Source organism: Aotus nancymaae, unplaced genomic scaffold (genome assembly GCF_030222135.1).
Source record: "Aotus nancymaae isolate 86718 unplaced genomic scaffold, 86718_ANA_hifiasm-v0.15.2.pri h1tg000016l, whole genome shotgun sequence".
NCBI lineage: Eukaryota > Metazoa > Chordata > Mammalia > Primates > Aotidae > Aotus > Aotus nancymaae.
The window spans coordinates 29,205,531-29,493,888 of NW_026988428.1; the positions used below are offsets into that span (position 1 = coordinate 29,205,531).

The 288,358-nt window shown below is 37.6% G+C and overlaps 1 protein-coding gene, 2 non-coding genes and 1 pseudogene across 4 annotated transcripts; 1 reads left to right on the top strand and 3 right to left on the bottom strand.

The window, feature by feature from the left end:
• The first annotated feature begins 7,274 nt into the window (after window positions 1-7,274).
• LOC135275442 (5S ribosomal RNA) lies at window positions 7,275-7,393 on the top strand. The gene has a single exon (XR_010343075.1). It is a non-coding gene; the product is annotated as a 5S ribosomal RNA (ribosomal RNA).
• A 10,743-nt stretch (window positions 7,394-18,136) lies between these two features.
• LGR5 (leucine rich repeat containing G protein-coupled receptor 5) lies at window positions 18,137-159,859 on the bottom strand. Of its 2 annotated transcripts, XM_012441307.2 has the most exons (18): window positions 159,365-159,859; window positions 96,181-96,252; window positions 77,628-77,699; window positions 66,293-66,364; window positions 49,285-49,500; window positions 45,827-45,898; window positions 42,872-42,940; window positions 40,652-40,723; window positions 37,255-37,326; window positions 37,032-37,100; window positions 36,820-36,891; window positions 32,212-32,277; window positions 31,174-31,245; window positions 26,503-26,574; window positions 25,574-25,699; window positions 24,103-24,248; window positions 22,016-22,099; window positions 18,137-20,799 (listed from the first exon to the last, which is right to left on the bottom strand). In XM_012441307.2, exons 1-18 carry the CDS (start codon window positions 159,574-159,576, stop codon window positions 19,712-19,714), a joined length of 2,724 nt encoding a protein of 907 aa, XP_012296730.2. In that variant the 5' UTR covers window positions 159,577-159,859; the 3' UTR covers window positions 18,137-19,711. The 2 variants fall into 2 exon arrangements, with proteins under 2 accessions (XP_012296730.2, XP_012296731.2); XM_012441308.2 differs by lacking the exon at window positions 49,285-49,500.
• On the bottom strand, window positions 70,097-70,232 carry LOC135275569 (U2 spliceosomal RNA; annotated as a pseudogene).
• Window positions 159,860-263,669: 103,810 nt separating the features above from the next.
• Window positions 263,670-263,776, bottom strand: LOC135275469 (U6 spliceosomal RNA). The gene has a single exon (XR_010343102.1). It is a non-coding gene; the product is annotated as a U6 spliceosomal RNA (small nuclear RNA).
• Between the last annotated feature and the right edge of the window lie 24,582 nt (window positions 263,777-288,358).

Consider the following 288,358-nt stretch of genomic DNA (forward strand, 5'->3'; position numbering starts at 1 on the left):
TTTCCTGCTCTGAATTTTTTGAAAACAGTTCTAAGGTTCTTAGTAAAATATTTCCAGTGTGTGCCTCCATAGTGTAAATGTTAACTGAAATGTCTCAGGTTATAGGAGACCGTGCTAAGCTTGAATTTTTTTTTTTTTGAGATGGAGTTTCGTTCTTGTTGTCCAGGCTGGAGTGCAAGGGCACGATCTCAGCTCACCGCAACCTCTGCCTCCTGGGTTCAAGCAGTTCTCCTGCCTCAGCCTCCCAAGTAGCTGGGATTACAGGCATGCGCCACCACACCTGGCTAATTTTGTATTTTTAGTAGAGGTGGGGTTTCTCCATGTTGGTCAGGCTGGCCTCAAACTCCCAACCTCAGGTGAAATACCTGCCTCAGCCTCCCAAAGCGCTGGGAATGCAGGCATGAGCCACTGTGCCTGGCCAAGCTTGAACTTTTGTTGCATTAACAGTTCCATCAGCAGTAACTATTTTGTCTCTCTCTCTCTCTCTTTTTTTTAATGAGTTCTTTGCATTGGTATATGTAGAACTCCACTCAGTCGGTACATACAGTCCCAGGGTCCATCCATGGAGGCTATTCACTAACAACTCTAGGGATGGCCATTCACATGTTGTACACAGTCATGTAGGAATAGGCTCCGTTTCCTCTTTGATCAGCTGTCGTACTGCTATTTAAAATGATACTGTGTTAAATTCTCATATCATCTTTTCTTCCTTGCTTTTTGTTTTCAGTTTATATTTGGTTGTTTTAACCTCAGCAGGAAAAATGTTAATGACACACATACTGCCACAAATCTGGTCTTACAACTGTGTGCAATTGAACAGTTAAAGGCAGAGCAGCAACCCCATGAAATACCAGGCAAACTTGTACATGTTTACATTTGTATAATGCTCACTAAAAATAGAACCATAAGTTTATAAAGTCACTTTAACCTTCACATTAAAAAAAATCACACACACTGCTTAAGGGTGAGGTATATGTTTATGTCATCCTTCCATTATCAGTTTTACCTTTTTTTTTTTTTAATCAACACATGATAATTAAAATATTAAACAAATTTGGGTTAAAGTTTTTATAGTTATTGTAGAAACATGAATATAAAAATAGTATACTGTGTAAAGTTTTTCTTTTGAACAGAGGAAAGACTAGCCATTGAGTACTGCAATCCCTTGTATCTGCCACCCCTGCTGTTGGACAAAACGTGTACACAAAAGAGGCCTTTTAGGCTGTGGGATTTTATCTCTGATGAAGGAAATGGAGTGGTAGATTATGATGTATTTTTATGTGTTTTTGTTCATTTTAGAGAACAGCCTAATATTTCTATTTGCCTTTTAACGGAAAGTGGACCTTGTAACATTGTTTGTCACTCGATTATCTAAGGCGGTTTGCTTTCAATTAAAGGGTATATAAACCTACATCATAAAGTAAGCAAGAATCTCCAGGTGCAACATCTAAGAGCTAAAGTCACTAAGCAGACAAGAAAAAAGTGATTAGGACTGACAACAAATGTAGAGGGACTTTATTGAAGATTGTAGTTCAAATATTTATTTTTCAGGGTTGTTGGAAAAGTAGGAACATGTGGCTAGAATACAAAGCAGGGCCAGTATTCTTGGTTAAAGTTGTCATGTGTTTACAGATAACTCCTAATTTCCTCAAGTCTGCTTTCATGTCTGTATGTTAACATTAATGTGAGGGAAGAATGGGGAAATGCAATTTTAGTGACCTTTCAGGTTTGAGGATTATGCCTGCAGGTGTATCATTGCCCTTCAGGGCATATTAACAGTAATTATTATACAGAACATTTTGAACAAGAGCTGGTCAAGAAAAGGCAGGCTTCTGAGGAACATTTCTGATGATGTTTCTTTTTTGTTCAAAATTAGTACTATATCTTTCCAAGCTGTGATGCTGCTTAATACAGCTGGTAGAGTCAAGCTGAAAAATAGCTTTTTCTTTCTTTCTTCTTTTTGGGGATGAGGGGGGTTTACTCAGCTCCTTTAGACTGTTGGCTCTCATTCTTTTTCATATCGCTTAGTTTCGCTAGGTAAGAACATGCCACCAGAATGTCTCCTTTCTACAGGTGTTCCTCAGTTGTGTGTTTCATTATGGCAGAGAGGGGCAGTGAACAGCTACCTAAGGGCATGGTGTTCCATCCTGTCCTCATTCCCATCTTCCACCATCATTCACATAAGCTTCCTTGCTACTTTTTTAGTACCACTTGATTTAGATTATGATAAATGTGAAAAGATTTTTCAATTTTTTTCTGACACCTTTGAGGTATATAATGGAAATTTGCCTCTGTCTTCCACAAATGGTAAAATAAATAAATAGTTTGTCTCCACTTCTCATTTAGTGACCTTCGTAAGAGGGGACCCACAACACATTTTTCAGAGGACTCATGAAGAGACTCAGGCAGTTTTTCACTTCAGAATCCATTTGAGCTCTGTGCTAGGCACTCTCAATACAGAGATGAGGAAAGGGATCCCCTTTACATTCTTACAGAAGAGGAACATATGCCAAGGAAGCATCTCCAAAGGGTATCCATCCTAACTTGAGTTAGAAGTTGGCAAAGGCTTCCTGAATGGAAGTGAATCACTGGGTTAAGGCATAAAATGAAGGAAAAGTTGAGACCAATAGTATTTTCAACAATTGTGTCACTTCTGTCTGCACATTAGAAACCTTTGCATTTTTTTTTAAAAACTTCACGAAAATCTCTTTTAATTTTGCATATTCATTCACAATTGACAATTCGTTAAACATGGTAACAGATGTGTAAAACTCCATAGCAGCTAACTGTTCAGAAGAGAGTGCCTTTGGGGGCACTTTGTGCTTCAAAATCCACGTGAGCATGACTAAGAGTAATCCTATTAGAAGACCCAGTTTAAACAGCCTTGATACCCAAAATCTGATTGTAATTGTGGCTGTTGATGTTAGCTTTTACTTTTTTCCCTCTCTGACTTCTTGGATAATTCATGAATAAAATGTTATTTTCAACATTTATTATCTACAACTTGGAGAGCGCTATTTCAATTCCAGTCAACATGGTTTTCCATTCCTGTTTTTTTAACCTTTCCTATGGTATTGATCCATTACTTTTTAAGGTCATGGTTATTTTTCTGTTTATATAGAACTACCCAAAGATGGCCCAAAGTGTCTTCACTGCTTTAAACTGGTTTTTCCATATGACCCAGTACCAGAAATGTTTGCAACCAGTGTAAAGCTAAGTAAAGCCAGGAATAAAATGTTTCAGTTGAGGAACAACAATAACAAAATTGTGTAAACTTAGAGGAATATGTGCTTCCTAGTTTCATCAACACAGCAGAAGTTCCAGAATATCTGAAGCCAATACACTCTTAAGAGGTGGGTGCTGTGATGGATGTGAATTTTCCCTCCAGTTTAAGAATAAAACTTAACTACAATACAAAACAGTGAATGTTAAGAATATGTGAGTTAATTGTATTTCAAATGCCATATAATATAAATGTTTTGCTTTCATGCAAGACTAATAAATTTTGAAGACTATCGAAACTAAAGAAATAAGACTTTCAAGGACCATCTTCTATGAATTAAGTAAAATTTTAAATTTAAACATGAAAACTATTTGTGTAATTTTTCTTAAAAAGTATATACTACATTTGCCCTTTGGGAATCTGAAAGCTTCAAGACTGATTATCAAGTCTGCTGAAATTAAAGGTAGATTTACAATATTGTTTGGTTGATCAAGCAGCTTAAATCTTGCAAATGTTCTTAGCTAGCGAAAGTAAGCCATACGGGAAAGAATGATATCCAACAGTCTAAAGGAGCTGAATCAGTTAGCAAGAGTGATAGGCTGGTGAGCTGTTTCTATTAGTGGACGTTATCAGGGCATCTGCTGCCAAGACCAAAACACTCAACTTGGCACATCATGATGAAATTTATGAGATTGCCAGGAGATTTGGCATTTCATACTGGTTGAAATGGAGCTACAAAGAAACGGTTTCAGGAAATGAGACTGTGAACTAATGTGAGTGATGAAAAGGTGTGTATCTAAAAGATCTGGGTATTAGATTCCGTTCTACCATAAACTAGCTATGTAATTGTGACGCCATTTCACTGCTCCCTGTCTCTTTTTCTGCATCAAAATATGGAAATATGTGTACTTACCTCAGGGGTGTTAAGAAATCACATAATAGGAATTACCCTTAAAAAATAGAAGCATTTTGAGTTTGGAATTGTGTTCCAAAATTTTGAGAGCAGAGATGCTACAAAATAACAGTTTGCTTCCTCTGTACTGACTGACTTTTCTTTTCTCCTTCTTTCTTTCCTTCCTTCCCTTTCTTTTTTCTTTTTTTCTCTTTTCTTTTCTCTCTTCTCCTTTCCGCTCATCTCCTTTCCCCTCCCCTTCCCTCCCCTCCCCTCCCCTCCTCTCCCCTCTCCTCTCCTTTTTGAGACAGGGTCTCTGTTACCCAGGTTGGACTGCAGTCATGGCTCACTGCAGCCTCAACCTCCTGGGCTCAAGTGATCATCCCACCTCAGCCTCATGAGTAGCTGGGATCACAGGCACACACTAGCATGCCCAGCTTATTTTTGTATTTTTTCTAGAGACAGGATTTCACTGTGTTGCCTAGGCTGGTCTTGAACTCCTGAGCTCTAGCAGTGTGCCTGTGTAGGCCTCCCAAAGTATTAAGATTACAGGTGTGAGGCAACATGCTCAGCCCTGGACAAATTTCATTCTATCGTTTGATGAAGAGCATATAACTCTACCAATGCTCAAGCTTGAATTAGTTGCTGTTTGTAAGAGAGACAACAGAAAACTAGTCTAGGCCAGGTATCTTGGCTCAGGCCTATAATCCCAGCACTTTGGGAGGCCAAGGCAGGAGGATTGCTTGAGACCAGCCTGGGTAACATAGTGAGAACCTGTCTCTATTAAAAAAACAACCTGCCATCTAAAGTCAGTGGCTCATTCCCGGCAATGCCGAAATAACAGATTAAAATGTCAGTTAAGAGATGGTTTTGAGATGGGTGTGGTGGCTCATGCCTGTAATTCTAGGACTTTGTGAGGCCAAGGTAGGAGGATCTCAAGTTCAGGAGTTTGAGACCACCCTGGGCAAGATAGATTCCATCCCTTTAAGAAAAAAAAGTCTTTAGATTTTTAAGTCAAAAGGAATGAAAATTTAGTCTGCTTCTGTTTTCAGTTCTGATTCTCAGTATGTTGGCTGAATTCTCTTTGTGGTGAAATAGAGGATAAAAACTACCCCTTAATTCAGTACTCAAAATTACATGTAATTTTGCACACAATTATTATGTGTAAAATCCAAGCTACTTTGCACACTTTTTTGGAGTTGCCTGTAAAAGGACATGAGAGTATTGATTAATTAAGTTTACTTTGTAGGCAGCAGTCATAAAATGACCTACCAGACAAGAGGACTTGCATAGAGTTTGCATATAAAATAATCCTCCAGGAACATACTTTTAAGAGGAAAGAATTGCTGGGATTTTTTTTAACCATAATTTTACTATAATTAGGCCAAATTTGGCTGAAGCTCTGGCCCAGTGGTGAAAAGAAATAAAAATCACAGAATGCAGAACAAGGGGTAATTGGTAGTATTTACTTGGTATTAATGCTGTTCTAAATAAAAATAATATGATCTAATTTGGGGGTGGGAAAGGAAAGGATGTGAGTCAAAATAGCCAGTAGTAAAATCCAAGGCTTACAATTCAGTGTGAATGAGCTTTCTATATTAGTACCGACAAATGGAAATAGCAATGGCTTAAAAGTTTTAAGTAGGGTGGACCAGGGCTGACTGTCGGATACTCCACTGTAACAGAGACCTAGACACCTATCTGTTTGCTCTGTCCTGTGTGACCTCCATTCCCAAAAGGGCTGTTATATATGGTTGTGTTAATTATGTCCTGTACGAGGGCACATGGCCAAAAGGCTGAAATAGCAGGGGATGAAATTAATCCCATGATCAGCTCATCAAGCACCCTAAGGCACTGGCTGAGTCAGCATGGAGGAAGGGTGACCTTTTTAAAATTCACACAAAGGGACCATTAAGACCCCAGATAGTATGGGGAGGGTTGGCCTTTTTCTAAATTGCACACTAGCACCACGTAGCCTGGTGGTCCTGATGATTCTAGATGGCTGCTTCACACACAAGCTCTTTTGTTCACATTGTATTTAGCAGGAAGGAAAAATGAAGCATGACCCGCCTCCTTTCTTAAGAGGACTCAGAAGCTGAAGATGCCACATCTGCTTTTGTCCTATTGTTCTGAACATGGACACATGGCCACTGGAAGGGAGACTGGGAAATGTAGTCTTTATTTTGAATAGCTATGTGAACTGCATAAATTCAAGTATGAAAGGGACTACGTGTCTGGGGAACAACTAAGTATCTGCCACAGTACCATCAAGTGGAGTAAGCAGACTTTAGAGTGAAGTTAGTGGCTTGAACCTAGCTTGTTCTGGGCTCTAAAAAAGTTTTAAATAGTGAAACTCTAAAATGTCTTCTAGTTTTCTAATTCTGCTTGGAATAGGAGAGCTGAAAGCACATTTCCCAGACCTAGCTCCTCTGGAAATTTAATAAATGGCCATTTAATAACAACACTTTGTTGAGATTTTAGTCTGTCACACCATTGTAAGTGCTCAAGGAATATTTATTTAAATTCTCACAGCAACCCTATGAGATAATGCTGCAATCTCCATTTTACAGATGTAAATTGAGTCACGAGAAATTAGCCAGATCACAAAGATAGTAAATGACAAACCCAGGAAGTTGACTTCCAAGGGCATCCCCTAATTTGCAACCTGAAAATCCCGTAGAGTAAAATTGGTCCACTGAGAAGCAATCCTGAGAACTTTGAGGGAATTATTGAGAAAGAGGCGCTTTCTGTTACTAAGCTACACTAAGCTAGTAGAATATAAGCCTGGAACAGTGGGTAGCTACCATGACACAGCACTGTTAGAACCCACTGGAAGTGAGGCCCAAGAGGAAAGCAGAGCCAAGAGGTGAGGAAAGACATATTTTTGGTGACAGCAGGATTCATTGTGTCTGAAATCAGATACCCCTGAGATCAGGCATTTAAATTTTTTCATTCTCATTGACTATCTCTTCTGCCCATTTTAAAAATTGACCTGGCTGTGCACAGTGTCTCACACCAGTCCCATCTACTCAGGAGGCCAAGGGGGGAGGATCAAGGCTGCAGTGTGCCACGATCACATCTGTAAATAGCCACTGTACTCTATCTTGGGCAACATAATGAGACTCTGTCTCTAAAAAAAAAATTGAAAACCTAAAAATTGTCTACGTCTATACCACCCTGAACGCGCCTGATCTCGTATGATCTCGGAAGCTAAGCAGGGTCGGGCCTGGTTAGTACTTGGATGGGAGACCACCTGAGAATACCGGGTGCTGTAGGCTTTAAAAAAAAAAAAAAAAGACTAAAAATTGAGCTTTGAGACTCAGTATATGTGATTGTCCTCTGAAAACTAAATTTAGCTGAACATTTGTGGGTGTATGCATGCAGAATGTAACATCACTGATTAAGTCATTGAACACTGAGGACAAAAGGCAGTATAAGTTCTTAACAGTTGTATGAATTGTGATCTAAGTTGAGAAGTATGAAAGAGAATTGCATATTTAGATATGTACAGGGTAGGGCTGAAAAGACAAGTTTCAGGAGGGAAATAAATGTAGCTATAGTGCTTAAATTCTCTTTGGATTTTCCTTGGATTGAAAACTTGGCTGTATGAGAAAGTTCACTTAAGTCGTCAACATTTCTTCATTTGTAATATAGGATTAGTACTAGTGCTTATTTCACTTGAAGTTGTTGGGATAAAATAAGCACATACTAGTAAAGGGCTTAGCCATAGAGATGTGAGATAGTAGAAGCTGTTTAAGGCTAGAAGGCTTGGAAATGTGGCTTAAGGCAGTGTTTCAGTATAATAAGAAAAAGGTTGCCGGGTGCGGTGGCTCATTCCGTAATCTCAGCACTTTGGGAGGCCGAGGTAGGTGGATTACTTGTGGTCAGGAGTTTGAGACCAGCCTGACCAACATGGTGAAACCTCATCTCTACTAAAAACACAAACATTCGCTGAGCATAGTGGCTTGCCCCTGTAGTCCCACCTACTCAGGAGGCTGAGGTGGGAGAATCGCTTGAACCCAAGGGGCAGAAATTGCCCTGAGCCGAGATCGCGCCACTGTACTCCAGCCTGGGTGACAGAGAAAGACTCTGCCAAAAAGAAAAAAAAAAGGAAAACGACTTATTAGTGGTGGTGGGGTCTCATTGCTTGATTAAACTTTGCACTAGAGGAAGAAGAACAAATAGAGACGAAAAGTGGAGTAATTGAGTTTGAACCTTTATTTGGCAAAATAAAGTTCTAATGAAGGTTTGGAAACAAACTGGTATTGATGGATGGGATTGCACTTGCAAAGAGATGAAAAGAAAATACTGCTTTTTCAGTTGGAGATTCCCTGGTGTAGGGAATGTGCTTAAAAGATTACAGTGATTGGGCCAGGGGCGGTGGCTCATGCTTGTAATCCCAGTACTTTGGGATGCCAAGGCGGGTGGATCGTGAGGTTGGGAGTTAGAGACCAGCCTGACCAACACGGTGAAACCCTGTCTCTACTGAAATTACAAAAATTAGCTGGGAGTGGTGGCATGTGCCTGTAGTCCCAGCTACTTGGTAGGCTGAGGCAGGAGAACAGCTTGAACCTGAGAGGTGAAGGTTGCAGTGAGCCGAGATTGCGCCACTGCGCTCCAGCCTGGGCGACAGAGCAAGACTCCTTCTCAAAAAAATAAATAAATAAAGATATTACAGTGATCTAGGCCTTTGCCGCTCAGTATGGTTCTACAGCATCAGGGTCATCTGGAAGCTTGTTAGAAATGCAGAATCTCAGGCCCTACCCCAGACCCACTGAATCAGAATCTGCATTTAGTAAGATCCCGAGGTGATCTCATGCACATTAAAATTTGAGAAGCACTGCTCTAGACTAAAGAGAAATGCATGGATTTCCATTGTTAAAATACAAAAGATTAAAGAAATGTGGTCTCAAATCACTGGGACATCTGTTTTAATGTCTAATACAGTAGCAACAAGTCACATAGTTTTCTTTTAGGTCTACTGTTTCATTATGTGCTGTGTGCCTGCCACATTTCAGAAACATCCTTATCAATGCTCTTTACTCCAAAACTGATGCTAAAGAATTCTTCTGGCTTCCCAAGTTTTAAATATTCAAGTGCTCTTGAAATTTAAGTGAACTCCTTGCTTATTCACAGGAAGATTGTATTAGTTATCTATTGCTGCATAACTATCCCAAAACTTACCAACCTAAAGTAACAAACACATATCACAGGGCCTGTGGCTTAGCTGAGTGGTTTGGCTGGGGTCATTTATGAAGTTGAAATCAAGCTATAGGCTGGGAATTCAGTCATTTGAGGCTTCACTAGGGCTGAAGGATCTACTTCCAAGCTTGCTCATACAGTTGTTTGCAGGCCTCAATTTGTCACCACATAGATGTTTCCCTAGGCTGCTCGAGTGGTTTTGTGGCAGGGCAAGTAGCTTCCCTCAGACTTAGATGGCTGAGACAGAAAAAATAGAATCTTTGGTCTGATAACCTAATCCTGGAAATGACATATTTATTAATCCATTTTCACACTGCTATAGAGAATTGCCTGAGACAAGGTGATTTATAAAGGAAAGAGGTTTAATCGACTCACAGTTCAGCATGGGGAAGCCTCAGGAAACTTACACTCATGCAAGAAGGTGAAGGGGAAACAAGGCACCTTCTTCACAAGGCAATAGGAAGAAGTGCTGAGCAAATACATAAAACCATCAGATCTTGTGAAAACTCACTCTTATGAGAACAGCATGGAGAAAATGGCCCCCATGATTCAGTTACCTCTACTTGGCCTCTTCCTTGACATGGGATTATGGGGATTATGATTCAAGATGAGATTTGGGAGGGGACACAAAGCCTAACCATATCAACATACTATCACTTCTGCCATATGCTGTTAGTCACACAGACCAAACCTACCTAATACACTATGGGAGGGGATTATACAGTGCTGTAAATACCAGTGGGTGACGATCACTGGGAGGTTGTCTTGGAGCCTGACTACTACAATGATGGAAAAAGTGCTTTGCTTTGTGCAAACAAACTCGTCAATAGCTCCAAGTGCAGCTTCTGTAGCTGAGAGCCTCTTTAGTCTCTGTGGAGAGGAGGGAGTGAAATAAGTGACTTGCAGATCTCACACCCATGTTCACATTACTTCTAGGGCTACTGATCCAATCAGAAATGGATTTTAATCTTGCTTGGATGGGGGAAACAGGAGTAGGAAAGCAAAGAACACCTATTCAGTTGAGACTGCCTTTACATTCCAGAAAAATCGAATGCAGAGCAGTCATCAGTTCTTTAATCCCTAATTGTATCAAAAAGTGAGAAAGGATGTTTTACTTGAAAGTGGTCAAACTAACTCTTCTAAACAGGCTATATCTGCTAGGCATACTGACTTTCCCATATCAAAACTTGATCTTTTCGATCTAGAGCCAAAGAAGCAATGAATGATGCGTATAACCAAATGTTGGGATAACTCCTCTTATCGATTAGCTTGCATCCATTTCTCTTTATCCTGCTGCTGCTTAATCAGCTCTGTGCAGCTTCTCTGCTGCTCTCCATACCTAACCATGCACATAACCAACCCAACACACTGTACATCATATGGTCCATAAACTCTTAAAATTAGAAAAATAAATTGTATAGAAGAGTTGTCCATCCACTGAAATTTGGCTGGGATAGATAACTCCAGTCATACATTAAAAATATTTAAAAATTTTTTCATATTGCAAAGGTATTCAGAAAAAAACTTGAGTATTCCAGAGATTTCAGAGTGTAAAATTAGCTAAACAATCTTTCTCCAATTATTGTAACAAAGCAACATATCAGGAATTCTTATTTTGCCATTGGGAAATAAAGTCATGTTGGCAAATAAAATTATATTAATCAGAAACAATGACATTTGGTCCACTTTAGATCAAAGGCTCCTCTATACTTCAGATGGCCAGTTCTGCTTTTGTTAGGACAAAAGGCTTGGGTAAAAAGTACAAATTTTTCGTGGGTCACCTCCTTATTGTTGCTTTTAATAAACCTCTCAGTGGTTAGCAAGTTTTAAACAGAATGTCAAGCAAGATCATTTTCAAGTATAAAAGGGGTTTATTAAAGAACACAACAGGCAAACTCCCACACACCTAAAAAAAGGACAAAAAAGCCTGCATGCAGTGGCTCATGCCTGTAATCCCAATACTTTGGGAGGGCAAGGCGGGTGGATCACGAGGTCAGGAGTTCGAGACCTGGCCAACATGGTGAAATCTTGTCTCTACTAAAGATACAAAAATTAACTGGATGACGTGGCACACACCTGTAATCCCAGCTACTTGAGAGACTGAGGCAGGAGAATTGCTTGAACCCAGGAGGCAGAGGTTGCAGTGAGCCAAGATCATGCCATTGCACTCCAGCCTGGGTGACAGAGGAGACTCCATCTGAAAAAAAAAAAAAAAAAAGGGCAAAAAACATGACCAAGCCACCGAGGGAATGGAACTTTCTAGAAACTTTATCATTCATGGATCTGCTTGGCCTCTTCTTTTTCTTGCTACTTCAGTCTTTTGTTTTTCTCAAGATAGTGGCCTTTTCTGCTTCTCAAAACTTAAATTTACACATAATTTTGGCTTCTCATGGTGTCAATGGCAGATAAAATTCTGTTTGATCTTTCAGTTCAAGCACCTTCCCCTCATGATCTGACTGAGTTAGTGTCTCTGAGTGTCCCTAATTTTAAATTCTTGGAAAAAACAAAGTTTTTTGCTCTGGCTTGGGTGAATTCCACAGGGGATGTGTTAGGGGTTGTGACTGGGAAGCAATTGCAAATTTGTGGGGACATGGGCTGGATTAGTACCCCTACTCTGTCTCTCTTAGTAAGGAAAATCAAAATTAGTCTGCTTTGGTCCCTTTGGGCTGCTGTAACAGAAAGGCGTCAATTGGACAGCTTATAAACAACAGAAATTTATTTCTCACAGTCTTAGAGGTTTGGAAGTCCAAGTTCCAGGAGCCAGCAGATTTAGTGTCCAGTGAAGGCTTACTTCTTCATTCATAGACATCATCTTTTAGATGTGTGCTCACATGGTAGAGGGGTGAGGGCGCTCTCTGGAGTCCCTTTTTATAAGGGAACTAATCCCATTCCTGAGGGTTCCGTCCTTATAATCTAATTGCCCCCCAAAAGCCCCATCTTTAAAAACCATTGCACTGGGGATTAGGTTTCAACATATAAATTTGGGGCGTGGGACATAAAACATTCTGTCTGTAGTGAATCATATGTACAGAACAAGCCAATAAAGAGCCTGCTGCTCCTAGAAGCTTCCAAAAGATCCTTACCCATGGTCTCCTGCAGAGAAAAGTGAAAGTTTAGCTAATCAGAGTTTTACCATGTGACCCTGACCTCCTGCTGTCACCTACCTATAATCTGAGGAGTGACTTCAACCGAACCCCCAGATGGCCCAGCCCCCAGGGCTCTGTCCCACAGGGACAAACAATGAGCAACCAGATTCTTTCCCTTCTAGGGAAAGTAGAAGATTCAAATTGAGGCAAAGCAATTAGTAGTAAGTGCATGCCTTCAGGGAAAACCTTGTAGGGAAAGTGTTGGGGAAATGGGCTGAAGTAACAAATAAGCACCAGCAAATAAAGTTACGCACCATAGAGAGAAGTTACAGAATTTAGACGATTGGGCTGGGGGGATGGGGTGCCGGTGGCTCACACCTGTAATCCTAGCACTTTGGGAGGCCAAGGCCGGAGGAGCCTTTGAGCCCAGGAGCTTGAGCCCAGTGTATGCACTGGGCAACATGGCAAAACTGTCTTTACAAAAGAAAAAAAAGAAAAAGTTACAGAATAGAGATGATCATCTGGAAGCAACAGAAGTGTTTGAAGCAAAGACAAAAAAAAACTGGAGCGTCGTACTGGTGAGAAATCCATAAGGTTAAGAGGACAACAAGAACACTCTGTCCCCAGGGCTGGGGCTGGGTTGAAGCCTTCCATTTCTTCTTCCTATTTTTGAGACAAGGTCTCACTCCCTCACCCAGGATGGACTGCAGTGGTGTGATCTCGGCTCACTGCAACTGTCAAAGATGTTTGAACCAGAGCAACTCCATCTCGAATAGGAGCTAGGTAAAATGAGGCTGGAACCTACTGGGCTGCATTCCCAGATGGTTAAGGCATTGTAAGTCACAGACGAGATGGGAGGTTGGCACAAGATACAGATCATAAAGACCTTGCTGATAAAAACAGCCTGCAGTAAAGAAGCCGGCTAAAACCCACCAAGATCAAGATGGCAATGAGAGTGACCTCTGGTCGCCCCCACTGCTACACTCCCACCAGTGCCATGACAGTTTGCAGATACCATGGCAATGCCAGGAAGTTAACCTATATGGTCTAAAAAGGGAAGGCATTGATAATACACCCCTCGTTTGGTATATCATCAAGCAATAACCACAAAAATGGGCAACCAGCAGCCCTCAGGGCTACTCTGTCTATGGAGTAGCCATTCTTTTATTTCTTCACTTTCTTAATAAACTTGCTTTCACTTTACTCTATGGACTTGTCCTGAATTCTTTCTTGCACGAGATCCAAGAACCCTCCCTTGGGGTCTGGATTGGGACCCCTTTTCTGTAACATCTTTCTGGTGACCACAGAAAGGATGAAAACCAGGAAATTCCCAACCCAACTGCTAACTTTGGGTAAGTGTTGGGGTCCTCTAACACAACCTCCACCTCCCAGGTTCAAGCAATTCTCCTGCATAAGCCTCCAGAGTAGCTGGATTACAGGCACCCACCACCACGCCCAGCTAATTTTTGTATTTTTAGTAGACATGGGGTTTCACCATGTTGGCCAGGCTGGTCTTGAACTCCTGACCAAAGCCTCCTAAAGTGCTGGGATTATAGGCATGAGCCACCACGTCTCCCCAGAAGGCTTCTATCTCTTCACACTGCACTACAATCCTAAGGGCCAGCTTTATGGTCCCTGAATTTCCATGAGATTCCTGTTATTTATTTATTTATTTATTTATTTTTGAGACAGAGTCTTTTTCTGTTGACCAGCCTGGAGTGCAGTGGCACCACCTCAGCTCACTTCAACCTCCACCTCCCAGGTTCAAGCTATTCTCCTGCCTCAGCCTCCTGAGTAAGTGGAATTACAGGCACATGCCACCACACCCGGCTATTTTTTTGTGTTGTTAGTAGTGATGAGGTTTCACCATGTTGGCCAGGCTGGTCTTGAACTCCTGACCTCAGGTGATCCTCCCGCCTTGGCCTCCCTAAGTGCTGGAATTACAGATGTGAGCCATTGCACCTGGCCAGATTCCTGTTTTTCTTATTCCCACGTGTCCTCCCAATAACTCTCTACTCTCTACTCTCCATCATGACTTGTGATCAAGAGAGCCTAATTAACCTTAGTCATTGAATATTTCACCTCAGTATTCTAATCTTTACAGCCTTGGATAAAAAACGATAGGAAGGAAGAAGGAAAGTAGGCAACAAAGAGAGTGACAGGTAGACATCTGAGGATTGTCAACAGCTAACAAGACAATCTGATGTGTGATGTCTTGACTTTGCCATCTATTGCTCTTTGATGATGGTATTTCTGTGATTTGGGGCTGTAGCTCTGGCTTACTTGACTTTTATCTGTACTTCTCACTACCTGGGGAGAGACAGCAGTAGAAAGAGCAGACATCAAACCTGCTAGAACCTTAAAGAGTGATATTGTTTCATCAGTAGTCAGAGGGCAAAGGTCAGAGTCAGTCAGGAGCTGAAAAAATGAAGGCACTTTTCTAGTGTTCCATAGCAGGTCTGTAACAAGTGGATAAATCTCACATCTTTATCCTTCACCCTGCCGAGTGGACTGACAAATGCCCATGCAGTCGTGACATAGAATTATACCCTCTGGTCTCAGGATGTGGATATAAGGTCTCACTGCCTTCCTCAGCAGTCTTCTGAATCTGGCATTCCTTCTGAGAAGACTAACAAGCATTCATCCAAAATGTTGGTCATTGGAAAGTTAGCTGCTGTTTGATCTAACTTCTCACTCAATATGATAGTTTTTTTTGGTATACAAAACGCCTAATGGAACCTTTCTTAGGTAAGCATTATCTGTCTCTGAATCATTTACTAATTGATTCTTCTTCTCTCATAGAGTAAGTCGACTTACTCTGACTGTTTTTCAGTGCTATTAAGTGAAACTTGGGTTTTAGTCCTAGCTCCTCATCTATGACCTTAGAAAGTCACTTATTCTTCTGACTCTATATTTTCATTGGCAAAATGACAAGTCCTGCTTTGCTCATTCCATAAGGCTGTCAAACGGGGGAAAAGACAGGATCCATTTAGTAAATATGTACTATTTAATACTTTGCAGGTAGTGTGATGATAACTTTATATACACTGAGTTATTAGTATTTCTAGTCCTATGGGGCTGGTGGTATGATGCCCATTTTTTTTTTGAGGGGAAAGTTGAGGCTAAAAATTTTTAAATACCTTGTCCAAGGATTACACAAATAGTAACAGAAGTAGGATTTGAACTCAGGTCTGTCTGGCAGTGGGCTTAATCATTTTATATTTGGCCAACTATAATACTTAAGAAAGCACTTAGTAAATTTCAATTATTCAAAGATTTTAAATGTTTTCCTGTAGCCTACTTTTCTCCAGGTGATGCATTCGCCATTGTTTTAGAGCACTATTTGATAGGATATCATCTCCTTATTTCACTCACTGTTTCACTCGCTGTTCTCATGTAGTAACATGTTTTCAACATTCCCATCAAGTGCAGTCTCTAATGAGTTTGAATCCATGTTCCATAATACTTCTCCAGCCTATCACATGCATTTTCTGCCAGTTTCTGAAGTTTTATAATCCTACCCAATAGGCTTCAGGAAACTTATGTGTGAGATGAATGAGTCAGTGCAGGATCTGAGTTCAACATCTTTAGAAATGTTCCTAAGGAGGACATTGAAATGGGGATATGGCTACACAGCCCCTCACCACTTCACTTGAAAAGCTACCAGAGTCTAATTGTGGTTAAGGGTCTCTGTGGCCTGACATAGAAAATGGTCAGTGTTTAGTGGCTTATAGGAAGTCAGTCTCTTTTATCTGCATAGTGGAACTGTGAAATCAGATCTCTAGCACTGAAGAGCATGAATGGAAGTAGTAGGGTCACAGCAAGTCCCATCTATTTATCTAGGACTTCTTTCTCATCAACTAAATGTGATGATAAGATTAACAAAAGAAGCAGGACATTGCCAATTTTTCAGATGTTAGAGTTTTTCTGGTTCTAAATGAACAGGGTGTTGCTAATTTTATTTCTTTTTACTACCTTATTTTTCTATGTTTAGTCAAAACTAAATGAGTAGATTTTTAAAATTTCATATAAGAATGATTTTCTCTTCAGTAACAGTTGAGAAAAAATTATGTGCAGTAACAGCCACCTAATATATTTTTCTATGAAAATGTCATTCAAAACAGTTTGTTATAGGTGACATGAAAAGAGGGACTAGAAATGAGTTTTTTGATGTAACTGGTTAAATTCAAAAGCAAAGCAAAGGTAGCTCCACTGTGACCATAAGGTCTCAGCTTAAAAGGTGGCTTTCCAGAGACGCCTTTCCTGAGCTTCTCATCTAAAACAGCACACTAATCTCTCCAACAGGCTTAGAATAGCTTCATTTCCTTCATTTATATTACTATTAGATATTTCCACGTTTATATCTGTTTATTGTCTACCTCCCTTCCACTGGAATACAAATTCCAGACTTTGTTTTGTTATCCCCAGTGCATAGAATGCTGCACAACATTTGTTGAATGAATAAACCTATTTTTGGAAACTAAATTGTTAATCCCTTACTTTAGGCTAGCTCACTAGTTGATGATTTTTAAAAATTTGTTCCATGGTTGGTTCTTTACCGTTGTTCAATTTGTCTGAACAGTACATCTTTCCCCCTTCTCACTGTAGATTTATTTATTTGTGGATATAATTAAAGTTCTTTCTGATGCTGCTGCATTAGAGTGGAGAACATTTATCAGGTGGCAGTGTTTTGTGTAAGGTGTATTATAACTAGTGTTTTGCCAATAAAATCATAAAGCCTGTGGATTTATCAAAAGAAATAAGTTGGAGTGAATTTAAGTGTTTGTTGTTTTTAATTTTAATTACATTACTGACTTGTGTTTTCTTGAGCGGGAGACAAAGAGGCTGCCAGGACTTGTTCCTGACTTTGGGCAAGTATGTTGAAAAGAAAGGCTGAGATGCATTGCTCTAGATGCAACTTTATTATCAGCTGCCTGGGCTAAGAGTTGTGAGAGTAAGAGGAGTGAACCCTTGTTTCAGCTGAAGGTAAGCCACGCCAAGCCAAGCCAAGCATGGACTGCACAAGAGGATCCCATTGGATGCCTGTTAACTGGGGCTAGGGATGTGGTTAAGTTTGATGGGAAGGTGGAAAACAGTGCCAGGTGCCCTGTGGGTGCTCTGTAAACGTGTTAATTTTAGCAAGAATGCTGTGCCTCCTACCAGTACTTGATGGATTCATTTTGCAATCCATACAAGGAAAGCAGGAATCACCAATGGAGCGAGTAGGGTCTGGCACAGGTGTCTAGAAAAATCATTTCATTTCTCATGTTTTGTGGGACAGGGACTGAAGGGAACAGTGTGTTTCTTTGTGCCCTTGGAATTGCATGTCCTCATGTTTTGGCCTTGACATAATCATCAACCTTATTCTTTAACATGGACCTGAGTTTTCAAACTATTCATATATTTCTTTATAAATGTGAGGTTTTTTTTCTTACGTTGCAAAACAAGTTTGGGACCAATAAAAGTTCTAGCTTATAAAATCCAAACTATTACTGGGGACAATAAGTTTCACAAAAGTCAGGACAAAATAGCTTATCAATCATAGGTAAACAATTCAGGATTTGGTAATGATATTTTGATTTGTTTTGTAAAAGATTGATTTTTTGACAAGTCCAATATATTTAAAGTGCAAATATTAATAATTACCTAGTAAAGGTACTTACATTCCAAGAATTAAAAACATTTAGGAGACCATATATCTGCCTCTGGGCTCAATAAATAGACTTGAAAATATTTTGTCTTATAGTCACACATTTTATTACAAATTTATCTTTTTTCCCAATAGAAAAGCAAATTTGGAATCTATTTACAAGTACTATATATTTACACATATACAGTTAATGAATTTAAAGAAAATAGGCAGAGAAATGCAATATATATGGAAGAATAGGCCACTGTACATGGTTTGTTACCATTATCATGGTCCTTAATGTTACTGAATCTTTACTATAGTAATAAATACAGTTCTATATTTACACATCTTATAAAACATCTCATAAATGTATTTTTTCAAATCCAAGTTAAAACATCTTATTAAAATAAACATGCTTATATAAAAATAAATCTACCTAACAGCCATTTGGTTTGGATGTATTGAAGCTAATATAGATTAATAAAAGGTAAGAATTAATACTTTGACTTTTCTTATTTAATAACTTGCTTCTTAAAATACTTAACACAGTATTAATATGGAATAAGCAGAGAAGTAATGTTCCTGACATCAAGTGGGTTATCCAGAGAGAACACAGCTAAAACCAAGGTAAATAAACAGAATAATATGTTACTGAGTCTCTTGAGTCCAAAGTGGTGTCAGATATTGGATCTGCTAGATCTTTAGAGATACATGTGTGAGAAATTTTATCAGTGGACTTAATTTATGTCATGTCCACATTTGATCAAGATGCACATCGGTTTGAATCAACTGATAAAACTTCTTGCAAAAATTGTTTACTCATTCAGAAAAAAAAAAAAAAAAAATCCCAGGTTGCTTACTATCTTTTCCAGGTATGTTCATTGCTGGCAGTGGAATTCCCTTCTGAGTTTTGGGCACCAAGGAGTTAAAAACAAATCAGACAAGACATATGTCACCTGTACATGATTGATTGCCTTAGTAGCAATTTAAGAATTTCATCACATTTTCCTTTCAAAATATTTGTTTTATTCCATGAGGGTGGAACCATCTAGTGCTGATATATAAAACCTGGTATCTCTAAAAATGATCTCCATATGAGTGAGTTAACTTGGATGGACGTTATCCATCTAACAAATTGGTGCCTGAGAAGAATCCTTTCTGAGGAAAGGCAAAGGAGGGCTCAAACATCTTCATGTGGTCATTAGGATGAAATCCTATGGGTCACAGCCTCTACCTAGTAATGTAGTTCATTGAAAATCCTTATTTTCCTAATTCCTCCAACCACATCTTAAGGAGTTTGTGAGTTTAAAGAAATCTATTTGGAAAGCAAGTGGGTTCTTCTTCCCCCTAAATGATTATACTGGTGAGTTTAAAGAGAATGCAATTAAAATCATGGAGAATCTTCTCTAAAGAAAATTTCAATCTGCTTTTTTGATCTGGGCTCACCTAAATAGTGTGCTCAATCTATCCCTTAGCTGAACAAATTACACAAGCAGCATTTAGACTTATATTCACTCTCAAGTATCAATAGGTTTTCAGCCTTTTCTCACTGAGAGATTCTTTTTTTGGTTTTCAAACCGAGTTTCACCTCAGCTCTTCTTAGTTACTGTTCTGACGTACTCAATCTCACATTTTCAGGTTCTCAACCTTTGAAAACATTTTCTTTCACATGTTAATTAGAGACATGGGACAAAGGCTACAGAGGAAAGATGGCAGCGCTCAGTCACTGGATAAGCTGGTGATGGCATGGAACTGGGAGGCAGGTCGTAAGCAATGCTAGAGCTGGTGAAGGTTACCAAGGCTTGGGTTGAGTCACAGGACTGTTTTTCAACATCATCAGAGTTAACTGACATCAGACTTAGGTGTTTTGATCTTGTCCAGAAATAGGTTTGCTTTCCCAGGCTCCCCAGATCCTCCTTAAAGTGAGGATTGAAGAGGATATAGAGAAGGGGATTGAGACATGCAGGAAGTGGGACTATCACCAGAAGAATAAACTTAATTACTTCAGGACTGATAAATGTGAGGTTTAGTAAAGAGGAGAAGGACAAGAAAGCCACGGGGCAATAGAGGATGCAGTTGGTGAAGAGCAACAGGGCAATGTGCTTCACCATAGAGCAGTCCCAAATATTCTCCAGGTCTCCCTTGTCCAGATTGCAGTAGAGCTTGGTATAGGCAATGGTCATCATGAGGAAGCAAAGGGAATTGAGCAAGATGAGAGCGACCATGTAGCCTGTGGTGCTGGGCTCCCCAAAGGGCAAGGGTAGGCAGAGCGGGGAGGCGCCATACTCACTGCCACCCAGCAGGGGAACTGCGGCCATGGTCAAGGCCAGAAGGGCGCAGAGAAAAATGATTACCTTCAGGCTAGAAAAGGGAGCTTTTGTTTCAAATTTTGCAGAACATTTCACAGAGAACCCACGCTCCAGGGCTGCCAGAGTAAGCAGGAAAACAGATGATTCTGAAGCAAAAATGGACAAAAACCCAATGACTTGGCAACCCACCCCATTCTCCCACCAGGCACCATGTCGTGCAAAGCTGCCAAAAGTGAATGCATCCACGCCAGCCAGCACAGCACTGGAGACTCCCATGAGCATGTTCACCACTGCGATGACCCCAATTAACAGTTTAATGGAGGAAATGTACAGAGGGGATCTGAAAACTGTTGAAGTCACCAAGGCATTACAACTAAGTGCCAGAACTGCTATGGTCCACACTCCAATTCTGATCAGCCAGCCATCAAGCAGGTGTTCACAGGGTTTGAAGGGGCCTAGAAGTCCAAGGAAGGAAAAGATTGAGTATCAAATTAGGGTTTACAACTTTTGCCAAATTACCCTTTTGTCTCTGTATTGAGGATGCCAAAAGATAGTGGTCAAAAACAGTCTAATAATAACACTCAGTATCCCTGTGCCTGTTCCACTTTCTCAAGCCGCTGTCACCCTGGATCATCTGCAGCACTGGCTGGGTGAGTACAGCAGGTGCTCATGTTCCAGGGTATTGATGAAGAAATGACAATGGAGAATTTCAATCACTTGATTAAAGTCCCTAAGATACAGCTGTGTTGCAGCCAGGTAAAAAGCCAGATCTCCTGGACTTTTCTTTGTATAGTTTTTCAGTATATTTCCATAAGTTTCCATAGGCAGACAAGGATAATACCAGGAAAATACTCCATAATATTATGAGCATGAATTTCATGAAAATCTCATCTTAGTTTTAGATTGAAATTTGAGGTTAGGGAGCAAGAAACAATCTATGCATTAAAAATAAAATATCAACTCTTTCTACCTATCTTTTTTCGACTGGCTCATCCTGTTTTTTTTTTGGAATGGGACAAACTATTAAGTGAATTCAGCTTCTCTTTCTTCCCCTTCCCCTTCTTTTCCCCTTCCCCTTCCCTTTCCCCTTCCCCTTCCCGTCCCCCTTCCCCTTCCCCTTCGCTTACCTTTTTTATTCCCTTCTCTTCCCTTTCCCTTCCCTTCTCCCTTCCCTTCCCCTTCTCCCTTCTCTTCCCTTCCCCTTCCCTCCCCCCTTCCCTTCTCTTCCCTTCCCCTTCCCTTCCCTCCCCTCTCCTTCCATTCCCTCTTATCTGTACAAACTATTACTTGCTTTTACCAAACAGTAATTTCTAAGAAAAACCTAAGCCACTTTCAGAAGTCAGTGATTACACAAAGCAAGATTATAGCATACTATTTCAGGGTAAATTGCTAGTATTTAAAAAATTACATATGCCTGTAATATGACAACATACTTGATATTTTAGTTTAGATTAAGTTAAATCAAAAGTCCTCCCACCTCAAACCTATTTGCAAGTGAAAAACAACTCCAGGGAATGAGTATTTGTATTTGACAGGCCACTATGGGGAGGGTTGCTGATGAGCTGCAAAGCAGGCACAGATTCGGCTTTTAAAGTATAGCTGCGTTGTTTTTGATGGACTCAGAATCAGTGGTGGATACTGCTGTTGAGGAAGTTTTGATGCCTTTCTCACCTGGGGAAGGTGAACATTGCACTGAATGAAGGGCTTTCAGGTCTTCCTCAAAGTCAAGTAGTAAATCTTCAAGGTCACGTTCATCTGCAGGCACAAGAAGTTCTGGCATGATTAGTTCTGCCTCTCTTTTCAAGGGACCAAATCCCAGAGAGGGCAGTCCTGGGTTGTTCTGGAGACATGAACTGTCACAAATTGCTTGTGCTCTAGCTTTCTTGCAAGTCTGTTATAAAGTTGCCTTTGGATGTTCGACTCAAACTGCTATGACATACTATTCTAGTACAACTGGGGGTGAGGGAGAGTGACCCCAGACTCTGGGTGTAACATCTAAACTCTCATATTCTACTCTTGTTCCCTGCAGCTAATGATGTTCCCACACTGCAGAGCTAAATTAGAGGAGGCTATGGGCCTCTTTATTCAGAGCAGGAACTGTTTTATCTAAATTTCTAAGACTGTAATAGCTATCGTGCAAATGTTCTAGGCTGTGTTCTCTGAACACCAGAGGGAGAATCAGGTGCAGCAAGTTCCGGTCTTCCCTGGGGAATTCTGCATAACAGAGGACAAATCAAGTTTGGTGCTTGGTTTAGCTATCCATGAAAGAGGAGTTTTGTGATCTAACATACTTCCCCAACAATATAGATTTAACTGGCCTCATGTGGGATTTGGGGATCAATGTTTTTTAAAAGTTGCTATGAGATTCTAATATGTGGCTCAGGGTTGAGAATCACTGCCCTTGAAACTAAACTACATGAATGACCATCTTTCTGTTGTTCATTGTGTATGTTCAAGGCCTAGAACAGTGCCTGGCACAAAGTAGGCTCTCTAATAAATTTTTGCTTGTGTTTTTATTTTTTGAGTGAACAAATGTAGTAGAAATTAGAGTGGGTGAGGCAGGAAGAGCAAAAACTGAAGCAAGAACAAGAACAAGACACATGCTGTGGCCTAAAACAAAGAAGGCAAGGACGAAGATATCAGTTCCTTAAACAGATACACAGGCAGGAAAAACTGGTAAGGTTATCTGCAAACAGACTGAATCATACTTGCTTTGGAATCAACAGACCATTAAGGCCCAAAGGCTGAGAAGCCATCCCTCTGTTTAGTCTGTTTAGACTTTGTGCAAACTCGCAGGGTTGGCAGGGAAGGGAGGAGGTGGTGCCCGAAGCACCTCCTCATTACCACAGGTGTGGTTTGAGAGGCATTGTTGTCTGTTTAGGTAACGTCTTACTTCAAGAAAAGCTAAGCTTTACAGACATTATCTCATTTCACCTTCTGGACAGATACCCCTGGGTGGGGTGGGTGGGGGAATGATTTGGAATTAGTTGGACAAAAAGTTGTATTCTTAAGCCCTTCTGCTGAAATATAAGGAATCTAAAATGTTTATATCTTCCCTTCCTTCCAGGCCATAAGAATAAAAATAGATTTTGTCTTCTGGAGGAAAATTTTCTGGAATACGTATAAAAAAGGCATCTTCAGAAATAGGACCCTTTAAAAAGTTGATGGAACCATCATGACAGTAATCACCCCTGAGGACAGTGTATGCTAAGGGGGAATGTAATTATGAATATAAATATAAATATAAATAATTCACCTACAGAACAGATGAAATTTTAGAATGAATCTTGAGTGAGTTTCTCTTTCTCAGGGAGTTTTTAAAAAGTGGAATTTATTCACAATTTGCTGAGGCAATTACACAGGGACTTGTCTGAAGTTCAGATAATTTGTTCGATGATTTTTTTTCTTTTTTTTGAGATAGTCTTGCTCTTTTGCCCAGACTGTTGTGTAGTGGTGCGATTTCAGCTCAGTTTGATTTGGAATCAACCTGCCTCCTGGGTTGAAGCGATTCTTATGCCTCAGCCTCCTAAGTACCTGGGATTACTGGCATGGGCCACCACGCCCGGCTAATTTTTTGTATTTTTAGTAGAGATAGGGTTTTACCATGTTGGCCAGGCTGGTCTCGAACTCCTAATCTCAAGTGATCCACCTGCCTCGGCCTCCCAAAGTGTTGGGATTACAGGTGTAAGCCACCATGGCTGGCCTGTTCTATGACTTTTTTAAGTCATAACTCATCACCATGGCATAGCAAGTCCTACCTTGAACCTGAAACATTCCAGCCTCTTTCTTATGAAGGTCATCCATACTTCTGTTGTCACCTTTATTCCATTGATTAGAAATCTTGTAGGCATTCTCACACACTTCAAATGCACAGCACTGGTAAGCATAAGGCATTTCTATTACCCTTTAAATGAACAAAACCCAAACAAAAAACACTTAAAGAAATGGATAATTAAATATAGTGTTCATGTTCTTTCACCCAATGATTCCACCTTTGGATTTTAGCCTAAATAAATAATCCAAAATATAAGTTATGGGCATAAAGATGTTCATTACAGTGCTATTTATAAAAAAATGAAGTTATTAAAAATGATCACTATGAAATGTTGATAATTCCTGAAGTTGAGTGATGCAATGTCCATTGCTCAAATGATGGAAAATTTCCAAAATAAAAAGGTTAAAAAATGACTGCTAGGAAAATTGTAGCAACATGAAAAAAGTGCTTATGGCCGAATAAGTGACTAAAATATGACATATATTTCTATGCACATTTTGAGTCTAACAATTAAAAATGCACTGGAACAGAAGTAACTTAAAAATGTTGTTTGGGGGGGATTTTAAAGATTTTTGTTCCTGGATGCTTAACATAGGCTGGGAAGAGTAGACTTGCGGGGAGGTAGGGATGGTTGATGGGTACAAAAAAATAGGAAGAATAAGTAACACCGACTATTCAGTAGCACAATAGGGTGGCTGTAGTCAACAATAATTTAATTGGGTATTTTGAAATAAACAGTGTAATCAGATTGTAATTCAAAGGATAAATGCTTGAGGAGATGGATACCCCATTTTCCATGATGTGCTTATTACACATTGCATGCCTGTATCAAACCATCTCATGTACCCCATAAATATATACACCAACTATGTAACCATAAAAAATAAAAACATTAAAAATTTAAAAAAGATTTTTGCTCTCTCTTATACTTTCCCAATTCTCTTTTGGAGTTTTATTACTTTCATGATTTTAAAAGTATGTAAAAACTCTGTGGGTTAAAAAAATACCTATTTTTTCAAGATACCTCTTTGTCAATAATAAGCATAACAGGTTTTAAGCAGCATTACTTCCTCAAAAAAATATTAATTTAGTATATTTTAATAGATACACACAGCTAAATTAAAAATTATAAACAAGAATAGAATAATGTTATAATGTTATTTAATTACATGTCCTAGTTTTTATGCATTCCGTGGATCAATGGTTTTCAAACTCATCCTATGAACTCTGTGATTCTGGGAGGCATCTTTGAGAAGGAAAGGAAATATGGTCAGGAGGACACATTTTCCCACTTCAGGGTTTGTCCTAATAATGCTTCAGGGTTGGGAGACTTGAGGGCATGAAATGCAATTCAAAAGGGTCTCACGACCTCATAAATTTAGGAAACCACTATAATACGTCTATTATTTCACATGACCACAAATGTATCTTATTAGTTTTAATGACAAACTCACTTGAGTTCTGGAAAGTTTTCAGATGATATCAAGCTCTGTAAGGCATGATTTCCTGTTAATTTTAAGTGAGTTAAACCATGTAACCCAGTTACAGGAAAAGACGACAGGAGGTTGGACGACAGGTCCCTGCAAAACATCAAACAACAATTGGCTTTTAGTCTATGTTAGCATAAAACGTTTATGTTAAAAAAACAACAACCTAAAGATCATTAAATTACTTAATAAAAACTTCTAAGCAGGGTCCTCACTCTTAATGGTAAAAGTAATCATTTGGTTTAGCTCTTGATAACTTTTCTATTCACAACCAGGATTGCAAGGGAGAAAAGGTTTTAATTGCATTCAAATTGTTCTATATTCAGCTTCATTTGGCAGGTGCGGACATCTAAAATCAAGGGGAAGGTGCTATATTTAATTAGAAACATGATGCTGACTAGATTAGGAGTCAGTGGTAAAAAATTTGGGAGTGTATTTACTCCCCTTCTTCTTCTCCTAATTTCTGTCTAACCAATTTCTTCTTTCTTTATTAGGTAAGAGATGGGGAGAGAAAGGCAAGAGATGGGAAGCGGAGGGGGAAAAAGGGACAGGAAGATTGTTTATCAGTTGAGATGGCATAAGATAAAATGGAAGCCCTTCAGACCTGAACTGACATCTTATTCCATTCCACCTGATTACTCAGCAAAAATAAAAAACTTCAGCTGAATAATGAGAACCAGGTGTTACCCAGATCTTCAATTATTCACTTAAGGGCCCACGTGGCACTGGAGGAGCAGGAGAACTCTTCCCTGGCTCTGTCAAACTCTAGGCATGGAGAACACAGAGGGTAGGTAATCTGTGCATTTCCAGCTTTTCAACAAAACCAAGTTTTAAAATTGACTAGATGGCCCCCAATTATGAAGAGACGTACCATAAACAAGTTATGGAATACTCACAGCTTTATTAGGGACGGCAAAGTGGAAAATGCATTGGAGTGAATAATAGCAATTTTGTTCCAAGCCAAATTCCTATTCAAAAAGAAGGCAAATTAGAGAATTATATAGAATAAAGAGCATGTGAAGTTTTATCATATGCATTCAGCCTTCTACCAAAATTAATTTCCATTCAGATCAGAAACAATTAACTTATCAAACTGCCCTTCAGATTAAGATATTAGTGGTATGAAATGACTAATGAGAGAACTTTAAATCAAGCTTGTTAAAACCAAAGAAACGTCATTTAGGTGGATATATTGGTTTTTACTCTTGCTAAAAGGTTAACTTTAACATGGTTGTAAAATTTTATTAGGGCCTTTCTAAAATGAGTGCTTGTAGCAGTGTGGGAAGGGACAGAAATTTTTGAGTCTCTTCTTCTGACAAGCAAGTAAGTTTTAAATTATAAAATGTCCTTGGATATATAATGAAACTCAAAAAAATTTGGGCACATCACTCATGTATGTTAGGCCTTGAGAGAAATACAAAGATGCTTTCAAGAACATTTCCAGGAAAGATACTGACAAGTAAATTATTAACCAGAATATGAATAAAATAGTGGCCAACTTATGTTAGAAATAAAATTATTTGATAGTAAAGAAAACTACAGTTTATGGGGAAATAAAATTCACTTCCCATGTACACATAATGAACTGCAGATAATTAAGTAGGAATAAAACCTTTTGCAAAAACTTCTGTAGATAACTTATCAGGAATAAGAACTACATTTTTAAAAAGGAAGTATGAATTTAAGATTCTTTTTTTTAAATGACTAACAAGGGTAACTAACACGTAGGCATTTGAGTTGAGAGAACTGAAAGTAAACAAAGTCAACTTTTCTCAAGTGTTTATGATATTGGGCTCCAGGGTTACCTTAATACATGATATTCACAGAATATTTACATTCTCATTTTAAAGATTCCTTAGGGACCTGTCCTTCTTTCCTGGAGGAAACTGGAAGTCTTTTCTTTGATCCCAGAACAGTTAACAAGGGGAGGAAACGTATGGAAGGTAGAAAAGCTACAAATGGCGGCTGGGCTTTGGGTAATTGAGTGAGAAGACTGTCTTCTGTTGAGCTGCTCAAGAAATACGTGTCACTGAGGTGAGCAAGTAATACCATCTGTCAGAGTCTTTTTGGCAGCTTTAAGTAGATCATGGTGCCCTGGGAGAGCTTCACAGAGCAGAATATCTGGAATGTAGGCCAAGTCCTGCCATGGTGCTTAGAGTGATTTGACTGGGGTTTAAGTAAATATGTGAGAATTTATATGTTCAAAGGCCTGTAATTCCTTTTCAATTCATGAGCTGTGTGCTGGAATCCTCAGCAGCCCCAGAGGAGTCATTTTCTGCTTTCCTGCCCTGCTCTGTGCCTGGGGCTGATCCTGCAGGCTGCATCCCCAAAGCTCCCTAATGGCCTCAGTTGTATTCTCAGGAGAAGCCCCAGGAGGAAAGGGAGGTCAGGGCATGCATGGTCTTCTCTTCCCTGTTTTGGAATATCTCTCATGGCAGCTACAGACCTTCTCAACTGCTGCAACACTTCTCCATGCTTAAGCTCTTTCTGTGTCCTGGAAACATCATTTCCTCCCTGTGACTCTAGCCCCTGATGTTACTGGTTTCTGCACACCCATCTTTGCTTGTTCCCTGCCAAGACCTATGTACGTGTCTTTTTGTTTGACCTATCTTTTTTAAAACTTTAATTTTAAGTTCCAGGATACATGTGCAGGACATGCTGGTTTGTTACACAGGTAAACATGTGCCATGGTAGATTTGCTGCACCTATCAACCCATCACCTAGGTATTAAGCCCTGCATGCATTAGCTGTTTATCCTGATGCTCTCCCTCCCCCTGCCATCCTGATATGCGCTGGTGTGTGTTGTCCCTCTCCCTGTGTCCCTGTGTTCTTACTGTTCAGCTCCTACTTACAAGTGAGAACATACAGTGTTTGGTTTTCTGTTCCTGTGTTAGTTTTCTGAGAATAATGGCTTCCAGCTCTACTCATGTCCCTGTAAAGAACATGATCTCATTCCTTTTTATGGCTGCATAGTATTCTATGGTGTATATGTGCCACATTTTTTTTTATCCAGTCTATTATTGATGGGCATTTGGGTTGATTCCATGTCTTTGCTATTGTGAATAGTGGTGCAATGAACATACATGTGTATGTATCTTTATAACAGGATGATACACATGTGCACGTGCACACACACACAGATATATATATATGTATATTTGAGATGGAGTCTTGCTCTGTCACCTAGGATGGAGGGCAGTGGCACGATCTCGGCTCACTGCAACCATTGCCTCCCAGGTTCAAGTGATTCTCCTGCCTCTGCCTCCTGAGTAGCTGGGATTACTGGTGCCCACCACCAGGCCCAGCTAATTTTTTTGTATTTTTAGCAGAGACAGGATTACACCATGTTGGCCACACTGGTTTCAAACTCCTGACCTCAAGTGATCCGCCTGCTTCGGCTTCCGAAAGTGCTGGGATTATAGGTGTGAGCCATCACACCTGGCAGAATGATTTATATTTTTGGGGGTATATGTTTAGTAATGGGATTGCTGGGTCAAATGGTATTTCTGCATTTCAACCATCTTAAATGATTTCTGTTTCTTGCTAGAACACTCAAAGGCTATATACTTATTTTCATAATAATAATAAGGTTGCATAGTTACAATGTGCCAGGTACAGTTATGAGGCTTTTTCTTTTTATACAGGCTTTAATCTCATAACCCTCACCACAACCCTAAGAGGTAGATATTATTATCTTCATTTTACTCATGAGGAAATGGAGATACTGTGTGGTAAGTCACTTGGGTAACAAATTACAGAGTAATCTCAGGAGCTGCGATTCAAACCCAGGCACACTGACTTCACAGTCCCTGATTTAGTGCTCAGAACATGTTTAAATTCTTAAGTAAATAATGAAAAAGCCACTGCACTAGACCCTGGACTAGAAATTTTACTGAAATTTGAATTTGTGGAAACCTGGAAAAGTTCTTATTGTTTTCAGGTATGGCATAGTCTACCTGATGACAGTGCTGAGCATTAAGTTCTATCGTAGAGAATGTGCAAAGTGCATCAGAGTGAAGTGGACTCAAAGATAGAAGACCTTGTTCTTGTGAAATGGGCAGGGGGACAAGTCATGGGTGGGGAGGAAGCCCATAGGCAATGAGAATAGGGAATAGGAGAAAGAGGGGGCTCGTGTGTCAGGGACCTGGGAGTGTGTGAGGGAGAGATGACACTATCAGGAGGTTGGAATCAGATTTTGAAGAGCGGTGCAGGGAAGTTTGGTCTTGATCTTGAAGATAACAGGGGAATAATTAGAAAGTTTTTGAAGCAGGAAAATAACAGGATTCGATTTTTATTTAAGAAAGAATAAGATGAATGGGTAGACAGATGCCAGAAGGACTGGTTGGGAGGATGACGATGATCCAAACGTGTCATTAATGGGCCTGCAGTGGAGGAGTGGAGAGGATGAATTGGAGTTGGCACAGTTTGGTGAGTGACTGAATGTGAGGTCACAGGGGAAGGAGGAATTCAAGGGGATTCAGACATTTATTCTTCAAAGCCTGTGTCACATTCTTTTGGTGTCTTTAGATATCAGCCTTTTAATATAGAACTGACTTTTGGAGTAGCCAGAAATCAAATCAGGTGAATAAGACAGGTAATAAAAGTATTTTTCTCTTACACTTATTATTTTTTTTTAAGTGAAAGCACAACACAAGTAGATTTCAACAAAAGTAAGGGAAGGGCAATACAACGAAATTCAGAACAAGGTGTTATTAAGGTAAACTTTTGGGAGAAAGTGACTCTTAAAAGCAAAGTTAAAGTTTTTTGAGGAATAGTATTATTTTACCAAGGGTATAATCTCCTCTTAAATACAAAAAACAACTTTAGAAGTCAGCAAAAGAAAGGTTTTTAACAAACATACTATAGTTTAAACGTTACCTATCATTACCATTCATCAAAATCATGTTGAAATCCAGTTTCAGTATAGAAAAGTTTTAACTGTTGTTTCATAAAATAATCTGCTGGTAAGTTTTTTAAAAAAATTTAATATATAACATTTCAATCATAAAATGGAATTAAACACAAGTATTTACAAATTTTAGTTGCCTGAGCAACAGAAGTGTTTCCTAGAACAGCCGTGTTCAAACCTTAGTGCACTTGTTAAAATGCAGATTCCCAGTCCCCACTCCAGAGATTCTAACTCATGAGGCAGATAAAGGTCTGGAGTGTGTATGTTTCACTCCCATCCAGGTGATTATTAAGCACTTTAAGACACACAGTGAAAACCTTTGCTTTACCAGGAAAAAAGCAGGCAGATAGAACAATGTGATCATCCCATCTTTGCAGTTGTGGATAGAAAACACAGTAGGCTAGTCAACAGCTTAGCCTCCTTCCTCTTCATTATAACCTTCTGCCTGCTGACTGGTAAAGGGCATAATCGCAAATTTGCTACTTTTAGATTGATTCCTGGAAATTACCAGAAGCAAAATACTTGCTGTTTCATAGCAAATACATGCACAAAAGTCCAACCAGAATAGTACACAATGAAAAAAAAAAATATGAGGGGAAGGCCCCAAAGAGAAAGAAAATGCTCTGTGCTGGGGAATGCTCTGGGAGGTGATACTCACAGAGATCGGAGGCTAAGCAACTGCTGGAAAGTGTCAACTTTAATTTCGTAGATTTCATTATGTCTTAGGTCACTGAAATGACAGGGTGGCAAAGATTGATTTCAAAGTTACTGGTTTCAAAGATTACAGACTTCAGATAACTTTTATAGAGGGACTACCTGCCCTCAATCAAAGGAACACATGAAGTATATCTATCAAGTGACTGGTTTTTGTTTGTTTAAAGAAGAACATTACCATTTACACACTCAAGTATTGTGCCTTTCAAAGGAGCTAGTTCGCTTGGGAGGACATATAACTATATTCCAAACATGCAATCATCATTCGAAACACTGGAGGACTCTTCTCCTAGTGCTGCCTTCTGAGCCTTTCTGGGATTCAAGGGTCTTCAGGAGGGTCAATTCTTTACCTTTTGCAGATGGATTTGCTTTGTTTTTCTCTCTTAAGCACCGAAAGGCATTGAGAGAAAAACTAAGTGTGAAGGGATAGATGGTTAATATGGTTTTGATCAAAACTAAAGTGTGACTAAAAAACAACAAGGCTGATGTTTTGTAGAGGGGGCAATTTTAAGAGAGGAATTCTAAAGTGTTTCATGCATACGTAGCATCCGTAGCACCTTAAATATGACAAATACGGCCCTCCTTAAAGATGACTATTGTGAAACAAACACACCAACAAACCTAAGTTCCAATATATCAAAAAATAATACCACTTATTGGATATGTAAGTTTGGTTGTACTTGTACAATAAGAAAAATTTCAAAGCCCGAACACACCCAATTAACTAGTACCCTAAGTTAGAAGGAAAATAAAGCAGATATATAATAAATGTTTTACTAATATTATGGTACAGTTCATGAAAAATAATATCTATGTTTCCCAACTTTCTAACCATGCTGCACAGTCACACCTTGCGTGTGTAAGAAGGGAAAGGATCACATGTCTCCCCAGTGAACCACAGGGTAAATGAACCAATGACCCTGAGAAATGAGAGTTTTGATTCTTGATTTTTGCTAGGTGACTTAGAGACTTCTAGACTTACATTTTCTGAAGCTTTTGGCAAACTGAAAAACTGGGTAAATCTTCTAATAGGTTGTATGACAGATCTCTGAAAAACAGAAGGTGCAAAAAGGGAAAATCTGTTACAAATAAATCATAAAGAAACATGCTTTGCTCTCCTTTTCCCTCCAAGATGTTATATCTCCCAAAGGCAGACTCTGAACATTTTCACAGCCCTGACATGGAGGAGGTATTATTGGATTAACCAGTAGATTTAAATGTTTACTGAAATGTAACTGTTATACTTCTTTAATTGATTTAAATAATTTACTTAATGAATTCATTTATATTTTGTTAGCAGTGCTCTACAATGTTCTAGCTATTATCTTACTGCAATAAGTACAAATTAAATTAAATAATTGTGCCTCTGTCTCTAAGAGCTGCTACATCTCTACAGCTAAGATAAATCATTGTTGTTTCTTTTCTGATGAACTCTTTTAAAAAAAAACCTAACAATTCAAAACATAGCAGGAACTTTGAAATCAATCACCGCAAGAAGGAAGCAAGGGAACAGAATCTAAGAGAGTCTTCAGCCAAAATTCAACAAACTACAGAATAACAAAAACATCTGGACATATTTATAGTATAATATAACTAATCTAAAGCAAGCCATCATAATTTGCAGAAAGCTTAAAAGCAAAGAAAGTTGGTAGATAATGTAACATAGATATATAAAAGCAATCTTGTTTTATGTTTTAAAAGTTATCAGCTAATCAGCTAACACATTTTCATGCCTGATTCTAATACTTAAAACCAGATTACCACTATGCAATGAAAAAAACATACTGTTTTCTAAGGGACTTTATTCTTAAAATTGATCACTTTATCCTACATTTATTGAATAAATGGGATTTATAAAGGAATAAAGTTTATTTACTCTGCATAAGTAGTACAAATAAAGCTGCTTTTAAACCCAAATTTGTAACTTTTTAAAGATTTGAAAGATTTTTCCCCCCAACTAATACCTCTAAAACCTCACACCTATGCACAAATATTCACTACCTTTTGAAAAGTAGTGAATATAGTAAAATGGGCACACATATTATCAAAGCTGATAATTGGTTTACTCATCTCTGCAGGCCGCAAAGGGTTTAATCCTTCATTATCTACCTCTTAATAGAGGGAACATAAAACCTTCTACTTAACTATTTTCATGGCTAACATTGACCAAGCACTTTTTTAAAAAAATTATTTTATTTTATTTTAAGTTCTGGGGTACACGTGCAGGACATACAAGTTTGTTACATAGGTAAAGGTGTGCCATGGTGGTTTGCTCCACCTATCAACCCATTACCTAGGTATTAAGCTCAGAGTGCTTTAGCTCTTTTTCCTTAATGCTTTCCCCCTCCCACTCTCCTGTGGCAGGACCCAGTAAGTGTGGTTCCCCTCCCTGTGTCCATGTGTTTTCATTGTTCCCACTTTAAGTGTATTACAAGTGAGAACATGTGGTGTTTGGTTTTCTGTTCTTGCATTAATTTGCTGTGAATAATGGCTTCCAGCTTCATCCATGTTTCTGCAAAGGACATGACCTCATTCCTTTTTATGGCTGTGTCGTAGTCCATGTTGTATATGTACCACATTTTCTTTATCCAGTCTTTCATTGATGGGCATTTGGGTTGATTCCATGTCTTTGCTATTGTGAATAGTGCTACAATGAACATACCTGTGCATACATTTTTATAATAGAATATTTATATTCCTTTGGGTATATACCCAATTATGAGATTACTGGGTCAAATGGTATTTCTGGTTCTAAATATTTAAGGAATTGCCACACTGTCTTCCACAATGGTTGAACTAATTTACATTCCCACCAACAGTGTAAAAGCATTCCTATTTCTCTGCAACTTCGCCAGCATTGGTTGTTTCTTGACTTTTTAATAATCGCCATTCTGACTGGTGTGAGATGGTATCTCATTGTGGTTTTGATTTGCGTTTCTTTAATGATCAGTGATGTTGAACTATTTTTCATATGTTTGCTGGCTGCATGTATGTCCTTTTTTTGAGAAGTGTCTGTTCATATCCTTTGCCCATTTCTTAATGGGTTTGTTTTTTTCTTGTAAATTTGCTTAAGTTCCTTGTAGATTCTGGATATTAGCCTCTTGTCAGATGGAAAGATTGCAAAAATTTTCTCCCATTCTGTAAATTGTGTATTTGCTCTGATGATAATTTCATTTGCTGTGCAGAAGCTCTTCAGTTTAATTAAATCCCATTTGTCAATTTTTGCTTTTTTGCAATTGCTTTTGGTGATTTCATCGTAAAGTCTTTGCTCATGCCTATGTCCTGAATGGTATTGACTAGATTTTCTTCTAGGGTTTTTATAGCTTTGGGTTTTACATTTAAGCCTTAATCCATCTTGAGTTAATTTTTGTGTAAGGTGTAAGGAAGCGATCCAGTTTCAATTTTCTGCATATGGCTAGCCAGTTCTCTCAGTACCATTTATTAAACAAGGAATCTTTTGCCTATTGCCAACCACTTCCTACATAATGGCACCATGTTTATAGCTTTACTTGAATTATCTGGTTTAATCCCTGTGGCCACTTTATGAAGGAGACACTATAATTCTACCCATATAATATGAAATGACTTGCCTAAGATGACCAGCTAGTAAGTGGGGAAAGTTACATATAGCCTGTATGGTGGGCTAAGTAATTCCCACGCACGTGATGCAAAACTAGTCTTATACAGTGAAATTTCCTCACGTAACAAGTACTCAGTGGATGATTCGGGCAAATGGGGAGAGCTCTCAGACCTATACCTCCAGGAGAACATAAAGCATGTTGTACTAGAGGTGAGGCTCCTGGGTGCTAGTCTCAACTTCAGCTAATTCTACTTGGTTGATACACTGGCCAAAGCATTGCTATCTTTCTCAGTTCTCCTAAATGAGAAGATGCTGCTTTGCAGGATCATTGAAAAGAACAAATAAATATTATAGGTGAAAGTGCTTTGAAAATGGCAAGATATACTATGAATGTTATGTGTATTCCTCCCGGCTTTTCACGTTCCAACTTGAGGAAAGAATAATGGTTCCAAGGAAGTGAGAAAGATGATAAAAGCTAACACTGACTGAGAGTTACAGTGTCCCAGGTGCTGTTGTAACTGTTTCACATGTAGTCATTTAATCAGTCCTCATGAGAATCCTCTGAAGGAAGTGGCTAATCTCCCTTTTATTGACTGGGAAACTGAGCTCCAGGAGGAATAATAATGTGCTCAAGATCTCGTGCTGGCATATAGGGAGCCTGGGTTTGAAACAGAAAAGTTGGCTCCGGAGCCCTTGCTTTTAATGTCATTTTGCCAGTCAGCTTCCATTTATGCAGTTCTAGACCTGAGTGGTTACCACTCACTGTTTGACATAGCAGAGACAGATGCAGTTTAAACACTGCCTCCTTACTTACTAGCTCCAGTATGTAAAATCCTAATCATATAACTGAGCCAGTTTTCTGGAGAAATGGGGATGATTATGCCTGTTGTGTGTGTGGTAGGCAGAATTCTAACATGGCCCCACAAATTTCTGCCATCTGATATACACACACTTTCTCCCAGTTATTCAATCAAACTGACTGTATTTGAATTCAAACTCTGCTTCCTTCTTGCATTGTACTTTAACAAATTAACTTCTCTAATTCTGTTTTCTTATCTGTAGCTACACCTCATGGGGTGGGGTGGAGTGAAGAGGAGATTTGCTCTATATTCCCCTCCTTCAGATGTGAATCACTGACTCCAAGGTTACCATGTGGTGTCACTGCACCCACGTTGAGCAACTGGAGTCTGAAGTGACATGCAGGCTGGGAATGGGAAAAGGCAGAATCACAGTGGCAGCCATTCCCGTTCATCTACTTAACATTCTGAGTGCTGCTAAGTAAAGCTTATGGTGGAATTACAGGCACTGAGCTGCCACAGGTGCCTTCTATGTGAGTGCAGAGCCATGCCAAGAGACTAAGAATCCTTTTATTAAGTCCCAACAATGCTTAAGAGGATAATTGGGTTGAGTGGGAGTTGAGGGAGAAGGCTGAAAATGAAAGGTGAAAACAAGTCTCCTTGATTTCATATAAACTACTTTTTTTAATAACACATGGGAAAGGCAGAGGAAAAAGTTCCAAGTCAATAGAAATAACATATGCAAGCTGTTTAACCATTACAGGAAACATTAGAACGTGGCACTGACAACTACACTGAAAGAATGTTTGTTCACCTTTATCAAGGATTGTGTGGGTCTGATATCTCAATTTTTGATTTTCGCATCCATATTGGGTGATTGATCCATTATGTTATTTTGTTCTGCTCTGCAAAGCCTTTAGAGGGGGAAATAAAGTGACTTTGGCCTGTTCATATCTTTTCGGAAAGACATGTGCCAACTGAAAGTCTTGTGGGAGCTTGTTTGGGACTTAGAAAACAAAGGGCATATTACCATTGCCACTAGGATCATGTCAGAGAGCCTGGACCAAAGAGGGCAAAGGAGGCCTGACCTCCTGCAAACCAGCAAGGAAAGAACGTTCTCCTCTTTTAAATCATTATTGAAATCACGTCTACCATTTCACCCCTAAATGGAAGTTGCCTGTTTACACAACATTATTGCCTTACTGATACGCACAGCACTTGGAGATTAGGTAACTGATTGCAGACAGTTTGAGGAAGAGAGGAGATCTGTGCTCCAGTTAAAGTCCTGTTAAAACACAAACCAGACATAATTAGTTCATTCGGGCATCACACAGTGACATATTTTGACTCACTGATGCTAAGACTGATCAAGCTCTAATGGCAGTGTATGTTCTGGGCAAAGTCAAGAGTCTACTCAGTACTTACAGACTCTCCAGGTTTGCAGTTCCAGTTAAATCAGGAAATTCAGTTATTTGTGAGGCACCATTCAGAGTCCTAGAAGGTGGAGTATATGAGTATTACCGGCAGAAGATTCTATACGGGGTAATATTTATTGCTGCTTTCAAAGCACTTCAACCTACAATATTTGTTTGATTTTTCACAGCAACCTTGTAGGGGGAAGGTGTACATAGGAGACACAGAAACTTACAGTGTTCTTAGTTCAGGTAAATGTTGAAAAGCAGATCTCCCAACAAACTGGATGGGATTGTCATAGAAATGTCTAAAAGAAACCCGAACAGCAATTAATATCTTAGTATAAAATTTGAAAGACGAATACCTGTTTAAAATTTGAACAAATACATTAAATGTATTTATGTAATTTTGATTATACTGTTATACATAACACCCGATTCCTTGACTTCAGGCAATCCTCAAAAGTGTTTTGACTCACGGTATGAGGCTTTTGGTAAGGAATCTGTACTATATAAATTGAAGATTTCTGACAGCAAGGGAGATGTGAGTGACAGTTACTAAGGAAAAAAGCGAGTGAACTGAATACTTAAGAGTTTTCTCTCCCTCCAGCATCTGTAGAATATCCATTGAGTTGCAAAAAGGTAATTCAAAGTACTGGCAATCATATCATTAGTTAATGAAAGATGAAGTCTGTCTATCGATATCTACTGAAGGTTATTGTATCTGCTGGTCACCATAACATACACAAGGGACTCATCAAATTATTGGAGAGGAAATGAGCTACTCTGACATATTTCTAACATTGAAATTTTCTTGAATTAATTGTTGTTTTAAAAGGTGAGACATTATTAGAACTTAAAAAGTATTTTGTTTGCAGATGTTTTCAATGTAATGGTATTTGAACTGCCTGGTCAATGAAGTGCCATATACTTTTTAGCTGAGTCATTCTTCTAGTCCAATTAAACTCAACAAATATTCATTAATGTCTACTATGTTTAAAGTATGAGGGTAGGTATGTGGGGATTTAAAGATCGATTCATTAAAAAGCTGTCATTGGGTAAGTACCTGGGCCTGGCATTATACTAGATGCTGGGGGTTTGAAGAAGAATGATAAGATGTTCCTGCCATAAAGAAGCCTGGAATCAGTTGGGATAAAGCAAATAAATTACAGCATATTACTTTCTATTTAACAAAGCTCTTGCATATATATATATATATATATATATATATCTCAACTGATCCATGCAACAACTTTATAAGATTCATAGTGTAGATACTATTTTCTTCACTTTTGGAGGAGAAAATTGAGGCTGAGATACCTTGGCAAGCCCGTTACCTCCCAGAGTCTCAATTTTCTAATTTTTTTAAGCTGAGATCATAACCCTTAGTGGTAGGGCTTGCACAAGAATTAGAAGAGCTAATGCACATGTAATATCTGAAACAGAACCTGGGATACAGTTGTTACCCAACAAACCTAAATCCTCTTCTTTTCTCTTGGAATTAACCAGTAAGAGAAAGAGCTAGAGCTGGAATATGGGCCTTATGATGAAAAAATGGAGCTTTCCTCTTAATATCTTATTAGCTCTTAGCTATATCATATACTTGTATGCATATAATAGTGTTCACATACACATACATATGTGTATATATATACACTGGGCAGGTATGAATATACATGCTTGTGTGTATAAGGCAAAAGTATCATAAACACACATAAGGAATTTTAGGGCTCTCAGGAGGGAACTCTCTCATATGCTCGAGAGAGATTATAAAAAACTTCAAGAAATGGCATTTGAAATAGGTCCTGAAAGACAGAATTTCAGGAAGTATAGTGAGGGAATGGAATTGTAGGAGCAAAGGAAATAAGAAAAAAGCTTTGTTCAGTGAACATAGCTTAGTGAGTCTGGTGTATGACTTAGGGTGATTGAGGAGAGCTTTGGGGAACTGGTTGAGAGGGTTGGCTTAGGCCATATGTGACCTTAGGCTGTGAATGTCAGGGTGAGGAGTTTACATTTAGTGTAAACAGACATCCTGAATGCATGTTTCACAGCAGGAGTAACAGGATGGTTGCTGTGCTTCAAGGAAGATGACCCGCACCAACGGTGAAGGGAGGGAGGCCAGCCTCATGCAGCCTGGTGGAAATCTAGATGCCATGGCTGGCAGAGAGGCTGGTGCAGTGGAGGTCAGGAGGAATGGAAAGAATGGGGACTACAGAGGTGGAAATGAGGACTGGGTAGCCAACTGGACAAGGAAAGCATTCACAGAAATGTGGGCTTGGAAGAGATGGAAACAGATGCAGGAGCAAGGAGAGGAGAGTTTCGGGAAGAAAATGGTCAATACTGTCAAATAGTGGATAGAAGCTCTAATACAGATGGAGAAAGGCTGCTAGTTCCTTGGGGAGTATTAGCATATCAAAAGACTGATGAAAAACCAGTACTGTTGTTGCAGAAGGAGGAGCAAAGGCAATGTAATGTGCCAACCTCTTAATATGCAAATAGTCCCTAATGAGGACGAATGTTTATTGTCAATACACTTTAAAACTCTTAGTTTGCCAAAATATTGCCAGAACATTTCAGAAACCATGAATGGTTTTTTTCTTCCGGTTGTCCGGCCTAATTGGGACTTGATGCTCATTTGTGACAAATACCACATGGTTCCAGAAAGCCCCTCAATCCAGTTGGCACAGGACCAGCATCTGCTGAGAAGTGCTTCTAGAGTCATGTTTAACAGTTGTCCTTACTTTCCTCCTCTATATTCAGGCCTCTCATTCACAACCTCAGGTTTGATTGCGTCCCAAACCTGCCTCTAAGAGGAGCCTTTTGCCTGAGAGCCAGCCTCATACTATAACTATATATCTTCATTCTTCTGTATTAAATGTGAAACATAAAATTAGTTATACTTAGTAGTTGTAACTCTATTTTGTTCTTTTGTTTCTGCTGCCCAAGGTGGACTTCAGAAGTGTGATCATAGCTCACTGTAACCTCCAACTCTTAGACTCAAGTGATCCTCCTGCATTGGCCTCCCAAAGTGTTAGGATTATAGGCATGAGCCACAGTACCTGGCCTATTTTACCTGGCACATAAATCCTCATATATACCTTTCTAAAACATTATTTATCTTTCTAGAATTACATCTTAGTTTGTATAAATGTGAATGTTTAGGTGTAATAATGTGTAGAGATAGAGGGTTAGCACAAACCAGTATAAAACCTCTACCATCAATTTAGGCTGGAGCCTACTGCTGTAAAAGACATCTACTTGTATATAATAATTTATATTTCTAGTATACTTGTGTTCAAGTTCTCAATGACTATGCAGACTTCACATTAATGCTCTAAAAATCAGTTTTATTCCTTAGAAAATAGAGATAATCAAAAGCATTTTACAAGATTATTTTAAAGATATCTAGCACATCTGACGATAACAAGCATAATGTGATCTTTAAAAAAGTCTTTATGTTATTTCAGTGTCTAGCTAGAACCTGGCAAAATGCATGCATATATACTTTTCTGTATAAACTCTTAGACCGAATGAAACAAAACTCAGGCAAATATAGAATAATCATTGTATTTAAAGGTATAATATATGCTATATTTCAGGATGGAGAAACCAAAAAGTATTATGGTCACTTACATTGTAATAAGAGAAGGGTTGCCTACAAATGCTTTCTCAGGTATCGACCTGATGTTGTTGCTATGAAATCCTCTAGAAAGGGAAAAAAATTATAAAAAATTATGTGTGGGGTAAAATTATTTAATAGAGTCCCCCACCCTGACCACAGTGGCAATAATCAGAACCTTTAGTAACCAGAGGACAATGTTAAATTCCTCTATGCATCTTGAAACTTATGTGCCCTTATTTGCTCTGTAGGGGAAAAATAATCACGTGCTGTCATCCTAAAAGAGAAATAAAGAATCTGAAAATAATAAACTTCACGAAAACTTACAATCTAATGTTATAAGAAGAAACTGTTTATATCCAATAAAGCATCATTGTATAAAAGCATGAGAGAGTGGAAACCATTTTTGGAGAGATTATGATCACTCCTACTGACCCCGTTTGAAGCTAGAAGAGAAAATCGACTTAAGCTGCAGTGAAGTAAAGATTTAAGTAGTCTCCTTATGAGGACAAAATTTTCTGACTTGAAGAAAGGTGCCCTGGCTCGTTGAGTCTGTTGTTAGAAGCTGATTGTCATCTGTTGTTGTTGATATTGTCTGAATAGCAGAGAAGCAGATTCAGTGATCTTTGGAGCTTATTTGAGCCTATGGCTGTCTGAGGTGAGTGGCACTCTTTGGGCTGCCTGAACCTATGCCATGAAGCCAAGCTAAGCCAACTAAGCCACACATGGGGTTTCCTGAGTCAGAACACCATAAGGGTTTTTCTTATAAACGAGCTCCTCTGTGTCTCCTTTAGCTGTATGTCTTACTTCTTACTGCTGGGGGAATGAAGTTCTATGTTTATTTTCCTTTCCAAGTGTTAGAACATTACTCAGATAGGTTATTTATCTTTTTAGATACAAAAAAAGCTAATTAAATTTTATCATCTAAAAGGCAGTACATGCAACCCAATGGCTGAAAGTCAGCTTTACTTTAGTAAAATTATGGGTTTTAGAATTAAATAAGATTCATTAAACATTTAAAAATGAAAGATAGTTGCCCCTTGAACAAGATGGGTTTAAACTGCATGGGTCCACTCTTTCGTTGTTGCTGTTCAGACAGAATCTTGCTCTGTCTCCCAGGCTGGAGTGCAGTAGCACAATCTTAGCTCGTTGCAATCCCCGCCCCTCTGGTTCAAAGCAATGCTTGTGCCTCAGCCTCCCAAAAGCTGGGATTACAGGCATGTGCCACCAGGCCCGGCCAATTTTCATATTTTTAGTAGAGACAGGGTTTCATCATGTTGTCCAGGCTGGTCTTGAACTCCTGGACTCAAGCAATCTACCTCCCTCTGCCTCCCAAAGTGCTGGGATTACAGGCATGACCCACTGTGCTGGCCTGCACGGGTCCACTTATACGTGAGTTTTTCTTCTGCCTTTGCCAGTCCTGAGATAACAAGACAAACATCTCCTCTTCCTCTTCCTCCTCAGCCTTCTGAATGTGATGACAGGGATGAAGATCTTTATAATGATCCACTTCCACTTAAGAAATAGTAAATATATTTTCTCTTCCTTAGAATTTTTAAAATAACATTTTCTTTCCTCTAGCTTACTTTATTATAAGAATACAGTACAGAATACATATACAAAATATGTGTTAGTGGACTGTTTATATTATTGATGAGGCTTCTGGTCAACATTAGGCTATTAGTAGTTAAGTTTTTCAGGAGTCAAAAGTTAAACGTGGATTTTCTACTGTGCAAGGGTTGGCGTTCCTAACCCCTAGTTGTTCAAGGGTCAACTGCAATGTATGAGAACGCAGCTCGTAGTTTACTAGGCACATACAGTTTGATTCATCTATTTCTAAACGTATGCAACTCAGAAATGTTCAAGTTCTTAGAAATGCTCAGTAACTAAATTCCATTTTAGTTCTACTACTAAAAATCTATAAATCTATAAAGTATATTATGTTGGGAGAGTATTTATGGCTTAGAAAAAGAGAAAAAATATGGCTTACAGAAATATATGTGTTTATTTTAGATATATGTTAGAGAAACCCATCATAAATAAAAAATATTATCTGATATTTTCTAGAGATAGAATCAATTAAAACATAGTTCAAATGTGCTTTATCATTATTTATATAAACAAAATTTTCTAGCAAGTCATATTATGTAAATAGTCACATTATGTAAATAATCACATGTATTTTTAAATACATTCATAAAAGTTTTCTCATTAAAATTGTCCTAAATACTTACAGTTCTTTAAGGTTGGAGAGTGTCCTAATTGCAGTGGGGAATTCATCAAGGTTATTATAATTTAAATCTCTGAAAATGAGTAAATAGTATTTTCAGGTTTTTATTTAAAACTTCATATATACTCTATTTACAAGGAAAGTTAACATGCTATTCCAATGAACCCATATCACTGATGGAAGTTCTCATTGCTTTTCTTTTTGGAAAAAGATTCTCTTGGCTTGTCGACTACCAGCATTCTGTGAGTATCTGCATTAAAATGGTCATTTGACTAATCATGAGAAATTTGAGAATCAAGGCTCAATGGTACTGGGGCATCTAAAAAAGAAAGGGAGTGTGACTCAGTGGCAGTGTTAACTTCTAAGTAGGAGGGATGCCTTTTTGGCCAGGTGTTGATGGGTGGCTAATGAGCTCTTCAAGGGAACCTGGCTCACTAACTGGCCAGTGTGAATTTGCACTCCTCAGGACTCCTGGATCACATCCCTTTTCTTGTTCCCTTCTCACTCTTTTTTGACATGACATCTTGCAGGGCTGCTTTGACCTTGATTTTCACAGCCTAAAGTCCAGGATGAGCCTTGCTTCTGGAGAGGTTTATGTGAGACAGGGTACCCTCTGGAAGGACATTTGGTCTAGAATTTCTTCAGAGTCACAAAGGATTCAGAAAATAGGATGTTTTCCTTGATCTGTGCGGCAAAGCTCTATGTCATCCCTCATGCCCAGGGATGAAGTGGTCAAATTATCTCGAATCATTAGTTTTTGTAACTGTTACAACACAATTGGCTTTTCAATTTCATTACTCACAAGTGCTTTACAGATTTACTCCACCTTATATCTAGATCTTTGTATGAAAAACTAATTGCCTCCTGGTCTCTGGGAACGGTAGATTTCCCAGATGATGCAGGAAAACCTTTTGGTCAGGCAATCAGATGTGGTTAGATCCTCCTCTGTGGAGAATTGCTATTTAATTTTAAGAGAAAGATAATTTGATAATTTGACTGAGTTAAACACGAGTCAAGGTTCCTACTTGTCTGGCACAAACCATCCTTAAACTATACTGCAGGCAGGAAACGCGTGTCTTTTGTAGACATAAATTTTCTTCCTGTTTGTAAATCTCTCCAGATGCTCTGTTTTGATTAAACAAGGATTGGGCCCTTATAAATTACTCAGATTTCTAGTGAGGGAAAGGAAGAGGCTGGAAATAACCAAATTACTTATCCTCTGTAGCCCTGGGCAAGGTAGGGGAAGGGGAGACAATAAGATTCACATGAACTTTTCCCTGACATGTTTTGCTCTATGTTATTTACATGCAATCCTGGTCCTTACCGCAAACATTGATGGAAAAAAAAAAGACTATTTATGGAAATACCCATGAAAGCCCATCTTGTTTTTCATTCCTCTTATTGTTCAAAAGGGCTAGAAGGTGATTTCCATTGCTAAGATTTCTGAGCCCAGCCCTGTGTAGATAAGAGTTCTAATTTTTCCTAGCAGCTGATGGGAAGTGCTTGTCTATGCCATGAAGCTGACATAAAGATCCTGCCTGGACAAGTTCATGTTTGGCACCTAAGAGGAAGCACAGGGTGACTTAAATAACCCTGGAAAGAGCTGTTAGTGCTTATACGCTAGGAGAACACCACCAACACAGGGTCCCTCAGGAAATTAGTAACCTGTATCTGGTTAGAAGCTAAACTGATCATGAACAAATTGCTAAGCTCTGTATGTAAATGAACAGTGGGCCCCAAGTACAGAAGTGGTCTTTGGTCTTTTCCTTTTGCAATTTTGGGCAGAGCCAGCATTGCAGATCCAGTGCTCTGTGTGGTTTATTGCATTTGAGTATTAAAAATGTGAGGGTAGAGATGGGGACATGGCTGCAACCACCCTCCTCTCCCAGCACACTCAGGACCCTCCCTGCCTGTCACCTCACTCTCATTATACCTTTCTCACTCAACAGGGCAGTAAAGAGCAGCTCCTCCCCTGGGAAAAGCCTGAGGCCCTGGTATGGCCCACAAGAACCTCTACCTTGGCTCTGTGAGAGTGTCTAGGATATGGTCAGCTGGCTTAACTCTATTTTTACTATAGGTACCAATTAAGAACTGAACTTTTGACTTATTCTTTGGAAGTAGTATATAGTAGTAAACATGAATTTCAGAATCAGACTAGAGGAGGAAGCAAATCTCAGTTCTGCTGCTGACTAGATATGTAATAACTTCACCTCACTAAAGCCTAAAATGGGATAGTAATATCTGCTCTCATAGGATGGCTATAAGAAGTAATTAAAACAATGTATGCCAAATGCTTAGCACAATATTTGATTATAGATATGCTCAATAAATAGTAGCTATTATTACTTCTCACCTTTTTTTCTTTTTTTGAGACAAGGTCTTGCTCTGTCACCCAGGTTGGAGTACAGTGTTATGATCACAGCTCACCACAGCCTCAAATTCCTGGGCTCAAGTGATCCTCCTGCATTGGCCTCCCAAGTGTTAGGATTACAGGCATGAGTGACCATCCCCCAGTCCCCTTTTCATCTTTTGAATCGCTTTAGCATGAGCCGTCACTGTTTCCTAATGAGATGCCTGTTCACGTGAGATTGAAGACACAGGCATTTGCCTGGCTGGCATCCTCTCGTTCAGCAGGGAGTACCAGACTCATGAATAGTGAGCCTGAGTGATCTTTGACAGAGACTACACGTTTCTAAGCAAACAGTCACTGCTCAGTAGAGAACATCTCATTTAATTTATGATGATTGTAACTAATTTATCACTCTCATTAGATTAAAATAAAAGCGCAGTTTTATTATTTAGCTCTGTGGGGTGTGTGTGTGTAAGATAATGCCACTGTAAATATCTGCTGAAAGCTCAGGCAATTAACCAAACCAAACAAAGTTTGGCTTTAAGACTATTTTGATTCTTTCAGAATATTCATGAAAAACTGAAAAAAAGGGAAACAAGGTCAACTCACAAAGTCTCTAGGCTGTGGAGCCCATCAAAGCATTTCTTTCCCAGGGAGTGGATTCTATTGTTATGGAGATGTCTGCAATAGAACATTACAGATAGTTAGGAAGGTACACTGCACATAGCAAACTTAACATTTTGACTGCTTAAATCCAAAGAAACTTATACTGAAGAATGCACTAATTATAAGAAGCTAACCTAAAAAAAAAAATACAAAAAACAAACAAAAAAAAATAAGAAGCTAACTTAAAATAAAAAGACTATATGCTGCATTCACTCATACCATAGATGATTCTATACCATAGAACTTAGAAGCCAGAGTTTTTTACCTTTTAGCTTTGGGACATCAGGGTGTGTATAATAATATGCGCAATATAATTCATGTAAGTAAGTTCAGGGTTCAAGGCTGTTTTTTTTAACTTTTAAGTTCAGGGGTGCATGTGCAGGTTTGCTACATAGGTAAACTTGTGTCATTGGGGTCTATTGTAAAGATTATTTCCTCACTCAGGTATTAAGCCTAGTACCCATTAGTTATTTTTCCTGATTCTCTCCATCCTCCCACCCTCCACCCTGTGATAGTCCCCAGTATGTGTTGTTCTTCTCTATGTGTCCATGTGTGCTCCCATCATTTAATTCCACTTCTAGGCAAGAACATTCAGTATTTGGTTTTCTCTTCCTGTGTTAGTTTGCTAAGGATGATGGCCTCCAGCTCCATCCATGTTCCTGCAAAGGACATGATCTTGTTCTTTTTTATGGCTGTATAGTATTCCATGGTGTATATGTACCACATTTTTTTCATTCAATCAATCATTGATGGGCATTTAAGTTGATTCTATGTTTTTGCTATTGTGAATAGTGCTTCAGTGAACATACACATACATGTATCTTTATAATAGAATGATTTATATTCCTTTGGGTATATACCCAGTAATGGGATTGCTGGGTCAAATGGTATTTCTGTCTTTTGATCTTAGAAGAGTTGCCACACTGTCTTCCACAATGGTTGAACTAATTTACATTCTCAAGGCATATTTTTAAGCATAGTTTGATCAGCATGGCTCTGAGGGGGGAGATGTAGGATGTTAAGCAGAGATACTGACCATCATTGACATCTGAAGGATAGATAGCAAGCACATTTCCTAATAAAGCTGAAGGTGTGTAATGGCTACCTTCCCAGGGCGGGGGCACAGGTCAACAGGAAACAATGATTTCAGTCACAGGCAATGATGATCAGATTTTTCTGCTGCCCAAGGCGATTAGTTATCTTGACACGATATTAGTGTGTACGATTATCATCTCTGGCTCAATTGGTAAGTCAGTTAGGTCAGAGCCAGTGAGAACAGCTGTGTACAACTGAAAACTGGACCAACTCCCAAAAGGATTGTAAAAAATGGGCTTAAGGAGGATAGAGTGAAAAAGTATAACTGGATCTCTGTTAATCCATTTCCTCTAGTGGAGGAAAAGAAATTAAAGCACATACCCAGTTTTTGGTGGGTCAGTAGCATCATCTTTCTATGTGAAATTCAGTGTAGAAATTTGTTAATATCATAAAAATTCTTTTCCTTCCATACTAAGATTTTTGTTCTAATAAATAAATTTTGGTTTTAGGTGACATTTATGTAACATTCATTGAGGATCTTCTACATGCAGCATATGAGGAAGGGGATTGAGGGATGAGTAAGATATTGGCCAGCCCTCAAAGGAGTTCATACTACAGTGCAAGAGACAGACATATCATCAAGTGGAATGATTGAAGGAAGCGGTGGGTCAGTGGGTGGGCATGGAGCAAAGAGAGAATTAGTGAGAAGAAGACTTCCTCATTGATTGGTTATTATATTATACATGTGGGGGTCATACTGCTACATTCTTAAAGAAAACTGATTATTTTTCAAACTGTTACTTGTTTGAGAATCATTTTTGATTCACTAAAATAACGAAATCTAGACATATGCCGGCAGGGGGTGGGGGGGATGCTGTGCAAATGTATAACATGCTATCCATTAAACCACCTGTGCAAAAATTACAACAGTGAGAAAAATATGACAGTGAAAGAGATCTGACCTAACCGACTCCATCTTGCCTTTAACATCCTAGCTGCCCTTGTCTATTCCTGGGCGTAGGCTGAACTAACTTTGGGAGGAATTTAGTTTATAGTTTAACTTTGAAGCAAAATGATAACAGTTTCTCTCCGAAATAAACTTGCTCTTTCCTTGGGACCAGACTGCCTTTGTAAAAGTAACAAATTAGCCACAGATTAGAAATTATGGTTTAGGAGTCATGCAGCCAGAGGCCATAAGACTCCTAACCTCCCTAGTTGCTCCTATGGATAACATCGCTATTGTAAAATCTAAGATCGGTGTTCAAGGTATTTATCAGACTGTGTATTCTGATAGATCAGCTGGAACCTCCCAGATGGGTTACCTGGCCCATCTGGTCTTAAGGACATCACCAAGGACTGACTCAGAGCATGAGGACAACTTCAACCCCCTATGATTTTATCCCTGATCCAAAAAATCAGCATTCCCCATTCCGCAGCTCCCTGCTAGCCAAACTGTTTAAAAAATTCTTGCCTCTGAATTTTCAGGGAGGCTGATTTGAGTAATAATAAAATTCTAGTATTCCATTTAGCTGGCTCTATGTGTGATAAACTTTTTTTTTTTATTTGAGACAGTCTTACTCTCTCACCCAGGCTGGAGTGCAATGGCACAATCTTGGCTCACTGCAACTTCAGCCTCATGAGTTCATGGGACCCGCCCACCTCAGCTTCCCCAGTAGCTGGGATTACAAGTGTGTGCCAACATGCCCAGCTAATTTTTGTATTTTTAGTAGAGGTGGGGTTTCACCATGTTGGCCAGGCTGGCCTTGAACTCCTGACCTCAAGTAATCCACCTGCCTTGGCCTCGCAAAGTGTTGGGATTACAGGCATGAGCCACTGTGCCTGGCCTTATGTGTTATTCTTTATTGCAATTCTCTAGTCTTGATAAATTGGCTTTGTTTGCGCAGTGGGGAAAAAGAACTCAATGGGCAGTTACATCATTTGTTCTCACTTCTCTTTCCTTGGTAAGGGTTCAAAAAGTTCTTATTAGATAATAAGAAGAATATCTTTCAATTTGACCTGAATTATCAATTATTTTTTAAACTAAGGAATTGTTATTAACTTAGGTTACTATACTAATTGTATAGTGTGGTGACTCCTTGTGCAATATGCAATGGGCTCCTCTAAGGTAGAGGCCATATTTCATTATCTTTGTATGCCCTGCCGTGCTTGGCACCTAGCAGGTACTTGAAGTGTTGTTTAAGTCATTTACACAATTGGAGCATTTATGTCATTTTGGGGAGGGACTCAGGAGGTTTTCCTCCCTTAAAATGTCCCCATTTAAGTTTGAAGAGCCAGCATTTTAAGGCCAAGGTCTTCCAGTGACTTTAGAAACTGTTAAAAGAGAGAGCAAAATCAATAAAACTTACAGAACTACCAAGCTGGAAAGGTTTCCAAAGGCATAGTCTGGTATGTGGTGTATTTTGTTCAGGGCCAAGGTCATGGCTTGCAATGCTGATAAACTTCTAAAGGCCTGGATGGGGATTTCTGTTAAAGCGTTGTCATCCAGCCACAGGTGCCTCAGGGAATGCAGGCCACTGAAACAGCTGGGCGGCACATAGCTGATGTGGTTAGCATCCAGACGCCTGTGGAACAAAGAAAGCAAGAATGGAAAAGAGAGCAAAGCCCAGGCAGAAGGTCAACTGCAGAAAATCCCTTCCCATGTATGACGGGCAAGAGTGGAACAGGGCTTGGGGTCCCCGGAAGCCCTGCCATCTGGAGCATTTCCTCTCTGGATGGGCTCTCCTTTCATTCATGTGTAGCCTGTTGCTTCCTAGGTCCTCTGGCTCTAAAATTCCATGGTACGATGATTCTCTTCCAGGATTGTAGGTAATGCTCTTTCATGCATGGAAGTGGCCTCCCCTGAGGTATGGAGTTTCAGTGTGATGATCTTTTAGTTTCTTTCTGACACTAGCATAGAGATACCCTTTTCCTCCTCCCACCCTAAGCCAAGGGAATTATCTTTGCTTTCCCTGATTGTTTTGAACATACTAAACATACTAGTCTATTAGTTTGTTCAGTAAGCTCTGGGAAAAGATTATTTCAGTATTTGAAGGAATTGAGTAATTTTTAAAAAAACTTTAAGTTCTGGGATACATGTGCAGAATGTGCAGGTTTGTTACATAGGTATACATGTGCCATGGTGGTTTGCTGCACCTGTCAACACGTCATCTAGGTTTTAAGCCCCTTGTGCATTAGATAGTTGTCTTGATGCTCTCTCTTCCCTTGCCCTCCACCCCCTAACAGGTCCTGGTGTGTGACGTTCCCCTCCCTGTGTCCATGTGTTCTCTTTGGAACTGAGTAATTTTTTAAAGACCATTAGAGACATGCCTCAGAGAGATGGCCTCTCCCTTTTTCTTAGGACAGCACTGGAAAGCCTGAAAACTGCCGGCTTTCTTGCTTATCCTAACCATTTGTGTGAAGCAGAGGTTTGTTTTTCTGACATTTTAAATGAATAATAAAATTAACAACTTTCCAGCTTTTGCTTCCTTTTCCCACACTCCATTTTTATCTGTTTTAAAATGGGGAAATACATCTAAAAATAAGTCTGGTTAATGAGCTGTTGCCACCTCAAAGCCAGCAGAGGGAGTGCATACATTTATTTTGCCCCAATCCAACACGAACAGTGGCTATAATTTAAAGGTTCTAACTTTTCTTATGGAAGCGACAAAAGTCACATCATTTGCAATTTTCTGTAAGATGCATGAATAATAGAACGACCATCACTCAAACTATGCTTCCAACAGCACTCACTTGTTTTTCCTAATCTGTTTTTAAGACCCACACATTTGCATTTTCAAAGGTAGGATTAAAAAAGAAGAAGAGTTGTATTTTAAGTGGCCCATGAATTAGGAAGGATTAGAAAATCACGAGTGGATTTTGAAAAATGTTTTCGGAAGCATTTAAGACTAAACAGATGCAGGAAGCACACCAGGATCACAAAATAATCCTCCGCAAACCAAAATTAAACAATTTAGAAATAAAATTCTTTGTTGGTAGGAAGTTCACCTCTATGGAAAGCAGCTTCCTCACTTGTGGCCATTATGCCACTTCAATCATCTTCTGATTCCTACTTCTACCGACTGAATGGGAACAAGTGATGCCTTAAAAGTCCTGACGTCTGGAGGACTTCTAATCCTCCAAGCTTTGTTAATAGCTGAGATAAGGTCACTTGGAACAAATTTTAAAAGTTGGGTGTCATAACCCATTTACAATTAAATTTCCAATAGAACAACTATCATTGTAGGCAACAGAAACACAGCTTTCAAACATCTTAAGGTTCTGTCAACAAATGGAGGCTGAAATGTTTAGAAAACTCAACACCATCTCTTTTTCCTTTCTTTAACAGCAATGTGCTTGGCTTAAGCTCAGATAAGGTATAATTTCATCAGGAGATAAAGAGGTGATTGCTTTTGTTTGATGAGAAGAAAAGCATACATGTAAACTCTTCTTAACTATTGCACTGATGAAAGGATAGACACTTTATAATGTGAGCTTCTTTGTTTTCGTTTATTGCCAGTTGTCTATGCATTGAACGTATGAGTGGTGGCTGGGTCTGGTGGCTCACACCTGTAATCCTAGCACTTTGGGAAGCCAAGGCAGGTGGATTACCTGAGGTTAGGAGTTCCAGACCTGCCTGGCCAAAATACGAAACCCCATCTCTATAAAAAGTACAAAAATAATTAGCTGGGCGTGGTGGTGCACATCTGTAGTTCCAGCTACTCAGGAGGCTGAGGCAGGAGAATCACTTGAACTCAGGAGGCAAAGGCTGCAGTGAGCTGAGATCACGTCACTGCACTCCAGCCTGGCCAACAGAGTGAGACTCTGTCTTAAAAAGAAAAAAAAAAAAAAAAAAAGAGAAAGTATGAGTAGCTTCTAAGAGTCTTGGGCTGGGCACAATGGTTCATGCCTGTAATCCCAGAACTTTGGGAGGCCAAGGTCAGGAGCTCAAAACCAGGCTGGCCAATATGGTGAAACCCCATCTCTATAAAAAATACAAAAATTTGATGAGTGTGATGGTGCATGCCTATAATTCCAGCTACTTGGGAGGCTGAGGCACAAGAATCACTTGAACCCAGGAGGTGGAGATTGCAGTGAGCCAAGATCTTGCCACTGCACTCCAGCCTGGGCAACAAAGTGAGGCTCTGTCTCAAAAAATAAAAAAAAATAAAAGTCTTGAAAATGACAAACCTTAAAGTTCACTGCAAACATTGGGATGCATTTATGGAAAAGGCTCTTGCAGCATGAAGTCATAGGATTGTCTTCTTTGGTATTTTATGTTGCTACCAAAGTTTCTGCTGTATCTTGAAGTGACCTGGGTATCAATTCCTAATTTTAATATATCCATTTCTCTGGACAGATATCTTTTATGAATCATGTTTCTTTTCCTCCCAGAAAAAAGGATGTAATCTGGCCTCCATGCTATTATCTTATACCAATTTGCTATCTGAAATGAAATGAGTAAGACAGGACAATTCTTTGGAGATTGAACACTCTAAATACTAATATTCCTAGATTTAAACTCAACAGCATAGACTTTCAGATGTTCCGAGTGAAGCATTTATGCATCTCTCTACTACAGTTTCTCCATATAAGAAGCTCTCAATAAATGATACTCCTTCTAAATGCAGTGTTTTAGAGTTCATATCTACCTGGCCTCTGTGGTCTAAACCTAATTCAGGTATATTGTTCACACTCAAAGGCATTATCTGATTTAACTTCCTCCTCCAGCTTTGTTAAGGAATAATTGACAAATAAAAATTGCATATATTTATGGTATACAATGTGATTTTTTGATATATGTATACATTGTAAAATGATTAAATCAAGCTAATTAATATATCCACCACTTCACATACTTAACATTTTTTTGTAGTGAGAACATTTAAGATCTAATCTATTAGCAATTTTCAAGTACACAATACATTATTATTAACTGTAGTCACCATGCCATACAATAGATCTTCAGAAGTTATTCATCCTGTCTAACTGAAGCTTTGTGGCCTTTCTCCAACATCTCCCAGACTCAGCCATTCCCACTCCCAGCCCCTGGCAGCCACTATTCTACACTCTGCTTCTATATCTGATTTACTCTTAGCAGAAGATCCCAAGGTTAAACCTGAGTATAGAATTAATTATCCAGTCACTCATACAGGTAGTTCTTCCAGAACAAGGGTAAGACTGTGGACAAAGCAGCTGACAGGGCAGTAAGTAAAGAAAGAGTTCATATTATATCAACCTGGTCTTTTCAGGCAGCTGAACGTTCTCTATTCATATGCTTGAAAAATGCAATATGTTAGCAGTGAGGTATAAGATAAACATTACTATCCAATACAAGAAGACATATACCTATAAAATATGGTTCCATAATGGACTTATTTTCAGTGGCAACAAAAATAATTATATTATATAGTTCTGGTTTTTAAGTTTTTCTTTGTTATTTCCATTTTGTGGAAGTCATAGGGTGTGTGTGTGTGTGTGGGCACCTTAGAATCCGTAAATTAGTGCAGAGATTTGGAATGGAAAGTACCAGGTTCCAGCCAGTTCTAGAAGCTGTATGACACTGGCCAAATTGACAGACCTCAGCTTTCACATACGTTAAATGGGGGTAACTCCTCTCTATCTTGTAGGATTGCTTTATGATTAAGAAAATAACACAGCAGGACTTTGTGAATATAAAGTACCTTGATGATTTTATATATTACTACATAAATTATTATATGAAGCTGGTTAATGCTTTGCATTTTTATCTTTTGATCATTGAAGCCATTCAGAAAAATAAAGGTAAATTCAAATTTTGCTTAAGCAAAAGTGGCTAGACCGAGTGCTAGATTGTCAGTGAATCTCAGTTCTGAGAAATGAAGGCTATTTCTTTCAACTCTCATAATGGAAATAATTTAGAGGTGCATGCAATTAGACTTATAGAAGTCACCCTTATTTTTCAGCCTTTAGTATTATTGCTACACACACACACACACACACACACACACACACAATGCAAGAGGGCAAATAGTTTTGTTTCTGATACATCATCGACTATAATATCTGCATTCTGAAGGTCAAAGAGAAGTGGTGACATTTTCAGAGAAAGTTTCTAGCAATGATCTTGGCATTTAAGCATCCATTGAAACTGTGGCAGAGGCAGTCCCAAACCTGTCTGCAGCTACGTACAGCAAAGTAAAACACTTTCAATAATGAGTGGCCTTGCCTTCATTCAAATAAAAGCTCTTAATTATGATCTTGAAATGCCATCTGAAAAGTGATTACTATATGGGAAATAGCACCCATTTTATGCTCCTTTCTGGGAGGGGCCTGTTACATATAGTTTATAGTATATATAATTTGCAGGTAAAACGAAAATGTTCCTTACTTCTTATGCCATCTACAACAACCTACATGATGGGCATATGGTAAATTGGAAAGTACACTGAATTAGGAAATTGAGACACAGATTTAACTCAAGACACTGTCATTTAATTCTGAGATTTGGGGGCATATTGATTTCTCTGTGGGTTAATGTTCACATGTATAAGGCAGGATCACATGTCACAGATTGCTTTGAGAATTAAATGAGGAAATATGAATGTGTTTAGTAAACGGTAAAAGTTTTACTGTTTAATGACAGGGTTTATTATTTGAGGAAAACCTTCAAATTCAGAAGTGGTATCATTTTTTTCCCTCTCTTAAAGTTTATTTTTTTCTTCCTGAAGTTTCTTGACCCTTTATCATTTCACATCTGTCTACGGGAGATTGCCATTTTCTTGCCATATGGGTTGGCGATTCTCTATTCACCATATGTTCTTTAATCTGTATGTTCAGCAGCTATGCTGCATGTTTTAATTAGTGTTATAGCAAGGTTTCCATCACAGAGAAAAGAGGATGCACCTCTTCTGTGTTAGGCCAGCAATAGAATAGCTGGTGTCCAAAAGGCTAAAATGGCTAAGGAAAAATATTGCAACATCTGGTGCAAGAACAGAGTTTTTATTAAGTGTGAGACTTTGCAATGTTTCTTAGAGGACTGTGACTGATGAGGAAGAGTCATGGCATGACTTTTGGATGTGTGTTGAAATCACTCCTTCTCTGGAGGGAGGGCTTGAGGTTGAAGACTCCACAATTACTCAAGAGGCTCTGCTGCTCAAGCTGCTTGGCCAAGAAGACTGTCTCTTATGGACTCAGTGGTTGCCTCTCCCACCACTGGACCTGGTCAAAACCACTAAGTTTACCCTGAGAGGCCTCAATAAATTTGAGTAAATAAAAGTAAGTGGAGTCTGGCTGATGTCACTCCCTGGTTTCTGGGCTACCTACCTATGAGAAATGGCTCATCCTCTCCCAGCAATCTTCAAGGTTAGCATAAAAATGTTTCTCTGAAATGGAGATGTTGTAGGCTTTCTGACCAGAGTCCCTCATAATACATGTGCTGTAGAAAGGTCACTCTAACAGAAGAGTGTAGGAGGGACTAGTGGGAAAGTACATGACCAAGGCAGTTGCAGTCATCAGGGTGAGAAAGATGAGTGCCTGAAAGAAGTGTGGAAATGGCGAGGAAGGGCCAACTATGAGGGATGTTAAATACGTGGGCCTGGCAGAACAGACTCCCCAGATGTGGCCAGAGAGGAAGGTGAGGAAGCTATGGTGATTTAGCGTTCTGGCCTGGGCAACTGGATGGATGGAGGCCACACAAGACCAGAGATGAATGTTACCCAGTATTAGGTAAAATAAAAATAAAACATAACTGCATGTTCACTGTGAGTGAGGTTCTGTCATATCAATGTGTCCTATCTGGCAAAGAGCTAGAAGGTACCAGGTAAACAATTAATCTTTTTTTTTTTTTGAGACCAGGTCTCACTCTGCTACCCAGGCTGGAGTACAATGGCCCAGTCTTGGCTCACTGCAACCTCCGCTTCCTGGGTTCAAGCAATTCTCCTGCCTCAGCCTCCTGAGTAGTGGGGATTACAGATGAGTGCCACCACACCCAGCTAAGTTTTTGTATTTTTAGTAGAGATGGGGTTTCCCCATGTTTGCCAGGCTGGTCTCAAACTCCTAACCTCAGGTTATCTGCCTGCCTCAGCCTCCTAAAGTGCTAGGCCTCAAACAATCTTTCATGTTCAGGCAACCCCACCTGCCCCTGCCACCAAATAAAATAAGCTCATTTTCTTTGTGTTTAAAGTTTTCTTCCTAATATTTCTACGTGAAAAAGGTTAATTATGCAAATTTTCTTTTTTACAAGAAACATTTTGCTGATCTGCTCCATACTCCCTGAAAAAACTTTCCATTTATAAATGGTGTTACTGTAAAGATTAGAGAATGTATGAGATCATTATTGTTATTGTTGCTCCAGAAAATGGCCCTTTATATCTTGTATATGACACCTTGTCAATGTATCACACAAATTTATATCTTTGTTTAAGAATGTCTTTGATGAGCCATCAACTACAAGAAGTAAAGTGTTAGTCAAAAGATAAGCCATTGATCTTGGTTAATTCCATATCTGAGATGACTATAATAATGTCAATTATTAACATGGATGACTTGAAGGTAAAAAAAACAAACCAAAAGTGTGAAGAATGTTACAGTTGCATAATACAGTTTATAGGGCTTCTTGTAATAAACAGAGTTATGAAGCAATGCTTTTTATGACTGACACTACTATTTTATATTTGGATGAATATTTAATTTTTTTTTTTTTTTTGAGACAGGATCTCACTCTGTCACTCAGGCTGGAGTGCTGTGGCAGGCTCTCAGCTCACTGCAACCTCTGCCTCCTGAGTTCCAGTGATTCTTCCACCTCAGCCTCCTGAGCAGAGCAGCTGGGATCACAGGTGTGTACCACCATTCCCAGCTAATTTTTTGTAGAGTTGGGGTTTCACCATGTTGGCCAGGTTGGTCCTATCTCCTGACCTCAAGTGATAATCCCACCTCGGCCACCAAAAGTGCTGGGATTACAGGTGTGAGCTACCGTGACTGGCTGGATGAGCGTTATAAAAATATTTATTTTTATTTTTATTTTTTTTACTTTTGTAGAGATGGGGTCTTGCCATGTTGCCTAGGCTGGTCTTGGACTCCTGAGCTCAAGCAATCCTCCTGCCTCGGCTTCCCAAAGTGCTGGGTTTACAGGAGAGAGCAGCAGCTCCTGGCCTGGATGAGCATTTAAAAAAAATAAGTTTTAAAGAAGTGACCAACCCTCTTATACAGCATATTGTACATTTTATGAGATCACTTTAAACAAGTCATGCTAGCCAAAAAGATTTAGTTCATTTATAAATTTTAAGAAATAAAAGCATTCTTGATTATTATTTTACTTTTTCAATAAAGTGAAAATGGTGTGGTTCTTCATCGGTGTATATTACAGTTTGACAAAGTACATAAATTTTTTGTTGTGATAAAATTTTATTGCATTGAAATTTTATTGCCGTGGGTTCTCAGGCCACTGGGTTGATGTTCACTGGATCAGTGGAGCTAAATTTGTCACAGGATTATTATAATACTGTTGGGCTATTATTTAATCTATATGTACTTTTATAGCTTGAATCCATATTGATTTATATTAATTCTTCGCAGTAATACCAGAGTCACTTTTGTTGTTGTGGTGGTTTTTTTTAATATTTATGGAGAGCATAATGTGTAATTCCACATTAATATCTGGGGAGATATTAAGCCTATCTAGGATGATATTAAATAACGTGATTGCTTATATGGGAAAATCGTGCTTTTGTCTTTCTAATCACCATCTTATTTACTGGTAAACTCAGTGTGGCCATTAGAAGAAAAATTATTGCTTTAGACTTACTTCCGAAATAGTTAACAAAAAAAAAAAAAAGGAAGAACAAGAGGAAGAAAAAGAAAAAGGGGAGAAAAGAATTTCCCCCTCTCCAGCTTGGGGAGAGATAAAGTCTGCAGGTTCGTTGGAGTGCGATAATTTAGAGACTAATCAGCTGTCTCGACTAGAAGCCAGATGAAGTGTCTAAAGGAACCAAACCTCCATCTCTCTGGCATCTTTGAGGAATGCAAGACTTCAATAAGGAATATATTTTAAAGTCAAATTACGTTAAAAGTAGCTTGGTGAGCTCAGAGATCACCACTGCTGTGAATATTGTAGCAAGGAGATGGTCTACAGCCAATGTAATGCGAACGGTAATTTCTTCAGTTTTATTTTCCTCCATAGAAAACAAAGATCCTTTTTCTATCAAGGGCACCATTAGTCTTCCAGGTATCACCAGGGTTTAAAATCTAGGGGTCATTTTTGAATCTTCCATTGCCTTCCAGACAATCATTCACCAAGTTCTTTCCATTTATCTTCATCTCTGAGGCTCTCCATTTCCACTGTCTAGTTAATTCTCTTATCTCTTCACACCTGCATTACTGCAACAGCCTCTGAGCTGGACCCTTTGCCTTTGTTCTCTTATCTCTTCAATTAATCCTGTAGGCTGCTGCCAGATTAATCTCCCTAAAGTTGTACTCTAAATTATTCCCCTGTTACATATCTACAACTCTTCCACATTATCATTCCTTTTAAACCCTAACTTTCTGTTCTGATATTCAAAGCTCTCTGCTGACCTTATCTGGCCAAACTTTTAACTCATTTCCCTGTCCCAGTCAAGTCTCTTTTCTGGCTCTTTCCCACAGTACTTCTGGGCCTTGTGTTCATGATCATTCCCTACCCACTCCCTATCTGAATCCCATCAACCTTCCAAGAGTTAATATCATGATTCTTTCCTGCGTCCTACTCTTGGAATGGGGAATCCTCAGCTGAGACAATAGGAAAACTAATTTTGGCAGATATATCAACACTAAAATCTCTGCAGGAACCACTGGGTCCAACTCCCAGCCCAGGAAAGGCATGTGGGAAAGCCACGGTACAGAGGTAAGAGTTTGGAGCCAAGGAGATGAATGAATGCAGGTTACAGTTAAACTAGGGGTGATGAGCTGATCTTGAGTGGCTGTCTAGCCTATGGCCATATCTTGAAAGCGCCTGACCTCGTCTGAGTAGCTGTCTAGATCAACACTCAGAGTCTGAGGTTTCAGTTCAGTCTGACAAGTATTTCCTAGTGCTTTCTTTGTCCTAGGTACGCTGCCTGGTGCTGAAGATCTAGCAGTAAACCAGGCAGGCATGGTCTCAACCGTTATGGAGCATGTTTTCTAAAGGGTAGTGAGACAAATCAATCAAGCTAATGAAGTGTTAGGTGAAGAGAAAAGCATGGCTGGGGGACCTAAACTAGATTTTACTGTTTTTTTCTTTCAGTCCAGACGTGGATTTCAAACTATGTGACATCTCCACTTTGTTGTTCCTTCGCAAACACGGGTGCTCAAAACCAAACTCACTATCCCAGACCCACACACTCCCCAAATATGAATAGCCTTCTCCCAATGTGTCTTGTCCAGTGACTGACTTCAGTAAGCACATGGCTGCATAAATCAGACCCTTAGAAATTATTCTCCACATCTCTTTCTCCCTCATTTTTCAAAGCCAATTTATTACCAAACACTGGTGATTTCATCTCCTAGATATTTCTTGAATCCATCTCCCTTTCTTCATCTCCACTGTCCCCACCCTGACAAAGTTCTCCTTTCCCTCCTAGACTATTGCAATGACACAGATCTGAGTACCCCCACCTGCCAGGCTTGAAACCCTCCAACGGATTCCCATTGCTTTTACAATTTATTGTTCCGTCTTTAGACTGAAATCCTTGACATGTCCCAAATGTCTTTCAAGGGGTCTGGCCTCCACCTGTCTCACTAGATGTGCTCCTCTTGCACGTTTCTCCACCTCACTCCTCATGCTTCAGCTGCACTGACCTTCTCTATGTTCCTTGACATACCAGGTTTCCTCCCCACTCTAAGGAGTTGCACACTTAGTTCCCTCTGTCTGGAATGTTCTTCTCTCCTGTCTTAGTCTAATCAAGCCTTAGCTTTGCAATAGCAGCAGGATGCCTTTGACTTTCTCACCTAGTTTTCCTCCTCAGAAAAATGGAGACAGTTTCTACCTCACAGGTAGTGAGGGGCCAGACAACTACATGCACAGAGAAACACTAGAAAAGGCTGACTGGCCGACGCTTTAATGTTGTTCCCTTCCCTCCTTTCATTTCTTTCTTTCTGTTTTGCAGTATTCCAACTTTCCTTTCTTTTTGTAAACATTCACAATTATATGTCTACAGGGAATTTGTGTTTCTGTCAAGCCTTTGCCTCTTTTCATCAGTGCCCATCATTTTCTGCAGAGAATTCTATGAGGGAGGTAAGATAATGTGATAGTGAAATGGGCAGATTCTAGAATCTGGTGGCAAACCAGTGTTCTTATCCCAGACTCACCTCTGGCCTGACTCTATTACCAACCATGTGACCTTGGGAAGATCAGCTGACCTCTCTGGCTCTTTGCTTCCTCAGTACTAAGGACGGAATAATCTCAGCACCTACCTCATGAGGTTTCTGTGAGGACAAAGTGTGATGATGCAGGTAAAACTGTTTAATAAATATGGGAGGCTGCTGCTTTGATAACCATGGGTGTGTTTGCTCAGTGCCACATTCTGATTTTGTCTTTGCAATGTTCCCATTCTCTGCTGCTTTCCTTGTGTGTCCTTTCACAACTGATCACTGACCCCATTTATCCTGAAAAGGCGGAAAGACTGTGCCTCATTTGATGAGATGATATGGCTGTCATCTCTGCAGCCGAGAGTTCAATCTACTTTCCAAAGTTAACCCTCATTTTACATCACGAGCTTTAAAAAATTTTACTTCTTATTCCATAACACCCATGTTCTCTTTATTTCTCTGATATGACTGCCATGTATGCAGTTTATCACAGGCCTGGCAGGTAACCTGATATAAGAATCTTTCATGCATGGTTATTGCATAAAGTATTCGCTTTTCCCTCCTTATATGATTCTGCGGATAATGCTCCAATTTTAGCCCTCTCTTCTTGTAAACATTATGTAGAAAGAGCTTTGCCTGTTAAAATAATTCTCCCCTAATGTTTAAATTGGAGAGGAGTCAGGGCAAAAACTTTTTTTCCTCATAAGAACACACTGGGTGCTGATCTGCATGTGGTTCCATGAAGTGAACTCTTCACTGTGCAATAGACAAATGCCTTGGCCTCTAGAATTTCTAAGTCCGCCTCCATCCCCACAGGTACCTAATATCCTGGCACTTTTGTGAAGAAAGCAAAACAAACTAAAACCACAGTACATTTTTATTGTGTGGGCTTGTGCCTTCTGTTTCTGGAGACTATTTTATTTTATTTTATTTTATTTTTTATTTTTATTTTTGTTTTTTATTGCATTTTAGGTTTTGGGGTACATGTGAAAAACATGCAAGATTGTTGCATAGGTGCATACGTGGCAGTGTGATTTGCTGCCTTCCTCCCCTTCACCTATATGTGGCATTTCTCCCCATGCTATCTCTCCCCAACTCCCCACCTCCCGCTGTCCCTCCCCTATTTCCCCTCCAACAGACCCCAGTGTATAGTGCTCCCCTCCCTGTGTCCATGTGTTCCCATTGTTCAACACCCGTCTATGAGTGAGAACATGCGATGTTTGATTTTGTGTTCTTGTGTCAGTTTGCTGAGAATGATGGTTTCCAGGTTCATCCATGTCCCTACAAAGGATGTGAACTCGTCGTTTTTGATGGCTGCATAATATTCCATGGTGTATATGTGCCACATTTTGCCTGTCCAGTCTATCATCGATGGGCATTTGGGTTGGTTCCAGGTCTGGAGACTATTTTAGTGGAAGGAATGTCACCAATACTAAAACCACTGTTTGTTTTTTAACCTTTTTGATCCTTTAATCTTATTCTTTTGGCTACCTCACCTTCCTTTCTTTTGATCTTCTGACACTTCCTTGTATTCTGTTACTTCCTTCCCATTCTATAGCCCATGTCTGAAGCCCAGTAGGCTCCTGGATATTAATGAGAGAAAACTGCTCCTGGTTCTGGGCTTGTCTTACTTTCTGCTAGCGCTGTGAGCCCCATCTCTTCCTCCTCACCTATTCCTCTCGCTTCTTTTCTCTCTTTTTTGACTACTGTAAGGAAAAGGCTACCATCCAGAGTCTGATGAAGTTATTGACATTTTGCAGTGTCCAGAGGTGGGATCTATAGCCCTGAAGATGATATATAAGATGTATGGGCAGATCGTGTGCCAGGCAGGAATTATACATTATTCTTGGATTTTAAAATATAGTCATATTCCAAAGATGAAAATTAGTTAATTGGAGAATAGCAACAATAATAAAGATATGTTTAATTCTTCTTTCATTTTCTATTTAACAACCTATTGCCTTTTTGAATGTGGACATTTCACAATTAGCTTCACTAGTGCACACTTGGAATAAAAACCAACATGCATTAAATAATACTCTGGTTAACTGGACAAACATGAATATACAACTCTCTTTGGTCATCCTGAACTTCACTAGTGACAGTGAGTTGCTTAAAATTTATTAATAACCATCACAAATGAACATTAAAAGTGTGAGGGCATGGGAGGGTTAAGTTTTGAGTTTCTATCAAATCACCGTAATCTGATTCTAGTCCTCAAATGTCCATAATGCCAACAGTTTTTTGGTAAAATACAGCTTACTGTGAATCTGATTACATTTCCTATCCCCTTCCAAGAAACAGAAAGGAAATTAGGTTATATTTGATTACATTACACAAAATCTAATTGGTGTCTGGGCAGTCCTTGCCATGTCAGAGGCCAAATGTACATACTGTACAGAGGCAGGCTTTGGGATGCTGGGGTCTGGCTTGTGGGCCTGAACCCGTATTCCTTAGCCCAGCAATTTGTTAGCATCAGAAGAGTTAAAATAACACAAGTGGCTCAGGTGCCGTGGCTCATGCCTGTAATCCCAGCACTTTGGGAGGCCGAGGCAGGCAGATTACTTGAGGTCAGGAGTTTGAGACCAGTCTGGTCAACATAGTGAAATCTCATCTCTACAAAAATACAAAAAATTAGCGAGGTGTGGTGACAGGCGCCTGTAGTCCCAGCTACTCAGGAGGCTGAGGCAGGAGAATCGCTCGAACCTGGGAGGCAGAGGTTGCAGTGAGCTGAGATTGCACCACTGTACTCCAGCCTAGGTGACAGAGAGAGACTCCATCTCATAAAAAACAAAAAAACCCCACAAGTGAACCTATGTGTTTCCATTATGAACAAAACATCTTTTGTATATGTGGAATAAATGGAAATTTACATTCCTTGAAACATGAGCGCAATTTGTTTCTTCCTCACAGCAACGTTACCAATTTCAATATATCAAATTTCCTAAACTTTATTCAATGAAGCCAAGTGTATATGGGTGGAGCAAAGTATGCAAATGATCTGTGTCAGTCGTTTTCAACCATTTTTGATTTGTAGGCCACTTTGTTAGTATTACAGAACACTAGCAATGTTAATTTCTCAAATGCATTTTGCATACAAATTACCTATGATTTTGTTAAAATGAAGATGTTTATTAAGTAAGGCAGAGCTGAGACCCAGGTTTCTTGCATTTCTCAGTTGGTGCTGATGCTGCCGGCCCACAGAACAAATCTGAATAGCAGGGTGATAGAGCATGTGGCCTCTTAACTTTATCTACCCGGGTTATCAGTGGAATTCACAGGCATGTGAGCTGTTTTCAATTAAACACAAATGGTACAATGCCTGACTTTTATATTTTAAGTATATTATTAGCTCATAGTAGAATGCAGAGTATGGATTTTGTTGTTGTTTCAGGTATTTCTTTTCTTTTTTTTCAGAGACAGGGTTTGCTCTGTTGCCTGGGCTGGAGTGCAGGGGCAGGATCATAGCTCGCTGCAGCCTCAAACTCCTGAGCTCAAGTGATCCTCCTATCTCAGCCTCCAGAGTAGCTGGGACTACAGTCATGCACCATAACACCCAGCCAATTTTATTTATTTACTTAATTATTTTTAGAGGCAGCATCTCACTACGTTGCTCAAGCTTATAATTTCAGGTTTGAAAAAAGTTCAGGAGTATACTTTGCAGATCATCTGAGGGAAAGCTCCAGGTCAGGGCAATAGTTTTCCTAATTTTCACTTAGGAAATACTTAACTATGCAATTAATCCAGTTAGAAAACACCAGTGCATGTATGAGTCCTATCCTCAGAGACTTTTTTTTTTTTTTTTCTGAGACATGGTCTTGCTCTCTCGCCCAGGCTGGAGTGCAGTGGCATGATCAGGGCTCACTATAGCCTCAAGTTCTTCTTGGGCTCAAGTGATCCTCCCACTTCAGCCTCACATGTAGCTGGGATTATAGGTGCAGGACACCATGCCCGGCTAATTTTTTAATTTTTTATAGAGAGATGTGGGGGGGTCTCACTTGCCCAGGCTGGTCTCAAACTCCTGGGTTCAAGTTATCCTCCCACTTTAACCTCCCAAAGTATCATGTTTTTTGACAACTCTTAAGTCTTGTATCAAAGCAGCACAGAAAATATCAGTGACAAAAAGTGGTACACCAGCACAGGTTGCCAACATTCAACATTCACACTGGCCTGTCTGTGCTCTGGACAAAGGGGCCCCTGATAAACATTGCATAGCCAGATGACACAATCCAGTGTGAACTGGGGGCCGAGTATCTACCCAGATCCTTCAGTTTGGATGTGGTCAGTGTCAAAACAGAAAGTTAACCCTTGACCTTTTCACAGGGAACACATATTTATAAAGTTTCAAAACGTTATTCTTTTTGCAAATCAGAAGCCAAATGCTAGAGACACCTGGTGAACAGTACGTATCTAGACTGTAAGAAACTAAATCTGAGCACCTTTATCAGAGAGGCACCACCCAGTTCCAGCGAACAAAAGATTCATGGTTTTCTCTTTCTCAAAGAGTTCACTTCTGTTTGTGTTCTATTTGTGATCTTCTTTCAGCTGATAGTGGCTTTTGGTTACAAACTCTTATCCTTCTATCTACTGCCTGCCTTGCAGCTGTTTAAAGTTCCTATTGGCTATTCCATTATCTTCATTTCAATTTAGCCACTAGATCCTGTAGCCTTACACAAATATCCCAACTTGAGGCTGTTTTGCTTCTCCAGCTGCTTCTTCTTTCCTTCAGGTAAAGGCTTGTGCAACAAAGGAGAAGTGATACTGTCATGACATCAAGGAGCTCCAGAAAATACAACAGACCTATCCCATGCCACAAAGGGGCCCTTGTGGGCTTGTTTATCTATAGGCTGGTGAAAACCTAGGAAGTCACTTTGTTTGACTGGAGTAAAAGGCCTAAAATGATCTCAAACACAGATTTTCTTTCATTAAAAAAAAGATCAAAGGACAAAAGTATGTTCAAATCTCACAATCTTCCTTCTCCTATGTTACCTCAGTAAAATGCATTAAGCAAACTGTATGTAATTATTAACCAAAGGATTCTTTACAACTATTTTCAGCTAGAGTCCACAATATTTATTTGCTCTTTTAATGCATTCATCTTCCTCATCATGAACTACAACCCAGTATTTTGTCTGGCAGATGTGCATCTCCATTGTAAGTAAATTAGAGCATATATTAAATGTGTGATATATCGGAAATCATGCAATGTATTGTAAACACACATTCTAATGGGAGGAAGATTTACTCACAAAATAGTAGTGGTATAGAGTTGTCAAGTAATCACTACAAACGAATGTTTACAATACAAGTTCCAAAACATCTAGCTGGTGAGAATGTTCTTTTGTGAGTAACTGTATTTATTAAGAAGTTTTAAATCATTGTGTGTAGCGGGGTAGGAATCTTCTGATGAAAAAGTTGTGGATTCAGAGTAGGGAACACCAACGCCTCTGTGAGTCTGTGTGTCTGTGTGTGGTGTGTGAATCTAAGGTATGTTTGTATCTGTGGGATTGTTTATGGCTGTGTCTACACATCTGTGTTCTGTGATGGGGAAGCTCTTGGTTTGTAGACCTGTGCAGTAGGGCTTCAGGATATACCAGTAGATCTTGGGCTCCTGATCTGAGGATCCCTAATGTATTACATAGGCAGAACTAAAAAATTAAGCCTTTATTTGATTTGAAAAGACTTGATTACAAGGCAACTCAAATAATCTAAAAACAGATTAAATCAAATATGTCAAAATGTCCACTTTTTTTAGGCAAAAGGAAAGCATTGTTTCTTATTTGAATTCAGAAGCAAAAATATTACAGGCGAATGTAGGACAGGATCGTGGAAGTAGTGCTTTGGACTGCAGGTGCTGAAATTAAATCTCCACCCCAAAACCCCAAATTCCAACACTAGTCCCTTCCATACATATTGCTCAATGAGGATATGAAGAGTTGTTACTCTAATGAGCTCTCATTCACAATTTATTTAGGTGTGACCCCCAACCAAGGAACATGCTAAAATGGTCAACTGAACATTTCAATGCTTCCTCCCAAATTGATCTTAAATATATTTTGCAATGTCAACTATACTTACAGGGATTGAAGGCTTCGCAAGTTCTGCAGAGCTTCTGTGGGTACCTGTCTTAGCTGATTATTCTGCAGCATACTGTATGTTAAAAGAAATAAAGAAAAATGTTTAAAAAAATGAACAACAACAGGCCGTAACAGTGCCAGGTACCATTCCAGGTGTCAGAAAAACAACAGAGCATCAGACAAAGTCTTGTCTTTTGGGGAGCTTAAATTCCTGTGAAGAGTGAAGATAATTAAAGATGAACAAATGAATATATCAATATAACATGAGACAAGTGATAAATACTATGAATAAAAACCAAAACTGTGAATTTGGGGTAGATGGTATCGGGGGTGAGATTTTTATTTTAAAGGTGTTCAGGGAAGGTCTCTCTGAAAAGTGATATTTAACTGGAGACCAGAATGAAGACAGGGAGAAAATCCTTGTGAACATTTAGGAAAAGTTACCAAGGAAAAGCGAAGAGTAAGTACAAGGGCTGGAGGCTGGAGGGAGCTTGCTTGATTTGTTAAAGGGGCAGCAAAGGACCAACTGTGACTGAGGACTGAGTGAGGACTCGAGGTTGGGAGAGAGAACCTGACGCCATCTCATGGAGGGCTTTGCTGGCCACTATAAGGCTTTACTTTAAGTGTGATGAGAAACCCTGTTGAAGGGCATATGTAGGAAAATGACATGCTCTTATTTATGTTTTTAAAGGATCATTTTGCTGCTTGTATAGATTACACTAAATGGAAATAAGGATAAAAGTAGGAGGCTAAGATCATCCCCTTTCTCCGCATGACTGTATTTTGATATAAACTAAATTCGTTTTTTGTAAAGTAGTTGTGTTTTTGCACTTGCACTTGAAAAACTTGAACAGTTTTTCAGAATATGGGGACTACAGAATGGAAACATCTGGCAACTATGAAATAAAAATATATCATTGCTAATGAGGAAATAGCACGGAAACAAATTCCCATGAGATTCCTTATATTTTGCTACCTTATTCATAAATGTTTCTAACACAAGAATTTTGCAGCACTTTTTTTTTTCTCCCAGTATTTTGTAGTCCATGTAAGCCTGAGGCAGAAGACTATTTTAGGAAAGCAGAAATTTTAAAGAAATATTTATACTTATTAAGTTGCAAACTTGTATTTATATTTTAGAAGCAATCTGCTTGGTTCTTTTGTCTCTACAAAGGAAGTTTCTGTTCATTACCTGACCAGCTGGAATTCCACCCAGATGTGTCTAACTCCAAAGTTTGGTATGTTTTCCAGTGCACCAGGCAGCATTCTCTTGAGGCATATGTGCATACTGTGCAAATTCTGAGACTGCATGTGAATGATATGGTTAAGAACGTGGATTCTCAAATCTGACCACCTCTTCTCTGCCACTAGAGATTCAAAAATCACCAAGTCTCTCCATGCCTCAGTGATCAGTAATGACACCCACCTTGCAGGGCTCATTATGATGATTCAATGAGTGATGGTTCATAGAACTATACTTGCTACACGATAATCATTCAGTAAAAATTGGCCCTTTTAATGTACATTAATAAGCCCTTTCTCAAAACTAATAATTTTTGTACTGGATTTGACAATTTAATGGGCCAGAGAAAAAGAAAATTCTATGCCAGTGGTTGTCAAACTTCAGGGTTCATCAGAAGCCATTGGAAGCTTTGTTAAAACAGAATGCTGGGCCCCATCCTAAAGTTTCTGGTTTAGTAGGTCTGAGTAAGGGCCAGGAAATTCACACTTGTAACAAGCTCTCAGGTGATGCCAATATTGCTGAGCAGGGGACCACACACAGAGAACCACCCTATGCTGTGATATTTATTTATTTATTTATTTAGAGATGGAGTCTCACTCTGTCTCCCAGGCTGGAGTGCAGTGGTGTGATCTCTGCTCACCGCAATCTCCATCTCCCAGGTTCAAGTGATTCTCCTGCCTCAGCCTCTCAAGCAGCTGGGACAATAGGTATGTGCTACCTCGCCTGGCTAATTTTTGTATTTTCAGTAGAGATAGGATTTCACCATATTGGCCAGGCTAGTCTTGAACTCCTGATCTCAAGTGATCCTCCCACCTCAGCCTCCCAAAGTTCTGGGATTCTGTAATCCCAGGTGTGCAGCCTATTTAATTGTTTTAGTTTTTGCTTTTTTTTTTTTTTTTTTTTAGGGACAAAGGGTGGGAGGTTCTCTTGCTTTGTTGCCCAGGGGATCCTCCTGCCTCAGCCTCTAGAGTAGCTCGGACCACCGATGTGAGTTACTACACACAGCTATGTATCTAAGTATTTCTAATGGAATGTTGTTGCTTGGGGAAGTAGGAATGGTTGGGTATACCCATAGTCCTACCTACTCTGGACAAAACCAGATCCTGTCTCAAAAAAAAAAAAAGAGAATATCTTCATTTGAACTTGAGGAAGAGCTGCATTGGGCTTGGAGATGAGAGCTAAGCTTTTAGTCTTGGCAAGGAAACTCATTTAACCTCCTGATTCTTGGTCTTTTATCTGTATAATGGAAATAATATCATCTGGTTGAAAAGGTGTTGGAGGATTAAAATATGAAAGTATTTATAGTACTTTTATGTATGTAAATATGTGCTCATAAATGAAAAATATTTGGAGATCTAAGAATTATGCCTTTCTCACCATGCCTGAGATTGTTTTCTAAGGAACGTACATGTCGTTTGTATTTCAATAGCTCTACTCAACTAATTTCATTATGTTAAACTTGGATTCAATTAAAATTTCATAAATCAAGAGTCTCAAATGTATTGGTTCCTTAGGAATAAAGTTGAGTTTTAGGGATATCCCTACACTTCACTCACCAGTTAGAGAATTAGGAGAATTGAAACTTGAATTCTATGTTTTGCATAATTTACCTGAATTAATTAAAAGTTTGGATTTCTATATTATTTTATTAGTTTACATTTTTCCAAGCAGTTTCAATCCATCATCTAATTTTAAGTTCACGAAAATGTTCTAAGTACTGCTTTACTTTTGTGATATATTTAAATGATGGTAAGATACAGATAATAGAATGAACTGACGTCTAAACTTTTTGTTTGTTTGTTTTTGTTTTGAGACAGAGTTTCACTCTTGTTGCCCAGGCGAGAATGCAGTGGCTCGATCTTGACTCACTGCAACCTTTGCCTCCTGGGTTTAAGCAATTCTCCTGCCTCAGTCTCCCGAGTAGCTGGGATTACAGGCATGCGCCACCACACCCAGCTAATTTTGTACTTTTAGTAGAGACCGGGTTTTTCTGTGTTGGTCAGACTGGTCTCAAACTCCTGACCTCAGGTGATCCACCCACCTCAGCCTCCCAAAGTGCTGGAATTACAGGCCTGAGGTACCGTGCCTGGCCTAAACTTTTTTATTAATAAATAACATATTACTGGTACAAAGTATGTATTGCATTATCCTTTGCTTTTTTAACCAAACAGTGAAACTCTTAAAATATGATTTCCCTAAAATATCTGAAAACTTGAGGTGGAAGATAAGAGATTTTCAGATAGCTTTTTGTCATTCAATAGTTTCGAACTTTCTCTGCTGCTTTATATGTTTTTCTTCAGATAATGGAACTTAAATGAACTTTAGTAATGATAACTCTCTTTTGGGAGACAGGGTCTCATTCTTTTACCCAGAGTGGAGTGCAGTGGCACGATCTCAGCTCACCATAACCTCAGCCTCCTGGATTCAATTGATTCTCTTGCCTCAGCCTCCCAAGTAGCTGGGATTATAGGTGGGCACCACTACCGCTTGGCTAATTTTTGTATTTTTAGTAGAGATGGGGTTTCACCATGTTGGTTAGGCCGTTCTTGAATTCCTGACCTCAAATGATCCACCTGCCTTGGCTTCCCAAAGTGCTGGGATTACAGGCATGAGCCACCGCGTGCCCAGCCAATGATAACTTTTAAACTGATAAGAACAGATACTACACTTGATCTTAGCTAAAAGGCCAAGAAGCAATCAATGATAACTTTTAAAGCTACCCCCCAAGCTACTTCCCAGTGATTTAAATTTTCAATTAAGTAGACCACTAAAACACCAAGAATATAACTTAAAAAAAGAAAACAACTGTAAGCCCTGATCACTTCCTAAATAAGGAACTTTTGTGTAATTACTTTCAAGTGACAAAACAAGAGCAAGTTATCTTTATTATATCCTTATAAGTCTCCAGTGGGTTAATTAGAAAATTCTGTTTTTGTTTAAGATATTCCAATGGGAGGCAAAACAATTATAAGGTTTATAGTGCTAAGGGGTGCAATTAAAATAAAACATTCACAACATGGCTGCTTTCTTTTGAAAATACTTCTTATTGAATACGTGGAATATAAACGTACTGAATATAGGTGCAGGCACTTAAAACTTCATTTTTATCATTTACATATGATTAAGAAAAGAAAATGGAACACTTTCTCTAGAGACAAAAGATGACTTCCATATTTTCTTAATTTCTTTGCCTCAGGAGCTTTAAAATGATCACTATTTCATACAGCATCCCAGTGCTACTCATACAAGTTTTTGGTTCCTCCCACACTTTTTTCTTTTTTCTTTTTTTTTGTCAACAGGACTAAATAAGAACAGGCAAAGTGAAGGAGAGGGAGATTAAATAACCCGCTAAATGGGAACTTAGTTACAATTGATGGCTCAATTGTTAGGTATTCCCTTGGCCTATTTGTCCTCTGTGTAGGTATCAAGTAACCATTAGCACTCTACTCTGGGTTTACATGAGAGGGGGAATTCTGGCTACCTGTGACTTTTTTATGGTTTGTTTTACCCATCACCTCCAAATGGCTTTGGTTTTGGTGTTGGGTGGCAGGAGGATGAGCCATTCTTCACGGAATGGCTTACACTAGACAATAAACCTTTGTTGAGGACAGCCTGGTTTAGAAATCCATGAACTGTGTATTTTGCCATACAGAACCAATGACTTATTTTTTATTATGGCCAATATTTACAGGAAAAATAACTTTACATATTAGTGGTATTTTAGCATTCACTGTAATAAGATTTTGGATGTAAAACAGATCTAGCCAAGGATGGCTGTTGCTGTCTTCATTTTCCATCTTAGTAGACTGGATCAAGATTATTTTTGTCTTCTTTTTCCATATGTCCTCTTTACCATCCTTATTCAGGTCAGCGTCCTGGACAAATATTACTCTTACATTACCTTTCTTGCCATATCACAATACCATCATTTATTTCTTTTCTTCTGCTACTTTTAGACTTTATAATAAACAGTTGAGAGTTTTCATGAAGTCTATTTTGTTCAGTATTTTACCTCTAGCACCATGGTTCTCAACCATATTGGAGTCAATGTTCCCTTTAATAATACATATTTTTTAATGCCTCTTCTATTATACTTAAGTAGTAAAATTCATAGAATTGTAGCCTATTTACATACATTATTTCAAAGAAAAAATGTCAATATGTTTTATTGATGTGCCCTAAAATGTATTATAAAGAAGAAATATGGTCGGGCATGGTGGCTCATGCCTGTAATCCCAGCACTTTGGGAGGCCGAGGAGGGTGGATCACGAGGTCAGGAGTTCAAGACCAGCCTGGCCAAGATGGTGAAACCCCATCTCTACTAAAAATACAAAAATTAGCCAGGTATGGTGGTGCATGCCTGTAATCCCAGCTGCTCAGGAGGCTAAGCCAGAGAATTGCTTGAATCCGTGATACGGAGGTTGCAGTGAGCCGAGATTGTGCCACTGCACTCCAGCCTGGATAACAGAGACTCTGTCTCAAAAAAAAAAAAAGAAAAGAAATATAAGAAAAGTAATTTATAGTAAAATGATATATGTATCATTATATACATGATGCTCATATGTGACCACCTCAGGAGACAATTTTTATGAATGAATTAGATGCTTGCCTCTACTTTTTTTTTTTTTTTATTTGAGACAGAGTCTCACTCTGTTGCCCAGGCTGGAGTGCAACAGCACTATCTTGGCTCACTGCAGCCTCTGCCTCCCAGGTTCAAAATATTCTTGTGCCTCAGCCTCCCGAGTAGCTGGGATTATAGATGTGTGCCATAATACCTTCCTAATTTTTGTATTTTTCATTGAGATGAGGTTTCACACACCATGTTGGCCAGGCTGGTCTTGAACTCCTGTCCTCAGGTGATCTGTCCGCCTTAGCCTCCCCAAATGCTGAGATTACAGGCGTGAGCCACCACATCTGGCCTCTACTTTTAATGAAGGTTGGTTATGAGAAAAATAATGTGATCAGAAGGCATTCTGTATGAGAATGGCAGCATAAGAGCAGGGTCTCGATGGACACTAGAATAAAAACTAGCTGAGACACTAATATGGTTTGGCTCTGTGTCCCCACCCAAATTCCATGCCAAATTGTAATCCTCACAGGTTGAGGGAGGGACCTGGTGGGAGGTGATTGGATCACAGGGGCAGTTTCTGCCATGCTTTTCTAATGATAGTGAGTGAGTTTTCATGAGATCTGATGGTTTAAGAGTGTGTGGCAGATCCCTGCTTGCTCTCTCTCTCCTTATGCCATGTAAGACATGCCTTGCTGCTTCTGCCATGATTGTAAGTTTCCTGAGGCCTCCCCAGCCATGCAGAGCTATGAGCCAATTAAACCTCTTTTCTTTATAAGTTACCCAGTCTCAGGTAGTTCTTTATAGCAGTATGAAAATAGACTAGTACAGATATGTAATAACAGACCATACTTATTATATGTTATAAGGGAATGAAGGAAATAACTTTTATTAAAATAAATATAACATACTACATCAAATTACAAATGACAAAGTGGAGAAAATCAAGAAGTGTAACTCTCACAATTGAGCATGAATATTCTCCCAAATTAGTGTTCCCAATAGATGAATAGTGTCAAAATGATTCTCTATGTTTTAGGGCAAAATAGTGTTGAAATATCATAGAGAACATTATCCTGTCTCAAAATTCCATAACATTCTGAAGTAAGCATTCATTCCCTAGTACTTTAAAAGGTACTAGGTGCTCTCCATCTCCTGGAGAGCATATTCCTTCACAGGCAACAGAGAATTGAGGTTGGATTGGAAGAAGAAATATAGTCACAAAACTTGCTTCTCAGAAGTTGAGTGGTAGATTTTGCTAGGTAGTAAAAGACTAAGATTAAAAAAGCAACAGACTGGCCACCCTCAGATAAATGAATCATTATTTAATTATCATAACATAAATTTCATATGATCATGCTCTAAAAACTTTAAAAAGCAATAATGCAAAATATTTATAATGCAAACTTTGTTGATGAAATTCAATGAGATCCTTGTGTTTCTTGTTACTCTGCTACTTTAATGATAGTTATTTTAAAAAGGTTGCACATTTCCATGGTTATATATTTTTAATTTGTTTTGTGGCTTTTGAGGTAATTCTTCTACTGCACTAATACTATTTTATTTTATTTATATATTTTTTGAGACAGGTCTTGCTCTGTCACCCAGGCTACATTGCATACCCTGACCTCCTGAGCTCAAGAAATCCTCCCACCTCAGCCTCCTGAGTAGCTGGGACCTCAGGCATGTGCCACCATGGCCAGCTAATTTTTGTATTTTTTATAGAGATGGGGTTTTGCCATGTTGCCCGGCTCGTCTTGAACTCCTGAGCTCAAGTAATTCAATCACCTCTGCCTCCCAAAGTGCTGGGATTATATGGGCATGAGCCACCATGCCCAGCCACTAACACTATTTTAAACTAAATGTGTGGTTACAAATCTTAAAATATCAGGAACAGACAGGATGTATAAACTAAGTTACTTATTTATTTTGAGAGAAAATATTTATTCAATTAAGTTTTTCCTATGCAAATTATTAAGCATGTGCAGAACTTCTTATAAAATGTTTATATTTGGTATGGAGGGACAGTCAGAAGCCAGAATGAGGGAGAATTCTTAAGGCTGGGCTGTGCAGCACATTGCAGGACAGCTTACTACATGCTGATCACCTGGACAACCAAAGATGCCCCCACAAATTTCCAGGACACTCTGTAACAGGCAGAACCAATCTTTCTGAGAAAAAGTGTTCTAATGCTGTTATGGTTTGAATGTTTTTGTACCCTCCAAAAATTCATGTTGAAACTTAATCCCCAATGCAACAGTATTGGGAGGTGGGGCCCCTCTGTAGGTGTTGGGTAGAGGCTTTTGGGAGGTGTTTTAATTAAATGAGCAGAAAAATAAGAAATGGTGATCTCAATGAATTTCATTAAAAGTTTGCTTTATAAATATTTTGTATTATTGCCTTAAAAATTTTTGGAGTACAATCATATGAAATAGATTAATGCCATCATAAAAAGGCTTGTTGGAAGGAGTTTATTCCCTTTTTGCCCTTCTACCTTCTGCCAAAGGAGGGCACAGCATTCCTACCCTCCAGAGGATTTGGTGCTCAAGATGCCATCTTGGAAGCAAAGAGCAGCCCTCACCAGATGCCAGCACCTTGATCTTGGACTTCCCAGCCTCCAGAACTATGAGAAATGAATTTCTCTTCTTTTTAAATTACCCAGTTTGTGGTATTCTGTTATCATAGCACAAACAACCTAAGACAAAAACCAAAATACTTAAAAAATTTGACAATTTAAGTTCATTCATTGAATATTAGTCTTTAGATCAGCAAAGTAAAGAGAAGAGTGAACACAATTCCTGGCAGGATCTTGTTCCTCTTGAATTCTCCTTACACTGACAGTGACCCAGCTATAGTGCAAAGTCTGAACATGGGCTTCCCTCACTTACATACATCTTTTCCTTGGCTCCTCATCATGCCTAGGACATACTAATGTCTACATTTTGTGACTTAATATATGGGATCCCTGCAACTGGGGCTCTTTCTGTCTTTACAAGCTCTTCTCCAAATGCTCTCCAGCTTCTTCCAAATGCTCAAGTACTAACCTGCTTGGAGCTACCTGTTCATCCCAGGTCTTTCCTGACTCTGTGTTGCTGTACATATTGTTCCCTCAGTTGGCCATCTTATTTGTGTGGCTAATTCCCAGTTGCGTTTCAAGATTCAGCTCCTGGGTCATCTCTGGGAAAGCCTCTCTCCTAGGAAGCCAAATCTGAGCCACCAAATGGGATGACATCAACTCCTCAAGCTCTGTAGTTTCACAGTACCCTGCACAGATATCCAGACATACTTTCCACAAGAATCAGAAGTAATCTCTGTTTTAATGTCTTTGTCCCACTATCTTGGTTCTGCAGTCTCTCACTAGATTATAAACTCTTCAAGGGCATGAACGACATTCATTGATCTTTATCTTTCCAGTAATAATTTGTTTAATGCTAATTTGAGTATCACAAGCAGTAGGCTTTGCTGAACCCTTGACTGTACAGGAGACAGGAAACATTGGTTAGGAAGAGTGGATAAAAGAGAAGAACTAAATACCATTTTTTTTTTTTCTGATGGAAAGGGTACATTTTAATAGTTAGCTTGAGAAATAACCTATTATTTTCATTTTTGAATCAGATTAATCCAATGCTCTCTGGAATGTTCAGGTAAAATGCACCTTAAGAAGCAGCAAAGTGCGTGCAGGAGCATTCTGGGTAAAAAGCATTTGCAGGTAGAAGTACGTATCAGATATGAAGACACAACTTTTATGTTTGATACACAATAGATATTCCATTAATAAATATATAGCATTGAGTTAATATCATACAAACTGAAGAAAAAGTTGAAAAGCCTAGAACTCCCTTATTCTCTCCAGATCATCAGCCTGAATCATTAATTCAACAAGTATTTATTGAATGTCTACTACAAGTAAGGAAGTGTTCTAGAAGCTGGGGATATCCAGTGACCAAGACAGATGACATCTCTAATTTCATGGATCTTTAGTGCATTTTGGGAAACAAACATTCACTAGTAATATGATGTAATTAGAGACATATAACAGTATAACTATTAATATAAAATTAAAAAATGTTATGATAGAAAAATTAGTATAAGACTTGTATAATTCATATTTAAGAATTCAAGGATTTAAAATGATAATTATATGTAATTATAATAACTAGTTTATATATAATTCATATATATCCATATTAATTTATATGTATTCATTTTACATATTTATAATTAAAGTGTAATTATGATGTCTGGAGATACACACACATACTACCTTATATATCAATATACACTTCATTAAGTAAATTAAAATAATTGAATCTAGTAAAATTTATTTAACAAGTATCCCAAACACTTAGTGGTATATAGCTCAACATGGGAAAAAACATCACTTTAGTTGTCTTATCTAAACTTGACTCTCATGATACATTTTGAATGGTTCCAAATATTTTTCTGGGTTTGTGAAACTATATGCATTGGAGCTTGTGCTACAACTCAGAATTTTACCACATAAGGAATTGCTATTAGGTTTTGGCAACATGACAACTTAAAATGATTTCTTCTTAGTAGTAAAAAATAAAAATAAAAATAAAAAAATTAAAAAAATAAAGGGAAAAGAAAAGAAAAAAATTCAAGGAGAGGAAGGAAAACCAAATCCAATCCCCTAAGGAGATCAAATAACAGTTCTGCTGTTGAATTCCACTTTTAACACAATATTAAATGTAATTAAACTGTTTTTTAACCTATGTGTCTTTTAGGCCACTGAAATGCAATTTTCAATAAGCAGAAATATATCGCAGTTAATAATTTTTATGTCAAAGAAAGAAAATCAGAATTTTTTTTTCTGAAACTTTTCCTTGCATTATTTATTTTCTCTACATTAAGTGCCTCTTTTTTTCTTCACAGAACAAACTAAAAGAAAATTAAACAATGGGTACCAAAGAAGGAGGTATTCAATAGTAATGAGTTTTCTGAAAAACAAATTGAGAAGTTGGATATTAAAGAATGAGAAGCCTCATTTATAATTTTCAATGAATTAACATTTCTTAAATAAACAACTGCTCAGTGTATTTGCTATACACTAGGCTTTGCCCTATCTATTCACAGGTGGAACACAAACGTGGTTATTTTAGCTGATGCTTATTCACTGCCTTTTGAAACCTGTTTGAAACTGTGATCTCGTTATGTCAGCATCACAGTGATTTATTCACCCAGTTATCAAAATGCTTTTGAAGACATGTTTACTAACTTCATAACACAAAGGGAAAGGGAAATACTCTTTTAAAAGTCTGCATTGATAAGGTAGTTATTGAAAGGCAAAAATTTTAGATATTAAAGTTAGAAAAGGAGAGATGAGTTTTTTTTCACGTACAAATATAGCCAAGTATGATATGGTTCTACGGTACCAATGAAGTAGACTTGAATGTAGATGAATTATCCCATGGATTTAATTAGTTTATTAGAGAGACTCAAGTTTATTAGCAGCCGTTTGACACTAAAATCAGAAATATATCAAACAACACTAGGTTTACTTACAGAACTTTAAGACTGTAAAGGCCCGTGAATGCTCCCTTGGGAATGTATGTCAGAGCGTTTCCCGCAAGACGTCTGTGGGTTTCAATGGAGAGGAGAGAGAGTGAGCATACCTCTTCATGTGGAAGTCATTTAATTGTTAAAAAAATGCAATACAACTGTGTTTAAGCCACAAATATCAAAAGCAACTGTAAAGAACTTTGTTTTGTTATATTTTGCAAAAAATTTCTATAAATTTCTAATTAAAATGTTGGCAGAAGTTCTTAAAAAGAAATGTAATAAATTACCTACATTACAATAAACCATTTAATAGTTTATACCATATGTACATATATATAAATCTGTCCTTTAAACAATTTTTTAAACAAATGCTAACACCATATGATAATTTGCAAAAAATTGTAATGTCCAAAAGTGACTGTCACATGAGTTTCATGATTATTTGTAAGCATAAAACAGATTAAACATTAGAATATTTATGTTGCAACTATGCCTCAAAAAACTCAACTTTCTTATTAAATTTGTCAAGAACATAGATTATCACAATCGACTTTTTCTAAACTCTATCAGAAAAGGGTAGAGTAGCTTAATTTAACATGATTTAATAGAGCAATGCTTTAAAAAATTGAAAACAGAGAGATTAGTATGAAGGACATTAACATGGGTTATTTAATGGAAAGTTCTGACATTATTAACTGGTAAAATTTTAGAAGTTCACTTTATAATATTTTTCTAAGTAAGATAGCCAAGGTGAAAAATTGTGCAAACGATCAACAAGATGTGCTACCTGAAACATGTGATTCGGTATTTTTTGGCAGCCACATCAAAGCCATAACCTTGTATGTTAAAGGATAATGTAAAAACGGCAATGTGACTCCAAAGAGCACAGTACTTTGAGGAGCTGATCATATCCTAGAACGGTGAGTAGAACTGGGAATCAAGATACCTTTGCCCTTTTTTTTCCTTTTTTCGTTTTTAGAGATGGTTTATTGCCCAGGCTGGTCTTGAACTCCTAGGCTGAAGCAGTCCTCCTGCCTCAGCCTCCTGGGTAGCTGGAACTATATGGGTGTGCCATAGTACCCAGCCTCTGCTTTTTTTTGTTGGAGAAGGGGATTTGGGGATAAGGATTCGGTTGGTCCATTTGACTAGTGCTTATTTCTGAGGGACCTAAGAGCCTCAAATTTATACCTTTGATACTATCTTCAAAGGAGAGATAATTCAGTCACAGAGACCACTGACTGGACTGAAATAAGCCATTTCTCATACTTTAAATATGTGTCACGTTGCCACTTCACATCACTGATAATATACTATAAATGAATATTTAAAGAAAAGCTACACTTATATGAATAGAACATCTGAGTAGTATTTGTGGTATGTGTATTTAAAGCATCATTTACTCTATGCAAATTAAATAAAATTGCAACATACTTTTAGAAATTATGCTTAAAATAATTAACAACATTAAAAGGTCCTAGGACGTCTCCGAGAGGCTCTGCTTATCTTGCATCTGCAGCACTAACTTGCTTTGTGCTGTTGAATAAGTTAGTTAATATTTCTGAGCTTTGTTTTCCCACTAATTACATGAAATGTTAAGATGAAATGGCTTCTTGGGTCCCTTCCAGATCCAGAACTCCATGATATCCCTATCTTGTCTGGTGGTCATTTGTGTTTGTGCCTGTTTTTTCTTCTCTTAACAGAGATAATCTTTTAAAAGACTTGGATAGCTCTTACACTGTATCCCTCCTACCTATCTCATGGTACCTAAATAAGTGTTTTTTCAAGTGATAAATAATTCAGTGGCCTGGTCTACAATTAAGAAAAAAAAAATAGAGTAGACAAACAGTAGAATGAATTGGCTGAAGTATTGTTTTACAAAAATCTTTGTTTCCAAATATATTTGTGAAAATGGATTGAGGGGAGGAAGTTCGTTTCTTCCTACACATGGTCAGAAAGGTTTGAGAGCTGCTAGCTTAAGCCTGGTGTAGGCACTTAATAAATATATGTTATTAACATGTAATTCAGGGTAATATTTGACCAGGGTAACTTAAGAGGTGTTTTGTTTTTTTAAAAATTTCCTATAAAACTGTCTTATCAGAAAACCCTCTTTAGACACTAACTTTGACCTTCTTCCATCTCATCTCCCCATGTTTAGTCTCTACCTACTCCCGCCCATTCCGTATTCACTGATGGTCTTTATAAAGCCAACTCTGACCATATTACTGCCCTGTTAAAAAACTCTCTGTCAGTTCCCATGCCAGGTAAATAGAAATAAAAAGTCCTCAGACTCTTCTCCAAATAGTCTCTGATTCCTACTGGGTGCTAGAACTGAACCAATCAATGAGGTTTGCTTTTTAAGACATGCCTTCCACATTTTCCCCTCTAGCCCTTTGTTCCACCTAAAATCTCCTTTCTCTCCCTGTTTCTTAAAGCAACCTCAGTGCTACCAAAGGACTTCAAAGTAGACAGACAGCCAATCAGTTTGGAAAGGATTTGGAAAGCTCGGTTTCTGATGGTCAGTCTCTCTACTTTCAACTCTTTTGGTAGCACTTTGTGTCTTGTTATGGATTTTATAGTCTACTTTGTGTTATAGCGTGTACCTGTCTTATGACACATGAAAGACTGGGAACTCCTTGAACCTGGGTATTCTCTTGGTATCCACATAGGGTCTTGAATACTGTCTGATAGTAGGTTGTCTCAGTAGTGCCTGACTAAGCACTTGAGTAGAGACTACTGGCTGTCCGCTAGTATCCATTCTACCCTTGTAGAATGATTCCCCCATCCAGAATTTTAGCAGATTACATGGCCAGGTGGAGTCTGATTTTCCAGTCTTCCTTGCAGCTGTAAATGATGATGTGACTAAACTCAGCTGTGACCAAAAGTGATATGTGAAACACCGGTATCACCTCCTTAACAAGACATTGCTTGTTCTCAATTTCTTTAATTTCCCCTTTCTGTACAAGTGGAACTGCTGAGACGTCATCAACAATTCTCGTGCGGAGAACCTTCCACAGAAGGCAAAACAAGAACAACAAAAAAGCCAGAAGGAGACTGGGCTCCTGGATAACCCTGTGGAACTGAGCTGTTCCAAAGCCCCGAAGTCTGTTTTGGATGAATAACTCTATCAGGATGAACCCCTGTGGTATCCTCTGAAGGATCGAAGGATTATTTAGCTGTCGGGGCTGGTAAACCTCCACTGCACTGCTGGAGAGAAAGGTAAGGGGTTTCATACTTGCCTAGATATTGGCCCCAGTGCATCATTTTGCAAAGCTGTTTTGATCTACAATATTCTCTGTCTCTCTGCTTTATTCCCTTTTCATCTTCCTATTGTTAGCTTGCAATAGGTGCACCTGAACTATCACAGACATCGCATGTTGCTAGTTTCCCAACTGTCTAAGTTGGGAAGAAATGTTATCATTCTTTCAAGGTATCTTTTTTTTCTGGTCTTGGCTATACATATTTTTATTGTGGTAAAATATATATGAAATAATATTTATCATTTTGAACATTTGTATGTGTGGATTCAGTAGCATTATATATATTCACAATGTTATCTAACCAACACCACTGTGTACACCCAAGTTTTTGATTTTCCCAAAAAAAACTCCATACCTGATTAGCAATATCCCTCCCTTCCCCTTATTCTTAGCCCCTGGTAATTTCTATTCTATATCCTGTCTCTATGAACTTGCTTTTTCTAGGTATCTCATATAAGTGGAATGATACAATGTTTTCCTTTTGTATCTGACTTATTTCACTAAGCGTAATATTTTCTGTGTTCAACCATGTTACATCATATATCAAAATAGCATTTCTTTTTGTGATAGAATAATGTATCATTGTACATATATACTGCATTTTGTTTAGTCCTTCATCTGTTAATTGAAAGTTGTATTGTTTCCATCTTTTGGCTCTTGTGAACAGTGATGCCATGAATATCGGTATACAAATATCTGTTTGAGTCCCTGGATTCCATTCCTTTGGGTATACATCTAGTAGTGGAATTCTTGGGTCAAATGGTGGTTCTATGCATTGGAAATATGATTGCACCTTTATATATTCCTACCAACAATGCATCAGGGTTATAATTCCTCCACATCTGAAGCTATCTTTCTATATCTCATAGTATTTATTGAGGGTCTGCTCTGTGCTGGTGCCACTTTATTATTATTATTATTTATTTATTTATTATTTTTTGAAACAGGGTCTCACTCTGTTGCCCAAGCTAGAGTGCAGTGGCTCAAGCTTGGTTCACTGCAACCTTGCCTCCCAAGCTCAAGTGATCTTCCTGCCTCAGCCTCCCAAGTAGCTGAGACTACAGGCATGTGACACCATGCCCAGCTAATTTTTGTATTATTATTATTTTTTTTATAGAGGCAAGGTTTTGCCACGTTACCCAGGCTGGTCTCAAATTCCTGAACACAAGCGATATACTACCTCGGACTCCCAAAGTGTTAGGATTACAGGTACAAGCCACCATGCCTGGCCTTGTGCTGGTACCGCTTTAGGTGCCAGTGATACAGCAGTGAATACCAGGATAAAGCCCCTGACCTCATGGAACTGGTATTCTAATGTGGCAAGATAGTCATTAAATAAAAAGTCAAGTGAATAATATAACATGAAAAATGCTCTGAAGAAAGCAAAATCAAGGCAAAGGGATAGAGAGCAATGGGTGGTGGTGGTGGTGGGTGAGGGACTAATATTTCAGATAAGATGGTCAGAACAATCTCTCCACTGAGTGGGCATTTCAGCATATGCCTGCACCATGCAGGTATCGATATAAACACAACAGTGGAACAAAATTCCTGAGGCAGAGTGTGACTGGGGTGGTCCAGAAGCTACAAGGAGGTGAGCATGGCTGGAGTGGAATGACTGGAGGAGGATGGCAGGAGGTGAGGTTGGAGAGGTGTCTAGGGCCATCCCATAAAGGTCTTTGGAAGGATTTCAAATCAGAGAGCAATGTCATCAGATCTGTGTTTTAGAAATGACCTTCTGATGGGATGCTTTTGTATATATATTTATTTAACTTTTAAGTCTGGGGTACATGTGCAGTTTTGTTTTATAGGCAAACTTGTGTCACAGGGTTTGTTGTGCAGATTATTTCATCACTCAGGTATTAAGCCTAGTACCCATTAGTTATTTTTCCTGATCCTTTGCCTCCTCCCATCCTTTGATAGGCCCCAGTGTGTGTTGTTTCTCTCTGTATGTCCGCATGTTCTCATCATTTAGTTCCCACTTATAAGTAAGAGTATGTGGTACCTGGTTTTCTGTTCCTGTGTTAGTTTGCTAAGGATAATGGCCTCCATCCAGCTCTATCCATGTTCCTGCAAAGGACATAATCTTGTCCTTTTTTATGGCTGAATAGAATTCCATGGTGTGTATGTACCACATTTTCTTTATCCAGTCTACCACTGATACATTGAGGTTGATTTCATGTTTTTGGTATTGTGAATAGTGCTGCAATGAGCATATGCATTCATGTGCCTTTATAATAGAATAATTTATATTCCTTTGGGTATATACCCACTAATGGATTTCTGGGTCTAATGATAGTTCTATTTTTAGGTCTTTGAGAAATCGCCACAGCCTTCACAATGTTTGAACTAATATTAATTCCCACCAACAGTATATAAGCATTCCTTTTTCTCCGTGATCTTGCCAGCATCTGTTATTTTTTGACTTTTTAATTATAGGCCGTCTAACTGGTGTGAGATGGCATCTCATTGTGGTTTTGATTTGCATTTCTCTAATGATCAGTAATGCTGAGCTTTTTTATTCATATACTTGTTGGCTGCATGTATGTCTTCTTTTGAAAAGTGTTTGCTCACTTTTAAATTATTTATTTATTTTTTCTTGTAAATTTGTTTAAGTTCCTTGTAGATGCTGGATATTAGATCTTTGTCAGATGCATAATTTGCCAAAATTTTCAATGGGACCCTTTTAAAGGGGAGAAGAGACCATGTAGTCAAGAGTGGAAGCACAGAAGGGACTAAAGTCTTCAGATGGGAGATGGTGGCATAGTATAGCAGTGGCAGAGGTGGCATGAAATGGCGGGATTTAGTGAGGAAGAAAATCCAACTTGATCAACCACTAGGGTCAAGGTGGAATGTAGGCAGTCAAAGAGGTACTTTATGTATAATCCACATGCATTTGATTACTTATCCAAACTGCTCTGTATAATACTGAAGCAAATGAATTGGGTATGATTTGATATAAAAAAGTTGCTTTTTGAATTAAGACAGGTTTGGTTGTCAACTCAGGTTTGGTTGACCATTACAGACAGCTTAATTGATTAGACTCTACTGACTTGTAACTGTTATTTTGGTCAAAACATCCCTAACTATCCTGTTTACAGTCATGACTTCAACACTGCATTTCTGAGCTCTAAAACATAGCCTTCAACTAGGCGATTATCAGCACTCACTGCTGTGACAGTATCATCAAGTAGCTGGATGGTTTTTTGAAACAGTGACTTTGGAAATGAAAAGGAGAAAGTAAAAACTTTATTTTTAAAAAATTAGTTTAAATTATTGTTAGGGTGAATGCCTTTCGTTACATTTCCTGAAACTCACTTCATACAAATGGTTTTTCTTTTTTGGGCAGGGACTATTGGTCCCCTGAGTCTATATTCAGAACTAACCTGTGGAACCACTGATCTGTGTTATCAGGGCAGTCTGTCTTAAAGCAAAGGAATTTATGATCTGTTATTAGCTGTTTGCTGGGCTAGTGGCAGATCTGTCTCATTGACAAAAACAGCAATTTAAGGAAATCATTCCCCCTTTATTTCTTTACCATGTGGGGTGGCTTTAGTGCCTATAAAACCGAAATGCATACAAACATAGGAATAAAGCAGGCTTTTAAATGTGTTCACAATATACAAATAGAAACACACACATCTTTCTTGTGATGATTTGAACTAACAGTTTGCTAAGCAACTGTTTTCCAATCCTAGAGAGCAACATAACATTTGGTCAGAAGTTTTTTTTTTTTTTTTAAACACTGTTTCTAAAATTATCATTTCATGGGAATATCTCTTTCATCATCTTCACTTCTGTAATAAGATATAACTCAATAAAAAACTTGTCTTTCTACATAAAATATTTTAAAAAGTTTTTATCCCTTAAGTCACTGCTCCATATATGACTCATATTGTCCTACCATTGTTAGTTTTACTGACTTAATTGCTATTAAAAGAAAAAAACCATTAAGTTACAGTAGACACATTCCTATTCCAATAAATCAAACAGGTAGAAATCATCTACAGCATTTTGGAGAATGTACAATTTTCTTTGAATTGCTAAAGTAATTTGAATCTTTAAAGTAATCTAAAGGATTTTATTTTATATTTTGTAGCTTCCTTTTGTAAAATGGAGGGATGAGGGCAAAGCAATCATATGTAGGTCTAATTTTTCCTCTCTAGACATTGGCATGGAAAGGGAAAGGTATGTGTACAAGATGGGAGGAGTACTGAGGACGGAAGGGGGCATTTGACTTTGCATTTGAGAGCCTTGGGAAATTATTGTGCAGGAACTGTGGTCCGACATGGGTCCACTTGGCTGAGTAGCATTTTCAGAGCTAAGCGAGAGGGCCTGGCTAGATCTGTCAGGCCTCCTGGGTCAGTTCTTGCATGAATTTCCTCTTGACTTCTAATTTATTTTTTTTCTTTCCCTTTTTGATTTTCTTTCCTCTCACCATTAACTTGCTGTGAGACAACACAAGTTACTTTCCCTGGGCCTCATTTCACTTACATTAAAAAAAAAAAAAAAAAAATGAATGAAAGAGATCTTTCATGAAAGTCTTTTCCTACCCTCAATTAAAAAAAAAAATTACACTTGCATTTCCTACTGTAATTTTTTCCTCTCTCATTCTCCTCTTCCTTCTTTTTCCTTCTTCTGGTTTATTGTAAGATTACTTTATTATAACATGTCATTAACATTGTAAAAAGCACTTTCTCATAATTTATATTGTGAAGGTTGGTCAGGGATTATTATTGTCCATATTTTGTAGATGAAGACACAAAAGCTCTGAAAGGTTTTATGTAAAGTAGAAAACATTGTCGCTTTTCTTATTATTTAAAGAGTAGTCTAGTGTTCTTATGAGCATGGAAGCTATGTAATAGCAGTGCTACTTAAATAATCAGAGTAGAATGAACTTGAACATGACAATTCTTAGGATTTTTTAAAAAAACATTTCATCAGACTACTTAATAAATTCATGCTGGCTCCTAAAAATTGCCATTTTATTTTCCACCTTTTACAAAGCACACGAGAGTGAGAGGGCATACAGTCTATAAATGTTAAATTAATTTGATCTAGAAATTTGATGAGGGCTATCAGGCTTATGGTAGTAGTTTTCCCTCTTTTTCCATTCTGAAGATCTGGATGGCACTTGCCTGTTTCCAGTTTTCTGGTACTGTTTTCCTTTTCTGTGATTTTCCAATATTGATTTCAGCAGTTCTATGACTATTTCTGGATTTTCCCACTCTTCAGAGTTGTAATTTACCTGAATAATTGCTGTTAAACTATCATTTAGATGTAAAATTTCTGAAAAGTCTTTTTTATTCTTTTATAAAGTATCAAAATATTCTCATTTGGAAAAAAAATTGTCCTAAATAAAATTAGCCAAAACTATGATAATAATATAATTAGTGACTCTCAAAAGATAAATAAGTGATGAAACCAGTATAATAATAGTCAATTAAAATTGAGATTCATGATTCAATTCAATTAATTAATTTGCTTTTGTTGCTTTTTGGGGCCAACTACATTTATAGGCTTGGCTTTGGTTTATCTACCAGGAGCCAAGTATCTGAATTATATGTATAGTTAGAAGCATGATGAAACTTATAGTAAGATATAATTTGCCTGAACTTGCAGTAATGCACAGCAGCAACTGACTAAGCCCACCAGGGTAGATTTTCTTTTACAAGGTGCCCTTGCTGGTCAGATGGGACCAGACACATAAGAGCTTAACCTTCTTGTGTTCATCTGTGGTAAGATTTGCAGAAGCCAATTCAGTGCCTTGGATACAAGAATCATGACATTTCATCAACTAACTTTCTTCCCATTTGAGAAAAAATATATTTCCTAATACTCCTTGAAAAATAGCTGTTTTCAAAAACTGTATCCACCCCCTCATTGTTATAGCCAATGCCTCAAGTGAGGCTGCCATTGTATTAAGCATATCCAATTTGTCAAATCCAGCCAAAAATCTTCCTTTTTTTAAACTATGTATTCATGAGCTGTGCATTTTGCTTTCATTATTTGATAGAATAAAAAATATTCAGATTTCAAGGTTCAAGGACTAAGAATTGTTAAGGGCTAACACCACTGGACTGAGTAAATGAACTCTTTCAAGTCAATAAGGAGCTCCTTTAGTGTGCATAGGGCCCTGTAGTTTCTTTAACCAGACTAGGGGAGTTCAATTTTAATTCCTTTATGGAATCTTCCTTAACCATCTCAGCTAACAGTCAGCTCTCCTATGAGATACGATCTATATGACATAGCCTATAAAAGTTGAATTTCTATCCTATACCCTTTCTTTTAAAGGTTTTTTTTGGTTGTTTTCTGTTTTGTTATTGTTGTTTTAAGCTCTTGGTCTTAAGTGATCCTCGTGACTCAGCCTCTCTAGTAGCTGGGACTACAGGTATGCACCACTGTGCTGGCTCATTTTCTACTCTTTTATAAGTAGTCTATCGGATTAGATTATAGAATCCTAAGGTCAAGATTCTTATTGCGTGCACAGAGCAGGGAGCTCAACTGATATTGATTGCTTGATCATCTCGTTTCCAAAGGCAGCTGGCCATACTGTTGCAGTTGCTTCAGATCTGGCCAAACTATTCCAAGATAGCTAGTTATTATAGAACCAGATTAGAAACAGCTGAGGAATATTCCCTCTTCATTACATATCAAATTTAAATTCAGAAATTTCTTAGAGCACTTTCAATATGCCACATATAGTGCTTTTGGGCATATAAATAGTAGCTACCATTTATCAAACAGTTCATAAATGCTAGGGCACAATATTAAGTACTTTATAAACATGGTGCTATTTATTTATAACAATCATATTCAACAATTGGCATCATCTCCATTTACAGATGGCAGAATGGGCTCAAGAGAGGTTATTTGCTCACACTAGGTAGAAAAGTTCACAGAAGAGAATTTGGTTCAAATATAGCATTTTGACCCCAAATTTGGATTTTTAATTATTACTCTGGTTACAGGAAGGTTGGTCTGAAGCTTAGGTTGGTCAGGAGCAACCCTGATCTAAAAAAGGAAAATGCAGGAAAATGTATTGCCTGAGGTATTGTCTGTAAGAAAACCATTGCCCATTGCTTTTTATTTAAACTCCTCTCACTGCCTTTCAGATTCAGCAGAATCTTACTACTCTTACTGCTATGACTGGTCCTCTCTTCTTCCTCTCGCTAGGCTCTCTTTAAGTCTTCATCTTCCAACCATTAGATGTTCCTCAAGTCTCTGTCCTCACACCTTTTCTTCTCTTCTGCTCTGCCTAGTGGTACTCACATTTTAGTGTGCATTGCCATCACCTTGGAAGCCATAACAAATTTCAGACCCTCAAGGCCCTAATCCTGACCCACAGAATCAGACATTCTAGGGGAAGGACTTGGGAATCTGCATTTTTAATAAGCAGCTCCAGTGATTTTACTGCAGGTTGAAAAACTACACTGGGAAACACAGAGCCTAAACCCTCTCTTGAGGTTCTTATCCACCTAGCACCTTCAACCACCACCTCTTTGTAAACCAGTCTCCAATCATTATCTCTAGAACAGACCCGTCATGCTGCACACTCACGTTCCAACAGTGTTATTGACATTCCCAGTTAGATGTCTTGCTGCCACTTACACTTAGTATATCCAGAACTTGGCATCCTATTGCCTCCAAAATCAGTTCTTCCCTTGAATTCCCTGTTTCTGTCCCTCCCCAGGCTCCTGACACCTGATTTCATAAGCCTATTCAGAGTCATCTCTCATCTTTAGACCTCCCCTTTAGTCCGTATATTCAATCAACTGATGAGTCCCTGACTGTCTTCATCTGTTGGGATGCTTTCATATATTCTAGTGGTTCTCAGCCCACCTGAAGAGCTTTGAAAAAAATATGCCTGGGTCACCACTAAGACCCATTAAATCTGAATCTCTGGGGATAACTCCTGGTCATTTGTAGCTTTAAAAAGGGTTCTAGGCAATCCTAATGCATATTCAAGGATGGGAAACTTTGAAATAGCTCTCACTGTTTAATATTTATAAGATCACCTGAAAACCTTCATGGTCTCCATCACCAGAAACAATGATTAATTCATTAATTATTGAGAGAATTAGGACAGGTGATTGGTAATGGATTTTAATAGGTACCCAGGCCGGGTGCAGTGGCTCACACATGTAATCCCAGCACTTTGGGAGGCCAAGGCAGGTGGATCCTTGAGGTCAGTAGTTCGAGACCAGCCTGGCCAACATGGTGAAACCCCATCTCTACCAAAATACAAAAATTAGCCTGGCACGGTGGTGAGTGCCAGCTACTCGGGAGGCTGAGGCAGGAGAATTGCCTGAACCCAGGAGGTGTAGGGTGAGCTGACGTCATGCCACTGCACTGCAGCCTGGGCAACAGAGTGAGACTGTGTCTCAAACAAACAAACAAACAAACAAACAACAAACCAGTTACCGAGATGAGACAATGAGAACCTGAACTAGGTGGTGACAAAATAGAGTGAACAAACAGGAAAGACAAGGTGGAATTATGAGCCTTAGGACTTGAAAATTGGCTGAAGATAGGAGGTAAGAGAGAAAAAATGACAGAAAAGGACTGACAGAGCAGGTACAAGTCTGGATAATAAGAACATTGGTGGCAAGCTGGCAAGGTAGGAGAAAATGCTTATGGGAGGCTGGGCAGGTGACACATGATTGAATCTGGTTCTGCGCATGTTGAATTTTGAAGTATTGGTGGGTAGTTGGTGGAGGTGTCACTTAAGTAGTTGGGGATTTTCAAAATGCAGTAGCTAAACTAGCAGTATCGGCATCACCTGGAAGTGGCTTATAAATGCAAATTCTTGGCTTTCTCCTCCCAGTCCTCAGCCTGGGGAAGAAATTCTGTGGTGGGGCCCAGGGATGTGTGACTTTGCAAGCACTACAGGTGATCCAGATGTCACTAGATTTTGAAAACTACTAGCCTAGAGGAGTGGTCCTCAAGCTTTACCATGCATCAGAATCACCTGGAGAGCTTGTTAAAGGCAGTTTTCTGAGATTCATCCCCAGAGTTCCTGATTTACCAGGTTGGAGTGGGGGGCACATGAATTTGTATTTCTAAAAAGCAACCTCATATAAAGAACAAGTTTAAATAAAGAATAAATAACAAGGTGGTGCCAGTGCACCAACGTCCAGGGACAATATATTGAAAACCACTGGTCTAGTAATCAAAGGCAAAAGAGATCTGGTCTGGAAACAGATTTGGGGGTCATCTATATACAGAAAAAGTCATGAGTTTCTTGCCCAGACTATAGTAGCCTCCTACTGGGTCCTTTGGCTTCTATAATTCCCCAATCTATTTTGCATGCAGAAATCAGAGAAATCTTTTAGGTTCATAAATCCTATTGGTTCACTAGCTGCACACAATCCTCCAATGGCTTCCCATTGCTCTTATTTGAATTCCATACATAGCCTAACTGGTCTTGCACGATCTGGTCTTTGCCTTCCTCTCCAACTACATCTACGTCACTTTCCCTCTCTCTTACTGTGCTCCAGCCATACTGATTTTTTTGCAGATCCACAAACACATCACATTCTTTCCACTTTAGGGGCTCTGCTCACACTGTTCTCCTGCCTGAAACACTGCATCCCAGCTCTAGGCCCCCAATGCCTCCTCCACCTTCTGATCTCAGTTTAGACATCACCTTCTTAGAGAGAACTTCCCTCCTTGTCAACCCTTGTTATTTATTCTTTATATCATGTTTGTGTTATTCACTGCTCTTGTCACAATTAGCAAATATCATATGCAGTTGTGTTCTTGCTTATTATCTGTCTCTTCCACTCAATTGACAGCTTCCTGAGAGGAGGGGCTTGCTGAATGAATGAATGAAACAAACACAGCAAGTCCTATTTGCTCTTATGTTCTCAGTGGCTTCATAAATGTGTGTTGAATAGAAGAAGTAAAGTACAGAGAAAGGAGACAATAAAGTTAAGTGGAAAAATATGAGGAATGTCTACATTTTATAGGGGGTGGGGGAGAATGGAATGCTAAAGAGTAAAAGGAAGCAGAGAGATAGGGCACTTTCAAAATAGTGGCTTAATTGTCATAACAAAAGACATACATCACAACATATATGTGTATACACACACACACACATATACACACACACTGACAGATATTTAAATGTCTGTATCTAGCTGGATGGATAGTCATTTGGAAGACTACCAATACAAAATAACTGCCATGAAATAACACTTGAGTTTCAAGGAGGCAGTGTTTATAATCAATTGCCCGGTCTATGAAGACAGGAGACTGATCACTGTGAGAAGGCCAAGGGACATGAAGATTATTCATGGGCATGAAGGTGTTTTCATTTTACGAACCCAACTCAATATGTGAATTATAGTTTACCAAAGTTCTTTGATCATTGTTTCATTTGATCCTTAGGAAAAAAAATCTCAAAAGCACAGGCAGGACAGCTATACAGACACTATATTTTGTAACATGCTGAGGAAGCAGAAGTAACAAGCCTAGGTTATGCTTTCAGGAAGTCTAGCGGTATCTCTTATTACAAATTTCATCTGTAATAATAGATATCTATTATTTATATAGAGATTCTTTATGTCCAACCATAATATGAGCAAACAGTTCCGGGGAACAATAGTAACTTAAAAACAGACCTCCCTAGAGCTTCTCATGTTTCTTTTCTAAATTGAGTATTTGATTCCAATAGCACTAGAATCTGGGAATATTTTTAAATGCTACTTGAAAATAAAGGCCTTTAACTTGGACAGTTTTAAATGGTAACACTTCATCCCCACTCCTTATTTAGTCAGACTACCAAGCTAAGTTTAATGGAACTTGTAGATGCCAGCAGTAGTCACCATCTACCATTAGCTCCTAACATCTCTACCACACTCTGATGGACAAAAGGTAGGATCTTTTATTTGTCCACATAGCAAGCATTAACAGAAGTTCCCAAAACTAAGTAAATAGAAGGAGGAGAGATACTGTTGGAGAGAAATGTAATGATTTCTCAAGTTATTAAAATAATAAAGAACTATCTTCAATCGTTGCCTATATCCATTAAAGCTCAGAATTGGAAACAGTTTTTCAAGTCCAGGATCCTTGAGATTCCTGCAAAATCAGGCCCATCTGATTTTATCTACCTTTATGGGGTTGTTATAATTCACTGAAATGATGTCTGTAAAGCACTTTGAACAGTGACTGGAAATAGGAAAAAAAGGGGTTAAAATCTTTTAGAAGGTGTTTTCATTTTACTAATACAACTCAATATGCAAAATATAGTTTACCAACATTCTTTCATCATCCTTTCATTTGATCCTTGGAAACACCTTAAAAGACAGGCAGGGTGGCTACCATCATTCTCCTTTGAGGCCTAGTGAACATTAAGTGGATTATCAGCTATTAAGTGGCAGAGTCAGGATAAGAATCCTGGACTTCTGGATCTAGATTCTGAGCTCTTCCTTCCACACAGCACAGCCTCCCTAATTTAGATGTGCTTTTCTTTCTTTCTTTTTTGCAAAAGAAAAAGGCTCTCCTTCTCTGTGCATGGGCACATTGACACCAGAAGGACAATTGGCTTGTGTGTATCTGGTCACCTTGTAGAGTCACAGAAACAAAACCAAGGCAAAACAAAACTAAACGAAACCAGAAAACAAGACTGGCGTATGTCAACAACCTGTGGCATAGGTAATCAGTGTTCTAGAATGTCAGGAAGGAGAGAGCAAGACAATTCTGTGACAACTGTTCTTCTTAAAAACTTTCTACAACTCGTCATTCAATCTGGAGTCACATGCTTTTTTAAACATTAAGTCAGTGGATATCTCTAGAGCTTTATTGATTCTTACAGTATTTTGAACTATGACACCTTTGTTAAGGCTTAGCTATGGATGAATGATGAACCATGGCTATCTACACAGTTTATAACAGTTAAAGGAATTAAATGAGGGAAATGATATATCAGGTAATTACGAGCTAACGGGAAGAGTGGTAATGTGGCTTTATTAATAGTGACTTTTAAAGATTGAGTTTTATGGTGAGGGGTTTATTAATATTATTGATAACGTCAGTGGCAGTTTCCTATTTAATGTATAAAGAGATAAAGCACAAAATGAGCTAAATAAGCTGAATGAAAAACTTAACACTTTCATACAGTGTTCTAATTGTCATAACAATTAGACACTGTTAACTTATCTGTTAACTGGGAATAATAATGATAATACTATCTACACATAGATACACACACATACACACACAGAAAAAGAGAAAGTTAACCTTTCTATCTAGCTGTATGGATGGTTATCTATTAGTTCAAATAAAATATATACTTTATAAACATTATGCTTAAATATATGTACTTACATGTAAAAAATATTATCTAAGACTATTTTGGACCTATTGAACAATGCTAGATTGGTGAAATTCTATTCTACACGTAAAAATTCTGATGATACTTTTCTCATAGATAGTATATCATAGTCATAGATTAATAACCTGAATATCCAATCTCTTCCTCCTGGGAAGACAGCTCTCTCTTGCTTTCTTTCTCATTCTCTGACACATGCACAGACAGACACATATATACACCCTGGTCATGACACAACTCAGTTTATACAGCATTTAAAAGTGTTCAGCTATGCAGACTACTGTGAAATCACTGCGCTACGTGCTGTTAGAGAAAAGAAAAGCACAAATGAACCATGCACCATTACAAACCTCCTTCCACTTTCCAAGCATGGCTTTGAAAGTCATTTTGAATCTAGCTTTGACCTAGGTTTGAATCTTAGCTCTGATACATACCAACTCCATTATGTTGGGTACATTCCTTATTTTTTCTGTATTTAAGTTTTCTTATCTGTCAACTGGGAATAATACTAATATCTACCTCTATGGGGTTGTTATAATTCACTGAAATGATGTGTGTAAAGCACTTTGAACAGTGACTGGCACAGAGTAAGCTATTATTGTTATTACACTTACATTATTTTATTTTTTTTTAAGTTTGTATAACCTAAAAGAGAATATAGACTTAAGCATATGTCTAATAGAAACAATCAGCAGCATAATAAAAATGTTCTGCTAAAGGGATTTTTTTTTAAACAAACAAAATAGAACCTCCCCAAACTCCTAAATTTAGCTTTGGGAACAAAGGAATAAACCAAGAAGAGTTGACCATTTTTCCAGGTTTCATAAATACTAACTTCTTTTGCCGTTAAATGAATAAGGATGTCTTTAAGACATCAGTTAGATGCAGCACAGAATTATATATGGAAAAGCAGTCTTGAATTTAAATTCAGCAAGTCAGCCAGCTTAGCAGAAGGAATTCCAGAACAGAACGAGGCAATGGAATGAATAGTCTTTAAAGAGTCTCCTCTATTTCTGAAATTCTGGATTCTATGGTGAAAATACTTGATGGAGTTTCCAGAGAGATAAAAATAAGACAATGAAGAGAAGTGTTAATAGTAGTCTTTTCAAATGGTAGTTCTCTCCCCGAACACCATCGCTTTTTTGTGATTTTTTCAATTATCTTTTTAAAAACTGGCCTTGGAACAGAATTAATATTCACCTCATGAAGAAAGAGGAGTTTTTCTGAATGAGTTGGGTCACTGAGGGAGGAAATCTATTAAACAAAGTCTTTGGGGAAGTTAATTAATTTATTGATTCAGCTTGTGGTCTAAAGTTGAGGTGTGTGTTGGGGGAGAAGGGAAGCATTTTGCCATGGCATATTATAAGGAAATTAAAGGGAAAAGGATAGGAAGGGCATACATTAGAAATACGGGGGTAAATAGGGCTAACTATCATATATTAATTATGGCAGGGTAGGGAGAACAACATGGATATAATTTTCAAAAAATTCTTATATTTGAAAATTATTTAAAATAACTGTTAAAAATATTGACAAATGTCAATGAAAATCAGTTACTTTTTTCTTAGGCAGTTAACATGTATAAGAAGCTCCTTTTACATATTTTGCTTTCTCACTAGTTCATTCTTTAAAAAAATTACAGATAATTTATTATGTACCAGCCATGACTAAGACAGACATTGCTCCAGCTCTTATGAAAGTTAAATCCTAGCAATGGAAATGTCCCGAGACAAAAGAGAAGATGAAAAAAAAAAAAAAAAGAAAAAAGGGCCTGGGACCTAGAGTGAAACTCCGTTCCCTGAATGATAAAAACTTGCTGTACAATCTAGAAATCTAAGATTCCCTACCATAGCCCTTGATATCAATTTGATCATATGCAACTGATTCCAGTAGTAAAACAATAGCATTTCACAAAATATAATGCCATCAAAAATAAATATAGATAAAACTCCAGAGGGAGAAATTTCAAAATATTATCCTCTTATTCTCTTGAGAAAATGATTAACGTAGTATAATTTGGTTATGATGAAACATTATTTCCACCTCCCATAGTGGATTCTGTGGTTCATCAACAATTTAAATTACTCCCCAGATTGGTCTCTGACTTCAGGATTTATAAAGAAAATATTTTCAAAAGAGGTCATTACCTAAATAATTCCTTTAATCAACAGTCAGAGGATTGAATCAACTGATGGTGCCAAACATTCTACACTAGGACTATGATGGGGTATCACCTCCTTATCCCCATCATTCAAAAGCATAAAAGGATCAAATGCATTTTTAAATGCAGATTTTTGATTTATACAGTTATTTTTCATCTTCTGAAAAGTGGTTACTAGACTTAATAAAAATTCCTCTGTGTATCATTAACTAATTTTAGCTTCCTCCTTTTTTATTTTTTAATTTTTAGTGCTTGGAAGAGCCCAGTTTTAAATCTTCTGGGGATTTCACATTTTTCTATTGAAGCCTTGAGGGAAGCTAAATTTAAAAGTAGGGAAATAGTAATTAAAAGTGATTAGGACAAGAAGTTTTGGTGCTATGCAATGTGGACTCAATTCTCTCTGTCACAAGCTGAACCAAGCAGCAGTTTTTGGTTTTGATTATAGCTTCACTTGCAATTTTAATAAACATGAACCAGTATTCAAACTTTTAATATCCTGCTGCTTAACTATTTCCAAAGAGCTATCCAGCTCTTTTAAACAGCTTTTATTTTAAAATTTTAATTTGTTTGGCTCAGTCTCACCTTAGAAGGCTGTAGCCTTATGGTAAACTCTTTTATAAGTTGATTTCCAGAATCATAAGCAATTCTATTTTTGCCCCCTCCCAACTAAGTGTTTCCTCATGTTCCAAAATTGTTGGTGCTGACAGGTTTTCTATCTTGTTTTATCTGGTTCCCACAAGTAAGTATTAGAGACAAACAAGAATGTGCCCAGTGTTGACTGGATGCATCGACTATGGTGATACTTACAACTCCTCCAGGAAGCGGAGACGGGGCAGGGGATTCGGGAGCAGCTGACTGATGTTGTTCATACTGAGGTCTCTGGAGGGGAAAGCAGACAGCATGTGAGGAGCAGCGAATGCCACCACAAGGAAATCCAGCTGTTCAATTCACACATTTCCAAACAATACAGTAAAACGAACTCATTCCTCTGGTTGACAAATGAATCGCTATTCTACATCTTAAATATATCCCTTTTCTCCAACACTCCCCACAACATCATGGACTTTGTCAAATTAGAGACTCTAGGAGGAGCTTACTTAGAATTCAAAATGATTTAGACCATTCATGGGGATGGTTGTAATTCTTCACGTTTAAAATTATGTGAGCAGGACAGCAAAGGAAACAGACATAATTCAACTCTAGACATAACTCAACTCTGTCTCTTGCTTTAAATTGTGTGACAAAGAGAAATGTGAAGACTGTGCAACTCTAGAAGTCCTGTTTCTCTGGGACTTTAAGCACCTTGTAAAAACAATGTTTTGATTCAAAGAAACTTAAAAAAAAAACACACAACAAAACAAGACAAAAAGCCTATTCCCTCCTTCTAACATGTTCCTTTTGCAGGTTCTCAGATTGCATTAAATAAGTGAAATGAACCATAAAACGAGGGTGTAAGGTGATCCTGCTCTGTAGCACACTTCCTGCTGGGCCTGCACAGTAGTTCCTGGCACAGGAAACAACAAGCCACTTTAGGCAGAACTCAATCAATTTTTGTTTTAAGCGAAACTCCATGTAATTACATTTTATTCTGTGTTTTTTTTTTTTTTTTTTTTTTTTTGCTCCTTATTTCTTTACTATCTCTCACATAACCCCACAGCATCACGAGTATATGTCCTCTCTATCTCAGAGGCCAAAAGACTGACAGCTGGACAGATTCTTATCAAGATCAACTCAGATTTTATGTGGTCCACTGAAGGTTCACTTAAGAAGTGACTTGTTGCACAAACCTGAAGATTCAGAACTTATGGCACTGTATTCTCAGACCAGGCCTCCGTTAACATTTGTCTTGAGAAAAGATAATGAACTTCTTTTCAACCTGAATTATTGTTTTTATTAAAGTGGACACATCCATTGCACCTAACCAGTTGATTTCATTCGCAATAACTTGGTTCCGTTATCAAATGTCTTTCCATCAATGATGCTAAGAATTGAGGAATCATTCACCCTTTGCCTTTAAAAAGTCATAAGCAAAGAAGAGAAAATATTTTATTAATTGTTTGTTTGTTTATTAATATATGGCACCACCCCCAGATTGCTGTTAATTTTATTATCTGTTAGTGAACAATAAATAATGAAGCCCAATGCTATATTCTTAAGCTAAAACTAGACAATGCCATGAAAATAGACTAAAAAGTTTTGCATTGTCCATATTTAAAAAATCTGGATTTTTCTGGCATTGTCTAGATAAGGAAGTCAAGTAATTAATAAATAATTTCAATGTTTTTGCAAATATGCCTGTGAAATAGCACAGTCATTAAGTTCACTGAACAGCCATGTTTTAAACTGATCAGTGCAGTTTCTGGATTCCTCACAGTGATTATAGAATTTCTGCAAAGACTTGATATTTCTCAGGAATATTCACTTTTTAAAATTTGATATCCTATTTATTTCCTGAAAGGATCAAGGTGGTTTGGGGGCATGTCTATTGGTAACACAGATCAAACTAGTCTTGACATCAAGACAGATGGTGTGGAAAGTACAGATTTTCTCTCATATTTTTCTGTGTGATGTGCAAATCACTTCAGAACAAACTTTGATCTTGTCTATCTGCAGAAAGGTCTGAATAGAACATGGTCATTTACATATTAAGGCAATTTATAAGCACTTCACATTGTTTTTTAATATTCGTAACCCTATGTCAAGTACCTGGAAGTGAAGCTTATGTAAGCATTTACTCTCTGGTCCCCACCTGAATACTTTTTATAGTGGAGGAAATGAGGACAGCAGAGAAAGTGCAGGCAAGCCTGAGAAGAACGTCTTGGGTGGGATTCTGGACTTTCCCATTCACTAGCTGCATAAGCTTGGGAAAATTACCTTATTGTGCAGCCTTCCTTATTTTTAAACAAGAATGTCTCTATGTTAATAGCTTGAAATCCTATGGTTAGCTGTTTCCAATCAGAAGGGAGTGACTTAATTCTTTTCTTAAAAAGGAAAGTACCTGGCTGGGTGTGGTGGCTCATGCCTGTAATCCCAGCACTTTTGGAGGCTGAGGTGGGTGAATCTCCCAAGGTCAGGAGTTTGAGACCAGCTTGGCTAACATGGTGAGACCCTGTCTCTACTAAAAATACAAAAATTAGCTAGGCATGGTGGTGGGCATCTGTAATCCCAGCTACTTGGGAGGCTGAGGCAAGAGAATCACTTGAACCCAGGAGGCAGAGGTTGCAGTGAGCTGAGGTCGTGCCATTGCACTCCAGCCTAGGCAACAAGAGTGAATCTGTGTCAAAAAAAAAAAAAAAAAAAAGGAAAGTACCTATCTTTTCCAACAGTACTTAATAACTTTACTGTGCTACTTGACATACCATATTGTGGTTCCTCTTAGACGATGAGCTAGTACTACAAAACCAACCCCTCACCACCTGTTTTCTAATACAGGCTATTTTCTCTTAAAAAGCCTCTAGCAGTTTATATAAACTTGTAGCAGAAAATAACTTTAAATAGCAATTATCTAAGATCAAATGAATCGGCCTCTAAAATAAAATTTAAAATGGACAAGGTAAAAATTAATTTGTCTGCATTTGCTTTTTCCCTTCTGTGTGCAGTTTTGCATTGATGTTAAAATGTAACTATGGTTCTCCACCTCAGTGTATTCCAAACTATCCATGGTGAAATACCAAATTTTTAAAACTTCTAATTTGCTATGGACTTACACTATTATAAACGATAATAAAAACTGATTACTAAAAAGGTGAAATAAAAATACAAATATATACAAAATACACAGCTCAATATTCTATTACATGATTTAACAGAAATTGTTAAATGACTACAAAAAGTTTCTAAACTTTACTCTGAAATTGTTATCTGTGTGGTGGGTCCTTGACTGCTGTTTGGTTAGCGATGCTCCTCTTGCTTTTTATCAAGAATGGTGAGGTTTAAATTACTTTTAGCTTGTTCATCTTTGACTTAACAATGATAGAATTAGAGAATGTCTGGAGAGGACTGAAACTCACCTGGGTTAGAATGCTCATTATAGATGAGGAAAATGAGGCTCAGTGAGGTGAAGTGGTCTCTGAGTTTCAGTGCAATATTTAGGGAAAAAGCCCTAGGGGTTTTTTGTTTTGCTTTCTTTTTTTGGCGTAGCACCTTTCTAATTTTTGCAAAATATCTTCATTCTGACTTTTAAATTAGTTTTAAATGATTCCTTTTATTTTTCTATAGCATTTGGTCTTTTTGACCCCTAGTACACATATAACCTTAGCAGCAAATTAGGGGTCTTAAAATAATTTCCAAGCCTGTACATTATTTACTCTTTATTATTTTAAAATGCCACTTTTTTTTTTTAAAACCACATCTTGCCCATGATTCAGTTTCCTAAAATTAATGAAGCCACATAATGAATTTCCTAAAGGTTTTCCTCTTTTGTCAAGATGTAGAAATTAATTTTGAAGAACTGGTTATTATATAAAAGGATTTCATAAAAAATGGATGATTGATTTCAGTTTTGACAAGATAGTCAAATAGGTTAAACCGTTCTGCCCTGTCTTTGACCCACCTCTTATCTATGCTATGTTACTGATCATGTCTAGAAATCTAGAATAGAGATTGCAAAGTTCCATGAGAGAAGTTGCTATATATAGGAACCACCCCAGGAGCTTTAACAAATGTTGATTTCTGGACTGGCACAGTGGCTCACACCTGTAATCCCAGCACTTTGGGAGGCACTCTTGCTTGAGGCCAAGAGTTCAAGACAAGCCTGGGCAACATAGGGAGACCTTGTCTGTCCAAAAAAAACCCCAAAAAAAAAAAACAGAAAAATTGCCAGGTGTGGTGGTGTATACCTGTAGTTCCAGCTACTTAGGAGGCTGAGGTGGGAGGATCACCTGAGCCTGGGAAGTCAAGGCTGCAGTGAGCCGTAAGCAGACCGCTGCACTCCAGCCTGGGTGAAAGAGTGAGCCCTGCCTTAAAAAAAAAAATGTTGTGATGTCTGTGTTTTATCCTCAGGATTTAGGAGTTAATTGATCCAGTGTGGGCACCAGAGTTCTTAAAAGCTTTTCAGATAATTCAAATGTTCAGTCAAGACTGAAAACCACTGCTTGGAGTAACTAAATTTTTAGGCCAGTTCTCTGACCTCTACAACTCACTTGAAATTGAGGAGGCTTAAGATGATTAAAGGTACTGATTCTTATGAGTTCCTATGGGTTCCATCACAGCAGACCCTATCTTTCCCTTGACAATGTTTTTGTTACTTGCAGCTCATTTTTTTTTTCATTTGACAGATGTTAGTTAAGCATTAATTATGGTCAGGTTTTATTCTAGGAACACAGTGGAGAATATATCTGAGTCATCTTTAACTTTTTCCTTTCTCACCATCCCTTCGTCCATAAGCCCCCTGGGGTTAATTCTACTACAGAGTTCACTTCTGGATCTGGCCCCTCTTCTTTTTTCTTGGCTGCGTTTGGTTAGGCCCTTGTCCTGCTGAAAATTGTCCTGCTCTCCACATTTACTGTATCTCATTCTGGGTCATCTTCTACACCACGGCCAGAGAAGTCACCCTGAGAAGTCTGTCTTACATCAATCTACACAGAGCCACTGCAACCCCAAAAGAAATGCAGCCCCTCAGGTGGATAAATTAAAAAAGGACTTCCTCTCCTGAAGGGTGAAGAATTAAAGAAAATATCCTCCTCCTCCTGGGGTAACAGCTACAGAGCAAGCAGGGTGAATGGTTTGGTAAGCAGAGCTTGGCCTAGAGTTTAGACCCCATGAAGGAACCTCTGTGCAGGATATAACCTGCCCAACCCTTGGCAGACAGGACAGTGCTCTCTGAGAACTTCTGACGCCTGCCTCTGGGAGGAAATGATGCCCAAACTCCTTAGGCTCTTCACAGTCTGGCTGAACGTGGGTTTCCATCTTGATCTCATGCCACTTTTCTCCATGCAATATGTGATCTAGTTACATGGAAATACTTACTGTTTCCCTTTGCATGTGTCTTTACATGTGTGGCTCTCTTCCCTGGATGCGTTATCCTTTCTGTTTCTAAATTACCACTCCCCTATGTCTCTTCCAAGGCCATTCACGATCTAATTCAGCAGACCCTTGTGATGCTGACATAACCTCTTATTTTTCCCTCTTTGTTGTTCTCTATTTCAACTTCCAGTCCTTTGATACTTCCTGTATCAAAGCTCATCTTAGCCCCTAAACCTAGGCTATTGATCTCCTTAAAGTGGTGATATTTGGAGATGATGCCTTTGGGAGGTAATTAGGTCATGAAAGGGGAGCCCCCATGATGAGATTAGTGTCCTTATAAGAGACGTGAGAGAGCTCTGCTGTCTGCCATTTAAGGATACAATGTGTGTAAAGCAGACATGCTAGCCACTACACTATGGAACCATGTTAAGAATACGATGTGAAGTTGGCCAACTGAAAACTGAGGGAGCAGACCCCTAGAGCACACTGGATCTGCTGGTACCTTGATCTTGGACTTCCCAGGCTCTAGAACTGTGAGATACACGTTTTCGTTGTTTAAACCACCTGGTTTATGCTAATTTGTTGTAACAGCCTGGACAAATGGCTACATTGCCTCCAAGAGCATGAGGTATATAACTCTTCTGAGATAAAATGCTCTTGGGAGCAAACTCTTTGTGTTGTGCTCAGCTTTAACTATATATATATAGTTATATATATATGCTTGTAATTAAGTTTCCCTCTTCAGTTGATCCTATTTGTTTTCTTTCCCAGGGATTCCTCAAAGATTCTCATCCACTGAAAGGTTCCCTTCTACCCCCATGCCCAAGTGCTACTAACTGCTGCTTCTCTTCCTTTTTCCGCCTTCTCCCTCCTTCTTTTCCTTTTCTTCTTATTCTTATTCTAAAGTATCTTTCCTATCATTTCTATGGGTTTGTTGTGAGGGAGATGACTGAAGTAGGTACTTTGTTCATCATGTTAAAATTCGGCCATAGTTGAGATTTGGTATTTGAATCAGTGAACAAGGAAGCCCTTTCTTATAGTGTTACTATTTTAAAAAATTAAGGAAACAAAAAAAAAGAATCGATGCTCTTTCTTTAATCTCTGCCACAGTCGAAGACAAATATTTACTTCTTTAGCAGCACAGTACAATTCCTATTTCTTCTAAGTACAATCATTTTAAATTTGTCTTGGGAGATTCAGTAGCATTTAGGTCTCTGCCAGATACCTTTGATAACAATGGATCTAGGCTGTAGCCATTCCAGCACTTTTTAATTGATCACTTTTCAAATATACTTCTGGAGATAAATCCTCTTGTGAACCTCAAAAGGCAAGGTGCAGGCTTGAGTAGCAGTTTATCATAGTATGAATCGTATTATTTCCAGGTGATTTAAAAATATTACGGTTTTAAACTCCAAAACACTGTATCCTTAAGAATATTTTTTATTGAAATATAACATATACAGAAAAATGCATAAATTCTGTGTCCAGCCTGATAAATTTTCCTTCCTTCCTTCCTTCCTTCTTTTTTCAACCAGGGCTTCACTCTGCCACCCAGGCTGGAGTGCACTGGCATGATCAGGGCTTACTGCAGCCTCAACCTCCAGGGCCCAAGTTATCCTCCTACTTCAGCTTCCCAAGTAGCTGGAACCACAGGCTTGCACTACCATACCCTCGGCTAATTAATTTTTTTTTTTTTTTTTGGTAGAGGTGAGGTGTCACTATGTTGTCCAGGCTGGTCTTGAACTCCTTGGCTCAGGCAATTCTCCCACCTTGGCCTCCCAAAGTGCTGGGATTACAGGCATGCCACCATGCCTGGCCCCTGATGAATTTTTACAATATGAACACACCTCATAAACTAGCACAAATCAAGAAATAGAATATTGACATCACCTCAGGAGCCCCTCATATTCTCTTCTATTCACTGCTCCCCACGAAAAGTAACCATTCTCCTGACATCTAACATTTTATGTTAGTTTTGCTTGTTTTTGGTCTTTATATAAATGAAATCATTTATAGGCATTTTTGTGTCTAGCTTCTTCACTCATTATATTTGTTAGATTTATCCATATGTTGCACATAGCAATATTTTATTCTATCTTAATGCAATAGTTTCATTTTATAATTACACCACAATTTAAGTACCCACTCAACTGCTAATGGACGTTTGAATTGTTTTCAGTTTGTGACTATTATGAACAGTACTGCTATAAACATTCTTAAACAGATTTATTGAACCTATATGTGTACACGTTTGTTGGGTATATATCTAGGAGTGGAATTGCTGCGTATTGGTGTATGCCTATGTCTGCTTTAATAGATACTGCCAAACAGTTTTTTTAAGTGGTTATATCAATTTATACACTTCCATAAGTAGTCTATAAGAATACCAATTATTTCATAACCAATAGTTTCCATTTGTTGTCACCAAAATTGGTATCATTTCTCTTTTTTTTTTGAGATGGAGTCTCGCTCTGTCACCCAGGCTGGAGTGCAGTGGCACAATCTCGGCTCACTGCAACCTCCATCTCCCAGGTTCAAGTGATTCTCCTGCCTCAGCCTCCCGAGTAGCTGGGCTACAGGCATGTACCACTACGCCCAGCTAATTTTTTGTATTTTTAATAGAGATGGGGTTTCACCATGTTAGCCAGGATGGTCTCGATCTCCTGACCTTGTGATCCACCTGCTTTGACCTCCCAAAGTGCTGGGATTATAGGCATGAGCCACTGTGTCTGGCCTTTTTCTCTTTTTTATTTTAGTCATTTTGGCAGGTGTACAGTCATATCACATTGTGGTTATAATTTGCATTTTCCTCATATCTCATGTAGCTGAGCATCTTTTCAATATGACTTTGACCATCAGGATACCCTTTTTTGCAAAGTGCCAGAAGAACATTTTATCTTATTTGATGAACTTAGAATTAGAAGTAAAACATACTTGCTGTAACAAGTGAAACTATACACTGATATGTAAGGAAAAGGCTAGTAATCTCTCTTTTTCTAATAATCTTTTGGGGTTTCAAAGGTATTCTTTTGAAAGAGTTAATAGCGTAATAGTTAACAGTGTGTATTCTGTAGATATTTTGCCGTAGTTTGAGTCCTGGCCTTGATATTTCTGAGCTGAGTAACCTTGAGCAAGTTATTTAACATCTTTTACCTCAGTTCCCTCATCTGCATCATCTGTGAAATAGAGATAATAGTTTCCACTTCATAAAATTGTTGTGAGAAATGTTAAAGTAAGATAAAAATAGAGACCAGGCCTGAAAAATTTCTGAGCAAACAAAACCAGCTAGGCCTTAAAAGTAGCCTTAATCTAGCTTAAATTGCAAATATAGGTGGAACCTGACTGGGGTCACACTGCAGATATAAGCTAAACTTAATTTGGGTCATTTCTGGTAAATTCGTATGTTAAACAGAAATTAAACTTAACTCTAGTCAATCATAGGCACCCAACTAAGATATAATTATGTGACTAGGAACTTCCCAACAAAGCATCCCCAAAAAGATAATTATGTAACTGCAAGTCAATCAGATTTCTTTGTTTTACTTCTGCATCTCCCCATAAATGCTTGCCTCTGATGTTCTGCATTGGAATACTAAACCTCTGTTGGTCTGGTGTTCCCCAACTCATGAATTACTTCTTACTCAAATAAACTCTAACATTTTACTGTGCTTTAGATTTTCTTTAACAACTTGGTGTCAGAAGTGGGATTTAAAGGAGACCCCTGGCCCCTCACCCTTGGGCCATGCTACTGGCTGTATCAAGGAACCACAAAAGGTACCTGTTGAGTCCATGGAGCTCACTGCTTTCTCACTGCATCTGGAGGTCCTGGTTAAGTCCCTCTTAGATTTTTAAGCTCCACATTTGTGCGCCGAGCTCTCTAAGTTTGTCTGAATCATTTTATTCCCTACTGGACCCGGAGATCAAATTGAGTGCTTGACAGAAACTGGACGAGGTCCAGTCTAGTGCACTAGTTTTCAGAATAGATCTGGAATCCAGATTGGGATCTGAAGGTTAAACAGGGCATTCAATTTGAACTAGACTCAGTTTCTAGTTGGAAGCCTCAGGTAGGTAGAATTTTAAAAGGACAGGATATTATGGGTTTGTCAATATCTGAGGAGTCTGGGACTCCTTTGCTGGGAACACCAACACATTTTATGTTTAGAAATTATAGACCCCAAACTTGTGGCATTCTAGAAAAATGGGTGTGCCTCCAAGGAATAATTTGAAGTTGCAGTGACCACAATGGGGACTTTTTAATCTAGATAAAGTTGTTCATATATGGGGCATATTGGAAAAGAATGGATTCTGAGTACCTCAGAAACAATGGGAGGCAGTTTTTGATTGGTATACAGAGGCTTATAAAGAACTAGCTGATTCAAAATTGCCTCTCTAAAAGACTCTTGGTTCATGCCTATAATTCCAACACTTTGGGAGGCCACAGTGGGAAGATTGCTTGAGCCTAGGTGTTTAAGACCAGCCTGGGCAACATAGTGAGACCATGTTTCTACCAAAAAAACCAAACAAACAAAAAATCAAAAAATTAGCTGGGCATGGTGGCCTATGCCTGTGATCCCAGCCACTCAGTAGGCTGAGATGGGAAGATCACTTGAGCCTAGAAGATCAAGGCTTGAATGAGCCGTGATGGCACCACTGCACTCCAGCTTAGGTGACACAGCATGACCCTATCTCAAAGAAAGAAAAAAACTTATTTACTAAAATCAAATAAGACAACTGGAAAGTGTAAGCAATACATTGAGGGCAAAAGTAAGGAAATTATGTGGTAACTGATGTGGCTTTTTTTCCTGCCTTTATTCTCCTCTACCTAATTATTCTAAATCCACAAGCCCATTCGTTAAACCATCTCTTTCTCCTAAACCTACTAAGCCTTTTGCTCAGTTACTTACATTTTTATCTGGAGAATACAGAAAGGAAGTTAAGTGAATGCCTCACACAGTTAGGCTCTCAGAATAGCCAGGTTTGGCTCCTATAAATACTTTTACTCCTGGGTCAAAAGCTGAATTCAGAGCCATAGCAAAATATTTTCCAAATTGCAAGGAAAATCCACAAAAATTTTCTAAGGAATTGAGAGTCCTCATAGGAGCCTATGACCCTGAGTTTCCTGATTTATATCAGTTTATACACATAATATTAAGACCCAGAGATGCACATAAATGGATAAACAGAGCAGGATGGGATAAGCCTGAGGAAAGGACTGCTGACTCTTCAATAGCTACTTCTAGGTATGGTAAAAAAGATGCTGGAAAAATAGCTGAAAAACTGCTGGAAACGATCCCCATTGTCTTCCCACAAAAGATTGATCCATTATTCAATCATGTATGCAAACAAAAAGAGATAAATTAGTTTCTGATTACAAGGCTAGATTGGAAATCTCATTCGTTGGACATTCTGCTCTTAAAATATAGCAAGGAAAGTTTCCTGCTGAAACTGAAATAGCTCTTACAGCGTTATTCATCCATGGGCTCTCACCAAAGCTTGGCGACCTGATTAAAAAATGAAAGATTGAATGGGAAGTTACTGATGCAGCTGAATTAGTCATTATGGTTGAATATTTTGAGAGAACTTTAGAACAAGAAAAAGGTTAAACACTGAAAGAAAAAATATCAAAGGCTTCTATGTTTGCAACTGCAACAACTACAGGGACAAAGTCCAGAAGGGCCTCTTCATGCATATTATAGCTCAAAATCAAGAGGTCCTGAACAAAGAAACCCTGTACCTTAAGATGTCTGCTATCACTGGAGAAAAGATTGTCCACTCTAGTATCAGTCTCTAACTTTCTCTGTTAAACAAAATTTCCAATGGTTTGACTCTCAAGACAATAATTAAAATGAATGGGGTTCTGAGGGATTATCTGGTAAGTCACTTCCTATAATACCTTTATGTTTATAAGGAAACTCCGATTAAGATCAGTGGAGAGTCATGTATATACAGTGTTGGTGGATACTGGAACCACTTTATCCACTTTAAACCCCACCCTAATAAACCAACAAATCTCTCGGAGTAAAAAAATATTTCTGTACTGGGAGTTTCAAATCAAGTTCAGAGAATTCCCATGTATAAACAAGTTGAAATGCTGAACTAGTTTCTGAAAAGCATGCCTTCTTACTATGTGACACTGCTCCAGTAAAGATACTGAGATGAGATTTGCTTTCTAACCTGAGAAGACACGTAAAGCTCTCTTTAGAAGGGGAAGTAATCCTAGAAGTCTCTGATCCTCCTGAGCCTGAACTACTTTGTTCTTACAAGTGGGAGCTGATAACGTTGAAAGCCAAACTTATACCAACTCCAGTCTTTCTGGAGTACCCCCAATATCCATAGGCTTCCTACTCAACTGACAGAAAAAATGGAAAGTTCCGAACCTATAAATATCCAAATAGACCATTCTAAGCCATTGCCTAAATTTTTCCATTTACCCCTGAAGTTAGAGGCAATCCAAAGACTTTCACTAATTGTAGAGGAGTTAATAAAACAAAGATTTGTAACTACTTGTACTAGTCCCTGTAATACTCCAATTCTACTAGCTAAAAGACCTAGTGGACGAGGTATGAGATTTGTTCAAGACTTATGTGCAATACATATACACCACGGAATATTATGCAGCCATCAAAAACGATGAGTTCACGTCCTTTGTAGGGACATGGATGAACCTGGAAACCATCATTCTCAGCAAACTGACACAAGAACCCAAAATTAAACACCGCATGTTCTCACTCATAGGCAGGTGTTGAACAATGAGAACACATGGACACAGGGAGGGGAGCACTATACACTGGGGTCTGTTGGGGGAAATAGGGGAGGGACAGTGGGGGGTGGGGAGTTGGGGAGAGATAGCACAGGGAGAAATGCCACATATAGGTGAAGGGGAGAAAGGCAGCAAATCACACTGCCACGTATGTAACTATGCAACAATCTTGCATGTTCTTCACATGTACCCCAAAACCTAAAATGCAATAATAATAATAAAAAAAGACATGTGCAATAAATAAAATTATAATTTCAAAATTTCCCATGATTCCAAATCCTAACACTTCATTATCTAGTGTGCCTACAGCTTCCAAATGATTCACAGTGACAGATTCCTGCTCTGTCTTCTTTAGAGTTGCACTTGATAAGGAGAGCCAATACTTGTTTGCTGCAAAAACAAGCAATACACCTGGACTGTAATGCCATAGGGGTCCAGCGATGCCTCATGTTATTTTTTTCAGACATTATGCCAAGACCTGCCAATCTCACGTTTTCCTAGAAATTTTACTACTATTTAATATGTAGATAATTTATAGTTATATTCTTCTACCAAAGAAAACTCTGTCATAGATTCAACTTCTTTCTTACAGCCATTACTTTAGAAGGAACATAAGGCCACCATGGAAAACTTTATTCTCTAAAGAAAAGGCCTATTACTTAAGACATGATTTGACTGCAAAGAGAATTTCTCTCTTACCTGAAAAAAATGAAGTCAATCCAAGGTTTCCCTAGAACCATGACTAAGAGATAATTGAAAGGATTCCTTGGACTTGAGGGATACTGTAAACTTGCGTCCTCAATCTTTTTCTGTTGGCATCCCCCTTATATAAACTTAAAAAGAACTGTCTTAAAGTCTGTATTAGTTAATTTTCACACTGCTGTGAAGAAATACCCAAGACTCGGTAATTTATAAAGAAAAAGAGGTTTAATGGACTTACAGTTTGGCTGGGGAGACCTCACCATCATAGCAGAAGGTGAAGGAGGAGCAATGGCACATCTTACGTGGTGGCAGCCAAGAGAGCGTGTGCAGGGGAACTGGCATTTATAAAACCATCAGATCTCTTATGCACTATCAGGAGAACAGCATTGGAAAAACCCACCCCCATGATTCAATTACCTCCCACCAGGTCCCTCTCATGACATGTGGGGAGCTACAATTCAAGATGAGATTTGGATGGGTACACAGCCAAACCATATCAAAGTCTTTGCTACAGGAAGGTAATCATGAACCTTTATTTATTTCCATCAAATAAAACTGGCCTTACAATAGCCTTCAGCTTTAAGTCTCCTGAATTATACAAAATGTTTTACATTGTTTGTTTACAAACATGATAATCAGGTCTCGGGAGTCCTGGCTCAGGAACAGTGGGGAAAGAAAGTGACTGATTTCTTATTAGAGTCTCTGGTTAGATCTAGTGGCCAGAGCATATTCAAGTTGTCTGAAAATAGTGGCAGCAGCAGCTAAATTAGAAGAAACCTCATCTGACCTAGTATTAGGAAATAAAACTTTACCTACGAGTTCCACACACAATTAAAAGTTTATTACATTCCAGTCAGATCCAGGTGGACCAACATCCTTAATGAAATCTTTCTCCTGTAACCTCCAAATCTCCATCTTGAATGCTGTAATCTCTGTTTGGCCTTGTTACTTTGTTACCTCTGCCTAATGATGAAGAAAACCATAAATGTGTTAGTGTGGTATCACAACTATTGACCCCTCACATTGACTTACGGGACATTCTATTAGATAATCCTGAATCGACACTTTGTGTTAAGGGGCCTTATGCCAAAAACTATAGCAAGGAGATACCAAACAGAATATGCTGTAACCACTCAATATGGACTAACAGAAAAGGGAACTCTTTCACAGTTTAAGTTAGCACAATCTGCAACATTATATACTCTTACTAAGGCCTGTCATGTAGCCAAAAACAAGTAAGTTACTATTTGATTTTTATGGGTTTTTTTTTTTTTTTTTGAGTCAGAGTCTCACTCTATTGCCCAGGCTAGAGTGCAGTGTGTAATCATGGCTCACCAAAGCCTCAGTTTCCATGGCTCAACTGATGCTCCGACTTCAGCCTAAGTAGCTGAGACTACAGGCATGTGCCACCATAATCAGGCACGTGCTACCATGCCTGTAGTCCCAGCTACTTGGGAGGCTGAGGTGAGAGGATGATGACCTTTCCATGACCTGGCTAATTTTCTTTTTCTTCTTCTTCTTCTTCTTCTTTTTTTTTGTAGAGGTGGGGTCTTGCTATGTTGCCCAGACTAGTCTCAAAGTCTTGGGCTCAAGTGATCCTCCCACCTCAGTTTCCCAAAGTGCTGGGATTGCAGATGTGAGCCACCGTGCCTGGCCTAAGTTGACATTTATATAGACAATAAATACACTTTTGGAGTGGTCCATGATTTTGGAGTATTATTGAAACAAAGAGCATTTCTCATTTCTAGTGGAAACTCCATCAAAAAGGGTCACAGGTAGATTAATTTCTTTCAGCTATTCTATTGCCCTTGACAAGTTGCTATTATTAAAACTGCAGCTTATATTCATAAAACTAAACCTAAATGTTAATGGAAGGGATTAGCAGACTTTCATGCCAAGTTGACTAGCACTGAAATTGTTAAAATATGCAATCTGTATGAACTCCATAATGTCAATTCAAATCAAAATTACTTATGATCATTTGTTCAATAAACAATGCTGTGCACCTGAATTGGAACAACAAAAGCGTCGTCTAAAAGGATGCAAATTTAATGCTAAATAAGGACTCACCAAGAGCCTGGATAGCTGCCTAGTCCTTCCTGAGGCCCTGAAAATACCACTCTTAAAAGTCCTGTACTCCATTACTAATCCTGGTGTAGATAAAATGGTTCAAATTGTTAAAAAGTACTAGTGGGATGATTGTTCTAAAACAACAAAAATCATTTATAACCATTGTTTGGCTTGTCAAACCCATTATCCCAGAAAAACCCTTAATGATTCAAGGGGTATAGTTCTGTCACCCGCTGGGCCATTTAAACATCTACAGATGGATTTCATTCAATTGCCACCCTTAGTGGGATAACAGTATATTCTTGTGATAGTGCGTCTGTTTTTAGAATGGATTAAGGCTTTCCCTTGTAGAAAAGCTGATGCCACAACAGTAACAAAAAATTTATTTTAAAATGTGTTTCCTCTGTGGGCATCCCTGGACAGATTTTCAGAGATAGGGGAGCTCACTTCATACTGGACAGGTTATCAAACAATTAAATAAGATTTTACAAATCCAATGGCACTACCATTGTGCTTATCATCCTCAGTCCTTTCAAAATGTTACAAGGATGAATGGCATCTGGAAACTAAAATTAGCTAAATTAATAAAGTTTATTGGATTAACTTGGCCAAAAGTTTTACCACTGGCCTTAATGGCAATTAGATCAACCCCAATGGGAAATTACAAATTGACCCCTTATAAAATAATAACTAAGAGACCTGTGTCTTTGAAAATAGAGCCTCATGTATCTCCTGGACTTATTTGCTAATATAACTCAATATTGCAAAACATTGATGTGTTATGTCAAAGTATGTTTTCACCAGGTGAAGAAAGTTTTCCATGACCCATCTGCTGATGATCAAACCTTCCATGACCTAGAACCTGGAAATGGGTCTTTTGAAAATGACCAGAGAAAAACTGCTCTTGAGCCTCATTGAAAGGGACCATACTATTTCTTCTTACTACTCACACTGCAGCAAAACTTCAGAGTCTTGAAACTTAGGCCTATGTCTCAACTAAAAGAAAGCTCCCTTAGACTTTTGGGCTTGTCGACCTATAAGTGACTTAAGTAGATGGTGTCACACAGTAGGCAGCATTCCCAAGATCACAAAACAAGACTTCATTTGACTCTTTTCCATTGACTAAAGACTTGTTTTTGTTTTACATTTAACACAAAATGTTCAAACTTTTACTTAGTAGGGAACTTTCACTCCTCAAACTGAACATCCTCTAAAGTCTACTGTTTAAAGTATAGCTCACTAACCAAAGCAATTGCTGGCTATATAGTCATCTGGATAAATAGGAAAAACCACGGCTAATATTAAAACTTGCTCCCACACATACCTGGGTGAGCAATTCACGAAATAGGCTTTCTAAAAAATCTTGGTACCCTCCTCTTGGCAGGTCAGTTGATATTTATAATAGACTAATTTGGCATTAGAAACTATTAAAGAAAAAGCAATGGCATATAACTACTGTTGATTTTATTACTGGTAATTTATGATTATGCATAGAAAACCTTCAGGGAATTGGGTTCAATCTAGTGAGTATTCTAGACTCTCTCTGTAATCAAACTCTTTGGTTTGACACAGATTATGAAGACTGGACTGCTATGTATAATAACACAGATACAACATTAAAACATGACCATGATATCCTTGACCATATCATTAGAATATTCAGCCAGGTGTAGTGACTAACATTTATAATCCCTTAGAGGCTGAGGTGGGAGGATTGCTTGAGGCCAAGAGTTAGAGATGAGCCTGGGAAACATAGTGAGACCTCGTACAGAAATAATTTTAAAATGAGCTGAGTGTGGTGGCATGGGCTTATAGCTCCAGCTACTAGGGAGGCTGAGGTGGGAGGATTACTTGAACCCAGAAGTTTGAGGCTACAGTGAGCTATGATCATGCCACAACACTCCAGCCTAAGTGACAGAGTGAGACCCTGTCTCTAAAAACAAAACAAACAAACAAAAATCATTAAGAGTAGTGTTCAGTTAAAATACTGAAGACAATTGAAATTCCTCTATGGTTTCACTGTATAAAATTAATAGTTTTGTTTATTGAATAGAGTAATATTTGAGACATGTTTGAAAAGAAAGCCAGTCATCCTTGTTTAGTGATAGTATGCATGGGTTACTTTATCAAATTTATAACATTATATTTCTTTCTACTCTAATTTAAATCATAACCATTCAACCTGGTAATGTACAAATGTAGATATGACAAAAAATAACCGTGACATTTATGTTACTCCCACTGGTGAGTCATTGGATCCACTTTGACTTTTTCTTTCAATAATGCTGGGTTGTTCATCTTGTGTGACAACAAAATATGTAAAGGTTTTCCACCTTGTGTAGACATAAGTCAATCAGATTTCTTATTTGTTTTTGAGACAGGGTTTTGCCCTGTTGCCCAGGCTGGAGTGCAGTGGCACAGTCATGGTCCACAGCAGCCTCACCCTCCTGGGCTTGAGCAGTCCTTCTGCCTCAGCCTCTCCAGTAGCTGGGAGTACTAGTGAGTGCCACTATGCCTGGCTAATTTTTATTTTATTTTATTTTTGCAGAGATTGGGTCTTGATACATTGCCCAGTCTATCCTCGAACTTGTAACCTCAAGTGATCCTCCTGCCTCAGCCTCCCAAAGTCCTGGGATTACAGGTGTGAGCTTACCCAGCCCCAGATTTCTTTATTTCCTCATTTTTAAATTAAATACTTGCTTCTGATGTTCTGACATTGGAACACTAGATTTCTGTTGGTCTGGTATTCCTCAATTTATAAATTACTTCTTACTCAAATAAACTCTTTAAAATTTTATTGTGCTTCAGATTTTTCATTATTATTAATTTCTTTAATTAATTAATTTATCATCATTATTATTTTTATTTTATAATTTTATTTTACAATAATAATTTATAATTATTATTAACTTCTTTAACTATTAATAATTTCTTTATTATTCAGAAATCATTGAGCTAATATATATAAAGTACTTAAAACAGTACCTGGCACATAATAAACACTACATATTTGCTATAATTATCATTATAACAACATAGACTCTCTTTCTCTTGTTTTTACCTGAGATATTTACTCTCTGGCATAGAATCGCTTAATGTTTTTACTAATTACAACTCTTGCATATACAGATGTATCAAGAGTACAGTAATGCTAGCATATTGATTTTATAGTTATCTTGAAAATTGTTTTTAAATTATAGAATAATTCTAAAAAATGTTTAGAGCTAGCTGGCTTAGGTTCTACTGTTCCCTTCTTAAATGGTTATATTAATACTGTGTTAATTTTTTAGTGTGAGCTTCGAAAAGAGAGACTTAAACCAAAGCTCATTTGAAAATTTTTACATTATCATTCTAATCTCCATAGATAGAAATGGTTAATGTGACTGGGCATTCCTCTGCCCTATTTATATTATGTCAACAACAAAATGATAGATGTAGATGTAGTTATTTGTGGAGAGGTCACTTTCCTAGGAACCGTGTGTACTCGGCTCACATCCCAAAATAGAGAAGGAAGCAAGCAGTCAACACAACAAAATCAAAGCAAAACATACAAAGAAAACGACAATAACAACAGCAAATCAAACCCTTTGTGAACATCCAGAATCAAAAGGCTGTAACCTCAGGCACAGAGGTTTTTGTGCCTTCCTCAAGAGGAAAAGGCCCCCCTCAGAAGGGAGCCTTTAAGCATTCTTGGTGTGTGTTTATTCTGATTTTAAATCCATAGCAGCGAATTACCAGTAGGAGGTGGACTCAACTAGCCTGGCCATAATGTGGGAAAACAATTTAAAAACTAATTAATACTACTACTAATAATATCAACCATATAGTTGTTTGATTATTTAACATAACAGTTTTACATATCTCAAAAACTTTCAAGGGCAACCAGTTTCTTTCTCCCCAGATAGTGTAGTGCTTTATAACATCTAAAGGACTGTACAGTTATTAAAATCATCAGAAAAGCTCAGATATCCGGGAATACCCTAAGGTTCTACCTCTCCTGCCTCTGTTTTTTCTCTCTACATGTTTTTCTTGGGAAATCTTATTTAGCCACATGAAATTAATAATTACAAGAAATTATGAACAATTTCTAGCCTTGAACTTCCATCTGAGCTACAGATACTTATTTGTTCCTGAAGGAACTTCTCCAGGTGGTTAACTGACAGTTACCTAACACATCTCAAATTAAACTCATTCTTTTCTTTTCTTTTTTTTCCCTCCAAACCAACTTTCCCTTTGTGTTTTCTCATTTTGATTAATATATCCCTATTCTCCCAATTGATCAAGCCAGAAACCTCCAGTTTGCATCATCCTATCATTCATCCCCACTCTCATCTAAATGGCCTCAGCCTTATTGATTATATCTCTTAAATGTTTCCAGAGTAGTAATAAATAATGTTAATATGCTAAGTACATCACACACACATGTACACAAACACACACACATACACAAAACCTAATTGATTAACCTAAAGACAACAGTCCACGTAAAGAAACAGAGGCATGTAGAACTTCAGTAGCTTTCCAAAGGTGAAACACAGCAATAAGCAGCAGAGTCAGAGTCTGAATCCAGTTTGTGGGGCCAGCCCCTTTGCTGCTACACTGTACATTGAAATCCATGGTCTAATTTCCACTTTTTGTGGCCGTAGTTTAAATTCAGGCTCTCATCTTTGTGTGATCATTTTCACTCTTAAGAAGTACCACACACATGAGGAGGTACCCCAGAAAAGGTCTCCTCTCTACTTCTCTGGTTTCTCATGCCTTCGTGGCACTTCTGGCTTTCCTTACCTCCTTGCCAGTCGCTTTGGAGTGATTCCTTATTCAGTCTCCTTCTCTGAACAATCTACTCTGCTTCCACCTAGCCTTTGGATATCATTTTCTGGGGCCTTCTTGACTCCACTGTTCATCTCTCTCCCAGCTCCAGATTTTAGAACTCCAGTTGGAATCCTGAGTTTCCCACTTTTCTGGGAGGAGAAGACATGCAATAGCAGTGAGCTTGTAATAGACTTCTCTGCCTCAGTCTTTCCCCCTTTGAAGTCCATCTGGAGTTACCTTAATTTTTTTCTTTAAAGATAAAGGTGCTAATATTTTATATCGTGCTTCCTTTTTTTTCTTATAACAGAAACTTATTTATTTGTCTGGAACTTTACAGTTTACAAAGCACTTTCATGTCCACAAATTTTCCCAAATTTGTCTTAGGGGTGCAGTAATGTCAGAACCCAATTTATACTATATTCCCAAGAAGCTGCTTTGAAATCTGGAGAAGAAATATTGTATCTGTGTGTGATATATGAACATGGGTATTTGCAGAGTCCTAATGAAGACTGTGCTATAATTCATAATACTAGTGTTCACTAGAGTAATATATTCTGCTCTTCTTTATGCATAAAAAATATCAAACAACTGGCTTTGGAAGTAGGACAGGATTTCCCAACCTTTGCACTATTGATATTTTGAGCTGGATGGTTCTTCGTTATGGAGGCTGTCCTGTGAATTGTGGGGGAGTTCAGCAACCTCCATGGCTCTACCTGCTAAGTGCCAATAACACACACCCTCTTTCCAGTTGTGACAACAAATGCTTTTCTAGGCTTTTAAGGGCTGAATTGTGTTCCCTCAAAATTTGTATGTTGAAGCTGTAATCCCTACTAACTCAGAATGTGACTTTTGCAGCCAATGTAACACTATGCAGCCATAGAAAGAATAAGTTTGTGTGTGTTGCAGGGACGTGGATGAAGCTAGAAACCACCAGTTTTTTTGTATATGGTGTCTTTAAATTTAAATAAGATCATTAGAGTAGGCTCTAATTTTATATATCTATTATCCTTATATAAAGAGGAAATTTGGACAAAGACAGGTGGAGGGAAGGCCATGTGGAGACACAGAGAGAAGACAGCCATCTACAAGCCAAAGAGGAAACCAACCCTACTGACACCTTAATTTTGGAATTCCAGCCTCCAGAACTGTGACAAAATAAATAAATTTTAATTGTTTAAGCCACCCAGTTTGTGGTACTTTGTTAGGGCAATCCCAGAAAACTAATACATTGCCAAATAAATGTCCCCTAAGGTCAAATCAAACTTGGTTGAGGATCATTCGACTGGTACACATGAATTTCACACAAAAAATTATTAGTTTTGCCTTTTGATGAAAGAAAAATTTCCAATGATGTTTTTCCTTCAAAAGAGGGAATCTGAAGTACCTTCCCTCCCCACTTTCTTTTTATGCCATAAATCTTTTTTAGCAGATAATTTCATTACTTTATAGTTGGACAATGAAAAGAAAAAACATAAAAAGCAGACCAAAGGGCTAGAATGATGCACTGCATCTAGGAAGTGACTCTGGTGTTGTGTCATTGAGTGTCTATTATGTCTGATAAATAATTCTGAGCTGTGGCTGCACCTAATGGTTCCACAAAAATTACACAGAAAATACCCCCCAGGCAACATTTCAAAAACAAATCTTTCAAAAGTTTTATTAAAAGAACCAGATCTATTTCATTTCTCTCAGGCAGAAACTCCCATTCTTGTTCCTACCTTGTGCAATAATCAATAAACTGAAATATCTTGCAGTTAACATAGTGTGACCATGGGACCCTTCTATGCCAACAGGATGAAGTTTTCCTTTCCCTACCCAAATGTTATCTAATATCCTGAAGCACATGAAAAGGCTCTAAGTAGAAATCATCCTGCAATAAAGACACATGCACATGTATATTTATTGCAGCACTATTCAAAATAGCAAAGACTTGGAACCAACCCAAATGCCCATCAGTGATAGACTGGTAAAGAAAACGTGGCACATATACACCATGGAATACTATACAGCCATAAAAAGAATGAGTTCATGTCCTTTGCAGGGACATGGATGAAGCTAGAAACCATCATTCTCAGCAAACTAGCACAGGAACAGAAAACCAAACACCACATGTTCTGACTCATAAGTGGGAATTGAATGATGAGAACACATGGACACAGAGAGGGGAACATCACACACTGGGACCTGTCGGGGTGTAGGGGAAAATGGAAGGAGAGCATTAGGACAAATAGCTAATGTATGCAGGGCTTAAAACCTAGATGACGGATTGATAGGTGCAGTAAACCACCATGGCACCTGTATACCTATGTAGCAAACCTTCACATTCTGCACAGGTATCCTAGAACTTAAAGCATAATAAATGAAAAACAAAAGGTTGATCTGATCTGTCATCCCATCCTGTTTTGTGGGTTCAAAAAGCCATTGCTAGTTGCCCATGATCTGAAGAATGGAGCCTGAATGTTGTTATCTAGCTATCATATGAGGAAAGATAAAATGGGTTACAGATTTACAGGCTCTCAAATGACAGTTTTGTCACCATATTGCTGTTAGATCTTGTTCATTTTTATGCTTTAATGGCCTTAGCTTCCTAATGTACTGTAACACCTATTTCATGCCATCACGTGAGGATTAAATGAGATAATGTAGGCAAATGCCCTTAGTGCAGCATCTGGTACTTGAAAGGATCTCACCAGCTGTTGGTTGAAGTCTCCATGGTCCAGTCCTAATCCACTGGATTAGGCTTATTTCTCTCTCAACCTTTCCATACAGTCTATATTCCAGTCAAACCAGACTGCCTTTTATTCTCTAATGTGCCCTGAGGTTCCCCCTTCAGATTGGCATAGAAGTACATTTCTAGTAAACTTTCTCTTCAAAGGAAGGGATCCAGAGAATGCTTGTCCTATGGGCTTCTGCTCCCAGGCTTTGCTGGGGTTGTGTAGACTTGAGACACTATAGGTCAAGTGTCTGATACAAGGTCTCGTCCAGAGGAAGCATTCACCATCTTTCTCTAGTCACACTTGCTGGCCTGCCTGCTTACATCCCACTCGTTCCTCATTTTTCTTTCTTTCTTTCTTTTTTTTTTTTTGAGACAGTCACTCTGTCACTCAGGCTGGAGTGCAGTGGCACGATCTTGGCTCACCGCAACTGCTGCCTCCCAGGTTCAAGTGATTCTGTTTTTAGCCTCCTGAGCAGCTGGGATTACAGATGCATACCCCAAGGTCTGGCTAATTTTTGTATTTTTAGTAGAGATGGGGTTTCATCATCTTGGCCAGGCTGGTCTTGAACTCCCAACCTCAAGTAATCTGTCCGCCTTAGCCTCCCAAAGTGTTGGGATTACAGGCATTAGCCACATCACCCAGCCTTCTTCCTCATTCTTAAGCACTCAGCCACTTCCTGCTTCCACTCCTGCCCCCTCCATAGGTTGTTCTATATGTCATCCAAACTTATGATTTCAGAACGGAACTAGATAATTCCCTGGCACCACCTAAAATTCTCCAATAGATTTATATGCACTCTTAGATGAAATGCAAATGCCTAAGCGTGGCTGAAAAGGCCCTGAATGCTTGACCCATGCCTAACTCTCCATCCTCATCCTGAGCCACTGGTCCCTCCATCTGCCTTGCTTATTATACCCACCACTGCAAAGTTCCTTCTACACCCCAAGCCATTTCCTTTCTCAGGGCTTTTTCTGTACATTTACTTCGGCAAATAATGCTCATCTGCACCCCACCGTCCCTTCCAATTGCTGGCTCCTCTTCATTCTTAAATACCTTTTCCCCTCTGAGATAAGTTTCTTGACCTTCCAATCTACAATATGTCCGTCCAAAGAATATGTCCTTTCCTTGTTCTTCTTCCTGCCTCTCCCTGCTTCCCTCCTCTCCATTCTTTTCACTTAGAATAGTTTGTGGTCACATCTTTACATACTGCCTTATTTTCTCAAATGACATGAGGGCAAGAAGGTGCTGAATCACCAGCTTTTAACAGCATTTGGCATGTGGTTGAAAGACAGTAAATACTCCTGTTGATTGACCAGCTGAATGAATGCTGCGTCCTCTGGCACTATTCCCTTCCTTTCTTATTCTGGGAGGCTTATTTTTAATAAATATGTTTTTGTGGGTCTGGGAGGATGGTACAGCCAGCAGGTTAAAGACGTTAAAGAGTCCTGTATCTGCCTTGTGTTTCCTTTAAACAGTTAGTTCAAATGCACCTCTAAAAATCACTACAAATGCTTATCTATTCATCAAGAAGACATTAATGAACAACCCATAGAAAAAAATAAAAGGAAGCCAACAAAACATATTAATTTTTGAGTTATTTCCAGTTGAATGTAGAAATTGTATTTTAAAATCAAATTGAGAAGACACAAATTCTACTTTAATTTGCAATTGAGTAGTATGTGAACCTACACAGACACATAAGCTTATTCCCAAAGTAAAAATATCCTTCATGAAACAGAAGAATCTTCACTGTTCTTACCTTAGTGACATGCAGAATGTGAATGTAATGTTTACAAAGCATATTCTGAGCTTCTGTGAGGTGCCCGCAATATAATTAATGAGTTCTCATTATTTCTGTATTGTTTTCAAGCATTTTAAACCCAAAACAAAGGAGTCGAAACAGAAATGTAATTCTCCAAAAGAACAAAATATTACCAGATAGGCCCTGAATTGTATTTGGTGGCTTATGTGTTTGATTTAAACATTCCCTTTCTTTAATCTATAATAATCCTATGAATACTAATGTGTATTAGAAAGACGGGAGACAAAAATTTCCCCATGCCATACCTGGCACTTTAAAATTATGTTATGGGAATAATTTTCTAGCTTAAAGTTTGTCTTTACTTCAGTCTGGGACTTACTGACCAACTTCGAAAAGATATTATTCAATTTCAAGTAAACCATTTTCCCGTTCAATTTAACCAAGGTTCCAGTAGAGGGAGCAGAGTCAACAATTAGAGAAGAGTGATTCTTAAACTGAAATACCAGTGAAACGAGCAAATGCTGAATTAATTTAAGAAATATCTAAGACTTCATTTTACCTCCCAATAACATGACTTATTTATTCACCTTCCAAAAGCATAAAGTTGGTCATCTGTCTTTCCTTAACATTTGCTATAGAACATTCATTTATATGCTGACAAGTGTCTCAAGAGCCAGTAAGTCACTGATGTACTTTCAAAAACAACCAAAGGTATAATAATTCACTGTTATTGGTTAATAAGTTACAAAGTGTAAGAAAATATAAAAATAAGTGTAACATTTAAAGTCTTTTTAGACAAGTCTGACTACATATATAATTAGAAATTCAAAACGTCAATGTAAGTTATAGCCAATGTAAAAGTAGTTATTAACTAAGAAAAGATACAAGAGAAAGAAATGAGGATATCTCAAAAAGAAGAAGACCCATGCTTATATCTTTATAATGAATCTGTTAAAGTAACTGAGTTATGGGTGGGAAAGTGCATGTTGATGACGAAGCTAAAGGAGCCACAGAAGCAAGAAGTTGTATCTACCATAAAAACGTGAGCTTGCGAATATTACTATAAATTAAACAGTAAGAGTGGAGAGCTAACACTCATGGAAATTTACCATTAGTTGACACACGGCCAACTCCAGCTGCCCTAGAGCTGAAGCATGCACAGCTTGTGTGGCTGTGTTAGTCCTACTTACTATGTCCCTGGAAGTTAGTGTCATGAAAGGAGAACATTATTAAAAAGAAAAATTTCCAAGGCATGTAGTAGACTACCATCCTTACAAGCAAAAAGATAAGGATTTTATCAATTCATACAAAAGTATGAGGTTTAAATCTGTTTAATGAGTATGAAGCTTTTTACTGTTTTATTTTACTTCTTTAAAATTTTATTCTAGGTTAAAATGATATATATGTACAATATATATTATATTATCACACATATATAGTATATTTAATATATATACCATAATCACATAAAATATATTATTAAATATATATTTTTTCATGCTTTTTAAAAGAACTAAAAGCCTTATAATGAAGAAACAAAAAAGCCATTGGGTCCCTGTCCCATCCTTTCCACTCCTGATTCCCATTTCCCAGAGGAAACTATTTGCACCTTTTAGTGTGGAGTCTCATAGGGGTCACTCTCTTCAGATTGTAAATCACCAGTCTTCTACCAGGATTATTGTTTGTGGTGAGAAAGTCGGTGGTGAGGAGGCAGTTGCCTGGCTGTGTGAGCTAAAGGATGTGTTTAACTGCTTATTATTAAGAATTTCAGTGGATCTTCCTATTTTTGCCAGTACTCTGACCTTCGAAACTGCTCTTTTTTAGGATTTTATGGCAGGAATTGGCTTGCTTCTTGAATTATTCCATGTCATTTTCTCTTAAGACATTTCACAAATTTGTTAACACATCCTGTCTATTATCATTTCTTTCCTGTTTTCTTTATCTTTGTAGGTTTATGTTTATTAAGTTACTTTTCTGTCACTTGAGATAAACATTTGTTTAATCTGCTGTATTTTTCTTAAGCTGGGGCCACATACCAGTTATGCAAATATCTGCTTGTTTAGGTATAATGTTTTATTTTTCTAATCCATGCCAGCCTGATTAAAAATAGCCACAACATATTCTCTCCATAACTTTGCTTGTAGTCACACTTAGGAACTTAGTTCCCAACAGATTTCTTTCCCAAAATCACGCCGAAAGTTCCAGCCTTGGCTGGGACAACTCATCTCCCTGCCAAGAACTAGTTCTTTTGACCGTAGTGTGGCGTCTGCTGTTTACCTCTTCTACTGCCCTGACTTGGCTGTGGTGATGTGTCAGGATGCCATCAATGATCCACCAGTCAGCTATTTTAGATGCTTAACATAGGCATTTTATATCTGAGACCAAAAAGTATTCAGGGCTCCACTGATACCACCATCACCAATGCTACCACCATGGCAAATCCCACTGCCCTTGACCAGACTTCTCCAGTTAGGCACATTCCTTTTAGATACTTTCTAGAAGTAGATGGACCATTCCTCAGTCAGGCTTGAACCCCAGAGTAGATACAGGTTGGGCACAAGTTAAGCAATGTACTCAGAATGATCCCACTTAAAAGTCTGTATGATTATGAAGAACATGTCCTTAACTACTACATGTCAAGAAAACTGTCAACACATTTTCCATAAGTTAAGGAAGAGCTTTTTGAAGGAGATGGGATTTCAGTAGCTTTTTTTCAGTATAAAACGAAGAATAGTAAGGTGAGGTTGGTATTCAGAGGGAGTGGTTGGTGTTCCAGAGAACCACTGGAACTGGTGGGTTTGGGTGAATTTACTGTCCACCTATTAATCTGGCTGGCTGGACAGTCTCCTAATATTCCCTCATATGTGAGCCCCATTCAGCCTTCTGCTCAAAGAAGACAACCTTCGTAAACAGAGGAGCCCTGTGTGTCAATCCGCAACATATCAGTGATTTTCTATTCTGTTAGAATCTCCAAGCTAACTCTCAAGGTTCGTCCAAGGAGGAAAGAATGTATAGAATAAAAGTCTTCACTTTCTAAGTAAGAAAAAAATAACAGTTTTCTTGTCCTCTCAGATTTAGTATAAAACTTATCTTCCCATAAAAATCTCTCCCAGATCTTAGCTGATTAGGAATTAATCTCTTCTTCCACTAAACTCTCTGAGAATTTTCTTTTTACTTATATTAAACTGTTAATCCCAACCTCTTTTTTTGTTAGGGTTCCAAGAGGCCCTGACACTTAAACTGAGTCTTGAAAAGAAATGCCAGCTATGATAAGGGGCTGAGTGAGAGAAGGAAAAGCATTTCTGGTAGGAGAACAGCATGTACTAGAGCGTCGTGGCGTAAGAGAGCAGGCTGTTCTGCAGAAACTACAATAGGTTGGCATAGTTGAATGGAAGTGCTTGTGTTGCAATGCGACCCATTAGGAGGCCTGAAAAGCATCAACAGCCAAGGCCAGATCAAGCTGGACTCATATGTCATGTTGAGAAGTTCAGACTATCCTGGAGGCTCTGGGAGCCACTCTAGGATTTTAAGCAGGGAAATGACATCATCTTTGGATTTAGTAAATCTCTTGGGTGGCAGTTCTTTTTCTTTTGTTTTAAATTAAAGACTTGGAACAGTGTTTTAATTTTGGAGATCGTATAGTGTATTTTAGTTTATTTTCCTTCTTTCTTGATAGTGAGCTTTTTTTGGTCATTTTTATGTCATTATTCCATATTAATTTTGAATTAGACACACTAACAGGCTTAAATTAGAACAATTCTTCACACGTTCTTTCTTTTGTGGTCAAGCAATCTTCCTAGATGCATTTTTGAGAGACTTACATGTCTGCTAGCCTCAGACTGGCTGTGAGAATCTTCTTGAACCCTACTCACAATTCCAATTAGTCATAGATCAAAACATTAATGTGGACAGATTAAAGCAGAAGCCCTCATGCTTTATTTCCTAATATCATCTGTCTTTGCTTTGAAAAGCACACCAACGGAATCTTCTGCATCTGTACACCCCAAAGGCAATTTAATCTCCCTTGGCCAACATTAAAGCTTTAAAGTAACTCTATGCTATGATGTATTTTTCCTCCTTTTCCAAGTTCAAGCATTATATAATCCACTTTTTATCAGACTAATTCTAGAAGATGATCGGTTGCCACATTGTTTATAGTTTTGAACATTATCTGAAAGAAGCCCTACAAGCTTAAAATTAAGTAAATTGATTTTCCACATACTGTCAATGTGAAATTGAACACAGGCAAGGACATAATCTAGAGTGTATTAACATATGTGGCTTTGTAATATATTTACTAATGGTAGTATTTTAAAAGATTGGGAAAGTAAACCATTCATTTATAAACTTTATATACCAAAATAACTTCTCCCTACTTACCGGGTCAATTTTAAAATAGATTTTTCTGTAGGTGTGGGTCTTCCACCTTAACTGAAGCTTATCCCTTAAAGTGCCAAAGCATTTTCAATGTTAAAAATTGATATAAAAATATTTTCATAATTTAGTCTATACTTTACCGTCTCAAAAAGTATGGAAATTTTTCTTATAATTCATGGTCACCATCTTATAAATAGCAGTACCTGCTTGGGAGCAACTTTTGAACCTAATGAGTAAAATCTATAGGATTTCCTTGTTCACACACCAAATGGTAGCAGATAGTTTTGTTTTATTTTTTGGTTCTAATTTCTGAATTCTTTATTCTCTGCTGTTTTTTGGGTTATTAGTTGATAAGTCCTGCAGTTATCAATGAAAAGTGAAAGGGATTTTCTTGTATTTAGTATTTATATAATTGAAATATATATTCAACATACATTCAAAAGCCAAATAGTAAAGTTTATCAGGATTATATGTAAAAGAAAACAAATAGGATGTGAAAGAGATCCCAGGGCTTATTTTTGAAGAGATTTTAGTGTATGAGATTTATACAGTAATATTTGACACTCAGCATCCTATTTCAACTCTTGGCTTTGTTTTAAGAGGCTGAGATTGCTAGAAGACTGACCTCTGGGAAAGTGAGGTGTTGTTACTTTTGGTATGATGGTAAACTGACTCCAACTTTTTAATGATTGCAAATGAATACAGAGTGTATTACTTCAGGATCTGAGTATATACAGATAGCTGTTCTGTAATTTCATTTGTTTTATGTATAATAATAAAACACCCACAATCTGGTAAATTGAATAATCACATTCTGAAAATGAAGGATGACTTAAATGATCACTCCAAATTTATCCTTATTTTAAAACTGAATCCTAAATTTTTAAATTTATATATTTATTTAATAAAAACATTTTGTAGATAGAGGGTCTCACTATGTTGCCCAGGCTGGTCTTGAATTTCTGAGTTCAAGTGATCCTCTCACCTCTGCCTCCTGAAGTGCTGGGATTACAGGCATGAGTCATTATGCCCGGAGGTAAAATTATTTTTTAATGAATAAAACAGACCAAGAAGTGAGAATGAATGAACATCCCATTCATTTTTCAGTTTCTTTCTGAAAACTCAGCTTGTCATATTAATTCATTTTAAGTCCTGCCATTCATCATTCAATAAATTAATAACAATGAATATTTTTTAAAGTGTTGAAAGATATTAATTTATAAACATATTACATACTTTTCTCCCAAATCATAATTCATTCACTCCTTTATTCACTCAACCAACATTTCTATAACTGTTGATTGTTAGAATCTTCTGTGTGCCAGATCCATGATGTGGTGGGAATGCAAGATCCAATAAGACATGGCTACTGTTAAAATCTTTCAGACTGGATTGTAATCTCTTTGAGGTTGGAGATAAAGCAAGAATTAAATACTAAAATCTGGTTATGTTCATATATGAATTATTGATAGCAGAGTATATGTGAGCTGAAGCTTCTATCTCTCTATTCAGTGAATACTCACTCTTGGGGAGAGAGAATTTAACCTAAAGCCATAAAGTTTGCTCGCAGATGTTCTAAGTGAATTGTGCTATCCACTTAGGATTAGGTTTGCATTGTCCTTTTTGATCATAGGATGTGCTTCATACAATCAACTTGTGCTGTGGTATGCATATGCCATGTGTAACACATATTTTGCTACTGACTACAGTGATGGAAATCAGATGTTAGAAGCTCTTGTTTAGCCAGTATTCTTAATAGTGTTACAATGCCAGTGTTGAGAGACAAGGATCACACCCTTGTGGTACAGATTCCTCAGCCCTATCCTTTCTTAGGTTATGTTTGTTTAACAACATTCTTGAAACAAAGGCTTTGCCTACTTTCCATTTCAAAAGAATATTTCTTCTTGTAAAATCTCACACAAGACAGGAGGACATGTTGTGGTTGTTTGATGTGGGAAGTATGTTTGAATAAGGACAGCTTTGTGAAACCTATCGTATCCGTTGGGGCAGCTCTCCCTTGGAGTGATTTCCATATTTACTGGGTTCATATCTGTGGGCATACTTGCTCTGGGGAGAGCCTGGCGTCCTGGAAAGAGCACTGACCGGAGGTCAGATGGCTTCTGTTCTACCATGTATGAGGCATGGAAACTTGAGCAAGTTACCTTGTGCATCAGTTTTCTTGTTTACAAAATGGGGATAATAATAGTTATCTCATAGGCCTGTTCTAAGGTTTAAATGGCATTATAACTATGTATATGCATGCATTTTGTCATGAATTGTACACAGTATATACAATTAGTATATAAGTATGTAATAAGTATTCTTGTTAACTAAGAATTTAATATATACTGCAGACCTGCAGACATGTTACCATGTTTAAAAAAATTTCAATAGGTTTTTGAGGAACTGGTGGTGTTTAGTTACATGAATAAATTCTTTAGTGATGATTTCTGAGATTTTTGTGCACCTATCACCCAAGCAGTGAACACTGTATCCAATGTGAAGTCGTTTATCCCTCACCGCCCTCGCACCCTTTTCCCTGAGTCTCCAAAGTTCATTTAATCATTCTTAAGGCATATTACCTTTTTTTGAAAGAACTAAGACACAATGATTATTACACGTATATTAGAATATGTTGTTTTTTCCCTTATGATCCAGCATATACTACATACTCCTTTAGTAATAATGATAGTTAATATGAGTGCTATTATGTCACAGGCACTGTACTTGGCATATTCAATCTCCATAGTAATCCTTTGTGGTAGGTGCTGTTATTACCCCTGTTTTACAGGAAGAAAACTGAGTCACAGAGAAGCTAAATATCCTACCCATGATCACTAGCTGGTAAATTGTGGAGGATTCAAAACAAACTTCCTTAGAGTCCTCACTCCTAAAAACAAAACAAAACAGCTTTATTGAACTATAATTCATATACAATACAACTCACCTAAAGTATTACAATTCAATAATTTTTAGTGTATCTACATAGTTGTTCAACCACCACCAAAATCTAACTTTAGACATTTTCATCACCCCAGAAATCCGATGTCCATTAGCAGTCACTAACCAGTCCGACATCCTCCTACGTCTCACTGCTAAGTTACATAGTCTGCTTTCTGTCTCTAGTTCTGTCAGAACAGATTTGCCGATTCTGGACATTTTGTACAAACAGACTCACACACAAGGCTCATTCGTATTGTATCGTGTCAGTACTTAATTTCTTTTAATTGCTGAATAATATTCCGTTGTGTGGATATATCACACTGTATTTATCGATTCATCAGTTGGTGGACATTTGAGTTATTTCCACGTTTTGATAGAGCCCTTATTCTTACCCATTATGGTTGACTTCGTTATTTATAGATCATTTACTATACTATTATTAAAAAGTTTTTGTTATTAGGTACCTCTGATCATTTGCCTTCCAGATAAAAAGAATTTGTTCATTCATTAAACATGTACTGAAAAATACTGTATACCAGATAGGTGTGTCAGGGACCTGAACAACATTCCTGTCTTCATGGGAGGGGAGATAAGCAAATAGTTAGGAATGTGGTAAGCACTCTAATAAAGATGTAGCCAAGCTGCTGCGGGAGCTCCGTGGAGGGGACCCTACTTCAGCCAAGGCAAACATGGCTAAGATGGGACAGAAAGGCTTCATCGACGGGTGGCCTAGTGCTGAATCTTGAGGGATGAAGAGGAATAATCTAGGTGGAGTAGAGTGAAGAGGACAATGTTGGCCTCAAGTGCAGGAATGGCACATGTTCTGTCAGAGATGGTTTGTAAGGTGTCCATGAAGCAGTGCAGAAAGTTGAGCCTGCCTGGAGATGGGGTGGGAGTAAGATTATAGCAAGATTTATGGGCTGTGTTTGGATTTTATCTCATACTTTCGTGTTTCCCAAACTTACTATTTTGCTATATAAGGACAGTGTCTGAATTATTATTTTATATACATTTATGTGTGTGTGTGTTTGTGTGTATACACACACATCTACATACATAAAGACATGTATGTGTGTTTGTATGCAGACATATCTATAGACCTATGGATATATATTATTGAATTCAAATTACCAAGGGAAGTTAAATAAAAGTGGAAATCATCTATCATTACCTGTAAATAGAAAGCCAGTATCATCTGTCATACATGGAAGAAAACGGTTGAAGTATATACAATGAAAACCAAACTATGTTGATAAATTCTAGTTAGATTCCTAGTTAGCTCTTGCCAAGTCAAATTGAGACTTGAAGCCTGCTTTACCTTTGATAAAAAGGGAACTCAGTGAGAGTAACAGAGGTGTGGAAGACAAACTAACCCTCGCTAAGACTTTCTCATTGATGAAGCCAGGAGGGCTGAAGGGAAACTGAAAAGGGAGTGACTTTCCCTTTAGGTGATAAGATGTTTTAGATTTCATGACCTAGTATCAACTAAGATCACTTTGGATACTGCTGGTGGTATGGGTACCCCCAGAAGGCACTGGTGTTTTTTAAAAAATTAATTAATTGATTATTATTTTAAATTTGAGATGGAGTTTCACTCTTTTCGCTCAGGCTGGAGTGCAATGGCACGATCTCCGCTCACCGCAACCTCCACCTCCCAGGTTCAAGCCATTCTCCTGCCTCAGCCTCCCAGGTAGCTGGGATTACAGGCATGCACCACCACGCCCAGCTAATTTTTTTTTTTTTTTTTTTAAGTAGAGACGAGGTTTCTCCATGTTGGTCAGGCTGGTCTCCAACTCTTGATCTCAGGTGATTCTCTCGCCTCAGTCTCTCAAAATGCTGGGATTACAGGCATGAGTCACCACGCTCGGCTGAGACTGAAGGTTTTTTAGTAGAGGTGAAGATGTCGCCCTGGTGGTGGCCTGAGAATGAATTAGAGGACAGTCAGTCCATAGGGGGCCACTTGAATAATCCAAGTGAGAAGGGAGGAACCAGAATGGGCCCAGCACACTGGAATGCCTGTTGTGCGATGGTACCCTGCTTAGAGGTGAGCCTTCATTAGGTTCTGGCTTTTAAAAGAAAGAGCAGGAAACTGACTACTAGGCTTTCTAGGTGTTGGCGGGTGGGGTGGCAAGGGAGGGGCAATGGGATTTAAGGCACTTGAGTAAAAACCCTTCCTTCCTTCATGGCACTGGGCCTTTAACTGTTACCAAGGCAGTTAAGTGGGAGCATTTCTTCCTGGGTTTGGGGGAGGTGTGGCCGACTGAAGTGGGCCGAGAAGCGGCTCTAAGCCTTCATGCGTTTATCCTTTCAGCTTCCACTTCACTGGATTTTCTCAGTTTCTCTGCTTTGACCTCACCCCCATCTCCTGCCCCTCTTGGCTTCTTTGTGTCAGTGTCGCTTTCTGTCAGATCACTGTCAGTGGCCCAAGGAAATGGGCAAACAAGGCCAGAGCGTGCTGCTCCTGAACCGCACTGATTCCCACTCCCAGAGCCCACGCGGAGACAGGCAATTGGAGTGACAGGCCCGCCCAGCACAGTGACTCATCTCAGCCTCTAGGATCAGGCCAGGGGACGCCAGGAGTTTGCCCTGTTTATGAAATCACCTCGAGATTCCACTGAAGTTAGTAGAAGAAGGCAGTGACAAAATGTGAAGTGAGGCAATTCTAATCCACATTATGAATGGGTAATATTTTAAAATTGCATTCAGATTTTTACCCTATGAGGAAACATTTTGAATATCATCTCTTTGAAAGTCTGTTACTTTGCAGGCTGAATAAATTTACCTGGCTGGAAACCAATGGCAAAATGCTCAGAGAATGAATGTAGAAGGAAAATGATGCCCATAATCATTCTGGAAGTATAAAATAATTTCCACATTGAAACTAAACATAAATTTAAACTAAAACATAAAAATTGAAAAAAATCTAAACACCTTTAGAAAGCATCAATTCTCTTTTTGAACAATGTGACATTACATTTTAATATTGGGAGGGCTATTTACAGCTCCTATATAAATGCAAAGGTAATTGAGAAAGTTATTCTCTATGTATATAATTGTTTGGCAAGCGTTTATCTAATCCTCACTGACAAACAAAATTATGAATATCTTCTGAACACAGTAATATATTATTCTTTTTCTGAGCCCCATGTTTTAGGAATTTAACAAAGATGTGGAAAAAAAGGCAGGAAAGAGAAAACTCAACAACACATCCACGCACCCAAAAAAAAAAAAAAAAGATCCTTCAAAGTTGTCTTCTTTAGTGGGAGGATTTCCTTTAAATCCTTTTCAAAAGCATATGGCTGGCTTTGAAAGCTTAAATGGCATTTGTCAACCATCAGTAAATCTTTAAAATTGTTTCTGCAAATAGGCCAACTCAGAGTTTCGGCTTTTCCCATTAATCTTTAGGTAGGACCACTGAAGACTTTTTCAGAGCCTAGATAATGCCTTGATTAAAAGGCTCATTCAAGAGGGAAGGCTTTAGCATTCACCTTGGGTACATAGTCATTTCTCCAGGGTATTCATGGGCTGTTATTTCAACTCTGCAATTGTGCCCCAAACAAGACATTTTTTGCCACAAAGCTTTGGGTAGAGACATTCTTTAGTGAATTACTGAAACTTTGCCCTTCTGTTTGTCACAGCTTGTTATTTTTTATCAAGTGCAATCAGTGCAAATAGGAGCCTCAGACTGACAACTTTACAACTGTTGCCTTTAAAAACAGATAACATTACAATTCAGTGATTCAATGTTTTATTTTATTTTTCCAAATGCCCTCATAGTCTTGCTCAAACTACATGTACCTATCTGAGTACTGTCTTGCCTACCAGTTTACCATTTACAGCACAGCTTCTGGCCACCAAAACACAAAAACAAATTAAATAGATGAAGGTTAAAGCATTAAAAATATTCAATTACCCTTTTAAACTCTCACAATGTTTAGTGAAAATTAATCTGCTTATCCCACATTAATATAACATAATGTTCCTTAGTCTATGTAATATTTTTAAAAGCATTTCTCTCAACTTTATAGAAATACTGTAAGAATTAATAAGGATTCAGATAAGGCTCTTTGAAATTCTTAGATGAAATGTGCTTTACAAGTTTAAACAATAAAATACTTTGGATTTTCATGAGGTTAAAATACACCCATCTCTGGAACTTACAGCATTTCCATATAAACGACATGAAAAGTACAAGTAGTTTCCAGGCAGAATATTCAGAATTATGGCAACTAAAATTATTGTTGCATGCAACCTGCCAAATTGGCATCATTTGTCCACTAAAAATATTAGTTTTGATCTCTATCATCATTCTAAGATATTTTTGATATTACTAATTATTACTGAAGTTACATGTAGCTAATGCTTTCCTTAGCAAACACTACTACCTGGCAGACAGACAAATGAAACAACTTTGATTTCCTTAAGAAAGACACTGATAATCAGAAACAGGAAATGACAACCAGTCATTCCTGATGCAGATGATAAAATGACAGCAAAGAGGGAGTGCCCACTATCTCACTGAGTTCCCAGCATTTATTATGCCCCCCATTCTTCAGGCCAAATCCTCTCCAGAGGTACTTTCTCATCAGTGAAATAAGTGTCTCTCAAATGTACAATTATCTTCACTACCTTTTAAAGTAATGTTGAAACTTCAGCCTTCTGTGTTCACAGTAGCAAAGACTTGGAACCAACCCAAATGCCCATCAGTGATAGACTGGATAAAGAAAATGTGGCATATATACACCATGGAATACTATGCAGCCATAAAATAGGATGAGTTCATGTCCTTTGCAAGGATATAGATGAAGCTGGAAACCATCATTCTCAGCAAATGAACACAGGAACAGAAAACCAAACAAGTCATGTTCTCACTCATAAGTGGGAATTGAACATTGAGAACACATGGACACAAGGAGGGGAACATCACACACCAGGGAATGTTGGGGGGTGAGGGGTTAGACAAGGGATAGCATTAGGAGAAATACCTAATGTAGATGATGGGTTGATGGGTGAAGCAAACCACCGTGGCACGTGTATATCTATGTAACAAACCTGCATGTTCTGCACACGTACCCCAGAACTTAGAAAAAAAAACCCAAAAAGCAAAACAAAACAAAACTTCAGCCTTCTGGAAGCAGGTTAGAATGGCCATCATCATAGCTGAAATTCTCTTGGATTCCTGGGGAAACTACAGGCTTTGGAATCAGACAGATCTTTTTTCAAATTCTCTCTCCCCACTATTTATTGGGTTTGTGACCTTGGAAAATTCCTTACCTTCTCTGATTTCTTTATTTATGGAATAGAAACAAACCCCACTGGTTTGATGTCAGGAGTAAATAAGTTAACATATGGGAAATCTGGCACATTATAAATGATGACTATTTTTGTTAAAATAAAAAAAAGTAAAGCCTGCTCCACATTACTTTCCTTTTTGCCTTCCTCATCCTCCAAGCATTCGGGCCCTACCTTACATAACTATCTTGGTAACTCTCATCATCACTCAAGATTCATTACAACTTTAAAGTCAGATGCATTCTCCCTATTTTCAAGGAGGACATGTTACCAATTTCAAAAAATAAATAGCTCTCCAAAGAGCCAGAGTTATGTTCCTGTCTCCTCAGTTTCCTTAAATTTAGAAAACTTGAAAATGACAAGTAGACCTCAGATACCAAAGAAAAACTTTGAATTTTTCAATTCCTCATAATTTGCCAGCTCTTCCTTAGCTACTACTTATAAAAAAAACCATGGAAGACAGAAGAAATTATTATCACATGTATTATAGAATTATTTTTTTTTGGCAGGGACTCCAACTGCAAAATAGTATGATCATGAAGAGTCATGGATGGAGAATATTCTTTTTATCCCCCAAATAAGTGAATTTTTTATTTAATCTGCTGCATTTACTTTACATTGTTTCATCTTCTTCCCATTCAATTTAAAGAAATCAATGCAAGATGACTTCTTTACATGATATTCTTATTATACCATGTAATATTTTACCAAGCAAGGAATCCTAAATAACTGTAAGTTTAGTAAGAGCACCTTAAATGTTTGAACTCCATTTAATAAAATAAATCTTTGCTAAAACGAAATGATGGAATGTTAAGCCCTTTCAGAGTTGATGATACAGAAGTAACATAATTTCATAATCCTCCTTGCTCCTTCGATTCGCTTCTTGATTCAGAAAGAAGGGTTATACCAGTATATTTTATCCTTATTTTAAAAATACAAACAAAAAAAAACCTGTTCTATTCAATGGATAATCCTCATAGCAGTCTGTCTAGATGCTGTAATTCATGACTTTCTACTTTTACATAAAGGCACAAGAATCACTGAAGTACACCAGCCATCTAGTTGGTGGCACCCTGCCAGTCTTCCCAGGTGCAGCACTGGATAAAAAATTATCTCGTTCTATTGAGTTCTAACAGTGTGCTAGACATTGTGCAATGGAAAGGAGTATGGAACAGGTGCAAATGCTGCCTTTTAAGAGTTCATAGTTGAACACCAACAAAATACAGTGGCTGCTGTTGTTTCACTGAATTATTTTTATTTAGACTTTTCTGAGTGGTTAGGAAGTGGCCATTTGGTAACTTCTGTGCTTTGGATTACCAGCAACTGCTTGTTTTTTCACTTCCAGTTAATCAGTTTATGTTACCTGAAAAGGGAGTCCTGAGGTAAGTTTCTAATAGAGGAACTGAAAAATATACTTCTGCCAGGTGTTAAATAGCAGGAGTTTACCTGATGGACATGGAGACTGTAAATGCAGGAAGAGAGGAAGTTTATGCAGCTGGATGGGAGATGGGGTTGGGCTAGTATGGTAATATTCTGAGGCTGTTCTGTAATTCCCTGAGGAATCCTAGTACTAGGAAACCGAGTTTTGTTTAAAGCGCAGGGGGAGGAAAGCCAAGGATCATAAACATTCTTTAGAACAGTAGAAATGCACACACATATGATAAAGACAGGAAAGGAACTAACTAGAAAGTTAAAGGAGGCTATGAAATGGAAGAGAAGGAAAATGGAAAAGAAAGATAATTAAAGTCTGAAATAATTTTCAGGTCCTACTGAGGGTTGGCCATTTTCAGAGTAGCACTACCTTACTGTGGTGAGTCCGCTTTCATGATCCTGAGAACAATGGCAGTCTTGCCTGTTCACTCTTTCCCACAACTAAATCCTTTCAGACCAGTTTTAGGAGGTGCTAGGGTATGCTACCCAGTTGCCCCCACTTCAGGACTGAAGGTCTCATTCCTGCAACTGGATCTCCAGCTGAGTTGCCTTGCTGAACGATTAAAGAGGACATCCTCTCCCAAGGTCATACTTTGATGAGGGACTAGGGAGGGGGACGCCTGCATCTAATAACTGGTCAGTGTGAAGGTATGAAGGGACATTTCTGAAGAGCCACCCCATGCCAGAGCTCCCTGTAGTATTGGTGGAGGACCTTGTTGTGACCTCATCTCAGTTTAAATTCTCCCTCTGCCCAATCCTGCCTTCTTCACTCCTCCATCTCTCTGTGGATTTGTTCCTGTAGATAAACCCCAAGAGAGTCTTTACTCAAATCTCCAACCCCAAGTCTGCTTCCAAGGAAAACTTTTTTAGCCTACACCTCTGTTTTCTGAACTTAAAAGTCTCATGCCAACTTTGAATGTTCAAAGACATTTTAAATTAAATACCACTACTAAAATCAAAACAATTACGATATTGAATGCATAAATCAAACAACAGATGTGTCCTCCATCCTGCTGAAATTCTCTTTAATATGGACTTATAATTATTTCCCTTCTGTCTACTCTAGGGCCATACTGTAGCTATGTGATGTAATTCTGATTTTTCTTAACTCAGTTCATTTTTTTGTCTCTTTCAATCCACCTTTTAGATGAACCTGAGGGCCTATGTCTCCTCTGTTTGTGTTTAACCCTTCTGGAAAGTCAGAATTTTCCTAAAACACTTATGTGTATTTCATGTCACATATTTCTGAATATGTCAGATATCCCTAACCAGATTGTATACTTCACTTGTAGTTCAAAGTTTATTCTGGGCACTGCTCCTGGGTCTGTGATAAATACGTGGGCATACAAAGATTCATCCCTCCTTCCCTCCCATCTTCCTTTCTTCCTCTTACTCAACAAATATTTACTTGGCACTTATTATGTGGTAGGCATGGTGCTAGGCTCAAGGGATTCAACAGTGAACAAGAAAGATATAGATCCTGTCTTTCTAGAGTCCTCCTTTGAAACATGTTTCATGGAAATAAACATTAAGCTGATCATAATGCAAATAATTATTTAATTACAATAAGTATTGTGAAGGAATGTAAAAGGTATTTTGATACAACATACATGATTTAAAGAATCTTTTATAAACTGACATTTAAGTCTACCTTATAATAACATATTCTAGCAGGGGCTTCTATATTCTTTTGGCTAAAAATGAATACTTCAAAGAGTTACCAGCTAACCTCTGAAACAGTACATTTTTTTTGCCTATACTGACAAAGGCCTCCTTTTAACTTTTAGTTAAAAAGTCAGTCATGATCAAGATCTTTTATATGGTCTTTTGATGTACTAGAGATTACATATACACACACATACATACATATGTATACATATATGTGTATTATAATTTATATGTGCTAAAATATATTCCAATAACCTGTAGATAAATAATAAATGCAAGAGTGGCATTTGTTGCAGAGATACTAATCTTTACAAGTACACAAGTAGAATGATCAATACCTTGTGTTAATATTTTCTTTATTACTATAGTAAATTGGTCTCAAAGCTACTTAGTCAAGTAGGGATTTGGAGAGACAGACTTTGTCACCATAATGGTTGATTGTTTGTTATGTGCTAGGTGCTGTGTTGAGTGCTTTGAAGAACCAATCTCATTCTATCCTCTACAGTGAGTACTATCATTGTCACATTTTATAGATGTGGACACTGAGGTTTAGAGAGACTTAGCAATTTGTTCAGTGTCACAAATCAAGTAAGCGACAAAGCTAAGATCCCAACCCAAATGTTTCTAATGCTGAAGCCTAGATAAACCTCTTGACTGAGGCTAAGAGAATATATACAATCTGAATCTACTTTAGGTCACTTCCTAAAGCTGTGGCACTGTGCACTGTACAATTCCTTGAGTTGTGCAGTCCAGCAATCTTAATCACCTGTGTCAATAATATCAAGAACAGATGTTCAGGTTATTCTGGTGGTGGTACCCGGGAATGTGAGCTTTAAAAAAATCCCCATGAATGATTCTGATTTTTGCCCTAGTTATAAACTACTGGGCTGAAGTATAAATGCACTCAAGTATTTATGGAATTTTACTTAATCTATTGTAAAGTGACTAAATGTGCTAAACCCATAATACTAAATTTTTAATAAAATACAGTCACAGTTGAAGTTTTTAAAGTACAACTTTGCTTCTTTGCTGATTTTATACTAACTTGTAAAGGCATCAGCCTGTTAGTGACACAATTAATATTAAAAATTCAAGCCCCTTAGAGCCCTATCCATATATGACTACATTGTTTTCAGTTTTCCCTGAAGAGCAGTTGGCAGGTGAGAGAACTAAGGTTATCTGGGATATACTGATGAAGTGTTTTGAAGCCTTGGATAAAAATGCTGGATTTGAGGCAGTGGATAACGTTGAGGCATGATGGGTCTTTAAGTGAGATGTGGCACAGCCAAAGCTGGCAAGAGGAAGACAAAATTAGCCAGAGTGCAAAGATTAGACCAGTGGGGCAAAGGGAAGAGTGAGGAGAAAATTGCTATGGTCCAACTGAGACTTGTATGATATGAATACACCATAAAAGATGATTGGCATCTATTACTCCCAGCTGTGGATGAGGAGATGGTACTTGAGAAGAGCTTGCAGGAAGGACTTTTACCCACGGGAGAAACTGGTGAGAGCGGAGATGGGGGAGGAAAGCAGAAGCAGGTTAGAAAAATGGAACCCAGTCCATTTTTCCTGAATATATAGAAAACTTAAAAAGAGAGTACGGAAAATAAGGTCAGAAAGGGCAAATCTTAGCATTTAGGAGCTTTAGCTTTAAATTAACCTAGGATTTCAATCTGCTAATGAGGACAGTAGATAAGGAGATATTAAATGACAGCCATTCAGAGGCCAAGTTGACAGAGGAAACTGTCTCCAGACTCTCAGTCCTGCATGAGTCCTGCTGTTGCTGCAGCTGGGTATGATTTGAGCTGATTGGAGAGATGTTGCATACAGGGCTATGGATTTGGAGTTTTCCCATCCCTGGGTGTTTCTGGAGCTTTCTGAGCAAGGAAGTGACATGATCAGCATCCAGTTTAGAAAGACTGATTTGGCAGCTGCACATGCATGAGATGAGAGGGAGGTAAGGAGACCCATTAGGAGGCCGAGCAGGCATGTGCCAAGCACAGATGATAGGCTCTGTTAATCCATTTTACAGACAAAGAAACTGAGCTTTGGGCCATGGCCAAATTCACAGCTGGCAGATTCCAAAAACTGTGCATTTAAGGCTGGATTCTTGGAGTACTCATCCCACTTCAGGTGGAACGGGTGAATGATCATCATAGTGCAGTGCCGGAGAGTGGTCCAGGATGATTGAGGTCTAAGAAAGTGTCACTTGGACTAGACAGTAGGAGGTCACCGGTGGTGTTTAAGAGAGAGTGATTTAGATTGAATGGTGGAGGTGGCAGGCTGATTTCAAAAGGGATGAAAGAGTGAGTGGATGGTTATGAAATGGTGGCAATGAATATGGCGATCTCCTTCAAGAATGTTGGCAGAGAGGGGAAGGAGACAGAATGGAAACAATTTGAGGAAATTGAAGAGCACAGGAAAGGCTCTTTGCTTTTTGAAGTGAGGAATCTATCATTCCACCAATAGGAAATAAGTATATAACACTTATATGTGCCAAGTACTATGCTAGTGGTGAACATGATAATAGATAGACTAAAAGGGGGAAATAGAGGATGCTATGGTGATATCTTTAAATGGAAATCCCTTTATCGAGTAAAATACCAAATTACCAAATTTAATACAGTATAGAATGACACTAACCTTTTAAATTTCAAACTTCTGGAAGAGAATTAGCTGATATTATCTCCATTTGTGTCCTCCATAGCACATTACATAACTCATTCTCAATAAAAATTTTCTGAATGAATAAGTGATTGGTCCCAGGAGATAAAAGGGAATGAATGACAGATCATAGATGCATGGTAACTTTGGAAAAGAGGCAAGCATGTCCCTTCTGAGATATGAGGGAAGGGGACAGGGCAGACTCATAAGTCATCAGAAGCCTGGAAATCTAGATAAAGATAAACTGTGGTTTCTAGCTGCTATGCTTACTACCAGAACAGGTGCAAGGCAGATTATAACTCCCAAATGAAGATGCTGTGACAAGGAGAATGGATAAGGAGCAATGCCTGGGAAGATCTGTCATGGTTCTGTTCCCAGCAGAGCAATGATGACTGAAAACCTTCTGAAGTGGGTGGGATTGAGTTTCAAGATAACAACTTAGTTGAGAATGCTATCCAGAAACCATTCATTCATTCATTCATTCATTTATTTTGCAGGGGAAAAGGTAAGCAAAGATGTAGAGAAGTAAGAAAACAAGCTCTGTTTTCCCATAGGAAATGGAAGCACTATGTAAGGCAGGATGAAATGGAAGTCATTATGTAGGAGAAGAGGAAGAATGAAGCTGGATGATTCCTGAGAAAATAAGCCCATTATGGAGGAATCCCAATCTGATTCTGCCTCTACTTTTCCACTGGTTCAGGAACATGTAATGCCTGTGGGTTAAACGTGGCATTAATTTGCAACTTAAGCATCTCTTACTGTATATAAAGTTAATCCGGGGGATGCATGCACTAAAATGGGCACCGGATGAATTCTCATTTAGTAGAAGACATAACAGCAGAATACATAACAGATCAAGAAGAGTTAAATGGTACTTGCCAGTCATATAGTTAATCAATGGCAGGGTATGATGAAAACTCTGAGCCTCAGAGGCTTGGTGTGCTGTGAAGGGCCCAGCTACGTGAAGGAAAACTTGAAGAAGGATCTGAGGCTTTATTTAGCAGGCAGAAGTCATGATTGGAACTGAGAAGTAACTTTACCCAACTCCTCCACACTAAACTTTCAGTGTCTTCTCATGAGTCCTTGTGATCCTTAGGAACCTTTTTGCATTTTCTCTTTTCATAGGTTTTTCATTCCGGTCACTGTTATCTCATGTTCAGTGAATCTGAAGCTTTCCTTCCACGTGCTTTCACGCTGTTGTGCCTGTGCCGATGTGGGTCCTGACTTCTAGAGGCTATGCCCCATTCATATGGTGAAAACTTCCCTATTCTTTAAAAGCAGGGCAAATATGATCCTCTCTGTGAAGTATTTTCAACTCCAAGTGGAATGAATGGTTTTCTTCTCTCTGCTTTCATAGGACATTATACCAACCTCTGTTAGTAATAACAGCTAACCAGGCACTGTTCTAAGTGGTCTGCAAATAACCCTTGGAAACAGCTCTAGCAGAAACCTTATATTTCACAGATGAGAAAATGCCCCAGAGGAGTAACAATTTATAACAATAACAATAGTAATAAATTATTATAATTTATAGGAGTAATTATTATAAGTTATTAGTAAAATAATTTGTCCAAGCAAATAAGGGGAAGTGCCAGGATTCTAATGCCAAGTGACTGGCCCCAGAGGAAGGCTCTTAACCACTACACTACTTTTGTTTTCTGGGCTGTCTTCCTCAATTAAATTGTGAACTCCAGAGAGCAAAGTTTCCTTAATTTATCTTTGTTTCTTGGGCCTGGTGTAGAACTGGCCCGATAGTAGGTGAAGAGCAAACGTCAGTGGAATAGTTGAATGAATAAATGTGCACACTCAGGTTCAGCCAGCTCCCCCTTGTGAACAAAAATTGGGAGAGTTTATCATGAATGAGAAAAGAAGAGAGGGGAATCATGCTTTCTACTTCCAATGGGGAGTGGGCTTGCATACGTAGCTGGCTCTCAGCTCCTGGCTTCCCCACCAAATGCAGGGAAAATGTACAGGTTCATACATCATGATTACTATCTTCTTATGTTTTATTAGGGGTGCAAATAAATGAATTCATAATTGTATTTCAGAAAAACTGAAAATGAATGAGATATGCCCAGCAAAACTGTAAGCCCCTAAAGCGTACATTTATGAAATCAGAACACAACTGCAGAGTGCCTTGCCTTATCAGAGGGCTCCTAGTAATGATAGGTCAGATCTCACAGGAGGATCCTGCCTCTTAGGGACTGCATTAAGGCCTCCTTTGGTACAGGGTACTTACTGGTCTTACTAGGTCATGCTATATAAGAGCAGAATGCACAGAGGAGAATTCAGCCAGTGCTCAGACTTAAATGGCAAAGTCTAGAGTACTCCTTCCTTCTTCTTTCCTTGGCTAACTCTAACTCATCCTCCAAGTTTCAGATTAAATGTCATTTCACAAGAAAAGTGTTCCCTGACCACCAAAACCAGGCAGGTTCTCTTTTAGTGCACTCTTGTTAGCCATCAGAGCACTTTCACCTTAATAATTTAAATTTAAATATACATTAAAAAAATTTCTGCTGACCTACAAATCAAGGATTGTGTACAACTTGTATGCTGTTATACCCTCAGCATCTAGCACAAGGTGGGCAGTTGATAAATATTAATTGTATGAATAAATGGATAAATGAATGAATAAATTTGCAAGAACACGAAGTTGACACTATGAAAGGTCTTTTCCACAGTCATGACTGACTTCTTATTCCTAATAGTTACCATCTTTTCTGGATCTTATGAAAACTAGCAAGAAAATAAAAACAGACTTGTTTACATTTTAAATACTGCCTAAGAACTTTTAAAACAATGAAAGAAGAGTTAAAATATTTGTTGACTGCAGCTTTCCAAAAAATAGTAGAAAAACATGAGAAAACTAAATCTAATTATTTTAAGCAAATTTAAAAATAAGGTAGGATATTGGTCTTTAAATAATATTTTTTAGTTTCCTTTGGAATTATTCCACAATAATAGTTTCTCTATAAACTTGAAGCTTGTTGCACTTCAACCTCACAGAGATCCTTTAAAAGATCTACTCATTTTATAAGGAACATCAAATCTGACTTGAAATGCACACTTTGGTATCTAAGTACCCTAGCACAGGAGATTAGTAGCCAAAAAAGCAATTAAGTTTACAGTAGGGTTACAGATACCGTATCTACTACAACAGTTTGAAAAGGGAAGTAATGCAAAGGTCATATCAACAAGAAAAAAAGTAACACTAAATAGTAGATTTTTTTAAGAAACAAAATCCCATATTCCAAAATCTTTCCTTCTCATCTAATGACTACATGTGTTTAGGATCTTAGAAAAAAAAACAAGAAAGGAGGAGGCAGCATTACTGAAGTTGGTAACTGGCACAAAAACCATGAACCAGGCTGTGAAATTGAAGCATCTGTGGCGTCGGGTTCCTGATTAGCTTTTTCAGTTTGATCTTAGATCGCATTCTAGTATGTCCAGAATTGTAGGATCCCAAGCTGGCTGGGTCTGTGTGCATGAGAGGAGCAGCAACAGCATAGGGTTCAAATAAACACAGACAACTGCCTCCAGCAACTCGAATCTGAAAAGCTGAGCTTCAGGAAAAACCAACAGTGCTTTAGGACCTGGCAATAATTGCACCTTTTTACATGAAGGTAAAAGTGTTCCTACAAAACAGCAGGACTATATGACACAGACACCAATTATAAGTCACATTTGGTAGCTTTGTTTAGTTACATAGCACTAACTGTGTAAATCCCTGGCTTTACAATGGTTATGCAACCCATGAAACTATCTTTAGCTGGAGTTCCTCTTCTGTGTCAGTATCCTATTTTGAATGAACAGAACTCTTAGATGAGCAGAAAAGATGTTTTTAGCTCCCACTGCTACAATTTCTGATCCCATTTACTTTAGCTCTTTTGAAATAACATGAAAGCTTTGGCTTGCTAATTACTTTTAACCAGCCCATAGAAAAATTAGTTTATCTTCCTGATCAAAGCAAATTAGGCAGATCATGGTTGATTAGAATGCAACAGTAAAATCTCCATACTTTCTCTTCCATCCCCTTTCTCTCAGAAATAGGGTCTGTGTCAAATATGTAGGTATTTCCCACGGCCAGGCCGGACTCTGTTTCCAACAGGGACTGCGGCTTGGACAATGGTTCTTACACAGACACTAAAGTTCTTTAGTTCAGTCATTGTGTTCGAAAAGAACTAGTAACCCCTTAGCTAGCATTTGATGAAACATCTAGATTTACATATTTCCTTAATTGCATTTTTGAATGTGAGTGAGATTTATCTGACCAGAGTTAAATGCCTCCTTTATTCCCCTACCATAGGCAAAATTCAACTCCATGCTCTTAAAAAAAAAAGTGAGGTGGGGGTGTATGGAATCTTACTCAATTTCCATCTGAACAAATTTTAGGGTTTCAATAAAGTGGGACGAGGGAGTTACGTTACCCAAGACAGGAAAGATATATCTTTACCTTTCAAAGTGGAAATGTCAGCTTCTAAAGCTTTGGCTTGCTCAGCTCTTTCAAAAAGGCTATTTTGATTTTAAATGAATGCTATTCCTTGTTGCCGAATTCCCCAAATTGGTTGCTTGAAAGCTCTGAAATGATTATCCTTAATAATTTCTAGCTAAAATGTCTGTTCTGTGACTGTAAAAACTGGAAAGTTAGGTTTTATTTTCTTTATTTATTTACTATAAATTAACAGTAAATCTTGCATTTAGCTCCATTTAAACCTCCCTCTGCAGCTGCCCATTTGAAAAATAAAATGGTTGCCTTCTTTCACTTCAGTGGGTACAATACAAAACATCCATTGAGCTTTCCCTTTATTGCAGCTGCCAATGCCCAGCCGACTTTTAACAAACCAACCAAGCGGAATCACAATGCAGCTGCAACATTTTATGGTATTTCTGTTGGTTCTCTTTTGAGACTGAAGGTGTTAATTAGGAATCAAAGAACACAACCCTGCCAGCTTTCTTTCACAAACCATACCCTGGTCACTGCAGTTTTCAGAAGAAAAATAAATCTAATAAAGGGATAAAAATGTTGTTTGTCACACCAGTAAAGTGTACTTAAGACCCTTTGATCAAAAGCTTTTTATGTAGTCTTGTCAGATGGACTGGAAATACTGTATTTTTTCCTTTTCTCCCCCGTCTTCACGTGGACTTATCTAAATTTTGAATTTAATGTAAGACTGGAATAAAAAAGTATAAGTATAGTCATGTGTGAGGATGCTTTATAGGTGATAACTAGTCTCATAGAGTAGAAAAATTTTGCTTCTTAGAAAATTTCTCATAGTCAATGTCCCATCATGTGAAACTGGGTCTTCTATCAGTATGTTATAATATTCTAACCATAAGTTTTTATGCTTCCGATTTACAAATACATCTGTCAATACCCTATTTACTATAATGATTATTAATTACATAAGTCTCTCAGTGTTTTAGAATTATTTTCATAAGCATAAAAACCATATCTATATGCACTTACATATATAATGTTAATTTATCAAATGGTTTGTCATTTTTGTATAATTGTTTTGTGTATCTTGAGTATCATACCTTCAAACAATAGCGTGAAGTCATTACCTTTAATCTTTAGTCAAAGTTAAAAGCTTAATGTAAGTTTATGAAGTTAGCACTACTGGGAATTAGTCAAGCCTGCTAGCTTTCTCAGCACGAGGTTTTGCTGCTAGGTGCACAAATCATGCCAAAATCCATTAATCCTGCTAGAGAGAGGCAGAAAGAAGGTCTGCTTGTTGATTTAATGTTAATGAAATGAATGGGCTCCTGAGGCTGCCTACAGAGGCTCTCTAAACTGTAAAACAAATAAAGTCATTTTAAGTAATGCTCACTGCAGGAGAGTAAACAATGCTTCCAGATTTGCTGCACAAAGTGGGAGTGGGTGTGGGTGTGTGGAAACCTTGCTGCACCTGCCCTATTGCAATACACACAGATGCCAAGTTGATAGACTTCTAGAATGACTGAATTAGGAGAGGCCTCAGAACATGTGTTCACCTCTCTTATTTTACAGATGTAAAAATTGAGGCAGGGAGGATATGCATCTTGCCAGAGGTTCTGTGACTGATTAGTGGGGTAGTTAGACCCAAATCAGTGGTTCCCAAACTTGGTCGCATATTGAATCTGCCTTGGGGAGTTAAAGTACATTCTGATGCTTAGCTCCTTCTCTCAGAGATTGTGATTTAGTTGGTTTGGTGTGGGATCTGGGCTTTGAGATGGTTAAATTGGCTCCCAGTTGGAACTAATGTGCTGGCATGTTTAAGAACTACAGATCTGGACTTCTAATCTAGGGTACTACTCTCCTGCATTTCTTGTTTGCTTTTTTCCCCCTGCACCATAGTGTTAATTATTTCCTAGTCCCAGGAGTATTACAATTGCCTTATCCTATAGGTTAGATATTTATTTTGAGATTTTGAGGGTATTTCTACAATGAGTGTTTTTGCCTTGTTCTTTTGTGTATATGTAGAGATGTGCCCGTGGGTGTGTGTGTGTATGTGTGTGCACATGTGTGCGTGCCTTGTGGATACCACAAAAGATTGTACTCTACCCAGGGAGAGAGCCAGCTCCACAGTGGAGACAGTAGCCAAGTTCTGTGCTACGCTTGGCAGGTTGTCCTCTTGCCTCACTCTTTTCTCCGTCTTGCACTTCATCTCTCCTTTGAGTTCCTTTGGGTGTTGTTTTATTTCTTCCTAATTTGCAACATTCTGGTCTCCTCTGGGCTGCCACTTTCCTCTTACCCTCTCCTCTCCACTTGAAGGATTTCCCTTTGTCTGAGAGACTCTTCATTTGAAATTGTTTGACTTTTGCTGCCTTCTGCTTCCTTTGGTTTGGTGATTATTTACATTGTCTGATAAAGGTGGGCTGACAGTCTATTTCTCCAATCTGTGCTGCTGGATGATACATAGTAGATGTCTGTCTGGCAGTTTCTTCCATGTTGGCTTTAGAGTGGTAAAATAAATCAGCTTCCTGGTTTATTAATTCAGTAGGCACTTGGGAATTCCAGAATCATCTTTTTACATGTAGTAAGATATAAGGAGATTTCTCTTTTTTTTTCAGACCTGGTCTCTTGATTTCATCAGTTATGGGCAAAGCAGCTTGCCTCTTTTGCAGAGGCCTACAGAACATATGCAGAGACAGTAATACACACTCATCCAATAGGATTAAAAGACTGTCTTGCTCCAATAACTGATCACCTATATCTCTTCTCCCCTGAGGATCACTGGGCCTAATTCCAGAGGCTTCCTGCTTGAAACACAAGTCCAAGTGGTACTTTGACCCCTTATTTAACTTTGAATCCCCTCTTTTACACAGATTCACATCATTGAAACCTATTATTCTCCAGAGAATGATATTAGCCTCATCGCCATCACTGACTGAAAGATCCTTCTTGCAATTATATTGAACCAACTGCTTCTTTATCAAAGATGAGTACTGAAGTTCCTCATGAAAATTAGATTATTTTGGATGTATTTTCAGGTAGACACAAGCCTATTCCTTAAATTAGTTTTTGCTCCTAAAGTAGAACTATTTTTTCAGTTAATATAAAAGACACACATTTTTGTTGTGTTGAAATCTTAGTTTTTCCTGAATGCATTTTTGGCTCTGAAGGAAGGTTGAATTCCCTACCTTCTTTCAGTCCCCTTAAATCCATCATCTCTTGCCTGCCACTGTGATAAATCAGCTGCTGATATCGGAGCTGCTAAGAGCATAAGAAGCTACCAAGATGAATTTTTCTTTCACATTCAGGAAAAGTTACGAGAGTGGATGAAATAAAAAAAGGAAAGAATGAAAGCAATTCAAGCTCAGTACCACAAATTGTGGGCAATTCATTAAAATGTATCTGAGGAGTAGAGTCCTAACATTGTGCCATCAGCCTAGTCTCTGTGACAAAGTATTCACTTAGCCCTCAGCTATCCTGGAGATTTGTGCAGTGTCTACACAATGCTACACACTCCTGTGCAAATACGAAACTTCATTTAAAACACACAATCTTTTGTCTATTTGATACCAAAGATCAGAAATAAAAGTTAGAATATTTTTATTTGTAACATGCTGGATGATGCCAAAGTCATTTGAAGATGCTCCTTCTTTTTCCTCTAGTTCTTTACCTAATAGGTGCCTTTCTGCTGTTTTTTTCTTGTCTTTAACATTAGGAAATCTTGTTTAATGAAAATTATACTTTTAAACATTCAGGGCAATTAATTTAGCTAATTCAGGGAATAACAGTAAGAGGCAACATGGTGCGTACTTGGAAAGCATAGGTTTAGTGTGATAACAACTCTAACATCATCAACAGAAATAACTGCACGAACATTTAATGCACGTTACACAAGTGAGGTGCCATGCGAAGCGCTTTATGTGCATTATCTCACCAGTCTTCACAACAACTTAGTTAGGTAGACATCATTATTATTGCCATCTTACAAATGAGAAAACTGAAGCATTGAGTAACTTGTCAAGATCACTTAAGATAAGCCTGCAACAGTAATCAAGAAATGTTCTCATTTCTAACATCAAGAGATGTTCTCATATCGATAGTAATAACTATTTTACTGTTTGTTTTGAGGGTCAAATGAGGAACTATGGGTAAAAGCATCAACAGCACTTTTTGAATTTTTTTCCCTCTGTCTTGGTAGATTACAAACAATCAGTTTGCCAAATTTAGAGGAAAGAATCTCTCTGTCATCACATTATAAGATTATATCAGAAATTATATCAAGTAGTCTCACTCCATTGCACATTTGGTAGCTAGAAAATGACATCTTATGTCTTAGGTATGTGGACAAAGTTTGAGTTTTACATAGAGTTTAGGGGAACAGAAGAGTGCCCTCCAGAGAGAAAACTGTGCTGACTGTCCTTCAAATGTACCTGCTCTATGTGCCCTTTTGAAGTTGCCCTGGTGCAGACATACATGGACACAGGGTGTTTTAAAATGTAAGTATTATCTCGGCTACTCAGGAGGCTGAGGCAATGCGGTGAGCCGAGATTGTGCCATTGCACTCCAGCCTGGGTAACAAGAGCGAAACTCCGTCTCAAAAAAAAAAAAAAAAAAAAAGTAGGTATTAATATTATTCAGGTGGGTGAGGCCAACAGATCAGGTGATGACTGCCATTGAAAAGGGAGTTTGTTACTCACAGTTTCCAAGAGGAGAGGGCCCACCATTCCACATAGAGCCACACAGGAAAGCTCTGGGCTCAGTCTGGAGACAGAAGGAGCAGAAGAAAATCATGGGCAAGATCCTTTATTGTGGTTTCCATGGGAAGGAATGGACAAGGCAGAGTAAGCAGGTTTAAGATTGGCTAGTTGAATAATTTCAGTGGGCTCTAGGGTATAGGGGCTATCCCAATTTATCTGAAATCTGAGCTTGGGGTGAGTAGAACAGGAAAATATTGACCTAGAGTATAAGAGCCCTGCAAGAGCCTAGGAAAGGGAGTGGTTAGGGGTGTGGACTTTGGATAGGTTGGTTTGCATATGAAAGATGCACTCGAAAATCATTTGCTATCTCCAGGAATTACCTAGCCCTAGGAGGGGCAGTCTCTTTAGGAGCTGCAAGTCAAAGCATCATAAACTAGAGAAAATGAAAAACATGATCAATATACAAGAACTCTGTGTTCTGATCTAATTTTCAAGGGGTATATAGTCCAGTAGAGGAAACAGACAAGTAGATGAAATATGGTGATCAAGTATGGTGAGTGCTATGATCGAAGTGGGCTCAGCATGATGTGGGAGCATCAAAGACAGGTTTCTAAAATGTGGAGTTTCAGAAAGCTTCCCAGAGGAGATGACATTTGAGCTGAGTATGGAAAGACTCATAGAGGTTAGCAAAAGAAGAAAGGCAATCCCAGAAGAGGGCAACACATGCGAACACCTGGAGGCATGAAGTAGGGAAATTGTAGGATGCAGTTTGAAATGGCTGGAGAGAAGAGAGCTTGGGGTGTTAAATTCAGGCTAAAGCCACCCCTTTACATTCTAAATTTGGCCTAAAGGTTTCTCTGTACGTAGTAAGCTGCAACCTAATGATGTGAAACAGACTTTAACTTCCTCTTGTCCCAAGCACTGAGTTTTGTCCAATCAAAGATGGCCAACTATTCAAACCCTGTTCAAATGAGGCAAACACCAAGCTGTAATCAATCCATCCGTTTCTGTACCTCACTTACATTTTCTGTTCTTCACTTTCCCTCTTCTGTTCATAAATTTTCTTCAAACCAGATTCAGTGCCAGAATCTCTCTAAACCTATTCTGGTTTGCGGGCTGCCCAATTTGTTCTTTGCTCAATTAAACTCTGTTAAGTTTAATTTGTCTAAGGTTTTTCTTTTAACAGGGAGCCAGGGAGGGGGAATTTGGCAGCAGGGGTTGCAGGTTAGGGATGAGGCAAGAAAAGTTGACTTTTTGGGCTAAACTGAAGTGTTAAAAAGTTAATATGAAGTCACAGGAAACTATTGAAGGATTGAATATAGGTAAGACATGACCAGAGGTGCATCTTGGAGAGACTAGTGGACAGTAGGGAGTGTGTGTGTATGTGATGGGGGTCTCTGTAAACCATGACAGGAAACTGCTACAGTCATTCAGGAAAAAAGTGGGTAGACCCTGGACTCATGCAATTTCACTGCTAGAAGAGAAAGAGAACAGTTACAGGAGGCGTTAAGGCAATCAAAATTTGATCAAATTAAGGTAACAAATGAAATTTTAATTAGAATAATCACATATTTAACTACTATGAACAGAGGCTGGGCCTGGTGGCTACTGCCTATAATCCCAGCACTTTGGAAGTCTGAGGTAGAGAATTACTTGAGGTCAGGAGTTCGAGACCAGACTGGGCAACATAGCCAGACTCCCAACTTTACCAAAAAAAGAAAAGACAAATAATGACAACTATGAACAAACATTTGGGGAATTAATTATACATTCTTCAAACTAAATCTGAGTGTTCCTTTTTGCTCTGCAGGTTTTTAGGTGATACAGAGACACTGTATCTCTATTTACAATGAACCAAAACAGGATGATATTGTTAGAATTCAGGTACATACCTAGATACAGACATATATAACATGTGTAAACCACGGGATATTTGGCAACATCTAGAAAAGTAACTGGCAGTTTTTGAGTTCATTTGAGTATCTGACATTGAAATATAAAAGTGACCGAGAAGCAGCACTGGACTGTTTTCAAGAGAGCTGGGGTCCAATTCTGTCTTTGCTAGCTTTGTGATTTTCAGAATGTCATTAACCTCTTTTGAACATAAATTTCATCATCTGTGAAATAAAGACGTTGGATTAGGTAACTTCCAAGGTTCTTTCCATTCTAAATTCCCTGAGTAGCCATAGCTTTTGACTCATTGAAATCCTTTGTAACCCATCTAAGTGATTTTAATTCTGTTTATTTGGGCAATTAGGGTAATGCTCTAGCAATCACGATTAAATTTCAGTCTTGCATTGTGTAATGTGACCTTAGATATACAGCTTAGTCATTCTGGTAATTTGTGGATAAAAGATTATCCCTTTAGTTCTTCACAGTAGAACTTACTCGAAATGTAGTTAGGTATTAGCTCAAGCTCTAAATTAGTTTTATCATAATTAGCCTTCCTTCCCAATATACAATTAATTATATTCTGAGATGTTCCTGTAGCTAAGGCAAAGAGGGCTTTAAATTACTATGTAGTAGTCATTCAGGACCAGAACATATCTATCTAACACTTCTCATAACTAAAAGACTCTGAGGAAGTGGATGTTTTCCTGGAAGGCCAGCAGCTGGAAGGCGGAAGGTGGACACTTGCTGTCAGTTAATCATGCTGCTAAACCTTTTGAGTTCCTCAAATGAGATATGCTCACACCCTGGGAGAATCTCGTTTAACTAGATTTCCTTTTGCTACCCGAGCTTGAAGACTCAATAAAAAAAGATCTTGAACTTCCTCCTGTACTATAGTGCACTGAGTCCCTGAGAACAACAGCTGCTGGAGAACGGGAGCTGCTGGTGAGTTAAAATCTTCCACCACAGAACAGTGATGTAGCTTTTCCAAGTTAAAATCAGAGACCCCAATTTCGGTGACTTGAGTTGATACTTTAATTCCAAAGACTATTCTTTCTAAACTTCCCTGAGCCCTTGGTGAGGAAAGCATGTGACATAAGGAAAAGGCATCCTTTCAGTTTTCTGATACTATCTTGACTCGAGGGATGGAGAAACAGGGGAAGTGTACCCCCTGGGAGCAGGTGTCTAGTGGAGGCCAGTAGCTCACAGTCTCTCAGTTCTGTCAGCACTGTCTCTTGGGTAGCAGATTTCTTCTGTTAGCGTCTTGCCATTCTTTTTCTAGGCTTTTCTCTATTGTACAGTTAACACTGTAACAATGATAGAGTAAACCTATTGCCAAATGCAAGCATGTCTGCTAAGGGTAACTTCAGGACAGGAAGTACAAAGACAAAATAAAGAAATAAAGAGGAAGGTTCTTTATTCTCAGTCTTTACTAGAAGGCTTCAAATTCACTCTGTAGATTCACTCAGCAAATACTGTGAAATAAATGTTTATTGTGAAAGTGTCGAGATATATATACAAAATAGTTGATTAAGGAATATAATATCTTCTATGGAAATTTTTATTTTATTATGTGAACAACTGAAAGATTATATTTTCATGTGGATAGATTTAAAGACCAATTGATTATGTAACAGAATTCCTTCAAGTAAGTGCCTCACGAGAAAATTTATAACCTAAAAACTTCAAGCATCATGTGGTGTTTTGTTCATCGAACCAATAAACTCATTAAAATAACATTGCATAAACCCAAACACAACACAATGAAAGTTCTAACACAGCCCACATTAACCAACCAACTTTAAAATAATATCCTTGTTATGTACTAAGGTTAAAAATTCAGCAAATTCTTTATATTTTTTCCACTTGAGATCATGTGTGGTTTTTCTGCTTTCCTGAGAAGTACACTTTTGTGGCTTTTTTGATCAAAGAAAGGTTATTTTTACAAATAGACATCTTTTGTAGAGGTCTCTGCTCTACTTAATCAAGGTTTCAAGAAAAATGAGAACAAAAGTATTTACCAGTTTTTTAGTGAAACTTAAAAATTTTTAGGTTCTTTTCTTGATGTAGGCTTTGAAAAGAAGGCACGCATGTAAGGTTAGCCACCACAGTTGTGTGTGTATGTGTGTGTGTGTATGTGTGTCCATGTGTGTGTGTGGAGGGGGGAGACAAGGAGGAGGAAGGGGAAAATAAAGGAATTTGGCTGCAAATTGAGGAACAGTTTGAAACACTTGGCTTCTAGTTGTGAAAGATGAGCAACACGGAAAAAAGGACGGGCTAACAAGGGACCACTTGAGGGAAGCTTAATCTCGCCTGGCAGGCTGAGGAGGGAGGTCAGCTCCATGCACGCGTTCTCAGCTGGAGTTGGGCTCCCTTTGCCAGGACGATTGTCTTCTGCATTTCAGTTTCTAAACCGAACTGAAGGTGCCTTCAAGCAGCCAGCTCCACAGTCTCCCTTTTAAAGGGTCGACCCTCCACGGCCATGCCCTGCCGACATTTGTATCATTTCTGCCAAGCAAGTGACACAAAGGGAATTGTTTCTTATTAGTGTGTTGGCGTGTGTGTTAGTGTGTGCATGAGACACTACTTTCTTCCCCTTTGGCCACCACAGTCCTTGTTTGAAGAAGCAGCAAATACTCCTTCTGAAGGCAAGAAAGATAAAATGAGTATATGGAAAATGTGCATGTATAAAAAATGGGACACTTGAAAATTAGAGATAACTAAATTATTAAGTCAATAAAAAGCTAGAGTATGTGGGTACTATTTTAAGACATTCTAGAGACTGTGCTCTAAACATATCCCAATTTTTATAAACATGAGTATTGTTTTTTCTGTTGACTTTATAATACAGTAAGTGATTAATGTATATCAGGTTAATAAACTGAATTGAAGGACTGAGGAAATTAACTGCATAGTTCAGAAAAGGTTTTTCATTGTTTGAAGTGGGGGGAACTTTTCTATGATTTATCCAGATTTCTAGCTGACACATAAGGCTGTATCACTAATTGTCTAATGGTTAAACTTTGCATAGTTTTAAAATATGTGTTGGGGAATTTGATAAAACTTTGGAAGAATTCTCTATTCTGAATCAAATGAGTAACATTATGATACGTTTGTGACAACAATTTATCTGATCTCATTCATTTTAAAGGTGAATATAAGCTCAAATAGAATTTGCTTGTTAAGAAAGTTCATGTCTCTCTGAACTGAGAAATAGTTCCAAAGAAAGCAGCTACTTCATTTGACACATAGATCTGGTTATAGGAAAAAGGTTTTATTCTTGCTTAGGAGGTTACTAATCTATTGATCACTCTTTACAATACTCTGGCAGCTACCACAACTTATCTCTGATTTGGAGACAAGAAAAATTATTTCTGTGGTAGTAAGAAAATGGATATAAAAAGATGTCTACTAAACTTAAAATATTGGTCCTAAATTATGTAACATAATGCTCACATTATTGGAAAATTTAAAAATGCGTTTTGCTCTGGAATTCCCTGAAAAAATATTTCTGGTATTAGGGCTTCATAAATTGTGTTCCTGAAAAGAAAAATGGGCTGAAATATTTTGGCGCCAATTAAAATTATTACAAGGCATAAGTATAAATTGGAAAGCCGATTTTCTTGGGTTGCTGTAACTGGCCCTGAAGATAACTTCAAAGGAAGTCCAAAAATATTTTGAGCAATGGAAATACTTGAAATAAGCTTACGGTAAGCTTACCTAATAAGAGGTGCTATTATCATTCCTAACTTGTCGCAAGTTGCCCCACCACAAGTGGGGCATTGACTGAGTAAAGTATTTAGTGCCGGACACTTGGGAAACACAATCCAACTATCAGTTATTATGAATATTTCTATTAAAATAATAAAGTAATTTATACGTGTTAATCATGGCATGTGTTAAAATAAACAACTCATTGCATCATTTAAACTAGTAGTTCTCACCTGTCTTTCTCTGACCCGTACTAGCCACTGGGATTTCAGCACCTGGTTCAGTCAATTCCAGAGTCAGGCATTGGTATGGGCACTTGAGATATAAAGTGGAAAATGTCCTACCCTGGAGGAGCTCACAGCCAAATAAGAAGCATTAGCCCTGAATGAAAGAGCCCATCATTAAATCATGGGGTGTTATTTCATCTGACTTTCAAGAAGTTGTGTATATGGTCAGGAGTCAGTTCCTTTGCATACTCTCCAAATAAATTTCAGCCTCTCCAATTCCAGACTTAAACATTAAAAAGCGAGGTAATACATGAGGATATATGGAAGCACTTCTGCCTATGAAACATCTTTTAATAGTATTCCATTAATGCTAACACCCTGTTGAAGGCCTTTTAGCATTACCACTAGATATATTATTCCATTTCTTAAAATCAAATAACTAATGTTTTTCTTCCTTCTAGTTTTAAGCCAGGCATTCCCATTGGGCTTAAGCAATTTAACAGGAAAAAATGCCACAGATTTTAAGAATGGACCTGCTTCCTACCATATAACATATGGAGAACAAAATAAATTTTGAATTATGAGAATTTAATTTAAAATTCCACATTATAGACTGTGAAATGTCTCCTTTTGCCATAGATAGAGTTCCAGAGGTGAAATTAGGCATGTAGTTAGTATCCACAATGGCTAAATAAAAGTGTGGATTAAAGCTGACAGATCTGGGAATAAAAGAGTTGTAGTGGGCTGGAACTCATGGGCAGATTTAACAAGTGAAATTCTGCTAAGATACATCAAAAATAGCAACAGGACTTGATACTCAACCCATTTTGTTTGATATGTAATATACCAGTCAGTTGTGGCTTTAGTGCTGGTCTGATTTATCTCTCTACTACAAAATGAGACTCTATAAAGGAAAATATTGCAACTGAAGTGAGGAAGTTGAATCTTATAGGAAGGAATTTGCCTTCTCATGAAGACTTCAATTTACCAGAAATATCTACTGGGGAAATGTTTACAAGAAAATTTGCCATTTAGCTTTATTCTAAATTTGCGTAAATAACTGAACCAAACAAAAACATTACTTCACAAAATTTCTCATTGGATAACCCATTGCTGTTTTTTATTTCTATCTTATGTGATGTGATTTAGATTATTTAGAAACATATTTAAATTTGTAGCTAAAATGACAAATGCATGAATTTGATAGAAGAAATATAAAAAAAACTTTGCTAAGTCAAAATTAAGTTTCAGTTATAAAATTATAAATATTCTATAATGTCTTTAATTTTATGATAGCTTTACTGGGTGAATTGTTTGGTCTGATACTTCCATGCCTTTGGCAGGTATATTTTGAAAACTGAAAACAATGAAATCATTCAGATAAAACATTTAACTTTCAGAAATCATAGACTAGTTTTGTGTTTCTGAACTTCTTTAAACACTTGCAAGTGTGACTGGTCTATTATCAAAACATGGTGTTATTTAACTCCACAGGCTATTTCTTGATTCTGATCTTCTAACTCATTTATGATTGCTACCTTTTGTTGCTACATCCGAACTCCTTTACTTTGAGGAAAATGCACAAGGAAGAAAGAAAAAAACTAAAGATCATGTTTATTATGTATAAAAATTAATTCTTGTCATGCAAACTCTGCCGTGCATATGTTAAATATATTCAGTAAAATATTTATTCTAAATTTATGCCACAAAATTGTTTGAATGAGCTCATGACTTTTAAAAGTTACTTAGGCTAATGATCAATTAGTTTTAATAATTCACCCCATAACAAAAATGCTATGGAAAAAATCCCCAGGAATCCTGGAGAAAAAGAATGAACTTTATTAAAATGAAGAAAATTGACTGGCATCATTATATTTTAAACAATTCTAAAAGTACATTGTAGAGCAAACTGTATAATGTTTGTAACTGATCTAAATGTTGAGACTGTTATAACAGTCACTATTTTTGTAATCACTTCTAAAGTAAATTTTCTTTTATTTAAGATAACTTTCTTTGCTTGAAGAGGAGCAGAACTATATTAAATCATTTTCAAAGAAGATTCTAAAAAAGGATCTTTAATTTTGAAACTGCATCTTAAATATTAAAACACATTTATGATATTAAGCCAGTGCCTAATTTAACTAATTGAGGCTTTTGTTCCATTCTTATTAACATCAGTTTTACTAGTTATGTGTAAAATTCAATTTTGTTTCAAAGTTACATATGAAAAATAACCAAACTCCGTAAAATTTTTTAAAAAATTCTTTTCTCTTGGTTCCTTTGGTTTATATAACACAAATTTGCTTGTGGATGAAATGTGAATGCCTTTAAGCAACAGCAAGGAAAAAATAGCTGTTCTGGACCAATGAAGAAAAGCATATTTACTCTATTAGGATGCTCATTAGCATTTAGTTTTCTATCTGAATGTCACACTAACTAGATGAAAGACACATCAAAGTAGTAGAGAGGAGTTTACTTTTAAGACCCTATTAGCAAAAATGTCCACATTTGATGCATTAAAGTAACTTGTCTATACTAAGATTAGATGCTACAACTACGTTATTTAGGACAGATCAGAACTGATAGATAGAGATGTACTAAATGTTGTAAATAATTATTGTCTACTTTTATATCTCAACTTTGGTGTGTTCCTTATTTTCTGCTAAGTAAACTTTATTAGCCCCTGTTAGTAAAATCAGAGCTCATAACCACTTGCTGGGGGAGTTGAGGGAGAGAAGAGATGAAGATTGAGATTTTTCCAGTGTTTCCGCTATGTTCCCTGGTCCAGTTAAAGACCTACTGGGGAAGGCAGCTCAGTAAGAAAAGAGAGTTAATATTAATATTTGGACTGGCTTAACATTTTGCTTTTCTGGATAAAAAGATTATAAAATGGCACATAAGTAGTGCTTGCATTCTATGAAGAGATGTAGGAAACTTTCTTTACCTACGAGTCTGACTAGCCGGCTATCAGATTGTGGCAAATGTGTACAGCTACTTGCCAAATGTGTACAGCTGGAACTTGCCATCATCAATCTGTTTGAAGAAAAGGAAATGCTTGTTCTTTTTCTGAGGGGGATTAGGAGATTACAGTTTGACTAAATAAATGATGATAACCTCTTACAAGTAAGTGATAGTACTTCTGGCTTTTCACCACATCAGTCTTTGTACACTGCAACTTTCTCATCAAGGCTCAATTACTACTGGGCCCCAGTGGAGTGGAGCTATAACTTTGTGTTCCCTTTCAACAGCAAAGGGAAGTTATTCCTTAAAATAAGAAAATCAGTAGAACACATATTCATTTATTTGAATATGAGTAAGTCAAGATTCCTCTTTTATGTTTTGACTGCACCAGTGAAGACAGAAATGGTCAGAGAATACTAGGTGTAACCAAAAGAGGGCATCATCTACCCTTCATGTCTGCATAGCGTTCCTGTGGTTGTAAAAAACCAAAATAACCCTAAACCCTCAACACCTGCTCAAAGGGCATCCCATGGCCCTTGGCATTTTTTAGTATATAAGGACACCAAATTATGAAATCACACATTATAAAGAACACCAGGTTGATTATATACTTCAGGACTGACTTCTATATTTAGCAATCATATTCCCTGAACCGTGTTGCATTAGAAGTATTTAACATTTACATATCACTTTATACAGACACTCTGAATTTAATAATTCATAGGGCACTGGGAAAATTTCTTCTTAGGCCAGGGTACAGGCTGCCATCAAATAACATGAGAATAATATGACACTTAATTTCCTAACAGTATTTTAACTTCAAGGGATTATCTGTAATATAGATAGATAGATTGTTCTATCTATAGATAGATAGGAACATTGGCAGTAGGTGGCAGTAGGTTCTCCTGAGCACATGGAGGGCACAGTTAAATGCATTTGAGGTATGTGGGAAATGGTTTAAAGCAGAATTTTATGCCAACTTTTAGTAACGGAAGCCTAACAAATGTTTGTTCTTTCAAGGGAGAGAAGAAAGCAATCCGGAACTATTCATAAGCTTATTTTCTGTATTCTTACACATATTTTATAATGAACGTATAATTTAAATAGTAGGTTAAGTGTTTAGGGGCACTGCACACCTCTCTTGTATATAGTCAAACTTCTTCAGGGTGTTGGGGAAGAAGCAGAGTGATAGGCTCCTAAGCAAAATTGCCAAACTGGTCTCAGAAATTCACTGCTTTGGAGAGCTCAGGATCCTTGCAACACTGACTTTAGCAGTTAGAGAGCTTGGGGATGAATATTCTGCTTTGTAGTAGAGACAGCTGTTCAGGAGGAGGAAATGTGAATTTTGAGAGCGTGATCATTTAGGAGAGCAGATTTCCATTCCTGGAACAATATCAGTACCACATTCATTGAGTGCAATTGAGGGGAAGCCTGGTGGGAAAAATAATTTTACCATTCTTTCAGGTGAAAAAGAAAACGCAGTTAAAACAGCTTTATGGTAAATGAGGAGGTGACCTTCCATCTACCAATCGTAAAATCTAGCAGGATGGTACTTTTCTTTAAAGACAATATTAAAGCAAGTAAAAAAATTTTTTTTTTCTTCCTCACTCTGTCTCCAGAAAAAGAATCCTACCTAGTGGAAAATGTTGTGCAAGCCTCTTCATGTTTCTTCCCTCCAGAAAACAACTCAACAGATGGAAGAACGGGTTCACAAACATACCAACTCTCTCCTGCCAAGGTACATCAGAGAAGCCGAAAACTGGGCTTGCATGGGCTTGGGGTGGGCTCGCTGCAATGTCTTGAATTCAAACCTCAATGTTTCACCTTGTGGTCAGGAGCACCTGTTTGCCAGAGTGGCCTAGAACCTGGTCTCTCCGCCTGAAGAAATGAAGCCCCAGATGCTTTGCTCAGGGGTGGAGTGAGTAGACGCCTCCCTTCTGAGACTAGGGTTCCTCCTGGGTCACCTCGTTCACCCAACCACCTGTTACCCTCGGGCCTTGGTTTTCCAGAGACAAAATTATGCAATCAGCCGCTGCCTCAGGGCTTTGGAAGTGGTGGTGGGGGAGAGAAGGGTTGGGAGGATCCCCCAGGGATGATAGAGAGCTTCAGGTCTCCCTTTGGGTGTCCGTGCCGCTGTTTACCAGCCCAACAGCCTTCAGCCCACTTCCCCTTTCCTCCCCCGGGGGAGGAGATGGTTAAAGATTACACAGTGGCCGCAGGCACTTCAAAGGGCGGCCGCGGGCAGCCAAAGGTAAAGATAACGTTCTGGCAGCTCTAATCGGAGTTTGTGGCTGCCACATTTTAATCACGCCGTTAAAAAAGAAAGAAAATAGGAGGGAGGGAAGGAAGAAGGGAGGAAGGAAGGGAGGAAAAGAGGAAAGAAAAGAAAAAGTTTACACATCACGTCACCTTGCAAGGGATGCAGAATAAAACCCTTTGGAGTCAGGCAAATTGTTTCTCCTTTGGGGAAACTTTCTACAGACCATCTTTTCGTGGAATGCGACTAGACGCAGAGAAGCTGTTGGGGCGGGGACCAGATGGCTGCCTGCCTTTGGGTTCCAGGCTTGGTGCAGAAATGCCCTCTCCGTACGCAAATGCCTGTATTTGCCATTTGCAGGAATTCGCCCTGCGATGTGCCTAGCGCTGGACTGGGAAGCTGCGGCACAGCAGCACTTTCTCGGGTTGCACTCGAAGCCATTTCTCTGCGGGCCCCAAAAGTGCCAGCACGCTACTCCCCGAGACACGTGCATTTCTCTGGGGGCCCAAACAGGCCGGGACAGGATGCCTTTGACAAACTCGCCTGCCCTCTTCAGAGCAGGCGGGCGCCAAGGAGCTTCCAGTCTCGCCTTGGACTAACCTTCCCTCCCCTCTTAGCCTCTCTCCCGGAGTGAAGTGGGGAAGAACTTACAGGTAGGAGGTGAAGACGCTGAGGTTGGAGGGCAGCTCCGAGAGCCCCAGGTCGGAGCAGTCCACCCTGAGCAGCATCCTGCCGTCGGGCTCGCAATGACAGTGTGTGGGGCAGCCCCGCAGCAGCGCGCCAGACCTGGGTGAGCCGCCCCCGGCCGCCAGCTGCAGCAGCACAGGCAGGGACAGGAGCACACCGAGCAGGGAGATGTCCATGGTGCCCGAAGCAGGGGGCCACGAGCTGGACGCGGGCGGAGGGCAGCACCGGGCTGTTGTGGGCCGTGGCGCGCAGGGCGCTTCTCCGTGGGCTTCTGCAACTCAGCGGGCGTCTGCAGCACCGGGCGCCGCGTTCCTACCCCTCCGGCGTGGACTGCGAGGAGAAGCGCAGCGGGGTCTGAGGTGCCGGTTGCAGCCACGCCGGCCTTCGGAGCAGCCCTGGCTGCAGCGGCGACAGTGGCGGTGCGCCTCGCTGCTGCTCGTGGCCTGAGCGGAGTGGAGCAGCATCTCTGCTTGCACGCTCGTTTTTTAAAGCGCTCCAGCCCGAATTGCGCGCCCGGTGACGTCAGCGCAGCCTGGCTTCCCAGGCACCCCCCGCCCGGCCCCACTTTCCCTCCACTCGTCCTCTCCCTCCTTTCCCAAGTCCCGGGCTGGGAGGCGGCAGGCGGCGCGAGGTGCTGGCGAGTTCTCGGAGTTCCCGCTGAGCTTCCGCGGGGCGGATTCCAGCGCTCAGCGTCGCGCGCCGGGGTAGGGGACCCGCACCCTTACCCCTTCATGCGTCCTGGCGACGCAGATCTGAGAGGCGAGAGGGACCTGCTTCGGGGAGACCTAAGCAGATACACAAGGACGGGAGGATGCAGCGCGCTTCCTCAGAGCCCGCTTCAAATAATGAATGAGTTACATGGAGTGATGAAATAAAACAAAACAAAACACAAAAATTAAAATCCGATGCAGAGAAATAGTTACGTTGTCAGGCTGAGGAGGCAGGTGTCCTCCGCGAATGATAGGTGGCCTTTTTGATCCTTACGTCAGCCGCACTGTCTGGCTCGCTTTTGCCCTAAAATCAAAGTGCTAGGCTAATCGCTAAATAAATACAGCTCCCAAGGGAGCACTCCACTGCTGCCGTCCTAACTCTTGCGGGGTGAGGAAGTCGAAGTGACTAATTGTTTTTTAAAAGCGGTTTAGAATACTCTAGAAGTCACTTTTAGCATAGCGATGCCAGACAGATAGATGGCTGTTTGCTAACTTCTGGGGGCTTTTCATCTGAAGTGTCCCGGGGTTCTCTGAAATAAGAGCAGTCATACCCAGGTGAGTGACACTGGGCTCCGAGGACCGCTACGGAGCGTCAGGGGGCAAATACATGTTCTTGCTTCAAAAAAGTGTCCTATAGTGAATCTGCAGAAGAAAGGAGGAAGGGATTCAGGGCTTTCTTGTAGAGAAGCCCTCAGTGAGGTACAAATAGCCCTCACCAGTCCTGAGTGAGCTACTGAAAGAGGTGGTATTCCAAGCCTGCCACACCAACTCACAAAAATGGTTTTCACTCTGGGCACAATGCCTCATAGCATCATGAAGGTAGGAAACTCTTTTGATTTTCCAAGTCCTTCTTAATCTTCCTCCACTCAGACTGCCCAACCAAATTTCCCATATAAACGTCCAAATTTTGGAGTTGGGAAGATTTGTGTCTCTGTACAGTATATGTGCCTTCCTTCATTTATATCCAAATGTTGCTATTTGTTCAAATAAAAATATACAATTTCTTGAACACAATCCGTAGTCTGAATATCTTCCTTTCTTGGGTGAAAAAACAAAAAACTTGACAGTGCTAGTGCCACTGAAAATTGTGAGTTAACGCTGGTTTCTGCACAATCAGAACAGAGAGCCCACTTCTCGGTACACTCTGTTCCCTCACTTTTCCCTAGGTACACCACATTCACTACTACCCTGTGCTTATTCTCACATTATTCTTGCTTCCCTTAGCCAATCTTTCCACATTTAAAGAACACCTACTATGTGTCTTTCTTCCTTTTCTTGGTTTTGCTTTTGTTTTGAGACGGAAGTTTCCCTCTTGTTGCCCAGGCTGGAGTGCAATGGTGCAATCTCAGCTCACCACAACCTCCGCCTTCTGCCTCAGCCTCTTGAATAGCTGGAATTACAGGCATGCACCACCATGCCCGGCTAATTTTGTATTTTTAGTAGAGACAGAGTTTCTCCATGTTGGTCAGGCTGGTCTCGAACTCCTGACCTCAGGTGATCTGCTCGCCTTGGCCTCCCAAAGTCCTGGGATTACAGGCACTAGCCACTGTGCCCTGCCCTTTCTTCATTTTTTAAATATTAAAAAAAAAAATCAATAGCATTTGGGGTACAAGTGGTTTTTGATTACATGGATGAATTGTGTAGTGGTGAATTCTGATATTTTAGTGCATTCATTACCCAAGTAGTGTACGTTGCACATTATACAGTTTTTAATCCCATATCCTTCTCCTACCTTCCCCTTTTTAGGTCTCCAAAGTCCATTATAACACTCTCTATGCTTTTGCATATTCATAGCTTAGCTCCCACTTATAAGTGGGAAAATATGGTATTTAGTTTTCCATTCCTGAGTTACTTCACTTAGAATAATGGCCTTCAGCTCCCTTCAATTTGCTACAAAAGACTTTATTTTATTCCTTTTCATGGCTGAATACTATTCCATGGTGTATGTATACCACATTTTCTTTCTCCACTCACCGGTTGATGGGCACTTATGTTGGTCCGTATCTTTGCAATTGTGAACTGAGATGCAATAAACATACATTTGCATGTGTCTTCTTCATATAATAACTTCTTTTCCTTTGAATAGTGATATGGTTTGGCTCCGTGTGCCTACCCAAATCTCATATTGAATTGTAATCCCCAGTGTTGGAGGAGGGGTGGTTGAATCACGGGGGTGGATTTCTCCCTTGCTGTTCTCATGATAGTGAGTTCTCATGAGATCTGGTTATTTAAAAGTGTTGCATTCCACCTTTGCTCTCTCTCTCTTCTGCTTCTTCATGTGAAGATGTGCCTGCTTCCCCCTTTTCCACCATGATTGTAAGTTTCCTGAGGCCTCCCCAGCCATGCTTCTTGTACAACTTGTGGAGCCTTGGGCCAATTAAACCTCTTTTCTTTATAAATTACCCATTCTCAGGTAATTCTTTATAGCAATGTGAGAATGGACTAGTACAGAAAATTGGTACGAGGAGTGGGGCATTACTTAAAGATATCTGAAAATGTTGAAGCAATTTTGGAACTCGGTAATGGGCAGAGGTTGGAACAGTTTGGAGGGCTCAGAAGAAGACAGGAAGATGAGGGAAAGTTTGAAACTTCCTAGAGACTTGTTAAATTGTTGTGACCAAAATGCTAATCATGATATGGACAGTGAAGTCCAGGCTGAGGTGGTCTCAGATGGAGGTGAAGAACTTACAGGGAACTGGAGCAAAGGTCACTTTTATTATTCCTTAGCAAAGAGGTTGGAGGCATTGTGCCCCTGCCCTAGAGATCTGTGGAACTTTGAACTTGAGCGTAATGACTTAGGGTATCTGGCAGAATAAATTTCTAAGCAGCAAAGCATTGAACATGTGACCTGGCTGCTTCTAACAGCATAAGCTTATATTTGTGAGCAAAGAGATGATCTGAAACTGGAACTTAGATATAAAAGGGAAACAGTGTAAAAGTTTGGAAAATTTGTAGCCCTGACATGTGGTAGAAAAGAAAAACCCATTTTCTAGGGAGGAATTCAAGCCAGGCCTAAACAGGAATCCCAAGGGTGACGAGTCTCACTGAAGTGTATTTATAAGTATTACATGGTTTAAAGCTAAAGTTTTTTTGAATGCATATTTGTTTTGTTTTTATAACTTAACCACTTTGGAAGCGAGGTCTTGTAAATCTTATATCATAGATCATCACTAGACCACTTGTCTCTTCTTTACCTGTAGGACTCATATTATGGACTCAGTAGTGAGTACTTAACAAACATTTGTTGACTGACCGATTCATCCACTCAGGCATCCAAATATGGTTGTGCCCACCACCTGTTTAAGGATATTAAACAACACTTTCTTGGACTTCAATGTTGCTAAAAGAAGCATAACACTTTGGTTGTGGAATGAATTAGGCAGAACTGTGTTTGAAACTAGGTTTTGCCAGTTTCAGGTTGTTTGATCACAGGTACAGAATGAGCCTAAGTGTCAGTTACCTTCTCTGTAAATGGGGGATATTATTACAACAACCTAGGTTGTCGTAAATGTTAAAATACCTGGAAATTGGCATAGACCAGAGTAGATTTTCAATGTGTGTCAGTGTCTTCCCTCTTCTTTTCAGTAATTGAAGTTTGTTAACAAACTTATGTACAGCAGAGAGATTTTTGACTCAATAAGTAGGGAAGACAGTTCTGCTGGATGAGGTTAGGTATAATAAAAATGTGTGACTTTTCTCTTCTTTCTTCTTTTTTATTTTTTTTCATACCCAACATTTCTCCCTTCTTCTTTTGGTAAGTGTTCCCTTTGGGAAACTTTCTCCCACACCTTAGGACTGTAAGTCCTATGGCCCCATCTCCCTGTCTCTGGTGTAGGAATATAACCCAAACAGAACATTCTGAATCTGGTTGGGGCAATTGTTCTAGACCCTGGGATGAGTGGGTCTTCTCTGCCTTTATGAACTCTAAGGACAAGCAAAGTTGGAGCTCATGGGGACTGCCATTCTGCTTTGTGAAGAAAGCCCACTGGAAATGGAATATTAGCATTAGAAAGAAGAGAAGCAAAGTCCTGAGGTCATCTTCTAAACAACTAAATCTAAAGCCACTTCTGCTCCATCACCTCTCCATTGGATAAACCAGTTAATTTGGTTTTGTTTTGTTGTTGAAACTGGTTAGTGAAAATTCATCTGTTATCACTTACAATCAAGCATATTCAGTAAAAACTCAAGGCACAGGAAACATGAATATTTGAGAATGGCCTGATGAATCTTCAAGGTCTTGTAAATCTTATATCATAGAGCATCATATGGATGGAAAATGGGAATGGTCCAGATGATGATGATTTTGTGGCCTGAATGAATGCATGTTAATCAGTTTATCTTAGCTAATAAAGATTAAAATACAGCAAACCAAATTCCTTTCACATGAAAATAAAGTTTCAGAAAGGCTATTGAGCAGTGGTCTCTGTTTTGTGACGAGTGCCATTTAATTTGTAAGATCATGTTCTTAAATTGCATGATAATGGCCATCAACATTGACTTAGCCCTTTACACAGCCACATGTTCTTATTGGGTATTCATAAGAGGTAAGTACTATTCTTACCCTACATTTAAGGATAAAAAATGCAAGTGGTTTTCCTAATGATGGCCAGAAAGTTTGTGATGGAGCCAAAATTCTAACTGAGAATTTTGACTTTGAGTCCTGCATCCTTTTCCAAATCCCTTGGGAATTCTAGTCACATAGAACCTTAAACTGGATAGAACATGGGTTTATTATTATTTTATTGAGAAAAGAAATTCACTTATTTTTGTAAAGAAAAATGTGATCTTTTTAGACTGCAGTTGAACCAGTTAGAGCAAAGAATGGTGGTTTATTAAGTGAACAGTAGGGCTAAGTTATATATTAAACCTTCTTTCACCTGTAATATGTATATTTCTGGTTTCTTTCAATCAGTTACTCACAGTAATGCATCCTGTTGAGACATCAGAGAAAAAACATCACGACTCTTACCTGTAAGGTGAGTAGGCTAATGTGCTGCTCATTTAGCATTTTGTTTAAGAGACATGTTCTTATTTATAATTTTGGAATGTATTTCTGTGTTAATAAGCTGCAGTATAATGGACTATCTCTGGCCAGGATGGAAACCACTCTTTATTCTTTTGACTCTTATATTGGAAGTTCTTAAAATTGACTCTGGTAAAGTGTATTCTGCTATGTGTCTACTTTCTGAGCTTGCTGAATGGATGTTTTCCTAATTCTTTAATCTTTGATAAAAGTCCACAACTAAAAACATTCACATACACCACGAGAATTACTAATAAGCTTAGTTGAAGCATGCCAGGATAATTTTAGTTAACAGGTAAGTCAATATTTTTTTTACAAGTATAGTGAAATAGTGTTTACACAACTGGTGGGCTATTATGGACTTATTTAACTTGTTTGAAAGAGTATAGAGCCCATTATTTGCCCTGCTCATTTTACATTCATGATATAATCAGGCTAATGCTGAATTTCTTAACTTCCTTTCACCAACAAAATCTAATTAATTGGGAAGGGAGGAGAGGGGATGTAGGAATAAAGATCTATTTTCTTTCAGAATTATTTATTTTGTGAGAAAGCATTAGTTCAGCTAATTCATTACTTTGAAATAGCCTAATATGTAAAATCAATTGGATCTGTCCTTGATTTTATCCAACATGAAGGAAACCTTTAAATATATCCACATGTTCACAGCGTTCGAAAAGAAAGGACAGTGGTATATGATATTATCAATTCCTTAACTCGGTTTGATCCCCTTGTCTAATTTCATGTACGATAATGAACATGCTCCTACTGGTATGCAGCCTGCTCCTGAGAATATGTGTCCAATCAGACTCACATATATACCAGGGGTAAGTTTTCTTTTCAAACCAGGAATAAAATTAATGAGAAAAAAATAACAAAAATACTTGAAATTACATGATCTTCCTGCTTATTTGTATGCTTTATTTAATTCTGCCAAATATTGCCTTCATATCCAGACATGGATACTTCCATATACCCAATGTATGGATCTTTTTCTGGTCTTCTTAGAACTTCACTTTTAGGATTTTTAACCATCTATCATGTCCATGTGTTCATACTTAAGTGACAGGGCACAGACAAAGCTTGGGCTGTGCTTCAAAATGATGAAGTGCTAACAGTTTCCTTTTCTTGCAAAGTTGCTTCCCCCAAATTCTGCAGCTAGAGTATGAGTAGATCCATAATCCCTCATATGCAGTTTTGAAATCCTAGGAGTTCTGAAAAGGGAAAGGTTCTTCTGGAAACATATTTGGTGGCATCATTTGAGTTGAACTGATGTGAATCTATTTATGGTCTTTCTCTCATGTCATGCAAATATTCATTGAAGTTGCTGCAGAAATATGCATGTGTTTGATTGTAGGGTATTTCCCCAAACTCCACTGAGGATTTTATGTAATATATAGGATATCACTCCTAATATATTCTATTTCTCAAATCCTCCAAAATTCTGAGTTCTGTAATATCTGTCACCCTGATGTTTTTGGCTAAGGAATTACAGATCTGTAAACATCAGCAAACCATGGAATATGTAGCCAATAAACAATTTTTTGAAGAAAAAGAAGACAGAAAGAGAAATGGAACTCCTTGTATGAGGAAAAGGTAGAAAGTGTCATCGAGAGGAAAATCTAGAGAGGGAAGGAAAGAAGTAGTCAGCTCAGGTGAGATGAGCAGCCATCACAGGGCACAGTCCCCTTTTCAGAGTACAGGGCAGAACTTCCTATATTCCTACTCTTGACAAATATCTGTGAAAAGGCTAGTAGAAAGCAGTCTATATATTAGGTTTAACTCTCTCAAACACTAGAGAATAAATAACACTAGGTAAGCATATTTCAGAATAGGGAAAATCAGAGGTGTTGAGCAGAAATAGTAAAAGTAAGGAGATGGAATGGTAGAGCTCATTTAGAAGAACAAATTTTGTGGATTTTGTTCCAAGGACATGCAGGATTTATAAAGTAAGGTAAGTAAGTAAAAAGCATGCTATTTCCCAAAATGCTTTATTTTGATAAGTCTGGTGTGTTTTAATTGAGTATATATAGTAGCATTTGACTGTAATTACAATCTCATAAAGCAGGGTAAAATATATTGCACAAACATTGTGGCTCAAGTCAATGAGTCATAGTAAAACATTGCCCAGATTACTGCAATTAAAATGTACAGAAACCTTTTGTTGAGTATTATTAGGTTTGTGGATTAATAAAATGACCCTGCTTGTTTTCATTGTTCTTTAATAAGAAACAACATTAGTTTCTTGATTTTTTTTTGCATAGATTTTAGATGGGCAGTTTGCCAAAATAAATCTCATTGCTGTATTTAAAAAAAGTCTAAATACATTTTCTAAGAGAGGATCCCTTTTGTTTTCTTACCAAACTTTATTTGTTTTTGCTCATATCTCATCTGTTTTTCCCACCCACATTTTCTCCCTATCTTCCCCTCAAGATTGCTGGAAATGGGTAGGATGGGGTAAGGGTCATTGGCTCAGTCATCTAGTAGAAGGGGAGCATGGCATAATAGCACAGTGTAGGCTTTGGATTCTCACAAGCCAGGATTCAAATCTCTACTCCTTCATTTATAAGCTATGAGACTTGGAGAAACTTCATCTTTGAGTATCTTCATCTGTAAGATGAGGTAATTGTACCAAGTTTGCAGAACTGTTAGTAGAATGAAAGCTAATGTGTCACAGGGTTTTGCATGCAGTAGCACTAAATGTATGATAGCAGTAAGGGACTTTCCATTCCTTTCATAAGGGTTTTTTTTTTTTTCCCTTAAGAAAGTCTTTTCAATTCTATAGGAATGGGAGGACAGAAACAGTCAAATAGATCATTTTTCCTTCCTCCCTTCCTTCCTTGCTTCCTTTCATCTTTCCTAATGACATGAGTACTTTGAACATTTATCATGATTTCATGAAAGCAGAGTATGTTACAAAGTTTTGGGGCCAACTCTGTTGGGGACATTTGTTAGTGAAATATTCTTACTGAGTTACATTTAACAGGCCACAGTTTCCAGTTTTAGTGAAGCCTCAATTCCCAGTCTTAACCAAAATGCATTTATTCAAAGACATTGATTGCTCATCCAAATAGATGCCAAGCACTGGGAATGTGGGAATAAATACATATAGAACCTACTTTCAAACAATTCACTGCTGAGTTGAGAAGAGACATGGAAAACAAATAATTAAAACGTTGCACAATAACCAGGATGAAAACTATGCTGTTAGGGTAAAAAGGAGGAGAAATTAACTCTGCTTCAGAGAAAGGTTTCATAGAAAAGGTGTTGTTTAGAGTGAGTTCCTGAAAGATCAGCAGGAGTTTGTTAAGTGAATAGGAATAGTAACACAGTCCTGGGAGTTGGATGGAGACAAAATATAATTTTTAGATGATTAGCATGGCTATAGCTTAGGGTGAACATGTGTGAGTCTTGGGAGACTGGCATAAGGTGAAGCTGAAAAGATATGCTAAGGCAGAGGTGTTGTTAACATGGTGCTGTATGCTGTGTTATTAAGCTTGGACTCGGTTTGGGGCACAACAGGGGGCCAGGGCATCTTTAAGTAGGGAAGTGGTATAGTCTTATTTTATTTCTGGGAAAATAGAATTCTGGTATCAGCATGGGGAAACTGTAGGAGAAGTCAGAGATGAGTGGTAGCAGCAGGAGTCAGGAGGTATTACTGATTTGATCAAGAGATGAGAAATGCTATAATCAGTATGCAACAGTAGACATGAGAGGAGGCAGGTGTTAGATTTCAGAGATATCTCAGGGGCAGAATTGGCAGAACTTGGTGATTGTGGTACATACAGGGGACAGAATGGCTGTAACATCTCTGTTGCCTTTAGCCTGGGAGGTTGGGTAGGCTGTGACGATTTCCTGCCAAATAATTATCATTTTTGAGTCCCTATTTGTGCTAGGTGCTATGCTAAGTACCTTAAATACACTTTTCACCATTTATTTATCTCAAGAACCCTGTAGGATAATTATAATCATCTTCTTTTGATAAAGAGAAAGTAAGGCTCAGAGAAATCAAATAACTTTCCAAATGGCACAGCTAACATTGAATCTGTGGTGTCTACTTGACTCAAGCCACGCTTTTAAGCCCTGGAAGGAGAGCAGGCTTTGAAAAGAAGATAATAAATCTATCTAGCTTTGGACATGGCAAGTTTGCTGTTGAGAAGAGTTTCTAAAATAATGAAGAGTACTGACTATAACATGTACCTCTGCAGCTTCAAATCTTTCTTGACATGGATTCTTGGATTTGATCCAGACATAAATTCTTCAACACAGACTTGATGCAACTGTCTCTATGTTTGTGTTTTTCTCTCCCAGTGGTAGAACATTTTTGGCTCTAAAAACCCAGAACTCAGGAGCTGTGTCAGTATCCTAACAACTTGTGATGGCAAATATTTTTGGCAGGTGATTTCTAAGGTTCTTTATTGTACTGAAGCCTTTTCCATTCATATTATGACTGAAATTTGATGCAGTTTGAAGGCAGAAATGTCTTTTTTCCTTTTTTGGATTGTACTGAGAGCCATACATCACACTAGCATTTTAAAAAATGCTTCCTTTTATAAAAACCTTTTATAAACTGACTTTTTCTTTTTTTTTTGTATCATCAATCATAGTATAGTCTCCGAACGTATTCTATAAATGTTTGTTTGATGAGCCAGTTGCAAGAGGAATATAAGCTAGTTGTAGAAACCTTGGAAAGTAAGCAAGTATAGAACAAAATAAAAATCATCTGCAATCCACCACTTGAAGGTAATTACTGTTAACATTTTTCTTCTGTTTTCTTTCAATCTTTTTAGTGTTTACATATTTTTACCTAATTGTGATAAATTTTCACCTATAATGGGAAAAACATTTTTCCTTATCATTAACTGACTTTGTAAAGACCAGTTTTTATGTCTTCATGGGTGTTTATTCTCCCCATACTACAGATAAGGAAGTTGACGCTCAGAGAACTTGAGGAAATTGAGGCTCAGAGAACTTGAAAGACATTACTAAATATATAGTAAATTTGGCTCTGTCCTACACATTATGTGACTTCTCAATCTGGCAAGGAAGATTCAAAGTTTAGGCAAATAACCAAATTAGAGTGTAGCATATGGGAAATTCATTAGGAACAGCTCAAAGAGCTACAGGAATTTGGAGGCAAGGGTAAGTACATCCTACTGATGGAATCCGGGAAGGTTTTCTGGAGCAGGCAGCATCTGAGATGGGTCTCAAATGATCGGCAACAATTTGACATTGGAGAAAGACATTTAGGAGCAGGAGACAGTGTGAGCAAGAGGATGATGGCAGAAAAGCTCAGAATCCATTGAAAATTGTAACTAATACAATGTGGTTAGCTCTTGGACTTTTAAAAAAGTTCTATTGAGGACTAATGCTATAAAATTGAAGGTTGGGAGAAGATTGCATTCAAGTTCAGGTGCTTTGTAGATACATGGGGAACTTGATTAAAACTATGTCTTAGAAGGATTCCTCTGGCAGCAGGGTCTCGGACTGATTGAAGTGAGAATGTGACTGAGAAACCACTGATTTTGCGTATACTCATGGATTCAACAAATGCTATTACGTGCTGGCTATGCCAGCTAGAAGAACGCAACAAAATTTTCAGAGGGGCTGGTTATAAGAAAAGTGGTGTTATTAAAAATGAACAGATTTGAGAAAGAAGAGTCCAGATTTGGGTGTGTTGAGTTTTAGTGGTTTGGACTCAGCTGATATTCAGGTGCATTAGAGAGGGCAAGGATAGATGTCCTTACACTTGGGAATTTTGGTTAGTGAAGTGGTCATGATTGACACTGATATTGAGAGGTGATGGACATAGTGTGAGAATTGATGAAATAGCAGAGGAATAGATTATAGGTAAATATCCAACACTTACTGAGCACTAAATATATATCAGGCACCGTTCGAAGCACTTTACAAGTATTAGCTCATTTAATCCTCACAACAACCCCACAAGTTAGGTATTATTAACATCTACATTTTATAGATACCCTATTTTATACATGCAGAGAATGAGGCCTAAGATCACACAGCTAGAGAGCTTTAAATTTGGAATTTAACCTCAGGCAGACTGACTCTAAGCCCATATTGATAACCCCTATTTTATGCTGCTTTCCTGATAGAAGAGAAAAAGAAGACCAACCTCAGAAATATCAACATTAAGGGGACAGACCAGGAAGAGGAGTTTGCAGGACCAAAGAGGATTAGTTAGAAAAAGATATTAGAAAGAAGCCCAGGGAGGCTTCTTTCGTCCAGGAGGACAGGTAGATGGTGTCAAATAGTACGGGTATTTTCTCAATTGAAAGGTATATCAATGTTGACATGAAGCAGGCATATAACAACATAGCGTCAAATTGAGCACATGCCTGAGGGAATAGTTACAAACAACTTTAATTATTGTTTCAGTAGTTTATTTTTATTTTATTTTATTTTATTTTTTGAAGAAGAGGGAGAAAAAGGAAGAGAAAGAGGGAGAGAGAACGGGAATATTGCTTTATTGCCCAGGCTAGAATGCAGTCTAAAAATGGGAATTGAAAACCTTTTATGCCAATAATTGTGCTTAACAATGGAGACAGGAAGGAATAAGGAAAGAAAATAACAAACAAGCGGTCAACCAATATTTCATTTAAACCTTTGAAATGCTATGCAATTATTGAGGAGTGATTTACTTCCAATTCTGTAGTCACTTTTGGAATAGGTGTGATATGGTACTGATAAGAATGTATGTTTTGTGTATTTGTAGTGGAGAGTTCTATAAATGTTTATTAAGTTTACTTGTTCTGGGTCTGAGTTCAAGTCCTGGATATCCTTATTAATTTTCTATCTCATTGATCAGTCTAATATTGACAATGTGATGTTACAGTCTCCCACTATTATTGTGTGGGAGGCTAAGTCTCTTTATAAGTCATTAAGAACTTGTCTTATGTATCTAGGTGCTCCTGTATTGGGTGTGTGTATATATAGAATAGTTAGCTCTTCTTGTTGCATTGATCCTTTTACCATTATGTAATGTCCTTCTTTGCCTCTTTTGATTTTTGTTGCTTTAAGGTCTATTTTATCAGAGGTGAGAATTGCAACTCCTGCTTTTTATTTATTTATTTATGTTTGCTCTCTGTTTGATTGGTAAATCTTCCTCTGTCCCTTTGAGTCTTTGTGTATCATTGCATGTGAGATGGGTCTGGATACAGCGTACCGATGGGTTTTGGCTTTTTATCCAGTTAATAATATATATGAGTTTAATACTGCCATTTGATGCTAGCTGGATATATTTTTGGAAAGGCTGATACTGGTTGTTCATTTATACGTGTAGTGCTTCTTTCAGAAGCTTCTGCAAAGCAGGCCTGGTGATGGTAAAATCTCTAAGTACTTGCTTGTTTACAAAAGATTGTATTTTTCCTTCGCTTTTGAAGCTCAGTTTGGCTGGATATGAAATTCTAGGTTGAAGGTTCTTTTCTTTAAGGATGTTGAATATTGGCCCCCACTCTTTTCTGTCTTGTAGGGTTTCTGCTGAGAGATCTGCTGTAAGTCTGATAGGCTTCCCTTTGTGGGTAACCTGACCTTTCTCTCTAGCTGCTCTTAGTATTTTCTCCTTCATTTCAACCCTAGTAAATCTGACGATTATGTGCCTTGGGGTTGGTCTTCTTGAGGAATATCTTTGTGGTGTTCTCTGTATTACCTGGAGTTGAATATTGTCCTGTCTTACTAGGTTGGGAAAGTTTTCCTGAATAATCTCCTGAAGAGTATTTTCCAACTTGGATTCATTCTCTTCGTCACATTCAGGTACACCTATCAAATGTAGATTAGGTCTTTTTACATAGTCCCATATTTCTTGGAGACTTTGCTCATTCTTTTTTATCCTTTTTTCTCTAATCTTGACTTCTCGTTTTATTTCGTTAAGTTGGTCTTCGAACTCTGATATCCTTTATTCTGCTTGATCAATTCGACTGTTAAAACTTGTGCATTCTTCGCAAAGTTCTCTAGTTGTGTTTTTCAGCTTCATTAATTCACCTATACTCCTCTCCAAATTGTCTATTCTCGTTAGCATTTCGTCAAACCTTTTTTCAAAGTTCTTAGTTTCTTTGCATTGGGTTAGAACAAGTTCTTTTAATTCACAGAAGTTTCTTGTCATCCACCTTCTGAAGTCTACTTCTGTTAATGGAACGCACTTGTTCTCCATCAGGGCTTGTTCCGTTGCTGATAGGAACTGTGATCACCTGTAGAGGGAGAGGCATTCTGATTTTGGGTATTCTCAGCCTTTTTACGCTGGTTTCTTCCCATCATTGTAAATTTATCCACCTGTCGTCTTTGTGATTTCCGACTTTCAAATTAGGTTTCTGAGTGGACGTCAAACTTGTTGATTCCCAGTGCCGAAATCTGAGCAATCCACTGCGCCGGCCAAAATAGCGGTGTTAAGATTGATGGTGCTTTTCTGCCCAGGAATCGGCCAAAAGGGGACCCAGTCCCGCTCACTCTACACCAAGAACTGCTGCGCTGAGGCGCCAGCAAAACTGCCGCGCCGGCCACAAGAGTCGCGCTAGCGACCCATGGGGCTCCTCCGCTGGGAATTTCCTGGTCCGTGAGCAACAAAAATTCGTCTGAAAGTGTGGCATCCTCTCGTTCTCTGCACTTTCACTAGGAGCTACTATCCCGAGCTGCTAGTGGTCAGCCATCTTGGATCTCTCTCTTTGTTTCAGTAGTTTAATAAATAAACTGATAATTCTAAAAACACCTTCCTCAAGACTATCCTCTTAACGCAATTTATTAAGAATCTGTTGACAAGTACTATAAATTTAAACAATGCTAGGCACAGAAAGTGCTAGAAAAGGAATATTTATTTATTCCCATTATTAATAATATTTATTTATTCCCTTTATTAACATTAATTATTTAATATTGGCTAAATATTTATAGAGAACTTGCTCTGGGCTAGGCACTGTGTTTCGTGCTGAAGATACACTGACTAGGAAAACAGAAGTGGTTCCTGACCTCCTAGAGCTTATGGTCTAGTGGCAGTAGTATGCCTCGATTACACACACACACACACTATATATATATATATATACACACACACATACATATATATATATATACCAACGGTACTAAGTTTCATGAATGATCTTTTTTTTGGAAACAAGGAGAAAATAAAGTGGCATGCATAAATGAGCTACATTCCTTAGAATGGTTTTTATTACACTTATTTGTTTAGCAATTCTTCTTTTCATAGATAGATAAATTATTCCAAACACAAATAGAAATTATTGTCTTTCTCAATTAGTGGGATGCAGTTTTACTTTTCATCTGCCTTTTTTCTTTAGGAATTTTTCTCTCCATTTTTCCTTTACTTGTGAGGTTGTGTAATTGTGGCAACAGCTTGTTGGTGGAGTTTCATTCTTGTGCAAGCAAAGAAAATGGATCGAGAAATCATATTGATAAATGCGGGTGGGACCCATCGGGGAGTTTTGGCACCTCTATTTCAAGGCTGCTTTGAGTGTTGTAGAAGGTGTGTGTCATCTCTAATATACAGGCAGGTTGCTATATTAATTAGCTCAACTTCTTTAAATACTTAGTAAGTTGAAGCCTTTTTAGAGCAAAATCAATGTTTTCTATAGAGTGTTAAAAAATAAAATCTCTTGAGTGAGCATTGCAGTGCCAAGGCACTGTGGACATTCAGTTGGTAACAACACAAATGTGGATTTCTAATTCTGGTTTATACTGGTGATTTGTCCATATAGGAAATTGATAGCAGTGGTGGCCCATTTGGAGCAGCCACTTTGGGGATGCCAGCTGTAGCAGGGGACAGCATGGCTGAGGCTGTTTACTCCACAGAGCTGACAGGGGCTGGGAACATGTGGGAGCCTGCCCTTTACCAAGTTAAAGGGGCAGGAGCCCTGCGCTCCAGGGCACAGCTGAGGTTCCCAGCCGTGGCTCTGGACCTGGTCATCCCTGCACTCTCAGAGGTCTGGGAAGCCCCCTACCCCTATAGGCTTGGAAATGCCTGATCCCACTCCCTGGCCTCTCCCCATTCCTGGTGTCTGCTCTGATTTCTTAGCAAAGTTGAAGCTGAGCCCAGGTGTTGTCATGACCCAGCCAGGTGTGCACATGCTTGGATGGTGCTGACATACGAGCCCCCTGCCACCTTGGCCCCCCTCTGAAGATTTGGGCACCCATGAGCTCATGGAGCGAGGCCAGTGCAACTGAGAGGTGCTCGACATGGGCCTACAGGTGCCCCTTGTTGTGAGCAGCCTGGGCATGGTGAATGGCATGTTGATGAGGGCAGACAGGCTTCTGATAAGAAAGGAGCAGGTCCCTAATGAAACCCCACCTTCAAGCCAGGGACTGCCTGAAGCCTGAGGTTGGGTTTCCAGTTCCAGGTGGAGTCTGCTGCCCAGAGGGAGAATTTATGGTGCTTCTTCTGGGCCTGCTCATGGCCACCCATGGACCAATCAGCATGTACTTCCTTCTGAGCCCATAAAAAACCCAGACTCAAATACTTAAATACTTACTAAGTATTGCCTATGGAAAGTAGCTACACACTGTGAGTCTCCTCTCCACCAAGAGCTGGACACTCATCAGGATCACCTGCCTGTGGACAGGAGCTACCCACCGTGGGTCTCCTGAGAGTTGTTCTGTCGCTCAGTGAAGCTCCTCTCTGCCTTGCTTGCCCTCCAGTTGTCTGCATACCTCTTTCTTCCTGGACACGGGACAAAAACTCGAGACCTGATGAATGACAGGACTGAAAGAGCTATAACACAACAGGGATGAAACACACCCCCACACCCTGCTTGCTGTATTAAGGATAATGAGAAAAAGAGAAGAACTGTGGCCTTTTCCAGGAGCCCAGACCTAGGGGCTCCCCGAGTCAGAGCTGTGACACCCTCTTTGGGGCTCTGTGGTTCCTGGTATCTCGAAGCTTCTGGGTGTCACAGTGTTCCCCTCATCCAGACATGGGTGACTGCAGCGGATGTATGCAGTACATCTGGTTTAGCCACAGCTTTGCACAGAGCCAGCACCTTTGCTGGTGTCTGGAGCTGGCTGCCCCACCACAGCAGCCAGTATGACTGGCTGTGTGCAGTGGCAGGACCCTGTGTTTGCTCACCCACACACCTCTCACCACTCTGTGCCTGGCTTACCTTTAGCAGGTGTGGGATCTGAGCTGTTATTTTTTATTAAAAAATAATTTTAGAGACTGGATCGCACTATATTGCTGGGGCTGGTCAAACTCCTGGGCTTAAGCGATCCTCCCACCTCAGCCTTCCAAGTAGCTAGGACTATAGGTGGGTGCTGCGGCACCTGGCTTGGGACCAATTATTATGTGTGCTATACTAGATTTTGTTTCACAGGCATATTAAAATATTTTTTAAATTTAAAACTGACCTACTTAAGTGCCAGAAGCCTTAAGGCTTTAACAATGTTTACAAGGTCGATTAACATCTATTTTTGGCCTTCCTTCATCATTGCCACTTATTCAACAAGTAGTTATTGAGTGCCTGCTATGGCAAGACGCTCTTGGTTCTGGAAACACAGCAAGCAAACAAAAACAGATAAAAATCCCTGCCCTTTACATTCCAGAATAAGTTTACTTTCTAAAGAGGCAGATAATAAGTAGAATAAAATTAATAAAATATAACATATTCTAAAATCTAATATATGTAGAATGTCAGGTGGTAATTAGCTTAAAAAAAGCTGCGATGGGAAGGTAAGAAGTATGAGATCAGGGAGGATGAATTTCTGTTTTAAGTAGAATGATTAGGGGAGGGCTCACTGAGAGGTGATATCAGATGAAAGACCTAAAGAAAGAGAGTGGGCTGTGCAGGCATCCATAGGGAGGAGCTCTCCAGACAGAAGAAACAGCAGATACAAAGACCGTGAGCTGGCTGGAGCAGGCTGTCATGTTTGATGGGCAGTTGGAGGCCAGTGTGGCTGGAGTGCACTGAGAAGGAAGGAGGACTTCAGGGTGCTCTCCAACTGGCTATTGCAAGGACTTTGGATTTCACTTTGAGTGTAATGGACAGCCACTGGAGAGTTTGAGCAGAGGAGTGATGTGGCTTAACTTATACTTAAAGGAATGTCTTTTTCTGCTGGGTGGGGAATAGATGAGTTATGAAGAGGGGTGAAGGAAGAGGCAAGGCTCTTATAGTCCAGGTGGTGATGGCTTGGACTAGGGTAATAATGGTGGAAGTGACAACCATTGGCTGGATTAGGGGTTGAATTTGGGATATGTCCTGAACACAGATTGGACAGAGTTTGCTGATGGATTGGATTGGAAGTTCGTGAGGGGAGGGAATAATCAAGGAAGAATTCAAGGTTTTTGGCCTGATCAACTGTCATTAACTGAGTTGTGGAAGACTGTAGGAAGAAAAAGTTTGGAAGAAAAGAAAAGGAGGCAGGAATTTTACGTGTTAATTTAAAGCGCATATTATGTCTGGATGGAAACATCCAATATGTAGTTGAATGTATATGTCTGGTGTTCAGAGGAGGACGCCAGACTGGGTATTAAAATTTGATAATTGTCAGTATGTAGGTAGTATTAAAAGTCACGATACTTTTTGAGATCACTAATGGGGTGGGTACAAGTAGGATAGGGAAGAGGTACAAGTACTGAACCTGAAGTGCTCTGAAGGCTAGCCTATAAAGGTCAACTGCAGAGGCTGATGCACAGAATCATTGCCAGCAAACATTAGGAGAAGTGACCAGTGAGAGTAAAGGAAAATTAGGAGACAGCAGTGTCTGGAAGCTATGAAAGAAACTATCTCAGGTGAGAGGGAGTGATCAGTAGTAAACTATATTCATAATTAATTTAAAATGAAGAAGGCGAATATCTATAAGGTTTAGCATTGTGCAGGTCTTTAATAACCCTTAGCAAGAGTAATTTTTTTGAGATGAGGTCTTGCTCTGTCACCCAGACTGGAGTTCAACATCATGATCGTGGCTCACTGCAACCTCAACCTCCTGGGCTCAAAGGATCCTCCCACTCAGCCTCCCACGTAGCTGTCTCTACAGGTGCATGTCACCACACTTGGTTAATTTTTAAATTTTTTGTAAAGACAGGGTCTCCCTGTTGCCCAGGCTGGTCTCAAACTCCTAAGCTCAAGCAGTCCTCCCATCTCAGCCTCCCAAAGTGCTGGGATTACAGGTGTGAGTCACTATGCCTGGTCAAGAGCAATATTGATGGAGTGATGGAGACAGGGTCTGTTTGGAATGAATCCACTTATTCTATTTGAAACTATCTGAAATAAACACCTGAAATATTCTCTAAGCAAAATACCTAAAACATACTTTCAGATACTGAGACAATAATAACAATATCAATGACATCTGACACTTACTCAGCACCTACTTGTGCCAGGCACTGTGTTAAAGTGATTTACAAGTACAATTTTATTTGACTCTTCATGATAAACCTATGAATTAGGTTCTGTTATCTCCATTTCATTAATGAGGAAATTGAATTATAGACTTTAAGGGTGTAAAGTCACATAATGAGTACGTGATAGAGCTGAGGTACTGGAAGTATTTTCATAATGCTTTTACACCGAACGATTATTTTGTTTCCAGGGTATATTGATTGCCTTTGGAAATAAATAGTCTCATTCTTTAGAAACTAAGGTGGCATTTTTTACATTCACTTTATTTCATGTCCCTTTATTTTCTCAATATCTAGCACTTCTACACTATTGGAAAGTTATAACCAGTTCCTTTATAGTTGTTTGTATGGTATTTTTTTGATGCAGATAACTACCTAAAATATTTCAATTTATTCAGTTAGATTAATATGTTCAATCAAGTTAAATGTTATTAAGGAAAGTGCCATTTTCTAGAATGATTTCTATTTTTTAATAGAAATTTATTTTGAGGAAATTGATTACATGTTTGGAAGTGCATTCTTAAAATAATTATATTGAAAAGCCATTGAACAATTAACATACATACTTCAGGTTCACAACTTTTCTGTGTGGTGGACATTATTATTATCTACATTTTAGACACAGGGAACTGGAGGTTTAGAGAAGTTGCGTAAATTGCCTGAAGTCACAGAGCTTGTAAGTGGTTGAGTAAGGACTGACCCCACGTCCTCTGAAATTACATTCCATGTTTTTTCCACTACAACATGCATGTAAATTTAGTTAATTCCAATGCTTGGCTTGAAATATTATATCTTTACTCATCTGTGTAAAATTGATTACCCTCATTTGATGCACCATTATAACTCTAACAGCTGGAGCGACAGGGGCCCACAGTTTTAGGAAAGCACGTATACATTTTTAAATTAGACATGTTTTCCCTGGGAAGTATGCAAGTAGTTTATTATTATTTTTCTTTTTTAGAATTGATTCTACAGAACCTGAGTGAGGGAAAAGCAGCATTACTGTTGCTTGACTATGCTTTTCAGAGTTGCTGATTTTTTTTTTTTTTTTTTTGAGGATGTAGCTAGAATTGATGTTAGCAGGGAAATGGAATGAACACAGATTGTGCCATGAATTGTGGAGCCTGCCCTGAAATAGGCGGTCATTATTTTTCTAGAATGAATCCTACAATTTCTCAACCTTCCTGAATCTCAGATTCAATTCACAAAACAATTGTTGATTTCCTTACGCTAGCATGTCCTTCTCACATTTACTTTTGAGCCTCTTTGATCAAGCTTCTACTCTATGGCCAGAATAGTCTATTAGAAATGCAACTATGATAACCCACTAATGGGTTCAAAGATTCTTCAGTGGCTCCCCATTACATTTAATATAGAATACCAATCTCTTAACATGGCCTGCAGGGTCTGACATGGTTGGCCCCCTCCCTACTCTTCAACCTCAGCCAGTGCCATTTTCCATTACAGCCCCTAGGCTTTTTTGAAGTTCCTTTAGTCTTTTCCTTCCTCGAGGCTCACATAATACTATTTTCCCTGCCTAGAATATTATCTTCTCCATTCTTGGGAGTAAGTGCTATCTCTTTAAAGACTTTCCCTGAACACCCAATCTAAATTAGGTCCCCCAGCCCCTGTTATAATTTCTCTAATTATTTTGTGCCTTTCCTTCAAAGTGTTTATTACAATTTGGTATTACATTTTATTTGTATGCTTATTCTATATCGAGACCCTTCCTCGTATAAATGTAAGTCACACAAGGGCAATTTCTGTGTCCGTTTTTTTTTGTTTTTTGTTTTTTTTTGTAACCATTGCCTGGTAACATAATAGGTATTTAATAGCATTTCTTGAATAAATGAGTGCCCTTTCATAAGCTGTTTTATCAACCTGGGATATAACAACAATAGCCAATGTTTATTTTGCAGTAATATCCTAACCACTGTAATGACATCACAATTGATTGACCCTGGAACAGGGGCAATGCTGGGAGATGCATGATTGCAATGATTAGGTTTTATGGGAGGATGTTAACTCTTTGTTTTGCTGCATTTTGTTGACTGCCTAAAAAGCAAGTGATAGGGAAAGAGAGCAAAAAGATTTCGTCAATTGTCATATTCTATCACATTATATCTAGATATTCTTATGGAGAATATTGTGCAATCAAGAAGCTGTGATGTATAAGCAGATCCATATGGACTTGTTTTAAAGAGATGAATTATTCATATAAACTTTGCAATCCTTTTGATAAGTAAATAAGTAAGGACAAAACTCAACTATCTCTAATTTTCTTTAAATTTGAAAATAGTCTCTTACTGTCCTCACAGGATGCATGGTTGGGAGCAGAAATTGGTTAACGTTATCATTTTAGCTCCCTCTGCTGGTGGTGAATGATGCTTTTAGCAGAAGTCTGATGAAAAGTGCAAATGTTGCTAAAAGACAGGGATGAAACACCTCTGATGTTGCTGTTAGCCTCCTCTTGGTCAAGGTAGGAAACATACAGTCTCTTTTTAAAGCAATTTTTAACAGCCTGACTGATATATACTTTATATGAGATAAGGTTCACTTGTTTAAAGTGTTCAATTCAATAGTTTTTACTATGACCATCACCATAATCTAATTTTAGAATGTTTTCATTGCCCCAAAGGAAACCTTCTATCCATTGGCTACAACTTCTCTTTCTTTAACCCTACCTCCCCTGCCACTAACACCTGGCAACTACTAAATTACTTTCTGTCTGTATAGACTTACCTATTTTGGACATTTTTGATAAATGAGATCATACAATATATTTTTTTTGTGTGTGTCTGCCTATTTCACTTAGCATACTGTTTCTGAGGTTTATCTGTTTATGCCATTATTTTGTTCCTTTTTATTCCGTGGTGTATATATACCACATTTTCTTTATTCACTCATTGATTGATGGGCATTTAGGCTGATTCCACATTATTTGATGAGCAACTAGGTTGTTTCTGCTTTTAGGCTATTATGAATGATGCTGCTATAAACACTAGTGTCTAAGTTTTTAGGTAGACATATGTTTCAATTATCTTGAGTAGACAGATACCTAGGAATGGAATTGCTGGGTCATATCTACATTGAACATTTTGAGGAACTGCCAATTTTTTTCTAAAGTGGTTATACTGTATTACATTCTCACACACATGCTCTTTTGGATAGGTTTACAAAGTAGTGCCTAAGAGAAAGATAACTTAAATTTAATAAATGTCTTTTGTCATTTATTCTTTTCAATATTTTTAAACATTTTATTTCAATAGTTTTTGGGTAACAGGTGGTTTTTGGTTACATGGATAAGTTCTTTAGTGATAATTTCTGAGACTTTGGTGCACCCGCCACCTGAGAAGGGTGCACTGTATCTAATGTTAGTCTTTTATCCCTCACCCCTCCCACACTTCCCCTCAAATCTCCAAAGTCCATTATGTCATTCCTATGCCTTTGTGTCATCATAGCTTAGCTCCTACTTATAAGTGAGAACATACAATATTTGGTTTTCTATTCCTGAGTTACTTCACTTAGAGTAATGGTCTCCAATTCCATTTGTTACTGTGAATGCCATTATTTTGTTCCTTTTTATTCCATGATGTATATATACCACATTTTCTTTATTCACTCATTCATTGATGGGCATTTAGGCTGATTCCACATTTTAGCAATTGTGAATTGCACTGCAATAAACATGCAAGTGTCTTTTTCATGTAATGACTTCTTTTGCTCTGGGTAGATACCCAGTAGTGGGACTGCTGGAACAAACTGTGGTTCTACTTTTAGTTCTTTAAGTAATCTCCATACTGTTTTCCATAGTGGTTGTTCTAGTGTACCTTCCCACCAGCAATGTAAAAGTGTTCCTTTTTCACCACATCCATGTCAACATCTATTATTTTTTGATATTTAAATATTGGCCATTTTTGCAGAAGTAAGGTGGTATCTCATTGTGGTTTTAATTTGCATTTCTCTGAAAATTAATAATGTTGAGCATTTTTTCATATGTTTATTGACTGTATATATTTATTTTTGTTTTTGTTGCATTTGTTTTGGGGTTCTTGGTCATGAACTCTTTGCCTATCCGATGTCTAGAAGAGTTTTCCCAATGTTATCTTCTAGAATTTTTATGGTTTCAGGCCTTAGATTAAGTCTTGATCCATTTTGAGATAATTTTTGTATAAAATGAGAGATGAGGATCCCATTTTATTCTTCTACGTGTGAATTGCCAGTTATCCCAGCACCATTTGTTGAATAGGGTGTTCTTTCCCTACTTTATGTTTTTGTTTGCTTTGTTGAAGATCAGTTGGCCCTAAGTGTTTGGCTTTATTTCTGGGTTCTCTATTCTGTTCCATTGGTCTATGTGGCTATTTTTATACCAGTACCAGGCTGTTTTGGTAACTATAGCCTTTAGTATAGTTTGAAGTTGAGTAATGTGATGTATCCAAATTTGTTCTGTTTGCTTATCCTTGCTTTGGCTATGCAGGCTCTTTTTTGGTTCTCTATGAATTTAGGTTTGTTTTTTTCTTGTTCTGTGAAGAATGATGATGGTACTTTGATGGGAATTGCATTGAATCTGTAGCAATTTTGACCATACTATCAAAAGAAATATGATGCTTTGCATCATCAAAGCACTATATTGCTTTTGGCAGTATGGTCGTTTTCACAATATTAATTCTCCCCATCCATGAGCATGGGATGTATTACCATTTATTTGTGTCATCCATGATATATTTTGTAGTGTTTTGTAATTTTCCTTGTAGAGATTTTTCACCTCCTTGGTTCTGTATATTCCTAAGAATTTTATTTTATTTTTTTGCAGCTCTTGTAAAGAGCTGAGTTCTTGATTTGATTCTCAGCTTGGTTCTTGTTGGTGTCTAGCCGTGTTACTGATTTGTGTACATTGATTTTGTGTTCTGAAATTTTACTGAATCTATTTATCAGATTTAGGGGCTTTATGAATGAGTCTTTAGGGTTTCCTAGGCATATGATCATATCTTCCACAGTGACAGTTTCACTTCCTCTTTACCAGTTTGATGACTTCCATTTCTTTCTCGTCTGATTGCTTTGACTAGGACTTCCAGTACTATGTTGAATAGAAGTGCTGAAAGGGGCATTCTTGTCTTGTTCCAGTTCCCATGGGCAATGCTTTCAACATTTCCCTGTTCAGTTCAGTTTTCAGTCCACCTGTGAAACCATCTGGTCCTGGACTTTCTTTTTGTTGGCAATTATAAAAATTACTGTTTCGGTCTTGCTACTTGTTATTTGTCTGTTCAGAGTTTCTATTTCTTCCTGATTTAATCTGGGAGGGTGGTACATTTCCAAAAATTTAGCCATCTTCTCTATGTTTCCTCGTTTGTGTGTATAAAGGTGCTCATAGTAACCTTGAATGATCTTTTGTATTTCTAGTGTATTGATTGTGATATCTTCCATTTCATTTCTAATCGGGCTTATTTGAATCTTCTCTCTTCTTAATCTTACTAATGGTCTATCAATTTTGTTTATCTTCTCAAAGAACCAGTTTTTTGTTTCATTTATTTTTTTAAGTTTCAGTTTCATTTAGTTCTGCTCTGATCTTTGTTATTTCTTCTGCTGGGTTTGGCTTTGGTTTATTTTTATTTATCTAATTTTTTGAGGTGTGACTTTAGATTGTCTATTTGTGCCCTTTTGGACTTTTTCTTGTAGGCATTTTATGCTATGAACTTTCCTCTTAGCACTGCTTTTGCTGTGTCCTACAGGTTTTGATAAGCTATGTAACTATTATCATCCAGTTCAAAGAATTTTAAAATTTCTATCTTGATTTCATTGTTGAGTCAAAGATCATTGAAGAGCAGATTATTTAATTTCCATGTATTTGTATAATTTTGAGAGTTCTATTTGGAATTAATTTCCATTTATATTCCATTGTGGTCTGAGAGGATATTTGATGTAATTTTAATTTTCTTAAATTTATCGAGACTTGTTTTGTGACCTATCATATGGTCTATTTTGGAGAATGTTCCATGTGCTGATGAAAGAATATTCTCCAGCTGTTGGGTAGAATGGTCTGTAAATATCTGTTAAGTCCATTTGTTCTAGAATATAGTTTAAGTCCACTATTTCTTTGTTGACTTTCTGTCTAGTGCTGTCAGTGGAATATTGAATTCCCCACTATTATTGTTTTGCCATCTATCTTATTTCTTAGGTCTAGTTGTAATTTTTTTTTTATAAAATTGGGAGCTCCAGTTATAGGTGCATATATATTTAAGTTTGTGATATTTTCCTGTTGAACTACTTCTTTTATCACTAAACGATTTCCCTTTTTGTGTTTTTTAAATTTTTTTAACTGTTGCTGCTTTAAAGTCTGTCTTGTCTGATATAAGAGTAACTACTTCTCCTCACTTTTGGTTTTCATTTGTGTGGAATATCTTTTTCCACCTCTTTACCTTAAATTTATGAGTGTTTATGTATTAGGTCAGTCTCTTGAAGACAGCAGATACTTGGTGGGTGGATTTTTATTCATTCTGCCATTCTGTATCTTTTAAGTGGACCATTTAGTTCATTTACCTTCAACATTAGTATTGAAATGTGAGGTACTATTTTAGTCATTGTGGTAGTTGTTGCATTAATACCTTGTTTTACTTTTTCTTTGTGTTATTGTTTTATAGGCTCTGTGAGATTTATGCTTTAAGTAGGTTTTATTTTGGTGTATTTCAGGGTTTCATTTCAATATAGAATTTCTTGTAGTGTTGGTTTGGTAGTGGCAAATTCTCTTAGCATTTGTTTGAAAAAGACTATTTCTTCTTCATTTATGAAGCTTAGTTTTGCTGGATATAAAATTCTTGGCTGACAATTGTTTTGCTTCAGGAGGATAATCATGGGACCCCAATTCCTTCGGACTTGTAAAGTTTCTGCTAAGAAATCTGCCATTAGTCTGATAGGCTTTTCTTTATAGGTTATCTGATGCTTTTGTCTCACAGCTCTTAAACTTTTTTCCTTTGTATTGACTTTAGAAAACCTGATGACTATGTGCCTAGGTGATGATCTTTCTGCAATGAATTTCCCAGGTGTTCTTTGAGCTTCTTGTATTTGGATGTATAGATCTCTAGCAAGGCAAGGGAAACTTCCCTCAATGATTGCCTTGCATAGGTTTTCCAAAGTTTTTGATTTCTCTTCTTCAGGAAAATGAATTATTATTAGGTTTGGCTGTTTGACATAATCTCAAATTTCTTGGAGGCTTTGTTCATTTTTTAAAAATTCTTTTTTCTTTGTCTTTTTCTGATTGTATTAATTTGAAAGCCTTGTCTTTGAATTCTGAAGTTTTTTCTTCTACTTGTTTTAGTCTATTGTTGAAATTTCCCAGTGCATTTTGTATTTCTTTAAGTGTGTCTTGCACTTCCAGAAGTTGTGATTGTTTTTTCTTTATGATATCTATTTCTCTGGATAGTTTTTCATACATATTCTATACTAAAAAAATTCTTGAGGTTGATTAGCACTGTTCTCTAGTATCTCTTTGAGTAGCTTAATAATCAAGCTTTTGAATTTTTTAACTGGCAATTCTTGGTTTGAATCCAGTGCTGGGGAGCGAGTGTGATCTTTTGGGGGTGTTATAGAACCTTGTTCTGTCATATTACCAGAATTACTATTTTGGTTTCTTCTCATCTGGGTAGAATATTTCACTGGAAAGGTCTGGAACTCAAGGCCTGCTGTTCAGATTCTTTTATCCCATGGGGTGACCCTTTGATGTGATGCTTTTCCACTTCCCCTAGGGATGGGGGTTCCTGAGATCTGAACTGCGATGATTGTTATTGTTTTCTGGATCTAACCACCCAGTGGGGATACCAGGCTCTGGGCTGGTGCTAGGGAATGCCTGCAAAGAGTCCTGTAATGTGATCTGTCTTCAAGTCTTCCAGCCATGGATACCAGCACTTGCCAATTTTTCAACTGTCTCATGAAATATGCAGTGGAGTGCTGCTTCTTCAATGCATCTATGAACTATTTTGGTTTTTCTGGTTCATTCCTGTGGTGGTTCTTGGAGCAAGAGTTCATGGTGTGAGTATCCCATTAGTTGATGCGGTTTCTTCATTGTGTTGATGTGTTTGGTATGGTTTTGGAGTGGCTGGTACTGGTTGTTCCTCTCTATGTTTAGTACTTCTTTCAGGAGCTCTTGTAAGGCAGGCCTAGTGGTGATGAAATCTCTCAGCAATAGCTTTTTTGTAAAGGATTGTATTTCTCCTTCGCTTATGAAACTTAGTTTGGCTGGATATGAAATTCTAGGTTGAAAGTTATTTTCTTTAAGGATGTTGAATATTAGCCCCTACTCTCTTCTGACTCGTAGGGTTTCTGCTGAGAGATCTGCTATGAGTCTGATGGACTTCCCTTTGTGGGTAATCTGACCTTTCTCTCTGGCTGCCCTTAGCATTTTTTCCTACATTTCAACCCTAGTGAATCTAATGACTGTGTGCCTTGGGGTAGCTATTCTTGAGGAATATCTTTGTGATGTTCTCTATATTTCCTGGACTTGAATGTTGGCCTGCTTTGCTAGGTTGGGAAGGTTCTCCAAGATAATATCCTGAAGAGTGTTTTCCAACCTGGATTCATTTCCTCTGTCACATTCAAGTACACCTATCAAACATAGATTAGGCCTTTTCACATAATCCCATATTTCTTGGAGGCTTTGTTCATTTCTTTTTACTCTTTTTTCTCTAATCTTGCCTTCTCATTTTATTTAATTGAGTTGATCTTCAATATCTGATATCCTTTCTTCTGGTTGGTCGATTAGGCTATTGAAACTTGCGTATGCTTTGCGAAGTTCTCATGTTGTGTTTTTCAGCTCCAGCAAGTCATTTATATTCTTCTCTAAGCTGTTTATTCTCATTAGCATTTCATCTAAACTTTTTAAGGTTCTTAGTTTCTTTGCATTGGGTTAGAACATGTTCTTTTAGCTCAGAGAAGTTTGTTATTACCCACCTTCTGAAGCCTGTTTCTGCCAATTCATCAGATTCATTCTCCATCCAGCTTTGTTCTCTTGCTGGTGAGTTGTGATCCCTTAGAGAAGGAGAGGCGTTCTGGTTTTGGGTATTTTCATCCTTTTTGTTCTGGTTTCTTTCCATCTTTGTGGATTTATCTACCTGTGGTCTTTGTAGTTGGTGACTTTCAGATGGGGCCTCTGAGTGGACATCATTTTTGTTGATGTTGAAGTTATTTCTTTCTGTTTTTTAGTTTTCCCTCTAACAGTCAGTATATATCCACTATATATCTAATAGTGAATATACATCTAATAGTATATATCCACTATTAAATATATAGATATATATATATTATATAAATATATCTCTATCTAATAGTATGTGTATATATATATAGTATAGATGTATCTATACTATATAATCTATATCTACACTACATACTATATATAGTATAGATGTATCTATATCTATACTGTATATATCTATATCTATATACATACTATTAGATATATAGTGGATATATCTAATAGTGGATATATACTCAGAAGTGGGGTTGCTGGATTATTTGGTAGCTCTATTTTTAATTTCTTAATATAGTTTCATATTGTTTTCTGTAATGTCTATACCAATTTACATTTTTGCCAATAGTGTGCAGGGCTCCCTTTTCTCCACATCCTTGCCAATGTTTGTTATCCTTTGTCCACTTGATATTAGTCATTGTAATAGGCGTGAGGTGATATCTCAATCTGGTTTTGAAGAGTATTTCCCTGATGATTAGTGATGGTGCACATTTTTTAATACGTATGTTGACCTCTTGTATGTCTTCTTTTAAAAGATGTCCAGGTATTTTGCTTATTTCTCAGTAAGGTTTTTAATTTTTTACTATCGAGTTGTTTGAATTAATTAAATTGTGATATTAACCCCTTATCAGATACATAGTGTGCAAATGTTTTCTCCCATTCTGTGAGTTGTCTCTTCACTCTGTTAATCATTTCCTTTGTTCACAGAAGCTTTTTAGTTATATGCAATACCACTTGTCCATTTTTGCATTTGGTGTCTGTGTTTTTGGGGTCATATCAAAACAATTATTGTGCACATCAATGTCAAGAAGCTTTTTCCCTATGCGTTCTTTCTAGTAGTTTTACAGTTTCAGGTCTTACATTTAAGTCTTTAATCCATTTGTAGTTGATTATTATATATGGTATGAGAAATTAATTTAATTCTTCTGCATATAGATAACCAGCTTTGCCAACACCATTTATTGGAAAGACTATCCTTTCCCTGCACATGTTCTTCATACTTTTATCAAAGATCAGGTAGATTTTGTGGAAACCAGGTAGTGTGATAACTCCAGGTTTCTTTACTTGCTCAAAGTTGCTATGATTATTCAAGGTCTTTTGTGGTTCCATATGAATTTTAGAATTGTTTTTTCTATTTCTGTAAAATGCCATTCGAATTTTGATAGGAATTGTATTAAATTTGTAGATTGCTTTGGGTAGCAAAGACATTTGAACAATATTAATTCTTCCAACCCATGAACATGGAATGTCTTTCCATTTATTTGTTTTCTTCAATTTCTTTCATCAGTGTTTTACAGTTGTCAGTGTACAGATCTTTCAGCTTCTGGTCAATTTATTCTTAAGTATTTTAAATTTTTTCTGATGCTATTGTAGAATTTTTTTTTGACTTTTTTTTTTCAGATAGTTTGTTCTTAGTGTATAGAAATGCCACTGATTTTTGTGTGTTGATTTTGTATTCAGTGACTTTATTGAATTTACTTATTGGTTCTAATAGTTTTTTGATGTAGTATTCAGGGTTTTCTACATATAAGATTGTGTTATCTATAAACAGGAACAATTAAACACCTTTCTTTTTAGTGTGGATGCCTTTTCTTTCTCTTGCCTAATTGCTCTGGCTAGAACTCCCAGTACTATGTGGAATGGAAGTGACAGACTCCCAGTACTATGTGGAATGGAAGTGACAAGAAGGGGCATCCTTGTCTTGTTCTTGATCTTAGAAGAAAAGCGTTTAACTTTACACCATTGAGTATTATGTTAGCTATGGGCTTGTCATATATGTTTTTTATTGTGTTGAGGTACATTTCTTCTACACCTAATTTATTGAGAATTTTTATCTTGAGAAAATGTTGAATTTTGTTGTTTTTGTACATCTGTTGAGATGATTATATAACTTTTACCATTCATTCTGTTCATGTGGTATATCATATTTATTGATTTGTATATGTTGAACCATCCTTGCATCCCAGATATAAATCCCTCATGATTATGGTATATAATCCTTTTAATGTGATGCTGAATTCAGTTTGTTAGTATTTTGCCATTATGTTCATCAGGGATATTGGTCTGTAATTTCTTTTATTTTTTCATAGTGTCCTTGTCTGGCTTTGCTATAAGGGTAGTGTTGACCTTGTAAAATGAGTTGGAAAGTGTTCTCTCCTCTTCAGTATTCTGAGTTTGAGAAGGATTGGTGTCAGTTTTCCTTAAAATGTTTGATAGACGTCAGCAATAAAGCCATTAGGTCCTTGGGTTTTCTTTACTGGGAAGTTTTCAATTATTGATTTAATTTTCTTGCTTGTTATTAATGTGGTCATATTTCCTATCTCTTCATATTTCAGTCTTGATAGTTTGTATATTTTTAGGAATTTATCCATTTTTTTAGTATTCAATTTGTTGGTTTATAATTGTAGTAGTCTCTTTGATCCTTTGTATTTCTGGGGTATCAGTGGTAATGTTTCTGCTCTCATTTGCAATTTCAATTATTCGAGTCTTTTCTTTTCCCTCCTAGTTATTCTAGGTAAAAATTTGTCAATTTTATTTATTCTTTCAAAAAAACCCAAATCATGGTTTTATCAATGTTTTTATTGTTTTTCTAGTCTCTATTTCATTTATTTCCACACTGACTTTCATTATTTCTCTTCTTCTGCTAACTTTGGACTCAGTTTGCTCTTTTTCTTGTTTGTTGAGGTACAAATTTAGGCTGTTTATTTGAGGTTTTTCTTTTTTTCTTACTCTAACCATTTATTGTTATAAACTTTCCTCTTTGAACTACTTTGGCTGTATTCCATGGTTTTGTTATGTTGTGATTTCCATTTTCATTTGTATCAAATATTTATTTTTTTAGTTTCTTTTTTTGATCACTTGGTTGTTCATTAGTGTGTTGCTTGATTTCCATGTATTTGTGAAGACTCAATTTTTCTCTCTTTATTGATTGATCAGAAATGGTACTCAATATAATCTCAATCTTCTTAAATTTCTGAAGACTTATTTTATTGCCTAACATATGATCTGTCCTAGAGAATGTTTCACATGTGCTTGATAGTAATGTACATTCTGCTGTTGTTGGATAGAATGTTCTGTGTATGTCTTTTAGGTCCATTTGGTCTACAGTGTTGTCAAAGTTTGCTTTTTCTGTATTGATTTTCTGTGTGGGTCATTTATTCATTATTAAAAGTAGAATGCTGAAGTATTCTATTATTGTATTGCTTTCTATGTCTCCTCTCTGTTCTCTTAATATTTGCCTTATATATTTATTTTCTTGAATACTGAGTGCACATAGATTTACGATCATTGTATTGTCTTAATGAATTGACCCCTTAATCATTTTATAATGGCTTTCTTTGTCTTTTGTGGCCTTTGTTTTCACTTCAAGTCTATTTTGTCTGATATAACTACCCTGATCTCTTTTGCTTACCATTTAAATTGAATACCTTCTTTTTCCATCTCTTCACTTTCAGCCTGTGTGTCCTTAAAACTAAAATGAGTCTCTTGTAGGCAGAATATTGTTAGATATTGAGTTTGTTCATCCATTTCATTACTTGAAGTATTTGATAGGATAATTTAATACATTTATATAAATACATTATTGATAGGTATGAATTTACTATTGCCATTTTATTAATTATTGTCTGACTATTTTGTAATTCCTTTGCTCTTCTTCTCTTGCTGTCTTCCTTTGTGATTTGATAATTTTTTAATAGTGATATGGTTTGATTTCATTCTCTTTCTCTTTTGTATCTATTACAGGTATTTATTTATTTATTTATTTCTGGGAAGTTCACACTGAAGAGGTATTTATTTTTGTAGTTACCCTAAGGCTTACATAATTTACCTTATAATAATCTGTTTTAAGCTGATAATAACTTGACTGCATACAAAACCTCTACACTTTAACTTTTCTCCTATTTTTTATTTTATTGATGCTATAATTTACATAATTGAATTTTGTTTATTGCTATTCACTTACAAATTATTGTAGCTATAGGTATTTTTAATATTTTATTTTTTAACTTTCATAATAGAGTTAACAGTGATTTATGAACCACCATTACAGTATTAGAGTGTCTAAATTTGTTGACTTTTTATTTCTACAGTCAGTTTTATGCATTTATAGGTTTTCACGTTGTTGGCATTCTTTAATTCCACTTGAAGAAATCCCTTTAGCATTTCTTTTAAGACAGTCTAGTGATGTTTCATAAGTCCCTTAGACTTTCTTCAATCTTTTTCTTTTGTTTTTGTACTTGTTCCTCTAAGTAATTTTAAATGACTTGTCTTTGAGCTTGCTAATTATTTCTCTGCTTGATTGAGTTTGCTGTTGAGGTTCTTTATGGCTTTTTTTTTCTTCAATTCAGTCATAGTATTCTTCAAATCCAGAATTTATGTTTGCTTCTTTTTTTTTTTTTTTTTTTTTTTTTTTTTTATTGTTTCTATCTCTTTACTGAACCTCTAATTTTCTTCAAGTATTATTTTCTTAACGTTGTTTAGTTGTCTGTTTGGGTCCTCTTGTCGCTGAGTTTCTTTTAGATGATTATTTTGAATTCTTTGTCAGGTGTTTTGCAGATCTCCATTTCTTTAAGGTCAGTTACTGGTGACTCATTTTGTTTTTTGGTGGTGTCATGTTTTCCTGATTATTCATGATACTTTTGGGCTTTATGTTGATGTTTGAAGAAACAGGAACCTCTTCCAGGCTTTACATATTGGCAAGCCCCTCACCAGTCAGTAGTTGAGATTCTGGGCAGGTTGGCTAGTGGAGTCTATGGGAAAGCTTATTTATGGAATCCTTAGGCAGCTTTCTTGGTACTTGGTTGAGTAGGTGGGTGAGCCTAGTGGTTGTAATGTTGGGCCTGTAATCTAAGTCTACTGGAGTGTGCCTAGATCATGGATCCACTAGAGAGTTAGGCTGTGGGGGCTGGCATGGAGCTATGGTGAGCCTAAAGCCTGAGTCCACAGGTGTCATCTTCATTCCTGTGGCTATAGAAGCTGACCTGGAGCTTGATCTATATGGGCTAGCTTGCTGTTGTGGTGGGCCTGAAATCTGGGACCACAGAGTTAGGCCTGTAGTCTGGGGCTGCAGGGAATAGCTCAGAGCCTGAGGTATGGTTGTTAGTCTGGTGCTGGGAAAGACCTGTAGACCGAGGCCACAGGGTTTGGCCTGGCATATCATTGGGCCTAGATGTTGAGTCTGTGAGTATGGACTTGAGATCCAGGGTGTAGGGGTTGGCCTGGCATGGGGGCTCCTGGGATGGGCCTCATGCTGGCTCTGTGGTACAACTGTGTGTGCTGATTTCATAGTCTTTTTCTCATGGAGAGGGTACCACTTTTCATCCTTTGCTTCACAGGTTGTAGAGTTGGGTGGGGAGTAAGATGGTTAGTGAGAAACTGTCTTTCCTACCTTCTTCAATGCATCTTCATTTGTTTATGTGCTCTACTCAGGATTTGTAATCTCTCATCTGGATTCCTTAGCTCTTATAAAGATATTTTTTAACATAGATTATTGTTCAAATTGATGTTTTTAGGAGAAGATGTGTGCTGGAAAGTCTTATTCCATTATCTTGCTGATATCACTCTGGCAAGGACTTAGTTTTCTAAGTCTCATATGTAAAATAAGAATAATAAAGGTAGTAATCTAATGAGATTGTTGTAAAGACTAAATGAGGTGAAGTGTTTTGCACAGTGCCAGGTACATACATAGGGAGCTCTCTGTAAATGTTGGCTGTTATTATGAATCTATGTCATTCCTCATTAGCTCTTTGAACCTGGCAGGGAACAATGAGTAAGTCTGTAGTTGCAGAGATAGCTCCTGGAAGAAGATGGGTTCCTCACTAACATAAGGGCTTTTTTAGAAAGCAGAAAGAACAAAAGAAAAGACAATCAAAATGGCTGCTATCATATCTGTGTCCACATATACAGAATATTGCCTCTATAACTTTATCTTCAGAAGCAAAGTGCTGACCCCTGCCAAAAAATTTTGTGGCATTAAGAGGCTGAATAATAGAATGAGATAAACATTTTGAATTTTTTATTAACTTATCTCCCCTAAAGCTTTGGATGCATTTTCCCTATTTAAAATATTATAAAAGCAATGATGCCTATATAAAATTCTCATATATGTATAAACCTGAAATTTCCATAAGTAGGTATATATGGATACATTCTGAGTAGACATATGCTGACATACTGATAACCATAACAATTCATGGACCCAGTGTTAAAAAGCACTACATTGAGCTAAAGAGTGTGGGAGAGAGATCCAAGATGGCTGATCACTAGCAGCTCAGGCTCGTAGTTCTCAGTGAAAGCGCAGAGAACGAGAGGACGCCACACTTTCAGACGAATATTTGTTGCTCACGGACCAGGAGATTCCCAGCAGAGGAGCCCCACGTGTCGTCAGGGCGACTCTTGTGGCTGGCGCGGCGGTTTTGCTGGTGCCTTAGCGCACCAGTTTTTGGTGCAGAGTCTGGAGATTCCCGGGCAGAAAAGCACCATCAATCTTAACACCGCTATTTTGGCTGGCGCAGTGGATTGCTCAGATTTCAGCGCTGGGAATCAACAAGTTGGACGTCTGCTCAGAGACCTAGTTAGAAAGTCGGTAATTACAAAGACAATAGACGGATAAGTATATAATGAAGGGAAGAAATCAGCGTAAAAAGGCAGAGAATACTCAAAATCAGAATGCCTCTCCCTCTACAGGGGATCGCAATTCCTCATCAGTAATGGAACAAGGCTTAATAGATTACGAGTGCGTTCCAATAACAGAAGCAGGTTTCAAAACATGGGTGATAAGAAACTTCTGTGAATTAAAAGAACTTGTTCTAACCCAATGCAAAAAAACTACGAACCTTGAGAAAAGGTTTGACGAAATGTTGATGAGAATGGACAATTTAGAGAGGAATATAAGTGAATTGAAGGAGCTGAAAAACACAACACGAAAACTTCGTGAAGCATGCACAAGTTTAAACAGTCGAATTGATCAAGTAGAAGAAAGGATATCAGAAGTCGAGAACCAGCTCAGTGAAATGAAACGAGAAGACAAGATTGGAGGAAAAACGATGAAAAGGAATGAGCAAAGTCTCCAGGAAATATGGGACTATGTGAAAAGACCTAATTTACGTTTGATAGGTGTACCTGAATGTGACGAAGAGAATGAATACAAGTTGGAAAATACTCTTCAGGATATCATTCAGGAAAACTTTCCCAACCTGGCAAGGCAGGGTAATATTCAACTCCAGGTAATACAGAGAACACCACAAAGATATTCTTCAAGAAGACCAACCCCAAGGCACATAATTGCCAGATTTATTAGGGTTGAAATGAAGGAGAAAATACTAAGGGCAGCCAGAGAGAAAGGTCAGGTTACCCATAAAGGGAAGCCTATCAGACTTACAGCAGATCTCTCAGCAGAAACCCTACAAGCCAGAAAAGAGTGGGGACCAATATTTAACATCCTTAAAGAAAAGAACTTTCAACCCAGAATTTCATATCCAGCCAAACTAAGCTTTATAATTGAAGGAAAAATTAAATCCTTTGCGAACAAACAAGTACTTAGAGACTTCACCACCACCAGGCCTGCTTTACAAGAGCTTCTGAAAGAAGCACTATACATATAAAGGAACAACCAATATCAGCCTTTCCAAAAATACATCAAAAAGAAAAGAACATTAACACAACGAAAAATTTACCCTAACTAATGGGCAAAACAGCCAGCTAGCATCAAATGCCAGTATTAAAGTTATATATATTCTAATAGGGTAAAAAGCCAAAACCCATTGGTATGCTGCATCCAGACCCATCTCACATGCAACAATACACAAAGACTTAAAACAAAGAGAAGGAGGAAGATTTATCAACCAATCAGAGAGTAAAAATAAACAAATAAATAAAAAGCAGGAGATGCAATTCTTGCCTCTGATAAAGTAGACTTTAAAGCAACAAAGAGCAAAAGAGGCAAAGAAGGACATTACATAATGGCAAAAGGATCAATGTAACAAGAAGAGTTAATGATTTTATAGATCAACGAGACAGAAAATTAACAAGGACATCCAGGACTTGAACTCAGACCCGGAACAAGTAAACTTAATAAACATTTATAGAACTCTTCACTTCAAATACATAAAACATACATTACCACCTCACACCTATTCCATAAGTGACTACATAGTTGGAAGTAAATCACTCCTCAGTAATCGCATAGCATTTCATAGGTTTAAATGAAATATTGGTTGGCTGCTCGTTTGTTTTTTTCTTCCCTTATTCCTTCCTGTTTACATCAAGTATAATTATTGGTATAAAAAAGGTTTTCAATACCCATTACTAAAATGTATTCTAGCCTGGGCAAGAAAGCAATACTCTTATTCTCTCTCTCTCTTTCTCTTCCTTTTTCCTTCTCTTCTTTATTCTTTTTCTTTCTTAAAAAAAAAAAAAAGCACTACATTGGACATGAAGGATTATTTATGTAGTTCTCCCTTTATGCATTCTGAAATTTTTTGTTTTTACTTTAAAAAATTTTACTTCCATTCTTCTCAGAAAGCTTGAAAAAAAAAAAAAAGAATATAAATCACTATGCTATCACCATTAAAATGGCCAATTACTTTTTCTTCACAGTTTAGAAAATGTTATACTAATAGAATTTAGAAGAAAATGAGTTTTAAGATGTGGTACAACAGAAACAAAAAATGATAGAGAACAATGCTATAAATAAAGACTCTCAAGCTCAACTGTGAGCACATTGAAACTATATGAAAGCCTTGAGAATTTTCTATGGGGAATGTCAGAGAGTGTGATGGTCCTTCCTCTAACTGGAATGGGTGGGGTGGATAGCACAAGGTGAGCTCTGTGGTCTCTTCTGAAGTTTTTTAGGAGCTGTGAGATCTGTGAATAGTCCATAATCTTCTCCCAGATTTGTATCTCTGTCAGACTCTTGGAGGCTATGAAGACAGAGTAGGTGGAGAGAACCTAGTGCCTTGAGGTTCATTCCTTGTTGGCCGAGGAGTCCCTGCTTCATTGGTACATCATCAGTAGTACTTGCTGCAACATAAGGATGAGGTCAGATAAAGAATGATATGGAATGAACAGAGATTTCTCCTGTTGTGCCCTTCTCCTGGACTACTATTCCATTAGCTGCTCAGTTCCTTTCTGTTTGCTTCCCACATCCCCAAATTCTCAGCCCTGTGCTTATGATATTGAGTCCTATTCTTCCTATACCTAGGAGCTCTAACTGGATTCAATGTCTAGTGTCTACTTCACAGATGTGAATTTTCAGCTCTTCATTCTTTCATCTATAAATTTAAAATGAAAGTGAATTCTAAATTAAAAAGCTGAATCTCTGATATGGAATTTGATTGAAATGTTGTAAGATCATTTATAAATTAAAAATTTTCATGGATAAATATGTTAAATTTACTTTTGGGAAATCAAAAATTATTAACTGCAAATTCAGTGTGCTACTGTGAATAAAATAATAACCAAATATTTTATTATTTTATGAGGGCTATTTGGATCTGTAATGCAAGAAGCATTTCAAGGTTGGGACTGTGCTTAAAAAAAGTTGCCAAGTATGTTAAATTGTACACTTAGTTTTCAATGTGGAGGAGCAAATCCCAGATTCAATAATTCAATGAACTAACACAATTCTTCAGAACTTTAAGTGTATTTGCAATTAAGACACTGTAGTTGTCGTTCATTGGCTGATTCTTTCCTCTGGAAAGATTTATTCCTCTGTAAAATGTAAAGTCTTACTATTGATCTGCACTCACAAAACCCTGTTGATTTGAGTAGGACTCTCTGAGGTGAGAACAACAGCAAAACCAAGAGACTCAATTTACTCAGCTTGGGTTTCAGGAAACATATCTAATAGCACATAGTTCCTGTTTTCATTGTTTTCCATTTAAGTTCCTGCAAAATCAGATTGTCTTCAAATAGATGCTGCTGCCATTGGTACAAGACTCAGTTTCACATCCCTCAAGAAACAAAGAGTTTTGTAAAAGTTCACTCTACCTTGGCCTCATGTATAATGGGCCTAAGTCAAGCCGAAAGGATCAAGATGGATATCATGCAAAAACAGTGATAGAATAACAGCACTAAAGATGTAAAATGCATACTCTTTTTAGACTCTTTAATGTAGCCCTCAATCACCAAGGAATAATTGCAGGTGGATGGAGGTGAACAGGAATTTCCTTTAAGAGCAATCCCATTTTGTCTGTTTTGGACGCATAATACAGGTTGGTATTAAAGACTTTTGAGGAAAGAAAGTAGGGGATGTAGTTTGAGAAAACTACCACCTATGATTAGTTTACTTGTTTGGAAAGGTCCTGGGCTTGGCTGTTTTCCTGGAGTTTTATATTGAAAGAGATGAACTCTGGCCAATCATTAATAATGCTAATGATAATATAATATTGATGACTAATATTTATTGGGCACATAGTATGTGTTACAGGTAGGTCCTACACTAAGCGTTATATATGTATGTATATATGATTATGTATAATATATGTAAAATCTAATTTAGTGTAGTAACAGTTCACAATGGTCTGAATCAATGCTTTCACCCTCAATGGCTGCATAGTGTGATGGTTAAAAGAAGCTACAGGATTTTATTTCTTCTCTCACCTCTAATTAACTATGTGAACTTAAGTAAGTTTCTCTCTGAATCTTGGTTTATTAATCTATATATTACATAATAAGGCCTATCTCATTGGGTTTTGTGAGGATTAAATAATACTATCCAGTGGCAGAGACAGATGAACCACCCTGCAATAGGGTATGATTAATAGGGTATATTGTAGGGTGCTGGCAGCACTTGCAGGAGGACTTTCTGTTCTCACAGGACTTTGGGAATGCAGGATTTTCCAGAGGGGCTGCCCTCTAAGTGGTAGTTTGAGTTATAAATGGGAATAAGTCCTGAGAAAGTGAGGGAAGAGTGTTCCAGTTTAAAGGAGTGGTGTTCTTGGGTAATTGCATTTTGCTGCACAGCTGTGAAGGGAGTCGGGCAGGTTGAGAGATGAAGGCAGAGAACTCAGCAAACTTCGTTCATAAAGCACTTTGGATGGCATTTTGGGATTTTGGACTTTCTCCTGAGATCAGAGGGGGCTAAGGAAGAGTTTAAGTAGGAGAGTGACAAAATTAGATTTATTTTTTGTGATGTTCACTCTCTTTGAGATTAAATGTACTGAGACAGAGACCCTTCCCTGACCCCACCTTTGAGCAAACCCATGAGCTTGACCTCTTTGGTTTGTGAACTGTCATCAAGTGAGCTAACAGGTATTTGCCTCCAGTCGTGCTGATTTCTGTTACAGTATTTTCCTGCTCTAAATTATTTCCTTATCTGAAATAAGTGACATGGTTCAGAGTATGGAAAAGTAGCCCATCTGCTCACAGACATGGCTAGGCCAAATTAATACATTTTTTCTTCAATTGCTTTATTGTTCATTTATGGATTATATGCTTACTATATTAAATGTAGCTAAAATTTAATTTCAGAATGACTTTCAACTACTTTCTTCTGGATTGAAACCATTTACTGAGAGTTGAAGTGTACTTAGGCAAAGTAAGCCATTTTCTAATCACAGTAAAGTAAAACAATAGTAAAGAACATTTGTAGATATTCTGCCTTTTCTTGTCCCCAATCTGGAAGCTTGTTACTTGAGCAAACACTCAATGAAATCTGACTGCAAGTGTAATATATTTTTTGTGGGGGGATTATCTGTGCTTCTGCTCACTTCGAATAGAAAATTGATTATATTTTATGATTCAATCTTATATTCCCAGAAGATTCCAAGAACATTATTTTTCAAAATAAATTGGATAATAATGTATTTCTAGGTCATCTTATATTGATTACCAATTACTATTTTATAAAATATTTATGAAATTGTCAACACATGCATAGTTAGATATAACAAAAAATAAGCCACATTGGACAAAAATATTTCTGCTTTGGATTTCTGGTGCAGCAGGCATTAAACATGCTGAAATTCATTAACTTGATATGTTCTAGATTTGTGGTAAAACTAGAAAGTTGTTAACATAACCACAAATGCTACTCTATGCATAGTATCCAAAGGGTAGATAATTATAGTTTAACATTAAGAGAAATTAACTGTCAGAGGACTATGATAAAACTTTTACCGGAAAATTTTAGAATTTCTTAAGAAAGAAAAATATGTATAATGGAAATCAAATATATTTTCTTTGAGTTGTTGCAAAGTGACTTAGCACTCTTGGAGCATTTAATGTTTTATTAACGCTGTTAAATCCCATCTGGTGTTTGTAAAGTCTTTTACTATCCCCTGCTGGGACAGGCAGACATTGGTTTGCATGACTGTGTGTTCCCAAAATATTTTTTAAAAGTGTCTAGTGGATTTATACCAACTGTAGCAGGATGATAGAAGACCACATTTCCATTATAATACCTTTAAGAATGGAGACAAATGTCATCAGGTCACAAAAGATCCATCAGTTTTATACTGTGTGACATTTAAGGGGAAATGTGAACGATTAGTGGTTTTAAAAAATTGTTTGGAATTCAACATCCTGTGTCAATATTACTTGAAAAATATTTATAGGTTCTGAGTCAGTGAGATGCAATTTATTCTCCATGGAATTCATTCTAGAATGTGTGGAATACTTCCCTGAACCTAGTCATTCCAATAAATTCTCTGGAATTATCTTCATTGTCAATAAACAGGTTGTTTTGCCTCCTTGAGTGATTTTTATTGTATTGTGAGAGCCCCATATCTCTGAAAATCAACAAAATCTTTGTATAGAGAGAAAATAATTTAATTCACAAGAATTTAATGACTAACTTCTATGCTCAATGCCTTCTATGTCTGATGGGCATGGGGAAAAATGAAAAAGAATTGATATGATCTTTACTTCAAAGAACTTGTAGTCTAGTTGGAGAGGTAGATTAAAAAACCCAAGGTAATCTAAGTTTCAAAAATGAAATATAATAAAGATTTTTATACTAATATTGAGAAATGAGTGATTAAGCTTGATTGGAGTATGACAAAAGGAGCCACAGTAAAAGTAAAACAGGCCTTGAAGGATAAGGATAATTATAATTGTAATTTAAAGGACATAGAGATCAGTATATGTAAAATGAATAGCGATCAGTATATGTAAAGTGAATAGTAAATTTTACAATGTATAATATTCTAAGATAAAGTTATGGAGAAGTCAAAATATAGTAGAAAAAATTTGTGGATGGATACCTGAATTTTAATCTTGGTTTGGGAATTAGCAGTGTATACTTAGGCATTTATTAATTACTTATAATGTCCCAGACACTGTTTTAAGTGCTGGAATTACAGTGCTTTATGTGACAGACAAGGTATCTCATAGCATGCATTTTAGTGGGAGGAGATGGAAATAAAGAAATACAAAAAGTTAGCAATTAGTCCTATGGAGAAATAAAACTGGGTGATACTATAGGGTGTGATGATGGGGGACTACTTTATGTTGTCAAGAGAAAAGACCCATCTAAGGAGGTGACACAGCATCTGAGAACTGAATGACAACAAACTTCTATGTGAAGATCTGTGTGAAGATAGTTCCAGAGCAGGAACCTTAAAGTCGGAACAAACTTAATGCATTCCAGGAACAGAAATGAGTTCTGATTATGGGAGAGAGGAAAGATAAGAGCATGAAGGTAGAATTCTTGGCAGATCATCCAGAGTTTTGTATGCAGGGTAAACTAATTTGGATTATATTCTAAATATGGTGGGGAATCATGGATGTGTTTAAGTCAGTTCTTTTTATGGTTTATGTTGTACAAAAATCATTCTGGCTGCTGGGCTTAGGGAATGAAATATGCAAGTATAAAAGCAAAGAGACAAGATAGGAGGCTATTGCAGTAGCCCAGGCAATAATGATGGTTGTTTGGACTGGTAGAAGCAGTGGAGATGAAAATGTGTCTACATATTAAGGATGACATGTAGGTTTATGGCTTGAGCATTTGAAAGGGTGGTGTGACATTAATTGAGTGGGGAAGACTGGGAGATTAGGGAGGTTTGGAGAGTGGGCCTCTTGAGATTGCTAAATCTGTTTTCCAGGTGCAAAATGGCAGTGATGATATCTATTTTACAGGATCAATGTTGTCAGAGTTAAATAAGATGAAGTCACTGGCTTCATAAAGTGTCTGGCCCACAATAAGGGCTCAGTAATTGTCAGTTACCTGTTCTATATAAAATAACAATTCTAAATAGTTTACGAAAAGGTGGGGTTAGGAATATAGGACCCATTTTTTCATGACTCCAGACTACAAAATGTAGTCTTTAAAAGAACTACCATTTCATATGTTTTATTTTTATATGGAACTGGCTATTTTATGCCTTGTATTGGATGTGCTTGCAGCCAGGAAATGTTCTGTTGAGGCAATGACTCCTGGAAGAAAATACGAGTGGTGTCATGAGTGTGGCACATGAGATTCTACATTATGGAGCCCAGTGGGGCAGAATGTGAGTTGTCTTCTGTAGACCTGCAAGTATATTCCCTTCTAAAGACATGCTTGTGATAGTTGAATTAGACTGTATTGCGATGCCCAAAGACCCTTATTCAACTTAAATTACAATAGGACACTCATGTTACCTTATTAGATGGTTCTGAGGCTTGGGCTTGCAACAGAATTATTTCTTCAGTATTTTCTGTGTGCCATATTTAACAGAAGATAGCAAGACAAGCTGATCACAGCTGACATCTTGGAGACTCACCATCTTCTCACTTCACAACCACACTAACTGAAAGGAAATAGTTTTACTTAGGACAACAATTGCCTCCACCTTCCAACCCCATAAGATAATCTCAATGTGGTGACAGCAAGCTGTGAGGGCTGAAGGAATTTTGTAAAGGCTTTCTGTAGAATTTCAGGCATTGTAGCATGGTTAGAAATAGCTGAGAGACAGTTTCTACCAATTAGATCAATTTAACATCCAGGAATTGATGTTGTGTCTTTCAGTAATTGATGTTAAAGAGGTAGAACCACACATTGTGATGAGGCATCTAAGAGCAGTTAATCAGTGCATGGATTATGTTTTCAAACTGGAAAACAGTGGGCAATGCTCAGAAGTTAAGAGGTGAAATACGGAGACATTAATTCATTTCTCTAACTATAACTTATTAGTACCTAATATGTGCTCTGCACTGTTTTAGGAGATGGGGAAATATCAATAAACAAAACAAGTTGGTGCCACCACAAAGCTTATCTTCTAATACAAGATATAAATAATACAAAATAAACAAATGCATAATATAATATAAAGTAATAGTAAATGCTTTAAGAAAAAATATGCAAGATGAAGGGATAGAATGATAGGTGTTCTAATTTAAACAAAATAGAGACTGCTTCTTTGACAGGTGACAGTTGAGCAGAGACCTGAGTGAAGCGATGAAGCCACCTATTGGAATACTTGGAGGTGAAATCTGTTCAGCAGAGGAAACTGCATACACACAAAGCCCTAAGCTGGGAAAAGGCACGGCTTTTTCAGGTAGCATCAAGGAGACTAGTGTAGAGTGGAATGAATAGGACATGCAATTGGAAAGTAAAGCCAAGGATTATATTAAGATGGGCTTGTAAACTAAGTAAGGGGTTTAGATTTTATTTGGAAGGTGATAAGCCACTGGAGACTTTGAACCCAGAAATAACACAATGTAGCATGTTTTGGGGCTATAACAGACAAGAGTGGAAGCGGAGTATTTGTTATGAGGGAGTTGCGGAAGTTAGCAAAGTGAAGGTTTATAAAGAAAAGGATCAAAGTAGTAGCTGTGTAGCTGGTGAGAAGTGATTGGATTTGGAATGTACTTTGAAGATAAATTCAGAATTTGCTAATGGTTTGGGTATGAAATGTGAAAAACATATAAAAAGACTACAGGTATTGGGTCTAAGCCATAGGTTCAATAGTGATGCCATTCAATTACATATCTACAGATTCATGAAGAGACGGCAGGAGGTAAATTGGAGGGAAGGCAGAATGACAGCCAAATAACTCTTATCAGGGCTGGACTGAAAGCAGGAAGTGGGTGAAGGTAGTCTCATTGGTTGGCTATGGAGTAAATACAGTAACCTGGTTTCATCATTTGCCTACATTTTTTCATACATCAATGTCTAATTAGTGATGTTTCAGTATGATGTGAACTCACTGATGTTTTGCTTTCACAGTGGTTCTTCCAATGTCTTTTCATTATAATCTTAGCAGTCATGTTAATCCATTAACTGCCTACAAAAAGTGGTTAATTGTTGCAATGTCCAAAAAATGTGTTGAAGAAGCAATTGGTTTCTTGGTTTCCTCTGCATTGGAGCGTGATTTGTGGTTACTTTTATGGATTGGGAAAAGGAGTGAAATAAATTATGTTTTAAATGAGCATTGGACTGGGAGTCAGGCCTACTGAGTTTCAGACAGTCCCAACTCTACTAGCTATGTGATCTGGGATAGGACATCAAACATCTAAGGGCCTCGTTCTTCACATCTGCATAGTTGGTAGCTTAGATAATCTACATAATAGAATAATCCTTAGTACACTAAACTCTAGCCTGTGGTAACACTGTGGTAAGAGCCTAATCTAAAATATTTATTTACAGTAGTCAGTGTATTAGTAGGATGGCAATGGCTGCAAATAATAAGAGAAAACACACATGGAAAACAGCTTTAAAAGTGAGAATAATTTATTATAACATAATAAAAGATTTTGAGTTTAGGTGGCTCCAGGTTTGATTAATATTTATTACCTTATAGGATTATGATGAAGTTTATCTTATGTGGTAATAAAGTTATCTCCACTTTACAGATGTGTTAACTCCATTCAAAAAGTTTAATTCATTTGTTCACAGTCCCGAAGCCAGTAAAAAGTACAGCAAGGTTTTATTTTCACAGGCTGCCTTACTCCCAGCAATGATTTTAATTGCTAGGCTCTACCGCCTCTTTGGCCACTAAATCTGGAACTTTTAATGATCTTGTTTGCTTTGTCTTCTGATATCAAGATAAGTGGGAAACCATGTATATACTAGAAAAATAATAATCATCAGATTGACTGCTTTGTCTCCTATCAAAATAAGTGGGAAACCATGTATATACTTGAAAAATAATAATCACCAGATTGGCTACCCAGTACCCGGGCATGTTAAGAGAGGTGATTCTTGGTCTTACAAGAGAAAGGTTTCTATGTTTAACATGCAGTGATGGCCTTTGACCACTAGAGGACACTTTATAGACAACATCTTTCAGGACACAGCAACTGCCTTCACTAGCCTTAGAGCTTCAGTCAGTACCATGTTTTATGCCTCAGAGAAGAGGGTCCTCTGGCTACTGCTCAAGCTCTGTGTCATAAGCTCCTCATGGCCATTTGAGGGTTCTACCTTTGTCTCAGAGTGGCTCCCATGTTGCAACTGTCTTTTAAATCCTGTAAGTAATACAGGCTAGGTATTATACTTTCTACTTATGTTAAATGTACTCAACTTTCCATTGGCTCATCTGTTTCAGGTAAACACCTATGTTCTACATTTAGTTAAATTAAATTTTTATTTTTGTTCAATATTCCTATGGTCCTGCTGTTGAGTTATTATAATTATTTAACTATTAGAACAGAATTCTAGGATTGGCTAATGTTGTTTGCTGTAAGTCTAGGATTGTCCATGTTGATATCACCAGATACACTTTTCTTTTGAATGAGGGTACAAGGTGTTGCTCTGTCACCCAGACTGGAGTGCAGTGGCACAATCACAACTCACTGCAGCCTTGACCTCTCTGGCTCTGGCTCAGGCTGTTCTCCTACCTCAGTTTCCCAAGTAGCTAGGACTACAGGTACATGTCACCATGCCCAGCTAATTTTTATTTTTATTTTTTGTAGAGATAGGGTCTCACTATGTTTCTCACTATGTGTCAAACTCTTGGGCTCAGGCAATTCTCCCACCTTGGGCTCCCAACGTGCTGAGATTATAGGCATAAGCCACCATGCCTGGACAACTTGCTACACTTTCTAAAAGCAGATCTCTCTCTCTTTCTTTCTTTCTTTCTTTTTTTTTTTTTTCTGCAGTAAAGTCTCCAGCGCATATGGGTGCTTACAATGCCACCTAATGATGAAGTTGATTAACGTTTGTAGTTGTAATTAAGCAAGACAAATAAAACAGAAACACAAAGCTTTTTTCCAGATAATAGACTCAATTCCGTGTATAGGTTCACAAATATACTTGTCATAGTAATAGGGTGGTAGTGAAAGACAGAGTGATCATAAAACTCTTGGTGGTGCATTTCAGTTCATGGAGGGTTTCAGGTATTTATACTACTACTAACCTTAGATTTTAAAGTAAGTGATTTATTTTTAAGCTCCTATTGTTATTTTTTTTTAAATCATAGTTTTGTATTTAGAGTTCTTGAAGATATGGTATCTACAAAATTATTAATTGAGGAACTTGTGATAATAATAGCATAGTTTTTAATATATTTTTAATTTGGAAAATCTATAGAAACCTATTACAGTAGGTTTATTTATTTATTTTTTAATTTTGAGACAGAGTCTCACTCTGTCTCTCTCTGTCACTCAGGCTGGAGTGTAGTGGCATGATATTGGCTCATAGCAACCTCTGCCTCCTGGGCTCAAGTGATCCTCCCATCGTGGTCTCCTGAGTAGCTGCGACTACAGGCTCATGACACCCTGCCCAGATAATTTTTGTAGAGGCAGGGTCTCACTACATTGCCCAGGCTGGTTTTGAACTCCTGGGATCAAATGATCCTGCTTTGGCCTCCCAAAGTGCTGGGATCACAGGTGTGAGCAACTGCACCTGGCCTACAGTAAATCTTATATTTTTTCTTTTAAATTCAGGCATGAAGTGGGATATTATTATAACTTAAGTCTCTCTTTTTTTTAAGAGATACCCAAACCTTCAATTACGCCTATTTATGATCTCTTATTAGTAACTTTGCAAGTCACCTTGTATCTTCCCTCCACCAGATTCTTTCCTTAACGATTGTTGGTTTAAAGTAAACATAAGCATTTGGGGAAGCTCCTTGTAAACCCTTCACTTATGCAGTTGTTCAGTAGGAGAGTGGGCCAGCCCTATTTGGTATAGCAGCACACCTAGGCACAATGTAGGGTAATGTAATGATTCCCACAGTTAGATGCAGGACCACGAAGGGATGGAAAATGATTCTTTAGTCTGTTTGACAGGCTTTTAGGCTTTAAAGAGCATTAAATCAGACAGTGGGTAAATCATTCCTTTTGAATATACATAAAGAAGTTTGCTGCACATGTTAGAGTCAAACCATTATAGAAGGGAGAGCATGAAACAGCAAATATAGTAATATTCTGCTTTGTTCACAGAGGTATACTGCTTGTATCCACTCAAAAGAAGAAATCATTCCATGTAATAAACTGCAAACTCTTTATAGAGCAGAATTAATTATAAAGTGACTTAATTAAAATGCCATTGATATGGTTTGGCTGTGTCCCCACCCAAGTCTTATCTTGAATTGTAACTTCCACAATTTCCACATGTCATAGGAGGAACCCGGTAGAAGGTGAATTATAGGGATGGGTGTTTCCTGCACTGTTCTCATGATAGTGAGTAAGTCTCATGAGATCTGTTGGTTTTAAGAATGGGAGTTTCCCTCCGCAAGCTCTCCCTTTGCCTGCCACCATCCATGTAAAACATGACTTGCTTTTCCTTGCCTTCCACCATGATTGTGAGGCCTTCACCTTTCTTTTGTAAATTGCCCAGTCTCTGGTATATTTTTATTAGCAGTGTGAGAACATAGTAATACAGCCATTAAGCAGGGTGTCAAGACCATCCAATGGGAAAAGGTCAGTCTTGTTAACAAATGGTGTTGAACAAATTGGATATCTACATGAAAAATAATGATGATGGACTTTTACCTTATACCATATATAAAAATGAACTAAAAATTGATCAAAGACCTAAACATAATAGCTAAAACTATAAAATTCTTAGAAGAAAACATAGAGAAATATTTTTGATATTGGGTTTGGTGATTATTTCTTGGATATGGTATTAAAAGAAAAAATTAGTTGGATTTTATCAAAATAAGAAACTTTTGTGCATCAAAGGACACTATCAATGGAGTGACAAGTCCACCCAAAGAGTGGGAGAAAATATTTACAAATCATCTCTCTAATAAGGAATTAATATCCAGACTATATTAACTCCTAAAACTCAACAACAGAAAAAAAAAAACCAGGTTAAAAAATAGGAAAAGGACTTTTCTCCAAAGAAGATATACAAAGGGTCAATAAGTCCATGAAAAGATGTTTAACATCACTGATCATAAGGTGAATGCAAGTCAAACCACAATAAGACATCATTTCATTTCCATTAGGATGGCTGTTATTAAAAAACCCAAACAAAAAAAAAATCATGGCACAAAAAATAAGTGCGTGGTAAGAATATGGAGATATTGGAATCATTGTGCGTTGCTGATAGGAATGTTGAGTGGCACAGTTGCTATCAAAAACATTATGAGAGTTCTTCAAAAAATGAAACATAGAATTACCATATGATCCTGAAATTTCACTTCTAGGAATTTACCCAAAAGAAATGAAAGCAGGGGCTAGAATAGATATTTGTATACCAATGTTCATAATATATGTTCATAATAGCATTATTAACAATAGCCAAAAGATGGAAGCAACCCAAATGTCCATTTATGGATAAATAGATAAAGAAATTGTGATATATACATCCAATAGAACATTATTCAGCCTTAAAAAGAAAGGAACTTCTGACAACACGCTACAACATGGATGGACCCTGAAGACATTTTGCTAACTTAAATAAGCCAGTCACAAAAGGATATATATCGTATGATTCTACTTATGTGAGGTACCTAGAATAGTCAAATTCATAAAGACAGAAAGTAGAATGGTGGCTGCCAGGGGCTGAGGAATGTAAGGAATGAGGAGTTAGGGCTTAATGAGTGCAGAATTTCAGCCTGGGAAGATGAAAAAGTTCTGGAGATGATAGATAGTGGTGACGGTTATACAATAATGTGACTGTCACTGAACTGTATGCTTAAAAATGGTTAAGATGGTAAACTTTGTGTAATGCATATTTTACTACAATAAAAACATTTAAAAATGCTGTAAGTGCATATTTAGTGCCTCCTCCATTTTTAGTCCTGACTAGGGGGAAGAGGCATTTTCAGACTGTCCAAGATCTGGCTGTGCCTTTGAGGAGCTTAGTGAAAGTTCCTATATCTGTGTCATAGTTTCTAAAGATAATATGTTAACTTCATTTATGTCACCATCATTTACGGGGTGCTTGATGGGCATATTATCTTCTGTTCCTGTAGATGAGTATATTATTTTCCTGTTCCTGCTATGATCCAGGTGATATTTTGGCTCTGAGATAGTTTTGATTATTGTGGGAGAAGAGAGAGAATCAACAAAATAAGAAAAATGTAGTATGTTGAGAGATGATTATGGCCATGGAAAATAAAGAAAAGTAAGGCTGGAAAGGAGATTTAAGAGTGCTAGGACAGGGAAAATGTGGCACATATACACCATGGAATATTATGCAGCCATCAAAAACGATGAGTTCGTGTCCTTTGTAGGGACATGGATGAACCTGGAAACTGACATCATTCTCAGCAAACTGACACAAGAACAGAAAATCAAACACCGCATGTTCTCACTCATAGGTGGGTGTTGAACAACGAGAACATATGGACACAGGGAGGGGAGCATCACACACTGGAGTCTGTTGGGGGGAAATAGGGGAGGGACAGCGGGGGGTGGGGAGTTGGGGAGAGAGAGCATGGGGAGAAATGCCAGATATAGGTGATGGGGAGGAAGGCATCAAATCACACTGCCATGTGTGTACCTATGCAACAATCTTGCATGTTCTTCACATGTACCCCAAAACCTAAAATGCAATAAAAAAAATAAAATAAAGAGTGCTAGGGGCTGGCATAGGGAACATTAAGTTCTAAGTAAGAAGGCAAAGGAAAATCTTATTTAGAAGATGATATTTGAGGAAAGACATGGAGGAGCCAGGAAAGACAGACAGAAATATCTGAGAGAGGCTGAGCATGGTGGCTCATGTCTGTAATCCCAGGATTTTAGGAGGCCAAGACGGGCTGATCACTTGAAGTCAGGAGTTTGAGACCAGCCTGGCCAACATGGTGAAACCCTGTCTTAAGTAAAAATATGGAAATTTAGCTGAGCTTGATGGCAGGTACCTGTAATTCCAGCAACTTAGGAGGCCAAAGTGGTGGATCGCTTTAGGCCAGGAGTTTGAGACCAGCCTGGCCAACATGGTGATACCCTGTCTCTACTAAAAACACAAAAATTAGCTGGATGTGGTGGCTCCCACCTGTAGTCCCAGCTACTTGGGAGGCTGAGGTAGGAGAATCTCTTGAACCCAGGAGTCAGGGGTTAAAGTGAGCTGAGATGGCCCCACTGCACTTCATCCTGGGTGACAGAGTGAGACTCCATCTCAAAAAAAAAAAAAAGAAATATATGAGAGAAAAAATATTTTAGGCAGATGGAATCCTAAAGGGCAAAGGTCTCAAGGTGTAAAGGGTAAAGAAACTTGAAGTACACAAGTGGGCTGCAGTGAGGTATGGGAAAATGGAGTGCAGAGGATGAAGTGTCAGGGGGATATTGTGTGGAGGGTGAAAAATAGACCGTAGAGTCTTGAGCAGGGGCTATAAGGTCTTTGGTTTTTTGGTCTGGGAAGAAAGCTACTGGACTGAAGGGTTTAATGAAATAACTGATGTCATCTGACTTGTGTTTCAGTAGGATACCTCCAGCTGTTAGATTGGAAATAAATTGTAGATGGGTATATTATTTTCCTGTTCCTGATGTAATAAATTACAACAAATTTACCAGTTTAAAACAGCACAAATTTATGATCTTAAAGTTCTGTAGGTCAAAAGGTTTTATTTGGCTAAAATCAAGGTGTCTGCTGATCACATTTCTTCTGGAGGCTCTAAGGAATAATATCATTTATTGCCTTGTCTTTTCCAGCTTCCCAGGGCCACTTATATTTCTTGGCCTCTGGCTTCTTTCTCCATCTTCAAATACCTCTTTTTCTCTCTCTCTCTTACACACACACACACACACACACACACACAGACACATACACTTAAAAGACTCTCATAATTACATTGGACCTACCTGGATGATCTAGGATAATCTCCCTATCTCAATGTCCTTAACTCAATCACATCTGCAAAGTCCCTTTTGCCATGTAATATAACATGTTCATAGGTTTCAATTATTAGGACATAAACATCTTTTGGGGAGCATTATTTTGCCTACCACAGTCTACCGTCAGGCTCCCAAAGTTTCACATCTGTCTCACATTCAAAATGCATTCACCTGGTTCCAATATCCCCAAACGTCTCAACCCATTTCAGCAGCATTTCAAAGTTTAAATAAATTCATGAATCTCCAAATCTTACAATTTAATCAGCTGTGGATGAGGCTCTGGGTATAATCCATCCTGAAGTATAATTACTTTTTATCTGTTAACCTGCAAAACTTAAACAAGTTAGTTTCTCCCAAAATATACTGGTGATGGTACAGGCATAGGATAAAAGTTATGGAAGTTCCCACTTAAAAAGAGAAAATGTGGAAGGAAAAAGGAGTCACCAGTTCCCAGAAAATTTGAAATCCAGGTGGACAAACATTATACTTTTTAGACCTGAGGATGATCGTCTGTGGTTTTTGGGTCCACCCTCTGGGCTTGTGGCTCCATCTTCAATGGAAGATGTAGGAAGGGTAGCATGAGCACACAACTGTTTAGTTTGATCAGTCTGTTTTCTGCCTGTAGAATGTTGGGAGTCAGCAGTGTTCTTCTATTTGTTGTTTCTGTTTGTTTTGGTCCATACTGGTCCATATTGGTTCTGCTTGTGTAAAATTCTCAATGAATTTACTTCATTAGACAAGAGGTTTTCCACAGGTTTTTCTTAAATAATTCCATCCCAATTTTCAGTTTTTGCTTAGATTGTTGGAAGAACCTGAATCACAGCTTAATCTCATCAAAGACACTTCTGTATGACTAAATACATCACCTTTTGACCCTTCCAACGCAATAGCAATATGTATTCTATACATATTAATACTTACTTGAGGGGTGATTAATATACAATAAAATTAATAATTTTTAAGTGAACAACATAATGGATTTTAACATGTGTATGTATCCTTGTAACCATCACCCAGATCAAATAATAGAACATTTTAATTCTCCCCAAATTCCTTTGTGTGTTTTTAGTCAATACCCTCAGTGACTCCCGAGATAAAATGGTTGTTCTGATGTCTATCACTAAAGATTGGGTCGGCCAGTTCTTGAACTTTACATAAATGGAATTACACTGTGTATAATCTTTTGCCTTTGGCTTCTTTGACTTAAAGTATTTTGGACACTTTTATGAGTATCTGTGTATGTGTATGTGTGTTTGAACCCTTTTTCATTGCCAAACAGTATTCCATTGTCTGTATTTTGAAGGTGGAGCCTTTGAAAGCGTTCTAACGCATTGCAATAGGATGTGACAGAAAGAGAAGAATTAAAGATGATGCCAAGATTTTTGACCTGGATAGCTAGAAGTCACCATTAATTGAGGTGGGGAAGACTATGAGAGAAACAGCTTGTGGAAAAGAGGGGGAGGTTAAATATAAGGACATTAATTTTAGACATGTGAATCTTGAGATGTATATTAGATATCCAAATGGAGAGATTGAGTAAGTAGTTAGATAATATGAGTGCGGAGTTTAGAAGAGGTGTCCAGACTAAATGTGGGCATTGTTAACATTTTGATGGCTTCTAAAGTAATAAAAGTTGAGATGATGGGGCATATATAGAAGTCCAAAGATGGAGCCCTGCAACACTTTAATGAAGTGCTGAGAGACTGGGAAGTTAAGCAGAGGCCAGCAAAACAGACTAAGAAGAAGCAGTTGGTAAAATAGGAGGAAAACCAGTTGTATATGCTATTCTGGAAACCATACTAAAGTTCTTTGTAACATTTATGATAATGCTAAATATTTATTATTTATTTTAATCTGAAAATCATTTTTGTGGCTCTTAAAAATATGATGAACAGCTTCTGTAATATTTTCCAGGAATACAAGTAGCTATTACAAAAGCGGTCACAAATTGTATCACTAATAATTTTGAAATGACCGAAGATCTAGTAATCAATATTCTTTTATGATAACTGCTTATTTTGGATTTAAATTTAGTGTTTGAGATTTGTTATTTCCCAAAACAGAACTTCTCTCATAAGAAAATTGGCCATGTAAGCTTCACAGGAAACAGATTATAAAACTAGAGACCCAAGAAAAATATCTCAAATCCATACAGCATTGAATGGGGGTTTTAAAAAAGTCTTGTAATTCCGCACAAACCATCAAGTCACATGTGTAGACATCCGTCATCTTTTAGAGAGAGTAAGATGTTTCTGTTTAGATATCATCTAAAAATTAGGCTGTAACAGGAATAAGCTCAAAAGATGCACTGAGTAAGCCAGGGCTAGTCTAATTTCCACACAAATATCCTCTAACCATCAGCTAAGTGACACCACAGTTGTTCTGACTTTCAAGTAGTGATTGTCAACCCTGCTCATATCCTGCACTTGTTTACTGGCTTTGGTTTTCTCGTGAGAAAAAATGATTCCTGGAACTAGACTGATACCATGAAAACTGTTTTTGATGTGACTATAAGCAAATTGCAACCAAAGACCCTTATATTACTTGTGATATGTTTATGGAACTTCTGATACTAATGATGAGAACACCATGTGTGTTAGTGTGATAGGATAAAACTAGAAATATCCTGTAAGTGGAAAATAACACACCATGTCATACTCTCCATTTTAAACATTTTTCAGATTTCCCTGAGTTATTTAATATAATAGTGCTATGTGACCCCTATGCATTCAGAGAGGAAATTATATAGAAAATGACTCTCAGCAGATTAACTGATGAGTTGTTAATGATGGTAGTTTAACCTGTTCTGTTGGGGTATTTGTCAACAGCATCTCAAATGGCTGATCGCATGGTATTGTGGTCTTAGTTACAGTTCCTGGTTGGGTTGGTTGTCAAATGCTTGTTATTTTAAACTGACTTTTGGAGTTTGGTCAAATAGGGCACTACATTTACTGGAAGAGCTTTCCCCCCTATTTTTGAATATGATTAGGAGCCATCTTTTAATTTATTGAGTAGAGTGAAGTTGTGGCAAAATAAAGATCTGAGCAGTAAACTAAGCAGCATCAAATTCAGGTATGATTTTAGGTATCTTATTGTTTTGCATATTTTTCCCTTAGTTTTCTCTCTCTCTCTCTGTGTGTGTGTGTGTGTGTGTGTGTGTGTTTGTGTGTGTGTGTGTGTGTTTCCTGACAAATAGCTCTGCAGATGTGGACAGGTGCTTTCTTTCATGCAAATTTTAAATATCAAATAAAGAATTAAATATATATATATATATATATATATATATATATATATATATATATATATTACTCTGGAGATGTGAGAAATCAAAATGTATCAGAAAAAACCCACTATGAGTGCTGATTAGATTAACTGGTATTAAAGTGTAGGTTTTGTATTTTTATAATAAGGTTCCTGGCCCAATGTGGAGGATCAAAAATATTTATTGAATTTAATTGGAGAATTAAATTGGGCTGACCTAAAAATCTTAACATCATTAATTAATCTATTTTTGTTAGTTTGTTTATTAATTAGTTAATCTATACATTTGTTTTATAGTTAATATCTGCTATCAATAGAGTGTGCTACATGTTCTAGGAAATATAAATAATATTATCTGGAGACTTGATTTAAAAGGCTTTGTAATTTCAAGTGGGAGGTGACATATATGCAAAGAACCAGGAAATACAGTAGAAAATTATAACAATGGGAAAATATATTCTGAGTTCCAACTTAACAGTTTAAAGACTTTTGGAACCCAAAACTGTAAGCTCAAGTTCTCCTGTGAACATTTATTTATTTTTGCTTATTTATCAATTATAAACCTTTTTATAGTGATGTAATAGGAATTTTTATTTGAGATAACTTATTTTTAAATTTTACTCCTATGATACAGAGGCTATAATTTCTATTGTGAAATCGACATGAAATTGACTGAAATTCACATGAACTCCTTAAGAGGTTGGTCAATGTTGTCTATTGTTTTGTAGTAAGTGAGGGTTTCTGAATTAGCTCTCTTTACTTTCTCCTATAGGTAATTTATATTTTAAAACATTTTAATATTGAACATTCAAAGCATGGTAATATGGTTTTATTGTTTTTTATTTCAGAATTTTTTAAAATTTTGTGCTGTAAATGTAACACCTTTCAAAATTAAGAGGTACAACTAAACAGGTGGTTGTTACTGTGATCCTAACTGCCTTTGCAGAATGTTCCTAAGGTTTTGATATAACAGAATCATAAAAGCAATAACAAGTTCATATTTTATTGTAAAGCATCCAATTTTGCTACAAAATGTAAAAAGGACCTTATAATAAATACAGCATATGCATATTTCTATTAATGTTCAACCTTCACTGTATTAAACTTTTAAAATCTGTTATTTGGATGATTTAATTCTATCAACCAGACAACATTACTAATATTCTCTTCCCTCTTCTGAATTTTCTCCCTATTTTTTACTTAAGAGAAGCTTATACATCGAAACTATAGTCTCATGTTTTTCTCCTTATTTAGTCTATTATGTAAATTAGAACTCAGTGACCTGTTAATCTTAGGTTTGACATTTACAAAAAACAAAGGTGATATTCAAAACACTTAATAATTGGGAATTTGTGATCACCAGCCAACCTGTTCTCAAGTCCTTCTGCTAGTTACATGTTAGCCTTTCTGTTGCTGGATCATGGAGTGGGCTGTGGGCTCCAGGGGGGAAGCTGGAGAAGTGGTCCTTGTGGGACTGGCAGTAACTCTTTACCAGCTTGTATGGAAGGATCTTAACATCTCATAAAAATGTATCATGGTATACCCACTGAATATAGTCCTGTCTATAAATTTAATTTCTCTTTCCTCATCTGTATAATGAGTAGAAATAATAGTCATTATAAGCTCTGCCTGGCTCATAGAGTTTTTGAGAGACTCACAGAAAAAGTTTGTGAAACAATAACATGATAACTTTGTTAGGCATTGTTGTAAATTTTGTCATGATCATATCATATAGTTCTCACAAAAGTTTTTTTTTTTTTTTTTTTTTTTTTTTGAGATGGAGTCTTGCTCTGTTGCCCAGGCTGGAGTGCAGTGCAGTGGTGCGATCTCGGCTCACTGCAACCTCTGCCTCCTGGGTTCAAGTGATTCTCCTGCCTCAGCCTCCCAAGTAGCTGGGACTACAGGTGTGTACTACTACGCCCAGCTAATTTTTTGTATTTTTAGTAGAGATGGGGTTTCACCACATTAGCCAGGATGGTCTTGATCTCCTGACCTCATGATTTGCCCACCTCAGCCTCCCAAAATGTTGGGATTACAGTTGCAAGCCATTGTGCCTGACCTCTCATGAAACCTTTTAAGGTAAGTATTATTATCCCCATACAACAATCCTATAAACCAACATTTAATATACTGCACATTTTACTGAAGGAGAAAGTGAACTCAGTGAGATTCAATAATTTGCCCACAATTGCTTAGCTAGTTCGTTCTTAAGTAGAGATAGAATTAAAACACTAATCTTTCCTTAATACATGAATGTGAAAACTTAATATAGAATAGTAAAAACCAGCTACATTTGTCACCTCATATGCAGTGGTACAGAACTTATGTATCTATAGTTCAAACCATAAATTATTTTAATCCCTTGTCAGATGGCTACTAATAATACTGTTACACTCTATTCCCTGGGCCAAAATTTGGCAAAGAGAAATGAGAAAACTCGGGAGGTAAAAGCACAATTAAAACTATTTTAAGTTGGGAAAATATGTTCAGACTTTTAGTTTAGTTTGGAGCTTAATATTACATTGGCAAGAAATTCTGTCTCTCAAAATGCGGTTTTCAATTTCTTTATTAATAAACACACCATTAAACATTGTATTGCCTCAGTGGTAGATATGGTAAAAATGTTCAAACATCATACTTAATGGAGAAACCTTAGAAGTTTTCCCCTTAATGTCAGTAACAAAAAAGAATGCCTGCTATGATCCCTTCTGTTCTACAAAGGACTAGATGTCCTGGCCAAATAAAATATGAGAAGTAAAAGAAATAAGAGATAAAGCTATAAGGAAGGAGACAAAACCGTCAGAATATGTAGATGATTTAAGTACATAGAAAACGCAAGAGAATCAACAAACAAATGATTAAAGCTAAAAAGAGAGTTTAGTATGTTTGCTGAGCACAAATCAGTAAGTAATAATCAATAGAATTATTTTATACCAACAGCCAATTAGAAAATATAATAAACCATAAGATACTGTTTACAATAGTAAGTGTATATATATATATATCTAGATTATATATATATATGTGATCCCAACTGTTTACAATAGCAAATATATATATATATATATATATATATATGTATCTAGAAACTGACCTAAAATGAGAAAATTATTTTGGAAGACATTTTAAAGCATTATTAAGAGACATATAAAAAGACCTGATTAGGTAGAAATACCACACTGTGGAAGGAAGATTTAACATAAAGATATAAATTCTTTCTAAATTAAAACATACATTTAATGCAACTAAAATAAAAAATCCAATAGAGGTGAATTGGTTACACACAAATTCACAAATAGCCAAAACAGTTCATAAAAAGAAGAGCAAAGTGGGGAAACATTTTATCAAATATTAAGATATATTACTAAGCTCTAGTAATTCAATGTGATACTGATACTAAAAATGCCAAATAGGCAATAGAGTAGAATCTAAAATAGAATAGGATCTAAAACAAATCCATGTGTATATGGGAACTTGGTAAATAGATCATTGAGAAAATGTTAGATTATTTAAAAGACATTATTGTGAAAATTGGCTAAATATTTGGAGAAAATACAGGCCCTAAATTCATACCACATACAAAAATGATCCCCCATTGTAATGAAGATTTAAAAGTAAAAGACAAAACTATAAAGCTACGATAAAAAATGTTAGAGAATGTCTTTGTAATAATAGAGTGGGAAAGCATTTCTTAAACGAGGTAAAGCCCAGAGCGTACAGAAAAAAAAATTGGTGACAGTGACATAAAGAATGAGGATTTCTGTTTTGTGTAGGACACTATAGAGAGACTGGGAGAAAATATTTAGGATGTGAACAATTAATAAAAGATTGAAATATAAAGAAATTCCACAAACTCATAATTAAAATACCCAGGCAATCACATAGAAGAAAGAGACAATTCAAAGAAGGAGAAAACTAAAATGACTAAAAGGCTCAACTCAGATAGTTGAAAAGAAGCTCAACTCAGATTATTGCAAACAAAAACTACACATAATAATGGGAACAATTAAAAAGTTGGATAATATCAAGTATTGTCAAATCTATGGGAATCGGCAACTCTTCGTCTACTGGATGGAGTATAAACTGGTGCATCCATTCTGGAGACCAGTTTGGGAGTACGTGGGGGGAAGCTGCATATGCGCAAATGCATGGATCCAGCAGTTCTACGGCTAGGCATATCCTCTAGAGAAAGTATTGCACTGGGGAACAAGAAGACATGGATGAGAATAAACCTTTCTGTATTGCTTCTGATAGAATTTTCTAAACGTATTGAATATCAACTTCTTTTACTGTTATAACATCTAAATGGAATGATATTCTGTGACATACATGTTGAGAAACAGTGGTTTAAAAGGACAGTTTTTAAATTTAAGGACATGGCTAGGAAGGATGCCAATGAATCCAAGGGCCTTCCTGCATCATTATCAAACAGGAGAAGCTTATTGGTGTAATATGACCTATTTAGTATGAAATATTGCACTCTTAATAAAAATACTCAAGACCTGTGCTGCATTTTAACTATGAAAAGATACCTAACAAATTGAGACTTAAAAAAATAGAAATGGGCTGGGCTCAGTGGCTCAGGCCTGTAATTTCAGCACTTTGGGAGGCTGAGACAGGCGGATTACAAGGTCAAGAGATCAAGACCGTACTGGCCAACATGGTGAAACCCTGTGTCTACTAAAAATGCAAAAATTAGCTGCATGTGGTGGTGTGTGCATGTAGTCCTACCTACTCAAGAGGCTGAGACAGGAGAATCGCTTGAACCTGTGGGGCGGAGGTTGACGTGAGCCAAGATCTTGCCGCTGTACTTCAGCCTGGTGACAGAGCGAGATTCTGTCTCCAAAATAAAAAAGTTAGAAATGGAGTGTTTGTGAAACCATTTTTATATATGTCATTTAACATTGTGTTTTAAGCAGGATCTTAGTTAATATGCCTATATAAATCAAGATTATGGCCGGGCATGGTGGTGCATACCTGTAGTTCCAGCTATTTGGGAGGCTGAGGCAGGAGGATTACTTAAGGACAGGAGTTTGAGACTAGCCTGGGCAACATGGTGAGATCCTGTATTAAAAAAAAAAAAAAGATGATGCACCAAGTACATGTTGGTAGTATTTCTGGAAATAAGATTCTCCATGATGTTTACTTTTTTCTTATACTTCTCTGTATCATGCAGTTATTTTATAACTAGTATTTACTAAGTTTTAATCAGAAACAAAATGATTTTCCTTTTGAAAATAAGTTGAATATGAATTTATCAATGTCAAGAATGAAATAGTAACTATTTTCATATTCCATATAAGTTGAGAAATGCATTACATGTTTAGTTCCTTCTTTCTTCTCTCATTTTTGGTTTTGTTGAAAGAACATGGGGTTTTAGTTCTGAAATACTGTTAACACATTTTGTTAGAATCCCTTATTATATATTTTAAGATCTAATTTTTACATTTGAACAGTTTTATTGTAAAATTAATTACAATTAGGCAATACATTATTTTACTACATTAATTGCCATTTTGGGATCTATTTCTAGTGTCTTAAACACCAATTTGTATTCTCTTTAATAGTTTTTTAAATTGACTGAACTTGTTTGGGTGGGTTTCACTTGAAATGTCTCAGGTGTTTACAGTCAGATGGAGGCAGAGCCTGGAGTCATTGAAGGCTCCATTGGGCTAGATGTATGAGGTGCTCCATGCTCCTCTATGTGTCCTCTTCCTCCAGCAGAACCACCAGTTCTTTCTATACACAACTCACAGCTTCAACAGAAGCAAAACAGAAGCTGCCTGGCCAATTAAGGGGTATGCCCGGTCTGAGCATAGTTTTATGTTTGTAGGGTGGCATTGGCCAAAGCAGTCACAACTTCAACCCAGATTCAAGAGGACAAAATAGACTTTTCATAGAGGAGTAGCAAGACCACATGACTGAAGAGCTTGTGGAAGGGGAGGTAATGTTGCAGCTGCATTTGGAAACCTGTCACAGTTGTTCCCTCATTTTTTTGTTATGCTTTTTCTATCTGTTGGTTCAAATCTCAGTTGGCTATCCGACCCCAAAACAGAATGGTACTGGTATAAAAATAGACACATAGGTCAATGGAACAGAATAGAGAACTCACCAACTGACCTTCAACGAAGTCAACAAAATATGCAACAGGGAAAGGACACCCTATTCAATAAGCAGGGCTTGGAAAATTGGATAGTTATATGGAGAAGAATGAAACTAGACCTCCATCTCTTACCATATACATAAATTAACTCGAGATCAATCAAAGATATAAATGTAAGACCTGAAACTATAAACACTTTGACTGAAGTATTTCTTATAGTCATTGTTTTACAGAAGTAACATATTTCCTGAATCTTTAGCAGATCTTTTTGCCTTTAAATGTGAGTGATAATTTGAATGAGTACGGAATCCCTGGATCACAATCTTTGTTTCTAAAAGCATTTAGAGTTATAGAGGAGACCCCTGGTTCTGAGTATTTTTCTCTTTGCATATTATATTCTGTCTTCCCATCATATCCGCCCCATTTTCTCTTCTATTTTAGATATATGTAGTTTTCTTATCCTAAAGCCTTCAAACTCAACAATTTCATCAATAAATGTCTAGGTTTGCATTTTTTTCTACATGAATTTGGCCCGGTACTGATTTGGTTGGGCTGAAAAAATAAGACTTCTCAGCTAAAAGGAAAAACTATTCTATAATTCCTAGTGATTATTGCTTGAGCTTTATGTGCTCTATTTCTATATTAAGCTTCTATTATAATTTACTTACAGTAATTCTACTACTGTAATTTACTTACAGTAGAAGCTCAATATAGAAATAGAGCATATAAAGCTCTTTAATAAATAGCTCTTGTTTTTTTGCATTTTTCAATAAGTACGCTGATTATGTTTTATATTAACCTAGTATGAAATTCTATATTAACCTATATATCTGTAAAGCTCCATTTAATAAATAGCTCTTCTTTTTTGCATTTTTCAACAAGTACATTGATTAAATTTTCTATATTAACCTAGAGTAAAATTTGATGTCTCTATAGTAATAAAGATTTTGATATAAAATAATATTTATGGTACTTTAGATTATTCTTTTATGGTTTCAGTATATTTTCAATTCTGGCTAAGAATACAGATAAAAGATTCTGTAATCCCTTTTCCCATTTCTTTTAGTAAGTCTATTTGAAGGGAAATTTTTATCTAGTATTTCAGATTGATCCCTATCTTTTTTTCATAAATTCAATAACTTGGTCTGTGAATTTTCACACTGAGGATGCAGAGGTTGATGTCTATCTGGCATTTGGAATGATCAGTTTTACAGATTATATGGGTAGTCATTCAAATCTTTCAGATCCAAACAACAGAAAACTAAAACATTTGTTTGTTTTCTTTGCCAGTGCAAAGGCTAGTGGGCTGAGGGAAGTAGGTGTGGCTCTTTCTTTCCTTCAGATCTTGGCTCAAGTTCTATCTTTTCCAAGAGGCTTTCCTTGACCTTTGTATCTAAACTGACCTACCCTATCTTTTCTCTACTTTAACGGTTGGCAAATGATGGCCCACAGGCCTAAGTCTGGTCCATTGCCTGTTTTTTCTTTCTTTCTTTTTTTTTTCCATAACATGTTATTGAATCACAGCCACCCCCATTTATTTATGTGGGGCCTCTAGTTGCTTTTTTTGTGTTACAACAGCAGAGTTGAATAGTTGCAATAGAGGCCATATGGCCCACAAAAACCTGAACTATTTTCTATGTACTCCTTTGCAGGAAAAAAATTGCTGACCTCTGCTCTATCTCATCATCCCATTTGTTTCCTTAATGCCACATATCACACTTTGTAATTATCTGATATGTTTCTTTGGTTATTTCTTATTACAACCTCACAAAGATCGAAGCTTCATGAAGTCTGGTACTTAATCTATCTGGTTCACTACTGTATCCCTAGTACCCAGCACAGTGTCTGGAATATAGTAGACATTTAATAAATGTTTGCTGAATAAATAAATGAATTAAATAAATGTTAAAATGTTGCATTATTCTATTCATTTCACTGGGAATCTGGGAGCAGGATGGGGTTATTAAATGTATTTTGGTTCAGTTAACATTTTAATTAATTAGTTAATTGTGGTAAGAACACTTAGCATGATATCTACTCTCTTAACAAAGTTTTAAGTGCATAATGCAGTGTTAGCCATAGGTGTAATGTTGTACAGCAGATTGCTGGAACGTATTCATCTCTCATAACTAAAACTTTATTCCCGATGAACAGCAACTCCCTGATTCCTCCTCCTCCTCCTAGTCCCAGGCACCCACAATTCTACTCTCTGTTTCTATGAGTTTGACTATTTTAGAACCCTCATATATGTGGAATTCTGCAGTACTTTTTCTTATGTGACTGGCTTATTTCACTTCAGTTAATATGTTATACTGGAAGAAGGTAACAAGAATATTTAGGATATGAGCCAAAACAGAAAAGTTAGAAAGGAAAGGTGAGGTGAAATTGCCTGAGAGATAGGAGGAAATCAGTAGAGTGGTGTCCAAAAACCAAGGGCAGAAGAATTTCAAGGTCAGGGTGTGAGGAATTTTGTCAAATGTTGTAGAGAGATAACAAATTTTGAAAGTCCTGAAAAGTATCCCCTGGATTTAGCCATGATGAGACTATTGTGACATTAGTAAGGGCTCTTTCAGTGGGGTGGTCAGGGCTGTGTTAGTTTCCTAGAGATATCATAACAAAGTACTACATCTTTAGTGGCTTAAAACAACACAAAGTTATTCTCTCACAGTTCTGGAGGCCAGAAGTCCAGAACTGAGGTTTCAGCCGGACCATGCTCTCTGCTTTAGGGTAGGTGCCCCCCTTGCCTCTCTCCTTACTTCTGGTGTCTGCTAACAATCTCTGATGTTTCTTGTCTTACAAATGCATCACTGCAATCTCTGCCTCCATTGTCATATAGATTCTCTGTATGTATATCTGTGTCCCTTTTCTGTGTCATGTGGCCTTCTTTTAAGGACAAAAGTCACTGGATTTAGGACTTATTCATATCCAGTATAGCCTCATCTTAACATGATTACATTGGCAAAGACACTATTTCCAAATAAGGTCACATTCACAGGTATGAGGGGTTAGGACTTCAACATATCTTTTTTGTGGGGACACAGTTCAACCCACAACAGACACATAAGTCAGATTTCTATAGGCTTAGGAGCAAATGCAGCAAGGAGTTGAAGACAGTGAGAGCAAAGTCTTCATAAAACCTGGTGGAAAGGGGAAAGAAGAGAGCAGTAGCTGGAGACACAGGATTTAGAAAGATGTTTGAACAGATTAAAGAAAGACCCAATAGAGAGGTGGAATTAGAAGATGGGGGGAAGAGAAAATGTGAACAGCAAGAAGAGCATGAGAAGGCAGGAGAGGACTGTGGTAGAGACTGTTGCTTGTTCACTAATGTTCATTCTTCCACTCACCACTTCTCCTAATATTTAGCTGGGCTTATCATTTTCTATGATAGAGAATGCATTATTTTGCCTCCCCTGCAGCTAGCTGGGCCTTGTGATTAGATTCTAGCCATTGAGAGGAACATAGATGCATTGTGTGTGGACTGGAGTGCACACATGTTGGCTGTAACTTCAGTAGTAATCTTAAATCATGAAGTAGAAGCCGTATGTTGGGTTAGCGGAGACCCAAGTCAGAAGAAGCCATAGCTCTAATCATTGTGGAGCCATCATGTTATCCCTGATTTAAACATATAGGATCCAAATTTTTGCAAAAAAGAAACCACTACCATTTTGTGTTTTCTTTCACTTGTAGTTTGACTTAATTGTGACTGAAACATAGGTAGATGTTAGGAAATAGGACATGGTGTGGAATTTAGGTTCCATTTAGGTGGAAGATAACCTAATTCAGCAAGGCAGGAGGGAAAAATGAAATAATGGTTGCAGCTATAGATGTACTAATCAGTAGATAGTGGGAAGTTTAGAGAGTTGTTTTAAGGCATTGATTTTTAAAAGTAGGGTTAGTCATTGAGAATAACAGAAGTGGTTTTACTGGATCATGTTTGAGGTGAATTGTGAAGATTTAACAAAAAGATATTGTGAGGCATGAAAGAAAGTGAGCTGAAAATTAAGGGTTTCAGTTTGGCATTTTGGTTAGAGACAACACAATTATAATGGTCAAATGAATACATCCTGTGGTGCTCTGTGTTCTCAGTTGTTAAAGGCATCCATGAATCCATTATTAGACTTTTGCATTGTTGAAATAAAGAAGGAAAAAGGGAGTTTTGCAGCAATGCTTTAGCCATATTTTATTAGAGCTTTCCTGTGTGATAGATGGGCTATGTGAATGTGCCAACATGCAGTAACACAGACCTTACTCCCACTGTAAAACAAGCCAGTTTGGAAAGTTTGATCCTTGAAGACAGCTCTTAAACACAATGGCTGTGTATGGGGAGGTTGGTGGGTACCATTTCTGAACATGTTGAGAAATCAAAAAATTCCCTAACATTTCAGAGGTTACACCATAATTACCAACTCTAAGACAAATGGCAATAATTTTAATTGGGCAGCTAACTCTCTACTGTTCATGTTTGAATCTGCCTAGTGGTATTAGGGCTGTTATGCAATAGCACACATACAGAGTGCAACAACCTCTACTTCAAACTTTTTTTTTTTAACTTAAATAAGCCTTTATTAGACTAATATTTTGTTTTGATTTTATTACTTTGGTGAAAAAGTTATTCAGAGATAAAATGAAACATATGAACAAATAGTGTCATAATCATAATGAAATTTGTGTCACTGGTTTAATACTTGGCAGTCTTCAAGATACATCCAGAATATATGTTATATAATTTAATCTATAAACAAGGATGTAAGGTAGGTTAATTATACCTACCTAATTCACAAATGAGAGCATTGAGGCTCAGAGAGGTTAATGATTTTTGCAGAATACATAACAAGCAAACATTGGAATTTTAATTTTGACTCCAGGGTTCAGTGAGTGCATTATGCTGTGTCATCTTCAAATGATGATTACTCACAATAAGTAATTGATCTGGACAGCTCCACTGTGAAGTAGGCAAGGTTTTTATTTTCCATGAAGGTTCTCCAAGTGTCTGAGACTTTTCCAAAGTATTATTTCAAACTTCAGTTTGTGGTTTGTGGTTGTTAGTTCAAGGCAATATATCCACCTAGAATGGGACTTCTCTTCTCTTGCATTTGCTCAGTTATCTAATGTCTATAAATCTTAAACTCTTGAAGATTGTATTTGGAGGCACTGTTGAATGAATAAAATATATCACATTCCTGTTGGCCTCTAGAGGTCACAAATGCAACAGAATCTTGCTCTCTTCAAGAGTGTTTTAGACAGGCCACAAATCACAATGGTTTTGATGGATATGTGTGGTCACGATAATTCTTATAATTATAATGATTACATTGCAAGAATAAGGTTGCTTATGAATATGTCCAGAACATTATTTCCTAAACCAGAATTTTCAGAGTATTCATAGCCTTGGAAAACAGGAAAAGGCAGTATAAAGATGTTTTTCTAATCTGTGGAAACTATTCTTTAAGAATGTCGAAAGTGATGCCATATTATTCTGAGAAGCCAAGTCAGGATTATTTGCTGTTGTATTTCAAAGCTGGTTAATCAGTGTACCAATTATAAATTTAAAAATACTTATTGTATAAATATAGCCAATAAAAAATCTTTAACAAGCATTGTGCTATGTTTTTGAGAATAAAAATAAGTGAAAAAGTATTGTTATGTTGCTATCTATGTGAAATAGTTAAAACTTACATTTGAATTGGTTAAAATATTATGAAAATATTTTAACAAGTAGTAAATTTGTGGTTAGCAGTACTTTGATATTTAAAAAATATTTAGAGCTATGACATTTTCTTAAAAGAAATTCTTACCAGTTATTGGTCATTTATAACCTACCAGGCATCATGCTAAGCACTCTCTAAACATATTATCCCGTTTATTTTTACAACAATTCTAGGCAGATTTTTTGAAAGTTTGTGCTTTTTATTTCTTAGTAATATTTCTAAATCTTTCTGATATATATATATCAGATTTCTTTTTATTTCAATTTTTATATATATTCATATCATTTTTTCTCTATATAGGCACTTTATATAGTATTTTTCCATTAAAATTTTTTTTCCCACTTTAAAAACATTTTTGTATTAAAAACAAAGACACACACACACTAGCCAAGGCCTACACAAGGTCTGGATAATCAATATTGCTGTCTTCCACCTCCACATCTTGTCCCACTGGAAGATCTTCAGAGACAGTAACAGGCATGGAGCTGTCATCTCCTAGGATAACATATGCCTTCTTCTGGAATGCCTCCTGAAGGACCCGCCTAAGGCTGTTTTATGGGTAACTTTAAAAAATATATATGGCCAGGCACGGTGGCTCATGCTTGTAATCCCAGCACTTTGGGAGGCCGAGGCAAGTGGATCACAAGGTCAGGAGATCGAGACCAGCCTGACTAACATGATGAAACCCCGTCTCTACTAAAAATACAAAAAAGTTAACTGGGCTTGGTGGTATGAGCATGTACTCCCAGCTACTCAGGAGGCTGAGGCAGGAGAATCACTTGAACCCAGGAGGTGGAGGTTACAGTGAGCCGAGATCGTGCCACTGCACTCCAGCCTGGGCAACAGAGTGAGACTCCAGCTCAAAAAAAAAAAAAAAAAAAAAAAATATATATATATATATGTAGAAAGAGTACTCTCTAAAACAATAAATATAATGTGTTAAATACATAAACCAATAACATAATTATTTACTATCATTATTAAGTATTATGTACAGTACATAATTCTATGTGTTATACTTTTATACAACTGACAGAGTAGTAGGTTTGTTTACAACAGTATCACCACAAATACATGAGTAATGTATTGTGCTACAACATTATAACAGCTATGATGTCATTAGGCAATTGTAATTTTTCAGCTCTATTATTATCTTATGGTAATCTTATGGGCCCACCATCATATATGTAGTTTGTCATTGACCAAAATGTCACTATACAGTCCATGACTGTATTTAAAAAGAAAATATATGTCAATCAAATATGTTCACAATCATGTTCAAGTGAGAAACACTTAAAAGAATTACAGGTCTTTTTTTTCATATGTTTGTTGGCTGCATAAATGTCTTTTGAAAAGTGTCTGTTCATATCCTTCACCCACTTTTTGATGGGGTTGTTTTTTTTCTTATAAGTTTGTTTAAGCTCCTTGTAGATTCTGGAGATTAGTCCTTTGTCAGATGGATAGATTGCAAATTTTTTTCTCCCATTCTGTAGGTTGCCTGTTCACGCTGATGATAGTTTCTTTTGCTGTGCAGAAGCTCTTTAGTTTAATTAGATCCCTTTTGTCAATTTTGGCTTTTGTTGCTATTGCTTTTGGTGTTTTAGTCATTAAGTCTTTGCCCATGCCTATGTCCTAAATGATATTGTCTGGGTTTTCTTCTAGGGTTTTTATGGTTTAAATGTTACGTTTAAGTCTTTATCAAAACCACAATGAGATACCATTTCACACCAGTTAGAATGGCAATCATTAAAAAGCCAGGAAACAACAGATATGGAGACAGTGTTGAGGAATAGGAACACTTTTACACTGTTGGTGGGAGTGTAAATTAGTTCAACCATTGTGGGAGACAGTATGGTGATTCCTCAAAAATCTAGAACTAAAAATACCATTTGACCCAGCAATCTCATTACTGGGTATATACCCAAAGGATTATAAGTCATTCTACTATAAAGACACATGCACACATGTGTTTACTGCAGCACTATTCACAATAGCAAAGACTTGGAACCAACCCAAATGCCCATCAGTGATAGACTAGATAAAGAAAATGTGGCACATGCATACCATAGAATACTATGCAGCCATAAAAAGGATGAGTTCGTGTCCTTTGTAGGGACATGGATGAATCTGGAAACCATCATTCTCAGCAAACTAACACAGGAACAGAAAACCAAACACCACATGTTCTCAGTCATAGTAGGAGTTGAACAATGAGAACATATGGGCACAGGGAGGGGAACATCACACACTGGGGCCTGTCAGGGGGTCGGGGGCAAGGGGAGGAATAGCATTAAGAGAAATACCTAATGTAGATGACAGGTTGTTGGGTACAGCAAACCACCATGGCACGTGCATACCTATGAAACAAACCTGCACATTCTGCACGTGTATCCACAACTTAAAGTATAATTAAAAAAAAAAGAAAAGAACTCTAGGTCAACACAGGTAGTTAATAAAATGTATAACTATTGTTGCTTATATTCTTATCTTATTTTTTGCTGAATTTGTCTTGGCTAGAGATTACTTCGTAAAACCACTTCACAATATATTGCCAACCAAGAAACAATGCGAAAAATTACTCATGGTGTCATTTCTATAGAACTAAAGAAAGTTAAGATTCGATGAGATGTACAAATATTGTCAGGGGAACTGACCTGAATTTTGATTATGGTAAGTGCATTTGAATAACTGACAATGTACAGTTAAAATCAGAGTGTAAATACCAAGAGATGAAATAGATAAATAGCACCACCATATCAATAATTTTATACCAGACCCACAATAAAGCTAGGTTTGCTTTAAACCAGCATCTGTTTTTTTATTTGGTTTGGTTTTAAAGAGTAGGTGGTCTCTAAAAGACAGTATGCCTTTGATAAGTGTTTGAATATGTTTGATGCAGTCTTAATATTTGAACTAAGACCAAGACAGGTGGTTTTGATTTTTTAATTAAAAATTGGCCTGATTTCCAAAATGCAGTTAAAGTTAAAAAGGAGGACTAAATCTTCCCAAATCTAATGTCATAAGACCCAATGATGCTATCTATCTATCTATCTATCTATCTATCTATCTATCTATCTATTTTTGTCCTGTCTTTTCTTCTTTCTTTCTTTTCCCTGTATACTACTTTATAAAAACAAGCTTGAAAAACAGAGTAAGATCTGAATGTAAACTGCAGTTAAGTTCTTGAAAGTAAGTAACTTCTCTTACATCCAGATGAGTTTTTATGTAATCTAGTTATCTCAAACTCAACACTCTTAAATAAAATTTATGTCCTTGGCTGGGCACAGTGGCTCATGCCTGTAATCCCAGCACTTTGGGAGGCTGAGGCGGGAGGATCATGAGGTCAGGAGTTTAAGACTAGCCTGACCAACATGGTGAAACCCTGTCTCTACTAAAAATACAAAAATTAGCCAGGTGTAGTGACATGCGCCTGTAATCCCAGCTACTCAGGAGGCTGAGGCAGGAGATTTGCTTGAACCTGGGAGGTGGAGGTTGCAGTGAGCCGAGATTACACCATTGCATTCCAGCCTGGGGGACAGAGAAAGACTCCATCTCAAAAAATAAAAAATAAAAAAATACATTATCTCTCAAAAGTTTATCGTTTGCTGGTCACCTCTAGTTCCATTAAGAGTATTATCACCCACTCTGTTCCCCATCTTGGATACCTCTGAATCACAGTTTTTATCATAGATCTACTTCATAATTATTCCACATGTAGATCTAGTGTCATGTGAAATAATCTCTTTCATTTCCAGTACCAGCCTCACCCTCTGCCACCCTTGCTCCAACAGTTTATGCTTGGTTGTGGATAGTCCAGGTACTTTTATGGGTTGGGGATCTCAAATAAAAAATTCTACAACAGATGTTTAAAGTATCTTTTTAAATTATTCCCTAGAATCTCAGTTTAGATTAATTAAGAAATCAGCTTCTCCCTCTGGCCGCCTGAGACATCTTCTATTGTCTTTATTTCTTGAAGAGTACTTTGTGTCCTGGAATGGGGTGTTTTCAACTATAAAGTAGCTCAAGAAAACACAATGTAAGAATAATTTGTTTGAATTAATTACTATGAGAGATTCTAGCTTCATAAGCATATATCTTTATAGGAGGTCTAAGTTTGAGAAATATTAATGAAGACCAAGTTTTTCTAACAATTACAGAGAGTCACCAAATAGATCTGGAATCAGGTTATTTTTTGATATGGTAGGAAAAAAAACCCCATCAATTCCTCTACCCCTTTCAAAAAAAAAAAAAATCTAAATCTATGCTGGGAATGATCAGCTAGACGTCTACCAGAGATTCGTGTTCTACCCTCCACCGTGTGGAGTAGTTGCTAGGAAGCAGTTGCCCAGCTAGCTTCCCAGTTGTAGGTGTGACTATGTCATTGGTTATCACCAGCGGGTAAAGAAAAAAGAGCTACTTTATGTTTAAACTAAGGAGGATAATGAATGGCATGCCTTTTCAACTCTATCTTTGCTCATTCACCAGTTGACATCAGGGGACTGTGGGGCTACCAATAAATAGAAAACAAGCTGGAAAGAGCCTGTATCCCTGCATCATCACGTAGAAGAAAGTCATCTTCCAACCAGGAACACACACGTTGAACTCTTATGTGAACATGAAATGGACTTAAGAAAATTTATTGTTTGTATTTAAGGTATACAACATGACGTTATGAGATATATATAGTAAAATGATTACTATAGTGAAGCAAAGTAACATATTCATCATCTCACATAGTTATCCATTTTTCCCTCATGTGGCAAGAGCAGCTATAATCTACTTATTTAGTAAAAATTCTAAATACAATATGCTATTATGAACTATAATACTTATGTTATGCACTAGGTCTTTTTTTTCAACAAAATATTTTATTTTTTAATTTTAATTTTATTTTTTCTTTATTTATACTAGATCTTTAGACTTGTTCATCCTACATATCTGCTACTTTGTATTCTTTGACCTATATCTCCCCATTTTCTCTCCCTGTACAGATCCTGGTAAACATGATTTTATTCTCTATTTCTGTCTATTTGTTTTTTCCCTTAGATTGCACATATTAATGAGATCATTCAATATTTTTTCTTTCTGTGTCTGCCTTATTTTATTTAGCATAATGTCTTCTAGGTTCATTCATTTTGTGGCAAATGGGAGGATCTCCCCTTTGGTAAGGGCTGAATAATATTTAATTACACACACATCATAGTTTCTATATCTATTCATCTTTCTATAGACACATAGATTATTTTTATATTTTGGTTATTGTGAGTAATGTTGCAATAAACATGGTAGTAGAGCTATCTTCCTGAAATAGACTTTTATTGTGTTAGGTCACAGAAATTTGTGGGTATTTGTTACAGCTGCTAATATTTTCCTAAATAGCATACCATCTGGTTCTTATATATATATATCTACATATATATATATACACACACACACACACACACACACATATATATGCACATATATATCTACATATATATGCACATATATACATATATATATCTACATACATATATATATGTAGACTCTGTAAAAATATTGCATGTTCCTCACCATCTGACAATGTATGCCATACATTTTTGTATCCACTATAGCACTTAATATAGGGTAAGTATATTCTTTTCATTTCATAAGGATAAATCAGATAAGATTATTGAAAGTTGTTTTGAGGGAAACCATCTGTGAAATATCTCTTACTGTCTTCCTAACACATAGAATAGTGGTTTGGTGATAATCGTTAGATTTGATTGTTATTTTTAAATTAATAGATTTTATTTTCTGGGCCTGGCATGGTGGCTCATGCTTATAATCCTAGCACTTTGGGACTACAAGGCAGGCAGATCGCTTGCCCAAGAGTTTGAGATTAGCCCGGACAACAGTGGCAAAACCCTTTCTCTGCAACAAAACAAAACAAAAAAAACACAAAACACCCCCAAAGAGTTAGCTTGCTGTGGTGGAATGCTTCTGTGATCCCTGCTACTCGGGAGGCTGAGGTGAGAAGATCACTTGGGCCTAGGAGGTTGAGGCTGGAGTAAGCTGAGATTGTGCCACTGCACTTCTGCCTGGGTGAGAGTGAGACCATGTCTCAAAAAAAAAAAAAAAAAAAAAAAATTGACTTTATTTTCTTGAGCACTTTTAGATTTACAGAAAAATTGATCAGAAAGTAAAAGGAATTCCCATATAGCCTCTCTTTCCACCCCTTTCACCTATAGTTTTCCCTACTAACATCACATACTACTAGTATGACATTTGTTACAACTGATGAGCTGATATTGACACAAGTCCAAGCTTACATTGTTTCACTCTTTGTGTTGTACATTCTATGGGTTTTGAATAAATGTATAATGATGTATATCCATCATTATAGTATCACACAAAATAGTTTTATCTCCTAAAAATTCCCTGTGCTCCATTTATCCCGCCCTGTGCATGTCATTTTTAAGCAGAGCTATGCTGTATATACTAATTTTGCATCTTTTTTTCAATTAATATTATATAATAAGTATTTTTTCATGGCAGTATATTTTTTTCATTTTTTTGCTTTTATTGTTTTTAGTGCACACAATAATTGTACATACTTACAGGGTATAGTGTGATATTTCAATGCATATATACATGTAATGATCAAATCAGGATAAATAGCATATCTATCACCTCAGGTGTTTATCATTTCTTCATGTTGGTAACATTCAGAATCTGCTCTTCTTGCTGTTTGAAAATATACAATAAATTTTTTTTGATTATAGCCACTCTATAGTGCTACAGAATGCTAGAACTTACTTTTCTTACCTAGCTGTGCTTTTATATATAGTGACTACCTTTGGCTATTTGTCCCCTCCCCTCTACACTTCCCTGCCTCTAGTAGCCACTGTTCCACTTTCTAATTCTGTGAGATCAACTTTTCTTAGCTTACTCATGTGAGTGAGAACAAGGTATTTATTTTTCTGTGCCTGGCATATTTCACTTAATATAATATCCTCCAAGCTTATCCATGCTTTTGCAAACGTAAGAATTTCATTCCTTTTTATGGCTAAATAATATTTCATTGTATGTGTGTGTGTCATATTCTTCATACATTTATCTGTTTGTCAGTCACTTAGGTTGATTTTATATCTTGACTCTTGTGAATACTGCTACAACAAACATGGGAGTGCAGATATCTCTTTAATATACTTATTTCCTTTCCTTGGGATATATACCCAGTAGTGGGATTGCTGGATCATATGGTAGTTCTACTTTTAGTTTTTGAGAAACCTCCATATTGTGTTGCATAATAGCTATACTAATTAACATTCCCATCAACAGTATGTAAGAGTTCTTTCTCCGTATTCTTGCCAGAATTTGATATTTTGTCTTTTTGATAAAAGTCATTCAAACTGGGATGAGATATCTCATTGTAGTTTTGATTTGCATTTTTCTGATGATGACTGATATTGAGTATTTTTTCATACGCATGTTTGTCAGTTGAATGTCTTCTTTGGAGACATGTCGATTTAAGTCATCTGCCCATTTTTAATATCAGATTATTTTTTTTTTGCTGTTGAATTGTTGGAGTTTCTTGTATATTCTGGATATTAATCCTTTGTTGGATGAATAGTTTGCAAATATTTTCTGGTCAGGTTTTCCATTTCTTCCTGATTCAGTAATTGTAGGTTGTATGTGTCCAGGAAGTTATCCATTTCTACTACGTTTTCTAATTTATTGGAGTATAGTTGTTCATAATAGTCCCTAATAGTCCCTCCTGTTTCTGTGGTATCAGTTGTAATTTCTCCTTTCCATTTTTGATTTTACTTATTTGTATGTATTTTTTCTTGGTTAGTCTTGCTAATGGTTTGGCAATTTTGTTTTTTTCAGAAAAACACAACTTTTTATTTCATTGATTTTTTTTTTTTTTAAGTCTCAATTTTATTTGTTTCTGTACTGATATTTATTATTATTTTTCTTCCATTAATTGTAAATTTGTTTGTTTTGTTTGTTTGTTTTGCTTTTTTTTTTTTTTTGGTTGGTTTTTTATTTATTTATTTATTTTTATTTTATTTTTATTTTTTTTATTGCATTTTAGGTTTTGGGGTACATGTGAAAAACATGCAAGGTTGTTGCATAGATGCATACGTGGCAGTGTGATTTGCTGCCTCCCTCCCCTTCACCTATATCTGGCATTTCTCCCCATGCTATCCCTCCCCAACTCCCCACCCCCCTGCTGTTCCCCCCCCAACAGACCCCCGTGTATAGTGCTCCCCTCCCTGTGTCCATGTGTTCTCCTTGTTCAACACCCACCTATGAGTGAGAACATGTGGTATTTGATTTTGTGTTCTTGTGTCAGTTTGCTGAGAATGATGGTTTCCAGGTTCATCCATGTCCCTACAAAGGATGTGAACTCCTCGTTTTTAAGGCTGCATAATATTCCATGGTGTATATGTGCCACATTTTTCCTGTCCAGTCTATCATCGATGGGCATTTGGGTTGGTTCCAGGTCTTTGCTATTGTAAACTGTGCTGCAATGAACATTCGTGTGCATGTGTCCTTATAGTAGAACGATTTATAATCCTTTGGATATATACCCAGTAATGGGATTGCTGGGTCAAATGGAATTTCTATTTCTAGGTCCTTGAGGAATCGCCACACTGTTTTCCACAGTGGTTGAACTAATTTACACTCCCACCAACAGTGTAAGAGTGTTCCTATTTCTCCACATCCTCTCCAGCATTTGTTTTCTCCAGATTTTTTAATGATCGCCATTCTAACTGGCGTGAGATGGTATCTTAATGTAGTTTTGATTTGCATTTCTCTAATGACCAGTGATGATGAGCATTTTTTCATATGTTTGTTGGCCTCATGTATGTCTTCTTTTGTAAAGTATCTGTTCATATCCTTCGCCCATTTTTGAATGGGCTTGTTTGTTTTTTTCTTGTAAATATTTTTTAGCTCATTGTAAATTCTGGATATCAGCCCTTTGTCAGACGGGTAGGCTGCAAAAATTTTTTCCCATTCTGTTGGTTGCCGATTCACTCTATTGACTGTTTCTTTTGCCGTGCAGAAGCTGTGGAGTTTGATTAGGTCCCATTTGTCTATTTTGGCTTTTGTTGCCAATGCTTTTGGCGTTTTGATCATAAAGTCCTTGCCTACGCCTATGTCCTGAATGGTTTTGCCTAGGTTTCCTTCTAGTGTTTTTATGGTGTTAAGTCTTATGTCTAAGTCTTTAATCCATCTGGAGTCAATTTTAGTGTAAGGTGTCAGGAAGGGGTCGAGTTTCTGCTTTCTGCATATGGCTAGATTGTTTTGCTTTTCTAGTTCCTTGAGATGCATTATTAGGTTGTTTAAAATCTGTTTAATAGAATTATTTAGAATAATTTATAATAGAATGATAATATAAATCGTTCTATTACAAAGATACATGCAAGTGTATGTTCACTGAAGCACTATTCACAATAGCAAAGACACGGAAGCAACCCAAATGCCCATCAATGAATGATAGACTGGATAAAGAAAAATGTGGTACATATACACCATGAAATACTATGCATCCATAAAAAAGAATGAGATCATGTTCTTTGCAGGGGCATGGATGGAGCTGGAAGCCATTATCCTCTGCAAACTGATGCAGGAACAGAAAACCAAACACCACATGTTCTCACTTATAAGTGGGGCTGAACAATGAGAACACATGGACGCAGGGAGGGGAACAACACACACTGGGGCCTGTTGGGGGTGTGGCGAGAAGGAGAGCATCAGGATAAATAGCTAATGCATGTGGGGCTTAATACCTAGGTGTAGGTTAATAGGTGCAGCAATCCACCATGGCATATGTTTACCTGTGTAACAGACTTGCATGTCCTGCACATGTATCCTGGAAGTTAAAATATAATATAATAAAATAAAATCTTTCTACCTTTGTAATGTTGCTGTTTATTGTTATCCACTTCCTTCTTAAAACTGCTTTTGCTGTATTCCATAGGTTTTTGTATGTTGTGCTTCTAGTTTCATTTGTTTTAAAAAATTTTTAATTTCTTTCTTAATTTTTTAATTGACTAATTTATCCATATTGTTTTGAGAATGGCTATCCTAATTAACATTCCCACCAATAACAGTGTATAACAGTGTACCCTTTTGGTCATTCAGTAGTATATTGTTTAATTTCCATGTATTTGTACAATTTCAAAAGCTCCTATTGTTATTGTTATCTAATGTTACTCCATTGTGGTTCGAAAAGATACTTAATATGATTTCAATTCTTTTAGATTTGTTGAGACTTGTTTTGTGACCTAGCTTGTGGTCTTTCCTGGAGAATGTTTCATGTGCTGGTAAAAAGAGTATGTGTTCTGCAGCTGTTAGATGAAATGTTCAATAAATGTTTGATAGGCCCATTTAGTTTAAAGTACAGTTTAAATTCAATGTTTCTCTGTTGATTTTCTGCCTAGATGATCTGTTCAATGCTGAGAGTAGGAATATTGAAGTCTCCAACTATTATTGTGTTAGAGTTGATCTCTCTCTTTAGTTCTAATAATATTTGCCTTATACATCTGGGTGCTCCAGTGTTGGTTGTGTTTATATTTATAATTGTTATATCTTTGATAAATTGATAATTTTATCATTATATAATAATCTTCTTGGACCCTTTTTGTTATTTTTGGCATAAAATGTATTTTATCTGACATAAGCATAGCTTGCTTTGGGTTTTCATTTGTATAGAATATATTTTTTTCCATTTCTTCACTCTCAGTCTTTGTGTGTCTCTACAGGTGGAATATTTTTCTAGTCAGAATATAGTTAAGTGGTTTTTTTTTTAAATCTATTCATTCAGTCTATATCTTTTAAGTGGGGAAATTTAGTTCATTTTATTAAAGGGTATTATTGGCAAGTAGGCACCTACTTCTGCCATTTTGTTAGTTAGTAGCTTTCTGTTCTTTTTTCTTTTCTTTTTTTTTTTTTTGTATATATTTTGTGTCTTTTTCCCTTGTATTGTGTATCATTGCAGTTTGGTGGTTTTTTGTAGTGATAAGATTTGATTCTTTTCTCTTTCTTCTTTGTGTCTGCTATACTAATGAATTTTATACTTTTGTATGTTTTCACAATGATTATATCTCTTTGCAGACTGCCTTGAACATTTTTTATAAATTGGTCTAGTGGTGATGAGGGATGAATTCTCTCAGTTTTTGCTTGTCTGGGAAAGATGTTATTTCTCCCTCATTTCTAAAAGATAGTGTTACTAGGTATAGTATTCTTGGCTGAAAATTGTTTTCTTTCAACACTTTGAATATATCACTTCATTTTTTCTTGGTCTGTAAGGTTTCTATGGGGAAATCTGCTGTTAGTCTAATGGAGATTCCCTTATATGTGACTTGATGCTTTTCACTTACTACTTGCAGAATTCTCTATTTTTCCTTTGACTTTTGGCAATTTGACTGTAATATGCCTTGGGAGGACCTTTTTGGGTTAAATCTGTTTGGAAACTTTTGAACTTCCTGGATCTAGATGTCTGTATCTTTTTCCAGTCATGGGAAGGTTTCAGATACTTCATTAAGTTAATTTTCTATACCTTTTCCCTTCTTTTCTCCTTCTGGTAATCTCATAGTGCAGAATTTTGTTTGCATAATGGTGTCCCATGTGTCTTATAGGCATTCCTCACTCTTTAGTTTTTATTTCTTGGATTGGGTAATTTCTAATGACTTACGTTCAAGTTCAGAGATTGTTTATTTTGCTTGATCTTGTCTGCTGTTGAAGCTCTCTATTGTTATATTGTATTCTAAAATTTTATTCCTATTGAATTCTTTATCTACAGGATTTCTGTTTCATCCTTTTCTATGATTTCTCTTTGTTGAATTTCTCATTCACATCATGAATCACTTTCCTGATTTTATTGAATTGTCTATCTGTATTTTCTTGTATCTCATTTAAGATTTTATTAAGATTATTATTTTGAATTCTTTCTCTGGAAATTTATTAATTTCCTCTTTTTGGGAGGTTTGTTCTTTCTTATTGGAGTCTGTTATGTAATTATGTTCCTTTAGTGGTGTCATTTTTTTTTCTTTTTCATGTTTCTTTTGTTCCTGCATTGCTGTTTGTATCTGATACCTCTTTCAAAATTTCTACAGTGGCTTTCATAGAGAAAGACATTCACCTGCAATTAGGTTTTAATATGCTGGTTAGGAAAGGTGTAGTGACTCTTTCCAGATAAGTGCAGTCTTCATGCAGCTTCTTCAGCTGTGTTCAACATCAAAAATAATTGTGGGCATCCCAGTCACCTATGCTGTAGAAGTTTGTGGCAGTAGCATAGTTTGTTAATGTCCTCAGTGTCAAGGGCTTTTGAAATCCTCTTATTTTCATATTCCCCACACTGAAGAGCCTTAGGCAGGGGGATCCCTCTGGGGTTTTAGGTCTGACATGACCTATAAGCAGCTGCATGGCACAGGTTTCCAGGTGCAGGAACTCAGAGTTGCTGTGGGGCTGGGGTCCTAGTTTGAGGATCTTGTAAACCTCTTGTGGCACCTGGGTCTTAAGGTACAGAATTGCTTTCTTTAGCATAGTTGAATGTATAATTGGGGTACAGAATTGCTTTCTGTAGCAGAGTTGCCTACAGAACCAGGATCTGTGACTCTGAGGCACTTGCTAGTAGCTTGGGCTCATGGGGGCTGATTGTAGCTATGATTCTACCCCTGGGGGCCCAGGGCATAGCACTAGCCTAACTTTGGGGAAGAAGGAGTGTTCTGGAGGTTTGAGCCTGGGGAACAGGGTGCAGCTGCAATTTGGGAACCTTAGCCAATAGGACTCAGTGACAACTCATGTCCCAGCAGATGAGTCACTTTGTAGTAGTGACTATAGACTCTGGGATGATGGGACTCAGCAGTATCCCAGACTCAGGACAACTGCAGTGGCAGCAAATACTCCAGAATGGCAGATAGCTGTTGAGAGGGGGCTTCAGGGGTTGGAAGGGAAGAACAGCACAGTGATGACTCCACTGTCCAAGGAGAGGGGTGTCTCAGCAGCTCAGACTCTAGGGAGCTAATCCAGCTCCAGGGAAGCAGGGTAGTTAGAGTTGTTTGGCCTGTAGGGATACAGGGTGGGTTATCTCAGTTCAAGCACTGTCCTGTTTTTATGGGATAAGCATAGTACATCAGCTCAGCCCTGGGATGTGCAGCTGATTAGCTCAGCCATGGCACTAACTTTCCCAGGACAATGTGCTGCTTTAGCTCAGGTCATGCGGTGTGACTGTTCTGAGTGATCCAAGTACCATTTCCTGGGATGCAGGGCATTGATGTAAGTAAAGTACTGGGGAGACCAAATTGCTCTGAGTAGCCAAGGTGCTATTTTTCCAGGAGGCTGTGTACCACTTCAGCTTTGGCTTGAGTAGGTGGGAGTAGGAGTAGGTAAAGCAGCTCCATCTCTACTTGACCCCACAGGGAAGTGCGTAACAGCTGCTTATTTCAGCTGTTAATTCAGCTAAGGTTAGGGATATTGGGCCACTAGGCTGGGGTGGCTCAGTGGTGGCTTAGGCTTAGGGATGAACTGGCTACTCTCCCCTACCACAAGACACTCCAGCTGTAGTTCCACTTGCAAAATGGCATAGCACTGTGGTTGTGCTGGCCATGGGTTGGGGCACAGTGTCGGCTCCTTCTCCAGAGGGAACACAGCTATGTGAACTCCAGGCAGCTCCCTTAGCTGGGCTTAGAGCCTGTGAGGACTGCAGGAGACCCCAGTGGTAATGTCTGTAGGTGTCCGAGGTATTAATGGGGGTTGCTGAAATCATCTAATTTACCTCCCTGTGATAGGGAGAAGTTCCTCCTGGTTCCCAGCTGACTCTTGTTGGGAGATGGGGTTGTGGTGTTTTCTGCTGTTCTCTATGTAACTGTCCTGCGATTTTGTGCTCACCGGGAGTCTGTTACTCCTCTGATGCATACGTTAGGACTTGGGGCTTCTAGTCAGACATCTTGCTGATGTCACTCTATTGTTTTCTTCCTTTTTTTAAAAAATATAATTTTGAACTATATTGAAGAATTTTCAGCTCAGTCTTTGACTTTATAAAACAGTTCTTGAAGGCCTTACTTCATATCTCCCAATGTAGAAGTAACTAGCCTCTCCTTTATGCTTGTAAAGACATTTGTTTTGGTAAATATGGCCTTGTATTGATTGCTCTTATACTTGTATATCTGTCTCCCTCCGCCGTGCCATAAGCTCTTTGAAATCAGACACCATGCATTTTTAAAATCTAAAGAGCCTAAAAATTCAGTAAGATAAGTTTTGGCCTCTGGTCCCAAGGTGTGCACTGTCTTTCACTTACTAGTAAGTGAAGAACAGATGCTTTGGTTCTTAGCTTTGTGTGTTACTCTGTCTTTCTAAACTAAAGCCTCTGAAGCAAACAGTGATTTGTTGTCAAGAGAAAAATATCAAAAAAATTAAAACATTGCCATATGTGAATCTGGAAAGTACCAATGTTTTAAAATAAAAGTGCTAAACTTGAGAGGTACTGTTCTTAGAGATGTACTCATAAATAAAAGAAGGTGAGCAAGACAATTGTATATTAAAACAATCTGTTAGTATGTTATATATTAACTCTCAGTATTTTAATTTATTTTTCCTTTTAAGATTTTAGAGAGACAGAATGATAAAATAGAAAGAGGGCTAGATGTTGAGTTTTGGTTCTGACTACATATTATTGAGCAAATCAGTCATTTAATTTTTCTGAGCATGAGTCAGTTTCTTATCTGCAAAATGGGATTGTTGTGTCATGCATTCTAATTTTATGATTTCATAACTCATTTTGGATACAGAATTATTTAAAAAATCATTTGTTTAAAATGTTTTATTAAATATTTTAATTTTTATATACATAAGTATATTAATTTAAAACGGTTTATTGCATTTTTAAATGTTCCCAATTTTAATCTTGTGATTTACTTTCCTTTCTTACTTTTCAATTACTAATCTTTTAGATAATGTAGTTTTAAAATTTATTTTGATTTTATTAAAAATACATAGAAGTACATAAAAGAAAGTATAAGTCACTTAAAGTCTCCTCATCCAAAGAAAGAAACCACTGTTCATATTTTGCCGTAGATCCTTTCAGTGTTTTTATCGTATACATTTTAGAAGTCCGGATTATGCTATACAGAAATATTTTCTTTCTTTTTCTTCTGTTTTTGATCTTAACATTATCTTTAGAGCATTCTCCCTTGTCATTGATTTGATAATCTTTTGTATGGAATATCCAGAATTTATTTAACCATTTTCTTTTTATATAAACTATAAAAAGAAATTTAATTATTTAGTTATTTCTGTGTTTCTAGTTAGAAAAAATAGAGGGGAAGGTCTATAGACTTTATTCTTATTATGTCCTGTTTATAAAGGCTGATTATTGACTATAATAAAGTGCACTTCAAGTAGAAGACAAAATTCTATACTCCTAAATTAGTTTGCTATGCACGAGAAATCAGGTTGACATTTGTCATCATCTAATAACTTACATGTACTCTCAGTTTAGAGTTTCTTAATTCTTAGTAAAGCAAAATAAACTAGAAAAATCAAATAGCATGGGAGCACATTTATGAATCAGAAAGTGCTTCTATAAACCTTCTTAAATAAGTGATTAGAATGGTTTATGTTCTAATTTTAAAGAAGTTATTAATCCAAGTGCCACAGAGTCAAGCTAAGTAACAATAAATCCATTTATATAATTTTAATATCACATAGTCATTATATTTAGTCACAAATATCTTTATATTACTTGCTAAATAATTATGGATAATGATGGATAAAATGAGACATTTGTAAAAACTGTCTTTGTGTTCGTAATATTTCTTGCAAATGAAGATTTTATTATTTGAATTAAAAAACTGTAAATTTCCAAATATTGTTCTGGAAAACAAGGTGTCCTGAATGAAAAGTTAGTACACATTGATAAAGGGGCTGAATACTCTGGGGAACCAGTGTCATGGTTTGATGAAAGGGTGTAGATCCAGACTTTGGAAAGTCTACTTTCTAATATTAGGCTTATAACTATTTGGATTTTGTTTATAAGTCATTAAATCTCCTTGTGCTTCAGGTTCTAGCAAGTGATTTGAGAGCATAACCATGAAAGTCCCATTTAGGTCTAAAATTTTACAGATCTCTAATTCTCTTTTTCTAAGTTGAATAAACAGAAACTTGTTATTTCAGAAAAAAAATGGATTAAGAACTATGATACACTGATTTCAAAAATGGCCCCTATTCTCCTTCCTTCTCTGTATTTATACTCATTGCAATATGACTTTGAACTTCTTCCCATCAAGAAGCAGAGTCTATTTCTCTATCCCTTGAATCTGAGTTGGCCTTAGAACTCGCTTAGTCAATAGAATGTGCAGAAGTAAAGTTGTGCCCAGTTGATAGGCCTCTAGAGGCCTTTTGTGCCTTTGCTTTCTCTCACTAGATTTTGCCACTCCTTTGAGAATCAGTCTGTTGGAGGATGAGAGACCACAATAGCAGTGCTGAGACAGCCCTTTTGTTGCAGCCAAAGCTTTAAAGCTAGCCAAGATCAGCAATGCTAACCCAACCAGGCTTGCCTCTGACTGAAGCAGCATGAGTAAGCCTAGCTGAGACCAACAGAACCATCCAATCACCAGCAGAACCTTGAACTAAATAAATGCTTATGTAGTTCATTATGGAGCATAATTGTGGCAAATAGATAGCTGATACACAAAGTTTTAGAGCACTTTGACATATTTTGAATTTGCCCCTACCATTAAAAAAAATAGTTTTTTTTTTAGATTTTTAGTTGACAAGTAATAATTGTATATATTTATTGCCATTCCTCCTGAGTATTCAGGCAGGGTTTTAATTTTCTTCTATCAGTACAATATCTCACCTGAAGGCATTTGGTTCTGAAGGCATTAAACAAGCAATGTGTTTGTGATTGAAGTGGTCATTTCTTTCCATCTCTGTAACACCAGAGATGCTCCTTACATATCTTCCTATCTTGATGGATCCAGTACCACAGCTCTCCCAGGTTGCCAACCAGAAAAAATCTTAGAGACATACTTATTATCTTCTTCTCTATTCTTCCCTGCCCTTTCTGCACTGTGGCTGTCTTACTTGAAGGCTTTTTTCGCTTACTTCAGAAAAGTTGCATTCATTAACTTCCTAGCTGATCTCTCAGCATAAGCTCCCCCAGAAGCTAAGTGTGGGAAACTGGTGAAAATAAGGGCACAGGGTCTTCAATATTTCATAGAAAAAATAAGTCAATCTTGTTGGAAACTTGATTTAACTATCAAAAGTACCTTAGATTAGCTGTGTACAATATAAAGCAGAGGTCATAGTTTATTTTTTCTTTTTCAACTTTTTTTTCAAGAATCAGGAGGTACACCTGCAGGATTGTTACAAAGGGATATTGTGTGATGTTGAGGTTTGGGGTATGACCAAACCTGTCACCCTTGTCATGAGCATAGTACCCAACAGGTGGTGTTTAGCTCTTACCCTTCTCCCTCTCCCTTACCTCTGGTAATCTGCAGTGTCTATTGTTTCCAACTTTATGTCTGTGTGTACCCAATGATTAGCTCCCACTTTTAAGTGAGAACATGCAGTATTTGGTTTTCTGTTCTATGTTAGTTTGCTTAGGATAATGGCTGCCAGTTGCATCCATATTGTGCAAAGGACATGATTTTATTCTTTTTATGGTTGCATAGTATTCCACTGTGTATGTGTATCACGTTTTCTTTATGCAGTCCTCATCATTGATGGGTACCTAACTTGATTCCATGTCTTTGCTATTGTAAATAGTGCTGTGATAAATATATGGGTGTATATGTCCCTTTGGTAGAATGATTTCTTTTCCTTTGAATATATACCCAGTACTAGGATCACAGGTTCAAATGGTAGTTCAACTCTTAGTTATTTGAAAAATCTCCAAACTGCTCTCCACAGTGGCTGAACTAATTTATATTCCCACCAACAGTGTGTAAGTGTCCCCTTTTCTCCTTTCTGGCTGATGTAAGATGGTATCTCATTATGGTTTTGACTTGTGTTTCTCTAACGATTAGTGATGATGAACATATTTTCATGTATGTTGGCTGCTGGTATGCTTTCTTTTGAGAAGAGTCCATTTATATCCTTTGCCCACGTTTTAATGCGGTTATTTGTGTTTTGCTTTTTGATTTGTTTAAGTTCCTCATAGATTCTGGATATTAGACCTTTGTTGGATGTACAGTTTGCAAATATTTTCTTCCATTCTGTAAATTATCTGTTTACTCTGTGATAGCTTCTTTTGATGTGCAGAAGCTTTTAGTTTAAATAAATCTCACTTGCCAAGTTTTGTTTTTGTTGCAATACTTTTAAGGTCTTAGCCATAGATTCTTTGCCAAGACCAAAATCGAGAAGGATATTTCCTAGGTTTTATTCTAGGATTTTTTTAGTTGGAGGTTTTACATTTAGCTCTTTAACCCGAAGGCCAGGTGTGATGGCTCACACCTGTGATCCCAGCACTTTGGGAGGCTGAGGCACTGGATCACTTGAGGTCAGGAGTTCGAGACCAGCCTGGCCAACATGGTGAAACCCCGTCTCTACTAAGAATGCAAAAATTAGCAGGGCATGGTGGTATGTGCCTGTAATCCCTGCTACTTGGGAGGCTGAGGCAGGAGAATCACTTGAACCTGGGTGGGGAAGTTTGCAGTGAGCCAGAGTGCCACTGCACTCCAGCCTGGGTAACAGAGTAAGACTCCTTCTCAAAATAGTAATAATAATAATAATAATAATAAGTGTTTAACCCATCTTGAGTTGATTTTTGTATACAGTGATAGGTAGGGGTACAGTTTCCTTATTCTGTACATAGAAATCCAGTTATGCCAGCACCATTTATTGAGTAGGAGATCTTTTCCCTATTGCTTATTTTTGCTGAGTTTGTCAAAGATCAGATGTTTGTAGGTGTTTGCCTTTATTTAGGTGTTCTTTGTTCTGTTCCATTGGTTAATATGTCTGTTTTTGTACCAGTCCCATGCTGTTTGGGTTACTGTAGTCTTGTATATAGTTTGAAGGGGGGTAATGTAATGCCTTTAGTTGTTTTTGCTTAGGATTGTTTTGCCTATTCAGGCTCTTTTTATTTGGGTTTTATATGAATTTTAGAACAATGTTTTTAGTTCTGTGAAAAATGACATTAGTAGCTTGATAGGAGTCTATGGATTGTTTTGGGTAGGATGGCCATTTTAACCCTATTGATTCTTCCAATCAATGAGCGTAGAATATTTTTCCATTTATTTGTGTCATCTCTAATTTATTCCAGCAGTGCTTTGTAGTTTTCCTTGTCTTTTGCCTAATTTGTTAGTTATTCAGTCTGCAATAATACAAAAATATTTAAAATCTTAGCAGTAAAGAGAAACTACCCATTATCGGATCTATATAATTTGCTTTGCTGAAATATTATCTCTTTCAGTGAACTTAACCACTTGTTGGGAAATTGTATGAACAAATTAATCATGGCACTGAAATTGCCTAATAAAACTGTTTATTTACTTTTAGTTTTAATGTTTTTAGAGACAGGGTCTTTCTCTGTCACCTAAGCTGGAATACAGTGGTATGATCATAGCTCTCTGCAGTCGAACTCCTGAGCTCAAGAGATCCTCCTCCTGCCTTAGTGTCCCAAGTAGCTAAGACTATAGGCACATGTCATGTCAGGCAAATTTTTAAATTATTTTTTTAGAAATGGGGCTTTACTCTATTGTCCAGGCTGTTCTCAAATTCCTGGCTTCGAGTGGTCCTTCCTTCTCAGACTTCCAAAATGTTGGGATTATAGGCACGAGGAGCCACCACTCCTGGCCTCTAGTTGTTGTTTTTAAATAATATGTTTGTTTATTATCCTAATACCTGGCATATCAAGACACTCAGTAAATATTTGTTGTTGTTTTGCTTCATTTTAATCATTACTGCTTATTGTCTGAATTTCTCAAGTATGGTGGAATGATGTAATTTTGCAATGAATTCCATACTTAAGTTCCATAAATATTTTCACATACTTATATTTATAATCAAGGCATGAAGTGTTTACATTAATAAATGGTTTCTCTTTACACCAGAACTAAAAACAGTCACTTTATTTTATGGCTTCATGAAAAGTACACTTCTGTGTAGGCACGTCAGCCTTTATTTTCAAAGACTGGAAGAGCTACAGAATGAAAGGGGGTCTGTGGTTGTTAAGGCAGATGCTGGGCTCACCGCAGGAGTAAAAAGGATTTTGTGGCTGACACCTAATTTTAGGAAAGATCAAAAAGATGAAAAGAAAGTCTACCCACTGCTGAGAAGAGGAGTCTGGGACCTTTCTGATTACCATCAGAGCTTTGAGCAGATGTAGCAGTCTTACTAGGAAAGAGTCCTCTGTTGTGGGGTTCCAGAATCTGAAATGCCATCAGGACCAGCTGGAGAGCACCCCATTGAAAACCAACAGATTCTCCAGCCTGACCCTGTCATGGAGTCTAGTCATCTATAGCCTTAAAAACTGACCACGTGATTCCAATAGCCAGACATATCTGGGCTGGAATGTAGGATGCAACAGATACAATCTTTTTCTTTATCTTCTTTTCTGCCCGCTCTCCGCCTCCCCTGACTTTTTTCTTTTTTCCGAGTACTGTTTACTTTCCTATTTATAAAGCCTCTGGATAAAGATTTTTTAACTAAAGACTTTAAAAGTTACATTAGAAAAAGGGATGTAAGTCAGGTAAATTTTTGTCCCCTGAAAATGGAAGTTTCTTTGCTTAAGAAATTATATAAGCCTCTGGTTATGTCAAATTTTTATTATAAACCTTTAGAACTAATACTTCTGTATTTAACCAGAAAAAAAATCATTTATTTTGGGTGATCATAATTTTTACTTCCTTTATTTTAGCATCTGGGCATTTTTTTTTTTTTTTTTTGAGACCGAGTCTTGCTCTGTCACCAGGCTGCAGTGCAGTGGTGCAATCTTGGCTCACTGCAACCTCCGCCTCCTGTGTTCAAGCAATTCTTTCGCCTCAGCTTCCCGAGTAGCTGCGACCACAGGTGTGTGCCACGATGCCTGGCTAATTTTTTTTGTATTTTTAATAGAGACAGGGTTTCACCATGTTGGCCAGGATGGTCTCGATTTCTTGACCTCGTGATCCGCCCTCCTCGGCCTCCCAAAGTGCTGGGATTACAGGCGTGAGTCACCGCGCCAGGCCTGGGCATATTTTTTATGACAGTAGATGTGAAAATGCCTTTGCGAAAGTATTATGCTTATCATTTCAAAAGGCTTATTTGCAGTGCCATGTTGTTTATTTTGTACTGAAAGTTAAAAACTCTCTTTTTAGCCACTAAGCTATCAGTTGTGACAGTTGACTAAAAAAAATTCTTGAAAAGGAAGAAAAATTATGAATCCTTTCTGGGAATACTTCGTCTGAAAACAAGTTCTAAAAACTCAATAATTTCTCTAGGGATAGAGGGGTGAATTTTGTCAAAACATTGGCTGCCTGCATTAAAAAAAAAAAAAAAAAAAATCAACTGTTGAAGTTTCTGCTAAAACCACTGAGAGCTGTAAAGAATCAACCAGATGGCAGCCTACCTGCCCTGATGAAACTGAAAAATTAAAACAACATGTGAACGGGAACATGTGCAGCAGAAACAGCTTTTAAACATGCCTGTTTCTACTGGAGCACTTCTAAAAGGAGTAAATATATGCAGGGCCACAGCTTAAGTTTAATGCATCTTTTAATGATGTTTTGAAACAAGAAAAAATTCCCCAAAGATAACCCAGTGGATAAATTAAGAATAAAAGACAGAGTTTGATCTTTGGTATGAAGCCGAGTTTCAATTATTCAGCAAATGCTTCTCTAATGACAAGTTACTTTATACCATACTGACAGGATTGGAATATTATGCAGTTACTATTATGATTGATACAGAACAGTTTTGTTTTTTGAAATGTATTTTTATTCATTTAGTTAACACATTTGAATACTCTTTGTATGATAGGTACAGGTGGTGCAAGAACAGATAGTTTCCTGCCCTCATTAACCCTTCAGTTTAGGTCAGGGGGCAGCAAACTCTGGCCAATGGGCCAAATCTGGCCTGTCACCTGTTTTAGTAAATAAAGTTTTATTTGGGCACAGTCATACTCACTTGTTTACATGTTGTCTAGGGTTGTTTTCACATTGCAATGACAGAGTGAGTAGTTGGGACAAAGATTGTGTGGTCCTCAAAGCCTAAAATACTTACTGTCTGACCCTTTACGGGAAAAATTTGCACACTCTGATCTAGGTTCATTCTGAAATCACATGTCTAAGACAGAGAAAGTAAAGAACAGACACAAAGCAGCAAGCCCATACACTTAAAAATATCACCATGCCATACATATAGTAAATACTATAAAATATGATTTTACTTGAATAGAAAATGTCTCTTGCTGACTAGCTCATGTATTTACAAAATCATGATAGTAAGTCTAAGGGTATGTACTTGATCCTCAGGGAATACAATAATCTTCTCTCTAGTTATTACAATCTAGTCGATAAATACAGATGACCAACATTACTGTGGTGTTATGCTGCAAATTCGTGGTATTCATTAGAAGGGAAACAGTTGAAGGGAAGTGATGTAATACAAAATTTTCAACATGGCAGAAGAGTAACTTAAAGTCTATCCCTTTCTAACAGTCTCATAGTGTCTTTTGTGTGTTAGACTGAAAAAGAAGTGTTGGGAGAGTGATCACAGATAAGAAAGGGACTACAACCAAAATGGCAGCACCTCTAAGATAGTTTCTATGCCTAATGTGAGTGGCTGATGTCCTAGTCAGATCACTGTCCCCTTGGAAGCTGTTTTAGTTGAGAAAATTCAAGATTCTCATCTTATGTGATAGAATTCAGGGACAGAGGTGCAATGCCACAGTGCCAGTGCTCTTAACTAAACTGCTAGTTTAAGAATCTCCAGAATTGTCCCTATAACATTCGAGCCATGTGGGGAAGACTTCCTTCTAACTGTGGGCTATGAAGTAGAGAGGTATCCAGGGAAAATGTGGGACTTTATGTGAATTCCTTATCTACATAGGATGATAAATCCATAATGATCTTTATGCTACCATGTGGAAGCCCACCAACTCTGTAAGGACATAGAGGAGGTGACTAGCTTTTCATTATAACTTTTGACTAGTGGAGGGATGCCAGGTTTCTCCAAGCCTCTAGAAATTGGGGCTAAAGAGATTCTTGTCTTCCTTACATCACTGATAGAGGCCAAGCTTACTGCATGTGCAAAATGTCTAACAATTGTTTTTAAAGTGACTGGGAAAAGTGGCCTCAGTGGCAGTGCATTGAATTGAGAGAGAAAGTGAGAATGAACAACCCTTAATTTCATTAAATTAGCAAAGGATGCAATATCTCATTTTCTTTAATTAAATTAATTTCATTTGTTTGTAATTTGATTTATAATGTTATACTTGGTAAAACATACAAATTGCCTGGTTTTTCATAAATAGGTTTGACCAATTCAAGTAATTAACTTCTTTTAATCCAGGAAAAATCAAGTTAATACACCGTAGAAAGTTGGTAGAGAGAGAGAGGGAAAGAGAGAGAGAGAGAAAGAGAGAGAGAGAGAGAGAGAAAGAAAGAGAAATAATATCCCAGTAGTGCAAATTTATTTAAAATGATGAAGCTTAGTGGATTAGGCATACTATCTGGTTTCAAGACTTTGGCCTATCTGGGCATCGTGAGCTTATTGCTGTATCACTCTAAATTAGCTCCTTGACTTTGCTTCATCTTGAATTTTTTTTCTTAACTAAACTGAACATCCCACTTGACTAAATATATAGTTCTATTTTCTTCTACTTCAGAAAAGGAACTGCGGTTTTTGGAAATTAGTTTCTTTGCTAGAAAATATCTTTTTAATAATATCAGTTCTACTTAACAGATGGTTGTGAACTACAAATGTAGGCTGATGTATATAAACACGAAAAGCTGTCACTCCCTGATCCCCTCTTGTAACAAGCTTATTCTTATTGGTGGTTCCCTCTAGTTCTTATGTCCTTCAGCTCTCTGTCTAATTTGGTTGAGTAAACAGCTAGGGAGGTCTCAGCTTTTCATCCCTGCTAGGATTGGGGGAAGGACATTTTCTGTGATACTATTTTTCTTTTTTATCCTTTTTAAATAAAATAGAAATCATTATAATACTTATCTAGGTTTCTCATAACACCATGCATGTAAAACAGTTAGTGACAAGTCTTCCATTTAGCATTAAATAAATTATAATTATTGTAATTCAGAGTCTGAAATAAAATGTGGCAAACATTTTCTTACATAGTGATTGCAAAATGAAGGGTATGATCCTTGCCAGAAATCAGAGTTTATGGGTTTAAATCTCAATGGGATTTAAAACATTTAATTCAGGGGAATTTAGACTATTTTTCCAAGGAGGGATAATTTCTGTTCCTCTAAAGCATCAGATCCCCTGGGTATGATAGGCCGTTTTGTGCTCAGTATCAGCGATGAGTGGAAATGAAGTGGAAAGCCCTCACCTTCCTAGGAAAGGAGAGTGTGTCCTCCTATGTTGCAACTATTTAAGATGGCATTTATGTGATATCTAGGACCAGTTAAGTGGCATGACGATAAAGACCAGGAGAAACTAAGGATTGCTGTTGGAATGTGTATGCATATTGTGAATTCAAATAAAGATATATATAAAGGTGATATGACATAGGTTGGGGAGAGGCATATTATTCACATAGTCACTACAATTTGATTTGATGACAATGGAATTGGGTGAGTGGTACCATTAGGGAGCTTTCTATAAAAAAAAGAATGAGGATGTATTGTCGAGCATGATGGAATAGTTATTGTATTATGTGTTTCATAAGTAGGTTATCTCATGTGAACCTCATAACAACCACATGAGATGGCTGTTGTTACTCCACCTCAGAGATGATTAGGGTTAATTGCAAGAGGATAAGCAATTTGTCTGATACCACAGAGCAGGTAAATTGCAGGGTTGGGATTAAAATTCAGTCTTTAGACTCTAAGGTCCATGTCATTCATTCATTTATATATATTTATATATACACGTATATAAATATGTATATATATACACACACACACACATATATATAAATGAATATATACATGTATATGTGTGTGTGTGTGTGTGTGTGTATATATATATATATATAAAATACTGCTTTCCTTTAAAATAGGGTATTTAGACATAAAGAAGGAAGCACAGATAAAGAAAATCCAAATGCTAACTACCTGAGATTATAGGCCTGAGAAACAGCCTTGAAGGAAATCTGAAAACTTCAGGCCCCAAGAAAGTGAAAGTGGAGGCTGAGCCATATTAACCAAAGTTGCGATGGGTGATTGGGAAGTCAGCCAGAGCCCCTATGCCTTTTACCCTTCTTCCTACTGTGTTTGACATGTCACTGCTTTAAAGTGATGTGGTTGGGAGACAGCATGATGTAGTGGAGGAAGCCCAGGTTCAATAGCCTTGGGCTGAAATCTCAGCTTTGCAATTGTTGGCTCTATGACATTAGGCAAATCACTCAATCTTTTTTAATCTATCAAATGGAGGAAATCTCTGAAAAGAAAAACTATGTAAACAAACAGCCTAATATAATTATAATACTAATTATTTGTAATCTGGAAAAAAAAAACCCTGCTTCTCACAGTTAAATTAAATCCCTCCCCTCTTCTGCCTCCAGTATTATCTTTGTCCTAGGGAAACAGACTGTGATATGGGAATTATGGTACAGGAAGTTTACTGGGGATTGCTCTCAGGAACACCTGTAAAGGAAGAGGGAAGCAGGGTGGATGGTGGGAGAAGATAACCTGGGGTGCATTTGCAATATAAGTCTCATTTGATCCCACAGGTCATTCTGAAGCTGGAATTTGCATTTCAGAAATATCCTGAATTGCAGCTGTCTCTGAGGAAGGGATACAACTTTGACAGAGACAATTTTTTTTTTTTTTTTTTTTTTTTTTTGCCAAGAGCCATTCCCTGAGAGGGATGCGAGCTGTTAGAGGGCAGCACCCTTGGTGTCTATGGGGATGAAGTGGGGCACTGGGTGGCACACCACAGAATCCTCCAAATCTTTATTGTTCGAGATATAGCAAGCTAAAATTATCCATTTGCATCTTCAATTGTCTCTTCCTTCTCCTACCCCAGTCCTTCAATTTAGGGGACTGAAGATTCACATTTGCTGAGTGTTTATTGTGTACCAGGCACTGTGGTAGGTATGTCACATACATAATCTTATTTCACCCTTAAAACAGTTCTAAGAAGTAGGAGGAAAGTGAGATTTATAGAGTAACTTGGCCAAGCTGACCAGGTCCAGAGCCTGGTGTGGAAGGCAAAGCAGTTTATTTGCCTCTGCACATATTACATCTCTTCACTGCCTCCACCAAATCTATTCTACTTATAGTTTCTAATATTGCTATTTCTAGTATTCCTTCAGTAGATATCTCTAAAATATGCCATACCACAGAGCTTTTAGGAAATGCATTGATTTCATTTTCAAATATCAATATTATCCCTTTAATATATTGTGTTTAATTTGCAGGGAGTTACACAACTTAAAATCTCACAATCATCAAGGATCTATAAATATTAAGGTGAAGACAAAGAATTCCATCATGTTCATATGCAGCTTGCTAATTTAATTTTGAAACTCTTTATTAAAAATTCTTACAATATAATAAAAATATATCTTTAGATGGGGATCAGTTTTTCAGGACTGCACATAATGAGTCATCAAATTCTACCCCCTCTTAACTTTTTCTAGTGACTTGGGAATTCTTGAAAGCAAGAAGACAATCAAAGAGGCTCATTTGATTATAGTAAATTGGGAAGGGTTTAAAAAATTTTTTTGTTTTAATGAAGATAACGAAGTGATATCAACTTAGTAACAAATAAAAAGTGTTTTCTGTGTTTGATTTTCTTTCCCTTGTAAGTTTTGATAGTAGTTCTCAGCCTAAAACCAATTACATTTCTTCTTTTCCTTCCCTTCTTCCCCCTTCCTCCTCCTCCTCCTTCTTTGTCTTCTTCTTCCTTTCTTCTTTTCTTTTAAAAGTGCCAAAGGAGGGAAGTGTTTCTTGGTCGAATTCTTTCTCTGTATGCTACACAGTTGTTGGCAGTTTAATGAATTTAAACCAATTTCCAATTCTTTCCTTACTTCTACTGAAATCTTTAAGATAGTTCTGAAATCTTTTTGTGTGTCAGTCACACATGTTATCTCTAAAATATATTACTGTGAATCAGATTTCCATATGAGTCACTTTTTCCCCTACTGTAAATAGTAATGTAGTTCATTAGTTTTTTTTAGCCACTACATTTCCACATCATGGAAGCTACTGGTTTTCTGTAGTAATCTGTCACATTGACAAATCTTGCTTATTATGAGGATACTTCTAAAGAATGTTGAAAAAATCACATTGGTTCCTTGCCTTCACAGAAGGTAATTTTCCTATATTTTATATTTTCTTAAAAAGTATGGATTTAAGAAACAAAATTCACCTCTCAAAGTCAAGGTCATGGTGTTCAACAGATAAATGTGGCAAAGTGCTGGGCAAAGTACATGACTAATATATCACTTTTTCCTTCCATTCTAGGACAGATGGTAGAAGTGAAGATTTGTTTCTGATCATCAGTATTTGCCTTAATATTTGATTTGCTTTCTTGGGTAGTTCATCTTTGCTCCTCATACTCTGAGCTTTACTCGTGGGCAGTCATTCTCAAAATTTCTTCTCTACTGAAGTTTCCAAAAGGTTTAATTCATACAGACTGACCTAATATATAACTTCAGGAAAGCTTTCTTGGTTTTTAAAAAGTGCCATCTCCTCCATTCTTTTATTTTGTTTTGCAAACCAATAGTATTTTTTCAGTACCTTTTTGGTTAAGCATTTTCTGTCAGTGCCTAAAAAAGAGAAAGTGTTTTTGAGTTTTGACCACCCTGATTAGTAAAAACATTAAAGCACAAAAGGATTCAAAGTTTGTATGCTTTAAAGCTCAAGTAATTAAAAAATACTCTTTGTTCTTAGTTTTATGTGTAGGAAAATGTTGAGGTTAATTCTCTGGCCATGTGGGATAATTTGACTCTTAATCAGTAAATTTAAAAGAACTTTCATAACATAAAAAAGATCCAGCCCTGCCAAGGACAAATGACTGGCACTGAAATTCCTTTGTTAGCTTAAGTCATTGATATGTAAAACAAAAGAAAATTCTTTGGCAGAAAACAGAAGAACGTCCAGATGGTTTCTATCTATTTTCCCATTGATTGTATGATTAAAATCCCCTTTAATCATCAGAAAAATTGAGATAGAATGTTCATAATAGAATAGTGCTCTGTTTTAAAGAAATGCTTTCAGTGGTAGGTTCACTAGTAGTGAAGTGTTTTGTGAATGTGTTCTGTGGAGGAAAGGCATTCAGGTAGCTCATCTGGGGATGTAACTGCCTTTTTGTTAGCATTATGTTGGTTGTGCCAGATGAGACTAAACGCTAGCCCATTAAAATGAATATGAATTAGCAATGATCACCTGCTTTCAGGTGGTATTTCCCTTTACCTGAAGCAGGATGCGCACCTTCAATGGAATCTTAGGTGGGCTAGTTCATTTATGAGGTTCATTAGTAAAGAAAGCACCAATAAACTAATTAGAAAACTTCTAATTCATACTCTTAGGGATTATAGGATGGAATTTGTTTACCCTGAAAACTCAGACCTAGTTTTGCTAGCCTTTTCATATTCTGTGAAATGATGCATCTGTTGATATTGGTCAGTAGTAGAAATACCTTCCCATGTGTTCCTGCTAAATTCCATCCACTGATCACTAGATCCTTATTGCTCTATACATATAGAATGTGCATGTAAATCCATAGTTATAATTGGCATTTTTAAGTCGAATGACTGCTTAGAACCTTGCATAATGTTATCTATATCCAGGTACCCATATCTATGTCTGTCTCTGTATCTCTATCTTTTTCTGTATCTTCTTGCTTTGTAAATGATGTCCATAATGGTTTTAAAATGAAAAACAGGAAAATAAACAAAAACAAAAATTCTAGTGCCTGAGTCACAATCTCTTGGATTTCTTTTTTATTTTTAATTGTTTTTACTTAATGGTTATTTTCTAGCCCTCTAGGAGGCCGGGGTGGGCAAATCACTTGAGTCCAGGAGTTCCAGACCAGTCTGGACAACATGGCGTACCCTGTCTCTACAAAAAAATACAAAAAATTAGTTGGGGCATGATGACACATGCCTGTGGTCCCAGCCAACTGGGAGGTTGAGATGGGAGGATTGCTTGAGCCCAGGAGGCAGAGATTGAAGTGAGCTGAGATTGCGCCACTGCACTCTGGCCTGGGCAATAAAGAGAGACCTTGTCTCACCAAAATATATATATATATATTCAAAGTCTCTACTTCGGGCTAGGGAGACAATATTGCCATGAGTTTCAGGATGCCAGTGAGAAAAAATGCAGAAACAGAGGATCTCTTTCCTAGTAATGTTGGATCCAGTACTCCTGAGGAAGAGTAGCACTTAAGGGGAAGAGTAGTGGTTCAAGGAGAAGGAGCAGGGAAGGATGTGGAGAGGGTTTAGTTTGCTATGTCTCCTGGTAAGCCTGTGTGGTTCCTGCTGGGCAGTGGCTCACAATCATGGAACCGAAAGCCACTGGAGGGTAGGGCAGGAGGCATTGGTCCTAATAATTGCTATGCTTATTAAGCACTTACTGTAATTCATGTGCAGTTCTAAGGACTTCACATAGTTTTTATTTTAACCCTTACAACAGCACCTACGAATGGGCACTGTCATTATTCTCATCTTATGGATGAGAGACTTAGGTAAGTTAGGTAATTTGGAGGTCCAATCATTCAAATCCAAGTAATTTGACTTGAAAGGCAACCTCTCTTGATCATTGTTTTGCTCTGTCTCTAAATATAAATATGGCATAATCAAGCAGAGGTGCTTGTCACCTTTCAAATAGGACATTGAAATTCCATGTCAATACCAGCGAACATCCCTGAAGCAAACATTAAAAAGGAGAGCTGATGTCTACTATAGTCAGCCATTTCCTTTCTGCTCTCCAAGTCTGGGTGGTTCCAGAGGGAGTGATGTTACAGAAATGATAGGAAAGCGGGTAGGTGGCACTTAGGTTTGATCTATCTTGATTCTGCTTGCCAGTTATGAGAATGTCGCAATACCTGCTCTGTATTTCCAAACCAAGCTTTGTTTTTGTGTAGGTTTTGTATAGTTTTGATTGGAGTATGACTATATTTTTAGTTGGCTGATAAGTTAGATCCTATGATGATCCTACAACATGACTTATTATTTAGTCCTTCAATAATCCAAGGAGACAGATATTATTAACATATTGCATAAAACCTAAGTCACATATTCCCTCCTTCTATGTACTTTAACATTATTAAGTCAGGATGTCTCTTGCAATTGATGTGTGTCTAGTTTAATTGGCAGCATGGCTTTCTTTCTTAGTGGCACATAAAGTAATAGTGCGGCTTAAAAATGATGGTGATTTACCATGGAATATCATTCAGCCATAAAAAGGAATGAGATAGTGTTCTTTGCAGGGACATGGATAGAGCTGGAAGCCATTACCTTCGGCAAACTAACGCAGAAACAGAAAACCAAATACCGAATATTCTCATTTATAAGTGGGAGCTGAACAATGAAAACACATTGACACATGGTGGGAACAACACACACTGGAGCCTACTGGTGGGGTAGGGGGAAGGAGAACATCAGGAAGAATAGATAATGGATGCTGGACTTAATACCTAGGTGATGGGTTGATTTGTGCAGCAAACCACCAAGGCACATGTTTACCTATGTAACAAGCTTGCACATCCTGCACATATATGTACCCTCGAACTTAAAAACTTGAAGAAAAAGATGATGGTGACTTGGATCTAATGAAATTTCATATCTATATTCCAGCGAGGCAACTGTGGAGGTTTTATAATTTCTTCTAGGTTACTCATCTAGAGAGTGGTTGTGACATATAATGGCTAATTATTGAGAAAGTCAGTTTTTATTTCATCCTAGTCACAGTTGGTCTACATTCCCCAACTTCCCCTGCAGTTAGGTTTGGCGTGAGAACGAGTTCTGGACAATGGAATGTAGATGGATAACTGGACCCTTAAAAATTATTGCTTTTCTCCACTCTTTCTTTTTCCCACTCTGCCAGCTGGATACCAACTTCCAGGACAGTCCTGGGAACCACATGCTGAAGATGGCTGGACTTCTGCAACATGATTTATGAATGACTATGTGGAAAGGAGCTGCCTTTTCTTTCTCACTTTCTTTAGTCTACTGATTGACTTTACATGAGTAAGAGATAAACTTACACTGTGTTAAGCCACTGAAATTTTGGCATTAATGTGTTGCAAATAGATTATGTTGCCTTAGCTAATACACTGGCAGAATTGAGATTTAAACATTGTTATTCTAATTCTAAAACCTGTCTTCCTAACTAGCATATCTCAGAGTTAACAAGTGTCATACTGAATAAAGGTTTCTATCATGTAAGAAGTTCGGGAAACAGTTGAGCAAGTTTCCTGATGTAAGTCTTCCTGGAGCCATTCCAGTATACATTGTGAATCTCTTAAAAGTGTCATATGAAGTTTTAATAGCACTCTACGACACTGGTTATGCTTCATACTTCCTTTAAAGACCTTGAGTCTTGTAAAAATGTGTTAAGTTTGTATAGAGCCATATTCCTAATCAAAGCTTACAAATACATTTGAAATTATACTTATAAATAAACCTCTCTAATCTTTTTATAAAAATAATTTTGACTTTTATTTTAGATTCAGGGGCATATGTGCAGGTTTGTTACCTGGGTATATTATGTGATGCTGAGGTTTGGGATACAATTGATCTTGTCACCCAGGTACTGAGCACAGTTTCCAATAGTTAGTTTTTCACCCCTTGCCCTTCTCCTTCTCTCCTTACTCTAGTAATCCTTGTGTCTAGTCTTCTCAACTTTATGCCCAAGCGTACCCACTGTTTAGCTCCCACTTATAAGTAAGAACATACAGTATTTGGTTTTCTGTTCCTGGATTCATTCACTGCATATAAATTATTTTCCTGTGTTAATTTACTCTTAGGATAATGGCCTCCAAATGCATCCATATTTTTGCAAAGGATATGATTTCATTCTTTTTACGGCTACATAGAATTCCATCGTGTACGTGTACCATGTGTACCACATTTTCTTTATTCAATCCACTGTTGATGGGTACCTGGGTTGATTTCATGTCTTTGTTATTGTGAATAGTACTGTGATTAACATTTGAGTGCATGTGTCTTTCTGGTAGAACAATTTGTTACTTTTTGTGATAAATAACCAGTAATGGGATTGCTGGCCTAAATGGTAGATTCATTTTATATATATATATATATATATATATATATATATATATATATATATATAATTATTGCATTTTAGGTTCTAGGGTACATGTGCAGAACATGCAGGATTGTTGCAAAGGTACATATATGGTAATGTGGTTTGCTGCCTCCATCCCCATACCCTATATCTGGCATTTCTTCCCATGTTATCCCTCCCCACCTCTATACCCACTGCTGTCCATCCCCTAGTCTCCCCCGACAGACCTCAGTGTGTGATGCTCCCCTCCCTGTGTCCATCTGTTCTCATTGTTCAAAACCCACCTATGAGTGAGAACATGTGGTGCTTGATTCTCTGTTCCTGTCTCAGTTTGCTGAGAATAATCGTTTCCAGGTTCATCCGTGTCCCTACAAAGGACATGAACTCATCGTTTTATATGGCTGCATAGTATTCCATGGTGTATATGTGACACATATTCCCTGTCCAGTCTATCATCGATGGGCATTTGGGTTGGTTCCAGGTCTTTGCTATTGTAAACAGTGCTGCAATGAACATATGTCTACATGTGTCCTTATAACCTTACAATAGAACAATTTATAATCCTTTGGACATATACCCAGTAATGGGCTTGCTGGGTCAAATGGAATTTCTATTTCTAGGTCCTTGAGGAATCACCACACTGTCTTCCACAATAGTTGGCTTCTCATTCTGTTGGTTGCTGGTTCACTCTAATGATTGATTCTTTTGCTGTACAGAAGCTCTGGAGTTTAATTACATCCCATTTGTCTAGTTTGGCTTTTGTTGCCAATGCTTTTGGTGTTTTAGTCATGAAGTCCTTGCCTATGCCTATGTCCTGAAGGTTTTGCCTAGGTTTTCTTCTAGGGTTTTTATGGTGTTAGGTCTTATGTTTAAGTCTTTAATCCATCTGGAGTTAATTTTAGTGTAAGGTGCCAGGAAGGGTTCCAGTTTCTGCTTTCTGCAGATGGCTAGCCATTTTTCCAACACCATTTATTAAACAGGGAATCCTTTCCCCATTGCTTGTTTTTGTGAAGTTTGTTAAAGATCAGATGGTTGTAGATGTGTGGCATTGCCTCCAAGGCCTCTGTTCTGTTCCATTGGTCTGTATCTCTGTTTTGATACCAGTACCATGCTGTTTTGATTACTGTAGCCTTGTAGTATAGTTTGAAGTCAGGTAGCATGATGCCTCTGGCTTTGTTCTTTTTGCTTAGAATTGACTTGGCTATGCAGGCTCTGTTTTGGTTCCATATGAAGTTTAAGGTGTTTTTTTCCAGTTCCGTGAAGAAGGTCATTGGTAGGTTGATGGGGATAGCATTGAATCTATAAATTACTCTGGGCAGTATGGCCATTTTCACGATACTGATTCTTCTTAACCATGAACATGGAATGTTTCTCCATCTGTTTGTGTCCTCTCTCATTTCCTTGAGCAGTGGTTTGTAGTTCTCCTTGAAGAGGTCCTTTACATCTTTGTTGGTTGTATTCCTAGGTATTTTATTCTCTTTGTAGCAATTGTGAATGGGAGTTTGTTCTTGCTTGGCTCTCTTTTAGTCTGTTATTGGTGTATAGGAATGCTTGTGATTTTTGCATGTTGATTTTGTATCCTGAGACTTTGCTGAAGTTGCTTATCAGTTTAAGGAGATTTTGGGCTGAGACAATAGGGTATTTTACATATACAATCATGTCATCTGCAAATAGAGACAATTTGACTTCCTCGTTTCTTAATTGAATATCCTTTGTTTCCTTTTCTTGCCTGATTGCTCTGACTAGAACTTCCAATACTATATTGAATAGGAGTGGTTAGAGAGGGCATCCTTGTCTAGTGCCAGATTTCAAAGAGAATGCTTCCAGTTTTTGCCCATTCAGTATGGTATTTGCTGTGGGTTTGCTGTAAATAGCTTTTATCATTTTGAGATATGTTCTATCGATACCTAGTTTATTGAGAGTTTTTAGCATAAAGGGCTGTTGAATTTTGTTGAAGGCCTTCTCTGCATCTATTGACATAATCATGTGGTTTTTGTCTTTTGTTCTGTTAATGTGATGAATTACGTTTATAGTCTTACATATGTTGAACCAGCCTTGCATCCCCGGGATGAAGCCTACTTGATCGTGATGGTTAAGCTTTTTGATGTGCTGTTGCAATCGGTTTGCCAGTATTTTATTGAAGATTTTTGCATCTATATTCATCATGGATATTGGCCTGAAGTTTTCTTTTTTTGTTGAGTCTCTTCGGGGTTTTGGTATCATGATGATGTTGGTCTCATAAAAAGATCTGGGGAGGATTCCCTCTTTTTGGATTGTTCGTAATAGTTTCAGAAGGAGTGGTACCAGCTCCTCTTTGTATGTCTGTGAATTCGGCTGTGAACCCATCTGGACCTGGGCTTTTTTTTTTGGTTGGTAGGCTATTAATTGCTGCCTTAATTTCAGCCCTTGTTATTAGTCTATTCAGGGTTTTGACTTCTTCCTGGTTTAGGCTTGGGAGGATGTAAGTGTCCAGGAATTTATCCATTTCTTCCAAGTTTACTGGTTTATGTGCATAGAGTTGTTTGTAGTAATCTCTGATGGTGGTTTGTATTTCTATGGAATTGGTGGTGATAACCTTTATCATTTTTTATTACATCTATTTGATTCTTCTCTCTTTTCTTTTTTATTAATCTGGCTAGCAGTATATCTGTTTTGTTGATCTTTTCAAAAAAACAGCTCCTGGATTTATTGATTTTTTGAAGGGTTTTTTGTGTCTCTGTCTCCTTCAATTCTGCTCTGATCTTAGTTATTTCTTGTCTTCTGCTAGGTTTTGAGTTTTTTTGATCTTGCTCCTCTAGCTCTTTCAATTTTGATGATAAGGTGTTGATTTTAGATCTTTTCTTGCTTCTCATGTGGACATTTATTGCTATAAATTTCCCTCTAGACGCTGCTTTAAATGTGTCCCAGAGATCCTGGTATGTTGTGTCTTCATTCTCTTTGGTTTTAAAGAATATCTTTATTTCTGCCTTCATTTCATTCTTTATCCAGTCAACATTCAAGAGCCAGTTGTTCAGTTTCCATGAAGTTGTGTGGTTCTGAGATAGTTTTTGGATTCTGGGTGTAGTTTGATTGCACTGTGGTCTGAGAAACTGTTTTGATTTCCATTCTTTTGCATTTGCTGAGGAGTGATTTACTTCCAATTATGTGGTTAATTTTAGAGTAGGTGTGATGTGGTGTTGAGAAGAATGTATATTCTGTGGATTTGGGGTGGAGAGTTCTTTAAATGTGTATTAGGCTTGCTTGGTCCAGGTCTGAGTTCAAGTCCTGGATATCCTCATTAATTTTCTGTCTCGTTGATCTGTCTAATATTGATAGTGAAGTGTTAAAGTCTCCCACTATTATTGTGTGAGAGTCTAAGTCTCTTTGTAAGTCATTAAGAACTTGCTTTATGTATCTGGGTGCTCCTGTATTGGGTGCATACATATTTAGAATCATTAGCTCTTCTTGTTGCATTGATCCATTTATCATTACGTAATTCCTTTCTTTGTCTCTTTTGATCTTTGTTGGTTTAAAGTCTACTTTATCAGAGACTAGGATTGCAACTCCTCCTTGTTTTTTCACTCTCCATTTGCTTGGTAGATCTTCCTTCATCCCTTTATTTTGAGTCTGTGTGTATCCTTGCATGTGAGATGGGTTTCCTGGATACAGCAGACTGATGGGTTTTGACATTTTATCCAATTTACCAGTCTGTGTCTTTTGATTGGGGCATTTAGCCCATTCACATTTAAGGTTAATATTGTTATGTGTGAACTCGATCCTGCCATTTTGATGCTAGCTAGTTGTTTTGCCCATTAGTTGACACAGTTTCTTCATTGTGTCGATGCCCTTTACCATTTGGTACGTTTTTGGAGTGGCTGGTACTGGTTGTTCCTTTCTATGTTTAGTGCTTCTTTCAGGATCTCTTGTAAGGTAGGGCTGGTGGTGATGAAATCTCTCAGCAATTGCTTGTTCATAAAGGATTTTATTTCTCCTTCACTTGTGAAGCTTAGTTTGGCTGGATATGGAATTTTAGGTTGAAAGTTCTTTTCCTTAATGATGTTGAATATTGGCCCCCACTCTCTTCTGGGTTGTAGGGTTTCTGCTGAGAGATCTGCTGTGAGTCTGATGGGCTTCCCTTTGTGGGTAACCCGACCTTTCTCTCTGGCTCCCTTACATTTTTTCCATCATTTCAACCCTGGTGAATCTGATGATTATGTGCCTTGGTGTTGCTCTTCTTGAAGAATATCTTCATGGTGTTCTCTGTATTTCCTGGACTTGAATGTTGGCCTGCTTTGCTGGCTTGGGAAGTTCTGGATCATATCCTGAAGAGTGTTTTCCAGCTTGGATTCATTTTCTCCATCACATTCAGGTACACCTATCAAACATAGATTAGTTCTTTTCACATATTCCTATATTTCTTGGAGGCTTTGTTCATTTCTTTTCACTCTTTTTTCTCTAATCTTGCCTTCTCATTTTATTTCATTGAGTTGATCTTCAATCTCTGATATTCTTTCTTCTGCTTGGTCTATTCGGCTTTTGAAACTTGTGTGTGCTTCATGAAGTTCTCATGTTGTGTTTTTCAGCTCCATCAGTTCATTTATATTCCTCTCTAAGCTGTTTATTCTTGTTAGCATTTCATCAAACCTTTTTTTTAAAAGATACTTAGTTTCTTTGCATTGTGTTAAAACATGATCTTTTAGCTCAGAGAAGTTTGTTATTACCCACCTTCTGAAGCCTGTTTCTGTCAATTCATCAGACTCTTTCTCCATCCAGCCTTGTTCCCTTGCTGGTGAGGAGTTGTGATCCCTTGGAGGAGGAGAGGCATTCTGGGTTTGGGTATTTTCATCCTTTTTGTGCTGGTTTATTCCCATCTTTGTGGATTTATCTACTTGTGATCTTTGTGGTTGGTGACTTTCAGATGGGGTCTCTAAGTGGACGTCCTTTTTGTTGCTGATGAAGTTATTTCTTTCTGTTTCTTAGTTTTCCTTCTTATAGTCAGGCCCCTCTGCTGTAGGACTGCTGGAGGTCCACTCCAGACCCTATTTGCCTGGGGATCACCTGCAGTGGCTGCAGAACTGTAAGGGTTGCTGACGGTTTCTTCTTCTGTTATCTTTGTCCCAGAAGGATACCTGCCAGATGTTAGCCTGAGCTCTCCTTTATGAGGTATCTCTTTGGTTATACAGGGGTTGCAGAGCTGCTTGAGGAGACAGTCTGTCCCTTATAGGAGCTTAAGTGCTGAGCTTTGAGCTCCGTTGTTCTGTTCAGAGCTGCTGGGCAGGTACGTTTACGTCTGCTGCAGCGGAACTCATAACTGCCTTTATTTCTCAGGTGCTCTGTCCTGGGAAGATGGGGCTTTATTTATAAGTTCCTGTCATTCTGCTGCCTTTTTTCAGAGATGCCCTGCCCAAAAATATGTAATGCTTCACTTATTTGCATGTCATTCTTTTGCAGGGGCCATGCTAATCTCCTCTGTATCGTTCCAATTTTAGTATATGTGCTGCCGAAGCGAGTGCATAGAATCATTTTAAGTTCTTCAAGAAATCTTCAAACTGCTTTCTACAGTGGTTGAACTAACTTATATACCCCACCAACAGTGTATAAGTGTTCCTTTTTTTTTCTGCCTTGCAATCATCTGTTCTATGACTTTTTAACATTAGCCATTCTGACTGATGTGAGATGGTATCTCATTATGGTTTTGATTTGCATTTCTCTGATAATTAGTTATGTAGAGCATTTTTTCATATATTTGTTGGCTGCTTGTATATCTTCTTTTGAGAAGTGTCTGTTTATGTCTTTTGCCCATTTTTAATGAGGTTATTTGTTTTTTGTTTGTTGATTTGTTTAAGTTCCTTATAGATATTAGAAATTAGGCCTTTGTTGAATGCATAGTTTGTCAGTGTTTTCTCTCATTCTGCAGGTTGTCTGTTTACTCTGTTGATAATTTCTTTTGCTGTGTAGAAGCTCTTTAGCTTAATTAGGTCCCACTTGTCAATTTTTATTTTTGTGGCAGTTGCTTCTGTGGACTTAGTCATAAATTATGTCCCAAGGCTGATGTTCAGAATGGAATTTCATAGCTTTTCTTCTAGAATTCTTGTTGTTTGAGCTTTTACCTTTAAATCTTTAATCCATCTTGAGTTAATTTTGTTATATAAAAAATATAGGGGTTCAGTTTTATTCTTCTGTATATAACTAGCCAGTTACCCCAGAACCACTTATTGAATGGAGAGTTATTTTCCCATTGCTTATTTTTTGTAGTTTGTCAAAGATCAGTTGGTTGTAGATGTGTGACTTTATTTCTCTGTTTTCTATTTTGTTCCCTTGATCTATGGTCTGTTTTTGTACCAATAGCATGCTGTTTTGGTTATTGCAGTCATATATGTAATTTTAAGTCAGGTAATGTGATGCCTCCAGCTTTGTTATTTTTGTTTTGGGTTACTTTGGCTGTTCAGGCTCTTTTTTTTTTGGTTTATGTGAATTTTAGAATAATCTTATCCAGTTCTGTGAAAAATAATGTTGGTAGCTTAATAGAAATCTGTAGATTGTTTTTGGCAGTATGGCCATTTTAGCAATATTGATTCTTCTCTTCCATCCATGGGCGTGTAATGTTTTTCCATTTGTTTATGTCACCTATGATCTCTTTTAGCAGTGTTTTATAGTTCTCCTTGTAGAGATCTTTCACCTCCTTATCTAGCTGTATTCCTAAGTATTTTTTAACTTTTTTGGAAGCTATCGTAAATGGGATTGCATTATTAACTTGGCTCTAAACTTGAACATTATGGGTATGTGGAAATGTTACTGATTTTTGTACCTGGGTTTTGTTTCCTGAAACATTACTGAAGTTGTTTAACAGTTCCAGAGGTCTTTGGCAGAGTCTTTAGGGTTTTCTTTTTTTTTTTTTTTTTTTTTTTTTTTTTTTTTTTAGCTTCATCTCATTAAAGAGTTTTTAATATTCAGAATGTTTAGATTATTTCAACTGGTTTCTCCAAAAGTTATAATCACATACAAATAATCCTCAGTTTTATGCCACCAATGCTGAGGGGATAAAGTGTTTTGTGAGAGATGAATCCTGTTATTCTTATTGTTAGCCTTCTGTATTAGAATAATGTAATTTCTATTCCTGAAATCCAGCCAGCCAGCATGGACTCATTTGGTAGAATAGGCTGGTTGGCATCTACCCAATGGCTCTCAAACCTGGAGGAACATTGGAATCCTTGAGGAAATGTTAAAATATTGATGCCTGCTCCCCTCCTCTCTAAAATACTGATTAATCTGATCTGGGGTGAGACCAATTTTTTATCCTTTTTTTTTTTTTTTTTTTTTATTGCATTTTAGGTTTTGGGGTACATGTGAATAACATGCAAGGTTGTTGCATAGGTGCACACATGGCAGTATGATTTGCTGCCTCCCTCCCCTTCACCTATATCTGGCATTTCTCCCCATGCTATCCCTCCCCAACTCCCCACCCCCCCCCACTATCCCCCCTCCCCCCCAACAGACCCAAGTGTATAGTGCTCCCCTCCCTGTGTCCATGTGTTCTCCTTGTTCAACACCCGCCTATGAGTGAGAACATGTGGTGTTTGATTTTGTGTTCTTGTGTCAGTTTGCTGAGAATGATGTTTTCCAGGTTCAACCATGTCCCTACGAAGGATGTGAACTCCTCCTTTTTAATGGCTGCATAATATTCCATGGTGTATATGTGCCACATTTTTCCTGTCCCGTCTATCATCGATGGGCATTTGGGTTGGTTCCAGGTCTTTGCTATTGTAAACTGTGCTGCAATGAACATTCGTGTGCATGTGTCCTTATAGTAGAACGATTTATAATCCTTTGGATATATGCCCAGTAATGGGATTGCTGGGTCAAATGGAATTTCTATTTCTAGGTCCTTGAGGAATCGTCACACTGTTTTCCACAGTGGTTGAACTAATTTACACTCCCACCAACAGTGTAAAAGTGTTCCTATTTCTCCACATCCTCTCCAGCATCTGTTTTCTCCAGATTTTTTAATGATCGCCATTCTAACTGGCGTGAGATGGTATCTCAATGTAGTTTTGATTTGCATTTCTCTAATGACCAGTGATGATGAGCATTTTTTCATATGTTTGTTGGCCTCATGTATGTCTTCTTTTGTAAAGCATCTGTTCATATCCTTCGCCCATTTTTGAATGGGCTTGTTTGTTTTTTTCTTGTAAATCTTTTTTAGTTCATTGTAAATTCTGGATATCAGCCCTTTGTCAGACGGGTAGGCTGCAAAAATTTTTTCCCATTCTGTTGGTTGCCGATTCACTCTATTGACTGTTTCTTTTGCCGTGCAGAAGCTGTGGAGTTTGATTAGGTCCCATTTGTCTATTTTGGCTTTTGTTGCCAATGCTTTTGGTGTTTTGGTCATAAAGTCCTTGCCTACGCCTATGTCCTGAATGGTTTTGCCTAGGTTTCCTTCTAGTGTTTTTATGGTGTTACGTCTTATGTTTAAGTCTTTAATCCATCTGGAGTCAATTTTAGTGTAAGGTGTCAGGAAGGGGTCCAGTTTCTGCTTTCTGCATATGGCTAGCCAGTTTTCCCAACACCACTTATTGAACAGGGAATCCTTTCCCCATTGATTGTTTTTTTCAGGTTTGTCAAAGATCAGGTGGTTGTAGATATGTTGTGTCGCCTCCGACGCCTCTGTTCTGTTCCATTGGTCTATATCTCTGTTTTGGTACCAGTACCATGCTGTTTTGATTACTGTAGCCTTGTAGTAGAGTTTGATGTCCGGTAGTGTGATGCCTCCTGCTTTGTTCTTTTTGCTTAGAATTGACTTGGCTATGCGGGCTCTCTTTTGGTTCTATATGAAGTTTAAGGTGGTTTTTTCCAGTTCTGTGAGGAAGGTCATTGGTAGCTTGATGGGGATAGCATTGAATCTGTAAATTACTTTGGGCAGTATGGCCATTTTCACGATATTAATTCTTCCTAACCATGAACATGGAATGTTTCTCCATCTGTTTGTGTCCTCTCTTATTTCATTGAGCAGTGATTTGTAGTTCTCCTTGAAGAGGTCCTTTACGTTCCTTGTTAGTTGTATTCCTAGGTATTTTATTCTCTTTGTAGCAATTGTGAATGGCAATTCACAATTCAATCCTCCATCCCTTTATTTTGAGCCTTTGTGTATCCTTGCATGTGAGGTGGGTTTCCTGGATACAGCACACTGATGGGTTTTGGCTTTTTATCCAATTTGCCAATCTGTGTCTTTTGATTGGGGCATTTAGTCCATTTACATTTAGGGTTAATATTGTTATGTGTGAGTTTGGTCCTGTCATTTTGATGCTAGCTGGCTGTTTTGCCCATTGGTTGATACAGATTCTTCATTGTGTTGCTGCTCTTTACCATTTTGTGCGTTTTTGGAGTGGCTGGTGCTGGTTGTTTTTTTCTAAGTGTAGTGTCTCCTTCAGGAGCTCTTGTAAAGCTGGTCTGGTGGTGATGAAATCTGTGAGTACTTGCTTGTTCACAAAGGATTTTATTTTTCCTTCACTTATGAAGCTTAGTTTGGCTGGATATGAAATTCTGGGTTGAAAGTTCTTTTCTTTAAGGATGTTGAATATCGGCCCCCACTCTCTTCTGGCCTGTAGGGTTTCTGCTGAGAGATCTGCTGTGAGTCTGATGGGTTTCCCTTTGTGGGTAACCCGACCTTTCTCTCTGGCTGCCCTTAGTATTTTCTCCTTCATTTCGACCCTGGTGAATCTGATGATTATGTGCCTTGGGGTTGCTCTTCTAGAGGAATATCTTTGTGGTGTTCTCTGTATTTCCTGGACTTGAATATTGGCCTGCCTTGCTAGGTTGGGGAAGTTTTCCTGGATAATATCTTGAAGAGTATTTTCCAGCTTGGATGCATTCTCTTCGTCACATTCAGGTACACCTATCAAACGTAGATTAGGTCTTTTCACGTAGTCCCATATTTCTTGTTGACTCTGTTCATTCCTTTTTACCTTGTTTTCTCTAATCTTCCCTTCTCATTTTATTTCATTGAGTTGATCTTCAATTTCTGATATCCTTTCTTCTGCTTGGTCAATTCTGCTGTTGAAGCTTGTACATGCTTCGCGAAGTTCTCGTGTTGTGTTTTTCAGCTCCATCAATTCACTCATATTCCTCTCTAAGTTGTCCATTCTCGTTAGCATTTCATCAAGTCTTTTTTCAAGGTTCTTAGTTTCTTTGCATTGGGTTAGAACATGTTCTTTTAGCTCACAGAAGTTTCTTATTATCCATTTTCTGAAAGCTGATTCTGTCATTTCATCACACTCATTCTCCGTCCAGTCTTGTTCCCGTGCTGGTGAGGAGTTATGCTGCCTTGTAGGGGGAGAGGTGTTCTGGTTTTGGGTGTTTTCATCCTTTTTGCGCTGGTTTCTTCCCATCTTTGTGGATTTATCCGCCTATTGATTTTGTAGTTGCTGTCTTTCTGATTTTGGTAATTTTAAGTCTGCAGCAGCTGAACTCATAAACCCCCTTTTCTTCTCCCCAGGTGTTCTGGCCCAGGGGGTTAGCAGTTTGTTTTTCGGCTGTGTTGCTACTGTTTTCCCTGCCCACAAGGTGGCAGTCTAGTCACATTCAGCCTGCAGAGGCTTCGCTGAGCTGCTGTGGGCTCCGCCCATCTTCCGTGTGAGCTTCCCTGCAGTCCTGTGGGTGTAGCTAGAACTGCTTCCGCTATGCTGGCCCGCCCCTGTAGTGACCGAGTCTCTGTAGTGGCGGGTTGTCTTGGTTACGGAAGATTTCCCCGGTAACTGCAGGGTGTTTCCCGATGGAGGACGCCCCTCCCCCACAGAGCTGGACCGTCCCGGGTTCAGCCGTGTTTCCAGAGGGGCCCTCTTTGTCCCGTAATCTCTTGGCTTGCCTCCTTGCCACAGCTCCCCTTGCTGGCCCAGAGGGGGCACAGTCTCGTTCACTTTGTTCAAGGAGCCGCTGCTCCCCGCCCCCGGTGCAGGCCGAGCGCCTGCTCCAGTCCAACCAGCGGCGCTGGGAACCCGAGGAGCTTCTCCACCTGTGATTCTCCTGGTCTGTGGGCAGTTAAAATCTGCTGCTCTGTGTGCCGCTGCATCAGCCGAAGCAACGGCTCTGAGATTCATGGCGCTCCCTTGCCCGGGGGTCTCCTGGCTTGGCTCCCTGCTTCAGCTCCCCTTTCTGGCTCAGAGGGAACTCTGTCTCTCTCGCTCTGCATAAGAAGCCACTGCCCCCCGCCCCAGGGCGTAGGCTGAGCGGCCACTCCGCTCAAACCAGCGGTGTTGGCGACCCGTGGGGCTTTTCCTCCTGTGTATCTCCTGGTCTGTGGGCAGTAAAAGTCCGTCTGGAAATGCGGCGTCCACTCACCCCCTGCACCTTCTCTCAGAGCTGCAATCCCGACTTCCTCCTAAGTGGCCATCTTGGATCTCCCCCCATCGTCTTTAGGGTTTTCTAAGTATAGAAACATATTATAAGTGAAGAGAGACACTTTGACTCTTCTTTTCCTATCTGAATGCCTTTTATTTCTTTCTCTTGCCTGATTTCTCTGACCAGCACTTCCAGTACTATGCTGACTAGGTATGGTGAGAACAGACATCCTTGTCTTGTTCCAAGTCTCAGGAAATGCTGTCAGTTTTTACCTATTCAGAATGATGTTTGCTGTGGGTTTGTCATAGATAGCTCTTATGATTTTGAGGTGTATTTCTTTCAAGCCTAGTTTCTTGAGGATTTTTTTTTTTAACCATGAAGCCATGTTGGATTTTACCAAAAGCTTTTTCTGCATCGATTGAGATGATCATATATGTGGTTTTTTTTTTTGTTTTTTTTTTTTGAGATGGAGTCTTGCATTGTCACCCAGGCTGGAGTGCAGTGGAGTGATCTCAGGTTACTGCAACCTCCGCCTCCTTGGTTCAAGCAATTCTCCTTCTGAGTAGCTGGAATTACAGGTGCCTGCTACTATGCCCGGCTAATTTTTTGTGTTTTTAGTAGAGATGAGGTTTCACTATGTTGGCCAGGCTGATCTCAAACTTATCACCTTGTGCTCTGCCTGCCTCGGCCTCCCAAAGTGCTGGGAATACAGGCGTGAGCCACCATGACCAGCCTGGTTTTTGTTTTTGATTCTGTTTATGTGATGAATCATATTTATTGATATGCATGTGTTGAACCAGACTTGCACCCCAGGAATGAAGCCTACTTGATTATGGTGAACTAAGTTTGTGATGTTCTGCTGGATTTTGTTATTATTTCATTGAGGTTTTTTTTCCCTATGTTAATCAAGGATATTGGCCTATAGTTTTCTTTTTATTATCATTTTAGTATCAAGGTGATGCTGGCTTCATAGAATGAGTTAGGGAGGAATCCTTCATCTTCAATTTCTGGGAATAGTTTCAGTATTATTGGTAACAGCTCTTCTTTGTATGTCTGATAGAATTTGGCTGTGAATCCATCTGGTCCAGGACTTTTTTTTGGTTGGTAGGTTTTTTATTACTTATTGAGTTTTGGAACTCGATTTCAGTCTGTTTGGGGGTTTCAATTTCTTCCTGATTAAACCTTGGGAGATTGTGTATTTCCAGGAATTTATTCATTTCCTCTAGATTTTCTAGTTTGTGTGCATAGACGTGTTCATTATAGTCTCTCAGGAGCTTTTGTATTTCTGTGGAATTGGTTATAATGTTATCTTTGTCATTTCTGATCATGCTTATTTGGATCTTCTCTCTTTTTCTTTGTTAATTTATCTGGTAGTCTATTGATTTTGTTTATTCTTTCAAATAACTAACTTTTAGTTTCATTGATTATGTGGATTTTGGGGGTCTTGATTTCATTCAACTCTGCTCTGATTTTAGCTATTTCTTTTTTTCTGCTAGCTTTGGGGTTAGCTTGTTCTTGTTTTTCTAGTTCTTTTTGGTTTGATGTTAGATTGTTAATTTGAGATTTTTCTAACTTTTGAGGTTGGCATTTAGTGCTATAAACTTTCTTCTTAACATTGTTTTTGCTGCATCCCAGAGTTTTTGGTATGCTGTATCTCTGTTTTCATTTATTTCAAAACATTTTTTGATTTCTGTTTTAATTTCACTATGTACTCATTTCCAAGTAGTTGTATTGAAATGTTTCTAATATTATTGATTTTCTGGCATTGTATTTTTTAGTCTAGTTGGTGAGTTTTCTATCTAGTCAAGGAACTTAATTACCATATAATGTGCAAGTTATTAAGCAATAATTATTAGTAAAACTCTTTTGAGGGCAGGGTCTGAAGTTCTTATTCACCACTGTTTTCCCAGCTCTCTGGCACAGTTCCTATCACATACTAGGCACTCAATAATTATATGCTGTTCTTATTAAAGAGATAGCATGGTGGAATAAATGTTATTATAGGAGCTATGAGCCTTATTTCTTCAATTATAAACTAAGGAGAATTTTTTTTTTTTTACTTCAAAGGATTTTGTGAAAATCAAATGAAATACTGTACATATGATGGAAGATATTCACACTACTTGATAAACCTATAATGTAAGATATTTGTACTACTAATAGAATGAAGCAGTATTCAATAGACTGTATTTAAGACATTTTTTTCACAATTGTTAGGCTTTGGCATAGACTTTGTTTTATGCATAGATGATAAAATTGAATCATATGTCTCTTCTCCTTGGAACACAAAGAAAGTTGAAACTCAATAAATTTTTTGTGCTTAGCCTTGCTTAGCTCCCAGAGCTAGTCTGTTTTTTTGGATATGCCAGGTAGCCACATGGAAATGCATTCAGCACATATTTGAAAGGAGTATATAAAGAACTCCAGAAGTACCAGAAAAAAGATAGTTAAAAACCATGTAATGAGTAATCTTTTGGATTAACTGGGAAAAACAGAATTCAAATTTGGAAGTCCTTATTTTCCTTGAATTTTGCCATGTCTGTTTGTCTTAGAATGAGCAACACATTAATAATCAAAACCAGACTAGTATTTGAGTAAGTGTCCTTCACATCAACCCCTGATTTCCCTTTGGTTCTATATAAGAAAGCATTCATTACTTTCATTGGCATAAGCTTCTCATTTTGAAAAGTACTTGGATGAAATGTGTCCTGTGATACTCAGTATTCTCCCTGTTAATGTACTACATATATTGGATGTGTTGTCAAGTTTATTTGGACCCTATTTAAGTGTTGGTGGTGAAATTAGATTAGATTGCTTTCTTTCAAACATCTATCTTTCATCACTGCAGGATGAGATGCTTTTATTGCCAATTGACAAGGCCACATGTGTCAGTATTTTTAGGTGGCAATATATAGTGCTGTAGCAAGGAAAGGAAATAAAGCCCTTAGATTTTGGTATATGTACTGAATGGTCCAGGGAACAACTTATGCCCTTTTCCAAGGAACAATTCCAAAAACAAAATGTTTTCTCTTGAGCTTAAATGAAAAGCAGATACAACAATGCCTTTAAACTGAAAAATAATAGATTCACTGGCATTAGGTACTGAAGGAGTTGCACATTATTTAGACTTCTCAAAAAATTGGCTATGCTTGTTAGATGGGGGTCCAAAAATTCTCTGGAAATTATTGTCTATGTTAACCATAAAACTACTAAATAGTTTATTATTGTCAAATTTACTTAAAATGGATAACGTTGATCTCTCAGTAATTCCTTTTAGAGAAGAGCCTGTGGTAAGAGTATATTTTACATGTCTTTTGTTAAGCATTTCAATAAATCAACACGATGCAGGAAAATATGATATTTCTATGGAAATCTCTATACTTTCATTGCTCTTTTCATTATTAAGACTAGTGAGTCTTATGCTAAAGAATTTGGGACTGACATTTTCTCAGTTTAAAGTATAGTTTATGAACACTGATGGAAAGTATGTTTCTTTCTGTAGAAATTCATTTTTCTTAGTGTGCATTATCTCCTTTTACTATCCAAGTTTACCTTAAACTCCTGTCAATTCGAATTAGTTCTGTTATTCAATCACAGATATACCCTTCATATTTTCCATAAGAGTGATACAGGCATCAAATGTTTGGCTAATCTAGTTTTCTGAGAGAGTTTTATAAAAGCTATTGTTGAGATCATGCTGGGATTCTGTAGCATAGGTTTTAGCTATAGGTAGTCAATCATCCTTGTTTGCCCATGACCAAAGGATTTCCTGGGACAAGGAATAGTTCCATGCAAACTGGAACACTTGGTCAACTTAGTGAATTACTTACATTAAAATTATATGAAAAACACCTATCCCAGTAGCACAGCATTGATTATGGAATATATATCCCCAGAAGATCTTCATTTTTAAAAGGGCTTGTAATTTATTTTGGACTAATTCTTTGAAATAGTGCTTATTAGTTCCCAATCATTGTTTAAAAAAGAGATAATTTTATACTTCTGGCCTTTAAAAATTATAATTTATTTATTATATATTTAGCTTAGATTAGTAGATTTTGCTATGTTCAAAATATAGAACTTATTGTAAACTTCATATAGACTTTCTTGGTTTTAATTTCATCAGACATAAGAAATTATATACCAAAACAGCTTAAAAAACAATTTTAAGTGATTTATTCTCCAGTTACCCATTTTCTGTGTTGAGATATTTACTCTTAGAGGTCATTAAATGTATTTCTACTTCTTTGAGAATTTCATTAATTATAAAGTTTTTAAAATATATATATTTTATTGCACTTTAGGTTCTGGGGTACAAGTGAAGAACATTCAGGATTGTTGCATAGGTACATACGTGGCAATGTGGTTTGCTGCCTCCATCCCCATCACCTATATCAGGCATTTCTACCCATATTATCCCTCCTCAACTCCCTCCCCCGACTGTCCCTCCCCTAGTTCCCCCAACAGATCCCAGCATGTGATGCTCCCCGCCCTGTGTCTGTATGTTCTCATTGTTCAGCACCTGCCTATGAGTGAGAACGTGTGGAGTTTGATTTTCTGTTCTTGTGTCAGTTTGCTGAGAACGATGGTTTCCAGGTTCATCCATGTCCCTACAAAGGACATGAATGCATCATTTTTTATGCCTGCATGGTATTTCATGGTGTATATGTGCCACATTTTCCCTGTCTAGTCTATCATTGATGGATATTTGGGTTGTTTCCAGGTCTTTGCTATTGTAAACAGTGCCGCAGTGAACATAAGTGTGCATGTGTCTATATAATAGAACGATTTATAATTCTCTGGATATATACACAGTAATTGGCTTGCTGGGTCAAATGGAATTTCTATTTCTAGGTCCTTGAGGAATCGCCACACTGTCTTCCACAATGGTTGAACTAATTTACACTCCCACCAACAGTGTAAAAGTGTTCCTATTTCTCCACACCCTCTCCAGCATCTGTTGTCTCCAGATTTTTTAATAATCACCATTTTAATTGGCATGAGATGGTATCTCAATGTGGTTTTGATTTGCATTTCTCTAATGACCAGTGATGATAGGCATTTGTTCATATGTTTGTTGGCCTCATATATGTCTTCTTTTGAAAAGTGTCTGTTCATGTCCTTTGCCCACTTTTGAATGTTTTTTTTTTTTTTTCTTATAAATCTGTTTTAGTTCTTTGTAGATTCTGGATATTAGCTCTTTGTCAGATGGGTAGATTACAAAAGTTTTTTCCCATTCTGTTGGTTGCTGATTCACTCTAATGATTGATTCTTTTGCTGTACAGAAGCTCTGGAGTTTAATTAGGTCCCATTTGTCTATTTTGGCTTTTGTTGCCAATGCTTTTGGTGTTTTAGTCTTGAAGCCCTTGACTATGCCTATGTCCTGAATGATTTTGCCTAGGTATTCTTCTAGGGTTTTTATGGTGTTAGGTCTTATGTTTAAGTCTTTAATCCATCTGGAGTTAATTATAGTGTAAATTGTCAGGAAGGGTTCCAGTTTCTGCTTTCTGCACATGACTAGCCAGTTTTCTCAACACCATTTATTAAACAGGGAATCCTTTCCCCATTGCTTGTTTTTGTCAGGTTTGTCAAAGATCAGATGGTTGTAGATGTGTGGTATTGCCTCTGAAGCCTCTGTTCTGTTCCATTGGTCTATATCTCTGACCAGTATCATGCTGTTTGGCTACTGTAGCCTTGTAGTATAGTTTTAAGTTAGGTAGCATGATGCCTCCAGCTTTGTTCTTTTTGCTTAGGATTGTCTTGGCTATGTGGGCTCTTTTTTGGTTCCATTTGAAGTTTAAGATGTTTTTTTCCAGTTCTGTGAAGAGGGTCATAGGTGGCTTGATGGGGATAGCATTGAATCTTTAAATTACTTTGGGCTGTATGGCCATTTTCACTACATTGATTCTTCCTAACCATGAGCATGGAATATTTCTCCATCTGTTTGTGTCTTCTCTTATTTTGTTGAGCAGTGGTTCATAGTTCTCCTCGAAGAGGTCCTTTACATCCTTTGTTAGTTGTATTCCTAGGTATCTTATTCTCTTTGTAGCAATTGTGAATGGGAGTTCACTCTTGATTTGGCTCTGTTTAAGTCTGTTATTGGTGTATAGGAATGCTTGTATTTTTTGCACATTGGTTTTGTATCCTGAGACTTTGCTGAAGTTGCTTATCAGTTTTATGAAGTTTTGGGCTGAGACAATGGGGTCTTCTAAATATACAATCATGTCTTCTGCAAATAGAGACAATTTGACTTCCTTCTTTCCTAATTAAATACCCTTTATTTCTTCTTCTTGCCTGATTGCTCTGGCTAGAACTTCCAATACTATATTGAATAGGAATGGTGAGAGAGGGCATCCTTGTCTAGTGCCAGATTTCAAAGATAATGCTTCCAGTTTTTGCCCATTCAGTATGATATTTGCTGTGGGTTTGCTGTAAATAGCTTTTATCATTTTGAGATATGTTCTATCGATACCTAGTTTATTGAGAGTTTTTAGCATAAAGGGCTGTTGAATTTTGTTGAAGGCCTTCTCTGCATCTATTGACATAATCATGTGGTTTTTATCTTTGGTTCTGTTTATGTGGTGGATTACATTTATAGACTTATGTATGTTGAACCAGCCTTGCATCCCTGGGATGGATTGATCATGATGGATAAGATTTTTGATGTGCTGTTGCAATGGGTTTGCCAGTATTTTATTGAAGATTTTTGCATCTATATTCATCATGGATATTGGCCTGAATATTTCTTTTCTTGTTGAGTCTCTTCCGGGTTTTGGTATCAGGATCATGTTCGTCTCATAAAAAGATTTGGGAAGAATTTCCTCTTTTTGGATTGTTTGTAATAGTTTCAGAAGGAATGGTACCAGCTCCTCTTTGTATGTCTGTGAATTCGGCTGTGAACCCATCTGGACCTGGGCTTTTTTTTGGTTGGTAGGATATTAATTGCTGCCTCAACTTCAGCCCTTGTTATTAGTCTATTCAGGGTTTTGACTTCTTCCTGGTTTAGACTTGGGAGGATGTAAGTGTCCAGGAATTTATCCATTTCTTCCAGGTTTACTGGTTTATGGGCATAGAGTTGTTTATAATAATCTCTGATGGTAGTTTGTATTTCTGTGGAATCTGTGATGATATCCCCTTAATTGTTTTTTATTGCATCTATTTGATTCTTCTCTCTTTTCTTTTTATTAATCTGGCTAGTGGTCTATTTGTTGATCTTTTCAAAAAACCAGCTTCTGGATTTATTGATTTTTTGAAGGGTTTTTGTGTCTTTATCTCCTTCAGTTCCGCTCTGATCTTAGTTATTTCTTGTCTTCTGCTAGCTTTTGAGTTTTTTTTATCTTGCTTCTCTAGCTCTTTCAATTTTGATGATAGGTCTTTCCTTGCTTCTCATGTGGGCATTTATGGCTATAAATTTCCCTCTAGACACTGCTTTAAATGCATCCCAGAAATTCTAGTAGCTTGTGTCTTCATTCTCGTTGGTTTTAAAGAACATCTTTATTTCTGCCTTCATTTCATTATTTATCCAGTCAGCATTCAAGAGCCAGTTGTTCGGTTTCCATGAAGTTGTGTGATTCTGAGTTAGTTTCTTAATCCTGAGTTCTAATATCATTGTACTATGGTCTGAGAGATTTTTGTTATGATTGATTTCCATTCTTTTGCATTTGCTGAGGAGTGATTTATTTCCAATTATGTGGTCAGTTTTAGAGTAGGTGTGGTGTAGTGCTGAGAAGAATGTATATTCTGTGGATTTGGGGTTGGAGAGTTCTGTAAATGTGTATTAGGCTTGCTTGGTCCAGGTCTGAGTTCAAGTCCTGGATATTCTTGTTAATTTTCTGTCTCATTGATCTGTGTAATGTTGACAGTGGAGTGTTAAAGTCTCCCACTATTATTGTGCGGGAGTCTAAGTCTCTTTATAGATCATTAAGAACTTGCTCTATGTATCTGGGTGCTCCTGTGTTGGGTGCATATGTATTTAGGATCATTAGCTCTTCTTGTTGCATTGATTCTTTTACCATTATGTAATGCCCTTCTTTGTCTCTTTTGATCTCTCTTGGTTTAAAGTCTATTTTGTCAGAGAGTAGGATTGCAACTCCTGCTTTATTTTGCTCTCCATTTGCTTGGTAAATCTTCCTCCATCCCTTTATTTTGAGCCTATATGTATCCTTGCACATGAGATAGGTTTCCTGAATACAGCACACCGATGGGTTTTGACTTTTTATTCAAGTTACCGGTCTGTATCTTTTGATTGGTGCATTTAACCCATTTACATTTAAGGTTAATATTGTTATGTATGAATTTAATCCTGCCATTTTGATGTTAGCTGCTTGTTTTGCCCATTAGTTGATGCAATTTCTTCAATGTGTCAATGATTTTTACCATTTGGTACGTTTTTGGAGTGGCTGGTACTGGTTTTTCCATTCTGTTTAGTACGTCTGTCAGAAGCTCTTGTAAGGCAGGCCTGGTGGTGATGAAATCTCTGAGCAATTGCTTGTTCTTAACAGATTTTATTTCTCCTTTGCTTATGAAGCTTAGTTTGGCTGAATATGAAATTCTAGGTTGAAAACTCTTTCCTTTAATGATGTTGAATATTGGCTCCCACTCTCTTCTGGCTTATAAGGTTTCTGCTGAGATATCTGCTGTAAGTCTGATGGGCTTCCCTTTGTGGGTAACCCGACCTTATTCTCTGGCTGCCCTTAGTATTTTTTCCTTCATTTCAACCCTGGTGAATCTGATGATTGTGTGCCTTGGTGTTGCTCTTCTTGAGGAATATCTTTGTGGTGTTCTCTGTATTTCCTGGACTTGAATGTTGGACTGCCTTGCTATGTTGGGGATGTTCTCCTGGATAATATCCTGAAGAGTGTTTTCCAGCTCGGGTTTATTCTCTCTGTCACATTCAGGTACACCTATCAAATGTAGATTATGTATTTTCACATAATACCATATTTCTTGGAGGCTTTGTTCATTTCTTTTTACTCTTTTTTCTCTAATATTGCCTTCTCATTTTATTTCATTGAGTTGATCTTCAGTCTCTGATATCCTTTCTTGGTTGATTCAGCTATTGAAACTTGTGTATGCTTTGCAAAATTCTCATGTTGTGTTTTTCAGCTTCAACAATTCATTTATATTCTTCTCTAAGCCGTTTATTTTCATTAGCATTTCATCAAACCTTTTTTCAAGGTTCTTAGTTCCTTTGCATTGGGTTAGAACATCTTCTTTTAGCTCAGAGAAGTTTGTTGTTACCCACTTTCTGAAACCTGTTTCTGTCATTTCATCAGACTCATTCTCCATCTAGCCTTGTTCTCTTGCTGGTGAGGAGTTGTGATACCTTGGAGGAGGAGAGGCATTCTGGTTTTGGTGTTTTCATCCTTTTTGTGCTAGTTTCTTCCCATCTTTATGGATTTATCTACCTGTGGTCTTGTTGTTGGTGACTTTCAGATGGGGTTTCTGAGTGGACATCCGTTTTGTTAATGATGAAGTTATTTCTTTCTGTTTTTTAGTTTTCCTTCTAACAGTCAGGCCCATCTGCTGTAGGACTGCTGGAGGTTCACTCCAGACCCTGCATGCCTGTGGATCACCTACAGTAGCTGCAGTACAGTAAGGGTTGCTGGCAGTTTCTTCTTCTGTTATCTTTGACCCAGAAGGATACCTGCCAGATGTCAGCCTGAGCTCTCCTTTATGAGGTGACTCTTTTAATATACGGGGGTTAGGGAGATGCTTGAGGTGACAGTCTGTCCCTTATAGGAGCTCAAGTGCTGAGCTGTGAGCTCTGTTCCATTCAGAGCTGCCTGGCAGATACGTTTAAGTCTGCTGAAGTAGAACTCATAACCGCCTTTTTTCCCAGGTGCTCTGTCCTGGGAAAGTGGGGCTTTATTTAAAGTTCTTGATGTGCTTCTGCCTTTTTTCGGAGATGCCCTGCCCAGCAAGGAGGTGGCTTAGTCACAGTCTGCCAGAAGAGGCGTTGCTGAGCTGCCATGGGCTCTTCCCAGCTGCTGTGTGAATTTCCTTGTAGATTTGTTTATAGAGGTATAGTTAGAAGTGCCTTGGTAATGGTGGTCTGCCTCGGCAATGGCAGACTGTCTCTGAAATGGTGGACTGCCTTGTAATGGCGGATTGCCTTGGTAATGGCGGACTGACTCAGTAATGGCGGACTGCCTTGGTAGTGGTGGACTGCCTCAGTAATGGCGCCCTTCCCTCCACAGAGCTGGACCATCCGGGGTCCAGCTGTGCTTGCTGTGAAACTGTCAATCCAGAACGTTTCAGATTGCTGGTCTTTGTGGGGGTGGGACCCACCGAGCCAGATCATTTGGCTCCCTGTTTTAGCCCCCTTTTTTTCAGTTGAATGGGTGACTTGGTCTCCCAGCCATTCCAGGCGCCAGTTGAAATGGTGCCCAGATTTGTGTGAATTTTTGTGTGGAGACCCACTGTGCTGGCTGAAACAGCCATGCTGGAGACTTGTGGCACTTATCTGCCTGGGAATTTCCTGGTCTGTGGGCAGTAAAAATTCATTTGGAAATGTGGTGATCACTTACCATCTGAGTTCTTGCTTGGAACTGCACTCCAAAACTGTTCCTATTCTGCCACCTTAGATCAATTATAGTTTTTAATGCATTGTTTTTGCTTAGAATCAGACATTCTAGTTTTACATGTCTGAAAAATGAATCTCTTGCCAATACTCCTCATTCCTTTTTATTTTCCCAGAATTCTAGTTTGTAAAACAGGCTTGATATGTGTTGACTTTTTCTTATAGATTACTCCACTCTCTTTTGTGAACTGTTACAAAACTCCAAAGAGCTTGGACTATACTAAATTTTGAATATTTCAAGATATTCCAAGCTCAAAATACTATGTCTTACTATTCTAGTAAGACATAGTACATGGGGAAAAGAATATCCATATTCTTTGGAGACTTTGAGCTTGGAGGATCAATCTTAGAAAATAACTGTCTTTCCTTCTACTTTGATCTGAAGGATGTTTCTTTTATATTTGCAAAGAATCACTTTTATACTACAGGAGTAAAATGGGTTATAATATTGAACACAGAAAGTTACATAAGCATGTTAGTTCACTGAAGTTACAGCTAATAGCTGCAGTGTGTGAACACACCAAAGTGGACCATTTACTCCTGCTGGTGGAACATGGAATGACAGTTGATCAGCAAATGTGTTGAGTGTCCATTTCATTCCAGAAGAAAGTGAAAGGAAATAGAAGATCTGGCTAGCTCACCTCTCTATCTCTTATGGAAATAGATGTTCTAATATTATATGTCAGGAGATGCCAATAAGTGGCCATATTAAATAATTGAACTTGTTGAACTTGTTGTACCTAATTTTCTCCTTCTATGTGTAGTATGTAGGCTGTTTTGCCATACTGCATATTATCAAGGGATTGAATGCCCTCTGAGATCTTCTACTCCTCTTCATTCTTTCACAGTGAGCAGATTCTTATATAAAAAAGTGATAGGAGTTAAACTACATGTCATGTCTAGTATTAGCTGAAATTCTGCTTCCAAGAAGAACTAAAAAATGGCTGCTGTTCCTTTGTGTGTTTTTTATAGAATATATGTTTTAATATTTTAGTATTTAGTATATTTAGTATTTTTAATATTTATATAAATTTATAATTCTTTTGCAATGGGAAGAGATTTTTTTAAATTACATCACAAATTACTCTTTATTATGTTAAATCTACAGAACTGGCTATAGATATTCTATTCCTTGAGTCTGAAATAGATACATAGATAGATGGAGGTAGATAGATAGATAGATACATAGGTAGATATAGATAGATAGATAAATAATCTCCTATAAGAGAGTAAAACTGGCTATTAACTCTAGCAATATGGCATGCTGGCTTTCCTTATTTTAATAATTCAGTTGTCTATTGAAGATACATACCTGATAGCTGCACAAGAAATGTTATTTGTTTTTAACTTTCGAAGAGTAAATTAATTTTTTTCTCTTAGGATGGTAGTGGGAAAATTGGGGAATGTAAATTTTAATTTATAATGATCACTTTATTTTAATAGTTAATAATTTCTCCTGGAGCCCTAAGAAATGTCTATAGCAAGTTTTGTACACCTTAAGAAATGTAAATCACACATTATCTTTATTCAGAAATAGAATATCTTCTGGGTTTATCTCTTTCTCTAGCAAATTATACTTTAACCACATGTGCTGCTAAATTATTTATTCCTATCTGCCAGCATTGTCTCAAATGGAACCACTGAGGAAGCCTGGAATGGTCAATGGTTAGCTGTTCTCTAGACAGTCATAAATATACAATGTGTGTGGCTGAGAACCCATGACCCAGTGCCAGAGAAATTAGGTGTAAGGGCTGTGCAAGAGCAGGCTGAGGTCTCAAAAGGCCATAAATGAACACTGCCTCTCCCTCTGTCACATCTTTTGTCAACATATCATTTCAAAGGAAACATTAATAGTTCTTTTAAAAAAATTATTAATATTTTTATAGTCAAATCATAATTGTATACATTAATGGGGCACAATGTAACGTTTTGACATATGCATACAATGAGGAATAGTTAAATTTAATTTACATATCCTTCACCTGTCACTTATTTTTTGTGATAAAACATTTGAAATTTGCTAAGTAATTTTGAAATTATGATATATTATTATTGACTATAATCACACTGCTGTGCAATAGCTATCAAAACTTACGCCTTTTGTACAAAGTTTGACCAACAATTTTCCATTCCTCCCCACCTCACAACTCAGCCTCTGGTATCATAACCAACATTCTACTCTACTTCTATGAGTTTGACATTTTTTTTTTTTTTTTTTGAGACAAGTCTCACTCTGTTACCCAGGCTGGAGTGCTGTGGCATGATCTCGGTTCACTGCAACCTCTGACTCCCAGTTTCAAGCAATTCTTGTGTCTCAGCCTCCCAGTAGCTGGGATTGCAGGTATAAGCCACCACACCTGGCTAATTTTTGTATTTTTAGTAGAAACAGGGTTTTGCCATGTTGGCCAGGCTGGTTTTGAACTCCTCACCTCAGATGATCCACCTGCCTCGGCCTCCCAAAGTGCTGGGATTACAGGTGTGAGCTACTGCGCCTGGCCGAGTTTGACTTTTTTAGATTTTATATATAAGTGAGATCATGTGGTATTTGTCATTTTGTGTCTGCCTTATTTCACTTAACATAATGTCCTCCAGGTTCATTCATGTTATTGCAAATGACAGAATTTCCCTCTTGTGTTAGGATGAATAGTATTCTATTGATATATATACACAATGTTGACATTGATGGACACTTAGATTGGGAAATGATAATAGTTCTTCACCAGATTTTAATAGCAAAGTAAGTCAATCATCTCGTACTTCTGGTGCCCAAAGAGAAGACACCAGAAGATTTCTGGGTCTTTCTCCCTGATTTATTCAGGTAAACAAAGTCAATATGAGAAGCCACTTAAAATCCCTGTTTTTCAGAATTTCTATTGAGGAAGAAAATCTGAGGAATTTCACATCATGTGAAAAAGAAGTGCTGGTGAAATATAAGAAAGCAAAGTTCAAAGAAATAGTTTTCGTGATGCAATTTTGTGAATTAACATGTTCTGAGTTTTTCACATCTTTTAAATTGTCTTTAAAGCTGTGGAATAACTTGCTGTTCTTTCAGCATGCCAAGATCCCATGCTGAGCCTCAGTGCTTTACATTGGCTGTTCTTTCTGCCAAGAATCCCCCTTTCCCAATTCCTATTGGCTCTTTCTTTTTCTTTATTTCAGTCTCAGCTCAAATGTCTTCTCCTCAGAGGCCCTGCCGTGGAGATCACGCTATCCGATTTGGTGTTTTCATTAGAGCACTTATGACACAGAATCTGAGACTGAACACCATTCATTCATTTATTATTTGTTCCTGCCAGTAGAATGTAAGCTCCATGTGGGCAGGGAATTTGTTCAGCTCAAGACTGTGCTACAATCTTGTCCACATCATGAGCTTGATAAATGCTTGTTAGCAAATGAATGATTGATTTAGAGTAAAGCCAAAATGGTACATAGTTGTTTTACTATAAGAAGGAATCATTTCTTTTCCAAGTTAGAAGCACAAATAATCTGCTTCAATATAATATATGCCAAGATCAGGTGAGAAATTGAAATTGCTAAGTAACACCTAATGGTGAGTTGTGTAGGAACAAAGACCCAGCTGGGAAAAAAATTTAATCTGTTCCTAAACTCCCAACATATAAACCAGAAGCAGGTCCTGGATTTAATGCTTCTTATGCAGTCAATCAACATAATTGTCAGCAACATATGAACACACATCTATTGCACAGCAAAACTGTACCTCTCTCCTGAGGATACCTACAGGTAACAAGGAAGAAGCAGGTGATGCCTGCACATGAAAACCAGCACAAAAAACTGCATAAAGAATACAGGGATAGCTTGGCTGTGTGCCTCATCTCAGTCCCATTTTTGTTAATCTCCCAAGAGCATATGGTGCTGATCACTCACTACTTCTTAAAAATATTCTTCTCTCTTTTGAAAACAGTCCAGTGTTTGTCTACTGCACTGTTTTCTTTAGCAGCTCTTTTTCCTTGATATTCTCCTTAAAAATGGATGTTCACTAGAATGCTGCCATTTGTTCTCTTCTTACTCACACTCTACCTGCTAGCCTGCCTTATCATCTTTATGCTTATGATGATGCCTTAACATATGCCTCTGACACAGACCTTTATCCCATTTCCCAGGCCTGAATTTCCAACAGTTCCTGGACATCTTTGCATAGGTTTTCCCTAGGTACCTCAAAAATATTATGCCACAAACTTAATCTGTTCTAGCATTTCTTCTCTTGCTTTTATTATTTTAGTTTTAATTAATCTAAGAAGCTATCTTCTGCTTCTTAGCTCACATCTCATTAGCTATCTTCTTGTTATTCTCCTCCCCAGCATTTCTCTGTCACTGCTCTGTTCAGACTCCCATTGTTTTCCATGTTGGCTATTGTAGTAACTGAAATGGCTTCTTGCCTTGTGCCTCTGTTGTCATCAATTTATTTCCCTCTTTGGCAAACTCCTCCTCAACATAATCATCATTTCTGTGATCACTTACTTCTAGAAGAAATGTAATCATTTATTTCCAGAAAAAATTTCCAATTATTTTAATGAAGGCCTAGAAGTTCTGCTGAAATCTGGCCCCCAGATTATTTTTCTAGCTTCATTTGCCTCTACAGTCTCTACACAGCCAGCCCCATTAGACTATTTGTTCCCATTGGACACTCCCTGGATCTCTTTTCTCTGTGCCTTTAATCATGCTCTGCTCTAAGTCTGTGCGCCTTTTCTCAATTATTCCAATTAAGAAATCCCATTTGCCATTTTACTTATTTATTTATTGATAATATTTTACTTATTAAGAGTAAAGGCAATGGAAATGATGAAGTCTTTATATACCAAGGTTTAGGGTTCTATTAAACTTGTCACCCAAATAGTGAACAGTCATAGGATGCCATTCATGTGCTATTTATATTTAGAAGAGTGGTTAAGACATGGAATTTGACGTGAAGCAGATACAGGTTTAAGTTCTCTCTTTGCCATATACTGGTTATGAAACTTTGGGTGAGTTATAAAACTTCTCTAAGCTTCAATTTGTTTGTGTATGAATTGGAGAATAATAATACTTCTTGTCTAATGTAGGGTGATTGTGAGGACTGATGAGTTATGAAAGTGAAGTGCTTAGCATAGTGCCTAGCATATAGTAGGTTCTCAATTAAAGCTATCTATTAGTATTCTTGTCATTGTTATTCTGAGCCTCTATGTAGTCAAGTGCGATCCTAAGATATCTTCATAACAAATATTAGGTGGAGAGCAAGCTTTCCATGTAACTCTTTTATGCCTTTGGAGATAAAGTAGATATGTCTCATGACACAAAATTTTTGGTTATATAATTTCCCAGTATGCCTATTATCAGTCTTGCCTTTTGTCTATGGCATTTTACAAAAGCAAGACAAATAAGTATAAACATTAATTATGCTACAAAAAATTTGTTAGTGATATAAAAACAAAACAATTGTAACCTGGTGTGAATTACAAAGATAACACAGTAACGTCATCAATATTGTCCTCTCTGCTTTCCTTTTGAACAACGAATGAAAGCTAAATTAATTTAGATTGCTGAAATATGATCTTGGCTATGGTTTTTGTCATCTTAAAGCCAAGAGCAAAATTGCAGTTTAATTGGCTTCTATGATTTTGGCAATAAATTGATTTTACGTAGGAAATTTTGACCTTTTCAAAAGAATCAAGATTTATTGTTTTACAACTTCTAAGAGTATTTAAACCTCAAAAGGGGGTGGGGAGAGAAAAAAGAGAGAGAAAGAGAAAAATCATAAAATAAGAATATAGCCTGGCCAAGTATCATTTTTGAATAAGAAATTGGACTAAAGTGATGTTCATGAGGTAATTTAAGCTTCATGAAAGAAAATTGGCATCACAAATACAGCATTATTATCTGCATGTGTGTTTATGTGACATCCGTCAATATGCTAGAAAAATTTAGAAACAGGTATTAGATAGATGTTATTAAACATGAGGGGTGTCAGGTTAACACTTGGAAGAATGCTATATCCTGGGTTTTCTAAGGAAATAGCAAAATTTTCTAGCCACAGTCTCTCCTTTGCCTAGATATATACCTAAAGTATTGAAAGACTGCTTATTTGGTTTCATTTAAAGTCTTTCCACAGGTAGAACCTGTTACTTGATCTCAATGACTTTTTCTGGGAGAGTAGCTTCTGCTTTCTGAAAATTTTAGCTCTTTTCTGGTCATCATTGGTATGTAGCTGCTATTTTTGTACCTCGCTTATTTAAGCAACATGATCTACTGTTTCTGTTTTTATGTGCATCTGAAATTTGCTATTCTAAATGTAATGTATGCACATGAAAATAGTTAAAGCTCTATATATTTATAGCTTTAACTATATAACTATATAATATCTATATATTCCTTTACTTTCATATGAAAGTAAAGCTTTTCTTTTTTTCATCCTGATCTAGCCCCTCAGATCAAATGTTTTGGTATCAGGACACTTTATTTTACTCTATTTTTTTTGTTTTGTATTTTATTATAAAATTTTGAATTTATTTTTTGAACAATGATTGATATATAAAAAGCTGCTATATATGTTTAATGTATAATTCATGGGTTTGGGGATGAGTATACACTTGTGACAGCATCACTATCATCAAGGCCATAAGCATGTATATTAATATCATCTCCCAAAGTTTCTTCACTCCCTTTATTATTGCTATTGATTTTGTTCTTCATTTTGGTAAAAACACTAACCGTAAGATTTATTCTCTTAGCGAATTTTAAGTATACAATACAATATTGTTAGATATATAGGCACTGTGTTGTGTAGTAGATTTCTACAACTAATCTTGTATAACTGAAATTTTGTACCTTTCAACCATTTCGTTCCTATTTTCCTCACCCTCCAGTCCCACACAATGACCATTCTACACTCTGCTTCTTTGATTCTATTCCAGAATAGTGGTGGAATATGGAATATACATACAACAGAGTATTATTTAACCTTAGAAAAGAAGGAAATCCTGCCTTTGTGACAACATGGATGGATCTGTAGGGCATTATACTGAGTGAAATAAGCCAGACCAAAAGATAAATACTGTATTATTTCACATACATATGGAATCTAAAATATATTTCCATTTCTTGGCTATTGTGAATAGTGCTGTAATGAACATTGGAGTGCACATATCTCTTTGGGAACCTGATTTCAATTTCTCTAGATATAACACTCAAAACGGGTTGCTAAATCATATAGTAGTTATATTTTAGCTTTCTGAGTAACATCCATTCTATTTTCCATCATGTCTGTACCAATTTGCATTCTCACCAACAGTGTACAAGGATTTTCTTTTTCCCACATCTTTCCTAACACTTGTTATGTTTTATGTTTTTCATAATAGCCATCCTAAAAAATGTGAGGTGATATCTTACTGTGGTTTTGATTTGCATTTCCTTGATGCTTAGTGATGTTGAGTATCTTTTCATATACCTATTGGCCATTTGTATGTCTTTTTCTGAGAAATGTTTAGTGAGGTCCTTTGTCAATTTAAAAAATTGGGTTGTTTGGTTTTTTGCTATGAGGTTGAAGGCGTTCCTTATATACTTTGGATATTAACTTCTCAGATGTATGGCTTGCAAATATCTCACACTTCATAGATTGTCTTTTCCTTTTGGCATTTCCTTTGCTGTGCAGAATCTTTTTAGTTTGATGTAATCTCATTTGTTTAACTTTGCTTTCATTGACTATGCTTTTGGGGACACATCTTAAAAAATCATTGCTAATACCGGTGAGTAGGAGCTTTATCCCTATGTTTTCTTTTAGGAGTTTTGTGCTTTCAGGTCTTATATTTAAGTATATAATAGAGTTTTGTGTATGGCATAAGATAAGGGTTCAATTTTATTTTTTTTCTATGTGGATATCCAGTTTTCCCTATGCTATTTGTAGAAGAGACTATCCTTTCCCTATGGTGTATTCTTTGTCTCTTTATGAAAAGTTACTTAACCATATATGTGTAGGTTTATTTGTGCACTTTCTATTTTGTTCCATTGGTCAATGTGCCTGTTTTTATGCCAATATCAAACTGTTTTGACTACTATGGCTTTGTAATATAATTTGAAATGAGGAAGTGTGATGCCTCTAGCTTTACTCTTTTTGCTTAAGATTTCTTTGGCCATTTGATGTCTTTTGGCATTCCATATAAATTTTAGGATTGTTTTTTCTAGTTCT

Bases quoted from the DNA above. Each gene is read 5' to 3' on its own strand.
- LGR5 (XM_012441307.2), bottom strand. From the start codon at position 159,576: ATGGACATCTCCCTGCTCGGTGTGCTCCTGTCCCTGCCTGTGCTGCTG. The intron at 37,327-40,651 runs GTAAGTGACCAT...GGTTTCTTTTAG, and splicing joins AACCCTTCTCTTATTACAAT to ACATTTCTATGACAATCCCA. The intron at 32,278-36,819 runs GTGCGTATCAGT...TCTGTTTTTCAG, and splicing joins TTACCTAATCTCCAAGTGCT to AGATCTGTCATACAACCTAT.